The following is a 270,595-nucleotide window of genomic DNA, read 5'->3' on the forward strand; positions in this document are numbered from 1 at the left end:
ATGGAATTCATTGAATGGGTGGGGGTGAGTAAGAGTGGGGTACATGGTCAGATGTGCACCTTAGGAAGATTAATTGATAGCAGAGTATAATATAGGCTGGAGTTGGGAAAGCCTTGTGGTAGAGAGAATAACCAGGGACTGTACCAATCAATTATACTTTGTACTAACTGAAGAAACAAAGAAAACATCATAACATATTGACCAGGTCTAATGAACTTTGAGTTTGAGTGAATTTGGCTCCACAGAGTACTTATAACCCAAGATGGCTATTCTGTGGTCTCCCTGTGGGAGAGGGGAATAATTCCACCATTTATAGAAAATAAGGGAGGTGTGCTATAGATCTATAAGGGTCCTTTCAGTCACCTTTGAAGGTAAAGGAAGAATATTATTATCAAGCATGCGGATGCAATCATGGCAGAGTCCAGTGGCCATTGTATAAAGCCACCACTGAGGGTCAAGTCTCTTCATCCTATAGCTTTTGTTCCTTCAGAAGAAGTGCTGAGAACTAATGAGATGAAGCCCCTGAAGTCATTTGAGCTCCATAGAGAAAAATCCTCTACTCTTTCTGTCAATTGAGAGAAAAACCTCAGAAAGATCTCCGAGAAGCAATAAATACAGAGCCTTAGGATATAACTTTTTAACAAATTGCTTTTTGTATTAAAAAATAACTATATCATTATATCTCAGTAAGGAAAGGGATGGAGGAAGAATTATTCAGCATAGGATCTATTTCTCAGCAGCCATCTGATTTGTGGAAGTTTTCCCAGGTGTTATTATAAGGTTTGCATCTCTAAAGCTGCCTGAATTTCCTTCTATTAGAAAGATGTCATGGGAGTGAAATCTTCCCTAATGGTTTACTGAGAAAACAAGGCAAGAAAAAAGTGACAGAAAAGCTTGTATATATCCCCTGGGTTGGAGGTTTTAAGAGAATTTGACACTGATCCAACCACCCAAAATGCAAACTGGTCACAGAATGAGGTCTTCCAACAATGAGGGATTGGGGTTCACTGATTTTTATGGGGCTTTTGGCTGTTATAGATTTTTCCATTTTATAGAATGTTAATAGATTTTTCTCTGGCCTCAGTGGTGATGCCCACTTCCAATGATTAAAAAGCTTCTTAATTCTATGTTTTTATTTCCCCTACTTATCACCATGAGGAAAATCATTCTTTTCAGTTCTCTCTGTCACCTAACAAAATGCCCACATTTAATCTTCTGGTTTATTGCCTTTAGAATAGGTGTTCTTCACCTGAGATCAATGAACTTAAAAAAAATCTTTTCATAACTATATTTCAGTGTGATTAGTTTCCTTTGTAATCACAAGTATCCATTTAAATCTTTAACTACATTATTCTGAGAAGGGCGTCACAGGTTTTGCCAAACTTCCAAGACATAAAATATAATTAAAAACATCCCTGAATTAGAAACTGATTGTATCTCAAAGTTGAAAGGGATCTAGGAGATCTTTTTGGTCTAACCCATACCTGAGGAGATCTCATCTTCAGCATGTCAGGCAAGTGGTCATCTAGACTTTGCTTGAAGAATAAACAGTTAAAGGAAACCCATGACTTTCTCAGGTATACTATTCTTACTAGGTATGTTGTTAAGTGCATTGCATTTTCACCATTGGAATATAATTTCATTGATCAATTTGTGTAAGTTTTCTAATTCAAATGATATTATTTTTAAAATAAATATTATGGACTTCCGGTTAAGATGGCGGCTTAGAGAAAGCTGAAGTTCAGATCTCCGGAAAACCCTTCCCGACCGATCTCAAACTAGAAGCTCCTAAGGCGCCGAAATTCAAAACGATCAACAGCACAGACCCTGGGAACCCTCCTCCTGGACCTGGACCCGGTTCAAAAGGTACGGCTCCCCTTAAAAGCCAGAACCCGAGATCCCTCGGACCTCAGGGGTAGGAGCACAGAGTCCAAGGCTCCCGGAAGCTGCAGCCGCGCCGGGCTCAGAGAGCAGGGTCTGAGGAACAACAACCCTCAGGGTCTTCTACCCAAGTCCCAGTCCGGGTGAAAGTTACTGCCTGGGGCTTCTGCTGCAGAGAGCTGGTCAAAACAACAGCAACCCTCAGGGCGGGCAAGACAGCCTCACGGGCTGGATCCTGCTATCCAAGTCTCAGTGAAAGTCTGTGCTCTCGGAGCTTGGGGAAGCGGCAGCCCATCCCCCCGCAGGCCGACGAAACAGCCTCACGGCCAGGGATTCTGAAGGCAACTTCCGGAAATCGAGCCAGGGGGAGAGTGTGGCCTCGTGGTCCGACCCTTCCATTCCAGTTCCAGTGAGGCATATTCAGTTTAACCCAGGGAACGCTCATAGAACCAACATCTGCCCAGGACTAAAGCCTCTGATCACCAGACAAAGACAAGAAAAGCCAATCCTCCACGTTCAGAGATGACAAACTCCACAGAAGCACAGAAGCCCCAAAATACCAAGAAAAATAAGAAGAAAGGGGCGACTCTGGACACATTCTATGGAGCCAAAATACAAAATACAGAGCAGATAGAAGAAGATATACAAGAAAATTCTCCAAAATCTTCCAAAGGAAATAGAAACTCTCCACAAACACATGAAGAATTTGAATCAGAAAGGACCAAAAAGATGGAAGCCCTCTGGGAGGAAAAGTGGGAAATGATGCAAAAGAAATTCACGCATCTACAAAACCAGTTTGACCAAACTGTAAAAGAAAACCAGGCTTTAAAGCAAGAACTAATAAAGCAAAGCCAAAACACCAAGAAATTAGAAGAGAACATAAAATATCTCACCGACAAGGTGATAGATCTGGAAAACAGGGGGAGAAGAGAAAATTTAAGAATAATTGGACTCCCAGAAAAGCCAGAAATAAACACCAAACTGGACATGGTGATACAAGATATAATCAAAGAAAATTGCCCAGAGATTCTAGAACAAAGGGGCAATACATCCACTGACAGAGCTCACAGAACACCTTCTACACTAAACCCCCAAAAGACAACTCCCAGGAATGTAATTGCCAAATTCCAAAGCTATCAAACAAAAGAAAAAATCCTACAGGAAGCCAGAAAAAGACAATTTAGATATAAAGGAATGCCAATCAGGGTCACACAAGACCTTGCAAGTTCTACGCTGAATGATCGTAAGGCATGGAACATGATCTTCAGAAAGGCAAGAGAGCTGGGTCTCCAACCAAGAATCAGCTACCCAGCAAAACTGACTATATACTTCCAAGGGAAAGTATGGGCATTCAACAAAATAGAAGACTTCCAACTTTTTGCAAAGAAAAGACCAGAGCTCTGTGGAAAGTTTGATACCGAAAATCAAAGAGCAAGGAATACCTGAAAAGGTAAATATTAAGGAAAGGGGAAAAATGTTATCTTCTTTTACTCAAACTCTCTTCTATAAGGACTACATTTATATCAACCTATGTATACTAATATGTGGGGAAAATGTAATGTATAAATAGGGGGTAAAGAGAGACCAAATAGAATAATGGTTCTCACACAAAGATTCACAGGGGAAGGGGAGGGGAAGAAAACTCCTATAAGAAGGAGAGGAAGAGAGGGGGGGGGGGTTTACTTAAACCTCAATCTCAGGGAAATCAACTCTGAGAGGGAAAAACATCCAGATCCATTGGGATCTTGAATTCTATCTTACCCAACAAGGGTAAGGAGAAGGGAAAACCAAGGGGGGGAGGGGGAGAGGGAGAACAAAAAGGGAGGGAAAGAGAGGGGGGAGGGGGAGGGAACAAAAAGGGAGGGACTAAAAAGGGAAACATCAAGGGAGGGGACAAGGGGGACTGATTCAAAGTAAATCACTGGACTAAAAGGTAGAGCCGAAGAAGAAAAGGTTAGAATTAGGGAAGGCAATCAAAATGCCAGGGAGTCCACAAATGACAATCATAACTTTGAACGTGAATGGGATGAACTCACCCATAAAACGTAGACGAATAGCTGAATGGATTAGAATCCAAAACCCTACCATATGTTGTCTTCAAGAAACACACATGAGGCGGGTTGACACCCACAAGGTCAGAATTAAAGGATGGAGTAAGACCTTCTGGGCCTCAACTGATAGAAAGAAGGCAGGAGTGGTAATCATGATATCTGATAAAGCCAATGCAAAAATAGACCTGATCAAAAGGGATAGGGAAGGTAATTATATTTTGTTAAAAGGGACTCTAGACAATGAGGAAATATCATTAATCAACATGTATGCACCAAATAATATAGCACCCAAATTTCTAATGGAGAAACTAGGAGAATTGAAGGAAGAAATAGACAATAAAACCATACTAGTGGGAGACTTAAACCAACCATTATCAAATTTAGATAAATCAAATCAAAAAATAAATAAGAAAGAGGTAAAAGAAGTGAATGAAATCTTAGAAAAATTAGAATTAATAGACATATGGAGAAAAATAAATAGGGATAAAAAGGAATACACCTTCTTCTCAGCACCACATGGCACATTCACAAAAATTGACCATACATTAGGTCACAGAAACATAGCACACAAATGCAAAAAAGCAGAAATAATGAATGCAGCCTTCTCAGATCACAAGGCAATAAAAATAATGATTAGTAATGGTACATGGAAAACCAAATCTAAAACCAATTGGAAACTAACCAATATGATACTCCAAAACCGTCTAGCTAAAGAAGAAATCATAGAAACAATTAATAATTTCATCAAGGAAAATGACAATGGCGAAACATCCTTTCAAACCTTTTGGGATGCAGCCAAAGCGGTAATCAGAGGCAAATTCATATCCCTGAAAGCTCATATTAACAAACAAGGGAGAGCAGAGATCAATCAATTGGAAATGCAATTGAAAAAACTCGAAAGCGATCAAATTAAAAACCCCCAGCAGAAAACCAAATTAGAAATCCTAAAAATTAAGGGAGAAATTAATAAAATCGAAAGTGATAGAACTATTGATTTAATAAATAAGACAAGAAGCTGGTACTTTGAAAAAACAAACAAAATAGACAAAGTACTGGTCAATCTAATTAAAAAAAGGAAGGAAGAAAAGCAAATTCACAGCATTAAAGATGAAAAGGGGGACAGCACCTCCAATGAGGAGGAAATTAAGGCAATCATTAGAAATTACTTTGCCCAATTATATGGCAATAAATACACCAATTTAGGAGAAATGGATGAATATATACAAAAATACAAACTGCCTAGACTAACAGAAGAGGAAATAGGATTCTTAAATAATCCCATATCAGAAATTGAAATCCATCAAGCCATCAAAGAACTTCCTAAGAAAAAATCCCCAGGGCCTGATGGATTCACCTGTGAATTCTATCAAACATTCAGAGAACAGTTAACCCCAATACTATACAAACTATTTGACATAATAAGCAAAGAGGGAGTTCTACCAAACTCCTTCTACAACACAAACATGGTACTGATTCCAAAACCAGGCAGGTCAAAAACAGAGAAAGAAAACTATAGACCAATCTCCCTAATGAATATAGATGCAAAAATTTTAAATAGGATACTAGCAAAAAGACTCCAGCAAGTGATCAGAAGGATCATTCACCATGATCAAGTAGGATTCATACCAGGGATGCAGGGCTGGTTCAACATTAGGAAAACCATCCACATAATTGACCACATCAACAAGCAAACTAGCAAGAACCACATGATTATCTCAATAGATGCAGAAAAAGCCTTTGATAAAATACAACACCCATTCCTATTAAAAACACTCGAAAGCATAGGAATAGAAGGGTCATTCCTAAAAATAATAAACAGTATATATCTAAAACCAACAGCTAATATCATCTGCAATGGGGATAAACTAGATGCATTCCCAATAAGATCAGGAGTGAAACAAGGATGCCCATTATCACCTCTACTATTTGACATTGTACTAGAAACACTAGCAGTAGCAATTAGAGAAGATAAAGAAATTGAAGGCATCAGAATAGGCAAGGAGGAGACCAAGTTATCACTCTTTGCGGATGACATGATGGTCTACTTAAAGAATCCTAGAGATTCAACTAAAAAGCTAATTGAAATAATCAACAACTTTAGCAAAGTTGCAGGATACAAAATAAACCCACATAAATCATCAGCTTTTCTATATATCTCCAACACAGCTCAGCAGCAAGAACTAGAAAGAGAAATCCCATTCAAAATCACCTTAGACAAAATAAAATACCTAGGAATCTATCTCCCAAGACAAACACAGGAACTATATGAACACAACTACAAAACACTCGCCACACAACTAAAACTAGACTTGAACAATTGGAAAAACATTAACTGCTCATGGGTAGGATGAGCCAATATAATAAAAGTGAACATCCTACCCAAACTTATTTATCTATTTAGTGCCATACCCATTGAACTACCAAAATACTTCTTCACTGATTTAGAAAAAACCATAACAAAGTTCATTTGGAAGAACAAAAGATCAAGGATATCCAGGGAAATAATGAAAAAAAACACATATGATGGGGGCCTTGCAGTCCCAGACCTCAAACTATATTACAAAGCAGCAGTCATCAAAACAATTTGGTACTGGCTAAGAAACAGAAAGGAAGATCAGTGGAATAGACTGGGGGAAAGCGACCTCAGCAAGACAGTATACGATAAACCCAAAGATCCCAGCTTTTGGGACAAAAATCCACTATTCGATAAAAACTGCTGGGAAAATTGGAAGACAGTGTGGGAGAGACTAGGAATAGATCAACACCTCACACCCTACACCAAGATAAATTCAAAATGGGTGAGTGACTTAAACATAAAGAAGGAAACCATAAGTAAATTGGGTAAACACAGAATAGTATACATGTCAGACCTTTGGGAGGGGAAAGGCTTTAAAACCAAGCAAGATATAGAAAGAATCACAAAATGTAAAATAAATAATTTTGACTACATCAAACTAAAAAGCTTTTGTACAAACAAAACCAATATAACTAAAATCAGAAGGGAAACAACAAATTGGGAAAAAATCTTCATAGAAACCTCTGACAAAGGTTTAATTACTCATATTTATAATGAGCTAAATCAATTGTACAAAAAATCAAGCCATTCTCCAATTGATAAATGGGCAAGGGAAATGGATAGGCAGTTCTCAGATAAAGAAATCAAAACTATTAACAAGCACATGAAGAAGTGTTCTACATCTCTTATAATCAGAGAGATGCAAATCAAAACAACTCTGAGGTATCACCTCACACCTAGCAGATTGGCTAACATAACAGCAAAGGAAAGTAATGAATGCTGGAGGGGATGTGGCAAAGTAGGGACATTAATTCATTGCTGGTGGAGTTGTGAACTGATCCAACCATTCTGGAGGGCAATTTGGAACTATGCCCAAAGGGCGACAAAAGAATATCTACCCTTTGACCCAGCCATAGCACTGCTGGGTCTGTACCCCAAAGAGATAATGGACACAAAGACTTGTACAAAAATATTCATAGCTGCGCTCTTTGTGGTGGCCCAAAACTGGAAAACGAGGGGATGCCCATCAATTGGGGAATGGCTGAACAAACTGTGGTATATGTTGGTGATGGAGTACTATTGTGCTCAAAGGAATAATAAAGTGGAGGAGTTCCATGGAGACTGGAACAACCTCCAGGAAGTGATGCAGAGCGAGAGGAGCAGAACCAGGAGAACATTGTACACAGAGACTAATACACTGTGGTATAATCGAACGTAATGGACTTCTCCATTAGGGGCAGTGTAATGTCCCTGAACAACTTTCAGGGATCCAGGAGAAAAAAAACACCATTCATAAGCAAAGGATAAACTATGGGAGTGGAAACACCGAGAAAAAGCAACTGCCTGAATACAGAGGTTGAGGGGACATGACAGAGGATAGACTTTAAATGAACACTCTAATGCAAATACTATCAACAAAGCAATGGGTTCAAATCAAGAAAACATCTAATGCCCAGTGGACTTACGCGTCGGCTATGGGGGGTGGGGGGGAGGAAAAGAAAATGATCTATGTCTTTAACGAATAATGCTTGGAAATGATCAAATAAAATATATTTAAAAAAAAAAGAAGTAAAATAAATATTATGTTAGTTCTAAATTTCTTTTAAATTCCCAGTTTTCCTAGAACATAACTATGTTGTAAGTTTGTGACAATTCTTTTTATTAGTTTTGTATTTTATGATTATGCTTTTTTAAATTTTGGCCTTTTGATTTTCTTCCAATAATCTTTTTACTTTTCCATTTATGTTTCACTCTAATTTTCAAGCTTTTTCCTTTTGTATTTCTTTTAGGTTTCTTTTTGTATTGTTTTTTAAAGCATATTCACTTTATTAATCTTTTCATTTTCTATTTTATTAACTTGTGTTTCAGGAAGATAATTTTTCCTCTAAGTACTATTTTAGCTGAATCCCAGGAATGTTAGTATAATAATAACCAGCATATATAATGCTTTAAGGTTTCCAAATGATCTCATTTGAATAATTGATGATATCTCATCATTGCCTTTCAAATAATTATTTGTAGTATCTATTATTTTTCCTAGACATTTCTAGATCATGTCATTCTCCTAATCCTCTCTCCATGAAACCAAATGGAATCTAACCCAGACTCTCATATGAATACTTTCACTATATGTTACTAAGATCAAGCCTCTATATCACTTCTTAGTCATTCCTTTTTTGATTATCTTCCTCAACCTCCTCTCATCAGAACGAGGGGACTCTGTCCCCTGAGATCCTTGACTCTGTTAGCTAAGTTTTCATCTTATCTTGTTTGGAACCAGTTCCTGAGGTCACTTTCTAGCCAATTTAAATTTTACTGCTATGCATATTTACCTTATTCTGCTCTGTTTGCCACCTTTTTCTTTCTAGCTCTTTCTATCTTTTATCTATTGATTTTCCCAATTAAAATGTAAGCTCTGTGAGTTCAGGGATTGTCTCATCTTCATGTATTTGTGATCCTCATGCTTAGCACAGTTCATGGCACATAGTGACTGCTTCAAAATGCTTTTTTATTCTTTAATTTAGTCCAGACTTTGTTTGCTTTTTTTTTTCTTGCTGACATCTGATGCTGAGGTTGAATCTCATAGTTTAAATGATGCTTTAGGGTGATCTGTAGTTTTTAACTTTCTAGACTAACCTCTTTTATTAAACACTTAAGAATTAAATCCTTTGAACTGTGTGTTCCCATTTTTTCCTATTTATAAAATGAAATTAACTTTAATCAAGGTTCTTAAATATTGGAAGAATGAAAAGTGTTATATAAATATGAGACAAAATTTTCAAGGGGTTAGAAATATTAACATACTATCTCTTCCATAAAATGACTAATATAAAAATCTTTTACAAAATTGTACATGTAAAGTCTTTATTGGATTGATTACTGTCTCAGAGATGGGTGAGGGATGGGAAGGAAAGAAAGAATTGGAACTCAATTTTATTTTATAAAAAAGTAAATGCTTAAAAAGTAAAGAAATATCAAGGTGATGCCAAGATAGCAAAGGAGGTACACAGACTTGCCTAATCTCTACCAAATTACCCTTCAAAAAAACTGATAATAAAGCCTCAAAATGAATTCTGGAGCACCATAACACTCAAAAAGATGGGGTGAAGTAATTTTTTAGTTCAAAACAACTTATAAGGCCAGCATGAAAGATCTAGTGCACTGGAGCAAGTAGCATAAGTGTAATAACAGATATGTGTACTTTGTGTACAACTGAATGAGCAGCAAAGGCTTTTGGAACTCTCAGCCACAGGTGGTTGGGGGCGGTGAGATAAGTGCTCAAAAGAAAACTCCAAGAGTCCCTTTGCTGGCTCTGTGTGTAAGGTTCTTGTAGCATTGCCCATATGAAGAACTAGATTGAAGTTCAGGACCACAATCTCAAGGAGAGAAGGAGTACTAGTACCCAGCAGCACTTGTAGTCACAGGGGAGCAGGGGATCTTGGTTACAGTGCCAAGGGATAAAAAAGTGCTTGTAGTTACTCACAGATCAGAGCACAGGCTGAGAGTATTAAGTAAATCTCTCCTTACATCATAAACCTTTGAAGAATTGAAAACTTATAGATGTTCAGAGATAGCTCTGAAGGAACCTACACAAAGAACCTGAAGCTTGGAACAGTACTCCCTCCACCACAAGTAGAGAACCCATGTTTAGCAGATTTCTTTAAAGTAAAAGAAAAGAAAAAGATTGGACATGGGCAAAAAATAAATAAATGAAATATCATCACAGAAAGTTAATTTGGTGATATGTAAAACCAAAACACAAACTCAAAAGAAAACAAAATCAATAATCCAAAACCTCCAAGAAAAATATGAATTAGTCTCAACCCCAAAAAGAACTAATGGAGGAGCTCAAAAAGGATTTGAAAAATCTAATAAGAAAGACAAAAGAAAAATTGCAAAAAGAAATGAGGGTGATATAAGAAAATCATGAAAAAAGAATCAACAGCTTAGTAAAGGAAAAATAAAAAATATTGAAGAAATTAATATTTTAAAAAACAGAATAGGATGATTGGTAAAAGAGACACAAATTCAATGAAGAGAAGAACTTTTTAAAAAGTAGAATTGGTCAAATGGAAAAATACATACAAAGATGCACTGGAGAGAACTTCTTAAAAGGGCAAATTGACCATATGGAAAAAGAGGTACAAAAATTCACTGAGGAAAGGAATCTTTTACTAAATACAATTGGTCAAATGAAAAAGGAGTTTCAAAAGCTTGGTCAAGAAAATCATGAGTTAAGAATTAAAACTAGACAAGTGGAAACTAATGACTCCATGAAACATCAAGAAATCATCAAAGTGCCATACCCATCGAACTACCAAAAAACTTCTTTACTGAATTAGAAAAAAAAATAACAAAGTTCATTTGGAAGAACAAAAGATCAAGGATATCCAGGGAAATAATGAAAAAAAATGCTAAGGAAGGAGGCCTTGCAGTCCCAGATCTCAAACTATAAAGCAGTGGTCATCAAAACAGTATGGTATGGGCTAAGAGACAGAAAGGAGGATCAGTAGAATAGACTTGGGGTAAGTGACCTCAGCAAGACAGTCTATGATAAGCCCAAAGATCCCATATTTTGGACCAAAATCCACTATTTGATAAAAACTGCTGGGAAAATTGAAAGACAATGTGGGAGAGATTAGGTTTAGATCAACATCTCATACCCTACACCAAGATAAACTCAGAATGGGTGAACGACTTGAACATAAAGAAGGAAACTATAAGTAAATTGGGTGAACACAGAATAATATACATGTCAGATATTTGGGAAAGGAAATATTTTAAAACCAAGCAAGAGTTAGAAAAAATCAAAAATATAAAATAAATAATTTTGATTACATCAAATTAAAAAAATTGTATAAATAAAACCAATGCAACCAAAATTAAAAGGGAAGCAACAAATTGGGAAACAATCTTCATAACAAAAACCTCTGACAAATGTTTAATTATTCAAAGAGCTAAATCAATTGTACAAAAAATCAAGTCATTCTCCAATTGATAAATGGGCAAGGGACATGAATAAGCAATTTTCACTAAAGAAATCAAGACTTTTAATAAGCACATGAAAAAGTGTTCTAAATCTCTCATCGTCAGAGAGATGCAAATCAAAACAACTCTGAGGTATCACCTCACACCTAGCAGATTGGCTAACATGACAGCAATGCAAAGTAATGAATGCTGGAGGGGATGTGGCAAATTTGGGAAATTAATGCATTGCTGGTAGAGTTGTGAATCGATCCAACCATTCTGGAGAGCAATTTGGAACTATGCCTAAAGGACACTAAAAGACCATCTGCCCTTTGATCCAGTCATAGTACTACTGGGTTTGTACCCCAAAGAGATAATAAGGAAAAAGTCATGTACAAAAATATTCATAGCTGAGCTCTTTTTGGTGACAAAAAAAAATGGAAAATGAGGGGATGCCCTTCAATTGGGGAATGGCTGAACAAATTGTGGTATCTGATGGTGATGGAATACCATTATGCTTAAAGGAATAATAAAGTGGAGGAATTCCATGGGAACTGGAACAACCTCCAGGAATTGATGCAGAGTGAGAGGAGCAGAACCAGGAGAACATTATACACAGAGACTGATACACTGTGGTACAATCAAATGTAATGAACTTCTTCCTTAGTGGCAATGCAGTGATCCTGGATGACCTGGAGAGATCTATAAGAAAGAACACTATCCACATTCAGAAGAAAAATGTGGGAGTAGAAACACCAAATTAAAACAACTGCTTGACTACATTGGTCAAGGTATCCCAGTACAAACATCAACAACATGGAAATAGGTTCTGATGAAGGACACATGTAATACCCAGGGGAATTGTTTATGGGCTATGGGAAGGGTGCAGGTAGGGGAGGGAGGGAAATAATATGATTCTTGTAACCAAGGAATAATGTTCTAAATTAACTAAATAAAATTTTTAAAAAAAGAAAAAAAAGAAATAATCAAAGTCAAAAGAATGAAAAAATAGAAGAAAATGTGGAAAACATAATTGGAAAAACAACTGATCTGGAAAATAAACCCAGGAAAAATCATCTCAAAATTACTGGACTACTTAAAAAACCAAGATAAAACAAACAAAAAAACCTTAGACATAATTTTTCAAGAAATTATCAAGGAAGACTGTATTAATATTCTAGAACCAGAGGGTAAAATAGTAATAGAAATAATCCACAGATAACCTCCTGAAAGAGATCACAAAACAGTAACTTCCAGGAATATTATAGCCAAATTTCAAATCTCCCATGTCAAGGAGAAAATATTGCAAGCAGTCATAGGGGAACAATTGAAATGTTGTGAAGCAAGATGATTTAGCAAAATCTACAGTAAAGGTTCATAGGTCCTGGAAAATGATATTCCAGATGGCAAAGAGCTAGGACTTCAACTAAGGATTATTTACCCAGCCAAACTAAATATTACCCTTCAGGGAGAAAATGGTTATTACAATTAAATAGAGAAATTTCAAAATCCCTGATGAAAAGACCAGACCTGAATGGAAAATTTTACTCTCCAATAAAAGATTCAAGAGAAGTTTAAAAAAGGCAAACAAAAAAGAGAACTCAAAAGACATTCAATAGGGTTCAACTATATATATACCTATATAAGAAGCTGATTCTTGTAACTTCTAAGAACTTTATAATTATTAGGGCAGTTAGGAGGAATATATATATATATGTATATATATATATGTATATATATACACACATAGAGGGCAGGTCATAAATTGAATATGATGGGATGGTGTAATAAAATAAAATTAGACATAAGAAAGAGGAATGCCTTGGAAGGAAGAAGGAAAAATTGAATGAAGTAAATTATTGCCTATAACAGAGCTTTTATAATGGAGGGAAAGGTGGGGGTATGTGAAGGGAAGCACATGAACATTACTCATCAGAATTGACTTAATAAGGAAAGAACATACACAATCAATTGGATTTAGAAATCTATGTTATCCAATAGGAAAGTAGGAGGTGATGGGAATAAGAAAAGCAGGATGGGACTGATAAAAAAGAGAGCAAATTAGGGGACATAATGGTACTAAATGAGGGAGGATAGGATGAATAGTAATACACAGTAATCATAATGGTACAAAACTTTTTTATAGTTCTCTATTTTAAAGGCCTAATTTATGAATTACATAGAGAAATGACTCAGATGTGTAAGAATACAAATATTCCTCAATTGATAAGTGGTTAAAAGATATGAATAGGCAGTTCTCAAACAAATAATTAAAGCTCTCTATCATCATGCAAAAATGCTCTAAATCCCTATTAATTAGAGAAATGCAAATTAAAATAACTTTGAGGTACCACCCCAATTATCAGATTGGCTATAATGACAGAAAAAGAAAATGACAAAATTTGGAGGGGTGTGGAAAAGCTGGGAAACCAATACACTGTTGGGAGAATCATGAACTGATTCAACCATTCTGGAGAGCAATTTGAACCTATGCCCAAAGGGTTATAAACTAATATATACTCTTTGACCCAGCAATAGCATTACTAGGTTTTTACTCCAAAGAAATAAAAAATAAAAAGGGGAAGGACTTAAATGTACAAAAATATTTAGAATAGCTCTTTTTGAGGGGACAAAGAATTGGAAAGTGAGGGGATGCTCACCAACTGGAGAATGGCTAAGTTAGTTATAGTATATGGTAGTAATGGAATACTATTATGCTGTAAGGAATGACAGGCAAGAGGAGCTCAGAAAAACCTAGGAAGACTTACATGAACTAAAGCAGAGTGAAATGAGCAGAACCAGGAGAAAATTGTACACAATGACAATGAACAACTGTGAATGACTTAGCTATTCTCAGCAATACAATCCCAAAGAATTCATGATAAAAAATAACATCTGCTTCCAGAGAAAGAACTGATAGAATCTGAATCCAGGCCAAAGCAAACTTTTTTATCATTCTTTTTTGTTGTTGTTCAGGTTTTCTTCTAAAAAAGGATTGAAAAATGTTTTATATTTGCACTTGTAAAATCTGTAAGACTACTTACTATTTCAGGGGGTTGGGGACTGAGGAAGATAATTGAACATTCATTTTTTTTTTAATTTTGGAAACTGTTTATACAAATAATTGAGGGGGAATATAATGATTGATAAAAAGAAATATTAATGTAGTTTTCAGGTTCCTCACCTAGACACAGATGCAAGGCCTTCACTTGCTTCTTTGGAAGAGAGATGAGTTCTGCACAGTGACCTGAAATTGAATCCAACCTCAGTCAATCCTATGAATTCTTTGATCATTCAAAGACATCGGGGAGCCCCAAAAGGTGACTCAAAGCATATAAAAATGAAAGAATGCCTTGGATAGATTTTAGAACTAAGGCTTGGAGTTCTTCTACAATTGAAATATTTCCCAAAATGTGTCTGGTAGGCTACATATCAAAATAAGCTCTTTGGACCTGATTCATTACAAATATATACTAGTTTCAATTAACCTCAGCTGGGCTATCTTTCTGCTGCTTAGCATTTCTTTGATTCTTTCCTTATGGATTTCCAAGCTGAAATGCTGCTATTTCTGACCTCTTCTATCAGGCTCCCAATCACCTCATTGATCTGGGCACCATTGCCACATTTGGCTGATCATCATTTGGCTTTTTAAACATTTTTACTGAGAGATGCACTCTGCATGCTGGATGGTGGCTAAATTTGAAATGTTCTGCATTAGAGTTGTCAAGAAGAGCATCCTCCTGCTACCTCCAATGTGGCAACTCTACCTGCTAGACACCCACATCTCTACATTCCAGAACTGGTCCTTTATGGAAGACTGAGCCTGCGCACAGGAGCAGATGGCTAAAGCTGGGTTCGTCCATTGCCCAAGTGAGAATGAGCCTGATTTAGCCCAGTGCTTCTTCTATTTCAAGGAACTATAGGAATGGGAACAAAAAGATGAACCTATGTTGGATCGTAAAAAGAACTTGTCTAGTTGTGCCTTCATCTTCATTAAGAAGATTGAAGATTTAACACTCAATGAATTCCTGAAACTGGACAAAGAAAGAGCCAAAAACAAGACTGAAAAGGAATCCTCTCAGAAAGAATTGAATTTGAAGAGCATACAAAGGAAGTAAGGCATGACATTGAGCAATTGGCTGCTTTGGAGTGACCCCTCTCTCTTTAATACCTTATCTCACAGCTTGCTCATTAATTCTGAGGTATATTCTCCAAATATTAGTGTGAAACTCATTTAATGATGTCTTTTAAAAGGAGAGAACTATGGGAATTTGACAATAGATTTCATTAGCTGTTTTTTGTTTGAAGATGGTGCCAGACACAACTCGATTCCCATCTTATTCTGCTTATGTTTATGGTGTTGGTGGCTTCTATCTTTTTTGAGCTATTTAATTTTTATATTGCTACCCCCTCACCTAGTCAGGGTAAGACCTGGATGAGTAGAAGGAACTAAAGCACTGGATCCATTTTTATATTGCTATTGCTGTTATCTGTGGTATTGTCTGGCTTTCTATCTCTGGGTCCTGGAATTTGAGGTCTAGAATGGTCTGTGCTTAGGTGAATTTATAATCCTGTGGTGAATATATAAGTAGTTAATTAAGGATATAGCTTGTATTATAATACTTTGGATTTATACTGTACCATTTTTTGCATTGTACGCAGAGGAATTTGAATATTCATTTATTATAATGGGCTTTTGAAGGTACTGTTGCCTTTGTTTTATCTTATCAGAAGTATGCATGCTTCCAAAAGAAGACCTGAACAAAATAACACTTAAAATTTTTGAATGATGACATGTATTTTAAAAATTAGCAGTCTGGCTATTTATAGCAATATGCATTTTTGAGAAACATGCTTTAAAAAAAAACCAGTCCTCTTCCTCTTAGTATATGTAATCAGGTCTTTTTCAGATAGCTGCAGCGTTGTAAAATGTCTGAAGAGTGTTGGAAAGGATCTCCTATTTACAGGGCAAAGTAAAAGAGCTCTTCTTTTCTGCCTTTTTTTTTTTTTAATGCTAGGATAGAAACCATTAGACATTGCCTTCAACTTGCTTTGTTGAAGTAGAAATGGAGAAGTGAACTCTGAACATAAACACACAATGTGGGGTCATTTTTATTGAACACATACTTTTATCCAAGTATGGGGATGAGAGATGAAAATCAGAGCATCTTCTCTTCATAAAATCTCAGAATTAGAGCATCCAAAAGAACTTAGGTCATCTTGCTGAACCAGTGCATAATAGTGCATATTATCTCCATTATATATAATTACACTTACATGCATGTATACATATGTATGTATGCATGTATGTATGTATGTATGTATAATTCACCAATTATCATCCAATCTTTAATATGGGAAAAGGAACTCACCAGATTCAGAGTCAACCCATGTTCAGATAGCCTTAGTTATCAAAAAGTTTGTTTTCTTTCTATTTTCAAAAATTGTTATGTGTATCTTCGACCCATGGCCTCTAGTTCCGCCCTTTTGGGCCAAACAAAACAAATCAAATGCTGCCTTCATGGGGGCAGCCCTTCAAATATTTGAAGATAGTTATCCCGCAACCCCTGAGTCTTTTTTTTTTTCAGACTAAACATTTTCTGTGCCTTCAAATTTCATTTTTTTAATTTTCGCTCGATTCTCACAAGGACTTTCTGTAGTGGATAGGTCAAGGAATATGACCATTTTCCTTTCCCAGGTTGCTCGACTAATGAGTGAAAGAGTCAGGACAAGAACCCAGAGAGGACCATTTAAAATATATTATTTACATTATATACATGTTTTGTGATGTAACCCCAACCCCAAAACTTGCATGACATTCATTCAGTGATCCTGAACAACAAACAAACACATCAGGAAAAGGTCACATTAGGAATTCAGTTTATGCACAGGGATCCTTCTCCTCTGAAAATCTGTGATCTGACTGGCGAGTCACAGGTCCATGTTCTTTCCTCTTTCTGTGCAGAGGAATGTCAGTGTCAGATCAAAAAACACTTTCCATAAAGTAGATCTTTAAGACAGCTTGGCTAGGGGGGTTTGGACATCTTGCCCTTCTGATTAAGGGAGATGGTCAGAGGAACTTTACACATTACAGTATTTCAGTTACATCCCCAATCAATGTTGGTTGTGCACCATGGCTGAAAAGGGAAGCAGATCCCAAAGTGTCAATAAAAAAACAGAAGTGTTGACATATCATGGGGCATAGCTAATGTTTAACCACAAATACTCATACCATATACTTAGATGATCTCAGCCAGTGGGTTCTAAGCCCTCTCTCGACCTAAATTCACTTGACCTCATAACATGGGGAATTAGGATTGGGGTGGGGAGTAACAAAAGCTATGATTCCATCAATGTAGAGATCTTCAGGTATGAAAATTCTTTCCACTAACACAGATGAACAACTCTCTAGTAATTTACAGCCTTTGAAAGTTGCCTGGGGCATTCAGAAGTTAAAGTGATTTGCCCTATATCATACAGATACATATACTACATATATATATATCTGAGGGAGGACTTGAACTCAGATCTTCCTGATTCCAAGGTCTTCTCCCTACAAAACCTGCTGCTTCATCTCCATTTTTTCATGTAGAAAAATGGGAGCACCAAGGAAGCCAGAGTTCACAGTTAGTTTGGGAATGAAGTCTACCCCACCCTGAGCCCAGACATCTACTCCACTAGACTCTTAGGGGTCTTGTAATCAGGGATATTAGTAAGCAGTTAAAACAAAAATATTCTTACAAAATGGATTTTGAGCTTCCAGGTCCTCTATCCATGTGATTCTGGTCCTTTGAAGACCACTTATGACATAGCTACCATCATACACTTTGCTCTATAATGGCATTTCCTCTACTTATATGTTACAGATTTGATATCATTGTTACAGGAAGAGTAGAGTAAAAAATACATTCTCTAGGTTTATAACAAAGGCTTGCGATAAAGGAAGACTTCAGGGGGACTGGCTCAGCAGAAGAATCTTCTCTGTTGCTCCCAGAATTTGAGAAGTAGGTCAAATAGGGTCCTGGTCCAGAAAAGAAGAAAATTAAATTGACCAATCTGTCATAGGTGCCCTTAGAGAAGAACTTGAGGGTTGGGGCTCCTGGTTCTTTGTCAGAAGCCCATTCTGTGCCTCCTTTAAACATTGGGGATGTTTTGGGGGGAAAGACCCCACAACAACACCCAAGTATTAAAGTAAAAAGTACAAAAATAAGGGCTTAGTTTCTGAGGTTTCATAAATAATGAGCCTGATGAGTATTAAATAGGATGTTTAGAAAAGCTCTGGAGGGCAGATGCTGGGAGGCAGGTTTACAGCTTGTTCTCCTCAAAGAGGATCTGGGCATAGACGGTGCTTGTGGGAAGGCCTTTGGATGCCTGGTGAGGTTTGATCAGCTCCAGCTCGGCATATGTTAAGTTTTCCTCCGTGATTCTTGGCTGCAATACAAGAACAACAACAGAGTTACAGATGACCGCTTTCTTTCGGAAAGTGCACCATCATCCAAAGAGATCTCCCAAACCCTGAAAAGTGGGCATAGAGGAGCTCATAAAGATTGGAGAAGGGGAGGAAGATGTGTGTTTAGAGGTCTTTAATACCTGATACCTTTGACAAACAAACCAAGATGTCAGTGGTCACAATTCTGGATAAATTGGTGGGAGTAAATGATCTGGCGTCTAACCAGCTGACTACCTGACATCTAGGCATGTAACACTGAAGTCCTTGGGAGCACATGGATTGGTCATAAGTCAAACTGATCAATCAAATGATTGATCATTGATATAGCTTTTTGCCTTCATTCCATACATGAGCTTTGTGTCCATGAATGAAGATGAGGAGGGAATAAACAGTCATTTAGTGTCTTCTATATGCCAGGTATTGTGGTACTAAAATGTCATTTCATTTGATCCTGAATGATGGAGTAGTTTGGTTTTAGTTTAGGAATTATAGAATCTTAGAGTAGGAAAAGACTGAGAAGAGGCCATCTAGTCCAATTTTTCTCCCAGTTCAGGATAATGATGATGATAATGGTAATGAAGGTGATAGCTAGCACTTATATAACACTTTAAGACTGATAAAGCATTTTATATTTCATTTAATTTTGTTGGAATCCTTCCCCAACAATCTAATAGTTTATAAAGCACATTCCTCAAAATATCTCTGAGGGAGATAGAACAAATTCTGTCCCGTTTTATACATAAGGCTAATGACAGTAAGTTTAGGAGATTTGGTCCAAAAGCCACACAACTAGCTGGTAGCAGAGCTGGGATCTGATCTCAGATTTAGGGGCTGAAAATTGAGAGTTCTTTTTACTTCATCATTTTCCGATGACATCCCTGATCAGTGAGTGACTAACCAATCTCTGCTTGAACATGTCTACTAATAGAGAGCTCATTGCCTCACAAAGCAACACATTCCATTACAGGGCAGCCCTAATAGATGGAAAGATTTTCTTTGAACTAAGTAGATATCTGCCCCACACACACACACACCAGAAAATGCTACTCATTGATTTCACTTTCTTGAGCAAGACATAACAAATCATGAAGATTGAAATCTCTACTGGCTTTTCCAGGGGACCCATAAGAAGTCCTATGATCTTTTGACCTTCAGAGTTTCCCATGTGGCCCAAGAAGGCAACAGTGTTGGTTCCTACCTCTAAAGAAAGATTGAAACTCCTTCTGGAACTTTTTCACTGGGACCACTTGGTGACCCATTCATGCAAAATGGCCCCAGTATGGATACTTAATACCTCACTATCATTTAGAAGAGCTTCCTCTGAATGACTCTTTCCATACTTTAAATGCATCCTCAGGAGATAACAATTTGCCACCATTAAGGACAACCAGAAGAATAGACTGAAGTTACAGTTGGTCTTCAAAAGGGATTCCAAAGCTAAATATTTAGAGCAATGCAGCAAATATATGCTGCCCCATTCCAACCCATCTTCTACACAGCTTTCAATGTGATTTTCCTCAAGGGCAGGTCTAGCCATGTCTCCCCCTGTCATTAAACTTCAGTGGCTCCCTATTACTGGTATGAAAAAATATCAGATCCCTTATATGGTATTTAATATCCTTTCCAACTCTGAAATTCAAAGACTGTGAAAAGGAGATAGGAAGAGAGCTACACTCTACGCATGAGGTGGGTATGGCGGTGACCTCCATGAATGCACTGGCTAGTTTAACTATTTTTTTCACTGTTTCTGAGATGCTGTCATGGCTCGTACTCATCTAACTTGGTATTCTTGCTCAGGCTCAGGACAACTCAAGGGACCCTTATTTTGTCAACAAGCTATACATCTTCATTGAATTATAGAATATCAGGAAGCCATTCAGTTAAAGTTTTCCTAAAAGAAAAAAAAAGTACTAAAACCAAAATGTCTCAAGGGTTGAAAGCTTTTCTCATTCTCCTTGCAGTAGGTATATAGAGTAAATTGTGTATCAAAATGCCGTTTGAGTAACTGAATGAAGCCCTGATACATAGAAATTGAGGGGTTGGGGACCAACACCAAGATTTCCCATGTCCTACCACCCAACTTGTAGTTGTAAAGTTCTGAAACTTCATAGGATGGAACCTTTATTCTTTTTTTCTTTTCCCTGCTTTGCTTGTCTTTTGTCACTAAAACTATTTTCCATTTCTCATTCACCAACTCAAACCTGTTTACTGCCTGCTTTTGGGGTTAATTATATCTGATATTATAATGATTCCATTTAGAAATACCATGTGTCCTAAAATAACCACCTAACACCCAACTCATGTAAATTTTAGAGCCAAGATTTATGAAATCATATTGTCCAGGTGTTTTATTGTATTACATGGAAATTGCATTGTTTTGTAGTGGAGATTATCTGTTTATTCTTACGTTATTCTATTATGTTTGGATATGAAAAATAACACTAGATTTCTCAATACAGGTCACTGGGCTAGCTGGGCTGATGTGTTGTTTTCATACATTTTTATGATGTTCCTATAGTAAACATAATTTAATAAAGCCAAAGCACACTAAATAAATAATTGCATCTGGAAAAGCAATAAAAACAAATAAAATTAGTACTTTCATAAGTGGGAAAGGTACTTCAATTACCGCTACCAGCAACAACATACCATAAAGTGCGTAGAATAATTTCCCTTATGCATATTTCTAGTGTGTAATAATTTGATTGAAAATATGAGGAAGCTCACAGGAGGTTCGCAGTTGTGAAGTGCATAGTTTCCAGCAAAAGATGTGTAATAACAATCCCCAGAATCTTGGAAGCAACAATCATTTTTTCTGATCGGCACCCATGGCTATGGTTATCAACCATGTGTTTAATTACATTTTCCTAGCATGGTTAACTGAAAGTAAATTCCTAATGGCCAATGAAAGACAATAGAATTACCTCACTGTCTTTCACTCAGCGCTCTCCTTTTTCATTATTATTTTGTCACTGGAAAGTTTGAACCAATTGAGGTGTTGTTTACAGAGGATCGCTGCCAAATAAGTGAGTCCATTCTATACACTTTGTTGATTAAATTGTTGATTAAAGCAGGAGTTAGGAAAGAGAGAGTAATTGTTTAATTATGAAAGTAATCTAAATGGAAAGGTCAGGATGACACCTTTAGCTATCACCATGCTAGGCTCTATTTTCTAACATTGTGGTATCCACTGGTCTCTGTGGACCACATATTGACTTAGAAAATCACAAATTAACATTATTGGTGTCATATTATATTTTGATTTATTTTGCTAAACATTTCCCAATTACCCTTTAATCTGGTTCCAGAAGTACTGGAGAGTGTTGGTGACCATTGGCCAAGAGTTTGACACCTCTGTTCTAATAGAAAGACCCTAAACCCAAGCTATCGAGGAACAGACTAAGGTGGATTTTATAATGTCAGGTTGTCATTTTCATCCAATACAAGTAATGGCTAGATAAAAAGAAAATTGGTCTGTAGATGACTAGGAGTTTATGAGTTCAGACTTTACCCATCAATGACATTCAGAACACTAAGTTCACCTCTCAGTTGATGACTTAAGATTTAGTGAATAAGACATCTATAAATATAAGCTGTAAAATTACCCAATTCAAAATGATCATTCACTGACCCTCTGATACTCCAAGACCACTAATAGACAGAAAGTCAAAATACCCTATATACCAAACAAATGATGACTCTTGTAACAGAATGCTATGTGGTTTTCATCATACCATCTCACAGGGCAATTTACAAAGGCAAAGATGTGTCCTCAAATGGAAAGATGTGTTCTCCTATTGAAAGCCCTAGAAATGATATATTTACATGAGGTTTCTAAAAGGCGATATCTTATCACCACAGATCACTTGTACAGACACAATCCCATTTTCCTCATAAGTTCATAAATATTCGTGTTTCCCTCAGCCTTCATTGAAAAGAAAGTAGAATTTTTAAAGTTTCATTTGATATTTTCTCATATAAAGTTACAGTATTTATGATCATCACAGAGCAATCCTGTTTAGCTTTATATATGATCTAATTCTCATAACAAATCACATTTTGTCTTCATATGATAATAAATTAAGACTTGAAAGAGACCTCAGAGGTCATCTAGTCCTATTCTTTCATTTGACAAATGAGGAAAGTCTAATGAAATAATTCATATATCTTGATTGGAGGGCTTAGAGTCAAGAAAACTTGAGTTTAAATCTTGCCTAAAATGCTTATGAACTGAATAATCTGGTTTAAGCTACCTAACCTCCCTTGGGCCTCAGTTTCATTTTCTTTAAACTGAGAGTGTTGGACTGGATAATTTCTAAGATCTCTTCTAGTTCACAAACTATGATCCTATGACACTGAGACCCAGAGAGATTAATCACTTGCCCAATGTCACACAAGTAGTAAGTGTCAGAGCTGGGATTCAGTGCTCTTTCCATGGCACCATGTTTTCTTCCAATTATTAATACATCCTTGTCAAAAAGGTATAATCAGCACTACAATTTAGGTAGAGAAATGGAGTCAATGTAAAAAGAATATTGATTATAGAGCAACCAAGAATCCAAATAGATTTAGGAGTAGAGTTCTCCTAACTTTTGAGTTCAATTCAATTCCAATGGACATGGGAACAATCCTACAGTATCCTAAAGAGGCATCTAGCTAATATTTGTTTGAAGGGCACCAAAAAGCTACAATCTACAAAGCTATTGTGTTTCAGGGAGACTTCAATGAAAATATAAATAGGTCACCAAGTATGAATAACAAAATAACCCATAAACACCCACTATCATATTAACACTAATTTATTTATTGTATAACTACAATGTGTAGAGAACTCCCCATGTGAGACTCATCTTTCCACCAATGCAGATGGCAACCTATGATTTAGATAAGTCCTTCAGAGTTGCTCAAAGTACCTAAAGGCTAAACAACTTAACCAAGGTCTCACAATTAATGAATATTATATATGGGTTCTGAACCTAGGTTAACTTGACTCTAAGCCTACTCATACTAAACCAGACTGAATCTAATTTATTTATTAGATAGTATTGATAGTTGACATTTATATGGCATTTAAAAAACTCTTATCTTCCCCCTTAGAATCAATAGTAGGTATTGGTTCCAAGACAGAAGAGTGGTAATTGGGGTTAAATGACTTGCCCAGGGTCACACAGCTGGGAAATGTCTGAAGCCAGATTTGAAGCTAGGACCTCCCATCTCTAGGCCTGGCTCTCAATCCACTAAGACATTCAGCTGCCCCCAACAAATAGCTTTTCAACCATCATTGCATCTGATTTTCATATTCCTATATTATCATTCCTGTTTAATAGATCAGGAGGTCAAGGTTAGAGAATAACAGAATATCTTCAATAGCCGCAGAAGGTAAAGGAATTTATTCACTATCAGTCCTGTAGAGAAGAACTGAGGTGTATATGTGGATTGTCAGCATCTGCCACCTTTTCATAATTGTGAATAATCAGATGCTGAGTCAAGAGGTTCATAAAGGTCATTTTGTCGAACTCCCATCTTTTATATGTTGATGAAACCCTGAGAACTTAAATAATTTGCCTTTGGTCACACTATTAGTAATCAGAAGAATTGGAATTAGAACCCAGACCTTCTTACATCACATCCAGTTCTCTTTCAATAAATCATGTTGTCAAAACATATAATATGAAAGAGTAAGATATTTCTGGTTTCCAACAGATAATTTCCCCAATAAATGCATCTCCTAACTCCAAGTCTACAGACAAACTCTCTGTAAGAAGAGATATTAAATCCTTTCATGGAGATACATAAGAGAAACAGAAAAAAACATAGAGAAAGAGTGAGATAGACAGAGACAGAGTCAGAGAGACAGAAAAGAAACAGAAAAAGTTAGAGAGATTTAGAGCAGTGAGTGAGGAGAGAGAGAGAGAGAGAGAGAGAGAGAGAGAGAGAGAGAGAGAGAGAAGCAAAAAGATAGAAAGGAAGAAATGGAGACAGAGATGGGCAGAGAAGAGAGAGAGACAAACACCAAAGAAGAGAGAGCCAGAGAAAGCAAAAGTAAGTTCTTCTTCAAGAACCCCATAAAGTACAAGTTTAATTAAATCTCAAGAAAGAGAGCAAAATCCAATTGCTGGGCCATGCAAGTTCTAAAGCATTGGAAGTTCAGTTGGGTAATACTATTATGACAGCAACCGATCAATAAATAGGACATAGGAATGTTGATGTAACCATCACCCTCATATTTGAAAATGGGATTCCAATTCTACAGAGTTGCACTATCAGGGATCTATGGACCCAGGAGAGAATTGCATATTATCTGAAGTAGACTTCCCCTCTCCTTCCCTCCTCCCCCACAAGATAAGTGCTCATTTTTTATTTAACAGAAAAGCACCTGGTAAAAACCAGCCCTCCTACAACAGCCACTACCCACAAAAGCCGCTGCCAAATAACTCCAAGTTGGGCAGCCCCCTTCTTGATAGATGGACCTCAATAAACTTTCCTAAAAAGCTCTCTCAGATACCACTGAGAAAGCCCTCTCACGGTCATTTATCAGTCCTATAAGAATCAATAAGGCTGGGGTATTGATATACCTTGATTTAGAGTTCCAGGTTGCTCACCTTCCTTGCCAGTCTCTATTTGGTTGAAAGAAAAACATTTGTCTTTTATATGAGGGGGTTTTAATACAGGGGAAAGGAAGGAGGACGGCAATAATGATGATAACTAACATTTCAAGGTTTGTAAAGTGCCTTGTAATGCCCTCTCTCCTCTTACTTAGGGGTGGGAGACATCCCTATTCATCCTAGGCAGTCCTGGGTGCAGACATAGGGCTACAGGCCAATGGATGAAAGGAAAACTGCAGTGACAGGGTGTTCCTAAGTGGCTTTAAGTTGCCGAAGAAGTTTCTGGAATGTATAAGCAGGTAACCAGTTGAAATGCAATGACCTGCCACTGATAAACAAGGTTGTCACGTATAGTGTGTAATTTAGAGGTGATTGCTAGGAAGAGCTGTCTGGGAAGATGGCACGCAGGTATCCAAGTCTATCTATATAGCTGACTGTAAAGAATTCTACTCTGTGTGATTCATGAGTCCTACGTGATATAGAAATTACGCAAACAGTACACATGTGCCATAGGAATTTGGCATCATCTGCAGGGACTGAAAACCTTTTTATATGGGGGAGAACATAATGAGGTATTATTTCTCTTTCCCCATCCTATGTGTCACAGATCTCGCTCCTGAGCAATCCTTTCTCTGTCCCTTTCCTCTTTTATTCTCTCCGCTGCTTTCTTAAAGTTGCTCATTTCCATGCCATGTCCAGTGGCTGTGATGGAAGAGAGGGAATGAAGACTAGGAGATAGAAGGAATGAAGGATGATCTCTGACTCTCAAGACCCAATGGGAAACTCAGAGAAAGGAGAGAGAGAAGCCCACAAGGAGACATCCACTTTAACTTGTTCAGGAGTGGAAATGGAATCTCATTTGAGCAGAAGTAGCAGGTAGTTGCTACAGTGATGGTAAAAGCCTGTTGTTTAAAGGACAAGTTTGGTGTCATTCCCTAGAGAGAAGGGACAATTGCCAAGACTGATGAAAATAGAAACCCCAAGTCCAACTCCATCCTAATCTGGGAGGTTAAAGAATAATCATTAGCAAGGCCAGCTGCTCAAGAACAGACTTTGAGAAAATGAACAGTTGCATGGTAGGAGAGATAGATAGCCATAAGCAATAAAGGTGGAACCACAGCAATTAGTAAATAGGAGACAGAACCATGACAACAAGTTCTTAATCTTGATTTCTGCTATAATTTCACCCAGGGCTGTATTAGGAGTTGTCCAGATTATAAATGAGAAGAGGGAAACCATCAGGAAGAGGAAATGGATTCTTCTGCCTCTATAGATAAGCTCAAGTGTGAGTCATTTATATGTGTGTCACTATGTAAATAATAGCTGTTCTATGTTTTTGTTTTATTAGTCCAAATGTAAGGGAAGCTAATTAACACTCTTGGAGGTGGAAGAGTACCATATGGTTATATATTCAGTTGCCTCCATCTTTCCCAGCTAGAATGCTTTTAGATCTCTCCTACTGATTCTTAAGATGTGGAGGTGCCCCTGTACTTCCCCTCCCACCTTGATGGGCCGCTAGGATGGGCCAAACAAATTCACTATTTTGAGAAAGCATTAGGAAACTGGGGGTCTATGAAATCTGGTTTGCAGAGTCTGGCCCCAGGCCCCACACTGCTTAAATGCTAAGGTTAAACTGACCCAGAGATGTGGTTTCTCTTATATCTCAGCCACATTGATCCAGTGACAGGGGTTTCTTAGTGCTGTGATGTTCATTCCTAATTCCTCATTAGGAAATTCCAAGAGAATCTTCATTTCAGTGATTCAGGCAGGATGTCCCACAGCACTGATTCTCTAGTGACTGGGTAGGCTCCTATTAGTGCCAATATGACTGACAAAAAACTCTACGTAAGTTTTGCCACTGAATGGCTTTCTGACCTTCAATTGGAGTACAAGCTACAGGCATGCCCAGGACCATACTATGAATTATCAAGATTATAAAAGACACCGGGGGACACTGGGAACCAAACTTCTCTGGAGTTCCTTTTTGGCATCTGTTTTCCTTCCATAGTTGCCACCTCTATAAGACACTGTTCCCCTTCAGAAATAACTCCATCTTCTTTGTCTCTGAAAAAATGAACAGAAGGGTTGGCTCTGCTCCTAATGTACTTGTTATGTGATGCTGGGAAATCAAAGGTGTATGATGGAGAAAGGAAGAAAAGAAAGGAAATAAGCATATATTAAGTGCCTACTAAGGGCAGCTAGATGGCATGGTGAATAGAGTACTGGGCCTGGAGTCAGAAGACCTGAGTACAAATCTGGTCTCAGACACTTAACAGCTATCTCTGGGCCAGCCACTTCAACCTGTATGCCTCAGTTTACTTATCTGTACAATGAGCTGGAGAAGGAAATGGCTAACTATTCCATTTGTTAAGAAAATGCCAAATGGGGTAAACAAGTATGCTATTATTAAACTCCAATTTACAGTTTAAGAACCTGAGGCAGAGCATGGTTAAGTCACTTGCCCTGGGTCACCCAACTAGTAAGTATCTGGGTCATCTTCCTGACTCCGGGTCCAGTGCTCTCTCTACTATGGTAGTGAAGACACAAGTATGTAAGAAGATTAATAAAGCCCATCCACAGCATAAATTAAACATAGTAGAATGTTTTATGGCTCTGGATAATTTAGCTTGAAAAGAACATGTGAAATATGCCAAATTACAATCTGTTAAAACTGTCGAAAGTAATTCAACAAATGTTTGCTAAGAAGCTACTATACACCAGACAGAAAAACCGAAAGCTTGGAATTAACTTTTGAGGGGGAACTTAGCCATCTAGAGCTTTACAAGTCATCAGCTAAATGGATGTTTTTGAATTTCATCAACATGTGTATAGGAGACCAAAATTCAATTATATATAATATCATTAAGCAAAGTACTGATACTTGAAACCCTTCATAGTCCCACTGTGATAAGTCCTATGATCTAATACCATAATTCATTTTCTGTATCCAGTGGATCTGTGACTGATATGTTAGATTTAATTCCCAGATGCCCCACAGAAGCACTTTTACTGGAAGCATCATTCAAAAGGATGTTTATGTTTAGGAAAACAGAAATTGTTCCTTGATTACCTAATTCTACATCAGGTCTGGGCTAAGTGGTCTAATAAGAACTGAAATACTTACCTGCATTCAGTATATCTCAAGGGAATCTTATCTGTACAGGGAAGTTGCCTTTAAAGTTAAGTGTAAGTGGAAATAAAGTTGGAATAGCTGTATTGGCTATTATGATCAAGTTATCTCAAATCTCTACCATCTTCCAGATTCCTGTTGGTGAAACAAATTAGTTTCTCTCTCTGTTTTCTTAGCCTGTGGAATTTCACTGAGTACACGAATTAAGGAGGTAATCATCTTCCTGTATTCTATACTGGTCAGACCATTCCTAGAATACTGTATCCATTTAGAGGTTTTACAGTGTAGGGATGACATTGATGAATTGGAAAGCATTCAGAGGGCAACCAGCTTGGTGATGGACCTTGTGTTCATGCTATCTAAGATCAGTTGGGGATGTTTGACAAGAAGAAAAGAAGACTCAAGGGAGATATGCTAGCAGTGTCCAAATATATGGAAAGATTTTATGTGGGACAATGGTGGACTTCTCCTCAGCCTTCAAGGGGCATAAAGAGCAATTAAAAAATCAACATGAATTTATTCACTGCCTACTATGTGTCAGTCATGGCACTAGGTGCTAGGAATACAGAGACAAAAATGAAAGCATTCCCTGCCTTTGGCAATGAATGTAAGTCTCAAAGTAACTCATTTAGGCTTGATCTGAGGGGGAAAATCTTCTGTACAATTAAAATTACTTGGGGCAGTGAGGTGGCTCAGTGCATTGAAATCTGGACATAGAGAGAGATACGAGGCCCTGGGTTCAAATCTGACCTCAGACACTTCCTAGATATGTGACCTTGAGCAAGTTACTTAATACCCATTGTTTATCCCTTAACACTCTTTTGCTTTGGAACCAATATACAGAACCGATTCTCATACAAAAGTTAAAAGTTTTTTTTAATTAAAGTTAATAAAAAGTAGATTAGGTGAGCATAAGCAAAAGCTACGATTATCACACATTGTAGAGGGGATTTTGTTTCAAGAATAATTGATAAAATCACTGCTGGTTTCATACCCCAAAAAGATAATAAGGAAAAATGCGTGTACAAAAATATTTATAGTCATGCTCCTTGTGGTGGCAAAAAATTGGAAAATGGGGGGTGTCCATTGATTGGGGAATGGCTGAACAAATTGTGGTATATGTTGATGATGGAATACTATTATGCTCAAAGGAATAATGAACTGGAGGAAGCCCATGTGAACTGGAACAATCTCCAGGAACTGATGCAGGGTGAAAGGAGCAAAACTAGGAGAATGTTGTACACAGAGACACTGTGGCACACTGAATGTAATGAACTTCTCTACTATCAGCAATGTAATGATCCAAGACAATTCTGAGAGACTTATGAGAAAGAATGCTATCCACATCCAGAGAAAGAACTATGAGAGTAGAAATGCAGAAGAAAAACATATGATTGATCACATGGTTTGATGGAGATATGACTGGGAATGTTGACTTTAAATGATCACTCTCTTGCAAATATTAATAATGTGGAAATCAGTTTTGCACAACGATACATGTAACCCAGTAGAATCACTCAATGGCTCTGGGAGTGGGTAGTGAAGCAGGGAGGTATGAATTATGCAACCATGGAAAACTATTCTAAATCAATTAATTAAATATACATGTATATATTTAAAATTATAAAACTAAAAAATAAATAAAAAAGAATAATTGGTATAAGATGGTCACGAGCATCTTTACCAACTCTGAAATTTGATAGTTCTATCTATTAGTGAATAATTTTAAGCTAAATAAGCAAGCACTTACTAAGTACCTACTATGTGTGCCAGTCACTGGGTCAAGTGTTGGGGACATAAAGAAAAGTAGAAAATAGTCCCTCTTCCCCAAAAGGGTCTCCCTCATTAGACTATGAACTCCTTGAGAGCTGGGACTATCTTTTGTCTTTTTATATCCTCAGCACTAAGCTCTGTGCCTGGGACATAGCAGGCACTTAATAAATGTTGGATTGATTGATATTGATTGATTGAAAGAAGTTACAGTGTAATGAAGAGATACAATATAAAAGGAACCATATACAAACAAGCTATACATAGGATGAATTGGAAATTATCTCAGGGGGAAGACACTAGCATTAAAAGGGAATGGGAAAGGCTTCTTCCATAAAGTAGGATTTTTAGCTGAGACTTGAAGGGAGCCAGGAGAGCCAAGAAGAAAAGATGAAGAGACAGAGCATTCCAATAATGGAGGACAGTGAGGGCAAATGACAAGAGTCAGAAGATGGAATGCACTACATGAATAATAACAAGAAAGCCAGTGTTACTCCCTCAAAGATCACCCAGAGCAGAGTATGACGTAAGAAGACTGGAAAGGTAGCAATAGGCCAGGTAATGAAGTATTTTGAATCCCAAGCAGAGGATTTTATATTTGATCTTAGAGGTAATAGGGAGCCACTGGAGTTCACTGAAAAGAGGAGAGATATGGTTTTAGATTTCTCTCTCAGGCTAGATTCTGAGTTCCTGTTGGCTCCTTGATTTCATTCAGCCTTTCTCCCATCCACAGACGAACATAGTTATGTTCACAGTAGACAAGAAATAAATAATTAGTTCCTTTTAATTAACAACCAGAATTATAGAAAAAATTAATAGATATCTCATGTTCAAATACTCAAATGGACATATGATCTTTTTGATTAGGAAGTTCCCTGCAAATATGAAGATTAAAACCATGGTAGAGTGGAACATTGGATGTTTACCCAGGGATGACCTTGGTTCAAATCAGTATGATCTTGGATAAGTCATTTAAATGCTCTCAGATTTAGTTTCCTCATCTGAAAAATGAAGGAATTGTACTAGATAGTTTCTTAGGTCTCTTCTAGCTTGAAAATATATTGTTCCATGATCCCAGAAGGGAGTGATGGTTCAATAAGGATGTGTCTGAGGAAAAGCAGTTGCTAAATTATCTGCCTCAACAGCTCACTTATCTGGAGTATAAGTCAGCTAAGAGTTCTAGGAGAAGCAGTTACTCTGTCTCGGAGTTATGGAACAGAGTTATTAATTTTAAATGTGACAAACTGTTGAATACGTCAGCAAATTTGTTATTGTTTAGTCGTTTTAGTCATATCCAACTCTTTGTAACCCCATTGGGATTTTCTTGGCAAAGATACTGGAATGGTGTGCCATTTCCTTCTCTAGCTCATTTTATAGCTGAGGAAACTGAAGTAAACCGGGTTAAGTGACTCGCCCAGGGTCACACAGCTAGAAAGTGTCTGAAGCCAGATTTGAACTCAGGAAGATGAGTCTTCCTGATTACAATCCCAATGCTTTGGCCACGGGCTATCTAGCTGCCTGGAGTGAAGAGAGAACCATAATGTGCTTCAGAAGGGGTGGATAGGTGGCTCAGTGGATTGAGAATCAGACCTAGAGATGGGAAGTCCTCAAATACTTCCTAGTCATGTATTCTTGGGATTCACTTAATCCCCATTGCCTAGCCCTTACCACTCTCCTGTCTTGGAACCAATTGGTTCCAAGCCAAAAGATAAAAGCTTTAATTTAAAAAAATATGCTTCAGTGATATATAGATGAAGACTTAAAGAGATGATGAGCATTAAATTAATAACTAGGGAAATATTTATACCAGAACTTTCTCTGACTGTAGGACAAATGTAAGTTACCTGATCAGAGGCAGAAGATGAGAATTTTATTATTAAACATAAGTAAGCTAAAGTAATTGTCGGAGCAGACACAGAATCTGAAACACAAGAGAAGTAATACGACAGATCTCAGAACTGTGGGGGTTTTTTTGTTTGTTTGTTGTAAAGCATCATCACACCTTCCATCTTAAAATCCATACTAAGTATAGGTTCCAAGGCAAAAGAGTGGTAAGGTCTAGGCAATGGGGATTAAGTGACTTGTCCAGAGTCACGCAGCTAGGAAGTGTCTGAGGACAGATTTAAACAGCCAGGACCTCCTATCTCCAGACTTGGCTCTCTCTCCACTGAGTCACCTTGCTATGCCCCACAACTGTTTAAGAGAAACCACAATTCTCTCTGAGCATGCTGCCACCTATTGTTGCTGAAAGAAGGGAGTTCAGGTAAACTGAGGTTCAGCAGGGAGGCAGAGAATCAGAGAAGTCATCCAAAGTTCAATGAAATAATGAAGCGTAAATCAAGCAGTGTGGGTATTGACAACTTAGCAGTGAAAAGATCAATTCAGCTTAAAAGTTATATTCAAGGAATTTCTCATTGAGAGTTCCTGAGATAGAAAGATGATGCTAAAATTTACAGTCCCAGAATAATGGGTTACCCCAAGCACATGAGTTTTCCTCACTCAGATGTCTGTTTTTAGCAAATTAGCGTAAGTAGCGACCCTTCTACAGAGATGCTGAATGCATTGATGGGAGGATGTGATTTGAGTTTATGTGTGAATTGGAATGTATTTGTTATTCCTGCTTTTGCTTTAATGTAAGTATCTTGGGATCATAGTGATTTCTTTTCTCCTTACTGGCAAGAAAGTGGCACCATTTGAAGATCTAAGTGTTGAAGTACGCTGCCCTCTAGCCTCTCTGTCCCTGGAATGCTGCAATCCAAGCTGGTTTTCTACTTGATCTATGCCCCACAGTCTCTTCATCCAATCTTAACCCAATTTTGTGGAGCATCAATTCATTTCATCCAGGGCTCTGCAGCACTCTACCCCTTCCCAACTCGATTAACTGGGTTGTTGGCATTTAATGTAATGCCTTTGATTGATTGATTCACTAGAGGTGTCCTCACCTGATAAGGTTTATAAGGACTATATTTAATCTTGTTAGTGTGCTTTAAGTGTAGATGGAATGATGGATTCATTGATTGATTGAATTGACCTCCTGCACACAAAAAACACAAACACACACAGACACACACACACATGAGGCTGCACAAACACACCCTTTATACTCACAACAACCCTGAAGCAGAGATTATGTCGCCCTCTTTTAGAGAAGCAGCTAGGTGATGGGGAATATTGGACTTGAAGTCATGATAACCTGACTTCAAAATCCACCTCGGCCAAAGGCTAGCTATATGATTCAGTCTTTCTCAGCCTCAGCATCTTCATCTGTACAGTGGGGGTAATAAGAGCACTTACTTCATAGGGTTGTTTTCAGGACAGAATTTATACAAATACAATTAAATATAAAAATAATATATTGATTATATATTAATACCTTATATTTATATATCATATAATCAACATATTGATTTATTAGTATAAAATATTAACTAATATATAATACACATGACAATATAACATTGATATATATATATATATATATATATATATATATATATACTATTTCCTATATGTGTGTATAATATATCATGTATATAGGTATAATAAGATATATAGGCATATATAAGACATGTATATATGTATTACAGAATTATACTTAATAATCTATTACACATAGTTATACATCAAATATATATGTTACTGTGCATACTCATGTACCTACATACATGTGTATATATGCACTTGTTGAGTATATATGTATACATACACATATGCATATGTACAAATGCATACACACATATTCATCTGTTTCAGTCATGTTCAACTCTTCATGATGCCGTTTAGGGTTTTCTTGGCAAAGATACCAGAGTGGTTTGCCATTTCCTTCTTTAGCTTATTTTGCACATGAGAAAATGGAGGCAAAGTAAAATGACTTGTCCAGGGTCACACAGCTACTATGTGTATATATATATATATATATATATATATATATATATATATGTGTGTGTGTGTGTGTGTGTGTGTGTGTGTGTGTGTGTGAATTTCTGAATGTGTATGTCTATATGAGTATGCATGTGTATATTATATGCATGCATATACATATCAATGTCTCTATATAACATACACAATATATGTATATGAATTATATCTATATATTTTCATATTTCCATATCCAAATATTTCTCTTTATATATCAATAATATTTATGTATAAGTATATACACATACATAAATATATATATACACATCTAGAAACCTACACTATATAAATATACACCTAGACACAAACCTATATATGAAGTGCTTTGCATACCTTAAAAATCTCTCTAAATGCTGGCTATTGTTTTGAGAGATGAGGAAACTAAATTTTTGAGAGTTTCAATGGTCTCAACTCATGCTCATATATCACGTAAACGTCAGAAATAACCCAAGACTGATGAAAATGATAATGAAGATTTAAATGATTTAATTAAATTAAAATGATGATTTTTAACCTGTTATGAACTTCTGTTGAGGAGCAAGAGAGGCATTTTTGGTACCATGGCAAGAACCTTGGCTTTGAAATTGAATCCCTTCAATTCAAATCCTGCCTGGGACATGTGTTCCATGTGTAGCTAAGCCAATAGACAATATGGCTTGGTGGCGAAATAAAAGCACTGGGTTTAGAATTGATATTCAAATCCCTCTTTTGATGTCACTGTTGCAAGTTCACCTTCCTGATTCTATAACTGAGGAGACTGGTTTAGATAATAGGTTATAGGTCTAGAACAAGGTGGGAACATGCTGTCCAACTTCCTCATTTTACAGACAAGGAAACTGAGGTCCGGGGAGGTGAAGTCATTGTCCAAAATAATCATCCTGGCAAGAAATAGAAAAGTTGAGAATCAAACCCAAGACTTTGGAGTCAACATCCAGTGCTGATCCCCGGCCTGGGCTAAGCTCTATGAAATTATCATCCCTTTATAGTTCCTTACCAAAGTCACTGACTGCATTCTGGAAGGTTCAACTAAATAAAAATACAACAGCCAAATACTGTTAAATATTCTATGTTATAAAGATGCATTAATCTCAATGTGACTATGTTGTTAATTGGCTTGAAAAGGAATTTTTTGTTTGGGAGGAAAAAGTTTTCTTGTGACATTTTCCATTTTGTTCTTTCTAGAAGGATCAGAAACAAAGAGTCCCTTTAAAAATCCATGACATTTAAGAGAATAAGGGGGGGGGGTTATATAAGAAATGGTTGAATTATAATACTTAACAATCCATTACATAGTTATATATGCATATATCTGTGGGTATGTATACAGATATGTGTGAATTTATACATGCATATTCATGTTAATATATGTATACATATATGCAGCATATATGAAGTTTCCACAGAGAATTCCTGATACCTTTGAAATTGTGGATCCATCTAGATTCTTTTCTTCTCTAGATTTATATCTATATATATGTTATATATCTGTATAAACACATATTTTCAAGTCAAGAATGTGTATAATGGTCCTACTACGTGCCGAGCATCATGCCAAGTATTGGGGCACTGTCCTAAATGATATCTATATCTATGTCTACATCTATACAGTAGAAACTGATTTTACGTGATCTTAACATGATTGGCAATTGAAAAAAAAACAAAGGCTGAAAAATACATGAAATAGCATTTTAATTGTGCACCATTTTCTCAAATTCAAACCAGACAGTCACCATTACTACTTGTTGTCAAATATATTTCTGTTTGATTCAGTTAAACGGTGGAAGGGATAAGGATAAACAGGATGAAAATCCACACCCTCAAACAGGTTTTAGTCTTGTGAGGGAGATAAGGCTTGTACAGAAAGATGTGATATGTGACAAAATATTCCTACATGGGCACATAAGGGAGGCATTCACATATGTGTGTACTATGGAGGTCAGAGGAGAACTAGGTCCCTTCCAGTCATGTGGCAGGTTCTAGGCTTATATAAAAAGAGATTATTTAACCTTACAGATCTAAGTCTATATCTCTGAAGAGAATTTGATCATTAGATCACATGACTAAACAGTCATTCTAAAATCTTTAAACATGAGTCAAAAATAAGTGAAAGTCACCTGTCTTTATCTACTTGCCAAAAAACCTGGTAATTAAGAGAAATACTTATTCAAATTTTGGATTTAGCCAAGAAAAGAACTGCTTAGGCTTCCAGTATTTGCTTTAAAGGACCAAAATGTGTTCATAATGTTTTGTTTTTTCCCCAAATTATGTTTTATTTCTAGTGAATTCTATTTGAGATAGAAAATGTCTTTTAATAATAACTCTCATATACTCCATGCTCAAAAGTGAAGTTTTTTTAATTAAATAGGTTTTTAAAAAATCAAATGTGAGCACAAATGATATTGTTTCATGAGATTACAAAAATAAAATATGGCAAAAAGAATTTTAAAAAAAATGATTTCCCAGCAGTGCATTGAACACAGCAGCTAAACTCTCAATAAGAGAAAACAAGTTAACAAAATTCCACCCACTGGAAATGGGAGGCTGGAACAGGAGCTTTTATACCCAACATCAATAGGAAACAAACAGGAGAAAGGAAACTTTTGCAGAAAAACACTAACTCTTGGTATAGAGAAAAGATCACTAGAGTTAATTCAAACCCCATTTCATGGTGGTTGTTGAGTTGTGTCAGTTGTGTCTACCTCTTCGTGGTACCATTTGGGATTTTCTTGGCAAATATACTAAAGTAGTTTGCTATTTCCTTCTCTAGTTCATTTTATAAATAAGGAACTGTGGCAAATGCAGTTAAATGACTTGGCCAGGTTCACAAAGCCAGTAAGTGTTGGAGGCTGGATTTGAACTCAGGAAAGTGATTCCTCCCGGCTCCAGGTCTGGTGCTCTCTACTGCATCACCTAGCTGCTCTAGTTGTAAAACTTTAGAAAAATTCAGTTAAGTCCCCTTATGTTCAATTACTGACATCCCCTTCAGTGGGGATAATAACATTTATCCTGACTATTTCAGAGTTGAATTGATCAAAAGAACACCAAGTAGTAAAGGAATGACCTGTCCTGGTCTGGAAGGACTGATGGTGAAAAAAGTATCTTTTTTGTCCATAGAAAATTAAATCAACAAACGTTTATTCCTCCTCTGACTTCCCCAAAACACACAACTGTGAGTGCCTGTCTTAAGTGCCTACTAGGTACCACATACTCTACATGGGGGACTACCATTGTAAAATGGAACATATAATTCTAGACACAAGCACCATTTCTCTCAGTTTTGTAAAACTTTTTTTCTTTGTTACAAATGATGGCTATATAGGCATAGGGTTAGAAGTGGAAAAAGACATAATGGGGGTGGAAACATGGTGTTTAATAAAAGAACATTATTGCTTTGATACTTCAAGAAACAAAAAGTAACAATATAGACTAGAAATAACTAGAAAATATTATAGAATTAAATAAACTACTTTAAGAATTTGAACTATTATCATCTCAACCTGGGGCCATTGTCAGCTGCTAATAATTTTTCATCTCATCATATGCTATAATGTAGAAATATTCAATCATAAGCCAAGCACTTCAGAGTGGTCCCCATTCTGACTCCTTCTCCCAACATACTTTGTAGGATATTAATTTTACTTATCTGTGTAACCACATTAGAATGTAAGCTGCTTGAGAACAACTTTTTTTTTCTTTGTATCGTCCAGTCCCTAGCACGGTGCTCTATACGTACAATGCACTAAAGAAATGATTATTGAATTAGAAAAAAAATTTAATGAGATTAAAATACTATTTTAACCTCCAATGGCTTTTTGGTCTACTAATATTGTCTAGCAATATTCTGTATTTTATAGAAAATTCGAGAAATGCCTCAGGCACTTGGAGATTAAATAACTTGACATAAGATCACACAGACACTGTATGTCAGAGAAAAGACTTGAAGTAGTACCTTGAATCCAAATTTTCATGACTCTGAGGCTTTACCCTACCCAAGACGCAGCACTGCTTCTCCTTTGTCAGATTTTGTAGCTTCCTAGAAATATGTCAAGCTGACATGGCAATGACTTCAGAGGTCCTAGCAGGTCTTCAGTGCCTAACCCAATGTATTTTCTAAGTACAGTGAGAGTCCAAAGTTCTTATGAGGTTTAGAGGAAATATAACCCCTCTCTGCTTCTGATTCCAAAACAGGGAAAAGCTTACCTCCCTGGCCACATCAGATCCTAAGAATCTTATCTCACCTTAGTAAAGTTTTCCCACTCAAAGGTCACAGTCTGCTCAGAGCCACTTGGTGCCATTCATGTGTGGCTTATGGAACCAAACTCTTTCTCTGTCTTTTTTTCTGACTCCTCCATCCAATGAGCCCCTCTTGAATCCTTATCCCTTCCAACATTTCAGCATCTATTCTTCGCCTCTCTGCCTCCCTCCCATCTATCGACATACATAACTCCCAGTGACAATAATGGGAAATGCATGTGTACCAAGGGGAGCATAGAATTTTTATCTCAACTGAAATGGTACCAATCTGATACGAGAAAGTTGTTGGGGTTTGTTTTTTGTTTTTTTTTTCCTCCCCCAAGGCTTTTACTCAGGGCGATGGATTGTGTGTGTGTATGCAATGGTGGTGATTTTTTTTCTTTTTAATTTTAAATCGAGATTATGTACATATTTTATGCAGGTTAATATATCCTTTTCATGTAAAATTTAACTGAAGCCAATTCTAACACATTAACGACAACAAGAGAAATTCTCCAGCTTATTATAAACATCCTTCAAGAAACCTGAAATGCATGTCCTTTGGAAATAATTTTGCCAGTATTTAGGTTATTATTAAAATCCTCTCAGAATACTAACACTAGTGTCTAATGTGCCTTAAAGCCCCCCTTTTTCTTCCTACTTATAATAGTGAAACTCTTTTCTGGTCCTGGTGGTACATTCTCTATGGCTAGAAGGTAGTGATTGAGGCGAAGAGATTTTTCCCATAACCCAAGCAAACTCTAAACTTGATGAGACAGCTCTATGTTATTCTCACTTTCCTGAGATCTAGGGCCACAACTGAACACAGACTCACTGTGGGGAATGATGAATTGAGCTCATTCTCATCTCTTTAACTCTCACAGACCAAATGAAAGCTCAAATTTCCTGTTGATGTTTGCTGAAATGTGAGGTGATCCTGGGAAAGGATGTATCTGCCACAGTATCAAAGATTTACAGAATCCTGTAACTGAAAAGAACCCCTAGGGTTCACCTAGTTCAGCTTCCTGGTACCAGGTGGGTTACACCATACATACAAAAGCCATACAAGAGAAGTCATTTTCTGTAATGTTGCTGATTTCTAAAGATGAAGATCTATACAAGCTTTTTGAAGCCAATTAGCAGTGTTACGGGCTCTTTGGGTAAAAACAATTTTTCCTGGTATCTAACTGAACTCTTGCTGCAAGATAAGGCTCACTTCTTTGTGCTTGGTGAAAGTAGAGGCAGAGGAGTATAGTAACATAAGTTTTAACGAACGTCCCTATTTTTAGAAATCAGTGTTATCTATAGATGGGACCCTATGTGAAAAAATAAATCTTATACCTTATTAATATTGAAAAAATGAGTAAGATAACATCAGTAATTATCACTCTCTTTACCTATTCTCCTAATTATAAAAAATCTTTGGGGGTCATCTAGAGAAACATGTATCAAGGGCATTCTCAATGAGGGTATGGGTAGGGAACAAGCTCACTTTCATAAGTGATATTCAACAATGGAACACATCTTTACTATATCATGATTTGTTGAAAGATGTAAAGAATATAAGATTCTATTGTGTTTATTGTTGTTGATTACCCCTGAAAAAGAATTCTATATAACAAAACATTCTCTGTTGTTCTGTTACAACAAAATGTTTCTGATCCATAAACCAAAATTATTCAGGATTCCTTGGAAGACAAAATAATGGAAATAATCCCATTTATCAACCATCTGATAACCAATATCAGATGAGCCAAAAAAAAAAAAAACCTGGGAGATGTACACATGGCAAAGGTGCTCATCACTCTAATTGATGTTCAGTTTGGAGAATAATTCCCTATGGATTGTGTGGTTCAATAGATGGATAACATTGTGCTGACTTGCAACAAGTGCTAGAATGTTGCAGAACCTCTTAGAAAAAAATCTGTAATTAAAATTAATTTTTAAATCCCAAATTTAAAAAAAATTAAGTTTGGTCCATACATCCACACAGGAACAACCAAGTAGTTGAAGAATGTTTAGCAACCAGATTTCCTCATGTATTTAGATAGACATCCTTTAGAACTTGCCCAATATTATGTATATCTGGGGAAAATAATCTACTCAGATTGCAAGTTGGGGCCACAGTTGAAGAGAGGGAAAAGAGCAAACTGGATATAAAGCCCCTTTACTGACCTCAACCTTCTAATGAAAGGAAATCATCCAGTTCATAATGAACATAAGAATATCTAGAATGAACAAGACGTTAATCAGATGGATTGGTAACAAGTGGAAACAGTTCTTTTCCTCTTTTCGAGATTCATGAACACTATAAAATCCAATTCAATAAATATTGATTAAGAACTTTTTCAGTTTAAGGTATTACGCTAGGAACTGGGGACACAAAGGTGTGTTTGTGTGCATGTGTGTGTGTGTGTTAAAAATGGCATTGTTCTTACCTTCTAGGAATTTATAATTTCATAGGGAGAGGGGAATAACATCATAGTGATTAAACATAACAAAAAGTTGAACATGAAACAGAAAAAGGAGAAATGTAGACAAATGACTCCAGAAAAATCTGAGGAAGGAAAAACACTTTCAGTTGTGAGATTAAGGACTGAGATGAAGAGGTGAGTTCCAGAGACAGGTTAATCTACATCTAACCATTTGTGTGTGTGTGTGTGTGTGTGTGTGTGTGTGTGTGTGTGTGTGTGTGTGTGTGCCATGGGCTCAGGAGTGTCCTGGCTCCAGCTTTTTTAAGTGATCATGATTACTCCTCAGAAATCAGCAAACACTACAAATTAGGGCTTGATTTATTGTTTTGTTTACTTTTGTGACTTAAGAAAACAATGAAGAAAAAGTTGGTAATGCAGATTACACTTAGAAGTGTGTTGTGCGTTCATTTTTTTCTCCAGAGACTTGGTTGCTAAGCACACTCTTGAACAGACCCTAGTGGCAGTCTGCTGAAATCTATGGATCCTTTCTGAGAATAATGTTTTTTAGTGCATAAGGTAAACTACACAAAATTACAAAGGAAATTGTTTTTAAATCTCACTACCAATTAAATAAAAACAAGTTCACACACCCTAAGTTAAGAATCCTTCACAGCGACAACTAATTTGCTTGGTGGGTAGAGAGCCAGGCCTGGAAATGGGACATCTGGGGTTCAAATCTGACCTCAGACACTTCCTAGCTTGTGATCCTGGGCAGGTTTCCTGACAGAATGATTCACTGGAGAAGGAAATGGCAAACCACTCCAGTATCCTTTCCTAGAAGACCCCATGGATGGCTGGTCCATGAAGCCACATAAAGATGGACAACAACATAGAGACCCTTAAATGACCAGTTATGGAATTTTTATTTCTTTTATGAGCAATAGGAAGCAACTGACGATTTTTGAGTTGGGGATATATATGTCCGATTGGTAAATTAATATTTATTTTGATGTGGAAGAAGTGGAGAGGAGAGAAATTAGAATGAAGGAGGCTATTTATTAACACATTCGAGGCCAAAGGAAGTCCCTGAATAGAAGAAGTGAAAGCAGTTTCTCCTCCATGTAGAATTGAGAAGATTGGCAACTAGATACAGGCAGTGTGTCGGGGTGGTGCGGGGAGGTAGAGGATGAATAGTCAAAGACTACTTCTGAGTTATGAACTTGAATTATAAGAGGATGATGAATTATGAATGAATTGTGTTAGGCATTTTAGTAGCAGCATTATATTGTTGACTCAATGCCTGACTTCCAACCTTTTATCATTCTAAACTAGTTTTCTACCTTGTGTCCAAGATAGCTTTTTAAAAATGGGCATTTATGGAATTTCTCCTTGGGTTTCTTTTTTTTTTTTGATAGGTATATAAAGAAAACAGGTCCAGTTGTGGCCTTCAGATAAGGGCCAATGGCAAGGCTTGCTCCAAAGTGTGCCAGGACACCTGGCCTATGATCCATATGTCTATGATGGACCATCTATTTAAATGGTCATTTGGGGTACCTTGCTTCTCTTCCAAGGTCTTAGCAATTTGACTCAATTCAATTCAACAAACATTTATCAAACTACCATTATGTCCAGTGCACTGTACCAGGTGCTATGAGATACTTTCAATTGGCTATGACTGAGGAAGGCTAGCATTTCCAATTCTATTGTATTATTTATAGGGCTTTGCTGGTAAATGATTAACAACTGGCTCTCTATGGGGGAAACCTATACACATTACACAATTTTAAGTTTAATTTGCATTATGAACATTTCTCCATCACTTTCTTAAGTCTCGACAATCAACAAGGCAATAAATCAAGCCCTAATTTGTAGTGTCTGTTGATTTCCAGGGTATAAATGCTCACTGGAAATACAACACTTTGTTTCTATTAGCCAGTTTGATCTGGCTCTAGTACACCCCTGAATTTGACTTCAAAAACATTTTCTTCCCCAATTCAGCTCCTCCCTCTATACAAAAACAGGCCAAAACCCCCAACAAATAAGGTGATGGGGAAAAGCAAAGTGGGAATGCCTGTCCTGCCCTTACCACTCTTATGGTGCACTAATGCTTATAATCAAGAGTCATCTTCCTGAGTTCAAATCTAACTTTGGACACTTCCTGGTCATGGCACTCATCAAGTCACTTAGCCCCATTTGCCTCAGTTTCTTCATCTGTAAAATGAGGTGGAAAAGGAAATAGCAAACCACTCTAATATTTTTGCCAAGAAAACCCCAAATGGGATCACAAAGAGTTGGACAGAATTATAATGACTAAATAGAAACTTTCTACTTACCTCTATTAAGATAAAAGATTGGGACAACAAGGTGGCTCAGTTGATTGATAGCTAAGCCTCCAGATGGATTAAAAACTGGATTCAGATACTTCCTAGCTGTGTGATGCTCAGCAAGTCACTTAACCCCAGGTGCCTTGCACTTACTGCTGGTCTATATTGGAACTGTTACTTAGTATTGATTCTGAGACAGAAGATTAGGATTGTTTTTCAAAATTATGATTTATGTCTGGAATATGTTTTAGACAATGTAGAACCCATTTCTTTAATTTTACAGATGATATAATTGAAAGTATTTGAGGTATCTGAAAGTATTGAAAGTATCTGAGGCAGCATTTGAACTCAGATCTTCCTAATTCTATCCCCTAGATATCTATACAGTGCTTATAACCCCAGCACAATGTCTGGCACACAGTATGCACTCAATAAATGTTTATTGACTACTGACTCTCCTCTCCCTCTGAGAATTGACTCTCAGTCAGCAAGCTGGGAGTAAGGCTTAAGAAGACAATATTCTTTAGTTCTTCTCGGATGGATAAACACTTCAAATGGCTTATGCTATAGATTTTAATGTACTCTATTGCAAATCTTTCTGGAAGGGCTTGGCCTGACTGCTCTGAGGGGACCTTCATCCAACCGAGCACCAGGAGGATTTGACAAGTTCATGATCATAATGATCAGGATGTCACTTGGCTGATGACTATAAGTCTCTCATCCCTTGCTTTCATAGTAGTGCCTAGACTTAAGCCAGTGCATATGAGTCAAACCCTTCTCTCTCTGAGATAAGCATGCTTTTATTGTAGATAGAGATACTGTGATACCAAAGTGCATTTCCCGAATAATAGTTTGTTTAAAAAAAAAACAAACAAAAACTTTCCTGTAAGTGGAGACAACACTATGGCCAGGATTCCCATCAGCATATGGAAATGCAGTGAGAGATATGTACTTGCTCTAGATGTTGCTGCTTTTAAATTTTATTATGGGGATATCAGGATATTCTATCCCCTCCACAAAATACAATGAAATCTGAGTTCCCATTACTTACAGGATTGTCCTGGGGATCATGCAAAGTGCCAGATAAATGGGGGTTCATTATTCACCCTTTGTTTATTCTTTAAACACTAGTTTTTCTGAGGGATGGTTTTGATTTGTTTTGTTTTTCGTGCAGGTAACTCAATATAATGAAAATAATTGTTTTTTTCTTCCTCACCCCAGAAACTCACTGAATTCATGACTGACCTTCCAAAAAAGTCAGCTTTATCCTTTCTGTAATTTGCCTCAAACCAGGAAAGTCATTATTGTTTCTTGAAAATATATAGGGGGGGAGGCAGATAGACCAAAATACTTTGATGTCTTAAGGAGAAAAAAAAAAGGAGGGAGGGAGGGAGGGAGGGAGGAAGGAAGGGAGGAAGGAAGGAAGGAAGGAAGGAAGGAAGGAAGGAAGGAAGGAAGGAAGGAAGGAAGGAAGGAAGGAAGGAGGGAAAGAATGAAGGGAGGGAGGGAGGGAGGAAGGAAAGAGGGAAGGAAGGAAGGAAGGGAGGAAGGAAGGAAGGAAGGAAGGAAGGAAGGAAGGAAGGAAGGAAGGAAGGAAGGAAGGAAGGAAGGAAGGGAGGGAGGGAGGGAGGGAGGGAGGGAAAGAGGAAGGAAAGAGGGATGGAAGTAAAGAGGGAAAGAAGGAAGGAAAGAGGGAAGGAAGGAACGAATGAAGGAAGGTAGGAAGGAAGGAAGGTAGGTAGGAAGGAAGGAAGGAAGGTAGGTAGGAAGGAAGGAAGGAAGGAAGGAAGGAAGGAAGGAAGGAAGAAAGGAAGGAAGGAAGGAAGGAAGGAAGGAAGGAAGGAAGGAAGCTTTGGAGAGAGGGATGGAGGAAAGGAAAGGACTTTGTCTGGAATTACAGAAACAACAGCTTCAGAATTTAGATGTGTATGAGTCTCCTATGTCATTGGACCATTAGGGTAATTGGGTTTCACTCTTTCCCACTTATCTGAGTTTAAAGGTCCCCACAGGTACTGCTATAGCAGTAGTCAGAGTTTGAGATTTGGATTTAGGAAGTCCTGAGTTTGAATTTCACCTCACACACTTAAATTTTCTCTGTGTTAGTTTCTCATCTATAAAATAAAAATATTAATAGTACCTACCTTCCAAGGTGTTTTGAGGATCAAATGAGATAACAGATAATAGTGCTTTGCACTTCAAAATAGAAGTTATTATTATTGCTGTTCTTAAACTTTTTGCTCATACTGGATTTCTTTTTATAACCTGCCATGTAATTGAACTTCTCTTACCCTTTTTTTACCTCTTGGTTTGGGATCCATTCTGAGATCTTTTTGCTTTCTTCATACTAAATCTTTCCTTAGAGTTTATTAAGAAGCCTCTTGAATTTATCCTTCTTGGATGCTGTGTTGAAGACCTGGAAACTACTCTCTTCTCCACTGCTCAAACTTACTTTTTGTTTCTAGCCTTTTGAAGATTCTGCATCAATTTTCTATGTATTTTCTATGGTACCAGCTCTTGCTACCACTCCTTACATGCTCAACCCACTGCAAAGCAGCCTGATAGTATCACATGAATCTCATCTCTCAAGATCTCCACTGGTGCCATAGAAAATTGATGTCATTCCATACTGTGTGTTCCAACACCTGGGAGAGGCCAAGTTGAATAGAACTGTAGTATTCTTTTTTAAGGGCCAACTGGGCAGTTGGGAGGGATCCTCTCCCCCCAATGAACAGTGGTCTCCCTTTACAAAGTCTAGGTGTGGATGTTGGTACCTTGTTTAAAGGACATAGCCAACTGCTATTTTTAGTCCGTGAGACTTCCTTCAAGAAGATTGGCTAGGATTCAAGATTTTGAACTATTATTAGAAGATCTGACCATCATTGTGTTCTGTCAAAAAAAAAAAAGTCCAGCTTATTTTTTTTGGACTTTCTTTTCACCTTCTGTGGTTCAGAAGATAGACTAGCCCCAGCAGAGTGGATGTATGTTCTAGGACACAGAGGAAAAGAAGAGTTTGAGGAAATTGGTGCATATATACATCCTACTAACCCAAGAAACTGACAATGGCTGCCTTTGGACAAAAATGCCTGGAGAATTACATAAACTTGCCAAAGATCTAAGAATAGGCTATCTCAGCCCAAGAGACTCCAGCCAATTAGGGCATTCTTTTTTTTTATTATTTAGAATATTTTTCATTGGTTATAACCCTAACCTTAACCCTAACCCTTCCCTCCCCACTCTCAGAACTGACAAGCAATTCCACTGGATTATATATGTATCACTGTTCAAAACCTATTTCCATATTATTCATATTTGCAATTGAGTGATCTTTTAATATCAAAACCCCAATCATATCCCCAATGAACCACACGATCGATCACATATTTTTCTTCTGTGTTTCTGGTCCCACAGTTCTTTCCCTGGATGTGGATAGTGTTCTTTCTCATAAGTCCCTCTGGATTGTCCTGGATCATTGCACTGCTGCTAGTAGAAAAGTCTATTACATTTGATTGTGCCATAATATATCAATGTCTGTGTACAATGTTCTCCTGGTTCTGCTCTTTTCACTCTGCATCAATTCCTGGAGGTCTTTCCAGTTCACATGGAATTTCTCCAGTTCATCATTCCTTTCAGCCCAATAGTATTCCTTCACCATCAGATACCACAATTTGTTCAACCATTCCCCAATCAATGGACATGACTTCATTTTTCAATTTTTAGCCACAACAAAGAGCATGGCTATGAATATTCTTGTACATGTATTTTTTCTTATTATCTCTTTGGGGTACAAACCCAGTAGTGGTATGGCTGGGTCAAAGGGCAGGCATTCTTTTAAAGTAATTAGGGCATTCTTGAAGAAGCACATGACTGATGTAGACATATGTTTGCTTATTTAGCTTTGAGTAGAGAATGTGTGGACAATGATTCTGAATAGTGTCTTTCTTAAGGAAAGAAGATTTATTGTCCACAGAGTTCCTGAATAACATCTTTTAGAAGATAATTATCCAAGTGGCCCCTAAAGCTAGAGGGACAATGAAGGGGATCTGTAACTTTGAGAATCAAGGAATTTAAACCTTGCTACTTTACCCCTACTTTTACAGTGAATTATTTGCACAGTGCAGGTTTGATAGAAAGAAGAATGTTTGTCCTGCTGCTCCCAGAGTACTTTTAACTTCTTAAAGTGTGCTTATATTCAAGTTGCTCTCTCTGCCACAAGTGTCTGCCCATTCCTGCTTGTCCTTCACTCAGGTGTCAAAGTGGTTTTCCAAAGGTGCCTTTCTGACCATATCATTCCCCTAATTCAATACAATTCCGAGGCCCCTATGACTTCCAGGATCAAATATAAAATTCTCAAAAAAATGCTCAGAGTCCTTCATAATCTAAGCCCCCTCCCCTACCTTTCAAGCCTTCTTATACATTATACCCACCCACATATGCATACATATTCTGTGATCCAAAGGCTTTCCTTAAACAAAGAACTTCCATCTCTCAACTCCAGGCATTTTCACTGGCTATCTTCCATGGAGTGAATGCTCTTCAACTTCATCTTTGCCTGGCTTCCTTCTATTCTCAGCTAATGTCCAGAAAAATCCCTCAGCTAAAATCAGACTTCTCCAGGTTATTGTGCCATAATAAATGGCAAACAAGATGATCACAAAAATGCCATAAGAGACATATGAAATTATGCAAAATTAGGTGAGCAGAATGAGGGGAATGTTATATATGGTAATAGCCAATAATATATGATGATCAGTTGTGAATGACTTAACTATTATTAGCAAGGCAAGGATCTAGGACAACTCCAAAAGACTCATGACAAAAACCCCAAGATATCCACCACCATAGAAGGAACAGATGAAATCCAACCATAAATTGAAACATGCCATTTTTTTATTTCTTCCATTAATTTTTGCCTTGAGTAAACAATATTTAACTTCTTCCTCAATGTGACAAACATGAGAATATCTATTAAATGATAATGTATGTACAATGGATATCATATTGTCTGCCTTCTTGGGGAGGGGGGAGAGGTGGAAAGGAGGGAACATGGATAGAAAAATATTGGAAAACAAATATTAAGAAATTGTGCTGGCACATAATATGGAAAAAATAAAATTTATGAAGAAAAAATACTTCTTCAATTAGTCTTTCCTAATACCTCTTAATTTTAGGCCCTTTATTCTGTTAATTATTTCCAAAATAGTCTTTCTATACTTTGTTTGTAAAGAGTTGTTTGTTGTCTCTTTCATTAGATTGTTAATTCCATAAAAGCAGACATCTCTTTTTCCTTTTCTTCATATCCCCAGGACTTAGTGTAGTATCTAGCACATAGTAGATGATTACTAATAAATATTTATCAACTCTAAACCATACTGTGGGTGTGAAGGGAGTCTGTGTATAAAAGAGGAACTTACTAGAATAAGAAAGGGTTGTCCTGATGAAAATCACCAGTTCAACATTTCCTTATAAGGAGAATTTATAGGCTACTTGAATGCTTTATGGGGTTTTTGTATCCCTATGCAATTCCATGAATGTTTTGTGTATATGCATTCCCTATAGCTATGGGCTATCCTACCCATATGCATTGTAACCTTGACTGCCTTTTTGGGAGCTAAGACTGTTATTCACATCTGAGAATATATAAGCAATAGTCATACCTAAGCAGCATTAGGAGAATTTCCTGTTATAAACTGAAGATGGATTCTACAAGCCAAAGTCTTCCCTTTTTGGGTCAACTCCCAAGAGCAAACTTTATCTGTTAGCACAAAGTTTTAGTGGTTCTGGGACTATGGGTATTAGACTAAGAAATAAGTATATAAGCCTGACATCCCAAGTGAAAAATGATGCATAAACCCCTAACAGCTGTAATCACACAGATATCATTACAGCATTTCTCTGTCCCCATCTATCAAGCCTCCAAAAATGGAAATGTCTTAGACTAATTTTTCTAGAGGTTCTGGCCAAGGTCTGTTAGAGCCAACAAGTAGGTACTGACTGTTGTTTCAGGAGACATCAAGACTTATTGATCTTAGAGGTAAATATTGACTAAGGTGAAACTAAGGTCAATACTTGTCTCTTGGAACAATAAGTCTTAATGTTCACTAAAACCTGCAGGCATGACACATAACAATGTTGTGTATTGTGAGTTTGACCCCAGAGTTCTTATTGGGAGTAGAGGCCCACAAGCATTGTCCCGGGCCTGACCAGTTCTTTCCAATCTAATTTGTCTTCACCAATGTACTTTGCTCTGCATAACTGACAAATTTCTGAAAGACTGCATGCAAACTAAATGTTTCTAAATAAAATGCCAATTAAAATGCACTGAGGGATTTCATGATGAAAGAAAATACATCAAAATAATTTTGTTAAATAAAGAATTCTTTTTAAAAAATTTTTATTGTTTCTTGATTTTTCATGAAATTATTAGTTTCTAGATGGTCAATTCTGGTTCTTAAGACCTGGTTTTCCTCTGTTAGTTTTTGGTTCTCCTTTTTCAATTGGCCCATTTCTCCTTGCATCACTTTCCTTTCTCCTTGTATCACTTTCATTTCTTCTTGCATCACTTTCATTTTTCTTCCTCACTTTTCCTCTGCCTCTCTTAATTGGTTTTTGAAGTCTTTTTGAGTTCTTACAGACTCTGTGTCCAATCCACATTTTTTCTTTTGCATGTTGCATGTGTTTCCATTGCTTTCCCTGTCCCCTTTTATGTCTATAACTTAATTTTTGTCTCCATAAAAATTTTTTAGAGTTAGGTGCTTTTTTGTTGTTTGCTCATTTTCCCTATCTTATTATAGGTAGGCTCTGTTTTCTGGGAAGTTGGGGTACCCTTTTAAACTTCAGTTCTTCCTTAATGCTATTTGCTGATTATTGTCTGGGTTGTTACTAGTTTACCAGATGGTCTGAAGGCTGAGAGCTCCAAGAGCCCCCATCTCCTTGCTGATTCAATTAACCCTCAGGATGCTGATAGATTTCCTCAGGCTATGGTGCAATCTTTTGAACTCACTCTGAATGTGATCAGGTCAAGGGCTAATCAAATTTTAGCCCCAGGCTTAGGCTCACTGTTTTAACCTCAAGGTGTTCTTGATTCAATCAGGCATACCCTTGATTGCCCTGTCCTAGAGCTCCATTCTTAGTTTTGGCAAAAAGATCAAGTGGGTGTGATCCCCCTGAGAACAGTGTCCTCACCCTAAACCCTGGATTATGTCCTCATCTGAAGCCCAGAATGGGATTCGTGGCTTCCTCTGGGCCCAAATGGATCGACTCCCTTCATCCCAGATTGCCTTGCGCTGGGACTCCAGTCTTTTCCACAGATTGAAATTTCAAGGGGTGTGAGTTGTCTTGGACCACTATTTGCCCAGGTAGGATCTCAGGGTCTGAATGTTAGTTAGAACTTAAATTTGGAACCTGGTAAGCACATGTGGGGTGGGGAAGCAGGGTTGTGATTTGCTCTTGGCTTGCTCTTCACTCCCTGCTATAGCTTCCTACTAACTCTGCTCCTCTCTCACCTCAGTTGCCCAGATGGTCTTTGTCTACATTTTGGGTTTTTCTTTTCTTGACGGTTGTTTCACTCTGTCTCCTTGTTGGTTCTTCCACTCCTGTATTCTTTTTGTGGCAATATTTTATTCTCAGTTGGAGAGGATTTTCATGGTGAAATAGAACTGCAGCCCTAGTTACTCCTCTATCTTGGCTCCACCCTCTGGGAGTATCTCTATTTTTTTTTTTAAATTTTAAGACTGAGTCTCTATCTCATCAATTCTAGAAAGTATAGGAGACACTCAAGGGCCTGATCTCACTACTTTTCAACATGGAAACTTTGACTGGCTCTACTTGTAAGCTTAGGCTGATTCATCCTTTCTTAGGCAACATGACAGCCTGATGCTCTTGGAGGCTCATCCTATGAATGCCAGATGTAATGTGCCTGCTGCATATCAGGACTTTTGAGCTTAAGAGATTTTCTAACCTCAGCCTCCCTGCTCTCTAGGATTATAGGAATGTACTACCATGCCCAGATAAAAAATGAATTTTTCATAACAAATAACTATTTGGAATCCTATGATCCCCTGATTTATCTTTCATGTAAATATTTTCATACATTGTCCTTACCTAAAGAGGCAAAGAGGTAAATAGAGGTAAAGTAATTAAAGTTTAAGCAAATATACCTGAAACTAGGATTATTATTTCTGAAAATGTGTTTTTGATACAAATCTTAAGTAGTTGGGAATCTGAGTAAATTCTATTTTAATATTCCATTCTTTCAAAGAGGTAAAAGCTAGCTTTACCTTAGATGGAGAGAGAAACAAAGACACAAGGAGACACAGAGAGAAAGAATGTGAATGTGTGAATATGTGTGAATAGGGAGCTAAATTCAGGGTCAGAATTCAAGCCTTGTGTCAGAAAGAATCCCATTTGGATATGAGACAGATGCTGTGACTCAGAAAACCAAGGAAATGTGACAAGGATCATATCAGAAGATAAGGGCAGCCACTGTCTTAGAAATGCAATGATGGAAAAAGAATAACTACCATTTTGATAATATTTCTAAGTTGATAAAGACACCATTTACTTCATTAAAAACACTCTGAGAGCTTGATGATAAAGATGAAAAATGAGAAATAACAATACTCACCAAGATAACTTTTCTTTGTGGTTTCAGCAACTTTGGTTTATGGAAAGCATTAGCTATTGGAGCTAGAGAAAGAAAGAAAAAAATAGTCTGTCAACCTCACTTAGGAGTTTGAGAAAACACAGTTATCACTCCAGACCATACCCTCCTTTGCTCTGATTGGACAAATATTCATAGGAACAAGTATGACTCTTTATTAAGCCATTGTATCCCTCAATCTGCCATTTCAGATGGTTTTATTATCCTAAAACATACAGGATACACCATCTTATCAACTTCTAAATTCAATATGGAAACTGTTTCCATAATGAACGTATACAATAAGGAAGGGAAGAGCAGAGATATACACATTGTGTACAAAAGAAATAAATTAGCATTTATGTCAGAATCATGCTGACAATTCAGCTTACAAATTTACAATTCAGTTTACAAGCAATCCTGTTTACAATCCATATATCACATTGTGAAAAAGGGAGGTTATGGTATGCTTTCTATAATCTCCCTTTTTCACAGTGGTGATATCTGGAAAGTGGGTTTCTCCTATCCTAACTTCAAATAGTACTAGCTCTGGAATTGACCAGGAGAGCATTTGTCTATCTACATCTTCATTTTTATTCAATCAGAATTCTAGTCTTTCCTCAGAATATACTGAAGGAAATAATATTGATAACTTTATCTAATAACTAAGAGCTTTAACAAAACACATAGAACTTAAAACTTTTCAAAATACTTTCACACACATAACTGATCTCCACAGAAATCCTCTGTAGAATGTCAAGCATATTATCCCATTTTGTTAAGTCAGATGTGATTCTATCAATATAAGGAACTTCTAGCATAAAAACTACCTTTCTTGATGCATATCAGCAACACATCTGTCTTAAAGACATGACTATGCCATAGAAATGTCAGAGAATCACAGAGGCACAAGCTTTAGAGATGCAAAGCCTCTTAGAAGCAACCCCCTCATTTTAAATACATGGAAAATGAACTACAGAGTGACTAAGTGACTACGCTCATGGGCTAGTAAATGCCTTATATAGATTTGAACCCAGGTCTTCCAAATTTCAAAGCCAGGCTTCTGTATATTAGGTCATGTTGTTTTGATTTTTTGTTTTAAGAATTAGAAAACTAGTGTTCTAGAAATTAAGCTAATTTTCCTTCATCACAAAATGAGTTAGGCTCAAAGCCAAACCTAAAGCTCAGGTGTCTTGTCTCCCTGAGTCCCAGAGTCTCTCCACAAAAACTAAGTGTAATATCTCTAACGCATTTGGTATGAGAAAAACACAGTATAATAAAATACAGAAGGCTAAGGCCACTTCAGACTTTTAAGTTCTGAAGTTTCCACCATCATGAAGTGGGAAAAGGCAAAAGCAAACTCAAGCAGCTCTCCAATATTCATTCAGCTTTTTAACTGCCTTTCTTCTTCCCTTTTGTTCATGTCCTTATTGATCTAATGGCTAGAATAAAGTTTAGGGACTGTCTAGGGATGATGTTGGTTCATTTGATAATTTTCTACTTTTTCTGACTGTTACATTACCATTATTACTCATTCAAGACCAACATGGGACATTTAGTCAAACCTTCATTTTGGGAGAGACATATTTTCTAGAAGTAATTATTAAGGAAAATTTGATGTACTGTAGTAGAAAGAATTCTGGAAGATCTGAATTCAAATCCTTCTTCCAACATTTAGCAGCACTATAATCATGAGCAAGTCACGTAACTTTCTGAGCTAAGGACAGCTTTCAAAGAGTATAAGTTAGAGGCAGGTTATAATATGCAGAGGAGGAGGGAATTCCCACCTTGGTTGAAATTACAGCTCTTTTACAAGAATTAAGCAACCATGGAGATAATTATAAGTATTATAATACCATAAACCTCAGTTTCCTTATCTATCTGGTTGATTAATGACTTTAGGCCTTAATCCCACAAGGTTTTCCTGAGGTTCAAAGGAGGTTCAAAGCCCTTTGCAACCTTTAAGGAGATATGTACATTGTAGTTATTGTTATTAATATTATTGAAGTATCAGTATATTTACCACAGACCTTTAATCTATGGCTTCTGCATCCTTTCTTTCAATTCATTTTAAAAATATTTTATTAATCAGTGCTTCCTATGTACTCATAGGAAAAATTCCAAACTAGTTTTCAGGGTTTTTTATGCTTTGAGTTTGTGAAGATTCATATTCCTTTCAGTACCTTTGGCAGGAACAGCAGGAGGGACATCAGGCTTCTCTTTCCTCTTCTTGGCTTTTTTTGGTTGGAGAGGAGACAAGCTTGTCACACTGGTAACTGTCTCCCCTGAGCTGTGAAACGAAAGACACCTTGTGAAACCCCAGAGCAGCCAGTCATGAATAAGAAGCAAACAGGAAAAAAAAAAGACAAAATGATTGGAAGACAAAGAAGATGAAGAAAGAGATAAGGAAACAGAGACAGAAAGGAAAGGAGAATAGAGAGAGAAAGGAGACAGACAGTAGAAGAGAGAGAGGAAAATGAGAAAGGAGAGAACAAAAGAAAGGGGAGATAGAAGGGAAGACAGAGAAACAGAAACATGGAGACAGAAGAGAAAGAAGAAAGCAAGAGAAAGAAAAAGGAGGGAAAAAAGAGAAAAATAAACAGAAACCAAAAGATATAAAAAGAGAAACAAAAGGCAGAGAGGATGGAGAGAGTAATTAGAAAGAAAGGAGAGAATAAAAAAAGAAAGAGAAAAAGAGAAGAGAGAAAGAAGGGAAAAAGAGGAAGGAGAAAAAACAAATATACACAAGGAGATGGAAGAAAAAGAGAAAGTTGAAAGAGAGGAAGAAGAAAGTATAAAAAAGAGGAAAAGAGAGATAATGGATAGAGGATAGAGAGAAAGATGAGGGAGAGAATGAATGAATAATTAGCAGAAGAAAAAAGAAAAAGACAAGAAGAGAGAAAAGACTAGAGAGAGGAAGGAAACAAAGGAAGGAAAAAGAAGAATGAAAGAACAGGAAAAGGGAGAGAGAGAAAGTCAAAGAAATAGACAGGGAGAAGAGAGGAAAAGGAGGAAGAAAGGAGAGAAGTGAAAGAGACAAATAGACAATAGGCAGACCCTATTTCTATACCTGTTTTCCCAGCAGTGTGACTGAACCTGTTAGATTTATGCTAAAAAACTAAGAATCACAAATATCTTCCATTTCTCCCAAAGGAGGATTAGTTTCCTACTCATCTTGTGGTATGCCCTGATGAAATACAGAATCCATTGTTTTACATTTTGTCCCACCTCTTATGCCCCACCATCTGCTTTGTGTCTTTCTATAAGGAACAGTAACTATACCACCCATGTGTCCTTAGGGAAACTTTTTTTTAATGCTTAAGCTTTGTATAATATTTCAGTGACAAAATCATCTGATTTGATCTTCAAAACAACCCTGTCAGATAGTACAACTATTATTATTTCCCCATTTTAGAGAAGAGGAAAATGAGGCAGGTAGCTCATAGCACAGCCAAGACTCTAGTCTGTGTCCTCTGACTTATAGTATAGTCAATTACTGTAATGAGGCACATCTATTAAAGAAGAGGGGCTCAAAAAGATTGAGTGAAGGATAAAGTAATCCAAAGAATGAGACGATTGACTTAAGAACTTGCCTAAATGAGCTTTTCAACTCAGTTTATTCCCCAATAGTCTAAAGGCATTCACTATTAATCAAATCCAATGCTCTAATACAAAAATTGACTCTGGAATCAGAGGACCTAGGTTCAAATTCTCCCTCTAATGATTATTACTTGTGTGATTTTTGGCAAGTCAATTAGTCCTGAGTCCTCAGTTTCTCTATGTACAAAAAAGAGAGGATTAGTCTAGATGGTCCCTTCCTATTTTATTATCCTATTCATGACTCAGATCTACCATTTACTACTACATTTACAAGTTCATGAGTTTGGGGAAAAGTGCCGAAATTTTCTGAGTCAACTTCCTCTTCTGAAAAATGGGGAAAAAAATAACAATATTGGCACTCTGTCCTTCACAGGACTGATGTGTACAGTCAAATAGAGTAGGTAAAGCTCCTTTGAAGCTAGAGAGCTATACACTAATATAAGCTTTCATTGTTTATTCTTATCATCACCATTACTAATTCTAAGATATGATGCCACTAAAGTCCTACACTGATGCCTAATTATGGACCTATAGGGTTTCAGTCAGGATCATTGGACTTAAGGATGCCCTTGGGTTCTCAAAAGCTTTGTCTGTAAACCCTGGCACAGTCCACCAAGCTGGAAAAACTTTGAGCACAGGCCTAGTGACAGATTACAAATCTGTTAACATAGGAATGGCCTGGGCAGGTTGTAGAGAGGTTCTTCCCCTTCCCTTGTTAGTTACAGAGTGGGTGTATTATTTAGATGAAACAACTATCAAAAACCAGTTGCTAAATCAGAAAGGGTTTGTAGCACGTACAAAATTACAAATTGTTATCATACTGAGATCTGATTAATACTGTTCTCCATCAAATTAAATGAAAAAATTAAACAGTGTAAAGTTAGTTCAAACACTTGATTGGTGTTAAGAAATCAGACACAGGCAGCACTAGCAAGTTAGCATTATTAGTAGAGCTTAGATACACAGCCAAACTAATGCTTTGCAACATAAATTTATTCAGCAGGCATTTACTGAATATTTTTATGTAAACAGTATCCCATTAAACATGCGACTATGAATGAACTAAATGGATGCATTTATCATTGATTACATCCTCCAAATTCCAGCCAAACTGTCCTGTTTGCTCTTCACTATTCATGATATCCCAGCATCTACTTATGTTCCTTTGCACAGGTTGTGGCTCATATCTGGAATTATATTTCTTCTCACTTCTGCCTCTTGGAATCCCTAGCTCTTGTTACACTAATGAACCTCCTACATGAAGCCTTTCCTGATCCATCTCTGCCCCAATTAGCTAGTGTTTACTTTGCACATAGTTCGTATGTGCTGCTTTATATACAATCTATCCCTCCAGTAGAATGTAAGCTCTTTCAGGACTGGAACTGGTTTGTTTCTGTCTTGGTATGTAGCACAATCTGTGGCACATAATAGATACTTATTAAATGCTTTTTGAATCAAATGTTATCATTATTTCTGTATTGATTGTGAAAAGAAGAGAATGTAAGAGAAAGAAAAGGGAAGGGAGGGAGGAGAGAAGACAAAGGAGAGAGAAAGAGAAATTAGGAAAAGGGGGAAAGGGAAACAAGTTGAATTAGATGATGTCTATAGTCTTTTCCAGTTCCAAATCTATAATCCTAGGAGATTCACACTTCTAAAATGAGGGCACTAGACAAGATGATGGCTAAATTCCTTCTGGCTTCAACCAGATTAAATTATGATTCCCCCACCATAGAAATCCTATGAGTTCTGATTTCTGGATTTTGCTGCCATTCTAAAGCAGCCAGGTGCACAATCGAACATCAAATGGGCACACAATCCAGATCGTTATCCTCAGTGCATCTTAGTTCCTCCACTGAAACAACAATACTTGTGAGTCTATTTGGCTGACAAACAACATGTCTTTGTGTCTTGAATTTCCAATAAAAGGGAAGTGATGGTGTTATCTTAGTGCCAAACTGTGGTATTATGTCCCTGACAGGAAAGAACAAACTTCTATGGAGCCAGCAAATCTGAGGAAGTTGGGAAAACATGCATGGATGGAAACTCCCTGAAAATGAGGGTGCTTGGTTAGCTGGAGAGAACTGCTATTTGTGGGTAGCTTATTTTTAAACATCATTGCCTTATGTTTCTTTTGCCCTGGGCTGGGAAAATGCCAACACATTCCATATCCAGGGGGCTTGCATTTGTGTGGTAGAAAAAGGCCTTCAAGGATTCCTTCTAAATACTCAGTATTTTCCATTCCAGAAGAATGTGAATTGCTTTGTGCCCCATTTCTCCAAATTCTGAATGAACATCCTTATCATTCAACTCTAGTGTAGTATAGAAACGAGGAAGACTCCTCCCATCCAAACAAAATCTGGTTTGCCTTCCATATTCTCAAATGATATCCATAAAAATAATCATAATGATGAAGATGGTGACTCACATTTTTAAACCCTTATCTTCTGTCTTGGAATGAATACTTTGTATTGATTCCAAGGCAGAAGAGTGGTAAGGGCTAAGCAATAGGGGTTAAGTGACTTGCCCAGGGTCACACAGTTGGGAAGTGTCTGAGGCCAGGTTTGAACCCAGGACCTCCCATCTCTAGGCCTGGCTCTCAATCCACTGAGCTACACAGCTGCTCCTGACTCATATTTCTAAGGTTCTGTCAGTTTACAAGATATTTCCCTAAAACTATTGTGAACTGTGAGAGCTCCAGTGCTATATACATCATAGCAATTTTTTTAAATGATATATGAAGTGTGGAGGTAGTGTGGGTTAGAGCACTGAGCTTGGTGTCAGAAAAACCTGGTTCAAATCATCTTCTATTTAGTGTCTGGGAGTCCACAGGCATATGTCTTATCCTCTTTCTGCTTTGGACAACCCCCTCGGATTTATCTATCAAGTTTTAGATGAACTCTAATCTCTTGGTAAGAGGAATGACCACACCTAAAGTTACATAGGACAACAAAATCACAAATGCTCTGAATATGAGTTTAAGAGTTCTTTGAGAATAGACCACATTGCAATTAGCCAATGTGATGGAAAAAGAGATGGACTTGGAGTCATGAGACTTGAACTTTGTAATTCAAGTAAGACAGTTTAGCCTGAGTCTGTTTCTTCATCCATAAAATGGGGATAACACTGTTACTTAGGACCTCACATGGTCATTGTGAGAAAATCACTTTGTAAACCTTAAAGTAATGTAGAAATATGAACTAACATGAACTAAACAATTCTTGAGGTACCATGGAAAAGAGATAGAGTGCTAGGCTCAGAATCATCAAGAGCCAGGTTCAAGTTCCAATTCTAAATTGCCTATGGACAAGTGAGCAAGTCATTTAGTCACTTAGTGTTACACAAAACCCTCTAAGCCTATACATTATGGAATGATTACTGATCTCCTGTGGCAGAAGTGTCTTCAATGTGAGGACCCAATGAAATCATGAATCCAAATCAGAAATTAATATTTCTTTGATGAGGACAACTTTGATAGTCGTGCAACCAAAGAGATAAAAGTATCATTTTTTAATGTGGTTTCTACTTTTTTAGATATTTTAGCTTTTCTTCCAAATCATTTTTTTCTTCTCTAACCACAATTCATTTGGGTTTCTTCTGATGGTGGTCAGTAATAATCCTTTCACTCTTCTGTTTTAGGGAGGAAACAAACCAGACTAAAACCCTAAGGAGAGATAAAAGATTTCTAGATTCTGTATTGTGCTCTGTGATTAGAAGCAAACTACTCAGCAACCTCAAGTCTTCATTTTTCTCATGCCCTTGGTGTGTTGGGATAATGTCTGCCACTTGACATGGTCAATGCAGAAGGGGAAAATCCTTTCAATATTTCCCACATCCTTAACATGCTCTTATCTCAATCATATTGAAAACAGTGGCCAGAAAATACAGTCATACATTCAATCTCATTTTTCTACTCTACTTTTAAAGGCTCTAACCATAAACCTTCTATTTCTCCCCGAGCTGCCTTTCACTTGACCTTTCAGAAAGCAAGACTCATATTACTGCAGATATCTTGAATCCACAGAAATGTTAAGGTTTCTTGGGGGGAATAATAAGGGCCATTCAGAAATTGTCCCCATATTCAGTAACCTAGTCTCTCAACATGTCTGTGATATTATTGTATTCTCATTGGTAGTGCTTTTGAAATCTTTTCACTTTGTTTCTCATTTTACTTCATGTCATCACTAACTACTCTTTCTGGGTGGGATCTAGCAAAGAAGGATGCTAATCCTAGAAGTTCATCTCTTCCCACTCCCTACTTAGAGATTAGCTTCATGTGTTGGAAAAGTCCAAAAGGATAAGATAAAATATTATTATGCATTGTGTGGTAGGAGAGCTCAATTGAGTTCAATTTTGTAAGCCAAGAGTTGTATTATGAAGTAAGGAAACAAAGGGAAAATTGAGAGGCTTTGTCCTTGAGGAGTTTACATTTTATGGAGAGTTATGTTGTACTGGGGGAATGAAACATACAGACAAAAATGTAAATCCAAAGCACATACATGGAAATTTCAAAAGGAAAAGGGTGGTTACATTTTGGTGGATTAGGAAAGGTTTTGTGTAGTGGGTGCCACCCCAGTCATGATTCTTAGGAAGCTAAAGGTCAACCTCATTGTATTATTAGAACACTTTGCTATATGGTAGAATGGTGCTTTCATAGAAGAATTCCATGCAAACATCATCCCCTTTGGTGGTGCAAGAAAACCAATGGATCTGATTTTCAGAGAACACATAGATTTCCATAGAAACCTACTTTCTCCAAATTTTGGGTAGTGGGATGATTGCAGCATCCAAAAGAGTCGCCATAAAGCATGTACATGTCAATTACTTCCAGTCTACCTCAAATCTGACCTTCTACTCAAATCACTGGAATGAAATCCTCTACTACCAAGGATTATTTGTGACTCTCTAAATGAGACAACTTCTGCCCTTTATTTATATTTTGCCTTTCCCTTGAAATCTTTATTCTTTGAGTTCTTCCCTATTTCTGTACTGGGTTGAGGCACTGCATTACCCAGAAGAACTAAAGGCCCTTGGATGACTCGCATATTAGCAAAGATTAAGTTATTTGATTAATCGGATATGAGCTACTACCATATTGCAGATGGCATGGTACTGAGGTACAAGGCAGGCAAATTTTAATGAGGGTAGGGGGAGAAGGCAGGATGTAGACCAGGCTATCTAGAGCCAAGGAGGCCCAATAAACACTACACTGCAATGGAAAGGATAACCCAAAGAATTAGAAGCTGAGAGCAAATATATTTGCTGGGCATATGTTTCTGGGTACATGCGTAGGACATCATGAGAATAATATGCCAGTCTCTTAGGCAAAGATATGAATATAGCTAATTTTGTTTTAATAGCAAAGGAAAGTAAAATGATCTTAAGTTCCCTGGTTGAAAATAGGAAGAAAACAGTCCTACCTGTTCTGGGGGCATTTCACCAAATAATGTTTCACTGTAAAAGGAAAAACAAAACAAAACAGAAGACTGTAAATAAATGCTATTTCATAACTAAGTATTTTAGGAGTTACCAGAGATTCTGGGACTTGGGGAAGCTGTTTGTATCATTATCATTAGACATAGTCACTAATTATTTGGCCCTATAGGATCTATCTAGTGCTTATCTCTGGCACACTGGAAATGAGAGGTGGGACCCAAGAAGAAATTACAGAAACCAATGGAATTGTGATGTTGAAACTCAAGTCAGCAACTGAAGAAAGGTCACAGAAAACTGCCCAAATTTCAAGGGCCAACCATGTCAACAAGAATTCTCATATAATGAAAATAATGACCTAGAGAGGATTCAACTGGTCTGTTATTCATTGTAATATGTATTTAGTCTGTCACCCTCTTCCATGTCTAAATAGGGTCTCATTTCTCAAAGTGCCTTAGAGTATATATCCTGTCTATCCTAGCTGTTTTGGAATATTCTATTTCCTAAGAGGCTCTAGTATAATGGAAAGAACATTGGATATTGGTTCTAGATGACCTGGAATTTGAATACTGTTTCTTCTACTTAATGCATGTGTGACTTTCACAAATCTTCCCATTTCTGGACTTCCATATCTATCAAATGATAGTTATAGATTAGTTGTTGTTGTTCCATTGTTTTTAGTATTGGCTGTCTCTCCGTGATCCCATTTGGAATTTTCTTGACATAGATATACTAGAGTTATTTGTCATTTTCTTCCCAATTCATTTTACAGATGAGGAAACCGAGGCAAACAGGGTTAAGTGATTTGCCCAGGGTCATGCAGCTAGAAAGTGTCTGAGGATGATTTTGAACTCAGTCCTGGCTATCTACTATGTCACTTGGGTTTAAAGTATATGATCACTAGAGTCCTTTCTAATCTTTGTTGTTATGAAAACATTTGTAACTTGAACCCTTGGTGGGTTTCCTTATTTTAGGGAGGAGGGATAGATTGGATTAGACCTGGAATTCATTGGTATACGGAGCCCCTAGTGAGGAATTCTCTTTGTCAATGTAGGCTTATACCTTAAATTCACAGAGTTGCCTGGGACATTGATGGGTTAGGTGGCCTCTCTACCAGTGTCATAGGGTCAGTATGCACTCAGGAAAGAACTAGAACCCAGGGCATCTTTACTCTGAAGCCAACCCTCTAAATCCATTGTGGTACAGTGCCTTTCTTTTGTTTGATGACCTTGGTGTAGCACTTTAAAGTTGGAAAAGTATTGTATAGACATTATTTTCATTTGAAACTCACAACTGTCCTATCAGGCACACATATATACACACATATACCATACACCATCCTCATTTTATAGGTGAGGAAACTGAAGCACCACAAAGTAAAAATTACTTCCCTGTGGACAATTAATAAGCATCAAAGAGATAGGTCTTGAACTCAGGTCTTCCTGATTCTCATGTCTGACACTTACTCTTCCATACTTCTCCTTAAAGGACCACATGATAAATAAAATTCTTGCTATCTCTTCCATAGGAACAATTTAATATGTGAGCTTACTTTTAGAAGTGGGACCAAGGCAGGCAGGCAGGCCTCAGGAAAAGTTGAGTTTTAAATCCATCTTCAGATATTTACCAGCCATGTGAACTTGGGCAAGTCACTTGAACTTTATTGTCTTAGTTTCCTAAACTGTAAAATGAGGATAATAATAGCACCTACTTCATAAGGAATCTTGTAAGGCTCAAATGAGATACTATTTGAAAATCATTTCATAGATGCTTGATAAATGCATAGTCCCTTCTCTTCCTCTGTTTTATATACATATATAATTATATATAATATAATTAATTAATATAATTAATTAGTTATATTAATATGTTTAATTAATGTAATTAATATAATGTACAATGCATATAATTATTTTATATATTGTCTTCCCTATTAGAGATCATAGAGCTTAAGGACAGGCAATAGACATCATATCCCCTCGGGGATTCCAACCTTATGGGCAGAGTGCAAATGGAACTATATACCTTATATACAAAGTGCTTAGAGTGTCATATTGATGCAAGTACTATTGTGGCTCTCTCTTAGAATGCTGATAATGGAATCTTTCTGAATAGAATCCAAAAGAAATCCTCCTCATATGGAAATTTTACATGGAATTCTGATCTGCCATCAGAATGTGTCATGATAAATGTTTAATGTACTTCACTGGAGAAGGAAACAATGGTTTAATACTCTGATTTGGATGACTCTACTATGAATCAGTCAAAAAACATTTATTCAAGACCTACTATTTTCAAGACATTTTGATAAATACTAATGAAGAACATGAATATATGTTTTAATATAAATAATATATATACATATGTGTATACATACACACACTCAAATATATGTTATATACATAATTGTCTTTGCTTTAAAAGAACTTGTAGGGGCCAGCTAATTAGCACAGTGGACAGAGCACCATGCCTGGATTTGAGAGAATGGGTTCAAAAAATTCCTGGCTGTGTGACCCTGGATGAGTCACTATTGTCTAGCTCTTATTGCTCTTCTGTCTTACAAAACAGAAGTTAAAAGTTTAAAAAAAATAGAGAAACTATAATCCAATTGGGGAGATGATCAATAAAGGGAGGAAATACTTGTGACTGAAGAGAGTAAATGATAGTTGGCCAATGATCAATATCTTTTTTCATCTCTATATCCTATGATCTCATTCATTTCTATTTGATTTCATCTTATCAAATTCAGGCCATTATTTTAGTCTGTCAAGATCTTTCTGGATACTAATCATGCCATTTAATTAATTAACTGTCTTAGCAACACAACTCCCATAAAAATGATAAGCATGTTATCTGAGTGTAGAAACAAAATTTGAAATAGCAGACATTTTCCTTCTCGTTGTGATGAATCCATTACTCGGTTTTCTTCAAGTATAGTTGTTAAACAAATAATGAATACACCTAACTACACTATCATTATGTCTATATTTCCATACTTTTTTCTACCAGAACCTAACATGCAAAATGCTCAAGATTGATTCTGCATCATTTTCTTATTGATCCTTTTTTAAAATTTTGTTGTGTAACTGCTGTAGATATGGTTTCCTATCTCTGAATTTAGTTCAAAATTCAGCTGAATGTAATGAGTTAAGTTCAGAGATCCAGTTCTCTGGCTATTACTGATCTATTCTTACTTCAGGAAATTTTGCTAACCTTGGGGATGTATGAACACTAGGAAATTTGAGTTAGTATCTTTACCCCACCATGCTATCCTTCAAGGACTTCTAGTTTAATGTCTAAAAGATTTGATCTGTTATTTTTTGACCTTGCAGTTGGGCTTAAAGAATGAACAGTTCTGCTAGCACTTCACTACCAAACTTCCCCTTGCCTCAGCTACAAAAGTAATAATATTGTCCTCAATTCCGTGATGCCCCCTATCTACTTTTATTCTTTGTTTTATATTCCTCAAAAACTATAAAAGAAACCTGCCCCCCTCATTTGGGTTCTTAATTTGCCAGGAAAGTTGAGACCTGATTTTTTTGGTTAATTCATACTTTATCAATTAATTGTTCATGCTTGGAACTTTGTGCCTCAGTTTACCTTATTTTAACTGTTACAAGAGAAACATCAGGAATGGCCTTGTCAGACTACAAATAGATTTTATCTTTTGTATCCTGTATCATGGAAAAAATAAAGGCTCTTAAGTGAGAGAATCAGGGGCCAGATCCCAGCTCTGTTGTTTTTACTTTTTACGTGACTTTTAACCTTTAAATCATTTATTTAGCACATTTTAACATTAAGTCATTTTACATCTCTGATTTTCAGTTTCCTTATTTATAAAGTGAAGGAACTTTATAAGTTAACCTCTCTAGTCTCTTCTGGCTCTCAAGTTCTTACCTTTGAATGAACCATAAAATAACTTTTTCCAAAAGAAAATTAGGCTAAGTCTGACATGATTTGTTCTTAGTGAACTGATCCTGGCCTCTAATGATAATTGCTTCTTTTTCTTGGCAATCCATGTCTATTCCCAAGTAGCTTTTCTTTTAAATCAGTTGTTGAATTTAAGAAAGAAATTCTATAAGGGTAAACCTCCATATCTTACTCCCTTTATAATATCACCCACTTTCAAATGTGGTGTGCTGCACTATGAATTTGCAGATAATTCTTTTTAACAGCTAGGAATGGTCTGAAGGTTTGACAAAGGAAATATTTTTTAAAGACTATAATTTTATACATGAGATCAGCATTTGTGGTCAAAACTAGAAAAGGAGAAAACAGACCCAGAAAAATCTGCTTAAAGAAGAAGAAATATGTAGTTTTTGAAGACTGTAATTCATTTCTTTGTGTTTCTGATCTATATTTGTGAATGAGATGTAACTTTAAGAATTTCAAATATTACATTTGCTTTAAAAATTATTTTCTATACTATTTTAGTTCTGCTTCTTAAAAATTCCTTTGGGAAATGATTTGATTCTATTAACTGGCTATTTTATTAAAAGGAACCCTAGGGATAGGGCTATGAATATGGTGGGACTTCAATTCAGGGAGATTTTTGAAGGCTGGCTAAGAATGAAGTGGGAAAGTACCTGAGCCAAAGAATATGTGTATAGGGGAGGGGCCAAGGGAGGAAGGGGAAGGCACATCACCTGGTAACAACCACAAGGTGGCAGAATGAACACATATAGCCACTCCCTACTGTCCCAGGAAAATAATCTATAGACCAAAGATATGGGAGGTTGGAGGAGGTACCCAGAGGTTCATTGTGAATTTAAGATAGTTAGCAAGTCTATCCAGGGAAAAGCATCTTATTCTCTCTTCTTCCAAATCAGATTCCTATGTTGATGCTGGACTTCAGAATTAGCATTTAACGGTAGTATTTACTTAGCATTGCTCTACAGAACTTCAGAGGCTATCACATTGAAATTTGGTGTTTTTAATAAGAGATTAGACAGTGTCTGAAGGCCTCACCCCAGGTCTTGTGATGATCTAGCAAAGGTTTCATATTGATGAGAATTCAGGATTTCTAAGAAGGCTTCCTTGTCCTCTCCCTTCAACCCCCCACTTCCCAACTGCCAAAATTCTCTCATTTATCTTTTAAGTCGTATCAAGGACTCTTGTGATGGGAGATAAAGCCTTTTATTTCATAATTATGTCTAGTAATCAACAAGCATTTTAGTTCATTGATTTCCTTCAATTAACCAAACACATACTATATCCAGGTACTATGATGGGCTTTAAGGATAAAAAGCTGAAAATGGAATAGTCTCTCCCCTCAGGGAGTTTACATTCTATCAAAAAGGCAATGTATATGTGTGGGTGTATATATATATAATTATATGTATATATATATATATATTTGATTTAAACATAGAAAATATGAGATAATTTTGGAGAGAGAAGACACCACTGTCTGGGGGATCAGGAAAGGCTTCATGCAAAAGGAGATCCTTATGGTGAACTTTGAGGAGAACTCACAATTCTAAGAAGCAGAGGGGAAGAAAGAGTATATTCCAAGCATGGATGACAACATTTCCTACTTTTGTCAGGCTTTATGCTCAATATCAAGGACTCAAAGACTAAACCAAAGAAGTTTATATCTATCAAAAGGGATCACACACACATACACCCACATGCATAATTAAAATATAAACATGGATTTCAGAAGAAATATCAATAATCTCAGATATGGAAATGATATCACTCTAATGGCAGAAAATAAGGAAGAATTAAGAAGTCTTTTGATGAGGGTAAAAGAGGAGAGTGTAAAAGCTGGCTTGAAGCTTAATGTTAGAAAAAATTAAGATCATGGCATCTGGTACCATCACTTTCTGGCAAATAGAGGAAGAATTGGAAGTAATCAGAATCAGATTTTATATTCTTGGGCTCAGAGATCACTACAGATGGTGACTGAAGTCATAAAATTAGAAGATACTTGCTTCTTGGAAGGAAAACTATGGCAAGTCTGGAGAGCATACTAAAAAGCACAGGTATCACTTTACTGATAGAAGTTTGTATAGTCAAAGCTGTGGCATTTCCAGTAATTATGTATTGTTATGAGAATTGGACTATAAGGAAGGCTGGGCATCAGAGAATCAAAATTTTCAAATTGTAGTGCTGGAGAAGACTTTTGAGAGTCCATTGGGCATAAAAGAGATTAAATCAGTTGATAGTTTAAGGAGATTAACTCTGAGTATTTTTTGGAAGGACAACTAAGGACTAATATAGTTTGGCTACAAAATGAAAAGACAGGATTCCTTGGAAAAGACTGATGCTGGAAAAGATCTAAGGCAAAAGGAGGAGGGAATAACAGAAGATGATAGTGTCATGGAAGCAATGGATATAAGCTTGAACAGATCTTGGGAGATAATGGAGGAGAGAATGGCCTGACATTTATGGTCCATGGGGTCACAAAGAGTTCAACAACCACAACAATATCAATGATGGAGATAGTCACTAGCTCCTAGAGATCAGAAGAGGCCTCATGTAGAAAAGGAAAGGGAATGAGAAAGTCTTCGAGGAACTAGAATAGCTAGTGTTAAAGCAAGGAGCCAGAAGATTGAGTGTCCTGTTTAAAGAAGAGTAAGAAGGCCAGCTTGGCTGGGCTATGATAGAAAAAGGAGTAATGTACTATAAGGTTAGATCCAGGGCTCTGCCAAAGAGAGGTGTTTGTATTTGAGCTCAGAAGTAATGGAGACCTAGTAAAAGTTTAGTAAATGCTTACTGAATTGAACTCAAGGGCCCCTAGTCAATATTCTCATTTTATAGATAAAAGAAACTGAGACCTACAAAGGCAAAGTGACTTGCCCAGGGTCACAAAGATAGTAAGCAGTCAAGTGAGGATTCAAACTCAAGTCCTCTGACTTGATATTATTATACCACATTGACTCTCATTTAACACTATTCTACAGGGAGAATTATGATTCCCACCAGTCTTCTCTTGCCCCCAACCTTGTCCTTTGCCTTTTTACCTTGAGAGGGTTTTGGTTAGGTTTATAACAAAGATGACATCTGTTTGATCAAGTTTTAAATAATTGTACTTGAGTGATTTTTGCACAGAGCACCAAGTACAAGAGTAGGGTTTTCCTTATTACATCTAAAGAATGATGTATCTTGTTAACCTGTGTATGTGTGTGTGTGTGTGTGTGTGTTTAAAAAAAGAAAAGTGGAATCCAAAGTACTAGCATCCTGTGGTTACTCGGCTGACCACCAAGGCTTATAATACAGCTGGATATGGAAAAAGGACTCCCCAAAGTCTCATGGTAGGAGTTCCATCTGTAACTCTTCACATCTGTTTGGTTTCTGAGTCTGAAACCAGCTTTGTGGCAATCTCAGCTTGGCATCATCTCTATACCCAGCCCAGTTCTTTCTGACTCAAACCATCATGAGTAAGAGAGAAACCACGGAGTTGGAATGTAGTTATCACCATCAATGTTGTATGAAGTAAGGCAGAAGGCAGTTTTTTAGAGTCATGAAGCATTCAATCTGGAAGAACCTTTGAAGAAAATCCAATTCCCTCATGTTGCAGTTGAGAAAATTGAGGTAAGATGACCAATAGACAAGATGACTTGACTTGGGCCACACAGCTAGCAAGTATCAAGAACAGATATCCAAAAGAAGACTTCAAATCCAATACTTTTCCCACTACCACTTGTAGCTTTTCTTCCAGGGCTAAATTGGTTTGGCAAGAAGAAAATAGGTCAACCATGTATGTGATTTTGGAAGGAATGTCTTTTTTTCTACTTTCACAATATTTTAGGATATTAATATAAGGCTTATTCAAGAGTTGCTGAAATTTCTCTAGTACTCCTACTAAATTTATGTTAAATTACTTGGAAACTCCCTTTTCTTGTTCTCCATATATTACTCTTTGTCAACTATTCGTATGTCTTGTCACAGATTGTCCTCTTTGCCTACGATATGTTCTCTCTTCACCTCTGCCTCTTAGAATTGCTAGTTTCCTTCCAAGTTCACCTCAAGGGCTACTTTCTCCAAGAAATCTTCCCTGATACAACCTGCCCCCAATATGCTTATGTCTTTTCCCTTCCAAATTACTTTATATATATAATATGTATATATCTTGCATAATCTTGTATAAGTATACATGTTGTCTTCATGATAAAATGCAAACTTCTTGAGGAGAAAGACAATTCTGTTTTCAGCTTTGTTTCCTTAGTACCTATTACAGTGCCTGTAGGCAGTAGGTGTTTAATTGATTTTTGAAAACCTCACCATTGCATTCCTGATGTCTTAGACTCTCCCTCCATGTCTGAAATACATACTTTCCTCACTTTTATCTCCTAGAGTTCTTAGCTTCTTGCAAGGCACAGATCAGGTGCCGCTCCCTCCAAGAAGCCATTCCTAATCCCTTTAATGATCTTATATTTCTGTTATGATGTATCCACCAATAGAACATAAACTTCATGAGGGTAGGGCTATTTGTTATTGTTGTTGTTTCTGCTTTTATCTTTGTATCCCCAGTGCCCAGAATAGTACTCTTACCTATAATATAGGCTTCATTAATTAAGAAGAACATATAAGAAGGTAGTTTGGTTTAATGACCAGAGTTGGTCTTGGAGCAGGAATGATGAAGTTCAAGACTTGGCTGTGTGTCTTTGAGCATGTTTCTTAACTCATCACCTTTCTAAAAATCTAAAATCAAATTTTGAAAAGAAAATGCAGCCATCTTTTGCTAGAGGAAGTTTGGGGGTTTTATTTTATCCCAATGTGCCTTCTATGAATGAAATCCAAGGTCCAGCTCCTCCCCCTCTGCCTAAGAAGAAATGAGTTTCAATAAGCACTTTCTAACATCTGTATGAGGAAGAAGAGTGTAACAATTAAATTAGTTGTCTGCCATAAACTGTGGTAGTTAAAAGAGTTGGGGTCATAAACTGTAATAATTAAAATGGTTGAGGTTGTAAACTGTGATAGATATAAGAGTGGGTGAGTAAATTTGTGACCACAGAAAATATGTTTTCAGTACAGAGTCTTGTTTTGAAATCAAATATAAGGTGGTCACCAGAGAAATATTCCCAATTATGAATATACCCAAGTCAACTGGGTTTTATAGAGATTTTAATTAATAATACAATGAGGAATTAAAGAAAAGAGATAAAAAGAGAAAAGGGAAATAAGTATGAAGGGCCTTAAGCCAACATGGCCTAGACTTGAGTCTTAATAGAGAGATTAGTCAGTCTTTTATCACTCACCACAAGGTCTGTCTAAGCAAGGATTCTAGTGACAGAGTCTCCTCAGAGAGAGTTCCAGCCAGAGTCCTCCTCAAAGAGCCTTCCAGCCAGAGACTGTTTCAAAGGGCCTTTCTCAAGAGCCTCCAGAGGGCCAGAGTCCCCTCAGGGGTGCTCCAGCAAGACCTCCTTAGAGATTGTCCTCCAAGAGCTTCCCTTCTCCAGAGCCTCTCTCAAGAGATTCTCCAAAAGGATTCTCCAAAAGGATTTCTTCTCAAGAGATTTTCTCTCTAAAAGGATTTTCCTCAAGCGATCCTTCCAAAAGGATTGTCTTTCAAGAGATTCTGCTTTTTCTTATATAGGGAGTTTTCTCCTATGTCACCTCCCCTAAGTTCTTCCATCTACCAATCACAGTAGTCGTTTTCCAAAGGACCACCCATTCTAAAAACACTGCTGGGTCGACTAATCCCTTTAGTAAGTCTGTACCAGAGAAAACTTCTGAATAAGTTTTCACCTCTTTGCTCCTGGCAAGTTTACAAGTTGCCTGACCTTTAATAGGTACTTAGCACCCCATTGTATTAATTCTAAAAATAGGCATGGCTTAAAGAACTTTTTGCCTCAATAAAGGTAAGGGTTAAAGTACTTTCATTGTTTAGCAAGGAGTTCTCTCCCCCAAAGCAGTACCAAGTATGGGTGGAGCAGAGGTCCTCCCATTTCTGATCCAAGTAGAGTTCTCACATCCAAATGTGGGATGTTCCCAGTAGGGAATTGTTCCAATTGAGAATTCCCCAATGGGGAAATTTTTAACATTCACAAGTCTGAGAAATTTCAAGATTTACAAGAGCATGTTAGGCTCAATGAGAAACACAAAGTTTAGATAAGGATGCAAGTTTGGCCCTAATGGCACTTTTCAAATAACACTACAAGTCCCTTCACCTTCTTCCTCTAATTCCAAACATGAGTGATACTATAGGTTCTTGAGTGCCCACACAGGTATCTTGTAGGTATAGGATGAGGGAAAGTGAAACAATTCTGCCTCTTCTAGAATGGGGAGAATTTGGAAGACTATTTACTAGCTATATGGCACCTGAGTTAGATATAGCATTAAGAGCACTCTGACTCAGAACAGATTGAGGTTGGTGAAGAATGCTAATAACAGGGAAAATGTGGCCTTAGACATATTGGGAAGAGAAAAATATCAAAGAAAAGAAGGAAAATATTAATGTTCCAAGTGAATGGGAAGATGATAATGAATGATACAGAGAAGGAAGAACTACTCAATTCTTGTTTTGCTTCTGTTTTCTCTGCTAAACAAAGGGGGGAAATACAAATGACTATAGACGATTGATAGGGATGGCAGCTATGGAGCACAGTGGATGGAGCAATGGACCTGGAGTCATAAAGATTTTCATTCAAATCTAACTTCAGACACTTATGGACTAAGTAACTCTAAAAAAGCCATATAACCTCTGTCTGCTTCAGTTTTTTCATCTATAAAGTAAGGGAAATAATAGAACTTAAATGCCAAGATTATTATTTTTTATTTTTCCAATTCATTTATTTATTTTTTATTATATACTTAGTAACCATCACTGCCAACAAAATACATTGAACTAAACAAATGTATAAAAAGATTATGTGTAAAGCCACACACTCCACATTGTTTACAATTTGTTTAAAAATAAATAAACAATATACGTATGCTAATATAAATTCAGTTTCCTTTGGATTTGTTTTATGTAAATACTTTTTTCTCTTGTTTTGTGGCAGTTATTTCTTAAAATAATCATGGTGTGTATTATTCTTATCCTCTTTTCTTCTTTTTGCATCTCTTCATATATTTTCTTATTTTATTTGCATTTCCATTATTTGTCATTTTGAATAACATAATGCAATCCAGTATATTCAAATATCACAGTCTATTCATCCATTTCTCCAACTTGTTATATTAGTGTTGTTTCCAGTTATTTTGTCACAATAGACAAAACTTCCATGAATACTTTCATAGATTTGCAGCTTTTTGCCCTATCAATTTAATGCCCTCAGGACCCATACCTAATAACAGGATTTCTAGGTCAATGAGCATGAACATCCTTACAGCTCTTAATATAGATTTCTATATTGTTTTCTTTTTAAAAAAAATTCACAGCTACTTTAACCATGTAATATTAGACCTATTTCTCCATGTTCTTATTAGCATTTAATTTAATCATTTTAAGCCATCTGGTTCTCAGTTAACATATATTATCAGGTCCATATTTTGCTAGATTGGTTCTTAGGGAAGTAACAATACAATATAATCTGTTATTGGGACCACACTCTTTCCAAAACAAGTCTTTCCTGCTTGGTCATACCCAGTGGAACATTTATTCCAGTGCCACAACCCCTCAGCGATGTAGATTACTTCCATAATATGATGTGTTCAAGTAAGACTTCTGTAGAATATTTATGCTCTCTTAGCCTTTGTTGTCCCACCAGAAACTATGTTTGGATTAAGTGTGTGCTCAAGTTTAGCTCTAATACTAACCTCATTCAGGTATGTATGGACTTTCCAGATATTTCTTATTTAACTTATCTAAGATTCTATTCATCTCCTTAACTTCTTTCTTATTTATTTTGGTTAGATTTATCTAGTTCTGAGAGGGGAGAACTAAAGTGCATCATTATGATTTTTTATCTATTTCCATGTGTATATCATTTATTTTTCCTTTATAAAAATCTGTATGCTGTAACACTTTGGGTATATAGGTCTAATATTGATATGCCAACATAATACAGTTACCCTATTCATCTTTTCCAATTATATCCATTTTAGCCCTAATCATATCAGAGATGATGACTGCTACCCCTGCTGAGGCATAGTGTCTTCTTCTCTAGTCCCTCATCTTCACTCTATATTTGTCTCTCATTTTCAGTGTGCTTTCTGTAACCAACACATTGTCAGGTCCTTATTTTTTCATCCTTTTTGCTATCCATTTTCTTTGCATGTGTGAATTCATTCCATTTAAATTTGATGTCATAGTTACTAGCTATGCATTTCCATCTATTCTGTTCCAACTCACTGTTTGTCCCATTCTTCCTTTATTTCTGCCATATTCCTTCCCAGGTGTCCAATTTACTTTGATTCTTAAGATTGTTTTGAGGATAAAATGAAATTATCATTGTACAGAATTTTTGAAATCTCAGGGCACTATATTAATATTAATTATTCTTATTACAATGGAATTCATATAGGAAAATCTCAAGTGAGAAAACTCATTCTACCAATGCAGGTCACCCCTTGTCTGCAATTTATGGTCTTAGAATGTTGCCTAGATCACTGAGGATAAGTGACTTGACCAGGGTCATCCAGACAAAGAATGTCAGATATGGGACTTGAACCCAGGTCTTTTTTGCTATCAATGATTTCTCTCTGTCCACATTAACCCTGGGATTGATATATAGAGAGATAAATTAGGAAGGAGGCATGGAAATAAAGCACCTTATCAGTTCAAATTATCTGACCAAGATAAACAGTTGCCAGGATAATGAAAAACTGGTGCAAGTGACTACTGACCCATATTCAGTAATTTTTTTAAGATCTTAGATAACTAGAGAAATTCTGTAAAACAAAATTTGCTATTTTTAAAATGCTGGTTGGGGAAGGGAGGCCATATTCCTAGAATGCATTATTAAAGGGATGGTTTAACACCCAGAAATGGAAATGGTGACCCATTATCAAAATAATGCATTGTAGACTGACTATTGTTTGAGTAACTTTAGTGCATAAACAATCCAGAATGATTTTGTAGGCATAACTTGCCTATTTTTCAGCAGAATATTTTACAAAGTTTCATTCTGTTCCACTTAAGAAGAGAGAGATGTGAGCTAGATAGCAGAGCAGTTAGTTGAATTCAAAAGTGTTTGACTGATACAACCATTCTGTAGAGCCATAGAGAACAATGCTCAAAAGACCATAAAACTATGCATACCCTTTGACCTAGCAATATCACTCCTAAGTTTGTATCCTAAAGAGATCAGAGATAAGGGAAAAGGACCTACCAAAATATTTTTAGCAGCTCTTTTTGTAGTGGTGAAGAATTAGAAACTAAGGAGTAGTCCATCAGTTGGGGAATGAATGAAGTTGTTGTATATGTTGTAATGGAATACTATTGCACCATAAAAAAAACCAATGCACAATGAGTTTAGATGAACCTGGAAAGACTTATAGGAACTTAAAATGAAGTGAGCAAAACCAAGACAACAATGTAGACAATGACAGAAATGATTTAAGATGATCAACTATGAAGGACTAAACCATGATCAGAAAAACAAGTTTCTAAAATCCTAACAAGGGACTCAGGATGAAAAGTGTGATCTACTACAAAAGAAGGAACTGTTGGAGTCAGATTTCAGATCAAAGCATGCTATTTTTCACTCATTTCCTTCATGAGTTTTTTATTGTATATGTGATATGTGTCTTTTATCATGGCATGAGCAATATGGAAATATGTATTGCACAAAAGCATTTGTATAACCTTGGAAAGGATTAGGGATGGGAGACAGCAAGAAAATCTGAATCCTAAAATGTCTGAAAATAATTGTTAAAAATTGTTTCTACATGTAATTGAAGAAATAAATAAATACATAATTTATAAAGACTGGTTGCCTGACTGAACCTCAAAGCAGTCATAAAGGACTCAATGAAATTGCAGAGGGAATTCTAGTAAAGTATTTGAGGTATCTCTCCTTGGCTCTGCGTTGTTGAATTGCTTTATCAGTGAATTAGATGAAGCCCCAGATGATATAATTATCAAGTTTATAGATAACATAAAATGGAGGATAACTAATATTATGGAATCAAAAGATCTCACCAGGTAAGGAGGCAGAATAGAAATTTAATAAGACAAAAATTGATGCAATATAAATATTACGTCCTACAGTGGCTCAATGGATAGAAGGCCAGCCCTAGAATCAGGAAGATTCATCTTCCCAAGAAAAATGACAAATGGGGTCAAGAAGAGTTGGACATGACTGAAAACAACTGAATACACATAGCTGAGTTAAAAATCAATTTTACAATTAATAGTTATAAGAATGGTAGAAACAAACACTGGGTGAGGTGATGGTGGTAGTTGTAGTGAACTACAAATTCCATTAGATTCGACAAGATATAGTAGCTATCAGCTAAAGTAAAATATTCGTTACCAAGAAAAGTGTTGTGCAAAGAATGAAAGAGATAGTAATCCTTCTGAACTCTGCCCTGGTCAGATTATATATAGAATATTGGATTCAGTTCAGTTTTAGGAAGAAGACTGATAGAGAAAAGTGGAAAAAAAAAGAGTCTATCCAGAATGTCAAGGCCTCAATGCCATACCACAAAAGGATTGATCAAAAAAATGGGTTATGTTTTATCTGGAGAAGAGATGCTTTAGTGGAAACATTACAGCTATCTTAAAATATTTTAAAGGCCATCCTATGGAAGATGAATTAGTTTTCTATTTGACTCCGTTGAGAGGTGAGGAGCAATGAACAGAGGCTGTTGTGAGACAAAATTAAATTCAAGGTAAGAAAAAAATGCTTAACAACAAAGAAGTGGAATGACTTGCCTCAGAATGGAATAACTTTCTCATTGTTGAGATATTTAAACAGAGGCTGAATGACCACTTGTTGGGAATGTTGTAGAAGATATTTTTGTACAAGGAAGGATTAGAGTAGATGGCTTTGAGGCCCTTCCCATCTCTGAGATTCTGTGATTCTTTGTTTCTGGGATAAGATGATTTCTAAAATCCCTTCTAATTCTAAATCTATGGTTCGTTCTTCTAAAAACACACAAAAAATGAGAAGTTATTAATTTTGTTAATGACTTCTATAAAGACATAGTTGGTATAATTATGAAAAAATTTTGCAAATGACACAAAATTGGGAGGCACGAAGGATGATTCTGTTAGATTCCAGGAATATCTTGACAAACTAGAAAGAATTGACTGCAAAATTTAACCTCAGCAATGAAACAAGAAAATAGAGAAGCCAGTAGGAACCATAGATATCCTTCATCCTATTTGCTTATATCAGAGACACAATTTTACTTCTTCTGTACAATAAAAAGCAACAAACTATATATTCCTTTGTATAAATAACTAATCTGGTATTTTCCCATGTATATCGTAACAAGTCAATTAAATTAACTTCTTGGCTGACTGATTATGCAATCAGCATTTAGTCATTAAGACCACTTAAAAGGATTCAATTAACGAATTCATTTCAGAGACAAAGCCTATATTGGGAAATTTTGTATATGTATAATTATGTGTAATTATATATATATATATGTACATATATATAGTATGTGTATATAGTGTATATACATATGTTTATATGTATATGTATATATTACATTATATTATATTTTATATATGTAACAATATTATTTGTGTATATATATTTTAAAATATATACTTATATATTTTCCTGTTTAAACAATCCTTTCTGGTCATCTCTGAGAGGTAGCCCATGCTCAGTACATTATCTAACAAATAATGAATTTGCACAGTATACACATACTGAATGAATGCTCTTTCTGGACATCCATATTTCTTGGCCATACTATTTGGTGTTTTATCTTCTGTAGATACTAAGTCCATACTAAGTGTCCATAAGTTTACACTTCTCCACAAAACCTCACGTGCAATTCCTCAGGTCTATCTAGAAAATAAGAAGTTTATAATTAAGTTGAAGGGAAGGAATCCCTTTTTCCTAGCTATCTTCTTGTTACTGATCAGCAGCCTAAAAGAATGGCTAGAGGGATTGCCTGATAGTCAGGAAGACCCAAGTTCAAGACCTTCCTCTGACAGTGACTACCTAAGTGAACATGGCAAAGTCATTTGACCTCTTTGTCTCTCAGGCATCTCTCCAAGACTTTCCAAAGGTAGAGAAGTTGCTCACTTGAGTCATCAGTAATGGAGTTTCCATTTTACTCCATGTTCCTAAAATCACAAGTCTCAAAGAAGAAAAATATTGTTGCTACAAAGAACAACATTAATCAGCACTGTATGAATATCCTTTGAAATGATGCATCTTACCAAATAAAATGCTCCTTAAAGGAAGGGAACTATCTCATATTTCCATTTAAATCCCCAAAGCTTGCTTGGTACACAGTAGTTGCCTTTTAGATGCTTATTGAATGATCAAGTTATCTCCTCTCTGTCACTCAGTTTCTCCTAATTGGAGAACTACCAGATACTCCCTTTCTACCCTGACCCCAGCTGAATATTGATCATGAAGCAAAATATCAATCTCTAAGTTTCTTTGAGTCTCTGAGTTTCTCTTGAGACTATTACCACGGATCAGTCATTGTAATTCAGTACATGTTAGCCAAAGGAGTTGGAATCCTTATCTACCACTGAGAGATAAGTTTCGCAGATGAGTTACTAAGACTAAACACAGAAGAGGACAGGCAGGTTCATGTTAACATAGCCTTAAATAGAGCCAGAAAAGTCATTAGTAGCCAGGCTTAAGCTAGAGACCATAGCAAAGATTGCTCCCAGAGAGATGAAACTATGCCTGTGGAAGCTTCCTAACTCCTATTTATTGAATTCTCACTCTACCTTGAGAAGAAAAATATAAAATGCTGAAATATTTTTGCATGGATGGCTATGACCACAATAAAGAGGCAAGTCTGCATTGTATTAGGATACAAACTGAAGTCTTCTTTGGAAGACAGCACACTTGGGAAAACTTTAGGAACAAATCATGGAAGCTTGTTTGCCACAATATTTTGTATTTTCCAGGGTGACTCATAATTGCAAAACCCATTAACGTATAATGAGGAGATCCTGGTATTATTGGCACTCATAGAAGAATACAACAATCTTTATTGCATTGAAAAGGAATTAAATGCCATGGTTTTGCTTGGCAAACCAACAGGTATGTTCAATTAAAAACAAATCCACTCTTTAAAATAAAGTATCTTAAAAAAAAAAAAAAGCTAAACTAGCCATTAAATAAAAACAATAAAGAGAAGTGTTCACAAAAACAAAGGTCCTGGCACTTTAAGCTTAGCTTTGGACTTCTCTTGGCCTCTTCTCAAACCAGTTGATTTGGCAGAATGGGTATAACCAAAACAATAGTTTGTTCTGACAGAACTGCCAAGAGGGGTTTGAGCAGATGTGGTTGAGGGTTAAACAATGCTTTCCACTGGTATCTGTCAGTATCAACACAGCCTTGGTAAAATCAAAACTGGATTCTCTTCTGTTTCACAAACTGGAATCAATGTTTCAAGGTGCCAGAAAAATATCCCACTGCACAAACTCAAGATCTTAGAAATGAATTAAATAGTATCAACCAAAAAGACATAAGAAACTCTATATTGGTCCAGTTCCTAACCTATAAACATTTTCTTCTAAGACAAGACTTAAAAGACTTAGTCTAAAGGAAAATAATAATAGATAATAATAATAAATTGCATTTACATAGTGCATTAAGGCTTACATTTCACTCAGGGTAGGAGTATAACATGGAAACATATTCCTACATATGATCATTTGAAGAGAAAAGAGGTGGCACTAACAACTAGAGAAGGGACAACTAGGTATTATTGGTAGATGGAGTGCCAGGCTTGCAGTCAGGAGGACCTGGGTTCAAATCTGATCTCAGACACTTCTGAGCTGTGTGACCCTGGGCAAGTCACTTAGCCTCATTTGCTTAGTTCTTTCTTTTCTCTCTGTTTTATTGTTACTAAGACAGAAAGTAAGATTTTTTAAAAAAAAGACTAATGGGAACAGGAAATATTTCACATGTGAGAAATATTTGAATTGAGTATTGAATGAAGTTAGGGATACTAAAAGGTAGAGGAGGTGGGAGGAGGAATGTCTTCTAAACAAAGACAACTGGATACAATGGCATGGAGGTAAGCCATAAAGCAATAAATTTAGGGGAGGGCATGTAATGCAATCTAGCACACAGAGGGAATAATGTCTTATACATTTGGAAAGAGAAAATGGAGGCTAGCCTGTGAAAGGCTATCAATGCCTCACTGAGTAGTCTGTAATTTATCTTAACAATAATAGAGGACCATCTTAAGTTCTTGACCAGGACAGTGGCTTAGCTGTACTTGTGCTTTGGGTAGATGATTTTGGCTATAATGTGGAGGATGGATTGGAGAAGGGAATGCCTGGAATTTGGGGAGTCCAATTAGTACATTTGTGCAACCATCTTGGTAAAGGGGTGATGAGCATCAGGTCAGGTAATTTAAGTCACTGTGAAAGTGGAGAAGAGACAGAGGTGAGAAATGTTACAGAGCAAGGCCCATTTCTCTATGCTACTGTATACTGGAAAATCTCTCTTCCTCTCTATCTCTTCATTCCATTTTGGAACTTACTTCCCTCCCCTGAAAGTGGCTAATATTATACTGATTATATTTAAGTATGTGTTATTTTATTGCTAATTTAAAAAATATTGGCTAATAAGTATGAAAGTTTCAAGGTAAAGGAAATAGAATGTTTAGAAATTTGTCTTTTCAACCACCTCCCATTAACCCTGATTATCATTAAAGATTAGAATTAAAGATAAACACAATACCTATCTCTTATTAATAAAAACAGATTCAAGACTGGAAGGAATTTAAGAATACATCTGTTAAAAAAAACCTGGATTTTAATACTTTTTATTTATATCTATTTACTAATATTGCAACAATATGCTCACATGAAAAGATTACATTCTATATCACTTGAGGGAATAACTCTCGATTCAGGAGATGCTAAAACCATCTGATTATTTGAGTAATACAACAATATTATTTCTATTATTTCTCAATGAAAATGTATCATTTCTTCCAGTCCATTTGGCACAGAGTAGGTCTCGGTGTTCTAAATTAGGATACAACACACTATTTAAAACACTGTTTTGAAGGGAAAGTTTATCAGCTTTTGGAACATAATGTGTTTGCCAAATGTATTTCAGAGCATACTGAACCCTAATTAATCAAGCATACATCTGGGACTAGGTATTAGCTTAGAGCATATGTTCTACTTTTTTTAAATCAAGAAATCAAGTGATCCCAACTGAATTATTCCTAAGACTTTAACTTTACTGTAAGGAGCCAAGAATTCATCAATGAATACTCTACTCACCAACATAGATTGAAAGTTCTCTGCCCTATTAGAAAAAGCCTTTAGAACATTTATTCCTTTAAATTGTATATGTGATTAATAGCATCTAGAGATTGTGTTTTTCACCAGTTCAGTTCCCTTCTACATGATAGGCATTTAATAAATATTATCAATTTGGATTGACAACTTAGGGATTCTTCTTAGGTACCATAATAGGAGTATACTGCTTGAATTCAAATTCCTTGAGAGCAAAGACTATCTTGCCTTTGTATTTATAACTCTAGTGATTAGGAGATGGCACATAAGTTATTTTTTATTTATTTAATTTATGGAAAAATATTTTGCCATGGTGACATATTTCACTTTCTCTCCTCCCTTTAATTCCCCCCCTCCCAGAGCTGACCAGAAATTCCAATGGATTATATATGTATTATCACTTGATATCTATTTCCATATTGTAATAGAGTATTATTTAAAGCCCAAACTCTAAATCATATACCCATATAAGAAAGTGATAAATCAAGTTTTTCTTCCACATTTCTACTCCCATAGTTCTTTCTCTTGATATAGATAGCATTCTTTCTCACAAGTCCCACTGGATTGTCTTGGATCATTGCATTGCTACTAGTAGCGAAATCAATTACATTCAATCAATCTACTATGTTTCACTTTCTGAGCACAATGTTTTCTTGATTCTGCTCATTTCATTACTCATGAGTTCATGAAGGTCTTCCCAATTCATATAGAAATCAAGCAGTTCATCGTTCCTTATAGCACAATAGTATTCCATCACCACAACTTGTTCAGCCATTTCCCAATCAAGGGACACTCCCCTCAGTTTCCAATTTTTTGGCCACCACAAAAAGTACAGCTTGTAAACCTCAAATTTCCTTAGACTTATAAATGTTGGAAATTTCACCATTGGGATATTTCATACTTGGAAAATTTCTTACTGATAGTCTATTGGAATGGGAACCCCATTGGCATGGGAGGTTCCTTCTCTTCCCTTCTTAAGATTACTTTAGGACAGAAACCCTTTGCTGAACAATGGAAAGGACTTTGACCTATGCTTAAGCATAGAACAGGAATTTCTTTGAGTCTTGATTGATTTTAGAATTGATACAATGGAGATACTTGGAATAAATCTCCACCCTATTCAGTCCTAATAGGATTGAGTAAGGGCTGCAGCCTAGATCAAAATTTAATTATTCCAATATCTACCCTACTCAGGTTAACAGGATTTAGAAAGGGCTGTAGCAAAGGAGTAAAGATTTAATCATTTGAAAATATGACCTTCAACAGACATGTGCAAAAGCCAGAAACCTCTGGGCGGTCCTGGGTTAAGCTAGAGCCTCCATTGGCACAGGGAAATTGATGAACAGTGATTGGTAGATGGGAGAACTGAGGGGAGGAACTTGGATGGTTTCCTTAAAGATAGGGGGTCTGAAGACTCCAGGGGAGGTTGAGAGTTGGTCAGTGTGGCTCGTGTGGGCTCTGAGAAGGCTTGCTCTGAAGGAAGCTGAAGGTGGGGGCCTCTGAGACTGTTTCTCCATTTTGGACATGTGAGTAATAGGGACTGATCTCTTTTCTTTGCCCCAGCTATCTAAGGGCTTGGGCCTTTTGGCCCAGCTTAAACAGAAGGGGTATTTAAGCCCTATTCCCTTCTCTCCCTTTTTCTCTCTCTCTATCTCTAATTCCTTTCTTACTCCTATTGTAATTAAACTCCAAAAAAGGCTGATGGCTGACTTGAGTTTTTCATTTAGGAATTACATAGCTGATTCCTTGGCGACCTTAAATTAATATATATCAGTCTTTTAAAGTGATTCCCTTGTTACAAGCTATGAATAATTTTGTATAAATATTTTTATTATTATTATCTCTTTGGGGCACAAAACTAGTAGAAGCTGGATCAAAGGGTATTCATTCTTGCAAAGCCCTTTGGGCATAATTCCAAATTGCTTTCAAGAATGGTTAGATCAATTCACAACTCCACCACCAATGCATTAATGTCCCAACTTTGCTATATCCCTTCCAACATTTATTATTTTCCTTTACCATCATATTGGTCAATCTGCTAGGTGTGAGAGATGGTACCTCAGAGTTGTTTTGATTTGCATTTCTCTAATCAGGAGGAATTTAGAATACTTTTTCACATGATTATTGATAGTTTTGACTTCTTCAGTGAAAACTGCCTATTCATGTCTCTTGACCATTTGGCAACTGGTAAATGGTTTGATTTCTTGTTCATTTGACTTAGTTCCTTATAAATTTGAGATATTAGACCTTTGTCAGAAATGATTGTTATAAAATCTTTTCCCAATTTGTTGCTTCCCTTCTAATTTTGGTTCTACTGATTTTGTTGGTACAATTATTTTTAATTTAATATAATCAAAATTATTCATTTTATATCCTATAATGTTGTCTATATCTTGCTTGGTATTAAATTCTTTTCTTTCCCATAGATCTGACAGGTATACTATTCTATGTTCATCTAATTTACTTATAATTTTCCTCTTTATATTTGCCATTTGCCCATTTTGAATTTATCTTAATGTAAAGTGTGAGATGTTTATCTAAACCTAATTTCTCCCATACTGTTTTCCAGTTTTCCCAGAAGTTTTTGTCAAATAGTGTGCTCTTGTCTTAACAATTAGGATCTTTGGGTTTATCAAGCACTAGCTTACTGAAGTACTTTACCCCAAGTCTATTTCACTGATCCACCCTTCTGTCAATACCATATTGTTTTGATGATCACTGCTTTATATTACAGTTTAAGAGTTTAAGATCTAGTACTGTTAGGCCACCATCCTTCAGTTTTTTTTTCACTATTTTACTTGATATTCTTGATCTTTTCTTCTTCTAGATGAAGTTTATTATAATTTTTTCTAATTCTATAAAAAATGATTTTGGTAGTTTAATAGGTATGGCACTTAATGAGTAAATTAATTTAGGTAGGATTGTCATTTTTAATTATATTATGTCATTCTGCCCATGAGCAATTGATGTTTTTTCCAATTATTTAGATCTAGTTTTATTTGTGTGAAAAGTGTTTTGTAGTTGTGTTCATATAATTCCTGAGTTTGTCTTGGCAAATAGATCCCCAAATATTTTATATTGTCTAGAGTGTTTTTAAATTTAGTTTTTCTTTCTAACTCTTGCTGCTGAGTTTTATTGGAAATACATAGAAATTTAGATGATTTATATGGGTTTATTTTGTACCCTGCAACTTTGCTAAAGTTAGTAATTATTTCCACTAGCTGTTTAGTTGATTTTCTCAGATTCTCTAAGTATCCCATCATCATCTGCAAAGAGTTATAGTTTAGTTTTCTTATCGCAACTACTTTAATCCCATCAATTTATTTTTCTTCTCTAATTACTTCTGCTAGCATTTTTAGTACAATATTAAATAGTAGTGGTGATAATAGGCATCCTTGCTTTACTCCTGATCTTATTGTGAAGGCTTCTGACATATCCCCATTGCAGATGATGATTGCTGATGGTTTTAAATATATACTGTTTATTATTCTTTAAGGAAAGGCCCATCTATTCCTATACTTTCTACTGTTTTCAATAGGAATTGATGATGAATTTTGTCAAAGGCTTTTTTTCTGAATCTGTTGAGATAATTATGAGATTTCTTTTAATTTGGTTGTTGATATTGTCAATTATTCAGATGGTTTTCCCAATATTGAACAAGCCCTGAATTCCTGGTATAAATCCGACCTGGTCATAGTGAATAATCCTTGTGCTAACTTGCTGTAGTCTTTTTGCTAGTATTTTATTTAAGATTTTTGCATCTATGTTCATAAAGGATATGGGTCTCTAGTTTTTTTCCCTGATTTTTGTCTTCCTGGCTTGGGAATCAGTACCATATTTGCACCATAAAAAGAATTTGGTAAGACTCCTTCCTTGCTTATTTTGTCAAGTAGTTTGTAGAGTATTGGGAACAGTTGTTTCTTACATGTTTGATAGAATTCACTTATGAACCCAGCTAGCCCTGTGGATTTTTTCTTAGGGAGTTCTTTTATGGCTTCATAATTTATTTTTCTGATATGGGACTATTTAATTATTCTATTTCTTCTTTTATTAATTGAGGTAATTTATATTTCTGTAAACATTCAGCCATTTCACCTAGATTGTCACATAATTGGTAAAATAGCACTTAATAATTGCTTTAGTTTCCTCTTCATTAGATATGTGATCACCATTTTCATTCATGATACTGTTGATTATTTGCTTTCTTTTTTTTTAAATTAGATTAACAACTACTTTATCTATTTTATTTGTTTTTTTTTTTAATATCAGCTCCTGGTCTAATTAATTAGTTCAATAGTTCTTTTACTTTCAATTTTATTAATTTCTCCATTGATTTTTAGGATTTCCAGTTTGGTCTCTATCTGAGGATTTTGATTTTTTTCATTTTCTACTGTTTTAAGTCCCATGCTCAATTCATTGATCTTCTCTTTCTCTTTTTTGTTGATATAGGCACACTGAGATATAAATTTTCCCCTGAGTACTGCTTTTGCTGTATCCCATAAATTTTGAAATGCTGTCTCCTCATTATAATTCTCTTCAGTTAAATCATTAATTGTTTCTATGATTTGTTCTTTAACCAACCGATTTTGGAAGATTAGACTACTTAATTTCCCATTGATTTTTAGTTTGTCTTTCCATGAACCCTTACTAATTATACTTTTTATCCCACTATGATCTGAAAAATTTCATTTATTATTTCTGTTTTTATGCATTTGCTTGCAATGTTTTTATACCCTAGTACACAGTCAATCTTTGTATATACTCCATGTTCTGCTAAAAAGGAGTTATATTCTAGAAAACTAGAGACCAATCTCCATAATGAACATAGATCCAAAAATTGTAAATAAAATACTAACAAAAAGACTATAGCAAGTTAGCACAAGGATTATTCACTATGACCAGGTTGGATTTATACCAGGAATGCAGGGCTGGTTCAATATTGGGAAAACCATCTGAATAATTCCTTTTTATAGATATCATTTTTCCATAAAGAATATAATCAATTTGACCTTATTGAAGTCTCTAAATTGCTTCTCTTTCTTATTAACATCCTTATGATTCTCTTGAATTTTGTATTTAGACATCAAATTTTCTTTTTAATTCTGTTTTTTTTTCTTCAGGAATACTTGAAAATCTTCTATTTTATTAAATATCCATACTTTCTCCTGAAACTATATATTCAGTTTCTAATGGGTAGTTTATTCTTGGTTGTAGACACAGTTCTCTTGCCTTCTAGAATATCATGTCCCAAGCCTTGCAGTCCTTCAGTGTGGAAGTTGCCAGATCCTGTGTAATCCTGACTGGGTCTCCATGATATCTGAATTATTTCTTTTTGGCCACTTACAATATGTTCTCATTGGCCTGGAAGTTCTTGAACTTGGCTACAACATTCCTGGGAGTTGTCATCTGGGGATTTAATACAAGGAGTAATATATGGATGTTTTCAATGTCTACTTTGTCCTTTTGTTCAAGAATATCAGGGCAGTTTTCTTGGATAATTTCTTGTTGTATGATGTCTAGGCTTTTTTTTTTTTGGGGGGGGGGTCATGACTTTCAGGTAGTCCAATAATTTTCAAATTGTCTCTCCTAGATCTATTTTCCAGGTCAGTTGTTTTTTTTTCAATGAGAAATTTCATGTTTTCTTATTTTTTCATTTTAGTTTTCTTTTATTATTTCTAGATGTTTTGTGACATCATTAGCCTCTATTTACATAATTCTAGTTTTAAAAGACTGATTTTCAACCATGATCTTTTGATTCTCCTTTTCTATTTCATCTATTCTACTTTTCATAGTATTCTTTTCATCACTAGACTTCTTTGACTGTTCGTCTAGCAGATCAATTCTGATTTTTAATCTACTTATTATTTCATTTGATTTCTGTATCTTTCTTTCCATTTGGCCAATTTTGCCTTTTAAGCTGTTATTTTCTTTTTTATATTACTTTCATTTCTTTTTCCCAATTTTCTTCCTATTTTTCTTCTATCTGTCTTACTTGGTCCTTGAACTCCTTTTTGAGTTTCTCCAGAGCTTGCAATCAGTTTATATTTTGGGAGGGAAGTTTACATTTGTTTGCTTGTTTCTCACCCTCTCCTGTTGCTTGTTTTTGGCTCTTTTTCTCCAGAGAAATTTTCCAGAGTCAAGAACTTTTTTTGCTACTAATTTTCCTGCTCGAGAACTGGGAATCCTACAAGTTTCTGATCATTTCTCTTAGGTTCTGACTCCCAGAACCAAGGAATGAGACCAGTACTATAGAGCTCTGACCCTCACCTCCAGGGCCTGGGATTACCAGGGTTGATCAGTGGTGGGTTTTTGTTTGTTTGTTTGTTACTATGGCCCACTTCACAGTGTTTTGCCCCGAGTCTATCTTCACTGCCACTGCTGCTGCTGCTGTTGCTGCTACAGAATGAGTCCAGTGCTATTGAGCTTTGAATCTCACTGCCAGGGCTGGAAGCCTCCCAGGGTAAGTCTATGGTCCTTTTTTGTTAGTGTTGCCCACCTCCTAGAATTTGGAGGTTGCCCAGGCCTTGGCTCTGTGTCTGACATGGTAGGGGGTAGGGGATGGTTGGTCTTCACTTTTCCTTGTGCAGTTTTGCCCCCTTATATCATGGGAATCCCCTTTCTCTGCCTACCTTTCATGTTTTATTTAGTGGGAGATCCCCTTTGCTCATCTTGTTTTGACTTCTGCCCTTTTTATGATAGGTTTGGAAGGATATTCAGAGCAGCCTCAGGATTTCCCTGCTATTACACTGCCATCTTTGCTCCACACCCACCCCATATAATAAGTTCTTAGGAAATGTTATTTTCATTCATTTATTGATTTGGGGGGGGAGAATAACAAAATATTTATTAAACATCTAGAATGTGTAAAACATTAGGAGTCTAAAGTAGGTGGGATTCTCCTGCTTAAGTGCTAATTAAAATATCCTTTCATTCTTCTAACTGCGTCCATTTTTTGAAAACAAGTTGAATTGCCACACATCAGCCCAGCATGTGCTCTCTAATGCTTCTGCCTCTATGAGGATAGCTTGGAAAATTGAAGAATCTTGAGTGCCATGGAATGATCTAGGGCTTCCAGCATTATCTATTCCCTGTCTTCTCTTGAAAATTTCAACATTACTACCAGAAATTCGATCATTAAGAAGTTGTTCTACTGATGCAGAGCAAAATAAACAGAACCAGGAGAATATCATACATAGTAACAGCAATATTGTACAATGATCAACTATGAAAGACTTAGCTACTCTCAGCAATACAAAGATCTTGAACAATTCTGAAGCACTTATGACAAAGAATGCTATCCACTTCTTGAGTGGAAAATGGTGGTTTCAAAAGCAGATCAAAGCATACTGTACTTCACAGTAGTGTACTTACAGTTTTATTTTGGGGTTTTGGTTTTATATGAGTATTCCCTTACAACAATGACTAATATGGACGTATGCATTGCATGATGATATATACATAAATCAGAAAAAAAAAGTTGTTCTAATTGTTCAATGAATGAAATATCCTTGTATTTTTATGTGTTAAGGATTAGGAAAGCATCATTGCCTCCATGTAGTTCAAACCAGCAGAGAACAAGAAGGTAGAACAGAATGTCAAGCCCAGGATAAGTAATAGCTAAGTAAAAATCTCTTGGGAAAAAAAAAAGCATTAGAAGGAGATCTCCAAATCATGCTATGCCATTGCTACAAAGAGTGAGACTCATTATATGCTTGGTAAAGTTGTACCAAGAAAAAAGAGTTGGAATTACTTTTGAATAATGGATGCTGTTTGAACTTTATATTTTCAAGGAGCTACATGCTGAAAACATTTGAGCAGAGATGATGAAACCTCAAGAGGTGATGCTTTTAACTACAAATTCATGTGTACATGAAAATGCATTTCTGAGTTTTGAGCCACCATCTAAAGTAAAGTTGGTCTGACTCTCAGCAGTTCCATGCTCCCCCACCTACCACCTTTTCCCTTGTCTGATACTTGGACAAGACTGAGATCCTCTCCTAATGACTCCTTTTAGTCCCAGTCTGATGCTGCCTAAAACCAAAAAGGTGCCTGATATTCATTCCTCTTAGGAGCTCTTTCTAACTATGCCATTATAATAGTTATAGCAACAGAGAAAAGTAGAAAGAAAACCAATAAATATTTATTAAAATGCCTACTGTGTGCTAAACATTCATTTTTTTTCATTCATTCATCCACAAAATTAATGAGTTGGACTGGATGATTTTCCAAAATCCCTACTATATCTAAATCTGCAATCCCAAGATCCCTTGATCATTCATTCTTTGATGAACAGACATCAGGTGCCCCCTAATGTAGTGAGTCCCATAATAAATGCTAATCAATACTAAAATATAAAAGCTGTCCCTTCTTTGAAATAAATATGATAAAAGCAGAAAAAAGAACAAAGAATTTGAGCTATACAACCTGGGTTCATATACCATTTCTAATAATTATTTTCTATGTTATGAGCAATCTCTGGATTGATCTCTAGACTTCAGTTTTATTTTCTGTAAAATTAAAGGGTTGGACTAGTTGACCCCTAAATTTCCTCTCAAATACAGAATCCTATAAAAGGCAATTAGTAAAGCCCTATAAGGTAGCAAAGAAGTTTAAAAGAGGAAACATTTGATTATATGATCAGAGTAGAGATGATGGTCATAGAATGGATATTTTAATTTTTTTTTAATTCTTCCCTTATGTCTGTCAATTGGAGAATGGCTGAACAAATTGTGGTATATAATAATGATGGAATACTATGAAATTTTACCTGGGTCCTCAAAAGTGGCAAAAGGCAAGGCTTATCCTTAGAATGTCAGATCATACAATTCGCCTATTATATTAATAACTTGAAATTCATGTGGCACGGGGTAAATATAAATATAAAGATTAATAGGACTCAGTGGATTATTAATTTATTCATATAAATCAGGATATAAAGAAATAGAAATGAAGGCAAGTGAAACAACTATTTTAAAGGGAAGAAAACAAGGTTTGTTTTGTTTTACTTTTTCATTTGCTGTATTCTAACTAAGGGTTCTAGCAATAGGTAGAAGTGCTAAGAATATTGGACAATCAGTTGGGATCAGTTGGCCTGAAGCTTGCAAAAGAGTCATCAGCATAAAGATGAAATTAGAAACCACAGGAGTGGATAAAATTGCCAAAGGAAATACCATAGAGAACAAGGAGCAGAAAGTCAAGGACAGGACTCAGGGCACTAGCCACACTAGGTGTCACATAGAGCACTGGACTTGGAATCACAAAGACTTCTCTTCATGAGCTTAAATTTGGCCTCAAAAACTTACTAGTGATATGACCATAGGCAAGTCACTTCACCCTGTTTGCCTCAGTTTACCAATCTGTAAAATGAGCTAGAAAAGAAAATGGCAGACCACTCCCATATCTTTGTCAAGAAAACCATATTGGCAAACTTATGACATGCTTGCTGGAGAGGGCTGGTCCCTTCCCCCCACTCCACTGCACCTGAGGACATTTCTTTCACATCACCCACCCCTCTGCCCAGAAGGCCAATGGTAGTGCTTCCTCCCTAGCCTGTCTGGGGTTAGGGGACAGCTCACATGTGACATGAGGGTGCGGTTTGGGCACTCAGTCTGTAAATGGGTCACCATCACTACCATAAGGGGTGACAAAGAGTCATACACAACTAAAACAACTGAACAACAAGAAATGATGAGGAATCAGTAAAAAAGGGAAAAAAAGAAACCATCAGAGAATCAGGAGGAATCTTAGATCAGTAGAGCTGCAGGAGTGACATGGGCTTTCCTGGTGCTTCTTCCACCTAATACTCTCCATCTTCTCACTCGGTGCCTTTTAAATGGCTTCACCCCCATTTTTGGAATGTTCTCTCTCTATACCTCCATCCCCTAGCTCTCCTGGTCTTCTTCAAAACTGAACTCAGATACTACCTCCCACAAGAGACCTTTCCTGATCTTTCCTTCCCTCCTTAATATTGGGCATTTCCTCTGAGATGATTTTCCATTCACATTCTATGTATTTTTAAAGAATGTTATTTTTTTTAATATTAATCTTACCCTCAACCCCATTAGAATGTGAGCTTCTTGAAGGCTGAGTCATAATTTTTGGCTTTCTTAGTATTCTCAAGGCTTAGCCTAGTGCCTAAAACACAGCAAATTCTTAAATAAATGGTTATTGACTGATTGATTGACTGACTGACTGAGAGGCCAAGAAAAGAAGGAATTCTGAAAAAGATGGAGGTGGTCAGTGTACACTTATGTACATATCTGCCCTTGGAAATGGAAGGGATGAGAAGCACCTCAGACTCAAATTCTATTTCTTCCACTAGTCTGCCTCTCATGGGATTGATAACATTATTCACAAAATCTTACGTGTTTTTAAACACAGCTGGTTTTTACCAGTAAGCAAAGTGGCATAATCTGTCTTTCTATACTTTTCTAGATTCTGTTACAAACTTAATGCTTCCATTCCACAGAGAGGAGAGCTTGGCTTACTTCCATTACCTCTCGATTTCCTCTTGTTAATCAGAGACTGGCAGAGAATAATCAGCGTAAACAGGAGGACACTGAGAATCCCGATGCAGCACACAAGGACAGCATACATGTAGAGATCTGAAAAGACATGACAAAAAGCCATGAGTAGACCTAATTAGGGTAAGGGAACACCATCTTTTAGAGAGAGAAATTTCTATTTCAAAGATTCAAAGACTTCAAAAATGGAGGCTATGCATGTATGTGTGTATACCTACATATATGCATGTATATATAACATGTGAATAACATATAGCTCAAAGTAACTTTAAGTTTTAAATATGTAGCATGACTGGTATATACATAAACATGTGGCATATATGCATGTATTACACACATACACTCATGTGTGTTATTAATTTATTTTTTAAATTTTATTTAATTAGTCTATTTAGAATATTTTCCCTTGGTTTCAAGATTCATGTTCTGTCCCTTCCCTTCCCCCCTCCCATAGCAATGCGCAATTCCACTGGGTTTTACATGTGTCCTTGATCAAAGTCTATTTTTGTAATATTGATGTTTGCACTAGGGTGATTGTTTAGAGTCTACATCCCCAACCATATCCCCTCGACCCATGTGATTGAGCAATTGTTTTTCTTCTGTGTTTCTCCTCCCACAGTTTTTCCTCTGGATGTGATAGTGTTCTATCTCATAGATCCCTCCAGATTGTTCAGGATCACTGCATTGCCACTAATAGAGAAGTTCATTACATTCAATTGTACCACAGTGTATCAGTCTCCGTGAAAATTGTTCTCCTGGCTCTGCTCCTTTCACTCTGCATCACTTCCTGGAGGTTGTTCCAGTCTCCATGGAATTCCTCCACTTTATTATTCCTTTTAGCACAATAGTATTCCATCACCAACATATACCACAATTTGTTCAGGCATTCCCCAATCGAAGGGCATCCCCTCATTTTCAAATTTTTGGCCATGTTATTAATTTAAAGCTTAAAACTACCCTAAGATTTTCAAACACCATATCTGTGTATATGTATATTAAAATATATATATATATATATGTATATCTGTATATTTATGTATGTATGTGTAATTGTGTGTTCCTGAAAATTTGGGGTAAGTTTTCAACTTTATATAACATGGATGTGTGTGTGTATAATACATAGTGTGTATCAATTTCTGCTAATTATATAGTTATTATATCATCCAAATAAAAGTATATTATTTACGTAAAAACTACATACATGTGTGTATGTATAATACAAATAACCAATTTCTAAAAAAACAGTCAGGACTCACCAGCTATATAAACTAACCTTGTCTTCATGATCCTAAAATATCCAGCTGAAAAATAGAACATTATAACTTGTTATTTGGCTTTTTTTTTAAAGTTCAAACCCCACACTTCTCCTACCAATGCAGATCAGCAACTGTTCTAATCTAATGGTGTAGCGCAGTTGTCTGGGGGCATTGAGAGGGTGATTAAATGACCTACTCATGGTCAAAAAGTTGGTTATATGTAATAATCAAGATTTAAACCCAGTTCTTCTTGAGTCTGAAGCTGGCCATTTAGCTACTATACCATATTGCCTATTTGGCACTGTGTAGCTCTGAATAATAATTATTATTTTATAATATTCTATATACATTATCTCACTTGAACCTTGCAACTGCTCTATGAGATAGGCATTTTGTTGTTCTTTAATTGCTTTCAATTGGGTTTGACTCTGAGATCCCATATGAGGTTTTCTTAAATTGCAGTGATTAGCCATTTCCTTCTCCAGTTCATTTTATAGAGGAGAAAACTGAGGTAAACAGACATAAGTGACTTGTCCACGGTCATAGAGCTAATAAGTGTCTGAGGTCAGATTTGAAATCATGTCTTTCTGACACCAGTCCCAGTGCTCTTTTCAGTGTGTCACCTAGTATTATAGATATTATTTATCCCCATTCTACAAACTGGAAAACTGAGGCTCAGAGAAACAAAGAAGTCTATTCATGGGAATCAACCCATAAGTTCCAAAAGCAGAATTTGAATCCAATTCTTTCTGACTTCAAGTTCAAAATAATACCACACTTTTTCTGTCCCACTTCCTGGCAAAAAAAAAAAAAATCAGATTTTTGGTTGAATTGAACTATTTCCCAAAAAACAAAAACAAACAAAAACTTAAAACAAAAATTTTGAAATCAGATCCCTCCTTTGAAGCCCTTCATATAAACATAGAATGGGTTTGAAAAACTGCTCCAAGAGTTAGAACTGAAACTGAAAATCCCAGGCATGTTTTGTGCCTCCATTGTAATACAAAGCTCAAACATAGTTAAGATGTAACCTGGCACTGCAGCATAACAAAATATTAACTGGGAATAACCTGGTAATGCAGTAGTGATAATAAGGGCATAAATGGGCAAAAAGAGGAGTTAAGACCTCTAAGTATGACCAGGAAAGGTATTTCTGGAAGCCTATGAAAACCTCTTACCTAATGAGGTTATTCAAAGCAATTTGCAAATGGCGGGCATGGCATCTTCATGAAACAAACTCCTAAGAAGGAAAAGAACTATTGGTGATATGTCTGCTGTCACTTTAGGAATATGCTGCCAATGCCAAAGGAGCATGGGGGCTTTGAACTCTGGTCTAACTTTTGCTTTAAAGGAAGGATAGAAAACCTAATCTGGTTTGAGTAAAAGAAAAAAAGACAAAAGCTAGCTCTAAAGTATAGCTATTTTTAGCACCACAAATTTTAAGTCATAAAGGACCTCATATGTCATCTACTTTAATTTCCTCTTTGTATATGTAAGGAAACAGAAGAGTAAGAGAGGTATCTTCAAACAAAAGAATTGACCAAAGTCAAACAAAGAAACAAGGGTAAGGATATAATCCAAGCCTTCTGATTAACTTATGATAATGGAGCAGTTGGGGGCACCATCTTGCATAGAGTGCCAGGCCTGAATTTAGGAAGACCCAAGATCAAATCTGGCCTTCACTGTGTGACCTTGGGCAAGCCATTTCACCCTGTTTGCCTCAGTTTCCTCATCTATAAAATGAGTTGGAGAAGGAAATGGCAGACCACTCCAGTGTCTTGGCCAAGAAAACCCCAAATGGGATCATGAAGAGCCAGATATGACTGAAAAACTGAATAACAACCTGTGACCCCAATCTTGCATTTTGTGTGTGATAGGATTTAAGATGGAAGGATCTGGCAGTAGAAATAACAGTAGAGTTCATAGAGACCTGCACTCTCATTTGACAGAAGAGGATAATAAAGTTTAGTAACATTGATTTTCATAATTTTCCTGGACTAGGAATCCTCATGTTATCTATGGAGAGTGTTTGCTCGTTTCTAAGGTCAAGTCCAGGGAGCTATATCTGGGCTTTGCTGACCTAGGTGAGAAGGGACAGACCCTCTTTTGTCCTAAAAAAAGCTTTACAAAGTTGGTTCAATTCAGCCAAACAACTGGACCTTTCCAGCTACAAAATGCCAAATTTAGTGGAATTGTTCACTTTTCAACTAGTTGCTTTGAAAGCATATAGACAAGGCCAGAGTGTATAGCATGTAAAGGAAACTTGAGTAGCCCCAGGCCAGGAAGGAATCGATGACAATGAACACTGAGAAGACTGTTTTGGTCACCATGTTATAAAGCAGTCCTGGAGGGTGGGGGCAGGAAGAATCTTTGCCCAGAACAACTATTGCTGGACAATAGATTTATTTTTCCCCCTCTTGCTGCCAACTGACTCCCCTAAAGCAGTTCATCTCTGTTGGAGTAAAATAGGCTAGGCTACTGTTACTTTGCCCAGACCATGGAGTATGGGCCCATGAATAAGAGAACACTCAGAGAGAATGCTTTGGGGCTTAGCTGGAAGTTCTTCCTTTGTTCCTAACTACAGCAATTTTTTTCAGGGACAAAATCAGAAACCAAACAACTGCCCCACCTACCACTAACCCCAGCCTTTGAATTCAGTGTCGATAGAGAAAAGATTTCAAGTCTGAAGTCATTAATTCTGCTACTTCCTGGAGCTGAGATCTTAGAAGTAAATCATTTCCCTTTTCTGTGCCTCAATTCTCTAATATGTAAAATGGGGATACACTATTTACTTTATTTTCATGATGTCATTATGGACATAAAATGAGCTGATTTATATAAAATACCCTAAAAACTTATGAAGGATTATATCAATGAAAAATTTTATTATTAACAGCATTAGAATAGCAATATTTTAATATTACTGTTCACCTTCTAATCCCCACATTAGTTTTTTTTGTATGACACCTATAAGATTTAGAAGACATCTGAACTTCCAAACCAACAGGGCTATGAACTTTCCTTTTGCTGGCCTAAACAGTCAGTGTAAATTAAAATTAACTTTAAAGATCACATTTGCCATCACACCAATAATTCCTTTGCCTTCGCCTATCCTTGCCCGCACCCCCCCATCCTGAATATCATGTTATTTATTCAGATTCTACTTACTACCTTGTCCTTTATTATTAATTTTCAAAGAGCACAAGTGTCATTTTAAAACACAAATGCAAACACCCATGCAGAAAATATCCACCCATCTCCTTCTTATTGGGCTCCCTGAAGCAGATGTTGGGCCTAGAAATTTTGTACATGGATTCATGCATGAATGGCAGGAGGGCAAGGTGACAGTAGCCTAGCCCCATTTCACCCCAATGGAGCTGAAAAGCCTTAGGGGAGTTATTTGGCAATAAGAAAGGGGAAAAATCTGTTGCCCAGCAACACTTATTCTGGGCAAAAGAATAAAGATTTTTTTTTCACCCAGGACTGCTTTATAACATGGTGACCTAAACATTCTTTAACCCAAAAGGGCAGCAGCCCAAATTCCAAGCACTTGCATAAGTCAACTTGGAGAGATGAAGAGAGGGATTTTGCTGTCACCTAGGAATAAGAATTCCAACAATGTGGACTTTGTAAAGCAAATACAAACCCCGACATTTCAAATTTGAAAACAGAGAACAAGGATACTTGGATGACTTCCATGTCTATCAATGAATCTATCCGTGTCTCTCAGATTTCTTATCTAGCTTGTAATATCACCTCTCTAAGGGTGAAATATTTGAGAAGTATCCCAAACGATTCCAAAACCTCACCAACAAAAAGTCTAACAAAGCTCTTTCTGTGTTAGCTGTTCACATCCGGCTGAGCTAAGCATCAGAGGGAGAGAGAAAGAGAAAGGGAGATATCCATCAGCAACCCTTAGCCTTCTCATCCAAGTACAAAAGGCCAAAGGGGCCCTGGATCAGTCTAGTTTGTTAAAATTGCAACAGTAATTTCTGTTATTTTAACTCCAGAAATAACTTGCTACTGTATAAGTTTCAATGAGCCAGCATTTTGAAAGTACTGATTTTCTGGAGAATCTACATTGTTGATTGGAAGTTTTATTTCACAGAAAATGACATCAAGAAGGGAACTAAAGTAATCATTGAGGATTTAGTCAAACTGAAATCTTAGGGATGAAAGATGCCTCATTAGCAAGCTGACTGAAAGACAAAGAGAATGATTCTTAGAATGTCAAATTCCAAACTTAGATAAAGTTCTGTTGAGACACATTCAGGCAGATCTTCTACTCCCCATAAATAAACTGCCAGAAAATCCACTCAGACAAAGCCTCAATATTTTCTTAATGCCCCATTATTAATAAATATTCAATTCAACCCCAAAACAAACCAAAAAAATCAGTATTTCCAACATATTTATACCAGGAATCAGGGATATAGAGATTTTATTTTAATTGACCTAATCCTTGCCTTCCAAAGTTTACAAGTAACTGGGAAATAAGTATATAGAAGTGTGGTCTGGGAGAAAAATAAGTTCTCTTCTGGATATGTTGGGTTTAAGATGCTAATGAGGGGGCAGCTGGGTAGCTCAGTGAATTGAGAGCTAGCCCTAGAGACGGGAGGTCCTAGGTTCAAATCTGGCCTCAGACACTTCCCAGCTGTGTGACCCTGGGCAAGTCACTTGACCCCCATTGCCTACCCTTACCACTCTTCTGCCTTGGAGCCAATACACAGTATTGACTCCAAGACGGAAGGTAAGGGTTTAAAAAAAAAAAAGATGCTAATGAAGCTTCTAGTTAGATGTGTCTAATAGGTAGGTAGTAATATGCAACTAGAGAGCAGAAGAGTATGACTATAACAGATTAAAGGGTTTGAAGTCCTTAATGTGCAATAAAGAATTGGTTCTCTCACTATTAAAGTCATTTATGGGTCATTAATGCCCATATTATGTAAATATGTCATGATAATAATTCATTGTGCCTTTTAGTAACCTCAGTGATTTCCATACTGAAAGTTCCTTTCAACCTCAAATTTTTTAGAATTCTATAAGAATCTCTTTAAAGAAGTTATAGTCATGGCAAACATATTGGAGTTCTAGGGTAAAGATTCATAGATTTAGTGCTAGAAGGGACATTGGAGACCATCGAGGACACTTCTCCCACAATGAGGAGACTAAAAAATGTCAGTGACATACATCTAGTAAGCAAGATTTGAACTCAGGTCTTCCTCATTATGAATCCTGGCTTTTGTCCATTGTATGACTTAACAGTCAAGTGCTATGTAAATGCTATTTCTCTTTATTATCTTCATTTCTAAGTTTGAAACACTTTCATGCTATCCATATACTGTCATTAAACTGATGTGTATAGGAAAGAGGAAAGATAAATACCATAGTAAAAATTAAAACTTGAGTTTTTGACTCCCTTTATCTATTGTCAGTGGCATGTTGATTGTAAGGGTAGTTTATACTTTACCTTCAAAAAATGCCCAGGTTTCTTTCTTTTTCTCAAAAGTGGGATCATCTGATGCTTTGGGAGAAATCACTAAAAAGAAAAAAAAAAAGATGGTTGATATATAAGGCTCATGGAACCCAAAGGAATAAAAGAATTCTGAGCCACAATTCAACATTTTTCAATGACTCAGCATTATTATGATAGGAAGATAAAACATTGTTCATTAGGTCCCCTCACTCAGCTTCAAACTGTCCACCACAGCAAGAGTATCTTTGTTCTGCTCCCTTCATTAAGTTTGGGGCCAAATGCCTTTTACCCAGGTAACAGGAAAGGGAGTCAATAACTAACTAGAATAAATCTAAGTCTGTTTTCAAAATATTTCAAAAACATCAACAAAAATAATACAACTTAATGTTTTTTGAAATCCTCTCTCTTTTTGGTATGTAGGAATAGATTTGTTATTTTTCAGTTATTTCAGTCACGTCCAAATCTTTGTGACTCTACCTGGAGCTTTCTTTGAAAAGACACTGAAGTAGTTTGCCATTTCCTTCTCTAGCTCACTTGACATATGAGGAAACTGAGGCAAACATGCTTGAGTGAATTGCCCAAGTCACATGGCTAGTAAGTGTCCAAGGCCAGATTTGAACTCAGGAAGATGAGTCTCCCTGATTCCAGGCATGATAAACTATCCACTGTGTCACCTAGATGCCCAAAGTAATGTATAATATATATATATATATATATATATATATATGTGTGTGTATATTTATATATATAATATAGCTAAATAATTTTGATAAAAAAAAGAAAATTCACCTTATAGTTTGATTCTCTTACTTCTAACATGAATACATTATACTTGGCAGTGATAATGCGCATTGGTAGTACTCTTACTATTTACAACAGAGATAACACTTTTATTTCATGATGCTGCAATATTCCAGGTATCTAGCATGTTTGGACTTTTTACCACATAAATCAATTGTCCAAGAAACTGAAATATGTTTCCAAGAACAAAGATTGTGGTTACATTTTTTCCCCTTTTTTGAGGTGAGGATAGGATCTTTGATTTCATTGTCATAGGGATGTCATTGTGGTCACATAAAACTTCCCTCCACTGAGGCAGATTGACAGCTTTTTTATAACTTCTCATCTAAGAGAGTTGCCTAGGGCACTGGGAAGTTCAGTCACACTCAAGACTCTTCACCCAGAATGTATCTGAGGCAGTTCTTAAATTCTTAGACACCCTTGACTCCAAACTTGGCTCTCTCTCCATTTTGCCATACTGCTCCTCTTCTTTATTTTAAGCATTTTTAATAGGCATCTTTGAAATATAACTGTTCCTGTTTTCTTAAACAATGAATTCAGAGGTGCAATTTAACATTTTTTTTCAATGACTCTGAGTTATTTTGATGAGATAACAAAACATTGTTTATTAGGTTTCTTAATTTAACTTCAAGCTTTCCATACAGCAAGAGTATCTCTCTCCTGCTTACTTCATTAAGTACAGGGCCAGGCTCAAAGAGTATATGTGGTTTTAGATAGGAGAATAAATTTTAAAATAATATTCTAGGTATTAATAGGAAATGTGAAAATCCCAACATACAAAACCCTTTTAATTTATTTTAAAAAATGAGCCATTTTATATCTCATAATGCTGTCTCTTATTTGGCCATAAATACTCCCTTTATCCATAAATCTAACAGGTAAACTATTCCATTTCCTTATCGTATCACCCTTTATGAGTAAATCCATTTTATGTCTGTAATTGCCTCAACTATCCAATTACATTTTATAGGTGAGTTCATTCCCTAACCCTAAACCTAGCCCTAAATTCACAGTTTTGATTATTAATTGTGTTTCCCTTCTACTTTTTATTCCATTTGTCCTGAAATCTCTCAATCTCTCTCTCTCTCTCTCTCTCTCTCTCTCTCTCTCTCTCTCTCTCTCTCTCTCTCTCTCTCTCTCTCTCTCTCTCTCTCTCTCTCTCTCTCCCCTGTCCTTTAATCTGTCATCACTTCTATCAGCCACCACATTTCTCCTATTCTTCTCCCCTATATCTTCTCTACAAAAAAACAACAACAACAACATAAATTTCTATACCCAACTTAGGATGTATGTTGTTCCCTCTGTGAGCCAATTCCAGTGAGAATAGGGCTCAAACATTGCCTGCCAATCCAGCTCTGCCATCTTCACCATCCCTGTGAAATCTTTTTGACACTTCTTTTATGTGAGATAATTTATTCTATTCTACCTCTCTCTTCCTCCTCCTTCCAGGGCATCTATATTTCTCACCCCTTAATTTTATTTTTTTATATTATCCCATTATAACCAACATTCTTCTTTACCTTGTGTTCATATATACTCCTTTTTAACTGCCCTAATAATGATACAGTTCTTAGGAGTTAGGAATATCATCTTTTCAAGTAGGAATGTAATCAGCTTAACCTTATTAAATCCTTTATGATTTCATTTTCCTGTTTACTTTTTCATGTTTCTCTTGAGTCTTCTCTTATTTGATATTTAAAATCCTCATCAACTGTGAGCTGAGAGCTCTAGAAGCTGCCACCACTGACTCAATTACCCCTAAGACCTGTTGCTGGTGGCCAGTGCTGGACAGTGCTCCACTGCCACCCCAGTGAGACAGATCTTTAATGCTTATCTTCTAAGTTGTCTTGGATGGGGAAATTGTTTCAAACCCTATTTTTGTTGGTTCTGCCACTTTAGATGGCATCAGATGCCACATTTTCTGGCATTATTTTAATGTTTAATAATTAACACTAGGGATATTGAACCAGGAGAAGAGGAAAACTTAGGGGAATATAATAATCTATCTTTAAGGATTTGAAGAACTATCAAGTGGAAGAAATATGACCATTGTTCTTCTAATCCCAGAAGAGTAAATGAAGGTTACAAAAAGGAAAATTTTATCTTGACAGAGAGAGAATGTCCTAATAATGAGAACTACTTCAAAATGGGAGAGGCAGTGTCAGGGAACTCAGGGATGATTGTCTGGTCATTGGGGTCTTCAAGCAGATGTGGGATAATCACTGGTCACTATGGGAAGTGGGGAAAATGCAGGTTCCATATGCAGGGGACCTGAATTTAAATCCTGAATCATCCAATTATTATCTGTGTAGCCTTGGATAAGTCACTTTGGCTCTAAGACTCAGTTTCTTATCTGTAACATGGGTGGATTGAATTCTATGACCTTTGAAATCATTAACAAGTTTATAATCCTTCGCATTTTATAATTGTTCTAAGTAGGTTAAATAAGCAACTTGGGGACTCCTATTGGACTCGTTGGTCTTCACTAATACACCCCTTGTAAGTTAAGCACAACATGCTGGTTCTGACATTCGTGCAAGTTGTTGATACCACATTCTCCACTCTCAACCATATTATTTTTATGGCAACATGAATCAGTGTTATTTTCTGCTCACCCAATTTAAACTATTTCTAGCTCTGGGCAGATAGAAAAGAGCTATAAAAAAGGTTATATTAATCCTTCTCTTTCATTTTGAGCACAAGGGAACAATAATTTTTCTCCTCTCTGCTGTTTGACTTGTGTAGAGACGTTATTTGGCAAAGCTATAAGCATGTGGAGAGGCTGAAAATAATTATAGGAGGTCATGTTATGAGGTCATCTGCCTTATGAGTTCTAAGGCTTTAGGGAGTCACTTGTGGCCATCTCTAGCTTTCTTGCTACATTACAGAATAGAGGATTTGGTCCTTCGTGAATGAGTTCTCAGAGGGCATTTGCTCTTCAGCCTAACAGCTACTATAACCCTTGTGCAAAATAACACAGAAACAAGCAAGGACTTGTGGTCTAATCTCCATTATCATTTTAAATGGCATTTATACAGGGATTCTCAGTTTGCAAAGAAATATATGTGTCTGTAGATAGATACATAGATACATATTACACATAAGATTCTATATTCGATACTGTATATTATATATTATAAATATACATATATGTATAAATATCTAGATATACACCTATATGTAAATATATAAATATATAATATATTGCTTTGAAAACTTAAAATCTATGAAATTGATTTATTGAAATTTGAGGTATTTCCATTGACATCTATGAAACTGAAAAAATGCATATTCTAAACTTCAGTTGATCCTTATGACTAAAGATAAAATATAGAAAATAAGGTAGAAAGGGTCTTAGAGTTAGTATTCTAGGACCTCGATTCGAATTCCAGATTTCCAATTTATTTCCAGTGTGATTATGGGCAAATAGCTTAGTCTATCTGGACTTCAAGTTCCTCATCTTTAAGATGAAGAGTTTGGATGCCTTCAAAGATCCAGTCTAGCTCTAAATCTGTGATCTTATGATGAACCTAATAATAATATTAAGTGATGTTTATATAGTATTTATTACTTTACATTGTTATCTCTTCCATGGAAGAAAAAAAAAGGTGCTGCTATTATCTGCTTTTTATAGCTGAAGAAACTGAAAGAAAAAGGTTAAGTGATTTACCCAGGGTCATACAGCTAGTAAGAGTCCAAGGACAGATTTGAACTCAGGAAGATGAATCTTCCCAATTTCTAACCTGAAATTCTATCAACTTTGCCAACTTGTTGCCCATATGTCACATAGTAGTGCTTAATGAATGCTTGTTTTCTTCTTTCCTGTCTCATTTGATATTTATAACAACCTTGAGAAGAAGGTGCTATTATTATCCCCATTTTATAGATGGGTATACTGAGATAGCTGAAGGTTAAGTGACCTTCCCAGGGATGCACTGATAGTAAATTTCTAAGTCTAGAATTGAATACTTATCTTCCCAAATCTAGGCCTAGCACCCAATCCCACTAGAGCAACCTACTTCTAAAACACAATCATGGCTGTCTTTTAGAATTTTAATTATCTGAACATTAGCTACTTCATGCCAGCAAGGCAAGTATGTGTTCTGTTTTCAGGCTGGTTCTCATTAGTTGAAAAATAGATATAGGGCAGAAACAATAAGAGCATTGCTAAACATCCAACAGCCAGTTTTCTTTCATATCTATTGTCCCCCAGAAGTGCAGCACCCATGGGAGCCCAAATCAGAATCAATCACAAGTTTTGAACCCATATGGCTGTGTCTCTTGGACAAGAAGGGAAGGCTTCCATTTGAGGAGCACAGGAAATAAGGAAAGTCTCTTTGATAAGCAATATCTCCCCCAACATCTTTTTAAATGCACCTTGTGTAGACAACATGGAAATCTATGGGACGATGAAAATAGAACATTAAAAGCCTGAGGATGTTGGAAGAGGCCAGAGTGAAGGGAAATGGATGAAATGCTTTGATGGAACATTTTATCAGACTAAAGGGAAAGTTGCTAAACTTTCAAACCACAGGATGAGCCTTGCTAAGACTTTCTTAGTTACAGTAAAATGCAGAGTCCCTGGGCTAAGAGGAGCTGGAACCTTAATGGACTTAAATGAGTGAGGAATTAGAGGCTATATAACCTTGGGAACAAGATTCAGTGCCCCTGGAAGGTTTCAGTTTTCTCTGCTTTATCTTGGGGTATAGTAGCACTCACTGGGCTCCTGAACCAAAGAGAGAGAAGGTGATAGCAAACCCTTTCATCTCCAGTTTGCTAGTGCCATATCCATATTGTGGGTTTCTATTTAATTTCTTATAATTCAATATTCTACCAAAAACAAACAGCATTTGAACCAAGCAGAAATGGTTTCAAGTTTTATTTTTGACACACATTGACTGAGCAACTCGACATATTACTATACCTCTTGGTTGTCTATTAAACTTTTTAAGATTGTAAATTGGAGGGAAGAACACACATAAATTGGTAGAGTTTTCTCACCTAGGAATTCCCTATACCAATGAACTCTTGGGTGAGAAAACTCTACAAATGTAGGGCAGGTAGTCCAATTCAGTGATGAGAGTTCTTGCCTAGGAGTCAGGAAGAATTGAGTTCAAATTTAGCCTCAGACAATTCCTAGCTCTGTGACTGTAGACAAGTCACTTAACATTTTTGTCTCAGTTTCCTCATCTGTAAAATGAACTGGAGAAGGAAATGGCAAACCACTCCAATTTCTTAAGTCAGACATGAGATAAATGACTCAACAGCATACCAATGAAATTGCAATTATAGTACCTACTCTTATCCTCCTGTGGAAAAAATAATTCATTTTGTGAAGCCAACAACTAAATTCATGATTCATTTACTAGTTGTATGAATTTTGGTAAGTGTGATAGATATGAGAAAGAGAGATTTTGCAGGATTTATGGACCAAGATGCATCTAGCTCTAGATGTCTGTCAAGCCAGGATTCCAATGGAATGTCCCCAGGTTGTTGGCAGTTGGGGCTGAGTTGGGGGTTTTGCTGGCCACACTCAGGGAGGAAAAACTGGGCTTTTGAACTTAACCTCTGTCTCTCTGGCTCTGAAGAGTTGAAGCTGACCAGGGGGCTTTTGGACTTTGTCTCTGACTCTGGCTCTGAGCAGTTGGAGTTGACCAGGAGGCTTTTTGGTCTCTGGGTCTCTGACTGGGGGATACACACTTGCTCTCTGGAGTTTGAAGTTGGCTGAGAGACTTTTGTGAAGCTGACTTGGCTTTTGGATTCTGGTGAGGCTGACTTGGTTACTTGAAGTTCTCTGACTATGGACAGTTGAAATTGACAAGAAGGAGAAACCTAACTGAAGAAGAAGAAAGAAGATCTTAAAAAGTCATTGTCCTCCATCTCCCTGTCTCAGAGTCATAGTTTGTGACTGGACTACTTTCTCAATCATTCATTTAGATTAGGGACTTCCTCATCCCCCTTACTTCAGTTTCCCATCCTGTTATCCCAATAAACCCCTTACCTGAGAAATAAATTTGGAATATTTTATAATTCACTCAGGGGAAAGGGAAAATTGGGAGGAAAAGGGTGGCAGGAGGAAGAGGTTTGGAGGAATGAGAGAGGAAGGAGGTTAGGAAATAGATCAGCCATTGTTAGGGATTAGTAAGCAGATTCCCCAAAGCAGTCTCCTGTATTCCAGCATCATTATGTGTGGCAGCATCCCCCAGCAGCCATTCTCTGTCCTCCATTACCAATAAGCAGCCTCAGGTTCCCTCATCAGTTTCAGGTCCCTCAGCAGCCTCTCTAGACACAGCCATTGTGAAGAAACGGGTTCCTCTCAGTTTATCCTTTCTATCACAAGCAGTAAAAGTTTCTCTCAGTTTATTCTTTATCACATAAGTCACTTGAGTCCTTTGAGTCTCAGTCTATTCAACTATAATATATATATATATATATATATATATAATAACATTTGTACTACCTACCTTATAGGTTTGTTGTAAGAATAAAATGAAATAATGCCTTATTATATGTTAAATTACATATATTATATATGTATATTATATGTCAAGGTGAATATCTGACTACCCTAGTTAAGAAGATTGAACTCAAATCCTGCCTCTGATGCATATATTTCTATGACAGTAGACAAGTCATTTCATTCTGGAGTACTCCCAGGCAATTCCAGAAGACCACAACTTACAAAGGAGTTGCTGAGATCTCCAGTGATGGAAGGAGTTTCCACATAGGGAAGCTAGAAGACACAGTGGGCAGTCTCAGTGCTAGTCAAGTAGACCTCAGTTCAAATCCAGCTTTAGTAACTTACTAGCTGTATAACTCTGGACAATTCACTTAACCCCATTGGTCTGTTTCTTCTATGGGACTAATAAGAGTACCTACTTGCCAAGGTTGTTGTGAGATCAAATTAGAAAATAATAAAATTATTATCACAGTGACTATCATGTAGGAAGTACTTAATAAATGTTAATTATTACTAGCTATTATTATTAGACAAAATCATAAGGTTTGAACAATAACAACAGAAAAGCAAGTTTTGTGAATTTTAAAGCATTATATGAATATTCTCCATCATTATTATTCTCTCTTGGGGTCTCAGAGGAGGGATACTTTTATGTCAATTTCTAAGGTGATGTTGTCCAGGATAAATATCATGGTGCAAGCTATGTGTCATTGGGAGGCCACAATGGGGTACCAATATTCACTGCTATGGAATTTTAGGAGTTTAAAAAAAGGATAAGATTGTGGGACCCTGCTAATGCCCCTCTGGGAAAACTTGATTGAAACTGGTCTGAGTCACTAAACATTGTTAAAGAATACAGACAGGGAGACAAATCAAGTGCAAACATGATGTTATCAGTCTTCTTTCCATAGGAAAAACCAAGTTAAAAATACTGAGGCAATGGATGCTTTTTTGGCAGCCTCAGTGGGGAGATCAAATATTCAGAAAGGTGTGAAAACTAAGAGCCTTGTTTCCTGTCTTAGAAAATTCCCACAGAGTTCCATGGGAAGTGAATCGGGCTTCTCTAGTTTACAAGATTATCACAGACAAATACCTGGCAGTATAATTCCCAGAAAAACAGCCTCCAAATTTAATTAGACCTCAGTGGGCTTCTGTCTCTTGTTTAAATATAATGGATATACAAAGGACAAGTTCATAATGCATGAAAAATTAGGACTCAGTCTTATAGGAAAGGGAAGTAAGCAGTCACCTAAAAGATTCAAGTTCAGGGGTAGAGGGAAGTCCCCATATTATACAAAATCAGGTCCTCATATGTTTAACAATACAGGGGGGAAACAAAGAACAAAGGCTTTTAGACTTCAGGTAGAATTAAGGCTTAAAATGCAAATGCCCCTAGAACAGGGAACCGGGGGATTTAAACTCAGAGAGAGAGAGACAGAGACAGAGACAGAGACAGACAGACAGACAGACAGACAGAGAAAGAGAGAGAGCTATGTCCGCTTTTTTTTTTTTGTAATTTCATTTCATGCATTCATGCTGAAGGATGTGCCTGAAAAACTTTGGCTTTAAATAGCAATCTACCTCCTAAAATACACACTGTGTTTGTGTGTTTGTGTTTAAATCTGTTTGCATCTTTACTCTGCCACAAATATAGAAATCATCTCAAATTTAGAGTCTTGTAGAGCTATTTGGGCAGTAGTCAGAGGTTAAGTGATTTGCCCACAGTCATGCAGCTAGTGACAGTCTTTTAGACTACAAGTCACCTATGTCTAAACTTTTTTATTGTGTTTTCCTGTCAGTAAAAAATCAAGTAAAATAAAAAAATTATGCATATTTCCTAATATATATTTATTCATAACCAGCACATTTACCACTATACTAGCAATTATGTTCATTAGAAAACACAGGTAATCAAAAGATATGAATAGACAGTTTTCAGATAAAGAAATCAAAGTTATCTGTAGTCAGATAAAAAATGCTCTAAATCATTATTGATTAGAGAAATTTAAATGAAATCAACTTTGAAGTATCAGAAAATACTTAGAAGATTGACTACCATGACAGATAAGGAGAATTATAAATGACAAAGAAGAAAGGTTCAAATGTTGGGAGAATTGGAACACATGCTTTTTTGGTGGCGCTAAAAACTGATCCAACCATTCTAGAGAGCAATTTGGAACTATGCCCAAAGGATTATAAAAGTGTACATGCATACCATTTGATGCAACATTATTACTACTAGGTCTATATCCCACAGAGGTTAAAAAGGGGGGGGGGCAAGAAACGGTGATTTGTACCAAATTTTGGTACAAACTATTTGTACTAAAATATTTATAGCAGTTCTTTTTGTGGCAGCAAAGAAATGGAAATAGGAAAGATGTCCATCAATTGGGGAATGGCTGAACAGGTTGAGGCATGTGAATGAGATAGAGGCCTATTATGCTATAAGAAATAGAGAAACCTAAAAAGATCTACATGAACTGATACAGAATTAAGTGAGCAGAGCCAAGAGAACATTATACACAACAACAGAAATAATATGTGTTGAACAACTGTATCAAGGATATCTAGGGAAATCATGAAAAAAAAATGCAAAGGAAGGAGGACTTGCAGTCCCAGATCTCAAACTATACTATAAAGCAATGGTTATCAAAACAATTTGATACTGGCTAAGAGACAGAAAGGAGGATCAGTAGAATAGACTAGGGGTAAATGACCTCAGCAAGACAGTCTATGATAAGACCAAAGATCCCAGTTTTGGGGACCAAAACCCACTATTTGATAAAAACTGCTGGGGAAATTGGAAGACAGCATGGGAGAAATTAGGTTTGGATCAACATCTCACAACTTACACCAAGATAAACTCAGAATGGGTGAATGACCTGAATATAAAGAAGGAAACTATAAGCAAATTAGGCGAACACAGAATACTATATTTGTCAGATCTTTGGAAAAGGAAAGACTTTAAAACCAAGCAAGAACTAGAAAAAAATCACAAAATGTAAAATCAATAATTTTGATTTCATGAAATTAAAAAGGTTTTGTACAAACAAAACTAATGCATCCAAAATTAGAAGGGAAGCAACAAATTGGGAAACAATCTTCATTACAAAAATCTCTGACAAAGGTTTAATTACTCAAATTTATAAAGAACTAAACCAATTGTACAAAAAATCAAGCCATTCTCCAATTGATAAATGGGCAAGGGACATGAATAGGCAATTTTCAGCTAAAGAAATCAAAACTAGTAATAAGTACATGAAAAAGTGCTCTATATATCTAATAATCAGAGAAATGCAAATCAAAACAGCTCTGAGGTATCACCTCACACCTAGCAGATTGGCTAGCATGACAGCAAAGGAAAGTAATGAATGCACACAATGAATGCCACATGGAGGGGGTGTGGCAAAGTTGGGACATTAATGCATTGCTGGTGGAGTTGTGAATTGATCCAACCATTCTGGAGGGCAATTTGGAACTATGCCCAAAGGGCATTAAAAGACTGTTTGCCCTTTGATCCAACCATAGCACTGCTGGGTTTGTACCCAAAAGAGATAATAAGGAAAAAGACATGTACAAAAATATTCATAGCTACACTCTTTGTGGTGGCAAAAAAATGGAAAATGAGGGGATGCCCTTCAATTGGGGAATGGCTAAACAAATTGTGGTATATGTTGGTGATGGAATACTATTGTGCTCAAAGGAATAATAAACTGGAGGAATTCCATGGGGACTGGAACAACCTCCAGGAATTGATAGAGAGTGAGAGGAGCAGAACCAGGAAAACATTGTACACAGAGACTGATACACTACGGTACAACTGAATGTAATGGACTTCTCCATTAGTGGCAATGCAGCGATCCTGAACAACTTGGAGGAATCTACAAGAAAAACCACTATCCACAGTCAGAGGATGAAATGTGGGAGTAGAAACACAGAAGAAAAACAACTGCTTGAAAACATGGGTCAGAGGGATATGGTTGGGGATGTAGACTCTAAATGAACATCCTAGTGCAAACAACAACATGGAAATAGGTTCTGATCAAGGACACAAGTAATACCCAATGAAATTGCATGTTGGCTGTGGGAAGGGTGGGTGGAAGGGAGGGAGGGAAATAAAGTGAGTGTTGTAACTAAAAAAAAATTAAAGTAAAAATTTAAAAAAATGTGTTGAACAACTGTGAAGGACTTAGATACTCTCAGCAATACACCCCAAAGGGCTCATGATGAAAAATGCAGTCCACCTCCAGAGAAGGAACTGATGGAGCCTGAATGCAAATTGAAGCAAACCATTCCTTACTTTATGTTCTTCATATTTTTAAAAATGTGTCTTCTTCAATAATAATATGGAAATGTGTTTTTTATGTATACATATAACCAATAGCAAATTGCTTTCTATTTCAGGTAGAGGAGAGGGGAAGGGGGTGTATTGAAAAGAGAGAGGAGAAGAGTGGAGACCTCTTTTCTCAAAGTGGGGTTCAGGGGAGACAGCATATGTAATGGAGAAAAGGTTTGGGATGGTAAAGGGAACAGGATCTAGGAGAGGACAGCTGACGTTTACAGATGACTCAGAGAGAGGAGAGGTGGTTTAAAGATTTTCTCCTTCTTCCTTCCCTCCTTAGCTATAACTGCTCTCCCAGATTTGCTCTTGTCCCCCTTCCACTACTTGAGACCAAAGGGTTTCTTCTCTCCCCTTGACCTGTTCACTCATACTTGATTCACAGCTGGGGGAAAAATAACTACTTTAAGGTCAATTAAATTAGGGTAATACAAAGCAATAACTGGCAGGGGAAAGAATGGGAAAGTAAAGTGGGGAAAAGGGGGTCCCAGTCCCTATATAAATCCTTTTCCCTCCCTCCTCAAGTTTTAGGGGGAACTCAGGCTTTGGTAGCCTTAGCCCCCTGAGCTTTTGAAAGTCAGATTGATTGACCCTGGGTTTGGCCCCTTGGCCACAGTTCAAGCCCAAGGCAACAGGAGCTTTCACAGAGGGAAGAAGAGAATGAGGAAATCAAAATGTTAAAAATGAGTGGCAAACATTGTTTTTACACGTAGATGGTAAATATAAAACATTAATAAAGAAAAAAGATAACAGATTAAAAAGAGAAACTAATGAGGTGAAGAAATATTTTATATTCCAGTAAATAGTTACTAAATTTATTATGTTTGCCATTTTATTATATTTATTATTATTTTAGTATAATATGATTTTTGTTTATTATGAAGGGAGTCTTCACTTTAGGAACAAAAATCTGGGCAGTTAATGGAGAATGAATTGGTTTAGGAAGAAAATTAAGGCAAGGAGAACAAAGGGGAGACTTGTAATAGTTGAAGTGAGACATCATGAAGATAACTGTGTGAGTTAGAGGACTTGAAATATTCAAGAAGATTAAGGAGATAGAGGGGTCAGAGCTGCCAACTGAGTAGATATGAGAATGGAGAGGAAAGAGAGTGGGGATGACCTTAAGATTCTAAACTTGGGTGACTCAAAGGATAATGGCGCACTCTACAGAAATAGGGAGGTTTAGAAAAGAAATAGATTTGGGAGGGAGTGGGGAATGATATAATGAGGTCAACAATGCCAACCACAATGCATTCCTACCTATCCATTTTATGTGATTCACTTTGTCCTACCCAAAATGGCACCCTATGTGCCAGAACATATTAATATATGTGCCTGAATGATTATCATGGAATGACTTTGATAATAGAGAGAATTTCAAATATAAAATGATTAAGAGAAGCTGTATGATATAGTGGGGCAGGAACACTGAATTAGGAGAATAGAGACTAGAATTTTAATCTCAGTCCTGTCTTTAATTAGCTGTTAAATTGCATGTGGAAGCAGCTAAGTGGATAGAGCACTGAGTCTAGAAGTAGGAAGATTCATCTCTGTGAGTTCAAATCCGGCCTTGGACACTTACTAGCTGTGTGACCTTTGGAAAATTACTTAATCCTTTTTGCCTCAGTTTATTCATCTTTAAAATAAGCAGGAAAAAAAAATAAGCAGGAGAAGGAAATGGCAGGCTACTCCAGTATCTTTGCCAAGAAAATAAAAAATATCATGCTAATGTGGTTATCTCCATATATTAAAATGAGAATTGTTGACCCAGCAAGGTAATAACATGCCAACGGAGGATCAAACATGACTGAAAAATGACTGAACAAAGTTTACATGTGATCTTGGTAAGCCATGTCACTTCTCTGATCCTCAGTTTCTTCCTCTGTAAAATGAAGCTTCCTTCCAGCTCTTATAGTCTATGCTTTTATTACTCTGTAATCTATAAAGTCATAGGGATTGGAGTAGATATTTCTCAAGATCTCTTCCAACTCCCCAAATTCTATGATTTTGTGAAGAAAAGGATATTAATATAGTTGCATCTAATCTTCAGAAACTAGCTCTGGAATTCTTAATTGTAGCTTATGGACAAAGTACAACTCACTTTTTGTTGGTAGGAGATGGAAAAGGAGAGTCAGATTAGAATTGGTCGGGGTAGAGAAGACCATAGAGAGAGGATGATTAAAAATAAAAATGTCAAGAAGTAGCAATAATTAACTGGTCTTTAATCCTACTTCTCTTTGATTATTTGCATAGAGTATATTCAGAAGGCAATATACCAACATGCTTTGTCTACATGCTGAAGGTAGTTTGATTTGTTAGTTTTTTCGCTTTGCAGTGTTGTGGGACAGTGACTCATAAACCTTCCTGAAATGTTACTCTGTGTTACCTCTGTGGTTTAGATATGAATGATAGTGTGAATTTACAACTCAAAACTATTATTTTCAGCTCCCTTGGGATTATAATTATGAAGAAAAGTCTATACATGGGGCAATTTGGCACAGTGAATAAAGCAAGGTTTTCCAATTCAGAAAGACTCACATTCACACCCTATTTTTGATAACTACTGGCTGTGTGACCTTGAGCAAAATATTTAATCCTTCTGTGCACTAAGCACTTATCTAAGACCCTAAGTTGCAGGGAAAGCATTGCTTTGCCTTGGTAGAGGGTGATTTATACTTGGAAATTCCCTATACCAGTGAAATTACAGATATAATCTCCAACCATCTTCTTTTCCAAGTAACCTAGACTTGGAGATCTTTGGGGTTTTTTTGCAGAAGTTAATTCCCATATGTTAAAATTCTCAAGCTCTGGACTTGGAACCAGAGGACTTGAGTTCAAAGCCTAGCTCCGACCTTGGGCAAGAAAATTGACCTCTTTGGATGTCATTTCCTCATCTGTGGATGAGTACCAGATGGCTTCTAAAGTCCTTTCCAGTTCCAAAGTAGTGATCCTAATATCTTTTTTTTCCCCTGCATTGAAACACCCTGAGTTCTGTTATAAATTTCTTTGTACAAATTCAAGATTATAGCGCTAAAGGCTCTTTCTCAGAAAAAAAAAAATGAAGTTTGCTATGAACCTTTATTCTTAATCTAAATGCATTAAATTATTTTTTCTACCAGTTCTACAGTTGGAGTTTACTTTCCTAGGAAAAAAATTAATTCCAAAATATGAATATAAAAGATCTTTCTGTGATATTTATAGCTGGAAGAAATCTCAAGGGACAGTCCACAGAAATCACACAGTTATAACCCTATAAATTCCATGATATCATCATTATTTGAACTTTTAAAAACTCATCAGAGCTCAATCTCTATGTTATCAATCACTCCATCATTACTCTCTTCCCTCAGCTCACCAAGAAGTAGCTCAAGAGAATTTTCTCTAGAGATTTCAGAAAAGCCACATATCAACAGAAGCTGGAAAATCTGGTGAGAGAAGGCCATTCTTAACCACTCCTTCCTTCCTTCCACAGAAAACAGATGACCTATTTGTAAAGCACCAATTAATGACATTTCCCCTCTGAACAAAGCTGTCAGAGAAAGAAATGAGTCTGAGAATGACCCACTTACTGAATAAAAGGATCAGTTTTCATTATCTGAAAGAGTAGTTTAAAAACAGTAGATATTTCATGTTTTCTTACTGGTACTTCCCACATTCACCTTCAAAATGGTTGCCTTTTCCTTATTTGTAGATAGATAGATGGTTAGATAGATAGATAGATAGATAGATAGATAGATAGATAGATAGATAGATAGATAGACAGACAGAAAGGCTGATAGACAGAAAGGCAGATAGAAAGACAGACAGACAAACAGATAGACAGGCAGAAAGGCTGATAAAAAGATAGACAGACAGACAGAAAGGCAGATAGAGAGACAGACAGGCAGAAAGGCTGATAGAGAGAGAAAGACAGACAGACAGAAAGGCTGATAGATAGATAGACAGACAGACAGAAAGGCAGATAGATAGATAGAGAGAGAGAGAAAGAGATAGACAGACAGAAAGGCTGATAGATAGACAGACAGACAGAAAGGCAGAGAGAGAGAGAGAGAGAGAGAGATAGGCAGAGACAGACAGATAGACAGACAGGCAGAAAGGGAGATAGATAGAGTGACACAGACAGACAGATTAGATAGACAGACATAGATAGACAGATAACTAGGTATGTGGGGGTATGTGTGTATATATATATATACACATGTATACATATATAAATATATATGCATATGTATATGTATACTGAGTTGTAAGTTTATAAGTGTGACTTACAGAATTGTAAGGTTTTACATATGGAAGTCATGTATGTAAAATTATGATACTATATGTACATACACATAAATACATGCTATATGTGGTTTTTGCGTGCACATATACATATAGGTGCATGTATGTATTACTTTGCAAATATTCGTTACATATATGCTATATAGTATGTTTGGTTTTATTTTAATCTTTTTTTAATTAATAGAATTTATATCCAAGTGTCTCCCCACACTAGACTGTATCAACCAATAAACAGATATGTACATATAGATTTTGTCTTTCTTGTTACCACTTCTCAGTTCATTCTCTGGAGGTGGACCTTTACAAGTTAAACTTCAAAATTCAATCTGTAGCTCTACATAATGTTCTCTTGTTTCTAATCATTTTCGCTATATTTGATTTTAAATGACACACATTTATATACATGTCAGTTAAAATTTAAAAGGATTTTTAGTCATATTTTTTTTAAATCTAAACCTATTAATACTCATTTTATACATTCCAATGAAACAGCAACAGAAGCATTAGAGGACTTGAGTTTAAATGCTAGTTTTGTAGCTTATCAATGAATAAATCAATAAACATGTTTTAAATGTCTGTGGAGGATACAAAGACAAAAACTAAACAGTGACTGTCCATGAGGAGCTTATAGTCTTTCAGAAGAAACAGGTTTTAAATATTGTATAAATAGATTTTTTCTCCCCAGGACTCTAAATCCCAGATTCCCATGTTCCTTCTCATGTTATGTGCTAACATAGGGAGGATATAAGTTTCGTGTAGCTCCTCCCCCTCTCTCTCTTTTCCCATGAACAGGGTCAGGAAAGTTTTCTTTACTCAGGCTTTTACTTTTGTTCTTATATTTTCCCTACTTCAAGTGATTATAATAAATCTTATAAAATATAATACTTGGAGTTATTGGATATTGATTTAAATTTTAAAATCTATAAGTATAAATTAAATCCTTCCAAGTAAGTACATAGTAATGATGAGGCACAGAGCTGGGAGAAATCCTAGAGGACTTCAGGTCACAGTTGAGCTAAGTTTCGAAGGAAGCCAGGAATTCTAAGTAGTGAGGGAAAGGAAGGTACGCATTCCAGCCATGAATAGACTGTACAGAGGCACCAGGAGAGAAGATGGAATGAATGTCATGAGTGAGGAATATCAAATAGACCAGTTGGGCTAGACCAAACAATGTGGGGGAGGTAAGGGGCAGTAAGCCTGGAAGAATCCCTAGAAAGGACTTTTAAGTGACAGAGGAGTTTTTATTTTATTATAAAGACTATAGGAAGCCACCAGAGCTTTTAGAGGAGGACATCAGATTTGTAACTTAAAAAATATTACTTAAAGACAAGTGTGGAGAAGGGGTCAAAAAAGAAAAAAAATGAGTCAGGAGGACCCATTGAAAATTATTGCAAAAATCCAGCCCAGTCAGTTAGCTCCCAGAGCCTCAATTTCCTTATCTGTAAAATGAGAGGGGAGTACTAGATGGTTGTGTTTTATGGCACCTTTAGGTTATGCTAAGATTTTCTGAATCCAAATTGTTTAAACAAAAGACTCCTCTCAACTCTTTTTCATCCCAGATCTATAACTTAGAAGCAATTTTCTATTTCATATAGAAATTAATCTTCATGCTTTAAGAAATGCCTCCATGTCCCCAAAACTTCTAACAATAGAAGTAATTTATAATGTCTTTCTCTGTCAATTTAAATAGTATTTCATTCTTAGTAGGTGCATCATAGATTAACCAACTCAATTTTTATGTTGGCTTGAAACCATGTAAGAGTTCTGCTTCATTCTCTCTTTTCAGAAATAATAATTAAGAAATAATAAAACAGACATGGAAATGATATCTGCCTTGGATCTACTCCATATTTACTATCCAAACATCATAAGGATTTTACTACTGGGCTAATGTTAACACTGGCAAAAGCCACTTTAAGTACCATTGGAAGAAATTAACTAAATGATTCTATTGTTTATGGAGACACAGAACCAATAATTAGTGATATTTCTGCTTAGTTAAAATACATGTTAAGAACAAACAAGTCCAGACACAAAAATAAAAATAAGCTTATGACCAGAAGACAACTTAAATACTACTTAAAATAATTCTTTCTTATATGTTTCCTCACTTCTATCAGTAAAATAACTATTACAAACAGGACCTGCTCCAGTGGCCAAAGTAGGAAGGAAGCAACAGAGCATTTAAGTGCCTACTATGTTATTGGCACTGATTTAAGTACTTTACAAATATTATTTCATTTAATCTTTACAACAAGACTGAGAGGAAGGTGGTATAATTAGAAAACTGAAAAAAAATATGTATCTATATATATAGATAGATAGATAAGGAAAATATATAATGAGAAAACTGAGGCAGAGAGATTTGACCAAAGTCAAATGCCTAATTACTCTCCAAGGTTAAATTTGAACTCAGGTCTACTTCACTCATTGGCCTAGTGCTCTGTCCATTTACCACCCAATTGCCTCTGCTGAAATTTGATGCAATTATCTTGATAACAGAGAGGCAACCTGGCATAAGAGAAGAAAGTAAACTCTAGAGTCAGGAAGACCTGAGCATAAGTCTTGCTTTCAACCCATACTAGCCCTGGGAACATGGAAGACAAATTACTTTCCCTCTGGATGCTTCAGATAACTCTCTAAAATGGTAAATAATAGCAATGACTGCTTTGCATTGGCAGAGAGTATTTCTATATTAATAATTCACCATACCAATGACATCACAGGTCTAACTACCCTCATCGTCTCTCCCAAGTCTTGATAACTCAAGATTCAGGTTGGCTTCAATTGACTGGATATTTTAGTCAACAACATACTTTGACCTGAGTAAGCCTTCATTTCTCCATTTCGCTTTGTATTCTAAGATGTGGCCAATATTGGGACTAGACCCAACTGTTAAAGTTATACCTTCTGGTCTCTGGTCTCTGAACAGCAGAGATACACAACACACACACACACACACACACACACACACACACACACACACACACACATACACCAACTCTGCCATAAGTCTTGCTTTTTCTGGTTTTCAGTCACCATTTTGTTATATCACCTAGATGAAGCCACAGAATTTTGCTGTTCCCTTTGAGGAAATACAGTCTCAATTCCAGAGTCTAGAATGAGCAGGAAGCACTATGAAAGGTTAAAGGACCTGTGAGAAATAAATGGAATGAGTCCATGCCTTGAGAAGTGAACCTTGTTTTTCTTGTTCATTTGTTTCAGTCAATCCCAACTCTTTGTGATTCCATTTGGGGTTTTCTTGGCAAAGATACTGGAGTGGTTTGTCATTTCTTTTTCTAGATCATATTATAGATGAGGAAACTGAGATAAACAGGATTAAGTGACTCATCCAGAATCATACAGCTAATATCTGAAACCAGTGAATCTACTTCCTTCCAGTACTCCAAGAGAGTTATAGATGCCCTTCCCAAAGCTGCCTGGGTAAATTGCCCATATGCTAGGTCATTAGACAGAGTTCCAATTCATTCTTGCTTCTGTCCACTTGCAGAAAATTTCCCAGGTTTCAGTTTATGTCTTATTGTATCCTGGAGGAATCCAACCCCATTCCCTGGCACCTTCTATTACATTAGAACTGGGCAAGCCTGAGTTATGATCAGATCTAAAGGCTCCCGTTTTACAGATGAGAAAACTAAAACCAGGGAGGTGCTATTATTTGTTTGGAGCCATAAAGGAAGACAATAAAAAAGGTCCAGACTAAAACCCAGGTTTTCAGAGGCATCTGCTTATTATCTGACATCCTCTAGGGTTTGGCTCATTCTAGGAGTCAAGGGAGAAAATCTAGATCTGAGGACCTGCCTTGAGATACTGTGAATTAGTCCTTCAATCTATGAGTTTCCATTTTTTCATTTGTAAAATACTACCTATAATATATTATCTATATATACTACATTTAATCTATATCCATATATAAATACTATCTACTAATAAAATTGTCATAAGGAGATAGTTCAATAGATCTGAGTTCTCATCAATTTCCATCCAGTGGCTGCTGCCCATCTTAACTTTATTAACCTCTAATTTATTGTACTACTATATTTGGATATGCAAATATACACACATGCTATCCTCCCTGGCCAATCTGTAAACTTCTATAGAGCCAGGTCTATTTTCCCTTTTGTCTTTTTGATTGACATATAGTAGGCATTTAATAAATACAGCATTTAAAAACACACAAGGTTCTTCATTAGGTATCTTGATATTTCCAGGATACCAGTACCTTCCATGCTTGTGCTATCTATTTTGATGTCTCCTATTTACTTTACATCCTAGAATTGGTCACTCTCTAAAAGATGGACTGATTTCTAGTTAAAGTGTTCCCTCTATTACAATGTTTGTAGATCCTTTCATTTAAATGCTCTTTCTTATAAGCCTTCTTTCTTGGTTCTGCTATCCTCTTTAGTCACAGTATTTTATGTCTTTCAAAGACATCACGAGAGTCATAAAGAGAGAGCAGACCTCAGAATCTGGAAACCTGGGTTCAATTCCTGCTTCTAACATATATTGATTAGGTGACCCTAAATAAGACATTTAAACTCACAGTACTCCTGGGTTATTAAGACTATGAGTTACAGAACAGTTGCTACATTTTAGGGGAGAGTTTCCTCACCTGAAATTATTGAAATCACACACTCAGAACAAACAGATATTGAAAAGCAAATCTCATCCTTCTCTAGTAAACTTCCATCTCCAGCTTTGTAATTGATTGTGTTCAGCTAGGTGGTGTGGTGGATAGAGCACAGGACTTGGAATGAAAAAGACTCAAATCTGGCCTCAGACACTGACTAGCTGTGTGAACTTGGTCTAGTCACTTCATCCTATTTGCCTCAATTTCCTCATCTGTAAAATGAGCTGGAGAAGGAAATGGCAAAACACTCCGGTAACTTTGCCAAGAAAACCCCAAACTGGTTCATGGAGAATAAGGCATGACTGAACAACAAATTGACTCTATAAGTAATCATCAGTAAATCATTACCTCATTTATAGCTTAGTTTCCTTATCTCTCCTGCCACCTGCTTCCAACCCACCTACTAGGAAGGTATAAGAATTCCTCTGTTAGGATGAGGTGAATAAAATCCTTTCATTTATAGGAAGGAAAAAACCAGGGTCAACTAAAAAGCAGAAGACTGTAAGCATCTATGAACCAGAAACCTCATACTAGCCATCCACCATATTGGAGATACATGAGCTCTTCCATGAAATAAAATGGCCTCACTAAAAGCAATCATATTACTCAGAGGAAAACAAGGTAAATCCCCCAAGGACTATATTTAACTCATTTAATTTTGCTAAAATGTTGAAGCCAATATTGTTCAGCGTAATTTTGTTATTTAGCTCAATGTTACTTCTTCAACTGTGCTAATCCTGTCTCTTAAGATGCCTTTCATTTCCCTCTCATTTCTGCTGCTTTTCTCCAGTTCAAACATATCTTATTGGAACTGAAGTACCTAGAACTGAATACATTATAGCAGTTATGGTCTCATCAGGGCCATTGAGGAAAGATCTCTTTCTTATTCAGAGACATGAGGCCAATTTATACTTAGACCAAAATGGAATAGATTTTCATGGTGTGGGGGGAGGTTGGCTGCCATATCACAATAATTTGCCATCCACGATCACTCCTATGCCTTTTTCACTGAAAGCTTTTTAAGTTTCTGTTGCCTGCTGAATGTCTACTTGAGACTATTTTTCCCCAAATGCTTTCCACTGCCATTTTACAAATTGAATTTCATTTTGTTATTTCCTGCCTTATATTTCCTACCTCTCTGGATCCACTCTAATTGTGGATTTCAGTCCTCACTTATGTTAACATCTCCCCATATAGCATCCTCTGAGAAAATGTTAAGATCATGTTTACTTCTTTTTCAACATAGTTGATAAAACTCTCTAGTGAAATTGAACCTAACAATGACCACCAGGGTTCCTACTAGAGACTTTCCCATCGATATGTGTCACTCATGCTCTCTCAGATAATTTTACATCTACTCAGTGATTTTCTTATTCGAAATAATCATGAGCCACAGAATGATTATCAAAGTCATAACTACAGCAGAGTAATTAGGGCTTTATCACAGCTCATAGAAATCATTTAATATGTTCATTCCTGCAGTAGCAGAGAAGCTTCAATTATAAGGGTTCTTAACCTTTCTTGTGTCATAAACTCTTTTGAGAGTCTGGTGAAACCCAAAGACCCCTTCATAGACTAATATTTTGGATAAATAAAATAAAACATATAGAAATAATTACAAAAGAAACACATTAAAATGAATACTATTATTTCAAATATTAAAATATCAAAAATAAGTACCAAAAATATACATATAAAATATTAATTTTTCAATGTTTAAAGTTTATAGGCCCCAAGTTAAAAACCATTGCTCTGGGCTAACTAGTTTCCTCTCCCAAGAAACTGAATTCATCTTTATTATTTTTACATTTGTAATTACAAAGTTGATTTGAAGGAATATTGTCATTCTGCTTGCCTTTTGGGCTCCAAAATTTCTGCTTATAGCTCTGATATTTACATAGCATTTGTTTCACTCCCTATTTCCTTATTCTTTTTATAAATATCAAAGGTGGAAATTTCATCCAGCATGACTTTTCTAAAACTCCAACCCCTCCCATTGCCATCTAACCTCTGTTCACAAATTTCCTTTTGGCTTATGTTATTATTTTGTTCTGCACAGAAAAGAAAAAAAAACAAGGAATCACCAAGGAAGAACTTTTTTTTTTTTTTTACAATCATGGAATTAGTGCTTCTCATCATTGGAGGAGACCTCAAAGGCTATCTCCCTCAACTCATACCTGAGCAAGAATCTCCTTTATAGCAATCCTAGCTTTAGTCTGGTCACCCAGTCTCCATCTGATGATCTCCAGTGAGAGGAAACCTAAGAGAGTACCTAACCAACTCATTCCACTTTCAGAAATCGCTAAAAGTTCAGAACTCAAGTTTTCTTTCTTTTTTTTTTTGTTTTACATGAAGCTAAAATATGTTTCTCTGTTTCTTCTACTGGTTCCTAGCTATAGCCCCTGGGATCAGGAATCAAAACAAAAAATCTATTTCCTTTGTACATGACAACTTTTCAAATAGCAATAAAACAATCCCTTTTCCTGTTCAAATGCCAGATTCTGGCCATCGGTATGCTCTTTATCCTTCACCTAGAGCACCTGATTTTATGACTCTCTGCTTTAAGCTTGTCATCAGTCTGATTTGTTCACCTGGACCTTTGAGCATGTACTTAGCCCAAGGTCTTGCCCTTTGTCCTTCAGTTTTGGGAATCAGGAATCCTTCCTACCAAACTAATTAAAAGTATCTGCTTATCACCTTGAACTCTATTATCTGGGCCCTGTGATAACTGGGGATGTTTCTTGACCAGTTATTACCCCATTAAGGGCCCTCTGATCTCTGACTGCCAGGCTTTCTCCCTTTGACATAGATCAGGGAAGAGTTCAATAAGTGTTGTCAAAGATTCAGCTATTGCTGACCTGGTAACAAACACCATCACTCTCCAATCTCTTTTGTGTGCTGCTAGGCTTTAAGACCTTCCCAGTAGTCTGTAGTGTAGACCACTGCACAAGACTCTACCTAGGGACATATACAAACAACTCCAGGAAATATAAATTCATGCCAAAGGCAATCAGATGTCTCAGAGCTACACTATTTTGCCCCTAAAGGGGTCTCACATGGCTTTCTTATTCTCTCTTTCAACAACTTAACAACAACAGCAACTTAACAAGTTGTTAGCTAGTAGAATAGTCAAATGGTCTGGACTACAGGACAAGGGGAGGGAAGGGAAGGGGGAAAGAGAGAGCGAGAGGGGAGAGAGAGGAGGGGAGAGAGAGAGAGGAAGAGAGAGGAGAAGGAGGGAGAGAGGAGAGAGAGAGAGAGAGAGAGAGAGAGAGAGAGAGAGAGAGGAGAGAGAGAGAGAGAGAGAGAGAGAGAGAGAGAGAGAGAGAGAGAGAGAGAGAGAGAGAGAGAGAGAGAGAGAGAGAGAGAGAGAGAGAGAGAGAGAGAGAGAGAGAGAGAGAGAGAGAGAGAGAGAATTGAGAACTCATTATTATAATTAGCAACAACTGATGCCTTCCTGTTCCTATATATATATTTCCGTATCTTCAAAGCCTAATACAATGCCTTACACATGGTGACCACTAAATGTTCACAGTTGGATTGAATGAGAAAAAAAGATAGAGCTCGTTTTGACAAATGACTGAAATTTAGAAGATTTATCTTAATACAAAGAGGAAACTAGAATGGGACCTTCTGGATGAGGAAACTTCCCCTATACACTTAGGTCAGTAACTTCTTTCAACTTGCAATCTTAAAGATTCACCTAGGAAACTGGTTCTCACTTAAGTGTTTTTGAGCCCACTGGGGATTCATAAAAATGATCCAATAGGTTCTTGCTAAAATGTCTTTAATAGTGACTTAAGTAGCAAATAACTATAAAGGATATTATAAGTAGCAAGTTATCCCTTGAGGGTTCACAACACTTTTTTTAGTTGTTGTTGAAAAAATTTCTTGGAACAGAAAATGTTGGAAATCACTAGCCTATAGAATGTTGAGGTAAAGTGATTTGTCTAAGGTCACAGGGTCACTATGTATTTGAAGTAGGATTTGAACTGAGATATTTCTAGCTCCAAGGTCTGTTCTTACTTGATGATATGGTTTCTTTTCTCTAAAAATAATACCTAAAAATCTCATCTCATCTGATGGAAAGAATAGATGGGGAAGTTGGAGAAGAAGAAAATAGTAAAGAAATGATGAAATAGTACTTGGAAGAATAATTAGGGTTATTCATTCATTCATTTATTTTTTTTTTGTTTATTTTGGCCATAACTCTGATTTCATTGATACTGGGGATTCCTAACAAGGAAAATCCCTCTACCCAAGGGAGATCAGCATCCAAACTGCCACTTAAAATGTTGACTGGGTCACTAGGAGATTAAATGACCTTATGGGGTCACATAGCCAGTATGTGTTAGAGGTGAGACTGCAAACTGGAACTCGTCTTCTTGATTTAAAGCCAAGATCCTTAGTTACTAAGGCATAGCACCTTTCACAATGGGAAAAACATATTATTTTATTTTATCCACAAATATTTACATATAACTTTTAAACAAGGATCTGTTTAGAAGCTACTCTACTTGTTTATCACCTCTGTAGTGCATGACATAGATTTCCCAAGTTCACCAAACTGGCTTCTGGCTTTTTATTTCAGTTGACCATTCTTTTAGTTCCTTCACAAGATCCTTATGTGACTCAAACTCTAATAAATGAGGAGGGAAATGAGTTTTCTTCAATTAAAAAATGTTTTAATCATAAACTCTGACTTTCACTTCATATTTAAAGGGCTCATAAAACATAAGCCTGTACAGAAAACTATCCCTTAGCATGGAAAGAGAATTATAACCCAAACAAGAGCTTAGCAAGGTAAAAGGTAGAACGAGTTGAAGCCTGGGAAGAATAATTTAATTCAATCTCATCATTTGAAATGTTCTATGGAAAAAGATCTTGGCTTATTCTGTTTGATCCATTGGGCAGAACCAGAAACAATAGGTGGAAATCATAAAGAGGCAAATTTTGGCTTCAGGTTAAGAGAAATTTCCCTTCAATTAGAACTGTTCAAGAATGGAATGGGCTGCCTGAAAAAAAAAAAAAGGTAGATTTCCCCCCTTAATGAAGGTCTTCCAGCAAAGCTGGTTGACATATTTCATGAGTGTTGTAGTGGGGATTTTTTTAGGTGGCTGATAGTAGTTAGACTAGAATGGTTACTGAAGTCTTTTCCAGCTTAGAAATTCTGTGACTCTATGATAATACAAATCTTAAAGAAACAAAAACCCAGTAGAAGGAACCATTGCCCCAGGTCATATAAAGAAGTAGTGATCTAGGACTACTATGCAACTCAAATTTCTTGGTTCCCACTCTACTCATCTTTGCAAAAATCACATTCTCATGGCTGATAGTCTAGCCCCAGAAATGTTTGTAATGAATCAATTCACAAACTTTAAATAAGTTTATCATCATTGGATTTGCCTGGATATGCCTGGTGTGATTGAGAGAAATGGGCACAGCCAGAAGAAATGAAATACAAAGAAAGAAGGGCTCAAGAAAACACAGAATCCAGACCCAGATCCATTGTGGGAGGAGAGAGAATTCTATGGAAGGTTGAGGAAGGAGGCAGTTAGTCCCAAGCTGAATTCTGGATAGTCACTTCTGCTTGGGAGTGGTCTCATCACACACCACTTCACTTCTCTCTGGTTAACCTCTTTGAAAGGAGGAAAGTTGAAGAAAGTCTTGGTTCTTACCTTTCTCCACCTAACTTGAGCTGAAGAAGAGTCTTGGCCAAAAAAGACCTCAGCAGGATTACTGCTGTTTCCCTCTGGGGAAATCATGGGGAAATCAATTTTATTCCTTTTGAAGAGACTTACACCAAAGTCTTCAATAAGTGATAGAAATTAGAAGTAGGGAAGACCCCTTCCCCTCTCTCCCAGTTTCCCTCTTATTACCTTCCACCAAGAAAATAAATAGATCCTTTTCAACTAAAGAAGCTGTTCTCAAGACTTTTGTAATTAGAGGGAGGAACTGACTCACCATCTTTGAGGCCAACTTCATTAGGCTGCTTAGCAGAAAACAGGAAGGATGGTGTGTTCTCTGAAATCAGCTCCTTTCCTTCAAAACTGTTTCCTGGTGTAACATCTATTTGATTCCCTGATTCCCCTATCATCTCTCACTATTTCCCTCTAATACACTGGGCATTCAGGCTTCTGAATACAAGATATACACACTAAAATGTTCCCCAACTTCAAGGAACTTACACACTAATGTAGCGTGGGGGACACAAAATGTAAATAGATTAATACAAATTACATATACAGGAGAAGGAAGGAAATTTAGAAAGGAAGATTTAAGAATTTTGGGAAGTGAAGACCTCTGCAGAAGTGGGCACCTGAAGATAAAGTAAAAAGAATTTTTTTTAAAAAATGGAGTGAGAGAAAGGTATTGAATGGGGGGGGGGGGGAAGTTGGGAAAGAAAATGAAAGTATAAGAAAGAAACCCCCCAAAATGAAGACTTCAATTGACATTAGAATCCCACAAACTACCTAAGGATATATTCACATTGGAGCATTTATCCAAATAACTAACTGGGGTGAATTTAAAATCAAATTGTGGAAAGTTCTCACTGAACAATGGACTGGAGAATTACTTTGATTGAATGCAGAATGTTCTGATTTGTCAGGGAAGTCATTGCCAAGCAATTCAACATATGTCTTTAGTACATACTTTAATATAAATAAAGTAGATAAACAAGAGACTCTTTTACAAATTACTTTAGGAAACAGTTCCCCCTCCATAACAATCAGATATATGATTTATTATCCTGGATAGTGCAAAGATAAGTATTTGTATTGAAACTCAGTTGTTTAATGAATTTAAGTTTACATAGGGAGAAAAATTATACAACTGTACATTGGATATAAACCCTTGCTCAAGGACAATACACACAGCAAATTCAAAAGGAAAATTAAGTTTGAATCCTTTGAGCCTTCTAAAAATTAAAAAAAAAATCTTCTTAAGTTAAAAACTATCTTAAAAATTATTTCTCATCATAAGAATTATATATTTATTAAATTATACATCAAAAAGAATTTTTTCGCTATTTAAAGACTGCAGAAAAAAAACCCAAGCATGATATAATTTCTCTTTCAAAAAGCTTACATTTTGTCAGGTATATACTACACAGCCACAGTTGGTCTTTTGCCATGATGTGGCCCTATCCCCACCATGAATCTGTCTTCATAGAGTCAGAATCTTTCTTACCTCTGATTTCCGTAGCTGCCGTACCATTCGACCATGCAGTCCACTTACTCTTGTGCTTGCCAATTTCTTGGACTTTGCATATATACCTCCCTTGATCTTCTGGTTGAAGGTTTAAAACAGAGAGGCTATACAGTCTCCCGTGCCTTTCTTCTAGGAGGCGAAGTCTCTGACGGTTGAAACTTCGGCTATAATTTCCATAATACTGTACCATCCTCAATTTTGTCATTTTGATCATTGGTGTCTCCTGCAATGGAGATAGTGCAAAGAGCCAACGAATAGCCAGTAAATTATCCTTCCTTCTTTTTTGGGAAACATGACAAAAAAGAGTTGCATTTTCTCCCTCCAAATATTGAACAACTGGTCCTGGTGAGACTGTTACATTGAGGGCTTCACAAATATCTGCAAAGAAAAAGAGAGAGTAAATAATGAAATTGAACCCTAATCTTGTTTTGGAGTCCAAATGTCTTCATTCAAGGCTCTTGGTAAATAGTATTGGATTCATTATCCAGATTAAGTACAATATACAGAGAACTCCATCCAATTCAATAAATATTTGTAAGCAACTACAAGGTAGAAAACACTGTTCTAGGCACCGGAGATGCAAACATAAAAAGGAAACAGTTACCAATCATAAAGAGCTTCATTTTACTGAGGAGGGCATATAGATAGACATATACTATATAGAGAGATAGAAGAAAGGAAGGAAGGATGAGAGGAAGGGAGGGAGGGAGGGAGGAAGCAAAGGAGGGAAGAAGGAAAAAAGGAAGAAAGAAAGGATGGAAGGGAGAGAAGGAAGAATCTTCAGGAATCATCTAATTCAGAGTATGTAAACTTATTTGTATCATGGCCCCAGTTCCTACTAGTTTAAGAAAAGCTGTTGTTAAATTTTCATTTACACTTTAAAAATCTGGAAACATTACAAATGAGGCCTGATTAATTACTCTGTGTAGTCTAGTGATAGAAAAAATGAATAGAGAAAATGTTAGTAATGTACATTAAACTTTAAAATGTGCCTGTAATACTTTTGGGGGGAGAGCCAGGAATTATAGCACACCCTTTCATGGACGAATATATGGGTAGTCTTGACCATGTCTTCTTAAACTAAAGTTTTAAATAATTGGGGGAAATGCTTGGGTTCAGTTTTGGGTTAATGGAAATACAATATTTTCCCTATCCAAATCCATAAATGTAATCAAAATTCAGAAACTGAAACCTTGAGATTTGAATCTAGGTTCTTTGGCTTGACTTGCCTCCATTGTCATATATTTCTAATTTTGTGGATCTTGTCAGTTCTTATAGATTAAGTAAAAGGAGGAAAGAAGAGAAAAACATGTCAAGCAATGCTAAAATTTGGGAAACATCAATATAAGCATCCCCGGGCATTTGCTTAAAACTTCTTGTTCAGTCATGTCCAACTCCTTAAGGCCCCACTTTGAGTTCACTTGGCAAAGATACTAGAGCAGTTTGCTATTATGCTTCTCTAGCTCATTTTATGGGTAAGGAAACAAAGGCAGACAGGATTAAGTGACTTACCCAGGATCACACAAGCTAGTATCTGGGGCTGAATTTGAACTCAGGAAGATAAATCTTCCTTACTCCAGGCCCAGTGCTCTATCCACTGAACCACCTAGCTGCCCTTGGTAGCGACTACATATCAACAAAGGTAAACTATTGTTATTTTGTAAGCAAATTATATACTTGAGAGAAGAAGGAAGTTCTCAGAGCCTTCTTTGGATAGTTGCTTTATCTTGTATGACTTCCCCTTCAGAGGACAGAAGAGGAAGAGTCAATAGGATACCCCTTTGGCCTGGGAAATGAAGGCAATTTCCCTTCAGGATCCATCGATGATTTAGAATTCTGACCCTGGCCTGTATCTCCAAGCTATTATTTGATTTCTTGATTAGCAGAACACCAAGTATGGCCAAGGACAGAAAGAGGAGTCTACTTCCAGGCTCCTTTGGCCCTTTGAAGTGGGCCTGTGCCTACTGGCAGTAACCATTTAAATCAAAATGGTTAAAGCCCTGACTTGAGGAATCTCAGCCATTTCTTTTGTAAATTTTTTTTCCAGTAGCCAAGAATGACAGTCCTTGACATTCAGAAGCTTATATTCTCATTGGAGGAGAAACAGATACTTTTGGGGAGTATCAGAGAAGTCTGTAAGAGTTTGTGCATGAGGCAGCACCAGAACTGGGCCTTGAAGAGAAGGATTCCAATGGAGATAAGGAAAGAATGTGTTCCAGGCCTGGACTACAGGATATACAAATGCCAATTCAAGGAGATGAAAGAGGGGAGGATGAGAAAGGACAATTGGCTGGAATACTGGATGCATGAGGCTGGAAAGATGTTCTGGACTTAAGCTAGCTGAAGCTCATAGAGCTCAAGAAAAGGGGAAAACCAGAACCTTTAAAAGTATAATAAATCTACTATAACACTTCTTTCCTCCAACTTTCATATCCCCAAAGCAAAATCATAAAAGCCTGCTGCAATTGGTGGAAACCAACAGCAAGGTCAGCATTGATGTATTTCAGTGGTATCAAACGCCAGTAGAAACAGGGACCACTAATCCAGGTTACCCTGTCTCAAGTCTTTCCCCACACCAGCCCATCCTCCATTCAGCTGTTAAATTAATCTACCTCAGACTCGGGTCTGGACCCTGTCACTCCATCCCTACCCCCCATTCAATAGACACTAGTAGCTCCCTATCACTTTAAGGATTAAATATGAAATTCTCTGTTTAGCATTCAAAATCCTTTATAACCTGTTTCCCTCCCACCTTTCTAGTCTCCTTACAATTTACCTGCCCCCACGTATTCTGTGATCCAGGCATACTGGTCTCCTTGCTGCTCCTTGGCATGGCATCAATCATATTCATTTGTCCCCCAGTCCTAGAATTCTCTTCCTCCTCATCCCTGCAAGGCTTCTTCAAGAAGCCTTTCCTAATCTCCCTTAGCTCTAGTGCTTTCTTTCTAATTTACCATCTTTGTACAGCTGTTTTCATGTTGTCTCCTCGACTCCCCAAGAGGACAGTTTGTTGGTTTGATTTGATTTAGATTTTTTTTTTTGCCATTCCTTGTATCCTCAAGACTTAGAATAATTGCTGGCACATAGAAGATACTTAATAAATGTTTATTAACTCATCTTCCTAAAGACACATAGAGGGGCAGAACAAGAATTGGAATTCAAGTTCTCTAACTCCAAATCAAGCCCTCTTTCCACTGTACCAAACTGCCTTTTGAAAAGGATATGCATTACTGAGATTTAAAAAAATGGAGAAAGAGGGAAAAATGAGGAAATGATGAGGAAAGATTTTTTGCGTGTGTATGTATAGGGGAGGAGTGGAGAAACGGGAGGTTTCCTGAAGTTTTTCTCCTGCTCATTGTAGTTTCAGACCTTTATATTCAATTACCAGAGGACTCCATAGCCACTGAGGGTGGTCTTTAAAGCAGCTGCTATAGTTAAATAAAATTAGTAACATCTGGAAAGTAATGATTTAAAGTCAAGTTGTCTTTATTGTATTTGGCCACTGCATAGTTTTAAAAAATAATACTGAAGCATTCTAAGCAAAAAAAATCATCCATTCTAATCTGTAACATTCTTAGTCAGTATATTAAGAGGAGAGGAGGGAGACAGTCATTGCAGCCAACTATTTTACTGGCATTAACCAAAAAAAAAAAAGGCAGAATTCAAATGTGGAAGAAAAAATTAATAATCAATTAGATTGCAAGATGTTGGGGGGCAAGTTCCATGCCTTATGCTTTTTACAATGTCTAGCCCAGGGCTATATGTAATGAATGAACTCTTAAAGACTAACTATTGGGCTAGAACAAAAGCAATGCTATTGAATCATGATGCAGCTATCCAAGCAAGATGACTGGTTCAGTCTTTTTATCTAGTTACTGTTCACACACCAATTGCCTCTATTCTCTTATCACGTATTCAATCCTTATCTCTTCATAATTAGACTTTTGCCCATTACCATTCTCCTAAAACAAATGTCTTCAGATTAACAGTAAACTCAAGCTAGCTTCAGTCCACAGCTTTCTTGACCTCTCAGTAGGACAAGTGACTCTCCCTTCCTGGTACTCACTTTTCCCTTGGCGTCCCATTCTGTTGGCTCTCTCTATGCCCTGTTCATTGCGTCTTCTTTGTCCTCACTCCTTCTCTATCCTCTCCCATGGCACACACACATAAAAAGGAGGCATTCCCCAAATTCTGTGCTTAACATTCTGTCCTTCATTCTGAGCACTCTCTTCAGTGGTAAATTCATCCATTCCCACAGCTTCAACCATCATCTCTGTATTGATGACTTTCAAATCTGTATCTCCCAATGCCAACCTTTCTTCTGAACTCCAGATACATGTTTATAGCTATTTTCTGGACATTCCTACTCAGATGTACCACCAGTAAACTATATTCTTAAACCTATTGTTCTTTCTTCACTTCTAGCTTAATGACATAAGCATTTTCCTACTTATTCAAACATGAAACCAGAGTCATTTCTGACTCCTCCTTTGCCTTCATTGTCCATGTCTATGTCCAATCAGTTTCCAAGTTCTATGGATTCTACTTTTCATAGAGAAGTCTTTATTCCTTCTCCTGTAGTTTTTGATCCAATTACATCAGCCTCCATGATGTTTGTCACACAGCATTCCATCTTCCAACCCTGTGCATTTTCACTAGTTATATCCTATACCCAGAATGCTCTTCTTCCTCATCTACACATTCTGGTTTCCTTCTAGTATCTTCTAAAATCCCACTTTCTCCAAGAAGAATTTCCCAATCCTCCTTAATAACTCCAATTAATTATATATACATATATAGACATATATGCATATGTATGTACCTTGGCTTGTACATAGTTGTCTGCATATTGGCTCCCCCATTCGATTTTGAGATCTTTGAGGGCAAAGACTGGCTTTTGCTTTACTTGCTTAGCACTGTATCTGGCATAGAGGTGGTACTTCATGAATGCTAATTGACTGACTGACACAGGCCTGGTACATAATGGTTGTTTAATAACTAATACTTTTTAACTTGGTTGTATCTGTTATGTGTGTGCCTTCCTATTCATCTTCATTGTCACCACTCATATTTAGGTCCTTATTGATTCTTACCAGAACTATTTTATCATCTCCTGGCTGATTTTCCTCTCTCTAGTCTCCATTCTCACGTCAATCCATTCTATATACCATTGTCAAATTAGTCTTACATTTTATTAGTATTAGAAAATCTTTGGACTCCTCAAAGTCTACTTCCCACGATATTCTAAATGTCTTTGTCAAGCAGTCAACGTCCTTCACAGTCTGACTCCAAATAATCATTCCAGTTTCATCTCACTCTTCTCCCTTTCAAATACCTTATGCTCTAATCAATATGGAATGCCCATTAATCCTCAAAAATGTCTTGAAATTTCCCAACTCTGTGTCTTTGCTCTTTTGAAATCAAATTCATCTACCAAGGCCAAATCCAAATATTACCTCTTTGCACGATTTCTTAACAATCTTTTGAAACAAAAGGAAATTGTCTCTACTTGGAATTCCCTTCACATGGTGTTTATATCTCTTTTAGAGCATCCTGCATTGCATAAAAGATTAAAATAAGCATTTAGTTTAAGTCCCTACTAGAGTACTTTGAATATATATTTATATATCATATATATATGGATACCATCTATCCTCTACTAATATAGCAAGCTCTCTGAATACAGAAAAATAAGTCTTCTTTTAAAATAATCATAAGGTCTAGATTATTGCTCTGCATATATTTCTCAGAAAAAATCTTTGTTGAAAGAATGAATACATTCAATATAGTATTAAAAATCTATTGTTCCAGATACAGGCTGACTTTATTCCCAAATCTGGTTTAAATAAATCTTGAGTTTGGCCTGTAATCATATCATTGTTCAGTATTTACCAACAAACTGGCAGATGATAGATGAATAGATAGATACAGAGAGATAAGGAGAGCTAGTAGAGAGGAAAAAGAAATAGTTGAACCTGGGAAAGAAATTGTCTAGGGTCATAGATTTATATCTGTAAGGAATCTTAGAGAACATTTAGTTCAAACTTTTCACTTTTATAGATGAGGAAACTGATTATGGACTATATATGCATATTATATATGTGTGTGTTTACATACACATATCTATATCTATCTATCTACCTATTATAGGTAGATAGATAGATAAATCTAGATAGAGAGATAGAGAGAGATAAAGAGAGAAGAGAGAGAGAGAGAGAGAGAGAGAGAGAGAGAGAGAGAGAGAGAGAGAGAGAGAGATAGCAGCTCAGTGGTGCAGTAGATAGAGTCCTAGGTCAGGAGTCAGGAGGATCTGAATTCAAATTCACCCTCAGACACTGATTAGCTGTGTGATCTTCAGCAAATCACTTAACTCTATTTGTCCTCAGTTTCCTCATCTGTAAAATGAGCTGGGGAAGGAAATGGCAAAGCACTCTAGAATCTTTGCCAAGAAAACCTCAAATAGAGTCACAAAGACTCAGACACAATTAAAATAACTAAATAACAATAAAACAAACTCACACTATGTGACATGTGTGTGCATTGTATATACATATATGTGTACACATATGTATTATTTTGTTTGCATGTATGTAATTCTCTTTGGGGAGGTAGACTATATTTAGGGGCAAATCTGAATACCTTTCATGCATCAAAGAAATATATGATTGAAAAAAATGGTCTGATCCCATATAGAAAGTAAGGAAAAATCCATGGACAGACCATGGGGTCTATTGATATTACCTATGATATCAAGAGAAAGCAAGAAAAGCTCCCCCATACATTGCTTGCCCCCATAGAGCAAATCCTGAAATCCTCTAGACTAAGTCATGCATGGAACCAGTGGGATTCTGTAGCACATCCAAGGGTGAGTAGAGTTGGCAGAAAATTTGTGTATGGTGACATCAGCATGATCTTGTGTACTCTCAAGTCAGAACTCTGCATGTGTTCCAGGAGTTACCTGGACGTTGCCCTCTGGGCTCATTTCCCATTCCTACCACTGCCCCAGGAGTTTAGCCATTGGAAAACCTCACAGAGAAACAGCAGCTGGTTTCCAGGATTTGAAGTCACCCCATAAAGGGCTCCCTGCTGGAGATAGGGAGAGCTGAGAAAAGCAGGAAATTAAAACAATATGGCTAGGATGATAGTACAGCCCAGACACTGCTCACCAGCCTCTTCCCATTAACACTGCATGAAAAGCGAGATTATTTATAGTGACTGAAATATGAGGAAAAGGAGCCAAAGATTCCCTGTCCCTCATAGGAGACTGAATTCAGTTCTCAGAGGCCAGCAAGATTCTGGCAAGGATCAGGGTTAGGTCTCTAAGACCTCAATTGTTTGCCTCACAGTTCAGGTGAATGAGTTCAGAAAGCATGAATTGTGAATCATTTTGTGAAAAATAACTTTATCGTTGCTTTGCAACAATGAAAAGAAAAATACAACATAATAGGAAGAGTTGTAACCTAGCCCTTTATTTTACAGATACATGAATGGAGGCCCTGGGTAAGTAAGTGACTTGTCCAAAATCATATAAATTTTGTCAAAAGGCTTGGGTTTTCTTCCTTCCTCTTGAGAGAGAAGTAGTAGATTATGGTGACAAAATACTGCACATACTATCAAACATGATTGCTGTGCCCATTTCTTTGACTTAATTGCTTTTCATTTTTACAGGAGAGGGTCCTAAGAGTATAGAACAAAAATGATGATGTGGGAAAAAATAAAAAGTTCCAATAAAACTATTAAAAAAATTTTAAGACTTATATTTGACTTCTAGAGAGGCCACTTATTAGCCCCCATGCATATGAGCAAGTTTTTCTGTGCCTCAGTTTCATTTATCTATAAAATGGAAATAATAAAAGTGATACCACCTTTTAGATGTAATTGTTATGAAAAATGTGCCTTGCAAATGATAAAGCCCTATATAAATTGGAGTGATTATTTCTATGACTAGAACTTCCATAAATATGTCTCAGAATCTCCAATTGATCATCCATGTTTCCAGTTACCTCGACAAAGGAGCAAATACAATGATTAGAGAAACCATTAGTACGGGAGATATTAGATCAAAATCTCATACTCTACACCAAGATAAATTCAGAATGGATAAATGACTTAAATATAAAGAAGAAAACTATAAGTTAATTAGGTGAACATAGAATAGTATATGTTAGATCTATGGGAAAGGAAAGAATTTCAGACCAAGCAGGAGATAGGGAATATTACAAAATGTAAAATGAATAATTTTGATTACATTAAATTAAAAAGGGTTTGTACAAACAAAACCAATGCAACCAAAATAGAAGGGGAGCAACAAATTGAGAAAAAAAATATTTAGAACAAAAACCTCTGACAATGTTTTAATTTATCAAATTTATAAGGAGCTAAATCAATTGTCCAAAAAATCAAGCCATTCCCCAATTGATAAATGGGCAAGGGACATAAATAGGCAATTTTCAGATAAAGAAATCAAAACTATCAACAAGCACATGAAAAAGTGTTCTAAATCTTTAATAATTAGAGAAATGTAAATCAAAACAACTCTGGGGTACCACTTCACACCTAGCAGATTGGCCAATATGACAGCAAAGGAAAATAATAAATGTTGGAGGGGATGTAGCAAAATTGGGACACTGATGCATTTTTGGTGGAGTTGTGAATTAATCCAACCATTCTGGAGGGCAATTTGGAATTATGCCCAAAGGGCTTTAAAAGACTTTCATCCCCTTAATACAGTCGTAACACTGCTGGGTTTTGTACCCCAAAGAGATAATAGGGAAAAATACTTATTCAAAAATATTTATAACTGCACTCTGTGATGACCAAAAAAAAATGAAAAATGAGGGGGTATCCCTCAAATGGCTGAAAAAATTGTGGTATCTGATGGTGATGGAACACTATTGTGTTGAAAGGAATGATGAACTGGAGGAATTCTATGTGAACTGGAAAGTCCTCCTGGAATTGATGCAAAGTGAAAGGAACAGAACCAGGAGAACATTATACAAAGAGACTGATACACTATGGTACAATCAAATGTAATGGACTTCTCTACTAGCAGCAACGCAATGACACAGGACAATTCTGAGGGATTTATAAGAAAAAATGCTATCCACCTTCAGAGAAAGAACTGTGGGAGTAGAAACCCAGAAGAAAACCATATAAATGATCACATGGTTCAATGGGGATATGATTGGAGATGTTGACTTTAAATGATCACTCTATTTGCAAATATTAATAATATGGAAATGGGTTTTGAACAATGATATATGCAAAACCCAGTGGAATTGCTCATTGTCTCCAGGAGGGGGGAGGGAAAAAGGGAAGGAAAGAACATGAACCATGGAACCATGGAAAAATATTCTAAATTAATTAATTAAATAAATGAATTAAAAAAACTTTAATCTACTTAACTAGTTTCATCTCCTCTCAAAATGTTTGTAACTGTTCCATTCAGTTTCTTTATTAAGAATTTATGAGTACCTCCAGGAAGTGATGCAGAGCGAGAGGAGCAGAACCAGGAGAACATTGTACACAGAGACTAATACACTGTGGTATAATCGAACGTAATGGACTTCTCCATTAATGGCGGTGTAATGTCCCTGAACAACTTGCAGGGATCCAGGAGAAAAAAACACCATTCATAAGCAAAGGATAAACTATGGGAGTGGAAACACCGAGAAAAAGCAACTGCCTGAATACAGAGGTTGAGGGGACATGACAGAGGATAGACTCTAAATGAACACTCTAATGCAAATACTATCAACAAAGCAATGGGTTCAAATCAAGAAAACATCTAATGCCCAGTGGACTTACGCGTCGGCTATGGGGGGTGGGGGGGAGGAAAAGAAAATGATCTATGTCTTTAACGAATAATGCTTGGAAATGATCAAATAAAATATATTTTAAAAAAAAGAATTTATGAGTGTTTAATATGAAAAATGTTGAAGGAGAGTAAAATTTGGATAGTTTGGCACCTTATCTTATGGACTTCATAGTCTAATAGAAAGAATAAAACAAGAGTATAGGTAATTATTTTAAATAACAAAACATGCTAAGTGCATCAGGGAAGTATAAATAAATAGAGGAAGTATAAATAAAATATAAAACATTATGTGTGGTCTGAAGGAAAAAATCTCATAGGGTGACAGATTTGAAGTGAGAAGGAAACAAGGTCATTTAGTCTAAATCTTCATTTCACATATGAGTAAATAGAAATTGTGGGTAAGTGACTTGCCCAGCATCATGTTGGTCTTCAGGAGAAGAGTTGGAATTTGAACTCTTTTCACTGAACTGTTGAGTCTCTCATAGGATTTTAGCTCTAGGGGTAACCTGAGAAGGCTTTCCAGAAGTGGGAGCAGTTGAGTTTTCTATGAAAATTGGAGTCAATAACCATTTTTATGTCATTGATCTCTTTGGCAGAGGAGTAAATAAACCCAATGGACTCCTCAGAATAACATAGCTGTCACTATGAAAATTATAGATGTTTTAAGATGCATATAATAAAATATATATAAAGTTATTAAAATCAAAATATACTGAAATATACCTATCAAGAATATTATTTTAAATTAATAGACTCCAGGCTAAGAACACTTGTATTAAAGAATGGACAGGAACAGCAAGGTGGCTCAATGGATAGAGAACAGAACAGCAAACAGGAGGTCCTGAGTTCAAATCTGAACTGAGACACTTCCTAACTGTGTGACCCTCAGCAAGTCATTTAATCCCAATTTCCTAGCTCTTATCACTCTTCTGCCTTGGAACAGGTACTTAAACAATTATTTAAGCAGTTAATTGAGGAAAGGAAGACTTTCTTTCTTCCATAGGGAAGAATCTCCAAAAGGGACTAGTCAAGAAAGCCCAGAGGTACACAGAGTACTCCTACTCCTTGCTGACTAGGGTGAGAAGGACATTGAAAGGGAAATGTGAGATCAAGATAGTGTGGTACTAGATTATGGAAGGCTTTGAATACCAGGAAAAGAAGTCTGAACTTTACTCAGTAGGCTATAGGGAGGCAACTTGAGCAACACTGGAGCAAAGTAGCAACCTGACCAAATCTATGTATGAAGGGAAATATTTTTGCTGCTCTATAAAGAATGGAAAGAGAAGAAAAGTGGGACAATCTGTTGGGATGCTCTCATAATAAAGACAGACAATTTTTAAAAATATACACTAAAACATATATAACATATATCAAATGGCTTGCTTTTTCAAAGGGAGGAGAAAAGAGGGAGGGAAAAATTTGGAATGCTGGAACAAAGTGTTGGTATGGATAGAGATTGTTGGCAGAGTGAAAATAGTCTTGACTCTTAAACCAAAGATGCTGAGTTCAAGTCTGACCTCTGACACTCTCAATGACCTTAAGAATGACACTTAACCTCCTCAGCCTCAGTTTTCCCATTTGTAAAATAAGGGACCAGAGAGCCTCTGAGGTCCTTTCCAGTTTTACATCTACAATCCATATTCATAGAACACCTGGAAATCCTGTGATTCAGTGCTTGTATTATCTGACCCCTTAAATTTTCAGCATTCATACCTCAAAAATCAGTACACTCTACAAGTCAGAATGTGACTTATTCTTTTGTTGGATGCCCAGATATTGAGATTGAGAAAATGCTAATAACATAGATTAAACATCATAGTGTAAGAACATATTTTCTCTAAAGAGTTGGTTGTTAAACATTTATCGACACACATCTGGACTAATCTCCCATGGGAGATAGTTTTTCATTTCAAAGTGGGCATGTGCATTTCATTTCATAGCAGGTTCAGTAGTGGGTGGTAGTGCAGATTCTGCCTCCAATATTAGCCTCTAAACCCTTCAGTCTGTTTCTAGTATCTTTATTACTATTGTCTTTCAGTTCCTTAAAAGCATTCATTTCTGCTTTTGCTATCAAGTGTAATAGAAGAAGAAACTCCTTTCATTTCTCCCATTAGATACTCCAAGAAAACCTGAATGGTGCCCAGTTGCTCCTGAGAATTTGAGTTGATTCCCCTTGTAACCATACTCCTGGCTTCACATCAACCTTGCAAGAGCTTTGGAAAAACAACAACAACAATTCAATCATCTGTCTAGCACAAAACTTCTATTATTGAAAGGCAGAAGAAGGTGCTATCAGTCTGTAAGAAACCCAATTAGCATTGATGTAGCTGAAATTCTTTTGATTCTGTTCCTTCCTTCTCCAGAGTCATCATGGGCAGCATAATTTTTGAGCACTCCTCCTCCTTTTCCTTCTGGTAGGACTTAGGTACCAATTCAAGGTATGCAAAGTGATTTACATATGCAAATTGTCCCAAAAGTTTTAGTAACTTAAAATAGCACTAAATCTTTTGTGACACTCCCTGTTATCTCATTTGGACCTCACAGCAATCCTGCCAAGCAGATGCTATTTTTATTCCCACTTTTATAGATAAGGAAATTGAGGGAGAGAGTTTAAGAGACTTGCCTAAAGTCATATAGCTATTAAGCCTGGAAAGTAGGATTTGAACTCAAGTCTTCCTATATGCATTCAAGTCCAGCACTCCACCCACTGATCTGGGTAGATTTAAAGAGGTTTAAGAGATGGTCCTTGTTCTTAAGGGATGGTATGATCTAATTAGGAACACAAGATAGGGGCTTTAGTCTACCACTGGATCAATGACCTTGTTAGTGCAGGTATTTTCTCCAGTGTCACAGTCCATGCATGCTTGCCCATCCTATCTGATACTTGCCCATGCCCTCCCATAATTCATTCATTTAATCCATAAACATTTATGAAGCACCTACTGTATATGTCAGGCACAGGAAATCTGCCCAATGTGCTAGAGATTTCCCTCACTTTCTTTCATATCTTAAGGACAACAATAGCAAATAGGGGTTGACAATTTGCTCTCAATTTCACCAATCTATCTATCTCAATCTATTTATCTCTGTATCTCTCTGTCTCTCTCCTAGGACTTTGCAAAACTCTGTTTTACAATAGATTTATGTGCAAGTCAAAGGACACCACCAGCAGTGTTATTTTTGGTCCTCTTCCAGTAGGAAGAACAAAATCAATGATCTCTATATTAATCTCAACCTATCTATGCATTTGTCTGTCTCTCCCCCATCTATCTATCTATCTATCTATCTATCTATCTATCTATCTATCTATCTATCTATCTATTTATCTGTCTATTTGTCCATCCATCCACCCATCCATTTATCTGTCTGTTTATTTGTCCATTCACCCACCCACCCATTTATCTGTCTATGTCTATTTGTCATCCATACATCCATCCATTTATCTATCTATCTATCTATCTATCTATCTATCTATCTATCTATCTATCTATCTATGTCTATTGATCTATTTCTGCATCCATCTATTGCCTTGTCATTTATCTTATCACTTTAAAAGGTCAATATGGCTTGGTAGATGGGGAACTCATTTTAAAGCCAAGAAGACCTAGATTCAAGTTCTGCCTCTAACACATACTCAGAAATTACCTCGTTACAAGTTACCAATCTCTCAGCACTTCAGGCATTTCTAAGATTGTAAATCACAAAGCCATTGCTGACCTGTGTTTATTATGTGCTTCATACTACACCAATGTAATAATCACAGATCTCATTCCTCTCCTTATGTATAGGTCTCAAGAGAACAATGATTTGAGTTTAGTATGAAACAGGAAGAGAGTAGTAGGCTAGAATAGTTTTGGGAAATTGCAAAGTTCTTTTAATGATTTCAAACTTCTCAAAGAAACAAGGGTCCATGTTCTAAATACAAATACTCATCTCATATTGTATGGCTGGGAGACACAGAATATTTTAGTCTCTGAAGATCTGGATACAAAAAGGTAAAGAACAATTCAAGATACTACATTCTAAGAGTCCAGAGAAAGAACTTCTTGGAAGGAGGGGCAGTGTTTATATGAAGGATAGTAGATAGTTCCATGCAAAGAGAAGTTTGCTCGAAAAGACAGAGAGTAGCATGTTCTGGAAGCTAGGTATATCACTTTGGCTAGAGTTTGCGCAGAGGAGTAGTAGTTGTGTGTATTGGGAGATTGGACTGGAAATATAAACATGGGTCAGATCAAGGAAGGTTTTGAATAACAAACTAAGAAGTTGGGACTTAAGTTGGGAACTCCTGTGACCAGTGAGGTCATGGACATTGAACTGCTTCCACAGCCAAAAGCACATGAAAATAAGGCAACTAGGTAGAGAGCCACTCTTATTTACCAACACAGAGAGGAGTGGAAAGTTTTCTTCTTTCTTCCTTCCTCCTTTCCTTCCACCTGCCAGGGAACCAGAGTTTTTCCATAATATTTGACAACCCACTTTATTCTCAGGTAAATAAACAAACAAATCAACTGAGTTCATTTTGTCTTTGCATTTTCAAAACATTTTGCTTCATATATAATAGATGTTAAATAAATATTTTCTTTTTTTAAAAAACGCTTACCTTCCGTCTTGGAATCAATACTGTGTATTGGTTCTAAGGCAGAAGAGTGGTAAGGGCTAGGCGATGGAGGTTAAGTGACTTGCCCAGGGTCACACAGCTAGTAAGTGTCTGTGGCCGGATTTGAACCTAGCACCTCCTGTCTCTAGGCCTGGCTCTCAATCCACTGAGCTACCTAGCTGCCCCCTAATAAATATTTTATTGAATGGATTCAACTTTACTTTTGGATAGGAACTTCTACACTAAACACCTGTTTGAATTCAACTTCTTTGGAGCATAGGGTAATTGGGAAAATGTAAAGAACATGCCATTAAATTCCATAAGGGCCAACTCTCTGGCTACTCCTTCACAAATCTCATGCTGTCCCCTCTCCTTTCCCAGATGCACAGTATCTCTGGGTTTCCATTTGTAACCAAATATGTTATCACTCTGTGTGCTTTTACCCAAAGTAATGAATTCCTTCAAGCATTTCAGTCCATATCTCCTCTTCTCAGGCTGTGTTCTAGTTGGCTCTTTACCCAAACCCCAGAGGTGGCTACATTTCAGCAATGACATCCATGCCAGGGTATTTTGGAACAAAGTGATATTGCTGATGGAAAGCCAGACAATAGCAAGCCTGCTACCTTTTAGAGTTTCACAACCAAAATAAAAGTCACTGTGCAAAGAAAGGTTATCAAGTTTATTCAGGATTATTTTCACTTTAAAAATAAATGTTTTGTTCACATTTTTTGACCATTTCAATATGACTAGAGATCTCAAAGCATTCAAGAATGAAATTAAATACATATCAAATAAGTTCAAATATTCATACCTAGTATCATTAGCTATTGACTTCTCACTTCCACAACCAAACCTCATTGCCCTACTACCCAGTTCCCAGGGGGTACAGGATACCTCCTGCCAGCTGGATGCTGATCCCCAGGTCCCTGCTTCTACTTAAGATATCCCAGAGCCCCAATTTACTGTAATGCTTGGACCCACTATCTTCTGGGTAGGGAACCATTTACCCTCCCATTACTCCCTAACATCCTCTGGCACTTGCCATCTACACTGATACTTTTCTTGCCTCGGTATGACTTGGTTTTCCCATCTACTTTGAATTAAATAAACATGAACCATCCTTTATGTGCTGTCTCCTGAAATAACATGTATAATATATATCCCATATTAGATATATGATAATCTCAGAGAAAAATGACTAGTTGGAAAAGGAAGATATGTCATATATTCTCATATATCATAGATAATATGTAATATATCAAATTTAATAAACATGATAGATATGAAATATATGGTAACTGTCACACACACATATATATACATACATATATATATATATACTTTTATATATATATAATCACAGAGAAATTTAACATTTAATCCTAGAGGTAATAGGGAGCAACTGGAGATTATGATGTGGAGTTGTGATATGATTGGACCTGTGCTTTAGGACTAATGCCTTCTCTCTGAGATTATCCTATAAGTGTGTATATCATATCATATATATGAAATTATCATGTATATTATAATCTCAGAGAAAAGGTATTATTGAAAATATATCCATATGTACATACAAACAAATATTCACATACATATTTACATATATCCACATGTATGTTTATATAATGTATGTGTATATCTAACATATGCATCGATATATTATGTATAAACATAGTCATTGACATGTTGTTTCTTTCCTTAGAATGTGAACTCCTTGAAAGCAGAGATCGAATTTTTGTCCCCAGTTTTGTGCCTGATATATACTAGGCATTTAATGAATGCTTGTTGACTAATGCCATCTCTCTCATCTTTTCCCCTCCCTTCCTTTCCCTTTCTCCCTCCTTTCCTCTTTTTCCTCCTCTTTTCCTCTCCTCTCCTTCCTGCTATATTACAAACAAAAGCAGAGATCCGGAGACAAGGAGAGCCAATAAATATAGGGTCACAGGAGCAAACCAGAACAAAATAGTACCTTCGTTTCCCCATCCAAAAGGCAGAGTGCCAGGTAAAGAAGCACACAGCTCCAGAGAGAGAGGGTGACAGACAAAAGAACAGATATGTCAGGATAGTCAATGTTTGGAACAAATCCACTTTCAGTATTCCCTTCAGGCCACTGAGTGTGGTGTACAATTGACCCATATTTTCCTCTGGGACTGCAGAAAATTGCAAAATAATCTTTCAGAATAAATTCTCTTTAGGCCATGAGAATGTCTGTGGCTGGCCCTTCTGAGTCCCTTTAAACAGTCACCAGACTCTCTCACTCTCTTTCTTAAATGCCTCCAATAAACAAACTTTTCCTTTCTGTTGTTTCACCAGGAGAGCCAGCCAGCTTGGAAGCCAGCTCCATGGCAGCTTCTCCAAATAGAAAGTGCACTCACTCACAGCCGCCTCAAAACAAGAAGAGAATAAGGCAGCAAAAGGGCCAAGGGAAAGGGGGAAAAAAGGGAAAGAAAAAGAATTTTGTAGAAGTCAAAAGCTCGGATTACAAGAGACTCCAGGGCAAAGGCATGGGTCTGGGTTTGGGGTATCAAAGGGAAAATGCTGAGAAAACATCACATGGGGAGCATGGGCGGGCTCCCTCGACCCACTCTAAGGGTGGGTGGGTGGGCACAGTGCTCTCCCACCGGGCAGGCGCCTGCCCTCCTCTGTCGGGTGGACTTGGGATCTCAGCAGGAGGCTGGCTGGGACTCCTCTTGTAAATCCTGTAATGTGCAGAGGAGTGGTCCGGACCACTGTCCTGGGAGTCCGGGGGAGTGTGGCCGACCAGCCTTAGATTTGGGGGAGACGGAAAGTTGGGCATCATCTCCCCCCCCCCCCCCCACCTCATCCCTCTGGGAGCGAGAGAGATTCTTTCTGTTCACCAGTTAGGGAGTGGAAAGAAGAGAACTGAAGGGTGAGAGAAGTGGGGGTCGTCGCTTCCCTTCCCTTCATAGGGTCATCTTTGGGAGCAAAAGAGCGGAGGGAGAAAAGACACAAAACCCAAAGTAGCGCCTGGCAAGCTGACTTCCCACCAGCCCCAGACTTGCAGAGGCGCCCTTCAGAACTCTGACAGGGAAAAAGAAAGGTTCCCAACTGCTATCCCGTCCCCCTCCCAACCAACTCCAAGCCCTCCCGCTCCCGGCAAAGAGGCGCCCAGGAGCCGCTCAGGGTAAACCATGAGTCCCGGCTGCCAAAGTTACTCTAGCAAGTTGCGCCCGCGTAGGGCCGGCTACCGCGCCGCCCCCGGCTCAACTGCCCCTGCCTCTGCCTCTGCCCCGCTTACCCGGGACTGGAGCCCGAGCCGCCAGGAACGCCAGGGCCAAAGCCAGGAGCTGCATCTCCCCATCCACTACCCACTGGGACTGGAGGAGAAGCGCAGCAGTTTCCTCACTCAGAAGGACCGATGAAGGGACGCGAATCCTCCTCCTGCTGCCGCCTCTGGCCTCCCACCCCACCCCCTTCCCCCTGCACGCCTCCTCTCCTTTCTCTCTCTTCTCTCTCCCTGGTCTCCCTTTCTCCTCCTCCTTTTCCTTTCCTTCCTTTCCCTACCTTCCTCCCCTCCTTCTATTCTCTCCCCTCCTTTTCTCTTTCCCCCTCTCTCCTCCTCCTTCCCCTGCCCTCGTGTGTCCTCTACAATTTCCTGCACTCCCAGCAATTTGGAAAGTTTCCTTTCTTCTCCCCACCATTGGCTATTGAAAGGGGGAAAGAAGGGGGTAGGGGCGGGCGGTGCAGCGCCTAGAACTTTTTGTGGGAGGTGAAGATAACGCAATTAATCCTTAATCACAGCTGTGTCCTGCACAGATGACCTGCCCATCACTCAGGATCACAGCCTCTGGGCACAAAAGCTCTTTTGTGATGGTCAAGTTAACAACTGGGAGGAAGCGAGGGAGGAGGACCCTCTCTCACCGTATTCTCATTTTTCCTTCCAGACATGGATGAAGTTAAAATGTTCTCTAGAATTGACTTTCCCTCTCCCTTAGGAGGGTTTTTTACCCTGCTCAGGTGCTTGTGGTGTTAGAAGGAAGTGATTCTGAATCTCTCTCTGGTAGAAATTCAGGTTTTCTTCTTAATGTTGCAGCGTGAGAGCTGATCTGGGGCTGCCAGGACACGTGGGAAAGTTTACAGGACCTTCAGGAACTGTTCATCCAACATAGCTGTGTGTGGAGGAGAGTGGGGACTGGACCGATAAGAGTGAGAATTATCTACTTTGGATATTTAAGGTTAGGGGAGAAAGGACTGGGTTCAGTTCCTGCCTATGGCTGCATAGTGTGTGAGCATGTCCCTAAAGCTATAATTTACAACCAATTATATTGTTAATCTGCATCACAGATGGCAACAGTGGAGAAGATTTCTCAAGTTAATGGAGTCAGGATCCAACACCTCCACCCCCCCCCCAAAAAAAACCAACAAACAATTGGACCTGGTCAAATCCTGCCTCACAAACTCACCAGCTATATGATTTGGGGCTAGTAACTTAACTACCAATAGCCTCAGTTTCCTTTTTTATAAAATGGAGATAATAGATTCAAATTGAATTGCTGATTGGGATAGCATATGTAAAATGGTTTATAAACCTTCAAGTGTTGATTAATTTGAGTATATAATATAGTATATTTTGAATATGTAGTATAGTATTGGGGAACCTCAGACCTCAGAGAGATAGTGTCTTTCCTAAGATGTTAGAGCCAAGACAAGAACCCTGTCCTCTTAATACCAAGTTCAACAGTTTTTTCAAATTAGATTTAAGCTAGTCCCTGACTATTTGCCTGTGAATGAATGTATATAAAGCTATAGGGGAGCCAAGTAGTGAAATAGATAGAAGACTCTGCCTGGACTCCTGAAGATCTGAGTTCTCAGCCAAAAATGCTCAGACACTTACTAGCTGGATGACCCTGAATAAGTCACTTACTCCTGTTTGCCTCAGTTTCTTCATCTGTAAGTTGAGCTGCAGAAGGAAATGGCAAGCCACTCCATTATCTTTGCTAAGAAAATCCCAAATAGAGAATTGGACACAATCCAAAAAATGACCAAACAGTAAAAAGTTATAATATAACATGTGTTCTACAAACCACTTTTTCTCTATTACATTGTTTCCCTGATGGGATATAAACTCCTTCAGGACAAAGACAACTTTGGATAACAAATTTCCACTTCAGTTATTCCAATTCCTCTATTCAATAACCAGCAAGGACAATGTGACAGTGGAAGAGAAAGCTGACCTTGAAGTCAAAGAGACCTTAATGAAGCCCTATTTTTGGCATATGATAAGTTAAAGATATAACCTGCATCGGTGGACATTGTTTCCATGCCAGGAGCTCCCTTTCATAGATGAAATTACAGGTCTATGCACACCAATTCCTAATGATGTTAGGAAATAAGCAGGAAATCTGATTTTTTAAAAAAAAGAGAGACTTCTGGTCAAGATGGTAGTTTAGAGAAAACTCAAGTTCAGAGCTCCAGAAACCCTTACTTACCGATCTCAAACTGAATGCTCCTAGGGCACCGAAATTCAAAATAAACAACAGAATAGACCCTGGAAACACTCCTCCTGGACCTGGATCAAAAGGTAAGGCCCCCCAAAAGTCAGAACTCGAGATCACTCAGATCTAAGGGGTGGCAAAAGGAAGGTCCCAGGACCCATCCCCCCCAACCCAGAGCTCTGAATCCGAGGCAGCAGCAGGAACCTCAAGGCAGGCAAAAGGGACTTGGGAGCCAGCTATTCTGAAGGCCTCACCCTGAAAACAACCTGATCCAGTTGCGGGGGCACCCAGACAGCAGGGAAACAGAGAGAGACCGGGGGGGGGGGGTGGTAGCCTGTAGCCCCCTGACCAGATCCTTCCATCTGAGTCTCACCAAAGGTCCCTGCCTCAGGGCATACTCAGCTTGAGGTTAATCCTATTACCAGCCCTTGGAGCTCCTGGAAGCCAGGGCCCCTCCACCTCAGAGTACAGGCTCCTCTGGCCAGCAAAGGCATTGAAATACATCTGAGAGTGTCAAGCCAGGCACAGAGCATAGAAGTAAGGCAACAGAGAAGCATCAGGAGGGAACTGAGGAGGGTAGTAACACCAAACACCAGCAATTCCAGGTTTCCTGGGGAAGACAGACAATTTGCCTGGGGCTAAAGCCACTGAACACCAGACAGATAACAGAAGAGCCAGCCCCCTCACTCATATAGAGATGGCAAACAGCACAGAAGCAAATATGCCTCAAAACAACAGGAGAAACAAGAAGGGGGCAACTTTGGACACATTTTATGGAGCAAAAATACAAAATACAGAGGAGATAGAAGAGGAAACACAAGCAAATGCTCCAAAACCTTCCAAAGGAAATGGAAACTCTCCACAAACTTTTGAAGAATTTGAATCGAAAATGATCAGAAAGATGGAAGCCTTCTGGCAGGAAAAGTGGGAATTAATGCAAAAGAATTTCATGCAACTACAAAACCAGTTTGACCAAACTGAAAAGGAAAACCAGGCTTTAAAGGTCAGAATTAGGCAACTGGAAGACAACGAGCAGGTAAAAGAGCAAGAATCAATAAAGCAAAGCCAAAAGATCAAGAAATTAGAAGAGAACATAAAATATCTCACTGACTAGGTGACAGACTTGGAAAATAGAGGGAGAAGAAACAATTTAAAAATAATTGGATTACCAGAAAATCCAGAAATAAACAGCAAATTCGACATCTTAATACAAGATACAATCAAAGAAAATTGCCCAGAGATTCTAGAACAAGGGGGCAATACAGCCACTGAAAGAGCTCACAGAACACCCTCTACACTAAATCCCCAAAAGACAACTCCCAGGAATGTAATTGCCAAATTCCAAAGCTTTCAAGCAAAAGAAAAAATCCTACAGGAAGCCAAAAAAATACAATTTATATATAAAGGAATGCCAATCAGGGTCACACAAGACCTTGCAAGTTCCACTCTGAATGATCGTAAGGCATGGAACATGATTTCCAGAAAGGCAAGAGAGCTGGGTCTTCAACCAAGAATCAGCTATCCAGCAAAACTGACTATATACTTCCAAGGGAAAGTATGGGCATTCAACAAAATAGAAGATTTCCAACTTTTTGCAAAGAAAAAACCAGAGCTCTGTGGAAAGTTCAATATCGAAAAACAAAGAGCATGGAATACCTGAAAAGGTAAATATGATGGAAAGGGAAAAGGAGAAAATTGTTATCTTTTCATTTATTGAAACTCTCTTCTATAAGGACTACATTTATATCAATCTATATATATTAATATATGGAAAATGTAATGTGTAAATAGGGGGAAAAGAAAAATAAAATAGAATAATCTTTCTCACACAAAGATTCACATGGGAAGGGGAGGGGAAGAAAACTCCTATAAGAAGGGAAGGAAGAGAGTTTTCACTTAAACCTTACTCTCAGGGAAATCAACTCTGAGAGGGAAAAACATCCAGATCCATTAGGATCTTGAATTCTATCTTACACAACAAGGGTAGGGAGAAGGGAAAACCAACGGGGGGAGGGGGAGAGGGAAAACAAAAGGGGAGGGAAGGAGAGGGGGGAGAGGGAGGGAAAAAAAGGGAGAGGCTAGAAAGGGAAACATATCAAGGGAGGGGACAAGGGGGACTGATTTAAAGTAAATCACTGGATTAAAAGGTTAGAGCTAAAGAAGAAAGGTTAGAATTAGAGAAGGATATCAAAATGCCAGAGAATTCACAAGTGACAATCATAACTTTGAATGTGAATGGGATGAACTCAACCATAAAACATAGACAAATTGCAGAATGGGTTAGAATCCAAAATCCTACCATATGTTGTCTTCAAGAAACACACATGAGGCGGGTAGACACCTACAAGGTCAGAATTAAAGGATGGAGTAAGACCTTCTGGGCCTCAACTGACAGAAAGAAGGCAGGAGTGGCAATCATGATATCTGATAAAGCCAAAGCAAAAATAGACCTGATAAAAAGGAATAGGGAAGGTAATTATATTTTGTTAAAAGGGACTTTAGATAATGAGGAAATATCACTAATGAACATGTATGCACCAAATAATATAGCACCCAAATTTCTAATGGAGAAACTAGGAGAATTGAAGGAAAAAATAGACAGTAAAACAATATTAGTGGGAGATTTGAACCAACCTTTATCAAATTTAGATAAATAAAATAAAAAAATAAATAAGAAAGAGGTAAAAGAAGTGAATGAAATCTTAGAAAAAATAGAGTTACTAGACATATGGAGAAAAATAAATAGGGACAAAAAGGAATACACCTTCTTCTCAGCACCACATGGAACATTCACAAAGATTGACCATACACTAGGTCACAGAAACATGGCATACAAATGCAGAAAAGCAGAAATAATAAATGGAGCCTTTTCAGATCACAGGGCAATAAAAATAATGATCAGTAACGGTACGTGGAAAACCAAATCAAAAATTAATTGGAAATTAAACAATATGATACTCCAAAATCATTTAGTTAGAGAAGAAATCACAGAAACAATTAATAATTTCATCAAGGAAAATGACAACGGCAAGACATCCTTTCAAACCTTTTGGGATGCAGCCAAAGCAGTAATCAGAGGTAAATTCATATCCCTGAGTGCATATATTAACAAACTAGGGAGAGCAGAAATCAATCAATTGGAAATGCAAATAAAAAAACTCAAAAGCGATCAAATTAAAACCCCCCAGCAGAAAACCAAACTAGAAATCCTAAAAATTAAGGGAGAAATTAATAAAATCAAAAGTGATAGAACTATTGATTTAATAAATAAGACTAGAAGCTGGTACTTTGAAAACACAAACAAAATAGACAAAGTACTGGTCAATCTAATTAAAAAAAGGAAAGAAGAAAAGCAAATCAACAGCATCAAAGATGAAAAGGGGGACATCACCTCCAATGAAGAGGAAATCAAGGCAATCATTAAAAATTACTTTGCCCAATTATATGGCAATAAATACAGCAATGTAGGCAATATGGATGAATATATACAAAAATACAAACTGCCTAGACTAACAGAAGAAGAAATAGAATTCTTAAATACCCCCATCTCAGAAAATGAAATCCAACAGGCCATCAAAGAACTCCCTAAGAAAAAATCCCCAGGGCCCGACTGATTCACAAGTGAATTCTATCAAACATTCAGAGAACAGTTAATCCCAATACTATACAAACTATTTGACATAATAAGCAAAGAGGGAATTCTACCAAACTCCTTTTATGACACAAACATGGTACTGATTCCAAAACCAGGCAGATAAAAAACAGAGAAAGAAAATTATAGACCAATCTCCCTAATGAATATAGATGCAAAAATCTTAAATAGGATACTAGCAAAAAGACTCCAGCAAGTGATCAGAAGGGTCATCCACCATGATCAAGTAGGATTTATACCAGGGATGCAGGGCTTATTCAATATTAGGAAAACTATCCACATAATTGGCAATATCAACAAGCAAACCAACAAGAACCACATGATTATTTCAATAGATGCAGAAAAAGCCTTTGATAAAATACAACATCCATTCCTATTGAAAACACTAGAAAGCATAGGAATAGGAGGGTCGTTCCTAAAAATAATAAACACTACATATCTAAAACCATCAGCCAATATCATCTGCAATGGGGATAAACTAAATGCATTCCCAATAAGATCAGGAGTGAAACAAGGATGCCCATTATCACCTCTACTATTTGACATTGTACTAGAAACACTAGCAGTAGCAATTAGAGAAGAAAAAGAAATTGAAGGCATCAACATAGGCAAGGAGGAGACTAAGCTATCGCTCTTTGCAGATGACATGATGGTCTACTTAAAGAATCCTAGAGATTCAACCAAAAAGCTAATTGGAATAATCAACAACTTTAGCAAAGTTGCAGGATACAAAATAAACCCGCATAAGTGATCAGCATTTCTATACATCTCCGACATAGTTCAGTAGCAAAAACTAGAAAGAGAAATCCCATTCAAAATCACCTTAGACAAAATAAAATACTTAGGAATCTATCTCCTGAGACAAACACAGGAACTATATGAACACAACTACAAAACACTCTCCACACAACTAAAACTAGACTTGAGCAATTGGAAAAATATTAACTGCTCATGGATAGGACGAGCCAATATAATAAAAATGACCATCCTACCCAAACTTATCTATCTATTTAGTGCCATACCCATAGAACTGCCAAAAAATTTCTTTACTGATTTAGAAAAAAACATAACAAAGTTCATTTGGAATAACAAAGGATCAAGGATATCCAGGGAAATAATGAAAAAAAATACAAAGGAAGGGGGCCTTGCATTCCCAGATCTCAAACTATATTACAAAGCAGCAGTCATCAAAACAATTTGGTACTGGCTAAGAGACAGAAAGGAGGATCAGTGGAATAGACTTGTGGCAAGTGACCTCAGCAAGACAATATATGATAAACCCAAAGATCCCAGCTTTGGGGTTAAAAATCCACTATTCGATAAAAACTGCTGGGAAAACTGGAAGACAGTGTGGGAGAGATTAAGATTAGATCAACACCTCACACCCTACACCAAGATAAATTCAAAATGGGTGACTGACATGAACATAAAGAAGGAAACTATAAGAAAATTAGGTGAACACAGAATAGCATACATGTCAGACCTTTGGGAAGGGAAAGACTTTAAAACCAAGCAAGACATAGAAAGAGTCACAAAATGTAAAAAAATAATTTTGACTACATCAAATTAAAAAGCTTTTGTACAAACAAAACCAATATAACTAAAATCAGAAGGAAAGCAACAAATTGGGAAGCAATCTTCATAAAAACCTCTGACAAAGGTTTAATTACTCAAATTTACAAAGAACTAAATCAATTGTACAAAAAATCAAGCCATTCTCCAATTGATAAATGGGTAAGGGACATGAACAGGCAGTTCTCATCCAAAGAAATCAAAACTATTAATAAGCACATGAAAAAGTGCTCTACATCTCTTATAATCAGAGAGATGCAAATCAAAACAACTCTGAGGTATCACCTCACACCTAGCAGATTGGCTAACATGACAGCTATGGAAAGTAATGAATGCTGGAGGGGATGTGGCAAAGTAGGGACATTAATTCATTGCTGGTGGAGTTGTGAACTGATCCAACCATTCTGGAGGGTAATTTGTTACTGTGCCCAAAGGTCAATAAATGACTGTCTGCCCTTTGATCCAGCCATAGCATTGCTGGGTTTGTACCCCAAAGAGATAATAAGGAAAAAGACTTGTACAAGAATATTCATAGCTGTGCTCTTTGTGGTGGCCAAAATTGGAAAATGAGGGGATGCCCTTCAATTGGGGAATGGCTGAACAAATTGTGGTATATGTTGGTGATGGAATACTATTGTGCTCAAAGGAATAATAAACTGGAGGAATTCCACGGAGACTGGAATAACCTCCAGGAAGTGATGCAGAGTGAAAGGAGCAGAACCAGGAAAACATTGTACACAGAGACTGATACACTGTGGTACAATTGAATGTAATGGACTTCTCCATTAGTGGCAATGCAATGTCTCTGAGCAATCTGCAGGGATCTAAAAAACACTAACCACAAGCAGAGGATAAACTGTGGAAGTAAAAACACTGATGAAAAGCAACTGCTTGACTACAGGGGCTGAGAGGAAATGACTGAGGAGAGACTCTAAATGAACACTCTAGTGCAAATACCAACAACATGGAAATGGGTTCGAACCAAGAACACATGTGAAACTCAGTGGAATTGTGTGCTGGCTATGGGAGAAGTGGTGGGAGGGGGTGGTGGGAGGAAAAGATAATGATCATTCTTTCCAATGAATAATGGTTGTAAATAACTAATTAAAATAATGTTAAAAAAAAAGAGATTGCTGAACTGGGTGTCAGGAGGGTTGGGTTCTTGTCTTGGCTCTAATGTTCTCTTAGGGAAGTAGCTTTATCTCTCAAGGTATCAGGTTCCTCAAAGGAGGAAATTCAGGTCAAGAGAGTGAATTAGACACTCTCTGAGGTTCTCTTTCAGTTCCTTTTCTCTGGTTCTGGGATTACAAAGCATATTCCTTGCAGGCTTAAGAAGCATCCTGACATGGATTGACTATATGCTTTCCAGGATGGGGATTTTTATTTTTTCTAATGAGAACTGTGATTTTATTGCAAAAGAAAGGCCCTGATGAGGCAAATTAATATATAGTGTCAGCCCTGGAGTCAGAGGACCTGAGTTCAGTCACTTACCTACTGTGTGACGCTGGACAAGTCATTTTACCCTGTTCACCTCAGTTTCCTCATTTGCAAAATGAGATGGAGAAGGAAATGATAAATCACTCCAGTATCTTTGCCAAGAAAAAAAAAAGAACATGATTTTAAAATCATGAACAACAATTACCAATTACCAATGAAGAAGCAGTTATATGTCACACTATTGGGCCCAGAGTCAGGAAGACCTGAGTTCCAATCTAACCTCAGATACTTAGTGCATAATCCTGGGCAAGTCACTTAAATCTGCCTCAGTTTCCTTATATGTATAATGTGGATAAAACTAAAATCTTACTCCCTGTGTTGTTATGAGGATAAAGATGAAATAGTTCTAAAGCACTTCATAGACCTTAAAGCATTACAGGCATGTTAGTTGTTATTATTGTTGTTATCATTATTATTATTGCTTCTAGTCTATCAATTCAGATAGCACCTGCTCAGCTACTTTATAATTTTAGTATGTTTACTGGGGCACTGAGAAGGTGAGAGACTTGCACAGAGTCACACAGCCCTTATGTGTCAAAAGGTAAGACTTGAAACCAGATCTTACTGATTCTGAAGTCCTTTCTCTATCCATTGAGCAACACTGCCAGGTTTTCTTAGCTTCTAGAAGTAGTTCACCAGTTTTTAGAAGTTTTTAGAAGTGCTTTACAGTTTTTTTTTCCTTCATGCTTTTATGAAGTACTTGTTCTTAGAAAGACCCATCATTTATCTATCCTAAATAGAGGCAGCATACAGGTAGTACAGTATACACTTTAAAGTCAGTTTACCTAAATTGACAATGGTCCTCATTGTCTCCTTTGCCTACTGTTCCCTGACCCCTTCAGCACCAGGCTTGGGTCTGACTTTTGTAATGATTTGACAAAACTTAAGAGAGGTTTTTTTTTTCTCCTTTCTTCTTTTTCTTCACTACTTTGATGGGTTTTGGGTCCCTCTCCAGAAGGAGAAAAAAACAAATTCAAATTCAGCATGAACCACTGTGAGCTGGGAATGTAAAGGCATACATGGTATGGACTCTGCTTTTAGGGAACTTTCAAGTTCATGACACTGAGATATTGACAAATATCTATCATTCAAAATCACCTTTAGGAGTGAGCACTTTTATAGGAAGACTTAGAACATCGTAGAAATGCCAAAAATGAGGAGGTAGACTTAGTAGGGCAGGATATCAGGAAGCAATGGAGCTGAGCTCCTGTTCACCAAACTCCAAAAAGACCTAAAAAATGTACCAGATTGAGTCCTGAGGGGAAATCCAGAAAACAAACAGTGGATTCTTTGTTCAGCCCAGGTCAACATAGAGAATTAGACAAAGAAGTCTGTGGACACTGGGAACCAGGGCAGGAGCACATGTTGTACAGAGTATTCCAGTGCTCAGGGAGAGGCTGTGCATTAGGATAAGAAGTTCCAGAGCCATGAGGCATCTCCAGCCCCATAGGGATAAGTACCAACTGGCAGCTTTGTTGCCTATTACCCAGTTCTGTACCATGGAGGTAGAGAATCTATGCCCAGGTGAAGCATTCCCAAGAAGGGAAGCCCTGGGCAGTATAATTCCAAAGGAGAAAATTCAACAGTAAGCAGCAGTGGTTTGGCTTGGTCCCCAGGAAAAGAACTGGGTCTCAGTTCTAGAACCTAACTTAGTCTGCAGAGGAATAACCAAGGCACGTGTCCAAGACCAGAGAAGAGACTATAGTTTTGCCACTATGAACCATCAGAACTTCTCAACTGGACTGAGTCAATCAGCTTTCTACTGCTGCTTTGACCAAAACACAGATGGAGAATTTTCAGAGCTCGGACAAGGAAGGTGGCAGTCAGACTGCCCCGAGTCACATCACTTTGGGAATGATGAAGGCTTGCAGTTCTTCAGTCTATCCTGGAGATATTATGATAACACAGTTCTCCACACTCCAAGAAAGCACCATCAGGACCAGCCCAGACTTTCCTTCCAGGAGTACAAGTTAGCCAAGTACAACATCAAGTCTTAAATCAGAAAGTGCACTTGAAGAATGAGAAAACAAACCAAAATGAATCCACCATGAACAGCTATTTTGCTGGCAGGATAGTTGAAGACACAAATCTACAGCTAGAAAATGACTCCTCAATAACTACATGCAAAGCTTCAAAGGAAAACAAAGCATAAGCACAAATTCAACTAGAATGCCTGAAAGAGATCAAGGAAGAGGTTTTTTTGTTTGTTTGTTTTTATAAATAAAAGTTCTTGAGGGAAAAATAGAAAAGAAATAAGAATGGGAGAAAAAATTGGAAAGAGAATAAACATCTTGACACTAGACATTACAAAATATTGCCCAAGCAACAAACTCCCTGGAAATTAGAATGGATCAAATGGAAGCGAATGTCTCCATGAGACAAGAAATCTTTAAAACTAAATCAAAGGGCTAAAAAATAGAAGGAAATTTAAGGTTTCCCAAAGGAAAAACAACTGACCTGGAAAAGAAATCATGGAGGAAAAAAATTTTAAGAATTACTGATCCTTATGAAAGTCATGATAAAAAAAAAAGATCATAGACATCATATTCAAGAAACTTCAAAAGAAAACTATCCAATTCTCTTAGAACCATAAGGCAAAGCGGACATAAAATGAAGCTATCGGTCACTTGCTGAAAGAAACTCCAAAAGGAAAACTTTCAGGAACATCAGTCAAAAATCTAGATTCCAGGGCAAAGAAAACAAAATACTACAAAAGTCAGAAGGAAAGAATTCTAGTACCAAATAGTCACAGTCAGGATGGTCTTTAATTCAGTAGCCATCATAAAGAAATGAAGAGGGGAAGCAAGGTGGTTCAGTGGTTAGAAAGCTTAGCCTAGAGAAGGGGATTCACATCTGGCCTCACATACTAAGTCACTTAACCGCAGTTGCCTAGCCCTTACCACTGGTCTGCCTTGGAACCAATACTGACTATCCATTCTGGGACAGAAGATAAGGGTGTTTTTTTTTTTAATAAAGCAATGGAGAACTTGGAATACAATATTCCAAAATTCAAATGATATAAGTTTACAATAAAAAAAATAACTAAAAGAAATGTCCATGACTTTAGAAAACAGACAGTGAGGATTGTGTTTTCTTTGGGGTACAAAATATTGTTAAAATGTTATAGATAAGAAGAGAATGATGATTTTGCTTATCAGAAACATTTTTCTCCCTAAGGTACAAAAATAAATAAAAACAGAGCAATAATTCCCTCCCCAGTTCCTGAAACATAAATTTGTATATATTGTCTATTTCATCTTAATTTGTGGAATTCATTTTACAAGACTTTCTTGCATCCTTATTCGTTTGTAGAATTTTTGGACTAAAAGACATGACATGTTTTAATAATTAACAAAAAAGAAATATGAATAAAGCAATAGACTTGATAATTGCTAATATTTACATGGCTCTTTGAGTTTTAAAAAGCATTTCACATATATCTAATTTAATTTTCACAATCCTGTGAGGCAGGAGTTATTATAACCACTTTATAAGAGAGGTAACTGAGTCACACAGCTAGTTTATGAGGCAATATTTGTCTTTCCTGTTTCCAAATCTAGTGTCTTTCATACGCATCACCACCTATATAGGATAATAGATTTAGGAGAAGAGGAATTTTAGAGGCTGTTTACTCCAACATCTTCATTTTATCATGTGAGAAAATTAGGACTCACAGAAGTTGAGTAATTTCTGGAGTATAAATAGTAATTGACAAAGTTAGGATTTAAACTGATCATGGAATCAGAGATTTAAATCTGGTAGCAACCTCTAAGGTCATCTAATTCAGCCTTCTACTTTTAGAGATGAAGACACTGAAGCCTAAAGAGGCAATGACTTGCTCAAGGATCACACAGGAAGTTGAATGATACAACCAGGACTCAAACCTATATCCTTTCATTTAAATCCAGTCCTTTCTCCATTACTCAATTCTGCTTCTCCACAGTCTTCTAACTCCCAATCCAAACTATTTTCAACAGTGACTAATTGGGAACCAATAAGGGAGAACAGAGACCTACTCTACAGAGCCCTATGAGGAAAAAGGCCAATGTCATCCATTGTAATAATAGGGAAAATATCTCTCTGCCAAAAAGCAGAAAAGAAAGGACTCTATATTTCTTCTTATAGGTAAAAATATTGAATGCATAAATATGATAAGCACTATCTATGATATATACAAGGCATCAATGGGTTGGCTTCCTTGGTTAGTCTTGTGGCTTGATGTAATCAGAGGTTGGCAAACTACAGAGAGCCAAATCCAGAATCCAGTCTATTTTTTAAAAGAATGAAAAAACCAGTTTTAGCTCCCAGGCCATAGAAAAACAGATACAGGCAGGTTAAGAAATTCTTCCCTACAGCCATGCTTCTTAGCTCTCATTAACTTAGACACAAAATATTTATAGAGTCTCCTTAGTGTGAATTAATGGTCTGGTGACCATGGATACAAGGGCAAGGCTTGTAGCTTCTCAAATGGTAGTAGATTTGGAATGATGATAAAATTTCTCTTCTTAGGCTATTTTGTTTTTGAAGAATCTAAGGACAACACAGTCTCTTGGAAAAAGGAAGGTAAAAAGAGAGAAATGGAAAACAGTAAGCATTTTAAGAGGTAATGACATTGATTCTGAGTTTATTCTTGAGTGCCCTACAGAGTAGAACTGAATTAAAATCTAAGGCTAAATTCATATCTTCATCTTATTGAAGAATGAAATTCAGGGTTACAGCATGGAACTCACCAATTAGAGCAGGAAAAATCTAGGAAAAAAGATGTGCCTGAATATTCCCATTACTACTACCTTCTGCTTTTTAGGAAAAGGTATTCTAGTTTGGTTATGAGTTTGCAGTGTTCTAAATAAGGGAAGTTAAAGGCATCTTCCATTTATTGAGTGGCAGGATTCAGAAGACCCCAGAATGCACTACTGGCCCTGAAGGGTATCTTTCAAATTGAAGTAAAAACAATTATTCCTGTACCACTCCTAGAACAGCAGAATTGGATCAAAGTTGCCTTCCTTCTATCCCTTTTGGAATATGGAGTGGCCTCCAAATACATATTAATTCAATTGATGTATAAGCTTTGTTTGAACAGAACCTGGCACATAGCACTCATTATGAGCTTAATAAATTCTCATGTGCTGGCTGGAATAATACTATATTTTAGCTGTAGAATTGAATGCTCTCATTGCTCATGGGTAGGACGAGCTAATATAATAAAAATGACAATTGTACCCAAATTAATTTCCTTATTCAGCACCATACCTATCAAACTACCAAGAAACTTTTTTCCTGAATTAGAAAAAAACTATAACAAAGTTCATTTGGAAGAACAAAAGATCAAGAGTATCAAGGGAAATAATTAAAAAATGTGAAGGAAGGTAGCCTAGCAGTACCAGATCTTAGACTGTATTAGAAAGCAGTGGCCTTCAAAACAATATGGTACTGGTTAATAGACAGAAGGGACGGTCAGTAGAATAGACTTGGGGTAAGTGACCTCAGCAAGACAGGTATGATAAACCCAAAGATTCCAACTTTGGGGACAAAAATCCACTATTTGACAAAAACTGCTGCGGAAATTTGAAAACAGTATGGGAGAGATTAGGTTTAGATCAACATCTCACAGAATGACTTAAATATAAAGAAGGAAAATATGAGTAAATTATGTGAACACAGAATAGTATACTTGTCAGATCTTTGGGAAAGGAAATATTTCAAGACCAAGCAAGAGTTAGAAAAAAATTCAAAATGTAAAATAAATAATTTTGATTACATTAAATTAAAAAGTTTTTGTACAAAAAACAAAATTAGAAGAGAAGCATCAAATTGGGGGAAAATCTTTATAACAAAAACCTCTGACAAAGGTCTAATTACTCAAATTTACAAGGAAATAAAACAATTTGTACAAAAAACTCAAGCCATTCCCCAAATGATAAATGGGCAAGGGACTTGAATAGCAATTTTCAGATAAAGAATTCAAAACTATCAATAAACACATGAAAAAAGTGTTCTAAATCTCTTATAATCAGAGAAATGCAAATCAAAACAACTCTGAGGTACTACCTCACACCTAGCATATTGGCTAACATGAAAGCAAAGGAAAGTAATAAATGTTGGAGGGGATGTGGTAAATTTGAGACATTAATACATTGCTGGTGGAGTTGTGAATTGACCCAACCATTCTGGATGGCAGATTAGAACTATGCCCAAAGGGCACTAAAAGACTATCTTCCCTTTGATCCAGTCATATCACTGCTGGGCTTATACCCCAAAGAGATCATAAGGAAAAAGACTTGTACAAAAATATTCACTATTTGTGGTGGCAAAAAATTGGAAAATGAGGAGATGCCCTTCAATTGGGGAATGGCTGAACAAAGTGTGGTATATGTTGGTGATGGAATACTATTGTGCCCAAAGGAATAATGAAATGGAGGAATTCCATGTGAACTGGAAGGACCTCCAGGAATAGAAGCAGAGTGAGAGGAACAGAACCAGGAGAACACTGTATATAGAGATGAATATACTGTGGCACAATTGAACATAATGGATTTCTCTACTAGAAGCAATGCAATGATCCAGGACAATTTTGAGGGACTTATGAGTAAGAACTCTATCCACATCCAGAGAAAGAACTGTGGGAGTAGAAAAACAGAAGAAAAACAACTGCTTGATCACATGGGCCAATGGGGATATGATTGTGGAAGTAGACTCTAAACTATAACCCTAATAATGCAAATATCAATAATATGGAAATGGGTCTTGATCAATGACAAATGTAAAACCCAGTGGAATTGCATGTCAGCTACAGGGGGGGGGGGTGGAGGTAGGGAAAGGACAGGAATCATGTAACCATGGAAAAATATTCTAAATTAATGAATTAAATAAAATTTTCAAAAAGAAAAAAAGAAAATAGAATTGAATGCTCCCCAATAAAACAACTTGGATCTGGGGATAGCTCACAGTGGGGCTTAGTAGATTGAAAGCCAAGCATAGAGAAAGGAGGTCCTCAGTTCAAATCTGTCCTCAGACATTTTCTAGTTGTGTGACCCTGAGTATACTGCTTAACTCCAATTGTCTAGCTTTTGCCTTTTTTTTTCTATCTTAAAGTTGATACTAAAACATGATAAAAAGGATTTAAAAAATAAATAAAGCTAGCATAAGGGTATGAGATTGGGTTAATATTTGAGGACTGAGGATACACTACTGATAGAGCCATTAAGGGGTAGCTAGGTTATTCAATGGATTATGGGCCAAACTTAGAGTCAAGAGGTCCTGGGTTCAAATCTGCCCTCAGACACTTCCCAGCTGTGAGACCCTGGGCAGTTATTTAATTTCTATTGCCTATCCCTTTCTGCTCTTCTGCTTTGGAACCAATATACAGTATTAAGTCTGAGACAGTAAGGATTAAAAAATAACAGTAATTTTGCATAGATACAATAGAGGCATTCATTTTTCTGATTAAAATTAATCTGGTCATTTTTAACCTAAAATACTTAGAGATGTCCCTCCTTTTGCTAGTCTTTATCTCTGAAATCTATTTTGTGGGGACTATAGGATCACAGTTTTAGAACTGGTAGGGATCCTAGAATTCATCCAGTCCAACCTCCTTACTTTACAGATGAGCAAATCAGGGAATGTTATGGAAGTGTTCTCCCTGAGGTTTATTGTTATTCAGTCATTTCAGTCATGTCTGACACTTCTTGATCCCATCTGTGGTTTTCTTAGCTTAGATATGAGTGGTTTAACATTCCTTCTCCTAACCCTAACCCTAATGATTTTACAGATGAGAAAACTAAGGCAAACAGGCTTAAGTGACTTGTCTAGAGTCACATCATTAGTAAGCACCTGAGACTTGAACTCAAGAATAGAAGTCTTCCCAACTCCAAGCCCAGGACTCTATCCCACTCTACCACACAGCTACCCCATGTAAAGCCTAAAAGAAATGAATGGAACAGATCATAGCCCAACTTGGCTAGAACATAGAATGAGTCAAAGTGTGTAATGTGAAATGAGGCCAGTCAGGGGCATTTATTTCATTCTAGAACCATCAAGGAGCCCTTGACATGAAGGGTTTAGAGCAGGCAAGTGGCAAGGTCATGAAAATACTGTAGGAAGGCTAATATGGTGGCTTCATGGAAGAAAAAATAGGGGAGAGTTTTGAAGAAGGGAAAACAATTAATACAGGTATAATATGCTAGCCAAGAGAGGATGAGAGTCTGAAGTAGGGTTTTTTTTTTTTCAGGAAATTGGAAAGAAAGGGATGTATGTGAGACAAGTTGTGAATATAAAAGTGATGGATCTTGATTAATATAATTAGATATGGAGGAGTAAAGATTGAGAAAAAGACAAGGGTTGAGGAAGGCTCTGAGGTTGGTGCCTGGGAGAATGGTGGTACCTTCACAGAAAAAAGAGAAATTTGCAGGAAAGGAGGGTTTTAGAAGGGAATGTGAGTTCTGTTTTGGGCAAAGTGAATTTAACATATCAAAAAGACATCCAGCTGAAAATGTTTAGCTAGTAATTGGTAATGTGAGACTGAAAGTTCAGAGGAAAGATAGGATCTAAATATGTAGAATTTGGATTTTTCTATGTTGAAACCTTGAAGAGGCTTCATGTGCACTTTGTAGACCTCTCAATTCTCCTTAATATTACCTTACCCAGGTGGACTGGAAATGTCAATATCTGACACCAGTGTGAGAATAATAATCATTAGCTCATTTCACAAATGGACAGGTTCACAAGGCTCAAAACTTGAACTTAAATACAAATTAATGGAAGTAGATAGGACTCAGATTTTAGACTCCTATATCCCAGCAAACAAAAATCCCCAGACCAGAACAATCTGGCACTCTACAACCCAGAACAGCTTTGTCTCTCTTCCTCACACAAAACATTCCATCTCTGATTTCTGTACCCTTCCTTGAGATGTCCTCCATGATGGGAATTCTCTTTCTCCTCATGGTCACCTCACAAAATCTCCATCCTCCTTCAATAAATAGATCAAGCCTTAACTTCTCTATAAAGCCTTTCCTGATTACCCCCTAATGAATTTCCTTTCAGGCTACCTAATACTTTATATTCATTTCTTTTCTTTATATTTATAAAGTTTCTCATGAGTAAGGATTGTGTCACTCATAGTATTTGTATTCCCCAATTCCTGACACAATAGATGTGATCCCTTGGCAAGGAATATAACTAGTCTGCCTCAATTTCCTCATCTGTAAAATGGAGATAATAATAACACCTACTCCAATGATTGTGAGATTAAAATCTGTAAAGCATTTTACAAACCTTAAACCACTATATAAAAGCTAGTTTTAGTTTTAATCCTCAATCAAATCTATATCTCCCATTTAAAAATCTTCTTTTGCATATGGTTTTCACAAGTCCTCAAACTCAAGTAATAGTGTGAGTAGTTAAGGTAATCCCTCTTTCTTGCCCTGTGCAGACATGCCCCTGTCCTTAATCTCATGTGAATATGTGGTGAACCATTGCTGCTTTCCTCTTCTTTTCCCAAGCAGCCTATTGATACATCTCCTACTCATATCAACACTTTCTCTTGGGTGTGGAGTTTCAAGGGATTCTTCTTGCCAAGTTGATCCTCCATCCCTATAATAGGCAAATAGGCTGCTTCCAAAAAAATACAGGGAAAAGAGGGTTGGATGGCATCAGATCATCCCAGCAAAAGTACTCAGATGTTGGGAAGTTGGAGGAAATTATATTCTCAGCAAAATGTCTAGAGATAACCATTGAACATCTAGTAATTTATGAGGCCACCAAGGAAGAAAATGTAGAGAAAGAAGAAACAAAGGCCCAGGACAGTCTTCTGGGACATGAACACAAAATAGAGATGGTCATTTAGCAAATGAAACTTCTCCACCCTGGGTTACTCCCATATCTTCTAAGCCCGAGCCATTAAATGCTGCTAGGGGAAGTCACAAAACTATTATTAAGTTCTACAAACTTAAAAATTACATATTTTCTCTCTTTGCCTTCTATTTTTTCAATTGATGTACATTTATTTATTCCTCCAATCTTTCTTCACCTAGCCATTGGAAAATAAAAGCAAACAAAAAAATTCCTGTAACAATTGTGCAGTCAAGCTTCCTCATTAACCACATTTAAAAACAGAGGGTTCATTCTACCTCTTGAATTCAGAAGCTCCCTGTTGGGAGATGAGCAATATGCTTCATCATTTGGAATCATGACTGCCTATTGTGTTTATCAAAGTTCTTAAATCGTTTGTGTTTAAAATGTTTCTATTTTATAAATTTTTTATCAAGCATCAGCTCACTTCATTTTGCATTGGTTTATACAAAATCTTTCCAGATTTCTCTGTAACTTTCTTTTTCATCACCTCTAATAGCACAGTAATAATCCATTAGATTAACATACCATAATTATTACTTCAACCATATACCAGCTGATGGATATCCTTTTAATTTCTAGTTATTTGCTATAGCAAAAAGAACTGATAAGTATTTTTTTAATATATGGGTCCTTTTCTTCTTTTTTTGATCTCTTTGGCCAAGTGGCATCATTATGGAATCAAAGAGAATGTGTGACAGCGAAATATGAGACATAATACCAGATCAGTTTCCAGGATTAATCAATCCATAGCTCCACTAGCAGTACATTAAGAATTCACTTCAATATCAATTGAGTCCTTCCAATGTATAGTAAACGTAGTTGTTCTGGACATTTTTCTTATCTCTTTAAGCTCCATCCCTCTCAACAAGTGACCTGTGTCCTTTCATCCCCCCATCTCTATGCTTGAAAAGTTTTCCAAACATTTCCCTATCTTCTCTTCCTTTGCTACACTCTCAAAGAATTTGGTTCCTTTCTTGTCAATGAAAATCTATGCACTTAACTACATAAATCTTTCATCCCACATCCTTGATTCTCCTATGAGAGCTTATACTACTGATAATATTCATCTTCACTCTCTTAAGGTCAAATTCTTCTTATCAATTATCTCCTTCTCTATTGTCTAGAAATGTTCTTAGATGCTCCAAATCCTCTCCCCCCACTCCCCCCCAAAAAACATTTTCCTAATCCTACCATCTCTTCAACACATCATTTCTTGTTCCCTACTCAGAGGAGAAAGCTAAGTTCACAGGAAGAGTAATCTATCTCTTCTTGTTGATTCAGTTCTTCACCCTCACAATTCTGGCTTTTAACCCTAACACTCAATAAAACCAACTCTTCAATGACGGTTTAATTAATAAATCTAAAAATCTTCTCTTTCTCTTTTACCCTTCTTCTTCTTTTGACACTGTTAACCATCTGTTCCACAGGTAAAAAAAATAGTAGAAATATAAGATAGTAAAAGGTTTGGTATGGTAGCAGATGATGTGGGGAAAAAATCTGGTTTTAATTGACCACAAGCTTGAAATGAGCCAATAGTATGATGCAGCACCTAAAAAATTTAGCACAATACTGAGTTGGATTAATATAAAACACAATGCCTTATCCTAAGAAAATGATTTTCCCAAAGTACAGGTCTGACCGACCCTCTTCTCTATTAAAAAACCCCAACAAAACTCCAATGACTCTATTGCCCTAAAATCAAATATAAATTCTCTGTTTGAATATAATAATGGATAAGGAACTGGCCTCAGAGTTAGGACTACTGGATTTATGTCCTGTCTCTGACATATGTTGGGTATATAACCACAGCTACTGAATATATATATATATATATATATATGAATTGATATTCTTAGTCACCTATTTCACTAAGAATATAAATTGCAGAGTAGGTGTGAATTACATTGGCGAGGGAGTTTCCTAGACCATTGAAATCACAGACCCAATCCCAGCTCTATCAAAAGCTGGTCCCAACCTACTTTTCAAGCCCTATGATAAACCACATTGCTATTTCTCAAGACTCGATTGCCTGCTTTTTTCAAGGCCGTGTCCCATTTCTGAAATGTGTCCCCATCTTTATCGCCACCCCTTGGAAGCCCTAGTTCCTTCAAGACCTTGCTTAAGAGCTGACACCTACATGAAGCCTTTCCTGATCCTCTTGTTGTTTCCCTACTCCCAGTATTTTGCATATATTTTGCATTGACTCCTCCGTGTACATCATGTTCCCAAAGCAGAATGTAAGTTCCTTGAGAACAAGACCTATTTTGGACTTTGTATCACCACTCTAGCAGTGTGAGTGATATACAAAAGGGACTTAATACTTGTTCATTGCTTCCTTAAATCAGTCTTTTTTGGCAGGCTTGTTAAATTTCTGGATAACACAGAACTAGCGTGCAAAGATATAATTAACTCTTTAGATAACAGAATCGAGATCTAAAAAATAATCTAGACTAGAATAATGATTTCAAACAATCAAACCTCACAAGTTGATGGATGAGGGGCTTGAGTAGACAGAAATTCATAGAGGAGAGATCTGGTTTATTTTTTAAAAAATAAACTACAGGGCACAAAAAATGAAAAATAAGTTAACTGTGTGACAGTAACAACAACAAAAAGAAAAACAAAAATAATGAATCAAGAACATAAAGAATCAGGAAGGAGTACAGTCCTGTTAACCATATTCTGCCCTGAACAGATTCCATTTGGAATAATAGTGTGCTCAGTTTGGAACACCACAGTTTGAGAAAAAATAATGACCAGGATGGTGAAAAAATGGAACGATAGATGGAATTAAAGTTATTTAATTTAGGAAAATACTTAGGGAGGAAGTGATAACTATCTTCAAATATTTGGAATTCAGTGGAAACAAAAATTATTGACATTTATATAGCACTTAAAAGTTTGTAAATCACTTATATAAATTATGTAATGTTATCCTCACAACAGCCTTAGAAGGTAGGTGTTATCATCTCCATTTTACCAATGAGGAAACTAAGAAAGACATAGGTTAAATCACTTGCCTAGTCACAAAGCCAGTGAGTGTATAAGGTGGAACTTAAATTTTAGATCTTCCAAAATCAAGTGTAACATCATCATTGTGACATACTGTCTCTCCCAAGACTTTTTGTTTGACTCCAGAAGGCAGAGCTAAGAACAATAGTTCAAAGTTTTAGGAAGAGTTTAGATGAGATAAGGAACAGATAACAATTAGAGTTGTTGAGGGGGCTTTACATGGGCCAGGTGGTAAGGTCTACACTGAAAATTTTTAAATGGAGGCTCAATAATATTATAGAAAGAATAATATTATAGAATATTATATATTATAGAATATAGATATATATATATAATATAGAATAATATTATTATAGAAAGAATAAAATTATAGAAAGAAGCCTTGTTCAAACACAAGTTGGACAAATGTTCTTAACATTGTGTGTCATGGACCCCTTTGTCAAGAGCTTGATGAAGCCTGGCTACCCTTTCTCAGAATGATGCACCAAATAAAATATGTAGGAACCCAATTTTAATGAAAGAACTACCAAAACACTAAAAAAAATTTGTTACATACCAATATGTATTACTTTATGAAAAAATTACATAGCAAGGCAATAAACTTCAAACATACGTAAGTGAAAGTTAAATTTTATTTTTAAAAGACATAGTACGAAGCTATTGTTTAACATGAATTAGAGCAGTAAACAAGACATCATTGAATAAGAATATCAACAACCAGGTCATGTTGGACATCCAAATGATTTTTAACAGTAAAGAAATACTAAAATATATTTGACTTATATTGGTGACAAAGTCACAATTATTGATAATACTTCTCAGGTTGATTGTTTACATTCATAATTGAAGGAAAGGCTAAATTTCAGTAAGATGTTAGTGAAAATAAAGATGTGTTTTTTCTATCCAAGCTCATGGACTCCCTAAAATCTATGACCATTAGGTGAAAACCTCTTTGAATCTCCTTAAGATTTTTTGAGATGCTAATTCTGTGAAAATAATGAGATGGTGGGATGCAATGTGAATTATTTAAAATTCAATTAAAGCACTGATTTCCTGGGGAAGGGGGCAAGGCAGGGAATAGTTATGGAATCAGAGCAATCTATACAGCCCTGATAAGTATTCACATTCTTTTCCCTCATAGGGCACAAATGAATGTAACCTGTGCCTTTTGCTCTTTATACCACAGTGCCACTTGATATCTTCCTCCATAGACCTTTTACAAAATAAAAACTAAGCAATATCAACCAACCCACTGATCATATCTGATATCCTGTACAACATCACTCACTGACCCCCCCCCACATTTCTACATAAAAGGGGAAAGTATGCTTCATCTATGATTAAGCACAAAATTACAGGGAGGAAAAGCCTGGAAACTGTTCTTCTAATAGATGCTTAATATATGATGGTTGAGCAGCTGACTAAGATATTTGTCTCTGAGACTCAATTGTAAAAGTGGTGGTGGGCTTATTTTCACTTCTCAATTCTCTCAAAAGCAATCTGCTTTGGGAACTAGTGTGATAATATCAGACAGTACACTGTTGAACAAAGATCTCCAATCAGTGTTCCACAGTCATCCCAGAACCAAGGACAGGGGAAACATAGATTTGATTAGTCATCAGCAACTTAATGTAAATAAGTTTAATGTCCTATCATGCCTCCCCAGGAAATATACTTTTCTGTATATTTTAAATATTTATGTTAATATATAATTTTTATTTCTGCATTTTATATATAAATATTTAGAATATTTAAAAACAGTCCCCTTTACGCACCAAAATGAGGGTTTATGATTTAGGGTAAGGCATAACTAACAAATAGATGTGAGTCTGAAAGCAATAAAGGACTCTGAGCCTGCAGGGCTCTCTATGAGACTGGAGGTTCAGAGGGGTGTCTCTGACATTGAGCTATAGATCAGGGTGTGAGAAATATAGAGAAAGAGTCATAAGTTTAAACCAGCCATTTATGTTCTTTGCATCAGCTTCAGGCCAGTACTTTCTTTTGTATGTGGTCCTGTAATCTGGAACAGGCCACATATATTTTGACCCACTCCATCACCCTTTATAGCCAGAAAGCTCCTGTTGGACAGTTGCACAGCCTGGATCTCCTGTCCCCTCTTTCGCTCTGCTCTCCGTTCCACTTCTGCAGAGCTTGAAGGATGGTTCCTGCCTAAAGATACCGTTGGGGTCATCTTTGTATTCCTCAATTCTCTTCATCATGCTCCTAGATCTGGTGATAATAAGAAAGAAATTATCAGATTGATAATTATGATTCATTCATACACAAGGGCAGTGCCCCTTGGCAAAAAAAAGAAAAGGATTGCATATAAGACCAACAACTCATTCCCTATAGATGAGTCATTAAATCATATGAACGAGTAGTTCTCAAAAGAATATAATTTTAAAATGTAAAATTGAAACAACTTTGAGGATCACGGAATCAGATAATAAGAATTATAAAGAACAAATTAAAACAAGTTGATCCAACACTACCATTTGACAGAGAAAGAAGCTGAAGCATAGAGAAATTAAGAGATATGACCAGCATCATATAGCTCTTTGAGATGGACTTTGAAATGAGGTCCTTCTCATTCTAAATCTAGTGTTCTAGTGACTCTTTCACCTCACATCTAATAAATTAGCAAAGATAATGAAAAATGGGGATAGGGCTAGACCAGTTTGGGGAAGACAGGGATACTAATATGCTCATATACAATAAGTTTCCTGATTTTATTTTCATCTTTGTAATCATTGTACCTAGCACAATGTATGGTATATAGTAGAAGCTTAATAAATACATGTTGATTACTCCCTTTCCTGTATACTCTGCTTAGCCCAGCTGACCTTCTTTTTGTTCAGACACAACAACCTATCTCCCATCTTAATGTCTTCTGGATTGGGTCAACCATTTTGGAAAATAATTTGTAAATATGATAAAAATGTTATTAAAATGTCTATAGATGTCTTAATTCTGATATTCCTCTGTTAGCCATATACCTTAATAAGATCAAAGGTAGAAAAGTCCCATATGTATTAAAATGTTCATAGCATTACTTTGTGTGTGTGTATAGATGCGAGATTATTAAGCAATCAATAACAAATTGTGGTATAATAATATACAAAATCATTATCCAAATGAAAATTAAAAGGAGTTCCAAGAAACATGGGAAGCTATATGAAGTAACCACTAAATGCTTTACAATTAGAATGACTAAGCTAGAATAAGTTTCTTGAGGGTGGAGCCTATTTTGTTTTCATCTTTGCAATTAGTACACCTAGCACAATGCCTGGAATATAATAGGTTTTAAATTAATTTTTATTGATTGCTCTCCTTCCTACACTCTATGGTTAAGTTATAATCTACCTCCCATTATCCCTAATTTTTAATAACTACATCTCATTTCTTCATCTGAGAATCTCAGATTACCTTACTCTCTTATTCTGAGAATCCACAGATTACCTCTAGAAATAAATCCTCAAATGACAGCTTCCAGGAAAAGTATAGCTAAATTCAAGAGCCACCAAGCCAAGGAGAAAATACTGCAAGGAGCCATAAAGAAATAATTCAAATACCATGGAGCTATAGGCAGAATTACACAGGACTAAGCCACCTCCACATTAAAAGTTTAGAAAACAGAATGTGATATTCTGGAAGGTGAAAGATACAGGTTAACACCCCACAATTTCCTATGCAGCAAAATTGATTATATTTTTTCAGGGTGGGGGGGAATGGTCACTTAATAAAGTAGAAGATTCCTGATTAAAGAAACAGAAAAATTAATGTCCAAAAACAAGACCTAAGAGAAACCTAAAAAGGTAAATAAGAATAGAAAATAAAAGGATTGGGATTTAAGGATAGGATGAACTCACCCATAAAGCAGAAGTGGATAGAAGAGTGGATTAAAAACCAGAATATATATTTATATATGTATGTATGTATGTATGTATGTATATGTATATGTATATACACATATATATGTTGTTTATATTATATACTGGTGGGGAACTTTAACTTTCCCTTTTTAGATCTAGATATAATAAAACAAAAAATAAAAAAAAGAAGTAAATGAAATAAATAAAATTTTACAAAAGTTTGAGCTAATAGATCTCGGGAGAGAATTGAATGGGAATAGAAAGGAATATACCTTCTTTTCAGTAGTACATGGATAATAAACAAAAATCAACCATGTATTGAGGCATAAAAACTTCACAGATGCAGAAAAGTAGAAATAATAAATGCATTCTTTTCAGTTCATAACACACTAAAATTATAATCAATAAGGTTTTATGGAAAGATAAATTAAAAATAGTTGAAATCTAAGTAATCTAATTCTAAATAGATTTCATGAATAAGAATGACAATGAAGAAACAACATATCAAAATTTGTGGGATAAAACCAAAGCAATACTTAAGGGATTTTTCCCCCCCTCTAAATGCTTACATCAATAAAATAGAGAAAATGGAGATCAGTGAATTAGGCATGCTACTAAAAAAATTAAAATATTCAATTAAAAATTAAGTTGGAAATTCTAAAAATTAAAAAATTAATAAAACTGATAGTAAGAGGACTAGAGCACTAATTAAAAAGAATAGGAGTTGGTTTTATTAAAAAATAAACTTGTTAGAACATTAGTTAATTTAATTTACAAAAAGGAAAGAATAAAAAAATCAAATAATCAGTATCAATAATGGAAAGAGCAAACTCACCACCAATGAAGAAGAAACTAAAGCAATCATTAGGAGCTATTTGCCCAATTATATGACAATAAACCTAACAAACTAAGTGAAATGGATGAATATTTACAAAAATATAAATTTCCCAGATTAACAAAAGTGGAAATAGAACACTTTAGTAATCACATCTCAGAAAAAGAAATTGAACAAACCATCAGTGAAATCCCTAAGAAAAAAGTCCCTAGTACCAAATAGATTTACCTAGTGTTTGATAAACCTGAAGGCCCAAGCCTTTGGAATAAGAACTTACTATTTGATGATAACTCCTGGAAAAATTGGAAAACAGTATGGCAGAAACTATGTATAAGCCAATTTCTCATACCCCATACACCAAGATAAGGTCAAAATGGGTATATGACTTAGATAAAATGAGTGATTCTGTAATTAAATTAGGAAAACAGAATAGTTTAGCTGATAAATCTTTGGAGAAGGAAGGAATTAATGGACAAAAAAGAGATAAGCGTGCATTATAAGATGTAAAATGAGTGATTTTGATTATATTAAATTAAAAAGCTTTTGTATGAACAAAAATAATGTAACAAACATTATAAGGGAAACATCAAATTGGGGAAAATTCATAACATATTTCTTTGATAAAGGTCTAAATTCTCAAATTTATAGAGAACTAAACCAAATTTATAAGAATATGTCATTCCTCAATTGAAAAATGACCAAAGAATGTAAATAAAGCAGTTTTCAGTTGAAGAAATAAAAGCCATCAATAATCATATTTAAAAAATTATCTAAATAACTCTTGATTAGAGAATTGTACATTCAAACAATGCTGAAGTCCCACCCCATACCTATCAGATTGGCCAATATAGCAGTAAGGAAAATTCTAAATGTTGGAAGGAATGTGGCAAAATTGATGCACTAATGTATTATTGGTGGATCTGTGAACTAATCCAACCATTCCAGAAAGCAATTTGAAACTATGCCCAAAGGGCTATAAAACCATGCATATCCTTTGAATCTATAATACCATGGCTGAGTCTGTATCCCAAAGAGATTTTTAAAAGTGTGGGGGGGGGCAGGAAGGGAGGACCTCCTTGAACAAAAATATTTATAGCAGCTCTTTTTGTAGTGTTAAGAAATTGGAAATTGATGGAATGTCCACCAATTGGGAAATGGCTAAATTGTGGTACCATGTTGTTGATGGAATACTTTTGTGTTGTAAGAAATGATAAAGATGATTTCAGAAAAAGTTGGAAAGATCTACAGGAAATGATGCAGAGTGAAATAAGCAGAACTAGGAGAACACTGTACACAGTAACAACAAAATTGTATGATGATCAACTATGAAAGCTTGACTACTCTCAGCAGTGCAATGATCTGAGACAATTCTAAAAGATTAATCACAGGGAATGCTATCCACCTCAAGAGAAAGAACTGTTGGAGTCAGATGGTTGTGGATAAAAGCAGACTATCTTTCACATCAGTGTATACATGGTTTTATTTTGGGTTTTTGGTTATATATGAGAGTACTCTTACAATGACCAATATGGAAGTGCATTTTGTATGATAATAAAAATAAAATTAAAAAATAAAGAAAAAGTAGGGAACTCTGGGTAAGGAATGTTAGAGGTACATTGTGTCATTCTAACTGTTTTTGCCCAGCTTTTTTTAAAAAAAAATCTTTGTTAGAAGGGAAGACTCGCTGGAAAAACAGAGGAGGGATATATTTGGAAAAATGTGATGTGAAAAAAAAAGAAGTGAATAAAACAAAAACACAGGTTTAATAGAGATAGAGGCCTAGTCAGAATGGAAAATAGCTTAGGTTTTGGGACTGCTTGTCTAAATGTAGTTTCAGAAGAAAAGAGAATTGTATAATAAGGAAACCGAGGATTCTAAGATCCTTGTCAGTATCTTTTCCTAATCCTTGCATTGGATCAATACTCAGGAAATACAGTAAGTATCCTATAAACAACCATCCCATGTAACAAAACTACTGAATGGCATGTTACAGGAAGGCCTTATTCCTCAAAATTATCTTCACTGAAAAGATGCTATAGAATGGGGAAATCCCACACTATTTAAGAGTCATTCCTTTGGGCTCCATAAATATTGGTGTAATGAGAGAAAAAGAGTATTAAAATATTTTTAACTAAAATGGTTAGTGAATCTATCAGATGGTTTGCTTTTGTCAAGGTAACCAGGGCAGCTATATAGCTACTTAATTTTGGTTCTGGGGGTTGGGGGAAAGAGATTGAAGGTGTTAGAAGGTAATCAACAGGAAAAGAAAAAGGGAAAGAACAGACTACCAACTTGACCATTTTGTTCAAGGATGGTCCTGCCGAAACACTTTGGGGGAGGAAAAATATCCTGTTCTTTCCTCCCCTCCCATATATTTAAACATGTTTACTCAATCTCATAAACTCATACCAGACCCAAGCAAATGATAATCATTCACACTTCTATAATTCTTAATATTATGTTTTTCTATAATATCTCTGTGAGGAGGTAGCACACCCCTATTTTGCAGACCATAGAAAGACTTCTGCCTAGACAACCAATGCACAATCCACCACTGGGTTCATAATGGAAGCCTTTCTAGTTTGACAAAACCTATCAGAGGTTGTGCTCCACTGCTCTTCAAGAGCCCAAACTCTCTTCAATCAATCAATGAACACACACCTATTAAGTGTCTGCTGTGAAATAGACACCAGAAGCAAGTACAAAGAATGAGAGATTCCCTGTTCTCAGAGAGAAACAATTAGCACATGAATACATACATATATGCAGCACAAATATAAAGTGAATAAATAAAACTTGATGCCAAGAAGCTAGATACATGGTCATTTGGGTGGGAAGACATTAGCAGTTTGGGAGATATGTCAGGAAAGACTTTATTCAGAAAATGCTAAATGTTATCAAAGAGGATGACTCTTTGAGGTTGAAATAAGGAGGGAGTACACTCCAGGTATGGAAAATGATCAAGTATAAAGGCATGGAGATGGGAGATGGACAGTCATGTGAAAGTAACAGAGAGAAGGCTAGTTTGGCCATATTGAAGAGATGTATGGTGGTGGGGGGTGGGAGGAGAGGAATGCTTAATGAAATTGAAAAGTTAGGTCGTGTCCAGACTGTGAAGAGCTTTAAAAGCTAAGCAGGTATATTTATAGGGAGAGGTTTTAGAGATAAGAGGAAGCCCTGGGGGCTGTTGAATTGTAGAGGGATATGGTCAGACCCATATAGAAGGCAAATCACTTTAGCAGTTTGGTGAAGAATGAATTGGAACCACGAGAGACATGAGACAGAGAGTCCAATTAGGAGGCTTTTTCAGTCATCTAGGTAAGAGTCAGAAGTGCAAAATAAGAAAGTAGAGAATCTGCCTAGGAGTGAAGAAAAAAAGATTTGAGTGCTTTCTAATTCCCACTCTCTATTAGGTTTCCTTAGAGGGGAAATTAGACACGAATCATTTGGGCTCTCCATAGCAAAAGTGAATGGACTGGACTTCCAGGAGTCTTAGTGCTTGTGGCAGACACAACTACTCCAGGAGTGTGAGTATGCTAATATAATGTCTGTTTCTCATATGGTTCTTTCAGAGCAGCTGAGGTCTTCAGAGAGTGAGAAAGAACCTGAAGAGGGCCAAGTGGAGGACACTTGGAAAATATATATAAGAAGTTTCAGTCAATGGATATGGCTAAGAAAATATATCAGTCTGTGAGGTGCTTCAGCACTCTACAGAATGAGGACAGATCAGGTCCCCAAGTCTATGGAATTGTTAACCTGGGGGAAAAATAATGGTGGTCCTGGGGGGGGGCAGGGAATGGCTCTACATATGGCCCTAGGACACTGAGACTAGAGCTGTGCTGTCCTTTGGAGTGAAGTGGCTATTTTGGTTTGCTACTAGTTCCATCAGACAAGTTATCATCTAAAAATAGACGTCTTCTCCAAAGTTCTGTCATCCTACAGCATCTCTTGATGGACTCATCAGCATCCATGAGTTGAATTAATCATTTCTATGTGGATAACTCATAATGAATACATATACAACACACATATACATACTTGTGGATACAAATATATGTATTCATATGTGAAGATGTATGTGCCTGTATACCCTAGTAGTCATTTCATAACTGATGAGGCAGGCAGATTTTAAAAGGTCTTAAGTTTGTAGTAGTTGTGTCTTTGGAAATATAGACATGAAATGTATGAATGGCTTATGATTGCGATGCCCCCAGTATGGTTAAGAGGCTAAGCAAAGTCACCCTCAATTTTTGTCTTTGCATCACGTCCACCTAGAATGAAAATTTCTTTCAACTTTGAAGAGAACCAAAATGACATCATGATGTTGAGGTTGAGGTCAAATGACAATGTGTCTGACTGGCTGTTCAGACCAGCATGAGCTCAGAAGACTACCACAGGACAGGCATATAAACATTGAGTAAAGATAACTAAATTTGAACATCTTGCATTTCTTTTGAGCTACTGCAATTTTGCTTTGCTTGTAGATCAACAGCACCATCTTGGATGTGGACTCACCATGTTAGATGGCTAGTGCCTCCCATGACTTATCACCCAGGACAGTGCCCAGTATATAGTAGGCACTCCATAAATGTTTGTTGATTCATTACTAAGGGTTTTGGGGATTACAACTCAGAAAATGATCATTGATAATTAAAAGACTGTCACTTTACCACTCTCTTCAAAGCATCATTCTCACATGCAAGAAATTGCCTAACATTCCACTTAGCTGACACACATGTTCCAGACTGCCATATTCTAGCTCCAAAGTGTTGTCAATGTCTCCTCCCTGTTTTCCGCATCCTTCTTCAACCCTCTCTTTTCCTCTTGTAGCTCTCCCATCCTCATATCTTTTTTTTTATCCTCCTGCCCTCTCACCTTCTCTTGACTTCTATCTTCATCCCACTTTTCATAGCTCTGTTCTTGATCTCTGTGCTGATCCACTCCCTTGAAGCTGATGTGAGATTCCCTCTGACCCTTCTTGTTTGCTGTTGTAGCTGATAAGCTATACAGACAACAATGACATATTTGTTAAACAGATTTAAGATTTTGAAACCCTAGAAATCAGATAGGTCCTATAGACAGTTCTGCCATTGCATGACTATATTTTTTGTGGGTTCTGCTTAATTTGCCCTGAGCACTGAAACAAGATGGGTAGACTCCAATAAGATATATGGCATTTTAAATTTCAAAAGCAGACTATAGGTCACTCATAGAAATATAGAAATCCACAAGTAGGATTTATAGTCCATGTTAATAATTGGTGACAATTGGCCATTAAAAAGACATCATTTTATTGCCATCTCTTACCATTCAATTTCTGATAAGATTTGTTTTTCTTGAGGCTTTCTTTGGGTGGCATGATGAAAGAGACAAGGGGGAGAGAAAGATATGTGGTCAGCTAGATATTTTGTCCAAATAATATAATCTCAATCCCCAAAAGGTTGATAACCACTATTATTCACATTTAAAATAATTAGATCTGATCCTGTTTTGGCTGCTACAGGGATCCTAGTTCAAGGCATATGAAATATCTAACTAAGGGGAATGAAGGAACTGACAGTCAGGCAGAGCAATCTACATGTTGCAAATATTGTGTTTTGTTCTTTTATCACGATTAATACAAAGAGGTTTTCTTCCCTTGCCTTAGTGCACACAGCCAATTTTTGTCTAATCTCTATTACTGATGATTTAAGGAAAGAAATAGTCCTTCCCATAGAAAACATTCCCTTATAATTTTTTTAAGCTACAAAAAAATATCAATTCAAGGGTTAAGCCCTGCAAGTGCCTAGTGACAAAGACTTTGTTTTGTTTCCCCCCAGCACATTATCATGACTCAAAGCTACAATATTTCTTTTGCTCACTAATTCATTTGTTTGATTTTTCCTGGCATAGTTCCTTTTTTCTCCCTCTACTCACTCTTCTTCCTTTCTCGTTCCCTTTCCTTTATCAAGTTAGTAATCTCTCTGAAAGAGAGGACATCACTTTTCCTCAGGATCATGCTTGGGAAGATTGTTGGTCCATATTTTCTTCCCCATTGTTTTTCTCTGCCACTCTTCAGACCCATTATAACAATGTCCTTCCAACTCAGATGCCCCCACACATGCATATATGCGTTATAATATATGCTGTCCATATATATGCTCCCTATATGTATTATATAATTTATTCACCTATGATCATAGGATCTAGTCTAATTTTGTTTTTTCTTTTGTGTTTCTGGATCCTACCATAGTATTAAGAAGGAAGGAAGGAAGGAAGTAAAGAAGGAAGGAAGGAAGGAAGGAAGGAAGGAAGGAAGGAAGGAAGGAAGGAAGGAAGGAGGAAGGAAAGGAGGAAGGGAGGAAGGGAGGAAGGGAGGGAGGAAGGGAGGAAGGGAGGAAGGGAGGAAGGGAGGAAGGGAGGAAGGGAGGAAGGGAGGAAGGAAGGAAGGAAGGAAGGGAGGGAGGAAGGAAGGAAGGAAGGAAGGGAGGAAGGAAGGAAGGAAGGAAGGGAGGAAGGAAGGAAGGAAGGAAGGAAGGAAGGAAGGAAGGAAGGAAGGAAGGAAGGAAGGAAGGAAGGAAGGAAGGAAGGAGGAAGGAAAGGAGGAAGGGAGGAAGGGAGGAAGGGAGGGAGGAAGGAAGGAAGGAAGGAAGGAAGGAAGGAAGGAAGGAAGGGAGGGAGGGAGGGAGGGAGGGAGGGATTTAGAGAGGGAGGGATTTAGAGAGGGAGGGAGGGAAGGGGAGATAGGGATGGAGAGGAAGGGAAGGAGAGAGGAAGGGAGGGAAAGAGATAGGGAAAGGATGGAGGGAGGGAGGAAAAAAGGAAATAAAGGAGGGAGGGAGGAAGGGATAGAGGGAAGGAGAGAGGGAGGAAAGAAGGAAGGAAAAGAGGGAAGGAGGAAGGAAGAAAAGGAGGGAAAGGAGGGAGGGAGGGAGGAAAGAAGGAAGTAAAGGAGGAAGGGAGGAAGGGACAGAGGGAAGGAGAGAGGGAGGAAAGAAGGAAGGAAAAGAGGGAAGGAAGAAGGAAGGAAAGAGGGAAAGGAGGAGAGAGGGAGGGAAGGAGGACAGGAGGGAAGGAGGGAGGGAGACAGACAGGGAGGGAGGAAGGAAGGAAGGAAGGAAGGAAGGGAGGGAGGAAGGGAGGGAGGGAGAGAGGAAGGGAGGGAGGGAGAGAGGAAGGGAGGGAGGGAGAGAGGAAGAATATTAGCTTTACATTCACATTGCAAATGTACCTAAGGAAACCCTGTGCTTCCTCACAATGAAATTCAGAATACAGCATCTCCCTCTTAGCTTGATGCTATTTTGAAACTGATTTCCCTGTACTTGTGCTTAGTCCTCAGAAAGCTATTGAGAGGGCCTTTTTCTTTACAAATTCCATGATCTTTGAGAAATTTTCTTCCCTCAACTCCCCTTTGTTCTTCCACTCCTCTCCTCATCCCCCTTAATTGTCTTCTGTCTTTCCACTTTCCTCTTTGCTCTCCTCCTTTATCCCTATGCTGTCACTTCATGAGGTGGTTACAATGTCAAAGGAGTCATTGGAAAACTGAGGTGACCCTTGGTGGGGCGTTATGATGGGAAAAGTCCCAACTGCCCAGACAGATGACTGGTCAGCTCACTGCTTGTCTCTTTAAGACCAAAACAGCATTATATGGCACCTGCTTGGCTCACTACTATGGGATTGGCCCTGATCCTGGTCCTCTGGCGGTTGTTCCTGCTGTTCACTGTGAGACTGTCTTCTCTGCAGCATTTCCCGGAAGAAAATATGACAGCTGAAGCCCTCCTTGATCCCATGCTGGGCATGGTGTAAGAGGGCTTCCAAGTTGGGGAAGATCCTGCAACAGGCTAAGCAGCGGAGGCCATAGTTTGTGGTGATCAGCCAATCAGGTGTTTCCCTTATCTCTTGGCTACTATCTGATGGTACAGATGTCTCAGGCTCTTCAAATTCCTGAAAGGCCTCTCCCTCCCAAGAATCAGTCTCACTGACCAGGTCACTAGTAGAAATGCTTTCAATGGGAGAGCCTTCCCTCCTCTGCCTCTCAGTGAATTCAGCCTCCCTTACTCGAGGCCTAAGGCCAATTGACTCAAACCCAGACTCTGTCTCCCAGGCCACTGCTACACCCTGGACCGTTTGCACCCGGGTATAAAATGCATATGTGCTTTGCTGAGACTTGTTCTCCTCTGAGTTGGTTATTGAAGAGAAGCAGGAGTAATACTGTGAACAAGACTGGTAGACTGAGGGAGTTCTACTCCTCCCCTGCTGACTCTGAACCTTGGACTCTAGGCCACCATCTTGGGCTCTGCTTATCGAAGGTCCAGGGACAGGTGTAGATTCTTCTTCCTTCACATCCCCTATGGAACGAAATTAAACCGTCATCAATTTCCTTCTGTGCAATCGATCAATTCAGGATTATTGAGTACTTACAGTGGGCCAGGCACTGTCCTGAGCCCTGAGAAGGAAAAACAAACACACAAACACACACACACACACACACACACACACACACACACACACACACAGATGATTCCCTTCTCTTGAAAAGCTTCCCATATACGTAAGTCATGGCATCCAAAATGAATACAGAATAAAAGAGAGGAGACTTCTATAAGGAAACGCACCAGCTGCTAACAGGACACGATTTCCTACAATATGGAATGCCTGAGCTTAAAGGAATCCAGAGAATCCAAGGCAGGAAGGTTAGGGGAGAGAATCCCCCAAACACAGTGGCAAGGAGAGGGGACTAGAGGGCTGCAGATGAGGAATAGTAAGTAGATAAATATGGTGGTTGGGCTATAGAGTGATTTCAAGGGAGTTGTGTTTAAAAAGACTGGAAAAAGAGAAGAATTTTAAATTTGTAACATAAGATTTTACCTTTTCTCCTAGAGGTAAGAGTGAGGTAGTTAGGTGGTTCCATAATACAAGGAATGCTGGGCTTGGAGTCAGAAAGACCTGACTTTAGATCCAACCTCACACACTTGTATAACATCACTTAATTGCTGTGTGCCTCAGTTTCCTCAACTTGTAAAATGGGGATATTAGCCATCACCTCCCATGATGGTTATGAGGATTCAATGAGATATTTTGTAAAGCTTTTTGCAAACCTTAAAGTGCTGAATAAATGTGAGCTCTTATTATTGTTTCTTATTAGCATTTCAGTGGAGTAATTCATAAAAGTGCTGGATCTAGAGTCAGGATGACTCGAGTTCAAACTGTACTTCAGACATTTAAGTAGTTGTCTAACTCTAGGCAACTCACTTAACCTCTCTGGGACTCTGGTTACTCATCTATAAAATGAGGATAGTAACAACGCTGGCTTCACAGAGCTGTCGTGAGGGACAACATGCAAAGCTTAGAAAACTATTTTTCTTTCTATCTTTATCTCTCAGGCTCTTGTTATTTCTCTCTATCTCTCTCTTTATCTCTCTCTCTCCCCCCTTTTGTCTCTTTCCCTCTCTGACTCTGTATGTGTGCAAATAGATTTTTATAATCATTATTAATATTAGCATAGTCCCAAGTTCAGACTTTTATGATTCTAATATCAGACATAATGGGAAGAAAGGTGCTGATTCTGATGTGTCATCAATGAGATATTTTGTTAGAATTATAGTCATGGGATACTTGGGCTCAAATCCTTAGTCTTACATTTGCTTGCTGGGAAATTTTGAAACAGTTATTTTATCTTTATAAGTCTCAGTTTTCTCATTTGAAAAAATAGTAAAATAATAGCAGCTAAAATAGGGTTTTGGCGAAGATCAAATGATATAATGTATGCAAAATTATCTGCGGACCTTAAAGTACTATTTAAATATGTATTTATCATTTTCATTATCGATGTTGATAGCATGGATCTTATCTCATATCATTATTATTTTTGATATTGGTGTTGTCATCCAAAGTCTCCCACGAGTTCCCATATTACCTCCCGCAGCTTTGACTAGGGCTACTATCATGTATCACAAGTGGAAGAAATTTTACCTTTTTGGAGTTTGCTAATGAGTGAATTCTTATTTATGACTATAGAAAAAATGCATCAATGGACCTACACATGAACTGTGGTCCTACCCAGACAACGTTTTGAGAACTATTCTCCTAAAAAGATAATCATTTCCATTGTCACTGAATCCTTCAACATGGGTAGAATTAAATCTCTTTCTTTCTGCCCCTTACATCCTAGGAAAGCAACTCTTGCTCTGGCCTAAGCTCTGTTTCTTCTTACCTGCCTCCTCCCAAAAAGGAACCCAGTTCACATCATCCAATTCCTCGGCAGGTTGGCATGGAGCCTTGCTATAGGGTAGATCCTTCTCATTCCCAGTGTCAACATAATGGCGTTTCATGATTATTAAACTAAACAACCCTTGTCAAGGTCCTTAAAACCACCTGATTCCCTTCTTCCCTGCTCTAAATGTGTTCTCAGTATTCTTGTAGTTGGCGGTGGGTTTGCCTTTGCTCCAAATATGTTGACTCACAAGGATGGACCCAGGCAGCTGCTCTCAGATCTTGCTTCGGTCTGAGCGGCTATTGGGGTCCAAATGGTCACCAAGGTGTCTGAGGAGTTCTGTGACCTCGTCAGTGACATGGGATGGTTCTGGGATCTCAGGTGATAATCAGACATGGCAACAGCAGAAGTTATCCACCTCAGCAACAAGGGTGATAAACATTTACCTACTTGGTATCATGCTTCCATTTATGCGGACGACACATACATACATATGAATACACATACACAAACACACATACTACTAAAACTTGCCATGTGATGACACCACAATATAAAAGTGGCTCATGACTTAAAAGACAGACAAATGAATGGAGAGAGAATAGATAAATTAATGACTGGATAAGCAAATGGATAATGAGTGAACAAAAAAAGAGTGAATAAATAAATCTGGTAGATAGATGAATAGTTAAATGAATGAATGACTAAATGAGTTAATGAATTGATATATTTATATGTGAATAAGGAAATACATGGTTAAATATGAATATATAAATAGAAGGAAGGAAGGAATGAACAAATGAAAGAATAACGAAGAAACACAAACAAAGGAATGAAGGGAAAACAACAGCCTTGTTCTCTATTTTTCAGAGTATGAGATCCTAGTCTATGGCCCTTCGTATAGATTGCCTCTTTTGATTTTCATAACAATCCTTTAAGATTGTCTCTATATGAATCAGTATACCCCGTTTACAAATAAAAAAATTAGAGCCTAAAAATAATGAATAATTTATCCAAGAGTGCACAGTTGTTAATCCAAACAGACTTAAAACCTGATCATCTAATTCCAGATTTAATGTTTACATCATACTGCTTAAATAATTGGATATTATATAGTGATTGATAGGTAATTAAAATAATAGGCATAAAAAAACTTTTTCTTAATAATAATCTGAGTTATCCCCTATCGCTTTTATTGGAATCACTAATAGGTATCAGAACTGTGTGACAACCTTCGTCTTTTTTGAAGTTGCCTTTCTTCTATGCTCATTTTGTCAAATGCATCAACTTCTGTGGAGTCTTTGTGTTTACACAGCCACCACACTAGTTCAAGTTCCTCTTTCCTCCCATCTGGAATATTACAATAAGACTTCTCAAGGTCAGCCAATTTGGACTACTAAATGAGACTTGAAAGCATGATTTTTAATATCCTGTGAGAACTGTAGCAAAGGACAAACCATGCTTCTTGGTAGGTCACTGACTAAGAAGAGATGCAAAGGTGTATATGGTGGTACAGGATGAAAGCAGTTGAAGGGTGAAATCTATAGGTCCAGAAAAGTTTGATTTCAAAAATTCAGAATTAAAGATTCAAGGAAGTGGAAAGTATACAGATGTACTCAGGGGTCTTCTAAGATGCCTAAAGCTGGCTTAATCTCCAAAGTAGACTATTATTATTTAGGAGTCTTTTTTTTTTATTAGCCAATAGACATGTCTGGAAACACTGTCATGCTTCCTACAAAGGAGAATCAGGGCCATGAAGACTAAGGTAAGGACTGGAACAAATATCAGAGATAGATCTCAGATTAAAAGTTCTATACTTTTTTGATGAAATTCAAGTTAGGCTCAATGGAGTATGGCAGGCTAACATTAAGTCCCTAGCATACAAGCCCAATGACTTCTGTTTCTTTCCCTTGCTGCTATTGGAGAGGAACTCTCCATTTTTTCTATTGCTTTGCAGAGATTCAATCAATAGAAAGCAGACTCTTAGACTGGTCTGGATTTCTAAAGTCTTTGATATTGTAGCATCTGCACATGTCAGAAGGTCCTTCTAGTGAAAACCACTTGGTGGACTAGTTGGAGGAAGAGATCTTGTTTGTTTCATTGGGGGCTTGGTCAGTGACAGTGACTTTCAGATGATGAATGATGCAGATTAGCTTTTGAGGATTATCCACAAAATAGAACATATCCATGAACCAGATGGTGTCTGGTTTATATTCAGGGACTCTAAACGATGCAACACAGTGATCCACAAAAATCTTCATATGGCTGCCTGTGTGAACTTCAGCTTGGAGGTCGGTTATCAGGACCTACCACAGTTACATCAAAGGAAAAAGTCAATTCTCATTTTGTGGCTAATCAAAGAGAAGAGAAAATGGAGAAAAAGAAAAAGCCAGTGATTTCACTGAACCACCAAGAGATAGAAAGCAAGGCTTGTTCTAGACCCAGTTCCCTGTCCTGTATATAGGGTTGTTGAAGATGGCAGAGAAGATCACTAGAAACAAGCTTTCCCATCCAGAACTGCCCCCAGAGAATCACGAGCAGAATGTAGTCAATGGAGGGAATAAGATTAAGTTAGCACAGCCACACCATCCCAAAGGGAAATATAGGGCTGATTCTGGTTGGGTTTCAAGCTAAGGATTAAGGCTGGAGTAATTGGTAAACAGAATAAAACCTCAAATACATCAATAAATACTATGATATAAGAGGAGCCTGGGGGGAAGCCAGAAAAATAGAATAACTCGGCAATATTTTTTTAAGTGACTCCAAGAATGGATGGAAGAAATTAGTCAAGAGATAAAAAATCAAATTAGATCTCAAGGGGAAAAATGGGAAAAGAATAATAGCTTGGAACAGAAAATAGAAATCATAATCCAAATAGTGACCTCACTGATAATAGATTAGAGCAAAATGAACTTAATGATTTAATTAAACAACAAAAAATATCAGAAGATTTGACAGAAAATTTGGGAGGGGTAAGAAATATGCTGTAAAAACAACTGACCTGAAAAATAGGTCAGAGAGATCATAGGATTTAAGGATCATAGGTTTTCTCAAAAATCACAACAAAATAAAAAAATAGGTAGTATTTGGTGAGAAAAATCCTAATAGAAGAGGACAAAGTTAAAAAGGAAAGAATCTACAATTCACCTCCTGAAAATGATCCCAAATACTCAAGAATAGCATGTTCAAAATCCAGAGCTTCTACAACAAAGAAAAAAATATTGAAAACATTCAGAAAAAAATTCCTTTTCCAAGGATCAGCAGTCAAGATCACACAAGACTATGATAAAACTACTTTAAAGGAAAGAAAATTGTGTTCTAATAGAACACAACATAGCAGAAGGCAAAAGAAAATTGTGACAATAATGACTAACCTAACCTACAAAAGTGAGCTTAATCTTACAAGGAGTAGTGGGTCAAGGAATAAATCTTTAATTAAATAGAAGACTAAGAACATTATTGATAATAAGGCAAGACTTTAGGTCTTTAGGATCTTTGAAATATAAACACAGAGTGTAGTGGAACCAAGATAGTGACTTAGTAAAAGAGAAAACTAAAACCTATCTAAGAATCCTGCCAAACTAATCTTAAAATAACACCTCAAAATGACAGGAGTCATGAAACCAACAACAAGAAGGAGTGAGGAGACTCTCCTGATGAAAACAACTTGAAAGATAGGCAAAGGGAGTCGATTTTCACAGGATAGAGAGGAAGCAGAAGCAAAACTGCACACAGAGGAATATGGATTGACTACACCCCCCCCCATTTAGTGTGTCAGGTTCTGAGTTTGGGCATAGGCCAACTTTAATATCCTGCAACCCTGCCTAAGCCAACAGCAGAACAGTCCCAAGCCTTGGCAACAGCCCACAGTGGGACTCTGAAGTCTATAGTGCTTGGACCTTTCAAGCCTGTGATGAAATTCCTAGCTCCAGAGCAAAATATATCACTGTGCTGCATCCTGCAAATGTAGGGGACACAGAATCAGCAGTTTTCAGAATTCCTAGTCCACAGACAAAAAAAAAGGGCTGGGAAAATGATCCAACAGAAAAAGAAATGTCTAATTACAGAAAATTTCCTATGAAGACAAAGAGCAAGGCACAGATTCATTAAGGGATGGTAAGATCCAAGAAACCATATGTAAAAGTTTAAAGAAAAATTGGCATTGGTCTCGGGCAGTGGAAGAACTCAAAAAGGAATTCAAAAATTAAATAAGAGATGTGAAAGAAAGATGGGGAAAGAAATGAAAGTAATACAAAAAGAAAATAGCTTAAAAAGTAAAATTGGTCAACTGGAAAAAGAGGAATAAAAATCCAATGAAGAAAAGAGTTCCAAAGTAGAATGTATCAAATGGAAAGGGAATATCAAAGGGTGAAGGAAGAAAATTATTTTTAAAAAAATAGAATTGGGCAAGGGAAAGCTAATGACTTTATGAAACAACAAAATACAATAAAATAAAATCATAAGAATAGAAATATAGCGGAAAACATTAAACATCTTACTAAAAAACCAACTAACCTGGAAAATAAATTCAGGAGAGCCAATTAAGAATTATTGGATTACCTTAAAGTAATACTAAAAATAGCCTAGATTTCATGATAAAAGAAATTGTCAAAGGAAACTGTTCTGATATTATTGAAAAAAATAGGATAAAATAGACATTGAAAGTATCCACTGATTACCTCCTACAATAAATCCCTAAATGATAACTCCCAAGCATGTTATAACCAAGTCAAAGAGCTCCCAGCCCAAGGAGAAAATACTGTAAGTAACCAGAAAAAAATTCAAATATCATAAGGCCCCAGTCAGGATCACACAGGATCTGTTAGCTTCTACTCTGAAGGACTGAAAGGTTTAGAATATGATATTCCTGAAGGCAAAGAAACTGTGTTTACAACCAAGAATCACCAACCTATCAAAACTGACTACATCCTTTCAAAGGGGAATATTGTCATTTAATAAAATAGAAGATTTACAAGCATTCCTGAGGAAAAGACCAAACATAAACAGAAAATTTGATGTCCAAATACAAAATTTAGGAGGAGCATTTAAAAAGTATATAAGAAATAGAAAAAATTTAAGGGACTCAGTAAAGTAAAATTCCTTATATTCCTACATGGAAAGATGGTATTTTTAATTCTTAATTTTTATCCTAATCATAGTAGTTAGAAGAACACATAGACAAAGGATATGATGGTAACCTGTTCAAAAATTAAGAGGGTGAAAAGGAGGATTGAATTGAGAGAAATGAAAAGAAAGAGGTTTAGTCTCCATATTTTAAGGAGAAACTAAATGAGCCTAAGGAGGAAATAGACAGTAAAATTATCCTGGTGGGGGACCTTTTCCTGTCAGGACTATATAAATCTAACCAAAATATATATATATAAGAAAAAGTAAATGAAGTAAATTAACATTTAGAAAAGTTTAACATACACAAAAAAATGACCATGTACTAAGGCATAAAAATTCCATAACCAAATGCAGAAAAGCAGAATAAATGCAACTTTTTCAGATCATAATACAATAAAAGTTATAATCAATATGGGTTCATGGAAAAGCAAATTAAAAAATAATTGGAAACTAAATAATCTAATTCTTCAAAATAGGTAGGTCAAAAAAAATCATAGAAATAATAAATGATTTCATTAAAAAGAATGACCATGATGAGACACATATCAAAACTCATAGGATACAAACCAAAGAAAAACTAAGGGAGAAAATTATACACCTGAATGTTTACATCAACAAAACAGAGAAAAAGCAAATAAATAAATTGGGCATTCACCTAAAATATTGAAAATGAACAAATTAAAAATCCCAAATTAAAGACTAAATTGGAAACCCTAAAAATCAAAGGAAAATTAATAAAATTGAAAGCAAAAGAACTATTGGACTAATAAATAAGAGTAGGAGTTGGTTTTATTGAGGAGGGGACAAACAAAGAAAATACTTAGAGGATTGGTTAATTTGATTTACAAAAGGAAAGAAGAGAATCAAATTACCAATGCCAAAAATGGAAAAGGGAGATTTCATCTCCAATGAAGAGAAAATTAAAACAATCATTAAGAGATATTTTGGGGGGCATTTGGGTGACTCAGTGGACTGAGAGTCAGATCCAGAGATGGGAGGTCCTGGGTTCAAATCTGACCTCAAACACTTCCTAGTCATGTGACTCTCAGAAAGTGTGATAGAGGCTGGCACTAGAAAAAAAGTGCCAGACTGAAGAGTATATGAAATTGATCACAAAAGTTACTTGACCCCTGTTGCCTAAATCTTACCACTCTTCTGCCTTAGAACCAATGCCCAATATTGATTCTAAGATGGAAGGTAAGGATTTTTTTTAAAAGAGCTATTTCGCACAATAATATGACAATAAATCTGATAATCTGGGTGAAATGGTTGAATATTACAAAAATATAAATTGCCTACATTAACAAAAGAGGAAATAGGCTTTTTAATCTCATCTCAGAAAAAGAAATTGAACAAGCCAATAATGAACTCCCTCCTAAAAAATCCCCAGTGCCAGATGGACTCACAAGTGAATAATTCTACCAAACATTAACAGAACAATTAATCCCAATACATTATGATACAATATAAACTCTTTGGCAAAATAAACAGAGGAGGAGTCCTTAAAAAATTATTTTTATGACACAAATTATGGTGGTAATATCTAAGCCAGGAAGACCAAAAACAGAAAGAAAATTACAAATTTCCAAAAAAATTGATGCAAAAACTTTAAATAAAATACAAGCAAAGAGACTACAACAATATATCACAGAATTATTCACTATGGCCAGGTGGGTTTCATGCCAGGAATGCAAGACTGGTTTAATATTAGGAAAACTATCAGTATATTTGACCATATCAATAACCAAACTAACAGAAAACACATAATTATCTCAATAGATGCAGAAAAAGTCTTCAACAAAATACAATGCCCATTTCTATTAAAAACACTGCAATGCATTGGAATTAAAGGGTCTTTCCTTAAAATAATGTGTATCTATCTAAAACCATCATCAAGTATAATCCTCAATGGGATAAGTAAGAAGCCTTACCAACAATAGCAAGTGTTGAAGCAATGATGTTTATTATCACCATTATTATTTAATATTATACTAGAAATGGTAGCTTTAGCAATAAGGAAAGACAAATAAATTGAAGGAATTGAATGAGGAAACTGAATTATCACTCTTTGAGGATGATATGATGGTATAGTTAGAGAATTCTAGAGAATCAACTAAAATATTTGAAATAATAACATTAGTAAAGTTGGAGGATACAAAATAAACGCACAGAAATCATCAACATTCCTATGTATTTCCAACAAATTCCAGCAGCAAGAGTTAGAAAGAGAAATTCCATTTAAAATACTCTAGACCAGTGATGACCAGCTTATGGCATGCGTGTACCCACAAATCCAGCTCAAAATCAAAGAAGCAATATTACAGGCAGTTATAGGGGGGAAAGGAGGGGAAAATTTGAGTAGATAAGAGAAAAAGAAAAAAGAAATTACAATTGACAGCTACTACACAGGCAATGAATAAAGAATAAATGGAACAGAAGAAGATCAAGGAACACCAAGAAAAAACACAGAAACTCCAGTGAATTGGAAACAGGCTTTGGAAGAACTCAAAATACAATAAAAAACACTTAAGAGAGACTGAAGACAACTGGTAAAAGAATTTAAAAAGCAAAACAGATCATCTGGAAACAAATAATAGTGTCTTGAAAGTCAAAATTAACCAGCTTAAAATGAGGCAAAGAAGATGAAAGAGGAGAAGTATGGCCAAAAAAGCAGGAAAGAAATTCAGTTTTTAAAAACTAGAATCCAACAACTAGAAGCAAATGACTTCACAAGGCAGCAAGAATCTATAAAACAAAATCAAAAGAATGAAAAGATTGAGAAAAACATGAAACACCACATGCACAAAACAACAGATCTGGAGAACAGAAGCAGGAGAGATAATTTAAGAATTATTGAATTACCAGAAGAGCATGACAAAAGGAAAAGAGTGGAAATCATTCTACAAGAAATTATCCAAGAAAACTGCCCCAACATTCTTGAACAAGAAGGAAAAGTGGAGATTGAATGAATCCACAGATCACTTCTTGTATTTAATTCTGAATTGACAATGCCCAGGAATGTTATAGCCAAATTCAAGAACTATCAGACCAAGGAAAAAGACTAGAAGCTGGTACTGTGAAAAAACAAATAAAATAGGCAAAGTACTATTCAATCTAATTTTAAAAAAAGAAAGAAGAAATACAAATTAACAGTATCCAAGATGAAAAGGGAGACCTCACCTCCAATGAAGAGGAAATTAAGGCAATCATTAAAAACTATTATGCCCAATTACACGGAAATAAATATGGCAATCTAGGTGATGTGAATGAACATTTACAAAAATATAAATTGCCTAGATTAACAGAAAAAGAAATAGAATACCTAAATAACCCCATATCAGAAAAAGAAATTGAACAAGCCATAAAAGAACTCCCTTAGAAAAAATTCCCAGGACCAGATAGATTCACAAATGAATTCTATCAAACATTCAAAGAACAGCTAATCCCAATACTATACAAATTATTTGACAGAATAAGCAAAGAAGCAGTTCTACCAAATTCCTTCTATGACACAAATATGGTACTGATTCTAATGCCAGGCAGGCCAAAAACAGAGAAAGAAAACTATAGACCAATCTCCCTAATGAACATAGATGCAAAAATCTTAAATAGAATACTATCCAAAAGGCTCCAGCAAGTCATCACATGGGTTATTCATTATCATCACATGGGATTTATATCAGGAATGCAAGGATGGTTCAATATTAGGAAAACCAATCACATAATTGACAACATCAACAGGCAAACCAACAAAAATCACATGATTATCTCAAAAGACGCAGAAAAAGCCTTTGACAAAATACAACACTCGTTCCTATCGAAAAAACTAGAAAGCATAGGAATAGAAATGCCTTTCCTAAAAATAATAAAGTATATATCTAAAACTATCAGCAAACATCATATTCAATGGGTATAAACTAGAAGCCTTACCAATAAGATCAGGAGTGAAACAAGGATGCCCATTATCACCTCTATTATTTAATATTGTACTAGAAACACTAGCTGTAGCAATTACAGAAGATAAAGAAAATGAAGGTATTAAAATAGGCATTGAGGAGACCAAACTATCACTCTTTTAGTTGATATGATGATCTACATAAAGAATCTTATAGAATACACTAAAAAGCTAGTGGAAATAATCAACAACTTTAGCAAAGTTGCAGGATACAAAATAAACCCACCTAAATCATCAGCATTTCTATATATTTCCAACACATCTCAGTAGCAAGAATTGAAAAGAGAAATTCCATTTAAAATCACCCTAGACAATATAAAATACTTAAGAATCTATCTGACAAGACAGATAACTAACAGCACAGGAACTATATGAACACAACTACAAAACACTTTCCATACATTTCAAATTAGATCTAAATAACTGGAAAAACATTAAATGCTCATGAGTAGGATGACCTAACATAATAAAAATGTGAATCCTACTCAACTTACTTATTTAATGCCATGCTCATCAAACTACCAAGAAACTTTTTTTACTGAATTAGAGAAAACCATAACAAAGTTGATTTGGAAGAACAAAAAAATCAAGGATATCCAGGGAAATCCTGAAAAAAATGTGAAGGAAGGTGGCCTAGCAGTACCAGATCTCAAATTATACTATAAAACAGTGGTCATCAAAACAATATGGTAATGACTAAGAGACAGAAATGAGGTTCAGTGGAATAGTAAGTGACCTCAGCAGGACAGTCTATAATATACCCAAAGATACCAGATTTGGGGACAAAAGTCTACTATTTGACAAAAACTACTGGGAAAATTGGAAGACAGTGTGGGAGAGATTAGGTTTGGATCAACATCTCACACCCTACATCAAGATAAACTCAGAATTGTTGAATGACTTGAATATAAAGAAGGAAACTACAAGCAATTTAGGTGAACACAGAATAGTATACATGTCAGACCTTTGGGAGGGGAAAGGCTTTAAAACCAAGCAAGACATAGAAAGAATCACAAAATGTAAAATAAATAATTTTGACTACATCAAACTAAAAAGCTTTTGTACAAACAAAACCAATGTAACTAAAATCAGAAGGGAAACAACAAATTGGGAAAAAATCTTCATAGAAACCTCTGACAAAGGTTTAATTACTCATATTTATAAAGAGCTAAATCAATTGTACAAAAAATCAAGCCATTCTCCAATTGGTAAATGGGCAAGGGACATGGATAGGCAGTTCTCAGATAAAGAAATCAAAACTATTAATAAGCACATGAAGAAGTGTTCTAAATCTCTTATAATCAGAGAGATGCAAATAAAAACAACTCTGAGATATCACCTCACACCTAGCAGATTGGCTAACATAACAGCAAAGGAAAGTAATGAATGCTGGAGGGGATGTGGCAAAGTAGGGACATTAATTCATTGCTGGTGGAGTTGTGAACTGATCCAACCATTCTGGAGGGCAATTTGGAACTATGCACAAAGGGCGATAAAAGAATATCTACCCTTTGATCCAGCCATAGCACTGCTGGGTCTGTACCCCAAAGAGATAATGGACAAAAAGACTTGTACAAGAATATTCATAGCTGCGCTCTTTGTGGTGGCCAAAAACTGGAAAATGAGGGGATGCCCTTCAATTGGAGAATGGCTGAACAAATTGTGGTATATGTTGGTGATGGAATACTATTGTGCTAAAAGGAATAACAAAGTGGAGGAGTTCCATGGAGACTGGAACAACCTCCAGGAAGTGATGCAGAACAAGAGGAGCAGAACCAGGAGAACATTGTACACAGAGACTAATACACTGTGGTATAATCGAACATAATGGACTTCTCCATTAGTGGTGGTGTAATGTCCCTGAACAATTTGCAGGGATCTAGGAGAAAAAAACACTGTCCATAAGCAAAGGATAAACTATGGGAGTGGAAACATCGAGGAAAAGCAACTGCCTGAATACAGTGGTTGAGGGGACATGAAAGAGGAGAGACTCTAAATGAACACTCTAATGCAAATATTATCAACATAGCAATGGGTTCAAATCAAGAAAACATGTAATGCCCAGTGGATTTATGCATCGGCTATGGGGGATGGGGGGGAGGAAAAGAAAATGATCTATGTCTTTAATGAATAATGCTTGGAAATGATCAAATAAAATATAATAAAATTAAAAAAATAAAAAATAAAAAAATAAAAAAATAAAGGTGTCCCAATGGATCCTTTTGTTTGTTGCTTTTTAAATGCAAGTCATTAGTAATATGCCAAAGGCTAGTTATACTCATCCTATATGTCCTCATTTCCTCTTTCATTACTCATAATTTTATTATATATAATATATATTCATTATTCATAATTTTATGATATATTATATATCAACATATATTTAGTAATCAGTAAACATTTATTGATGACCCTGTGTATCAAAATAAAATATATTTGTGTATGTTTAATATGTTAATGTTATGTACATAATATATTTATGATATATATAATTTAAGAAAAAAGAAATACAACATTAGTGTCTTTTCAGACTATTGCTGTTTTAAATAATGATGCCCTCCTTGATCTCTAATTGCAACCCTGAGCAATCTATGACCATCCCTCATTCTTCCTTATCTATGTGCAGAGAAGCAGGGAGAAATTATGATCAATGCATATAATACTTGTAAATCTGTATATGTATGTTTGTACAAATACATGTGAGTGTGCACCAGGGTCATCACAAACACAATATAATCAAAACAGAATTCATCATCTTTCCCCCAAATCTTTTCTCCCAAGCATCCTTTTTATGGCTGTCAAACACCATTCTTTGAATATCTTAGATTCCCAATATAAGATTTATTCTCAACTCTTCAGTCTCTCTTATTCCCCATATCTAATCACTTACCAAACTTCACTATTTCTACCTATATATCATCTCATAACATCTGAGCTCTTCTCTCTATTCATCAGTTTGTGTTCACATCACCTCTCCCTTGGATAATTATACCAGTCTCTTGATTGGTCCCCTTGCCTCAACTCTCTTTGCCACTCTTGTTCAATCTTTATATTGTTGTCAAAGTGATTTTCCTAAAGTATAGATATCATCCTGTCACTCCTTTACTCAATCAACTCCAATGACTCCCTGTTGTTTCTAGGATAAAATTAAACTCCTTTATTCAAGCCCCATCTGTATTTCCAGACCCGAAGTATATTACTTCCCTTCTCACGTCCTGCACACTAGCCAAATTGGCTTTCTCTTTGTTCCTTGCACGTAGCATTCCATCTTCCATCCCCATTCCTTTACACTGACGAGACTCCATTCCTAGGACGCCCTTTTTCCCCTCCTCTACCTCATAGAATTTCACTCTTCAAGCTGTCATCCAAATGCAACCTTCTATGGAGTCATCTCTATCAGTGGAGAAACAACCCTGAAGACTCAATGGGTCTATGGGGCATGATTGGGGATTATAATGGTAATGGTGGCAATGGGCTAGAATCTCTGCAGCCAGGTCACAGCTCAAGGAGCTCTGGGCTTCCAGTTCACCTCGCCTTGGCTTGTCAGACCTGGATTTAAAGGGTCTTCACTGGTTTCTTACTTCCTCACTGTTGGAAGATGCCAAGAGCACCTTTTTGGGAAAGCTTGGGGAAGTGCCTCCCATCCTAAGAACACTGATCCCTTGACCTCCATTAGCTAACCTGTGAAGACTGAATTAGGGCCCCAAATCTCAGGGATCCAGGCAATTTGATATCATTATATTTAATCTAAAACCTCTGAGCTCAGATCTTCTCATTATCAGTTGAGGTGTTGCTATTAACCCATCTCATCCCAAGGTGAAAATACCTAATAATCAGTATAAAGAATTCTATAAACTAGAAGTACAAAATGCTACTATTTTCACAAAGCTCTTTAATTCGTTTGTGGCCAATGAGGTTTTTCTTAGAGGGAAGGGAAGAGAAAAGAAATAATCATTTATTAAGCATCTATTGGGTCAGACCCAGTTCTGAGAACTTCACAATTATTTTTTTTCATTCCATTCTCACAACAACCCATAGAAATAAATGCTGTTATTATTCCCATTTGACAGTTGGAGAAACTGAGGCAGGCAGAGATTAAGTGATTTGTCCAGGATCTTGTGTTTAGTTAAATGTTTTGAGTCTGGATTTGAACTTGGGTATTTTTGACTGATAGGCTCAGCATTCCATTCACTATAGCACAGAGCTGCCTCAGACACTTCTTTTATAGGAGACAATTTTTTTTTCCTCTTAGGAATCTAGTACATGGTCTACTAATGAACTCTACCCTTCTGCTTGATTTTTGATTTAGAATATTCCCTCAACACATGGGAAACCTTGGAGGGGTGGGGAGATGGGGAGCAGAGCTGTCATTCCAGAGGCTGTCCTGCCCCAATATCTTTCAGCTGTTTTCGAGCTGTTGGTCCTGACTTGCCAGAAATATCCCTGCTTCATTTCCAGAGCCAGGAACATTTGTACTTTAAACTGGGGGTGGGGAGGAGGAAAGTCCTCACTCAGCACTTTCCCAGGACTCTTGACTCCAGTCCAGCCTCACTTCTCATGTTGCATTTGAGGCCTCTAATTCATCAGGAATGACTTGAGCTAACTTCCTTCAGCCTTATCTTTTCTTCCAGGATACTTCACACATCCCCACTCCCATTTCATTTTGCTGGAAAAAAAATTAACAGGAAGTCATTTTCTCACTGCCACAATGGGGAATAAAGATGCTGTTTGGTCTCAGTCTATGTGCAACTTGAGGTTCACTTAAAGCATCCAATAAAACTAAAATTCCTCAGACTATCACATGGAAGCAAGATTCAACTGGTTCTCCATGACCACAGAAGACAGAACTAAGAACCATCATCAAATACTGGAGAGGAATAGATTCTGATGGATGGATGCCAAGAAAAGCATGCTGACAAGGAGAGTTATTAAAAAATGGAATGGAAGGTAGTAGGTCTCCTCCCACTGGAGGTTCTTCGGAGGAGGAGGCTGGATGATAGCTCTTTTTGGATGTTGGAAAAGGGATTTTTGTTCTGATGGAGGTTGATGTTGGATGACCTTTGAAGACTATTGATATTCTGATATTTGTGATTGCTGTTCAGTTGTGGCTGATTTTTCATGATCACGTTTGGGTTTTTCTTGGCAAAGATACTGGAATGGTTTGCCATTTCCTTCTCCAGCTCATTTACTGATGAGGAAACTGAGGCAAACAGGGTAGAGTGACTTGCCCAGGGTCACCCAGCTAATAAGTATCTGAGGACAGATTTGAACTTAGGAAGATGGAGCCTTTCAGACTCCATACCACACATTCTATCCCACTGTGTCACCTAGTTGCTCTCAATTCTGTGATTTTACACTATTAAATGAGGTCAAGTGAGAAAACATATACAAGCATTTGGCAAATCCACTTTTCTCACTTATTTCATTATTATCTTTTTTAAATTTTAAATTTTTAAAATTTAAAACAAACATTTCAATATAAAAAAGTAGAACATAAAAAGGGGACTGTATATGAAACCATGAACCTTTATTTCAAACAGCTTGGTCTTTTTGTGTTGGTTTTTTAAGTATAGGGTGTTCCAAAAGTTAGTGTAGTTAGGATATTTAATACCTTAAAATTGCAGCAAAGCTTTTTGCAAGGACATATATTTTATGGCTAAGTGTGGTGACATGCATGTCTCTAATCTCTGCTATTGTGGAAGGCTGAGCCTAGTGGATTGATTGAGCACAGGAGCTCTGAGCCATAGTATTTTAATATCTCCTTTCGTTTATAGTATAACCTGCCAAGTTTTGTGTGATCCTGACTATAGTTACTTGTACTAAATTCTTTCTGACTACTTAAAATATTTTTTTCTTTGATAGTTCTGGGTTTTATCTATGACATCCCAGGAGTTAATTACTTTTGTGGGGGAATGGAAGTATAGTTCTTTAAGGAGATGGTTGGTAGATTTATTTTCATTTTCACTTTACCTCCTAGTTATAATAGCTTTAGGATGCTTTTATTTATGATTTTGAAATATAGTATATTTTTTAAAATTATGGTTTTTATGGAGTCTGATAATTCTTAAATTCTCAATTTGTTTTTTACGCCCATTGATTATTTTTAAACTCTTACCTTCCATCTTAGAATCAGTACACTGTATTGATTCCAAGGCAGAAGAGTGATAAGGACAAGACAACAGGGATTAAGTGACTTGCCCAGGGTCACAAAGAAGTGTCTGAGGTCATATTTGAACTCAGGACCTCCCATCTCTAGTCTTGACTCTAAATTCACTGTGCCACCTAGTTGCCCCTTGTCCATTATTTTTGATAACAGATACTTTATATTTTCTTCTATTTTTCAGTCTTTTGACTTTAATATATCTTGGTGTCTCATAAGGTGACTGATTTCAGGTCAAGCTGCTATAATTTTTAGGGTGAGCATTACTAGGGAAAGATTGAGCACTCCCTATTCTTAGCTATTTATTCTTATTCTTTCCTTAAGAGCTTTCATTTCATTTATCTTTTGCTTCATTCCTTCCATATGCTTAAATGGAATTTATGAAAAATCCACTTTTAGCTTTACAGTTGCTATTTCTCTCTACTTATAGGTTAAAATTTCCATTATCTCTGGATTTAAATAGTTCTTCAGTACCAATCCCTTCTGTTTACTCATAGTTTTAAATCCTAAATTCATGAATTGGGTCTTCATGCCAGTTCTAGGCTCTACCCCATCTTATGCTTTGGGATAGGTAATCAGCCCTGGTTCATCTCAAGTTCTCTATGTGTTGAGCCCTCCTTAGATTTTTGAGGTTCTGTGCTATATTTTAGGGGGTTCTAAGCTGTCTCAGGAAAGAGTACAAAGGACTTAGAAACTCTGAACTTGAAGTATTCTAATCTGAATGCTCTGTTCTCCAGGATATCTCAAGAGAGAATTCTCAGAGATAACTAGAATGCTACCTCTTCCATTCAAGGTCCCCTAGTCTGCCAGTAGATAATGTCCTCTCTGCCCAGATTTCATTGAGCAATCTGGTATCTCCCAAATCCAGAGTGCAGTCTTTCTAAGGGGCTTTGCAAAGAAAAAAAAAGGGAGGTCCTTTCATAGTTCTCTTCTTTGGGCCACCATGAATGAAGCACTTTTCAAACATAAGTAAATAATAATAAATATAGCTAATATTTCTATAATACCTACTATGTACTTCAAAATTGTTATCTCAATTGATTGTCATGATATTACTGCAAGATAGGTGCTGTGATTATTCCTTTTTTACAGTTGAGGAAACTGAGATTAACAGAAAGTAAATGAGCTTCCCAGGATCACACAGCTATTAAATATCTGAATCCAGATTTGAACTCAGGTCTTCCTAAGTCCAGGCCACCACTCTATTGTGCTAACAGATACCTCCAATTCACATGAAAAGTCAATATAAAGAATTATTTTCTAGCCTCCCTCCAATGACAGGGAGTTTGGGGAAATTAACTTACCTTCCGTACTCCCTGCTCTTCTTATTAGGTTCCATTGCTGTGATTTGTTTGGGATGATTTCAAGCTGACCATCTAGGAACTCTGGGTTCTTATACCAATAACAGTGATCAATATGGTGGTTAGCATGAAAGGGAATCCTTTGTCTTGGCTCTTAGAAATGAGCCTGATGTTACTGCTGTCCTACACCCTGGCCTGGTTTTTTTTTTTTCTCCAGTCTAAGATCCCTGCATTTTGGTAAATAATCAAATTCAAATAAATTTTTGGACTCAAGGAATTACTACTATTCCAAGCTCTTATTTCTTTGGAAAATGATCTCAGCAACTGTACTTTCCATTGCAAACCTGCAGGAAGAGATTCTGAGCAGACCATTCATATTAGGTGTCATTTGTAGCTCTCATGTGGATTTACTTGGGAAACAGACTGAATCTCCTCCTGCCCCAGTTTTCCTATTTCTAAAATATGTTGTTGCCAGTCCATATTTTAATGTGATATTTATTAAGCACCTACTATATGCTAGACTTTGGGAATACTTAAATACCAATGATGGGAGAGGGAATAAGCATTTACTAGCTATGTGACATCGTACCTAAATTTACCTCTTTGCAAATTCACCAGATACCCCTCATCTCTGAATCCCTCAGAATCCTTACCTTTGGTCAACAACAACCAAAGCAGATATTCAGTTCCCACTATGTGCTAAGCACTTTACAAAAAATATCTCATTTAATTCTTTCAACCACCCTGGAAAGGAGGTGCTCTTATCCCCATTTAACAGATGAAGAAAATGAGCTCACCTTTATTATCCCTCCTTTGAGTGTGACTTCCTTCATACAGCCTTTCCTGACCCATCTCATTGCTTTCTTGCTCTTTAAATTATCTCTGCTTGCTGGTAAAAGGTATACATGCTTTATCCTCTAGTAAGAGTGATGAAGTCCAGGACTGTGTCATTTGAGGCAGCTGATAGTACAGTGGATAGAGCAGTGAGTCTAGAATCCAAGATCTAAGCTCATATCTGTCCTCAGACACTTATTAACTATGTGACCTTGGGGGAATCACTTAATATATCTTTGCCTCAGTTTCTTCAAAGGTAAAATGAAGATAATAACAGCATATACCTCCCTGGGTTGTTGTGAGTATTTATTGAGATAATATTTACAAAAAGCATTTAATAATTTAATTTGTATATATAAATAATAATTTAATAATAATGGTTAGCATATAGGCAAAGAGGTAAATTTAGGATTAATGGGGAGAAAAAAATCTAACAATTGGAAATGTATAAAAGTGGAATGAGCTGCCTAGAGAGGAGTCCTCCTTGGAAGTCTTTGATTAGAGGCTAGATGCCCAACTGTCAGGTATGGCATAGTGGAAATTCCTTTCAGGCACAAGCTGGTCTAGATAGATGATTAGGTTCCTTCCAATATTCATACCTTATGATTCTGTGAAAGAAGGGTTGTAATACAAGAATGAGAAGTAGTTTGAGCAAATGTACAGAGGTGAAAATAGAAGTTGAATTTGGAGAACAGCTAGTCATTGAATTTGGTCTGAACTTTGAGCATATGGAGAAGAGTAATGTGAAATACAGCTGGAGAAAGGGTGGAACTACACATGCCCAATGTCAAGTCCCTTTGGAAATTGCCTTCACTTCGCTAGGGTGATTTTTAGTAAATTATTTTTTTTCTGTGCATACCATGACCCCCTTAGGACAAAAATGAGTTAATACATCTTCCAAGAGTGCTTTCTTTGCTCCAAGGAATTCGTTTGTACTCTGGGAGAATCTAGAGCAAATGCAAAGTAAATCCATGGAATTATTCCTTAAGAAAACTGGTAGAATTTATTTTTATCACCACAACTAAAGTTGTTGTGATACAGAACTGATTTAGATTAAAATTGGCTTGTGTTGGCATCTTCCTATCCCACCTCTCTGAACATCAGTATGTGGAGATTCTGGAATGAAATGTATCAGTCATTCTAGAGTGGAGCCAAGGATCTGTACCAATCCACATCCTCTAAAATCTCATCATAGCTCCCTTGATGTATGTTTCAAGGACTGGAATTTAAAAGGAGATTTTCATTTCCCTCTCTGGGTTCCTCCCCCCTCCTACTCCTTAAATGATGAGATAGGATGATTTCATGGTCTGGGGAAATGGTTGCAAGGAGACAGAAGAGTGTTCCATCCAAAAAGCGCACAGTTCCAGTGAGTGGGCAGCAAGTGAGCCATATTGTTTTCTGCCTGTGTAATCTGAACAAGCAAGTATTCATTCTAACTCAATTACTGAGGAGGAAAAAGGAACTGTGCAAATGTTTACAGAAAAGAGGAGGTCTGTTGTTTATTTAATTCTTAGGGATAAAGAGCAGCCTTCTTTAGCAGGTCTGTCTAGAAGAATCCACTGATAGTCAGAATATATCATTGATTCAAAAGAATGGAGGAGGATTTGATAGAGTCTCCTGCTCTATTTGCCTTCCTTAAAGGAAGGCAGTCTCTAAACCAGTGATGAAAGGAAGTTCTGGTGCTTTAAACATTTACTGAATTAAGAAAAAAACAACATCAAACATTAGCTATGTGTAAACATTGAATCCAGACCTGGACATACAAAGACAAAAAATGAATTATACTCTCCTGAATACTCCTAAATCAGGATTTATATTACCAAAAGCACCTACCCGTCAAAGGAGGACCTTTCTGGTCTCTAGAACATGGTCTTTAAAATTTGGAATCTAGTTATCTAGAGGTCTGAGCCATTATTCTAAGAGAAGCATGATTAGTTAGCTCATCAGAGAGTAGGAAGATAGTTCACATTCCATCATCTCTATGGCAGTTAAACATAAGGACTGAATCTCCAAAACAAAAACAACCAGATCTCCCCCTTCAGCTATTATTATCCAGTACTCCCACACTCAGTCTGAGACTATGCAACCTTCTAGCTTCTACCCTTCAGCCCTAATGGCCATGGACCTGAATACTTGAAACCATAGTTTCATAGATGCCATATGGAAAATTCCTATCTTCAACCTACCCCCCCCCCCTACCCATATCCTGTTCCCGGAGAACCAAGTAACTGCAAAAGGTGTTCCATATTTGGCTCTATTCTTTTGGGCAGAGTAACCCTTTCCCTACCAATTAATTACCCCTGAGGTTGGACTGAGTGACTTAGTTGCACAAAATGGGCAGATATGGATTACAATCTAACTAGTTTATTAAAAAAAAATCTTTGCCTCTTCCAAATTTCCTTAAAACTATCAAGGGCATTGCCATTCTTCCAATCATTCAGGTTCTTAACTGTAGTACCAGTTTTACTCAGAGGTACTGGAAGGCTTAAAAAAGCTTAATAAATGTCAGTTATCATCATCACAATTATTAGTTTATAGACACCAGATCTCCAGTGATGACAATTCCCCGAGTCTTCTAAAGTCCTTAGCTCAAACAATTTTTCTAGAACAACACAGTAGGAACTTTCTGGATTCTAGAACATGGTCCTCATGTTCTAGGTTGGGAACCTAGTCATCTAGAGGACTGAGTCATTAGTAGGGTTCTGATAAGTATTTAGCAATACCACTGGGGTAGGGTTGGTAAAGGTGTTGTGTCTCCAAGTAGCTATAGGATGCACAGTGGCCAAACCTCATTAAAACCATCTCAGTAGATGGGATAAACCAAGTTGAAAGTAATTGAAAGATCTCAAATCCATTGTTGAGTTAGGAGGAGTTTCTACCTAAAGCCTGTGAAGACTTTTCAGCAGGAATAAGTAGATGGGAACAATTTGTTCCAGTGCTCATGAAGGCAGCTGAAGCAAACTGGAGAGCTTGCAGATATAGAAGATGCCCAAGTCATCCATTGCATCCCAGGCCATCACCAGTCATCCTGATTTTTGTCTTTCCACTGGACTTCCATGATTGGAAGAGGCAGTTAAATTGACTACTTTGTGTAGCTCTGCTTCACTTAAATCCAACTCCCTAGGAAGTCAAGACATCACTCATCCTAATGTCTTTGATCTTCTAAAATGAAGGATGAATAATAACATACTTAAATTTTAGTCTGAATTATAAGCATTTGCTTAAGTCTAAATAATCAACATAAGAAGATATCAACCCTCCCCTCCATGTATAGTCACTACAGAGTCCTGAGATACAAATGATTTGTAAGCTGTCTCCAGCAAACATCTTTCTCACCACACCTATCAAATTAATTGCCAAACTTGCCTTTTCTACTTTTATTTCATTAGTATCCATTCTCTTCTCTCTTCTCACACAACCACTATTTTTTGACAGGTCTCCTGGTCTCAAATATTTCTCCTCTCCTACCTATCCTCCACCACAATTGAAAACCTAACTATTACTCAATAAACTCTAGTGGCTCCCTATTGATTAGGAACAACTATCACTCCACCTCTAGATCAACCTTTTAAAATGTCCATTTGGGGGATGTATAATCAAGTATATGATTATTAGTACCACCAAATATACAATTATTAGTAAATGGTCATTGCATAATTAGTACAATAATCCATTTAACAATATTTTAAGAATATATTTTGGGAGTGTGAACTCTAAAATAATTTCTTGGTTGGAATGTGCAATTAAGAAAAAGATGGAGACCCCTGAATTTGCCTTCAAATACTGCCTCTGAAAATAGCTATCAGTGTTACCCTGGGTGAATCATTTAACCTCTCTGTGACCTAGTTTCTTCCTCTGTCAAATGAGAAGGTTCAATTCAATGGCCTCTAAAGTCTTTTCCAGATTAAAACTATGCTCTTATGATTTCTAGAGCAACGTTGTCAAACTCAATAGATACAGATCCCTGCAGACCATCTATTGCCAGAGAAAACCACAAATTATTATTATCTATATAATATCAGATTTTTATTTATTTTGTTAAACATCTCCCAATTCTATTTTAATCTGGTTCTCACTGCATTCTAGAGTCTGGGGTTAGAGTTTAACATCTCTGCTCTAAAGAATTATAATTAATATAAATAATTTAATTTAATTTAATTAATATAAAGGGAATGACTTTTTAATACACATATATTTAGGAGCTCCAACCTCAAGTTTATGGCACCAAATGTAAAACATATATATATATATATATATTTGTGTTTTTAATTGAAAATTTTTAATTAATTAATTTAGAATGTTTTTTTCCACAGTTACATGATTCATGTGCTTTCCCTCCCTTCCTCCCCTCCTTTAAAGCTTAAAATATTACATAAATGTGAATTATTATTACTGTTATTATTCTTAGGGAAAAGGCTAAAAGAAATAAGGCAAGAAAATTAATGAGAACTAGTCTGTGAACCTAATCTGTTCCCTCCTGTACTTTTGAAGTCCCTCATGTTTTTGAGTTTTGTAAAAGGTCTGGAACCCTACTACCTACAAGCAGCTTTTCATTATGGAACTGGAAATATCTGACAAGTAACTGTGTATGGAGAATGAAGGAGGATGAGGACTGGAGGATGATGCCACTGTCTGAACGTGGCAGACTCGTACATAGAACAATGGCGGTACATTCAACAGAATTAGGAATGTTTGAAAGCATTTTGAGGGAAAAGATGAGAGTTCAGTTTTGAATGTTGAATTTGGGGTGTCTCCATTTTTTTATTAGGATTGTCATATAAATCAGCTTTGTGTAGTTATATTCATCTAATATTGTCTTCACTGCAAGAATTCGTAGATCTAGCCTATTTAATGTCAAAGTGATTATTAACCATCCAAACTGAAGCAGTGGGATATCATAGTGGATAGAGGTCTATATCTTGTCTCGGGGTCAGAATCAGGAAGACATGTTTAAGTTCCACGTCTGGCCCTAGCTAATTGACCCAAGTTAAATCACTTAGCCTTGTTGTGCCCAAGTCAACTCTAATACCACAAGTTACAGATAAGAAGGTAAACCGTGCCTCAGGAGTTTCTACACATGGAATGGTCCCCAACTCTCATGGAATCATTTAAAGATCTTGAGCTCATTAAAGCATGACATTGAAAGACACTCTTCCAGAAAAAGAAGAGAAAGACAAGATGGGGGGAGAAAAGGAGGAAGATGAAGAGGAAAAAGAGGAGGAATAGGAGAATTTCAGCATTTGAAATTCATGTAGAAAATATAAGTAGTTCTTTCTCTGCAACTAAATCTTGCCTTTAACCTGTACTTGGGAGGATCAAAAGGACTTTATGTATCAGATGATCCTTGAGACTTTATGACCCAGAGGGCAGGAAAGAATGCATTTCAGGCATGCAGAAGAGCTACTGCAAAGACAGAGAAGAGAGATCCAGTGTCATGGGTGAAGAGCAGGGATGAAATCAATTGTGCTGGACCTCAGAGTGTGGGAGCATGAATAGCCAATGAGGCTGGAAAGATAGACTGGGCCAGGCTGTATAGAGCTTCAAACTCAAAATGAAGGAGTGAAAGTCAAGTTAGAAGAGTGGCAGGAAGAGGTATAACAAGTTCCCAACCACAAATCCTCCACAATTATTGAGAAAAATGGATCAGACAAAGTGCAGATCAGGCATCTAAGAAGAAAAAAAATATATACTTCATGTCATATTTCCATTCTAGGAAAGCAGAGGAATATAGACATATCTCCTGACCCAGAGAATGGAGATCTGGTCAGCAGAACATTACATGGAACTCTACAAACTGCAAGAAGAAAGAAGCTGTACGCCCAGGGAAATAAGGGGGCCCAGATTTATAGAGAGGACATGAGCTTGGGCAGGATGGAAGAATATATGCCAAATGACAATGCTGCTATTTACTACTGAATTTCAGATCACAGATCCTGGGCAGAATGCAAAGAAGAACTATTCCTAGCCATGAGGAGGTCCTTCATACATTTCAGAGTGAGAAGAGACATAGGCCTCCAGCTTTGGTGAACCTTTTCCTAGTTCAAGTGCCCAGAGAGCAGATTCATATTGTCTTTGACACTTTCCCCTACCCCAATTACCGGAGAGAGCTGAGGAATTACTTACTTTAGGTGACTGGACAGAGCAGTGGGGCATGCAAAAAATGTCCTCGGGAGCTGGGAAGAGGGGAAACTGATCAAGTCCTAGAGTGCCAGCTCTGCACGTGTGCCACAGCTTAGCCAATACTGCCCTAGGCTACATACTGCACAAGCTGCAAGTTCAGAAGCAAATGGTATCTATATGCCTCTGATCCAAGGAGCACAAAAAGGGTGTGCTATTTTCTGACCCAAGCTGAAGCCAGCAGCAGAAAACAAGGGTAGCAGTCTCAGAATAAAGGATCTCAGAATCTTGTACATCTTTTTCTCTGGACTTGAAGAGCTTCTCAGTTGGCTAATAGTGGCTAAGTCCATGAGCACTCTACTGGGATTCCAACAAAGGACAAGTCAAAAGTTGCATCAGGTTGACTCAGAAAGAAGTCAGGAAGTTGTACCAGTGATCAGATTTTGCCTTGAATCTGACCACTTCCCAAGCACTGAAATCTTGGTGGTACTCAACATAAAGCTACTACTTATTACCTCAGTAATGCAGCACAAGGACCCAGGAGAACAGAAGTTCACATCATACATTTTCTCTAAAAATGTGCAGAGCATAGCCCTAAAATAAAGGCTACATTTAGGAAGTAGTCTAAGAATGAACAAATAAACACAGAAACAAATTTCATCAGGAAAGACTATTTGGTAATAAGAATATTTAAAATAGAACTGCAAAAAATTCTTTTCATATGGAAGATACTTGAGTAGTTTGCCATTGTTATCTCTAGCTGTTTTTATAGATGAGGAAACTGAATTAAGTAATATTAAGTGACATGTAGAGCTATAAAATATCTGTAAGCCAAATATAAAACAAAAACACAGGATGGGCAGTGTTAAAAATTATTTTAAAAATCAAATGAGGGCACTAGAGCAAAATTGCAAAAAGAAATGAATTATAAAAGAAAAAAGTTGGAAAGAGAATTAATAGTTGTATGAAATATTTTCCAAGATTGAAACTTCTTCAAAATTAAAACAAAGTAGAAGATAGTGGTTTCAGATAAAAAATGTTAAAGACAAAACCAGAAAAATAAATAGAAGAAAATATGAATTGTCTCAGATAAAATAGATCAAAGGGAGAAAATTTAATGATAATTAAACTACCTAAAAATGACAAAAATACCCAGAAATATCATTTTAGGAAATTATAAAATTTCCCACATTTCTTAGAATGAGAGGGCAAATTGAAAAAGAAAAAAAAATCACCAGTCACCTCCTGAAAAATACCACAAAACTGAAAATTCACAGGAATATTATAGTAAAAAATCCATAGATTCTAGATAAATATATGTATATATTTTATATGTGATTTTTTATTTATATCATATGTATATGTATGCATGTATGTATATAGCACGCATCAAGAAAGCATTTGAAAATGGAAGAGTCATAATCAAGATTACATATAATTTAGTGACAATCACTATAATGGCAGAGAAAATTTGGAATATCATATTTCAGAAGACAAAGGATATAGATATTTTTTGTTCAGTCATGTTCTACTCTTTATAATTCTTTTCTTATGGAAGATACTTGAGTGATTTGCCATTGTTATCTCTAGCTGTTTTTATAGATGAGAAAACTGAATTAAGTAAGTTTAAATGACGTGTACAGGGTTACACAGCTACTAAGTGTCTGAATCTGGTTTTGAAATCAGGTCTTCCTGACTCCAGGCCTGTAGTTCTATTCACTGCATCCCTGAGTGCTCTAAAATATTCTTGTCAGGGATGGGATTTGAGCCTGTGCCTCCAAAGGAAGAATAGAAGATTCTTGGCATAAAGGAATTTTGTGCTTAGACTCCTTAGCCATCCTTATAGCCTGTATTCATAGTAGATAATAAAAAGCTTGTATTTGAAAAAAATAAATCTTGCCTTTAGAAATTTCCCTAAATGTAATAGTTACTATTTTGTTTCTATTTAGTCATTTTCAGTTGTCAACAGCTCTTTGTGATGCCATTTGGAGTTTTATTGACAAAGATCCTGGAGTGGCTTGCTATTTCTTACTCCAGCCCATTTTACAGATGAGGAAACTGAGGCAAGTAGGATTAAGTGACTTGCACAGGGTGACATAGCTAGTAAGCATCCACAGCCATATATGAACTAAGAAAAAGGAGTCTTCTTGGCTCCAGAGATGGTACTCTATTGATTGTACCACCTAGCTTCCCTAGCAACTCCTATTTAGAGATAAATAAATTGGATCAAATGACATAACTAATATACAAAAGTATGTTATAGCCTAATGAACTGTCCTCTTGATCTGAATATAAGCTTCAGTTTCTCCTGTACTTCTTCTTGTTTAAAATGTCAATAAAGCCTGTGATCAGTTACTTGGGGGGGGGGGTTGTGTGATTAAAAACATCTCATTTTATATGTGAACCAATATTAGGCTCTCCTTGGTAATTATTACTGATCTCTTCTTTCTGCTCCTCCTCTCCTCTCTTCTCCTGTATTTTTCCTTCCCCTGTTCCTTCTCAACCACCCCGATCCTTCTCTACCATCTGCTCCATTCCCCTGCTCTCTTTTCATCTCCTCTCCTTCTCTCCTATTACCTTTCCCCAGTCATAAGAGAACATCATTCAAATGTTATTTGGAAACATTCATTATTTTGTCAAGATTTTTAATTTCATTTAATTATTGTCAGCTTTTCTAAAATTCTTTTTCCATACTTTTATATTTGTCAACATTTCATTCAATTTACAACCAATATATTTGTCTTGTCGGAATTCAGATTTTCTTTTGTAATTTACAAGTCCTTGTTATGCTATAAAAATAAAAATGAAACAGTAAAGATTTTGAAGTACCTTCGGAATCATCAAAGAGAGATCACATTATATCCAGTATAGTTTTGGTGTCAACTAACGTTTTATTGTATTCTAATTCTTTTTTAAAAATATATTAAATACTTAAGATGGTCAAGGGTACTATGTTAAGATCCTGACTTCTAGAAGAGGCTCTTTGTATCTGTCTGACCCTTCCTCCTCCCTCCTGATGCTTTCTCTCTGAGATTGCTTCCTATTTACTTTGTATATCGCTCTCTCTGGGCTCACTCTCTCAATAAAGCTGCTACATCTTCCTCTCAGGATTCTAGAGGAATCTTGAAGATATTGAGTGTCTCTTTTCTAAGACTATCAACTTGAGGCTCCATTGGCTGGGCTTTCCCATTGTTAGCCCTGAGTGAATAGTGCCCAAGGTCCATTTAACCATGGAACATCAATTAACTTTACTAAAAAGGGGGGATATTTACTTCAAAGATGTGGCAAGGACAAAAATATAAACATTTTCTCCCAGTGCCCTGGGAGTATATTCTTTCCTATGCCATATCATTCTTTGGGAAGAAAGGACCAGAAGTTAGCACAGTTTTTACAGAGCATCAGTACCACAAAGGTTCTGGTCCAAATTCACATTGAGGATGAATCCTCATCTCAGCTGCTTTTTGGCTAGATCCTGAAGGTCTAGCCCTCCTCTTCAGGATAATAATTCTGTAATCACTAAAAACCAATGTGGACTAGATGTCTGGATTCCTGGATGCTCAGATGATGGAATATAAGAAACTCCATTTTGTGCCTGTTTTAATAATTCTCTAGAATTAGTTACAAATAAAGGCATAAAACCAAGATCTATGAATATAGGCTTGATAGTGTTGGCCCTTGGTCTTTCCTTATAGCATTGCCCTTTGTTGGTTGTCATCATTAAATGAGTCAAAAGAAGAAAAGAGGTCCACAAAAAGAAAGAGAGCCAAAGTCAACTTCCCTTTGAAGGCACTTTGAATTCTGGGTCTACAACTGATGTCAATCAAAGGGATTACTGTCTATCATATTATTAGTAGCATAGAACCAGTTATAGAATGTCTACACATGCTCCCAATGTCTCACCAAGGCTCTTCCATTAAGAGACTAAATAGCACCATCATACAGAAAGAGCTGGGTCTGGAGTCAATCTGACCTCAGAGAATGATTAGATGTGTGGATGAAGAGACTTGTGTATGTTTGTAGGTGAAGTGGAAGAATTAGTAGGTGAAGAAAGAATGAATTTAAGTTAGAATGGTTGAGTATTGAGAGAAGGGGCAAGTGAGATCAGTGGTGATGATGGATAAGGAGAGCAGGAAGAGGGAGTGATTCAGAGGCTAGGTGAGGAAGAAGAATAAGTTAGAGGAGAGAGGCAAAGGACAGGATGGAAGAATAGGAGATAGTATTCAGAGAGAGGAATTTCAGAGTTCTGGTTCATTGAAGGAGACTTGGTATGGGTGATGCTGATAACTTAGGGCAGAATAGTAATAAAGTAACAAGACAGTAAGTAGAATGTTACAGTCTCCAAACCCTTAGCAGGGCTGGGGTTGAGGTACCCCTTTTCACTTACCAAGCCATGATGGCTATTCCTGGACAAGTGAAGATGAGTCATACTCTCCCACCATAACTTCTTCTCTTTCTTTCATCCTCCCTTTTCATAGCAAATTCAAGCAATTTGTAGTTTGCTTCTCTTCAGTAGACTATAAGCAGTTTGTTTGTTTTCAAATCTGATGGAATTCAAATATGGGTGCATATCTTTCTGAAGAAACTGAAGGGACTGGGCATGACAGGGATCCAAATTTGCTCCAGGAAGTCCTTTTGGGCACTGAATTCCCAGCAATCTTTTCCATTATCTACGAAGCATGGTACTTTTAGGATCTCAATACCCCTGAATTTTTAGCTCCCACATTCAGCAATCAGTGAAAAATATTCAGTAAAGCAATATTCTGGTCCTGCTTGGAAGGTGTCTTAGAATGGACTTCATACTTAAAAAAATTTTTTTTAGCCCTTAGCTTCCATCTTGGAATCAATACTGTGTATTGGTTCCAAGGCAGAAGAATGGTAAGGTCTAGGAAATGGGGGTTAAGTGACTTGACCAGGGTCACACAACTAGGAAGCATCTGAGGCCAGATTTGAACCCAGGACCTCCCATCTCTGGACATGGCTCTCAATCCACTGAGCAACCTAGCTGCCCCCAGGACTTGATATTTTTTACCCTATCTCTCTTTGTAGATATTCTCCTCCTTCAAATTTATGATACTATTCTTCTCTGTTTCTTCTCTTTGTCGTCTTTTTATTTCTTTTTTGTCTTCATTGGTAAATTGTCATTTATGGTCAACCCCCTAAATATATGGATGACCTCTAAGTCTCCATCCTATTACCTCATTCTCTCTCTGTCTCTTCTCTCTGTCTTTATCTTTCTCTTCTCATTAGCTTTTTTAGCTTTTGGAGTTCAGTTACCAGATCTTTATGTGTAGCTTAATCTGCCTCCTGCCTCATATCACTAACTTCCTTCTAGACATCAATACCTTGATGATTAGATGGGCATCCCAAACCCAACTTGTAAACAGAACTCATTTTTATCCCTTAACCTTATTCATCCTTCTTCCAAAGTTCTGTACTTATTTGGGAAAAGTTCCTTACCAAAACAAAAGATAGGGAGGTTCATAAAAAGTAAAATGGAAAATTCTGGCTTCATAACACCAGATTTATATCACATTATTCCTCTTCATGCACTCAATATTTTAGCCAAGCAGCTGGCTTGCTATACCCAGAACTCAGCATTCTATTTCCCACCTCCATGATTTTGCCCAACTTGCCATGCATACCGAGAATATGTTCCCTTCTTATCTCTACTTCTTAGTACCCTTAGCTTCCTTCAAGGTTCTGCTCAGATGCTGCCACCTGCTCTGTCATCAAGCTGTGAAAACATCAATGGAGCACATAATAATATACATGGATGTCATTTTTCCTGGGACACTCCTTCAACCCCATCACTCTGTCTTGTACTACAGTTATTTGCTTATTCTATACCCAATAAAATATAAGTTATTTCCTTGAGGATTGGGACTGTGATATTTTCTGTCTTTGTATTCTAGGCACCTAACACAATGCCTTGACTATAGTCGGTGATTAATAAATGTTTGTTGAATTAAATTCAATTAATTGCATAGGTGATGTGATTACATGTTATAAAATTATAAGAGTTTGGAACTGCCTATTAAATTAGGTTCAGACAACTCAACATGGCATTCAGGGACCTTTGCTATCTCATTCCATCCTACTTTTATCTCAAATTACCAATAACTCACATTTATATAGCATTTGGAAGTTTAAACAGCATTTCCCCACACCAATTCTGTGACAGAGAGAATGCAAACATGATACCCATTTTACAGCAGAGGAAACAGAGCTTTTAAAAAATATATTAATTCTATCTCACATAAGTTGTAAGTATCAGAGCCAAGATTTGAAACCAGTTCTCATGTCACATCTCTACATGACTCCTCCATGCATCCTTTAGTCCTGCCAAACCATTCCCTATTCCCACCAGGAATCATGGGAGGTGTGGACATCATCTACACCTACAGCAGTGATGTTGCTTGCCCAAGGTCAGTGGCTGCTACGATCCTAGACTTTGATCTGCCAAGGAATGAAAATAAGGGAGAAGAATCTATTCTCTGTGTTTCTCTGTGCCTGATTATTTCCCATGTGGTTGTCAACACACATGTGATGTTCAACTTGGCGGAGCAGTAGAGCCCAGGCTTGGCTGCTGAGTGACTAACAGTCACCCATGAGCTGTAATGTAAACTCTAGCTCTGTGTGTACAAGTAATTTTCCAAACGTCATGCAGTCCTTTTTTGACTCGACCAGGCTTTAAAGAAAATGGAGGCAAGATAACGATCACTTTTAAAAAATAGCCTGTGGTACAGAGGCTAAAATATATACACTATTATGCGGTCTGACTTGAGGGCAGGGGACTCTTTTCATTGAAAGCGAGTGATTTTTCCTGGTTTTGGGTAATCACAACATTTGGCTTCTCAGCTGCAAATACCAACAATCAAAACACATGTTTGGGATAAAATATAGAAGCAGGCTTTCTCCCTTGTGATCTGTTAGCATTGCTCCAACTGTGCATTCCTCATATAAGAAATAACTCCAGCTTTAAACTCTGAAAAGTCCATAAAACCAGGACCATATTTAAAACCCTGACTCACAAGCTGTATGAACTCATGAAAAGTGACATACAGGATTGAGCCAATTATCCATGAAATTCAGACCAAATGAACATGCTGGCCTGAGCTATGGAGCTCATGCGATTATAAATTCAGAGCTGGGAGGGACCCTGTAGATGGCTGGGTTTATTCTCCTCATTTTACATATAAGGAAACTGAGTCACCCTACTTGTTGGTGCCCTCCCTCCCTTACTCTCCTGCAGTTCATGGATTTACTTGTCTGTACACGTACCGTGTCTTTCCCAGAAATACACGAACTCCTGGTGAGCCAAGTCCCTTCCAATCTTTTCATTCTGTCTATATTTCATTCTCCTGCATAGAGACTGATTCAGAAATATCAGCCTCCATCCCGTGTTCCACAAATTTGTCATGTTCAGTCACGTCTGATTTCTTGTGACCCCACTGCGCCCTGAAGTTTGTAAAATGATTTACAAACATTACTTAATGGGATCCTTACAGCATTCTTCTACATTAAGTTTTACATGGATCATCCTCTCCATTTTATAGATGAGCAAACTGAGGCTCAGAGAGTTTAAATGATTTGCCTTGGCCACACAGCTCATCCTTGAGATAAAAATCCTGTTCATGGATGCTTCAGATGACCTCTTCGTTGTCCCCCTTTGCTTTGTTCATATAGACCGAGCCTAATTGAATTATTATTGCCCATTTGTCATACCCTGATGATATCTTTCTAAAAAGTTTCTCTTTACTGAAGGGTGATTAATTTGCCTGACGAATCAGAGATTATGACAAATGACATGGGAAGACATAATAGATTAGTCAGCAGGAAAAATCTGAAAACGAGGAGCAGCTGCTATTGGGTCTGAAGGTCTCAGTGTGACTTTCTGCCTTGTTCTGAGTGGGAGGCATTTTGCGGAGGTCGGTTCAGATTCCAGCACTGCTTTCAAGGTCCCTGAAATGGAACAGGGTTAGGAGATGCTGTGAGGCTTCACCGGGCTCCTTCTCATCATGGCTGTCATGAGGAATTCTGATCCCTAGAGTAACCTGGGAGGAGTGGAAGAGGCTGCTAAGGGGGTATCCATTAGCAGAGGGAATGGCTTGGCATAGAACTGGTGAGGAGCTCACTCAAGGTGGCTGTAAGGCTTCAGGGGCTCACTCCCGATGGACACCCAATGGTGATTGTCTCCCTGGGTAACATCTGTGGCAAATACATCTCCCAGCCATGAAATGGACCCCTGGTTACAGCTGAGGGTAGTGGCTTGTAACCTCTAACATTTATAAAGAGCTTTCAGCATGCCAGAAACTATGCTGATTAATTGTTATCTCATTGAATCCTCACGTCAATCCTCTGAAATAAGCACTATTATTCTCTCTATTTTACAGATGAGGATACTGAGGCAAATAGAGGTTAAGTGACTTGCCCAAAGTGTCTGAGGCTGGATATGAACTGGAGTCTTCTTGACTCCCAAACCCAACATTCTATCCACTGCCTTAGGTGAGGAAGTGGGAAAATTACATTGGAATTCCAGGAGGCACCAGGGAGGGAACCACCACGGTGGAAATTAATACCTACAAATTTTGGTACTTTGGGTCACAGCCTCAGTTATCCTGTGTTAGTTATGGCTCTGCCTCCAGCACTCAATTGTGGATAGCATCTCAGACAGAACCATGCTATATAATAGCAGGTCTCATTATAGCAAACCTCCACTATACTAATATTTTTCAATTTCTTCTTTCTCTTGTGGCCATTCAGCACTTTCTATAAAAATCAATCATAGATCCTCAAAATTAATTGTCCTCTCTGGTCTGAAAAGTCACCTTTGGGCAGAAAATTAGAATGGAGAATGGATATGGGACAGAACAAAGTAGATTTTTTATTTTTTAACATTCTTCTGAATTGTTAGGGGTGGGGATTTTAGGAAGCAAGAAGCCTAAGGAAAGAAGTTTTGAGATATATTATTCAGGGCATTCCTCAGTGGGCCCATGGATTAAGTTACCATTTCTTGAGAAAAATATTCTGCTTTTTTTTCCATTGGGAGAGATTTAAAACACACACACACACACACACACACACACAATGTAACTAGAGGTTCATTGTTCCCCACAGTTAGTGGTTCATCGCTGATATTCATTTTCAAGAGGAATGACTATTATCATCCTTCAACTTACTTCATTTTATCTTGCCAGAAGGAGTGAGTGTGGTCTAGTGGCTAGGCATCTCAAAACTTCAATTATATTCCTGTCTCTCTTGTCTTTGTGGCTTCATTTCCTTTGCTTCTCACTGATACAGAGTCTGAAATATATAATGTACTTAATACAATGGTTCTAAGTAATCTTCAGATGAAAGGAAAATATTATGCATTATTTCCGTGTTTCATATCACAGCCTTGTCAGAGAAGTAGCTTTTCCCTGGGGTTTTTGCCTTCAGAAGAAGATGTTTATTTTCCTCTGGTCCAGATCCCTGGGAGGAATTGGGGGGGGGGAGGGAAGAAGAGGAAGGGGAGGTATAAAATGATTTTAAGATCTACAAATTCATATATAGAATGACAACTGAGACTGAATTTTTCATTCCATCCACCAGATTTCTGAAGTCTTATCTTTGTGTCAAGCAAGACAGAGCAATAAACAGACAGAGATGGAGAGTTAATGGAGGTTTCCAGTTAAGTCCAGGGCTATTGAAGATCCAGAAGTTCCCCTTTGTCCTTCTCTGTAGTAAAGTCTATTCGTTTATAGCAAACACTTGAAAGCACTAAGAACCACATCCTATTTATCTGGAGACAAAACCTATTATAAATGTGACAGCAAAATAGCAAAATTTAAAGAGGACAGGAACTGCCAAGGTTAAACAACACCATTCACTAATGCAGGAGTGAAGCAAAGGAGAAAGAGGAACTAGAAAGAGGATAAATTCACCAAGTCCCAGTACAGCAGCAAATTCTGTCCAGGAACACTTTTTTAAGCAGAAGAAGGCTCTAATTTGTCACAATTATAGGTCTTTTGAGATTACAGCCCCATCCTTGGAGATCCCTCCGACCTGGTAGGCACCTAAAGGTCCCAAAGTGTCCTTGCTTTTTCCTCTTATTTCTATCTCCCATAATCCTTCAGAAAACCTTCTTCCAGATAGCAAAAATTACTTCCAATCGATTGCTTTGCTGATAAGGGGTTACCTGTTGAATTTCTAAATTCCAGCCACCTCACTAAATAACTCAATAAAACTAGCAAGTAAATACATCTTCAATGAACTAAAGAAATCATCCATATTTCTTCAAATAGACATGGATACTGTTGTGATTGTGCAGCTAGGTGATTTCATAGATAGAGATCCAGGACTGTAGATGGGAGATTTGGGGTTTAAATATGACACTTAACCCAAATGCCCAACTCTTATTGCTCTTCTGCCTTGGAACCAATACTCAATATTGATTCTAAGATGGAAGTAAGAATTAAAAAAATAAAACAAACCATTCAGCAGATGAGTTCTAGTTCTAGACATGGCAGCAGGAATAGAAGAGACCCCTTCACTTTTACCAAATGGCATTGAAAAGGAGAGAAAATGGATGGAAAACTGGTGTCAGAGTCAGAAAGTTCTGGGTTCATGTCCAGTCTGTGGTGTGACTAGTCGATTCACTTAACCTTATACTGCCTTTAGGCAATTCTTTAAGACTATAAGCAGCAAAATAAATGCCAAAGCTGAATTGGCAGTTCCATCCAACAGTTCCCTGTTGAAGAGTTTCCTGTACCAAAGAATTCACCAATTTAGTTCAAAAGAATTTTTTACACAGTTTACATTCGCTGATTTAGCCTACATTTAACTTGACAATTGTGGCATTCTATGACATCATTTTCCTATGTCAACTCCAAAAGAAAGAACCATGTAAGAGAGGAAAGCCCTTTGCCCTTTCCCACTAAGAACAAAGTCATTAAGTAATATAGTTTGAGGGGATTTGTTCTTGGTGCATGCTAAAAAGAAACCATCTGACAGTTCCTGATGTGTATAGATTTTTTTTAATCCAGTTTCTAAGAATAAGCGAGCATGTGGCCTCCTTCATAAGTGTGTGTCTCTTGTTCACAAACCAGAGATCTTAATTAAAATCCTGCTAAAGGAAGCAAATCAATTAACGGATATCTTACAAGATGGTTTATTCTATCTTACACAGAGAAAATTACTTATAAGTATCACATTACCGCTTTAGGTGATGCGTTAACAAAGGCTGCTGCTGAACTACATCGTTATCAAGTCAGATAAAAGACACCCTGGGAATCCCAGAGAATTATTATCATACAACACTTTGCCTTGAAATACAGCTCATCTTTCATCCTGCATGAGTAGAACACAGCCTCAGACAGACAGGAGTGTCTAATGGAAGACATATTCATTGATGTCGAAGTCTCTAGATTTCTCCTCCTGGTATAATGAATGATGTTTTTGCAATAGACTTGTAGGTCATTCTGAAAACACCAGATTAGTATAATGGGAAGAGAAAAGAAATCATAGCCTGAGACATTTTGCAGATCATGGGCAAGTTCTTCCCATTCTACACCCTTCTGCCATTTTACCAAAAAAAAATTCTCATCATATTCTTATACTGTCATTGCTAGGTCACAAGGAAGTGGAAAGAATATCAGAGTTTTTGGTCCTGGGTTTGAATCCTGGTCTTGCTATTACACTAAGTTGTCTCTAAAGCCCATTCTATCACTAAATCTACAAATCTATTAACTTACTATGTCACCATGGACAAGTCATTTCTCCTACCTTGAGCCCATTTCCTTATCTGTACAATGAATAAGTTTGATTTACATCTTAACCCACTCTAAATCTGGGATACTACATCCTTCTTTCATTCATATGTCCAGTACTTTTGGGGCAAAAGTTTGTTGTTCAGTCATTTTAGTTATATCTGACTCTTTGTGACACCATTTTGGATTTTTCTTGGCAAAGATACTAAGCTGCTTTGTCCTTTCCTTCTCCAGCTGAGATAACTGAGGCAAGTGGGATTAAGTGGCATGCCTAGCTAGTAAGTGCCTGAGACCAGATTTGAACTTGGGAAGATGAGTCTTCTTGACTCCAGGACTGGCACTCTATATACTGTGTCATCTAGCTGCCTCCAGGTAAAAGTTTACCCCTCTGCTAGGGTCATGGCCACTTTCCTCTATTTCTCTCTCTCTTATTTTTTCATAAAATAATGATCAAACTTTTTAAGTTCAGCACTGTCTGCTATTATACACCAGTTACTTACTCTTCTATCTTAGTTTCCATATTCTTGCTGTTGAGAACTCTGAATGTACCTATGACATAGACATAGTATCCATCAGAGGTAGAATGAGGAATATTTGAAATATTCTGCCTTAGGTAAGTGGCATGAAGCATAGCTTCAAATGAGAGACAAAAAGAAGAAAGATAAAAGTCTGACCCTGGAGTCAAGGCTACTACTAGTAGCGGCATGGCGTGGTGAAGATAGACAAAGACGAAGCTCTTGCTATTCTATCCTACCTACTGATAGTTTTCTATTTTAGATAGTTCCTCTTACTAGCTCAGGTGCTAAGCTCTGATGTTTCAACAATGATGAAGAGCTGTACTTTAAGTCCCACTAATGATTTTTCCCTGAGAAAAAGCCCCATTCATCCCACTCTAGTTTTGGAGATTTTGTGATTAATTAGCTATTATCCTTTGTACTCAAAGAGGTCCAAAATGGCATCACTCTATTAGGGTCAACATACAGTCAAACAACAGTGTTTCCAATGGTGGCTGATCAGACCAATAAAAGCTCAGAAGGCTCTATGACAAGTTGGGCACAAATAGCTTATATGAACATTTGGGATGGAAAAGTCTCTAAATTTGTACATCTCAAGTTTCTTTTGTGCTTTGTTCATGGAAGAAACAACCTCATCCTGCAGTCTTGAGCATGCCATACTGGACCAACCTATGCCAGTATCTCCCATGTCTCACAATTGATACCAAAGTTCTTCCCAGACACCTTAGAGTATCCTTGTATGTATGTCTTCTGACCTCTACGTGAGCATCGGTGACATTGGAAGTGACCAGTGCTTCCTTAGAGTAAAAAGAATATTAACTCTGGATTCAGTGAACATGGGTTCAAATCTCATCCTTAATACTCCCTGTGTGAATTTAGGAAAGTCTATTAACTATTATGGATCTTAGTTTCCTCCACTATGGATTGAGGGGGTTAGACTTTATAGCTTGAAGGGTCCCTTGCAATTCTAGTTCAACAAGGAAGGCGGTTTATAAGGCAGATGAGGATGTCATTAGTTAGATCACAGTGCTGATGAGGCCAAGTTTGTAGATACTGGAGTGAGCTGATTGATTCCTTTTTTTTCCATGTTCCATAGCAATAGACTATACCCATGATCCCTCTTGCAAATGTAAGCTGTTGGTTATAAAAGGAATTGGGGGATGTTATGTGCACAGATCAGTGCAAATCCATCCCCTTAATAACAGAACAACTCAAACTCTTGCCCTAATGCTGCCCATCATACTCATTTAGGAAGGAAAGCATTTCCTCCTTTATTTTTTTAAATAATCGAACTTAAGAATCTTTTCCTTCTCCTTTGTCTGTCAGTAAACATGTTGATTTTGATCCCTGGTGAATTAATTGTCTTGAATGTTAAACTTCTGTGCTGATTCACAGGCACCAATGGAAACAGTAGTAGTAGTCCTCGTCCAAGCCAATCGTACCCCATTGGAAAACAGCTGCCAGTTAGAGTTCGATCACTTGTCCATCTCTGGAAAAGAAGAAAAGCATTTAGTGTGTTTCACAATTCTTCAGCTAAAGATGGGGAGGGCTGAGAAAGTGGGGAGAACACATTTGAATGTGCATAGCCTATAATGGGAATAAAGAGAATCAGCTAAAATGCTGCAGCTGGAAACCCAAGGGAAGTGCCTGTTCCATGAAATTCCTGGAAGCCACCATGAGTTCAGGCATCTGGGCACAGTCTCTAGAAGCATTGGCAGTGGGTCTGAAGGTGGCAGTCCTACTTGGGCCAAGCTCCCACTGATTGTAATGATTGCTTCAGGCAGTCTAAGGCTGCAAGCCTGGAGTTCTATGTCATGTCAAAGGCAACAGGCAGGCGAAATAAGTCTCCATGTACATTATTATGAAGGGGTTTCCAATATCAATATGCACATACACAGGAAGGAACAGGCATGGAATGGTAACTGGAAAACAAGATAAGGGCCAGCCAAGGATACTTGGGGTGGCTGCCACCTTCTTGCAAAGCAGATTTTTCCTTTAAATGCTTGTTAAGTTCATATTATATGACTGGCACAGGAGATAAAGGAAGGTGAAAAATAACCCAATCCTTGCCCTCCAAGAGATCACAATATAATTTGTACATAAAGGTAGTGTCTACCATCTTTAAGTAAAATGACTTTGAGAACTTCTTGCGGGCAAGGGCTGCCTTTTGCCTCCTGTGGTATCCCCAGTGTTTAGCATAATGCCTGGCATTTAGTAGCTTCTTAATAAATGGTGAGTGATTGATTAGAAGGCTCTTACTGATCTGAAGACTTTCCTGATGCCTCCATCTGCTAGTGCTCTCCCTTACTATTTTGTATCTAACTACTTAATATTTATTCTCTTTATATTTTTTCTATATATACTGATATATGGACTTATCTCCCCTGGTAGAATATATCTGACTTGAAAATAGGAATTATTTCATTCTTTGTATTTCTATCTTCAATGCCCAACACAGTATTTCAATGTGTAACAAGACACTTAATACATGTTTGTTGATTGAATTGGAACCATATACATAAATAATCTGATCATTTTGGCTTCAAAAAAAGTGTGCACCAACATTTCCTTAGGGTGCCTTTAATCATTATGGACTAATAGGAAGCAGTCTTAGGTGTCAGTGAATGCTCTGAAGGGAAAAGAAGATGGGTTCTTTTTCCTCAATAATAAGTGTAAAAAGTTTTATGAATAGTTTCTCAGATATCAGTCTCATATCTGAAAAATAAAGAGAACTTTATCCAATATATAAACATATGAGCCATTCTCCAATTAATAAATGGTCAAAAGATATGAAAGAATCTTTTTGAATTAATAAATTAAAGCTATCTATAACTATATAAAATGCTCTAAATGTTTATTGATCAGAGAAATTCAAATCAAAACAACTCTAAGATATCTCATACCTCATCTGATTTCACTAAAATGATAAAAGGGAGAAATACCAACTGTTGGAGAGAATGTGGAAAAATAGGGCACTAATTAATACGTTATTAGTGGAACTGTGAATTGATCCAACCATTTTCAAAAAGATATTTTATTTTCTCAATTATAACAATTTTCATCAAACGTTTTCCAAAATTATGGGATCCAAATTGTCTCCCTCCCTCACTTCCCTTCCCCCTCTCCAAGATAGTAAGCAATTTGATCTGGGCTATGAGTGTACTATCATGCAAAACATACTTCCATATTCATCATTGTTATAAGAGAATATTCATATAAAATAAAAACACAAAATAAAAACACAAATAAACTAATGTGATAAAGATTATGCTTTGATCTACATTCCAACTCCAACATTTCTTTCTTTGTAGATAAGCAACATTCTTTGTCATAAATGCTTCAGAATTATCCTGTGACCCAACCATTTTGGAGAACAATCTGGGATTATGCTCCAAGAGTTACAAACTGTTTATAATTTTTTAAACAATAATGCCACTATTAGGCTTATTTTCTAAGATGATCAGAAAAAGGAAAAGAAACTTCACCTTCTAAAAATATTTATAGCAGCTCTTTTTGTGGTGGCAAAGAATTGGAAACTGAAGAGATATCCATTAACTGGGGAATGACTGAACAAGTTGTGATATATTATTATAATGGAATACTATTGTGCCATAAGAAAAAAAAAAGATGATTACAAAAAAAACCCCAGGAAAGACTTCTATGAAATAATGCAAAGTGAAATGAAGTGAGCAGAACCAGGAGAGTGTTGTTTATAGTAACAACAATGGTGTATGATGATCAACTCTGAATGATTTAACTATTATCCTCAAGGCAAGGTTCCAGGACAATTCCAAGGGACTCATGATGAAAAAGAATATCTCTTGCCAAAGAAGAAACAGATAGAGTCTGAATACAGACTGAAGCATACCATTCTTCACTTTATTTCCTCCACCATTTTTTTCCTAGTGTAAACAATATGTGTCTTGCTTCACAACATGATGAACAGGGAAATATGTATTATATGATAATATATGTAGAACCTACATTATATTGTCTGCCTTCTTGGGGAGGGGGAAGAGATGGGAGAGGACAAAAATCAATGAGAGATTTTGGGACATAATAAATGAAAGATTTTTTTCTCATTGATAGGCATATTTATTATATATTTATAACAAATTATTTGTTTTATTATTATATATCATGTATGAAAAATAAAAGTAAATAACTAAAAATAAGTGCAATACCCTCCTTAGCACATTAAAGTATGATCAGAATTATAAACATGTGGAAGTTTGGCATGTGTGATAGAGGGGCCCTTCTCTCCTTCTGCATATGCAGATGATCTCTCATTATTTCTTATTGTCCATGATGGCCCCAGGGTCCTTATGGGGATGCTATAAAAGTTTTGTTTTTTTTTTTTGAAGACTATTTCATTTAATAAATTCTTCAATTTGCCATGAGTTTTTTTTTAACCTCTATCCATTTGGTGACAAGAAGAGAAAGTAAACAGCTGTTTAGCTTATATGTATGGTGTGTGTGTGTGTGTGTGTGTGTGTGTGTGTATTGCCACAAAGGTTACATTGACTCGTGTTAGTCACTAAATTGGTTGCTTGAGGTGTTGTGTTAATATAATCAACCCCAATTAAGTCTACCGAGTGAAAATTGAAGTCAGCAACTGTATTATCATATAAAGTCTACTTTTGTCAAGACTAACCATAAATTTTGAATGTATTTGTGATCTGGGGACAAATTATCCAAACAATTGCCTCTAGTTGTTGATACACAGTCAGTTATAATATCATATGTATCTCCTTATGTAAACGGAATTCTTTGTACCTTTTGCCTATTGAGTTCACACTTGTGAAAGGGAATCCTTTATTCCCTTTGCCTATTTTGAATTAACACACCTTTTGATTGAATCAACAAAAGCTTGAACTAGGTAGAGGAGCTGGCAAACCACTTAGAAAATTCTCACCCTTAGAAAGTCAACCTATCAGGAAACTGTGGACCTTTGATGGGAAATTGACCTTCAGAGGATGACCTTCAGAGGCCTTTGATACAGGTTGACACCTTCAGAGGATGAGAGGTGTGAATCCCACAGATACTGCCCCCTGGGCAGTGCTAGACAATTCGGAAACTGTGATTGGCCCTTGTGAAAGAGGGAAGAAACAAGGAGCCATTATAAAAGGCCCTGATTTTCTGGGGCTAGGGAAGTCAATTCCAAGAAGGAAATCTGCTTCAAGAAGGAAGTTAGCTTAAGGAAGGTCAGCTCAAGGAAGAAAGTTGGCCTCAGGAGTCACCTTTAGCTGGAGTTATAGTCTTGACCTGCCTCTTAGAGGGAACTTGGGTGAGTGGATAGCTGGCTTTCCCTTCCTATCTTCTGGAGAGAGTTTAATCCAGTTAAAGGTCAATAAGTCCTGACTGAGTAGGTTTTCTCTACCCTTTTGTATTTCTCTACTTTCACTCTTTCCACCTTTTTTTGTAAATAAAAGCTATTAAATTTCACTTTGACTTTGAGCAATAATCCTTTGAATCATATTAATCAAACCCTTAATTTTAACCCTTACATCCTTTAGGGAGGAGTAAAAGCTCCCTAAAATAAGCCAGGGAGCTTTTTACTTCTTATTCTAATAATATCTTGGACCAAAAGCGCTTTTAGCAAAACCTGCTATGAATTTACATGGAAATTCTGAAGGTATTTCATAAAGGCACAATGTGGCTGAAATCATCATTTATCCTTGGTGTGACTCTTGCTTCCTTGAAATAAATCATGGTTTTACTTAAATAATGTCCTTAAGAGTCACCTGTCAAAGGAATTCAAGTTGGATTTTCAAAGGCTAAGAAATAAGATTTTGAATTTGAACATTCAGTGAGTAATGCATTTAGTAAGAGAATTGCATTAAGAGTTTGGCCAACCTACAAAATTCCATTGCTTTCTCCTTGATTTTTTTCTGATGAACTTTCTTTCTTATTGATCTTTCACTCAACTTGACTCCATCTAGTGTCAGTTCCTGGAACCTTGAATTATGCTTCCTTTCTCTTCAAGATCATTTCTGTTTTCTGTTGTCAGCTATTAGTAATTATGAAAGAGAATTTTGTGGCTTTAACATTCATTCATTCAAACACTGAAAAAATATTTATTGGATTAGAGGAATTAAATTACTTTGTGCCAAGTAACTGATGCTATGAAGAGGCTCACAAATCTATCACTGCCATGTTTTCTTTGAACAATTTTTTTTCAAAAGAATATTTTAAATTGGTCATTTCAGAATCTTTGTTTCTTTTTTAGTACCATCTATATCCTGGCTCAGAAGTTTTCCAAAAAAACTCTCCTAAGATTAATATAACACATCACCCAAATTTAAAACTGCAGTCCTATTTTTGTTCCTTTCATTCAATGATTTTAAAGCATTTTGTTATTAATAATGATGATACTCAGAATAGCTTAAACTCTGTGAAGCTTTTTATGTGCCTTATCTTGTTTGATAATTACATTAGTCCAATGAGGTAATTGTTATTATCATTCCCATTTCATGGAACTATTAAGATTCAGAAAAGTTAAAGAATTACCAACAGCTAGCTAGTAAAGGTCTAAGGGAAGAGTCAAAACTAAGTTAGTCTGATTCTGAAGTTCAGAATTTCAGACACTATTCTCTCCACTTTTCAGTTGAGAAAAATTCAATATATTTTATAATTTGTATATTTCCCATTAAGAGAAGAGCCTTGATCCAGGCATGTGACTAATGATCTGCTTTTCTTTTAATTCCAAATCAGGGTTTATTAACCTGGGAGTCCACAAACTTTAACTTTTTTAAAAAGCATATCTTGATGACAATCTATAAAACTAGTTTCCTTTGAAATCCTAAATGTTTTTACTTTCAGCATTTAAAAGAATTATTCTGAGAAGAAACCCCTAGGCTTCACCAAACTGCCCAAAGGATCCATGATGTGTACATAAAAAGTTAAAATTCTTCAAAAACAAATAGAGCCACTAGGAAAAAAATACTTTTTGGAAACTTTTCTCAAACAAGTACTTAGTCAAATTTGTTCCTTGAAACACTTTCCCTAATACCTGATTCTGTTTTCTTTTGATTGTGATGGTTTCTTTCTAATGGCTACAATTGAAACATTATCTTTTTCCCTTTCATTCTTCTACTTTCCATCTCGGTCTACCTCTACTGACACACAATCTCTCTTTTTTTTTCTTGCTTCCTGCATATTCCGATAACCTGGCAAATTAAAACAATACAGGAAAGCTAGTGGACTTGGCCCCCTAACTTATTAAATAGTCTAAATGTTATTCTTTGAATTAGACATTAATGAACTGACTTCTATCATCCCCCTAGGATGATCAGAAGAGATAAAAGAGGAAGTCATAGCCTTATCAGATACTAGAGGAGGCAGGAAGGAATCCAAGTTGATACTCAGACATTTTAGCTAGAAAGGAAATCTCTCTCTGGAGTCTGCTGTTCTGGCTTTGCAGCTGCCAAGCTTCTCCTGAAAGGAGAGCCATCAATTAGGTCAAACTCTAAGGGACAGGACACATTCTTTTCTTATTAGGTCAACTATGACTTGAAATAAATGGACATTAGGGTAGAGCTCAAAAATGTCTTCATTAATCAGAGGCTGAATGGTAATTATTTTTGTGGCTTTGGCATTTGAATTGTTCTTTTAAAAACATTTATTGTGGAAAGATAAACATTAATGATGGCAAGCCATTACAAGATGAAAATGCTGGAGCAGAAGACCAAAGTGAAGAAGCACTGGTATGTTATAGTGGATTGAACACAGGATGTTGAGTCAGAGGACCTGGGTTTGAATTTCACTTTGACCAAGTACACAGTGAATAGAGGATTAAACCCAGAGTCAAAAAGACTTGAATATAAGTCTAGCTTCAAATACTTCCCAGCTTTATGACTGTTGAGCAAGTCATTCTCTCCTTTTCCATCAGCATCTCTGCTTGGTTTCACCTCCAGGAAATATTATGCCTCTCCTAGGATAAGTTAACCACCTAAAATCTCATCACCATGGAGACTAACTCAGTTTTTGATACTCAAAACCTCCTCAACTCCCTCATTTGCCTCTCATCTCTGATAACAATAAACTCCTCCCAAAGCCTTTTAATAAGGACTCAGAACTTTCCAAGTTACTCCCCATTTTCCTTCAGAAGTTCTATAGTTTCAACCCCATAGAATGTCATGGCCCCTCACTGGGCACCTCCCAGGGGTTCCCTCATTATACTGCAAATTCCTGGAAGGCTGGTGCTGTCTTTTTTATCTCAGTTGTACCCCTCAGCACTTAGAACAGTGTCTGTTACAGAGCAGGCACTTAAAAAATGGTAGTGAATACAATTGAACTTGACCTGTCTGTCTGAATTTTTCTGTCTGTAAAATGTGGGTAATAAGAGTTCCTATATCCCCATGTTATTTTGATGGTAAATTCTGAAAATATTTGTAAAGTGCTTTGGAAAACCTTAAGGCATTATTAATGCTAGTTATTGTTATCACTATTAATACCATTCCTAATAACAATTTAATTTCTCAGGATTTCAGTATTCTTAACTATAAAAATATGTCTAAGGTCCTTTCCGATTCAAAACCTGCGGTCAACTTTTGCCTCTTATTATGCTTTTGTAATTATTTTGCACTCAAATAGTCATGGCTTTAGAATATGTTTTCTCTAATACTCCTTTGCTGTATTTGTCTAGAACTTTCTCAGATGCCTCAAATGTTGGAGTTAGAAGGGATCTGAGAGGTCATCTAATTCAACCTATACTTGAAAGGACTACCTTTTCCAATATGTCTCCAAAGCATGGCTTACTCTATTTAAAGGGCTTCACTGATTTAAACACAATGCATTCCAATTCCAAAGCAACCCTATTCCCACTTTGGAGAGTTTGAAGGATTATATTTTCTTTATGTTATTCCAAAGATGTCTTTTCTGTGCTTCTATGTCTGCCCTCTGAGGCTAAATGGGACAAGCATAAGCTTTAAGTTTTGAATGTTATCTTGTCTCTGTCTCTTCCCCTTCTACCCACAAAATCCTTTGGAGAATCTGCTCAACCCTATTCTTGCTCAAAGTCTTCCAGTAATTTGCATTATAACAAAGTTGAGGATCTAGAAGAGACCCAACAGACTATCTAATCCAACAAGCATCTACAGATCATCCCCAACACGTCAACCAAACTTTTGCATAAAAATCTCCAGAGGAGAAACCCCCAGCTTCTGAGGCAATCCCCTTCTGCTTTGGGGACAGGAAGAGTCAATCTGTCTCTTTAAACTTCCACACATTACTTCTTAATCTGCCTCCCTAGACAAAGTCTAATTCATATGAAAGCCCTTTGGTGAGAGACAATAACTCTTATGACTTCCCTAACTGTTTTCTCCTCCAGGTTCAATGTCTCCTGTTTTTTTAAATTATTCTTATAACATGGTTTCAAGTCACCACCCTATCCCCATTGCCTTCTTCTGGCTATTTAATTTGCCAATGCCTTTCCTAAACCATGATGGTCAGAACTGGACATGACACTCCCATGTAAATTTTGCTCTTAGCTTTGAAGTATATTTAACTGATCTATCTTTATTGAATAACTAAATCAGCCTTTTGAAAAAGGAAAATGAAAAATGTGGAATTTAGGGGATAGCTATTACAAGGGAGCAATGACCTTCAACAAGTTCTGGGGTAAAAGTGTAGATGAATTTTTCTATTGTACATTCTGAAACACCTCTGAATGATGGCTTCCTTTATGACCCAACTAAAATCGCATCTTCTACAAGAAGCTTTTCCCACCCCCTCTTAATTCTGATACCTTCCCTTTGTTAATTATTTCTTATTTATCTTATATATTTTGCTTGCATTTATTGGTTTGTTTGTTGTCTCCTCCACAAGATTAAAGTATCCTGATTTTCTAATTCCTAGCAATGAGTTTTTACTGTGTCCTCTCATAGAAAATGCAACTAGTCCCAAGAATTCTTAAAAGCAATTAAAATGCTGGAGTAGTCTCAGCATTTTTTTTTTTTTAAACAAGTGAATCCAAAATGTTGGGAGAAAAAATTGGTACATGCTAGTATGAAAAGTACACAATATAAAGAGGTTATATCTTTGTTTGGGGACTCTAATTTTTAAATAATAACATAATTTTCAAAAATAGAAGTACTATTTGTCTTTATTATGTCAGCATGACTGTTAATCTCCTTGGAGCAAAAAAAAAGTCAGAACAATCTATTGATCCTTATATGGTTGTAATCTCAATCTTTAGTGAGAGGGAGAAAAAATGTCAGATCTGGAGATTTTAATCAACACTAAATTTGAATATCTGGTTTTATTCTATACTACTTGGTTTCATTGTCTGATTCACTTTAAGCCATGGATTAAACTGATAAGAATATGAACTCTTGGAAATCACTTACTAATTGTGTGATCTTGGGAAAGTCATTTTCACTCAGCTTCCATTTATTCCTCTGTAAAAGTGCAGGGTGGGATGAGATGACACTTGTTTTCTAATATTCCATGAGTGTTTTTAGTAAAATACTATATCACTATCCTCTAAAACTCAAACCCTATTAATATGACTAGATCAAACCAAGATAACATTTTAAATTGGCATCAGATACTCATACCTGCCAATCACTGCTGGTTTCAGGCAACAAACTAGCATTTAATAAACACTTGCTTTGTTCCAGGCATTGTGTCAAGTGTTGGTAGTACAAAAAGGACAAAAAAAAAAAGGTAAGTAGAGAAAGTTAGTTGAGTATTCTAACAGATATTTTTGAAAAATTCAGAGATTGAATTCATTGGCCATGAAATACCGCAGCAATGAGGAATTTTAAGGTGTAGTCACAGTGGTGGGAACAGTAACATAAATCTCTCTAAACCAACATTTTGTAAATATTGCTTTAGGCTCATTATCTCATCTGAAATCAGAAAGGCTTTGACTTTTTCCTGTGTAGGGAGATTATATCTGGTTTCACTTTTAGATCATTAATGCCCAGTTCAGAACTTTGCACATGATACATGCTTAATAAATATATTGGTTGTTGATTTGAACTGACCACCGCTCTAGGGACTGTCCTTGAGCAGGAAGAAATCAAAAGGGATGATGGTGAGGGTTGTTGATTTTGCCTGTGCGTTGGTGGACAATATAGCCTACCCTCACATATTTTGAACATAAGAAGTCAAAGAATATGGCGAGGCCAGTTCAAGACCCAATTTTCAACTCTAATGTACTTGAGTGGGCACTAAGGAAGAAGTATTCCTCTGAAACTCTTCCTAGAGGATGAATTGAAATGAAGATTAAGAGATCTATGTCTACACCTGGGTCTACCTTAAGTTTTCTGGTTGACCAAATCATTTTATTTTTATTGACTTAGTTTTCCTCATCAGCAAAATGGGAATAATAAAATGTAAGAGAATCAAAGAAGGTTTACAGCTGGCAGGGGTCTTAAAGATATAGTTTAACTTCCTCCTTTTGAAGATGAGGAAAGTGAACTCCACAGAGGTTGCTCCAAATGGTACAACTAGTTTGTGGAAGAATGAAGCCCAGAATCAGAGCCTGACCTACCTATCAAGTTAAAATGTAAAAGTACTAGACAAGGGTGATTGTGGCTACATTAAAAATAACTATTAAAAAGACTCAATCTACATTCCAATCAAATTGTACTATGAGCTGTTTTCTGAATGGAATATTCCTTCATCTTCTGGACATTAGCACAAATTGCTCCCCCTCCTCCCCTATCCCTCCAATTCACTCCATCCTCATCAACTCTTTGAGTCTTTATTTTCCTTTGAGGTTCATTTCTCATGTCATTTCCGCCATAAAGTTTTCCGTGAGGTCTCCAGTGTTGGTGCTCCCTTCTCGAATTGACTCATATTTACTTAATTATTCACATTTTGCATATCTTGGTGCCCCCAATACCCTCCCACATCCCTTGGGGACAGAGGTAACCTTATTTTTGTCTTAATATCCTCAGCACCTAACATAGTAATGTGCCTCCTAGATGCTTGACAATTATTTATTGAATTGAATGAACCAAGAATAAGCCCTCTATCCCTTTCAGGTCAATCTAAGTCTCTTAACATTCTCAGCAACCTGAGGGAAGGAAGAAATTGTATCTACCAATATTCTGTATAGTCCATCCACATTGTCAACAAGCATTCATTATGCACCTGCTCTGTGCCAAGCATTGGGGAAACAAAAGCAAAAACCTGGTCCTTGCCCTCAAGGAGCTCAGTCTAATAGGGGAGGCAACATTCAACCATACAAAATATGTACAGTGTAAGGGGCAGGTGATCTTAGAGGGGAAGCCCAGGACCATGAATCCTGTAGGCACAAAATAAATACATGAGAATGATGCAATCCTATCTTGAGAATTGGCCATTGAGTCTAACTCTCTCATTTTATAAATAAGGAAAATTATGAATAGAGGAGAGATTTGAACGCATGTCCTCTGATTCTAAAGTCAATTTTTGTCCTTTTATACCATTGGTCAGAACTCTGAAGTGATACTTAGCTAAATATAGCTTAATGGCCCGGAAAATGTTCCCAAGACAAGGATGGAGATAATGGAATTCCGCTGCCAGAATTTGCAAAAGACAGTGGCTTTATTTTGACATTCACCTAAGGCAGAATGTGAGGAGTTCACCAAATGTATGCAGCCATTAGATGATGGGATCTCCATTGGTGTCTAGTTACCCTTGATGTCTATAACCCAGGGCCTGGAGAAGGACAAGAAATGACTAGCCAGGCAATCAGAAGAAGACACATCATGCAGCTGGAAATGAGTCAGAAGAGAACAACAAGTAGTTCTTGCGAGCTGAAGCCAGGACACAGAATACTACAAGAAGAGTCCAGTTGATGTCTCAGAGCTCTCCCTAAAGAATTGTTGAAGCACATCCCCACACCTCTGGGTCCTCTCTGTATCATTCAGGGGAGTGAAGAGAAAAGCATCCTTGAGTTTGGAGTCATTCAAACAATGGTACAGGTTTATTCATGAGGATTACCTCATGTTCCCAGCTTTCACATGAGAAGTGGAAATGTTGCTATTGAGATTATGTAGAACAAAGAATCAGAAATGATGCCCTTCCCCTAAAAGTAAACAAGGAAAACAAGGAAAAAAGGAAACAAGGAAAAGGGAAATGAGATAGCGACAGAAATGGCAAACCACTCAACTATCTTTGCCAAGAAAACTCCACATGGGCAAAGAAGAGTCAGACACAACTGAAACAATTCAACAATAGCAACAATACATATGTATATAAATATATATGTCTATATGTAAGCATATTCCCAAAGACCCCCCCTCTCAACATGTATATGCATGTGTGTATTTATCTACTTATTTACTAAACAAAAACTAGAATGGGACAGGATTTTTCTTCCAGGTACCACAATTTAGAAGTGATAAAAATTTTAAAAACTGTTTTTAAAAGAATGAATACTTTAAATTTTTGTTGTCACTACATTTTGAAGTACTTTTGCTCCTTCAGCAATCTAGAAACAACTGAACTTTGCATCTAGTAAGAAACTTTCAAATTATGTGATTTTTGCCCCTTATAATCACAGTCCAGATGAGTTCTTTCCCAGGCTGCCTCACTCTGCTTCTTCCCCTCAATAACAGTCTCATAGAACCCTGGGATATCACCCCCCTCAAGGTCTGGCATTGTTGTCTCTATACAAACTCTGCCCAGTAACTGAATTTGCCTTAGTTACCTCTTGCATTATTTTCAGGACATGAATTATAAAGTTGGTTTCAGGGCACTTTGCCCCAAGTGCTAAAATTGCTAGTTATAATTCTACTTATCTGATAAAAGGCACCCCAGATCCTTACCACCAAAAATTAGCTCAGGATGAGAAACCAATGAAAGAATTCCCAAGAATCTTCATAGAACCAATAGAAGACACTGGGCGACATTGCAAGGCAGCAGGTGCCACCTGCAGTGCAGAAAGATATTTTCCTGGGCTTCCCACTAGGGAGTCATGGAGATTTTGTTCAGTCAGACAGGAATATGGCCACGAATATTGGTTCTTCATGTCTAGGGAAGTTTTGCTTCCTGCAATAATGCCATAATATTCCAGGAGGAAATTAGGTGAGATAAAAAAGAGAATGTGGTACTAGGAATATCTATCACATTTATACTGCTAAATGAAGGGGAAATTATTAATTTTCAATATCTATGAAAATTCCATGAAATACTGTAAAAGGGGCTTCCTGCCCATCCCCAGGTCCAAATTATAGATCCAAACAATGAGGGGGTGATTCATAGAATACTAGACTTTCAGGACTTAGAGTCGGAAAGAAAATCACCAAGTCCAAACTCAACCCAAGACATGCATTTTCTCCAGAAATTCCTTTCTCCAAGTTTAGCTAAATAAAAACTGTCAGATTTTGTTCAGTAAACATTTACTGAATTTATTCTATTTCTGGAGATTTGAGCTTGGGAATGAGCAGAAGATAGTAGATTTAGAACTGGAAAGAACCTTGTTCAGTCATTCGATCATGTCCAACTCTTTATGACCGCAATGACTATAACCATTTATGGGATTTTCTTGGCAAAGATATTAGAGTGGTTTGCCATTTCTTTCCCCAACCGATTCTTTTGTCAGACAATCCAAAGTTCAGTAAATTACCCAAAGTCAAACAGTTAGGAAATGTCTGAGATTAGACTTGAACTCACATTTTCCTGACTCCAGGGCCAGCACTCTAACCAGCAAGCCACTTAGCTGCCTCTTAGAAAGGACTTTAAAGACCATCAAGTTCAATCCCTTCATTTTACAGTTTAGGAAAATGGAGGTTCAAGCAATTTGTCTAGGGTTGCACAGTAAGTATCTGAGGAAGGACTTGAACCTAGGTCTTCTTGATTTCCAATCTAGTACCTGATCCACTATACGTTCCAAAAGAAATAGAGGTGTGTTCACAAATAAGATGATAATGAGGCGGATTAAATTGGCTGAAAGCTATAAACTCTTCCTTTCCAGTGGTGTGTCCTGTGCAGCCCTGATTATACCACTTATGATAAAACAAACAAACAAACAAAAACCTTTATTGTTCTGGGTAGAATCAGAGGCTTATAAAACAGGCTAAGTAGCTGGGTGGATCTTGGTTGCTCTACCTGTCTTAGATTAAGCAAGTTGCCTCTTCTGTTCTCCTGTCTGCTCAAGGGAGAGTAGTTAATTCTATTCAGAGAGACTGAAATGATCTAGTGGAAAAAGCCTGAGAAATATATATTCAGTGACTCAAGTATGTTATTTCTACCAGCATGGGCCCTCCAAGTCCCAAGACAAAGGATAGATTTTTTATGACTTGGCAGGTGAATTTTGAGACTTGTAAGACCTGAAAAACTCATCCCTCTTGCAGCCAATGCAGGGATGAGACTGTTCAAACCAAGTTGGGCTGCTCCTCAGATGGCTAGTTCTAGATTGGTTACTGGACCAATCTTAAAACCTTTCCAGTATGTTAGGGCATGCCAGAGCTTCTATCTCAGTAACAAGACCTTGGATAACCCAGGAAACCCCATCACACCATGATGAGACATTGAATAGAGCATTAATGGAAGCACTTGATAATGTAGGCGGCTAAGTGGCTTAATGGATAAAGTGATGGATTTTAAATAAGGAAGATGTAAATTTGAATCCTGCCTCAGAAAATAGCTATGTGACTCTGAGTAAGTAAGTCACTTAATCTCTGCTGGCCTTAGTTTCCTAATGTGTAAAATGGGCAAAACAAAATCATCTACTTCACAGGATCAAATGAGATAACATAGAAAATTCTTTCTCTGCTTTTAATATATTTAACATTTATGGTACTCTATCATAGATCTAGAGTAGAAAGGGATAGAGGCCATCTAGTCCAACCTCCTTATGTAATAAGGAAATGAAAGATCAGGGACACTGTGACTTATCCAAGGTGACATGGGCTATTAAGCATAAGAATCAGGATTTGAACTGAGATCCTGACTGATTTGAGGAATTAAGAGTTCCAATAGACATTGATATGCTCTGTAAAATCAGATCAGGATGCTTAACAATGTCTAGGGGGACTCCTAATTCCTCAAATAAGACACATGCACTGAGGTTCCCTGCTATCACTCCATCAAATCTCATCTTTTTTTTAATTATTGTTGCTCTGAAACTATTCACACTTAAATAAATTAGAGACAACTAGGTAGCTCAGGGGATAGAGAGCTTAGCCTGGAGGCAGGAAGACCTTGGTACAAATCTAGTCTCAAACATATCCTAGCTGAGTGAGCCTGAGCAAATCACTTGACCTCCGTTATCTAGCCTTTACATCTTTTCTGCCTTGGAACAATATACAATATTAATTCTAATATGGAAGGTATGAATTTTTTAGAAAAGAATTCATTTTAATATGTACATGTCATTATAATTTTTCAGTTACCCCCTCTAAGTTGTCAGAAAGATCCTTTGTCCATTTCTGCTTTAATTTTTCCTTTTACAAGGTGGTTGTTCATATGTGCCTTCTCCTTTTAGTCCTGCTTTTTAAATTTTGGATTATTTCCATTCATTTATTCATTCAAGAGTTTATTAAGTGCCTATGTCCCAGGCAATGTCCTTCATGATAGATACAAACATTCATAAAATTATGTTCAGATTTCTCTGTCTTTTATATCTGCCAGTCTTAATGACATCACAGAATTCCTTTTCAAAAATGTTCTACAATTTATACACTCATCCTGCTCTTGTTACATCAGTTTATTTCCCATCCAGAGGACAATCTCCTTACCCCTGGTAGAATTTAATCTAGGATTCCTTTGACCTCCAACACAAGGATGAGGAAAACACATTATATGTCACAAACTGGAAGGAACTTTTACCTTGTGTTGCTCTTTCTCCGGGTGGATGTATCTAAAGAGAGAATTTATAAGGCATTAGACAAGCAGCATCTGCAATCTGTATTACAATTCATTCTCAGGCTGCAGAGACACCAGTGTCTCATGTGGCCAGTGTTCACTACTATGGAAGTGGAGAGTTATGGGGACTCAATATAGATTTGAAGAATTTGGGGATTTAACTATTCTGAAAAAGGTTGTTGGAGTGGGAAGGAAGAGGGAGGAAGTGTGGAGGCAGAGGAAGTGGCAAAGGAAGACTGAATTCTTGCTTTAAGGGATCAGATAACTTATCTCCTGAGTGTTGTATTTGGTGGTGCCTGTAGTGATGAATTTCAGGACCAAAATTCCATAGTCTGATAGACAGGGATGAGATTTTGGAATCTTAAAAAGACAGAGCCATACCCTTTGCTCTCTCTCCATTTTCCCCTCCATTCCTTTCCTCCCTTATTTCATTTGAAGTACCTAATCTGTCATGTATGTGTTGAAGAGGCTGTTTTGTTCTCCCCCTATTTATGTGGATGCAAAATCAATAGCTAATTCCTTTTGCAACTATGACAAATTATGTTCCACATGAATTTAAATATGCAAATGAATCAAGGGGAGACAGCAAAGTAGCAGAGTATTCTAGGGCTACTCAGGTACCAGACACAATCCTCTTTGTTTCATACATGGAATAGCCTTGTTTTCCAGAGACCTGATTGATAATTCTCTCTTTCATCCGTTTTTAAATGATACATAATTATTTTATTATGTCAGTGGCAGAGCAGATGGTAAGATCTAGTAGTCCTTAGGTTCATCAGTAGATACAATTTTAGGGGTGGAGAAAGAACTGTAGGTCAGAGAGTAAGGCCTGGTGGTCCTACATCTCATAGGAAGAAATTGAGTTGTTACTCAACTCATCAAAGTTATGTGAGCAATCAAGGAGCCTCATAGGTTCAGAAGTTGCTGTAGCCTGTGTAAAAGGCAAGAGAAAAAGATGCTACTTGTTGGGAGTGAATGGATGATGAGGATGATGGTGGAGACTTTTTAAACACCTCCTATGGGAGTATTTGGAATAGTTTGAGGATGTTTAGCCAAAAAAAAAAAGATTTGGGAAGAGGGAGAAGATATCTATCATCCAGAATTTGAAAGACTGTCAACATTAATTTTATTATCATTAACTTTAATCTGTTTGTCCTCCGTAAATAGAACTAAAACCAATGGGGAAACTTATAGGAAGACAGATTTCTTTTCAAAATAAGGAAAAATGAGTGAATAATTATAACTGTCTGAAAACAATGTAAACTGCTTTATGCAGGAGTGAATTCTCCACCATTAGAGCTATTTAAGAAGAAACTAAATGAGCCCTTGACATGGATATTATAGAGCAATGCCATGCTTCAGGTACACATTTGATCTCTAAAAGAACATTATATACAGCAGTAAAAATATTGTTTGAACAATGACTTGTGTGTATGTCTTCCTCCAGAGAAAGAAATGATAAATAGAAATAAGACATAGCTTTATATATATATATATATATATATATATATATATATATATATATGTATGTCTTTTTGTCAAATGATGCCTCCTACAAAGGGGGAGGGGAGGGAGAGAGGAAGTTAACTGGGTATTTTAATGAAAACAAAAATTTTAATTTTAAAAAAAGAAATTCTCTGATTTTCATTCATAATTCAGTTCTTTGAAGGAAAATATTTTCTCCCCAATGAGGACACAAAGTCAAAATGCTTTTGAAATAGAGAAAGCCCCTTTTAAAAAGAAATCTTAGAGGAAATATTTCCCCTAAAATCTAATGGTCCCCACATTCTTTTTTTACAAAGGTATGGTTATAGAGCAAAGAACCACTGTGGAGATGCAACAGAGAAACCCTTCCTGGAGTGAAACCAAAAGCTGGTCTTTTTTCTTACCTGAAGAGTTATTATCAAACATATGTCTTCTGATCATACAAATCTTTAGTGCTAGAAAACAAGCAGAGATAATGACTCCCAAAAAAGTCCCAATGAGGGCATATTTGATATCTGAAAATAGAAAATAAAAAGATTTCTTGGGATTGCTGTAACAAATTAGCCCTTCTCCAAAATCCTTCAGTGGTTCTAATGAGCAACAAGTTAAAGACCAAATTCCTTAGTCTGACATTGTCAGGACCCTCCATTGTCTGGCCCCAATGTCCCTACCCATTTTTCAATCAATCTACTAATCAATGAGTATTAATAAGTGCCCAATATATGCCAGACACTCCATTTGGTGCTGGGGAATGTCAAATCCAGCTCTCATGAAATTCACATTCCGTTAACAGCAATTATGTACCCACACACAAACATACATACCCACTCACATATATAATACATATATTGTCAAAATATATGAAATTATAAAAATATAATTTATATATTCTTAATATAGTTATGTATTAGAAAACATGTTCAAAGGAGAGATTTATAAAGTTCTATTAAAAATCACTTTCAGACTGTGAAGTGTCATATATAAGTAAATATATATTCATATATATATGTGACAAGTGAAGACAAGAAGGAAGTGACATTTAAGCAAGATTCTAAAAGCAAAGGAGTCAATCAATCAATGTGGACATGGAAAATATGGTAAATGAAGGCACAGATTCAATTAGATAAATATTCATTAAGTATCTAAATCCTGCAAAGAATTGTACTGAGTAATTGGAGATACAAAAACAAAAGCTAGAGAAGATAGGGTGAGGGAAGAGACACTGATGACTCCTAATTAACAGCTTTCCCTCTTTTTGCTTCAAACCTTTGTTGTTTTTTTCAAGTGTGACCCCATTTGGGGTTTTCTTGGCAAAAATACTGGAGTGGCTTGCCATTTCCTTCTCCAGAAGAAAGCAATGCCTGGAATTTCTGAGATGTATCATTCCTAAACTTTTTCTCCATACATTTCAGGTCATAGATTACATCCTTAAGTTCATTTCACAATCTGTACTTGTTTGGGGAAAATAAATCCCAAACCAATTTGCTGTGTTTTTTGCACTATCTTTTTAGCATTTGCTTTAATTTTTCCCATCCCCATTGCCCACTGATAACAAAAAACACCTGGAGCAGTGACCTACCTATTTCAACAAGTGCTGATTTTCCTGTTGCCAACACCTGAACTCCACCAAAATCTGCAAAAGAAGATAATAATTGAATCTAATTGCCTTATGACTTATTAAAATACTGTTTTGGACAGGTCCAATCCAAACTGTCCCTAAGCCCAGTCCTACCCATACTTATGATAAAAGTCTGATACAATATGGCGAACTTATTTTATGGATACTAGGCTTGTTTCCTATTCCCCATGATTCTCCATTCTCAACATTAATGTTATAAATAAGTTTCACTACTTGAACAGTGGAGATCATCCAATTATAGAGCCAATTCCAATTGAAGTTGTGTCCTTACAACATAAAAATAAGCCCAGAGGGTCAATTCATTTGAAAATTCAGTCAAAATGCTTGTCAGACATCCTGACTTGCCCAAGAAATTTATTGCTTAAATGAATTTTCTTTCCTTGCAATTGTTTTTTTTTTGACATTTTGTAAACATATCCTCAGGGAATGGGCTCTTGACTTGCATAATTTCTTTATTATAACCATTCATTCAATGGGCAAAAAGTTTCTATTATTTCTTTTTCTATTCAGATACCCACAATATTCCAAAAGTAAGTGACAAAGAGTAGAGTGGGGTCTGGAATCACAATCTATCTTGGTCACCACTATAATGGAGAAACAAAAGACAATAGCTGGCTCTAAACACAAAATGGAACTTGATAAGATCCAATGTTAAAAGATAACTAATGGTTAAAGAAATGAAAACTAAGATATCTATGATGTTCTGTCTCCAACCCATCAGGTTGGCAAAGTTAACTTGTGTTCCCCAAAGTCAGGAAATTATTATACTTTTAGACTCAATAATACCATTACCAAGCTAAATAGGTCAAAGAAAGAGGAAAATGATCCTTCCATACAAAAGTGCATATCTGTTTTAAGAAAAGGCCTGGAAGTTTTAGAGGGATGTCCCCTATTAGGGAATGGCAGAATAGATTTTGGTCTATGAATATAATGGAACACTATGCTGCCATTAGAATTTATGAAATGGAAAATTTGAGAGAAACCTGGGAAGATTTGTGTAAATGTGAGCAGGACAGGGAGAACAACTGATGCAATTGCTACAACATTGTAGATTTTAACTTTGAAAAACATTAGAAGTGTGAGAAGTGGCCAATCATGATTCTAGAAGATCCGTGATGAAGCATGTTGCCTGTCAGCCTTCCTAAAGCTCAGACTTCATTCCTGTGCTCTCCAAATTAGGGTATGGCTTCCCACAAGCATTCCACTGTCCTTAGTTCCACCTTCTATCCTTGTAAGATGGAAGAGTGGACTAATTTGATTTCTGAGGTTCCTTCTAGCTCTACAACCTATGATATGGTGTCTCCCGATAAAAGGCAGTAGCATCCTTTAATATAAAATTCATTATCACATGCTACTGCATACCATTGAACAAATGATGCAAGGAACATTTATTAAATATCTACTATAAGAAAAGCATTGGGTTTGGTGCTGGAGGTATAAAAAGGAAATGGAAAAACATAGTCCCTGACTTCAAGGAACAGATATTCTAGTAGAGGGATACAGAATACACAGTTAAGTATGCTAACCAGGAAAATTGAAGAGGGAGAAAGCACGATTAGGTGTAAGAAGGGAGGGATTCTGGATAGTGGCAATGCCTCCTGAGATGAACTTAAGAGAAGAAAAAAATTCAAAGAGGTGGAGAAGAGTAGAGAATGTTTCAGGCACTGAGACTGTTCTGTGTGAATGCAGGAATGTAGAAGCAATGTATTTCTATGCCATGGTTATTCCACATGTTGCTTCTCTAGCTAGATTGTAAAGACCTGGAGAGCAGAAACAGCAGTAACATTTCCTTCTTCTATATCTTCCACATATCTAGCACATAGTAGGTGCCCCATTAAGTACTGTAATTATTTCAATTAATCAACAAGTACTTCTTAAGTACCTTCTCTGTGCCAGTTACTACACTTGGCACTGGGGATACTAGTTCAATTGATTGCTGGACTACAGAAGTTGAATCACAGCCTTCCATGATTCAGCTCAATATTTCTCAAAGTGTAGTTCAGAAACTGCTGAGGGTACCTGGGATCCTTTCAGGGAGTCTCTGAAGTCAAAAGTCTTTTTTTTAAATAATACAAACATGTTTATATTTCAAATGGGGCAAATGTCAATAGATATGATAAAAAAAGAAAAGCTCTTTGGGAAACTGAGACTAAAAAGTTTGAGAATCACTGACTGGGATCTTTTATTCATTGATTTCAACCAAGAAGAGGCCACGAAGGCCATTAATTTGAAACTTCTTATGTGACAGTTGAGGAAACTGAGGAAGAGAAAGGGGAAGGGACATTAGATAGACCAAGGATCTGATACAGAGTGGCAGTTGCTATGTTTTCATGCAGAATGTTGAGGGTAAATATTTCCATTGCTACTTATTCAATTGTGCTTAGAGATATTGTTTATTCTGGTAATTCCACCATTAACCCAGTAACACCATCCATTAAGACATCTTTTCTCCTCCTCTGGGAGGGAAATCCCCAAATGCAGCAGTCCTCATAACCCTCTTTTTAAAAACCTGGGTTCAGAAAATCTGACCCCTGGAGTTATAATGAGACTCTGGGTAACAATCAATTATGTATATACCAGCACTATCCTTACAGCCCAGGGTCATTCTGCTTGGATTCATTAGTTGTGTGGGAGTCCCTTCTGTGCTATATAACCCAAGGCACTTATTTCCCCTGGCACTGCAAAGTAGCAGCAGGATGTATAGGCACTAACAAATTGGTCAGCAGAACATACAACATGCTGTCCCCCAAACAGGCATGAGTTAAAGTCCCTATAGATGCTGCAGAACACTCATGTTGGGGTAAGATTTGAACATGCCTCCAAGCCCCAAGGCTTGCAAGCTTTTGTGACCCTGACTCCTCTTCTGTAAAATAGTGATAGTAATACTCACATCCATTCCCTCTTTCTTCTTCCCATTCAATATCTGTTGAGTTCATTTTATACATGGGTAAAGAAAACAGGCATTGTGTTGCAATGGAATTGGGATGAGCAAGGGAAGGGAACAGAGAAGACAGACATACTTAAAAAGGTAGGAGGAGAGCCAAAAGTGTCTTGTGGAGCTGAAGTCAAAAGAGGGATAGAAGGAGCATCCCACAGATTTAATATCTACAAAAAGGACAAGACATGAAATTCAAACAAAAACAACCATTGACTGATTAGAAGGTCATTGGGTTGTTCTGAGTGAGGGATTTCAATAGAATAGTGATTTAAAAAATCTTATGGGAGGGAGGGAAGGAGAAAACAGATGGTTTATCAGAATATCTTTAAATGCATAGAATAAAATACACAGGATTACCAAGAATATCAATTATATTGACATACAGACAATGGAAAAGAAGATGGTGAGTAACAATGATCATAAATAAGCTTTTGAGATTTGTGCAGCAATGGAAACATGATCTGAAAATAGTTGTGATTTCTACTGTGAAAGAGCCACCAACCCTGCTCATATTTCTGTGGTTTGCTGCCTACATTCATATTTGAAAGAAAGAACAAATTTCAATTAGAGGTTAGTGAAAGAAAACATGCCATTTTTTCTCATTCATGTTCATGGACTCCCTGAAATCTATGATATTTTAAGATCTTATCTCATAAGTGGGGAACTGAGACCCAGAGTATGTGGTTAATTTACCCAAGGTCATACAGTTAATAAATATCAGAGCCAGAATTTGAATTCAGACCCTCTTATTCCAAATGCAGCATTTGTTCCAATATCCTTAATTGACTTGAGAGCTTCAGTAGCTTCCAAGCTGCAGTAAGAAGCTGAAAGAGGAAGGTCAAAGAAGTGGGTTTTTTGCTGTTTCTGAGACCCCTCACATTTATGTATTCTATTTTAGCTGTCTTTTAATGGGGCATTTGTTCCCTTTCCAACCTTGGTTGAACTTGCCAGTATCTATAAACAATTTTAAAAGAAAATCACCCAGCAAATAAACAGGTGTCTATACCATGTAACTCCCTGGCTCCAACATGGCTGGCCAACCCTGTAGAGTTTTTGAAATAAGAAATGCATTTCCACTTCCTAAGTGAAAGGCTGGAGGACTCTGCAGGATCTAATTAATAATGAAAAAATTCTTCCATCCAAAGTCTGTCTGGTTTTCACTGTGTTCTCTCGTTGTTGAGGGCTGCTTTTCTCTTTATATTGTTATCATCTGTAATAACCACACAGACTGGCCCTAGCAAACACTTTACAATGATTTTTTTTTACTCTTAGCACATCCGCCTGCAAAGCTAGTTTAAATTTCAAGCTTCTAATCAATAGGATATTGTGTTGACTATGTTCAGAGATTTCTTCTTGACATTCTTCCCTCTCCTTTTAAGTAAAGGAATCCAGAGGTTACATGTAAATATAGGAATAATAATTTGCTTCAATCTATTATAGCCCTTTAGAAAAACCAAGATGGCATACTGCAAAGAATGCTGGACTTTAAGTGAAGAAGATATGAGTTCAAATTCTGCCTCTTTATTTTTATGCAAGATATAGAAGACTTAAAAGGCAAAGCAAGCAGAAGGGACAGGGAAAGATATCCTATAAAAAGGAGCATGTGAAATGAACACAAATAGACCATAGAGTATATAGAGGGAAATAGTGTGTAAGAAAACTAGTAGTAAGTGATAGTTTTATAAAGAGTTTTAAACACCAAATAGAAATTTACCAAGTTCTCTTCTGTCCTTTGAGTTCTTTAGAAAGTCACCATTTGGTTCCATTTTACTTAAATTTCAACTTAATTTTTAAAGCATTTAAGCACCTATTCTATACTATACCTTAGAGATGTTATGGTGAACCTATGGCATGTGTGCCAAAGGTACATACAAAGCCCTCTTTGTGGGCACACATACCATTGCCCAACAGAGTTAGTTACTAGAAAGATAGAGGGACGGGGGTGATCAAAGCTGCTCCCTTCCCCCTCTCTGCCTCACCTGCAGACATTTTTTCACTTCACCTGTCCCTTTGCCCAACAGCCCGATGGGAGTGCTTTTTCCCTCCCCTGTCTGAGATAAGGGGGGCGGGGTAGGGCATGGCACCCTGTCTCAGAGGGGCATGGCACATGGTCTCTAAAAGGTTCACCATCACTACTCTAGGGGAATACAGATATTAAAATGAAGAGTCCTTGTCCTCCAAGAGATTACATTTTATCATATTAAAAATGTGGCCACGCCAAGATAGGCAAAGAATGAATCCCAAAATCTACTTTGTGATCTTGAAAACAGGGGAGTATTGGGCCAACTTCAGTGACTAATTAACAACCTCCTGGTCATCCTACCTTCATCAAATATATTTAGAAATCTAAGTCTGGGAAGAGAGAAGTAGTTTCCATGACAGGGCTGGAAAAGCCAACTTAGTCAATGGCTTCCAGTTATATGGAAGACTTCTAGAGTCATTAGTCACCAAGGTGGATAAAGTACTAGAAATCTCATCCTTTCTAATGTTCCCTCCTAGCCTGTTTATCTAAGCCACTTGCAGGCAATTCTATCATATTGTTCAAGATACTTTGAAAGTGTATTGGTACATAGCTTAGCATGTATCCAGGAGCTAACCTATCAGAAGGGATTATCCAAGGTATCATCATATATGTTACACTCCACTAACTCTGCAACCCTTAAGGTTATATGATTCTAGACTATGTAGGATAAGCATTCATAGGGATCTGGATCACATTAATGTGTTATTCTCACCCCCAACACTGTACACCAACTCCATAATCCATAGGACCGTGGATCTATAGCTGGGAGGTATATTAGAGGCTTTCTGGTCCAACTCCCAAAAGTAACAAATGAGGAAAATAAACAAAGCTTAGAAAGATCGTTCAGTGATTTGGCCAAGGTTACACTAGTAGTAAGCACTGAAAACATTTATTAAGCACTTACTATGTGTCAGCCACTGACACTGACACTGACACTTCAGTAGTCACTGAAGATACAAAGTCAAAACATGAAACAGACTGTGCTCTGTAGAAACCTATATTATCCTGGAGGACATATAATATATAAAGAAAATTCAAAATGCATATTAAAAGCAAATAATATATCCTGATCTATCTCTCAGAAGCCTTCAGGTAGAAAGAATCTGGATCCAAATTAAATCTCTTGGAAAAGGTCTTAATCAAAATAGCCCATCTGGGTCAGAATCAGCCCAGATATGTACATCCAATGATACTTCTTTAGAATCTGTGTAGAAACCAAACCAAATTTCAATTTCTCTCTCACTTATCTAGTGGTAGAGAGAATATACCATGTTTGACATGGCAGAGGTGGAGCTTGATATACCTGGAGTCTCCATTGAGTTTTGAGTTTTCCCATGAATTTCTAGTTGCTTCTAGAAGTTGGAGATTCCATCATGTTAATCCACGTGGCCAAACCAGATTTTAGAAATAATTCTTGGCCTCTAATGTAAAGTTCTTCTTTCTCCTACCTGACCCCTAAAAATACAGGTTCTCTCCTGTCTTCCTCCTTCATCCGTCATAGCTCCAAAGAGAAGAGCTAAGAGGAAACAATAAGTACCTCTGTTCTAATATATCACTGTGGGTGCTGTGGGATTAACAAGGCTTTGGATGAGCTTTACAAATTGCAAAGCAAGGAGTTTACTTTAGGTGGCAGGAGTTGTCAAGGAGAAGAATCAAATTAACTAGGAGAAACACAATGTGACAAGGAAGAACAGAGGCCAGCTCTAAACAAGGGAAAAGAGAATTAAAATCAGGAAGAGAAAGTCCTAGAGTCAGGCTGAAAAATTTACAGTGTTTGCAAACCAAAAAGGACACCTGCAGAATGGAATCCATGAGGAAGCCAGGCAGCTTGTTTTAGGACAAATGTAATGTGATCACTTTTACTCAGGTCCTAAGAGGCATGCATGACTTTATACAAAAAAAAAAGAAAAAGGAAAAAATGGGAATAAGAAAAGTAAAGCCTTTATTTGTGTTTACACTCCCAATTGCAATATGTGCAGAGTCTGGGGAAAAGGAACACTAAACTGGAAGTCAGAGGACTTGGAGTTCAAAACTTGATTCTGCTATATACTACCTATAATGACCTACCTCTCTGGGCCTCAGTTATCCCATCTATAAAATAAGATAACTGAACTGGATGAAAGCCAAGTCCTCTTCCTTTGCTTAATCAACCTCTTACTCTCTAATCTTATTTCATTTTCATGGGTTCCTCTCTCTCTTCACCCAAACAAGGGCAACATTTAGCCACATTTTTACAAAGGAGTAAAAAAAAAGTCCTTTAACACTTTCAAAAGAATGAAGTAAATAGCCAGGTATCCTTTAGTAAGTAGTGTACTTCTAGAGATGTATAATGGTTAGGAAAAGACCAATGAGAATTCAATTGGGGCTGGGACTGAGGCTAGTGACTGGTCTCTACCTCTCAGTCTCAGCTTCCTAATGTAGAAAATGAGTATAATAACAATAATGTCCCTAACACCTAACTCTTTGACTTATTTTGAGTATTAAACAAGATAATAAATATAAAATACTTTGTGAAATTCCAAGCATTAGGCAAGGTATCCCAAAAGTCACAGGGTTATTTTAAGCATTTAAAGTTTGATATTTTGATAATCTTATATATCTAAGAACCTGAGTATTTTAATAAATGCTATTATTAAATTAAATAATATTCCTTTAATCAATACTATTTAAGTAACAATAGTATGAGTATTTGATCTTTTAAAGCTTATTTTAATAGTAATTACTTTGTAAGTAGTAAGCACTTTTATAATTATTATTTCAAATTAAAACAATACTACTTAAGTATTAATACCATTAAAGCTAGTGCAACTTAAAACTTTAATAATATTGCTATTTAAGTAATAAGCACTTTTAATAAGTACTATCATAAAACCATTAGTCCTATTTAAGTTCTAATAGAATTAGTATTTAAGTTATTAAAGCTTAAAGCTTTAGTTGTATTACTATTTAAGTAATAAGCACTTTAATAAGTACTATCATAAATACTATAAGTACTAATAGTACTAAAATAAACTTACAACAACTTTAATAGTATTATTTAAGTAGTAAGTACTTTAATAAATAGTATTATAAATCAAAGCAATTAGAACTATTTGAGTACTAATACTATTTAAGTTAGTGAAGCTTAAAACTTTAATAGTATTACTAGTTAAGTAGTAAGCACTTTAATAAATAGTATCGTAAATTGAAGCAATTAGTACTACTTAAGATTAATAGTATCTAAGCTATTAAACTTTAAACTGCACTAAGCCTTTTTGGACACCTTGTATTAGTCTATTTTTATTATTTCAAATAAAGGGAGAAAGTCTTCCTTCAAGAGTCTAATAATTAAGAAAAGAATAGCAATAGTTGATAATCAAATTGTATCAAGACTACTTGTTCTTTCTGCCTGAGAAACTTTACTAATTGATCCTTAAAGAGTCACACGCCAGAATTAAGACACTCAAAAGCTCACATAATGCAACTGGGTCCATATATTTTTTCAGTCTAATGAAGCACTACTGTTGAGAACTTTGTGGTGTTTCCATAGCAGTCAGTAAGAATGAGCTTCAAGCCAAGAAAGGCAGGGACAATCCAGATGACATTGTAGATAGGCTGTTCAGACAACTGTGGGAGTTTTCTTTCAGAAAGAGCTTAGGTCACTTCTACACTGGAGACTAGGCAGAACTTCACAACTCTCGTCCATAGTGATCTTCGATTTATAGAATGAAATTAAAAGGGAATTCAGGGACCATCTAACCCAAACTCTTGACGTGAAAAACAAATGAGTGATATGCCAAAGGTTGCCCAGGTAGAAAGTGCTTTGGCTTTGATTTTGAATCAATGACTTCCACTCAACACCCAGTCCTCTATCCACTATATGACATTGGCTGCCATAGATTAGGAATTACTTTATGTGGATTGGTGAAAAGGGTCTTGCTTTACTATAGAAGCAGCATTAATAAAGAAGAAGGAATCCAGTCAACACCCACATGATAGCTCCAATTGGGAAGGATTTAACTTGTTAAAAATGGGTAACCTTTTTGTTTGAAATTTGAAGCTTTGTCATGTGTATATCATGGAGCTGGAGCCTTCATCAAGGTGGCAGCTCCTCTGACAGAACAACCAGATTCAGAGCACCAAGCAGAAAGCCAAAAGGCAACAAGGGGAGCCCATTGCTATGCCATATCATCTCTGTTTTTCTTATAGACACAGATAGAGATCTGAAGAAAAGAAAGGACTCCTGCAGGAAAATATGATGTGAAGGACAGTTAACTCTGGTTCTGATTATGCTGGCAAAAAGAGGTGGCCTGTCCCTCAATGAGCCTGGTATCAACCCCTCTAGTACAATAGTCCCAGATTGGAGATGGGGGTATAAAAGAGATATAGCAATCAGACAGAATGTAGGGGATAACAGGCCAAGATCAGCTAAGGAAGGGTGGGCAGGAAGCACCCTAAGGCAAAGTCCTATTTCCCCACCATAGTTACAGTTCTAACTTCTGCAGCCTACCTAATTTAAGCCCTATACTAATTGGATTCCAGTGCATTTCTATATTTAAGTTAAATCCCAAAGAGAAGGTTTTTATCCTTATGGAAATAATAACAGTATCCTTCTTGAATGGGAATGTGTGAGAGGGAGACAGACAAGAGTTTTGTGGAATAACTAATTAATGATTGTAAAGCATTGTGGAAAAAGAAAGTGTTACATAAACGCTAAGTAGAATGGTTATTGTTATTCATGTAATATTCATACTCTTCTTTAGCCTCCAGGAGGTTTTGCATTGAAGTCTTTGGAGACTTCCCAGAGGGCAATCCAACCCCTAAAAGGTTGGATGATAGAATCACTGGCTGCCTGGGCAATGAAGGTGGGAATCAGAAGCTATTTCCCCTATGATAAAGTGAAGAGTAAACATTGAACCTCACCTTTCTTCCATCTGGATGAGGGTAGTGGACTCTGCAAAGCCTTAGAGGGTTACACTGAGCAATCTTCCAGGGCTTTGTAAAAGCTAGGTAAGCTGCAGGGCGATTGCAATGATGATGGAAAGTTTTAAGAAAATAGTGAAACCATCCTGTAACAAATCCTTTGCAGTGCAATTATTTTAGAAATATAGATTTTTAAGCAACACACACCTTTGTAAGTCATCTTATCTAACTCCCATTTTACAGCTGAGGTCAATGAAAAACAGCAAGGTGAGTTATTTGCCCAAAGTTTCATGAATTACAAGATGTAGAACCAGGATTTGGGCTTTGGTCCCCAAATTCCAGATGCAGGTTCTAACTATTGTCCCAAACTACCGCATTGAGAGTATTTTTTTAAATACTGTTCAGCTATTCTCATCTCATCTCAGAGATTGAAATAATCTAACCCTGCCTTGACCTCTCCACCTCCAAAACAGAAATTCCCATGAGGCATCTCAGAATCAGTTCCAGCATCCATAGGTTTCTGTATATCTTGTCTCATCACAAAAGTGAATAATTTCCCCCCAGTGCCATTTGTTCCTTTTTATAGCTTGCTGGGAAGACAAATACAGTATGGCAAAAGAATGAAAATGGGAGCCAAATGATAAAAGCTAATCAGAAAACATACATTTTTGTAGACAACATATAGGACCCAAGCAATGAACAAAGAGGTTAGTTTAAGACCATTAGCCAGCAATTGCAAGCAAGGATTATTTCATTGTTTGTACTTGTATCCACAACCTGGGTAGTTAGGTGGTACAGTGAAGAGAGCCCTGGGTCTAGAGTTACAAAGACCAGGGCGGGCATTCAGCCTCAGGCACTTACCTGAGCCAGTTGCTTAATTTCTGTCTGTTTCAGTTTCCTCAATTGTGAAATGAGGATAAGAAGAGTGCCTTGTCCCAGGGTAGTGGTGAGGATCAAGTGCAGTATTTGTAAAGCATTTAGTAAAATGCTTGGCATATAGGGGTTTAATAAATGCCTGTTCACTTCCCCTTCCCATTGCCTTGATGTAATAGGACCTTAATAAAGACTTTCTGGTTGATTGATAAGTCAATGAGGAAAAGGACTAAAAGATTCAAGGTTTTCCCTTCAGCCCCTAGGCTAGCCTAGGCGCATGACCCAGGGTATTTACTAGCAAAAGTCTCTCCAGTGCAGTTTCTTCCAATAATGGTTGACCCCCTGGTGGGAGCTATAGACAAGATACTGGAGATTGTCACAGAAATTCATCAAACTGGGTTCCAATAAACAAATCCCCCCTCTCTTGCCTCTAGTTATAGCTTATGTGGTTCACCATGGTACTTTCCCTCAGTTGCTCCCGTGTTTTATTTAGACACAGTGGTGGTTAGTGGTTGTTCTTCTTCTTACCAGAAGATCAAAATGACATCACAGGTGGTATCTTTTGATTGGTGCATAAATTGGATTTGTGAGTAGAATTGCACAAAGTCTCCAGTCATGATTCCAGAGTAAATGGAGTCCAATGGCAAAACAAACTGACACAACTGATGATTTAACTCTACTAAACATATTTATACATAGTAGAAAGAGGAAGGGGGCAACTAGGTGCTACAGTGGATAGAATGCCAGGCCTAGAATCAGGAACATTTATCCTACTAAGTTCAAATCTGGCCTCATACATTTCCCAATTGTGTGACCCTAGGTGAATCATGTAATCCTGTTTGCCTCTGTTTCCTCATCTATAAAATGAGCTGGAGAAGGAAATAGCAAACTACTCCAGTATCTTTGGGAAAAAAAAAAAAGCCCAAATGGGATCACAAAGAATCCGACATGACTAAATAGCAAAGAATGACGAAATCTGGTTTGTCTTTCTGGGAACCCTTAGCAGACTTATTTGAATGGACCAAGATTTAATCAAAGGTACAGCATTTGTAATCTCCAAAGATGAAGCAGACTATGGGTTCTGGGAGGGGGAAAGAAAGAGGAGATAATCTTAGCTGCTTTAATAATCAAAGCAGGCATGATTTAATTTAAGAATTATTAAAGTAAATTTTGTCAGACCATGTGTTCAGGAATAAGAGGATTTTTTATTGGGAGACAATGTGATATAGTTGTCCTGGTTTCTTTAACATGGCATGCTTTACAAGCTATTCCCCAATCGACAAATGGCCAAGGGATATGAATAGGCAATTCTCAGATGAAGAAATCAAAACTATCAATAATCACATGAAAAAGTGTTCTAAATTCCTCCTGATTAGAGAAATGCAAATGAAAATAACTCTGAGGTACCACCTTAAAACTAGCAGATTGGCCAATATGGCAGAAAAGGAAACTAGTAAATGTTGGAGGGGATGTGACAAAATTGGAACACTAATACATAGCTGGTAGAATTGTGAATTAATCCAACCATTCTGGAGGGCAATTTGGAATTATGCCCAAAGTGATTTAAAAGAATGTCTGCCATTTGATCCAGCCATACCAGTGTTGGGTTTGTACCCCCAAAGAGATAATAAGGAAAAATACTTGTACAAAAATATTTATAGCTGTACTCTTAATGGTGGCAAAAAAAATTGGAAAATGAGGGGGAGTCCATAAATTGGGGAAGAGCTGAACAAATTGTGGCATCTGATGGTAATGGAATACTATTATACTGAAAGGAATGATGAACTGGAGGAATTCCATGTGAACTGAAAAGACCTCCAGGAATGGATGTAGAGCAAAGGGAGCAGAACCAGGAGAACATTGTACACAGAGACTGATACATTATGGAACAATCAAATGTAACAGACTTCTCTACTAACAGCAATGCTAGGACAATTATGAGGGACTTACAAGAACAAATGCTATCCACATCCAGAGAAAGAATTGTGGGAGAGAAATGCAGAAGAAAAACATAAGATAAATCACATGGTTCAATGGGGATGTGATTGGGGTTTTGGTATTAAAAATTCACTCTACTGCAAATATAAATAACATAGAAATGGGTTTTGAACAATGATACAGGTATAATGTAGTGGAATTGCTTGTCAGTTCTGGGATGGGGGAGGAAAGAGAGATGGGAAAATCATGAATCATGTAACCTTGGAGAAATATTCTAAATAAATAAATATATATATATTTTTAAATTTGGTATGATTTACTTTTTGCATAAGCAAAGGTTATAAAATGTAAGTAGGCATAAGATCAAAAGAGATCAGGTGCTAGAAAGAACCTCTGGAGTCTCCTACAACAATACACTCATTTTTCAAATGAGGAAAATCAGCTCAGAAGCATTAAGTAACTTGTCCAAGGTCATATAGATGGCTCTAACTATCCCAGTATGCTATTTTACTCCATATCAAAGATCTTTTCCCACCAGTAAAGCAAAATTAGTTCAATGTTTAACACTTTCAAAGAATATCTGAAGATACATAAGTAGAGTTTTCTTTAGGTTATACACCCTTGTCTCCTCATTTGCCTCAACTTTCTGGATCAGATTTGTATGACAGAGATCATAACCGGAATCCTGAAATGTCAAATAAATTATTATAAATTATTGGATATGGGAGAGATGTTCAAAAGTACTCATTGATTCTAATTACTAGGCATGTCTACGAACTTTTGTGCCCAGGGCAAAGAGTTGAAGGGGTACAATGGAAAAGAGGAAGAGCTTACTCTCACTCTTCATCCAGAAGTTTATCATTTTATCTAATTATTTTTGCTAGAAAGCTATTTTTTCATCATATTTATCCAGTATGTCTTTTTAAAATCTCCACTAAAACTTTTGGGACAACTTAAACCATATTATCCCAGAACTGAGTATTGTTTTTATATCTTGGGGTTCTTTTCTTTCTGAAAATGTTTAGAAACTTCAGATATAGAGCTGATAGTGAAGGTGAGGAAGGGGTAAGAAGGGTCAGAATATTTGACAAGAGGAAACTGGGGACAGTAAGGCCTCCCATGTTCACAAGATTACAAAAGGCGAACATCAAGCATACTTTCTGTGCACAGAAAAGGGGAAAAAACTGAGAGAAAAGGTTTTTACTAAAGATCTTTGGGTAAAACTCTAAGGTTTCTAACATAAAAATGAATTTAATTCTCCTTTTCCCTGCTTCTGCCATCTTTTCATTATAAATTAAAAAAAAAAAACCTTCCTAACCTTCCTTTTTCCCATCTTTAATTATTCTAACTCAGCACATGAGGAATATCTTAGCATTGGAACATAATGAAAGTGATATTGCATTACATTTATTACCATGATTACAATAATACATAGATTTCGATGTGTGCTTTCCATAAGACATAACATAGAGACTGATTGGTTTTATGGTTGGAGTTAAGTTTTACAAGACTATTTTGTATAGTTCCCTATAGTGTCTTTAGATTGAATTTTTTTTAGGGAAGAAAATTAAGAAAATCTTCAGGATTGGATCAAATGCTTCTAATAAATATTTTTAATCAAATTTTAAAAAATGAGTATGTTACTTAAGTAGTAGTTATTACTTAGTGATCACTAATAATGACACTATTCTTTTTACGTAAGAAAAAATCTAAATCCTTGGTTTTCTCATTTATATATTCAACGTTTAAAAAGTAAAGCAGTCCTCTACTGAAAGTATTTTGTGATCAGAAGATCATTTCAGTACAAAGATCTTAAAATGTTTCTTCTAATGATAACTGTCAGGAATCACCTTCTTGTAATAATAGAAATTTAGAAATATTAATTGTAAGAATTATAAAAATGTAGGTTTTTATGCTAATATGAAAGCTCTAAAGTAATATTGTGGTCGCCGATTTAAAAATATTATAGCTTAAGTGAAAATGATTTTAGTAGTTTTATTTAAAAAGAGGTAGAAGGAGTGAAAATGGGGAAATGTAAGAAGGTAGAGAAATGTCTAGCCTATCACCCTAAATGTTGCTCTGGTGTCTGGCTCAGCTTCAGCAAGGCTCAGTAACCTTCAGCCAGAGGACTCGGTGATGTCTTCAGAAAGGGTTCCACCAATGCAGCCTCTTCCAGGAAAGGAAGGCCTCTCTGGAACCAATCTCTCTCAAAGCCAGGAAAGGTAGGCCAGCTACCCACCTAGCAAGTCAATGCAGGATTCAGAGAAAGAGTCTCCTTTAGTCCAGCTCACTGACTCAGAGTCTCCCAAGACAATTCCAAAGGAGAAGACTGAAGGCTAAGTCCAAAAGGTGAAGTTCAAAAGCCAAGTCACAAAGTAAAGTTCCAAAGGAGAAGATCAGAAGGAGAAGAATCCCAAAGGAGAAGATCCCTGGACAGGAAGTTCAGGAATTTTATAGTCCTTTTTACACATCACTTCCTCTCCCTTTTTCCACTTTATGGGAACCAATTAAAGTCTTTCAATTTGCTTAGCACTGCCCAGGGGCAGGGCAGTGACCTCTGGAGTTGTTACCCACTTTAGGAAACAACTTGTGAAGTCTCTTACTCTGTTAATAGGGGTGCTTAAGTTTTTGGTTTATTAATTTAAAAGTTCCTGATTGATAGACAAAGAAAGTTTGATTCACTCATTACATAATTCATTTTTAATCTCACAACTCTGGAAGATGCGTGCTTTTGTTATCCCCATTTTATAGATCAGAAAACTGAGGCAGGAAGAAGTTAAGTGACTTACCCAGGGACACATAGCTAGGAAGTATCTGTGACTAGATTTGAACTTGAGTTTTTCCTGACTCTAAATCTCATATTCTATGTACTATACTATATAATTGCATCTAACATGCCTATTCATTTTACAGATGGAAAAGCTGGGATGAGTAGAAGCTTACCCAGTTACTCAACCTAACAGTAAGAAATTCCCACTACTCAACAAATCCCCTAAAATTTCCACTCATAGAACTATAAATGCCAACCCTTATCCTTCTTCCCAACTTTCAAAGCCATACCAACCTCTTCATTCATCTTTTAACTTTTCTATTACCTTATACCATCATATGAAGTTTCTTCACACCTATATAAGACTCAGTTTTCCTCCTTTATAAAATGGGAATAGTTCTGGAGGGCAATTTGGAACTATGTCCAAAGGGCGCTAAAAGACTGTCTGCCCTTTGATCCAGTCATAGCATTGCTGGGTTTGTACCCCAAAGAGATAATAAGGAAAAAGACATGTACAAGAATATTCATAGCTGCGTTCTTTGTGGTGGCAAAAAAATTGGAAAATGAGAGGATGCTCTTCAATTGGGGAATGGCTGAGCAAATTGTGGTATATGTTGGTGATGGAATACTATTGTGCTCAAAGGAATAATAAAGTGGAGGAATTCCATGTGAACTGGCATGACCTCCAGGAATTGATGCAGAGCGAAAGGAGCAGAACCAGGAGAACATTATACACAGAGACTGATACACTGTGGTACAATTGAATGTAATGGACTCCTCCATTAGTGGCAATGCAGTGATCCTGAACAACTTGGAGGGATGTGTGAGAAAGAACACTATCCACATTCAGAGGAAAAACTGTAGGAGTAAAAAATACCAAAGAAAAACAACTGCTTGAAAACATGGGTCGAGGGGAAATGGTTGGGGATGGAGACTCTAAATGATCATCCTAGTACAAACATCAACAACACGGAAATAGGTTTTGATCAAGGCCACAAGTGAAATCGAATGTCAGCTATGGGAAGAGTGGGGGCAGGGGAGGGAGGGAAATAATATGATTCTTGTAACCAAGAAATAATGTTATAAATTGACTAAATAAATTAATTTAAATTAAAAAAATAAAATGGGAATAGCAATTGCATATAACTCCCTGATTGTAGATTAAATAAGATCAAGTATGTAAATGTTTTACAGTCCTTTAAGTGCTACATAAATATTTTTTGCCATTTATGTTGTTGTTGTCCTTAATATTATTTTTCTTTGAACTTAGAACACTGTAACAATTGCCCAAATTCACCAATCAGTAGCTCTATACTTTGCCATGAAAATCTCACATGGGGTCATGAAGTATTGATATAAATGGCTCATCAACAAAACAACAACAATAATAAGGAAACTATAGGATGGGAAACCCTCCTATACCTACACAGGTAGGCACCTTCTTTGCAATTTACTATTATAGATCATATTATATTGTCTTATAGATTATAATTATATTTCCTTGAGTAGTGATGCCAAACTCAAATAAACTGGATCCCTGGAGACCACATACTGACATAGAAAACCATGAATTAACATTGTCTATGTTTCATTGTATTTTAATTTATTTTTAAACATTTCCCAAGAACATTTTAATCTGGTTCCTTCTGCACTGAGGACTTTTGTTTATAGCAAGTTTGACATCTTGCTTAAGACACTGGGAGGTTGTGTCTTGGAGAAGTGACCAAGTCAAGATAAATCAGAGATAGAATTGAAAGGCATGCTTCTTAGGTACAAGCCCAGCTCTTCCTCTCTACTATATGACATATTACTCCTAAGTAGATGTATCTTAATATTCCACTAAATCCTGTTCCTTTGGCTAAAGACAAGCCTGAAGACCAGAGTATAATCAAAAGAAGACCGAGTTCAAATGCAGTTCTACTACTAGCTATATGACCTTTAGAAAAACTCTCCTCTCTGGGCCTCAGTTTCTTTATCAGCAAAATATTTATGATGATGGTAATAATGGTAGTAGTCATAAAATCTAGCATTTATATGGTCATTTCAGGTTTGCAAAGTGCTTAACTTATATTATAGTACTTGACCCTCACAACAATTATAAAAGGTAGGTAAAGGAAATTGAAGTTCCAAGAAGTTAGTCAGTGTCATATACCTAGTAAGTATCCAAGGTAGGATTTGAACTCAAGTCTTCCTGTCTCCTAGTCCAACACTAGCCACTACACCATTTAATAATTGGGATTTAGTGGTTTCTATGGTTCCTTTCAGCTTTAAACATCTATACCCCATATTTCATTATGTCTATACCTTAGAGCAGTGATGTCAAACTCAAATGATAACAGATACCTGTCAGCCACAGGGACTTAAAAACTACAAATGAACATTATCTGTGTTATACTGTATTTTAATTTATTTTTTCAAACATTTTCCAATTATAATTTAATATGGTTCCAGAGGCACTTAGGCCACTCATGGTCCTTGGAATAAAGACTTAGAGAGTCTTACAGAGAGTTATACTTTGCAATTTAATTTAGCTGGTGAGATTTTTCTTTTTTTTATGTAAGTGGTAAAAAATACTTACGTAGCACTTCAAGGATTGCAAAACATTTACATACATGACCTTATTTGATCTCCAAGCTAAGCACTTTGCAAACCTGAATTGACCATATAAATGTCAGATTTTACTACTACTACCATTATTAGCATCATCATAGATGTTTTACTGATAAAGAAACCAAGGCCCAGAGAGGGGAGTTTTCTAAAGGTCATATAGCTAGCAGTAGAACTGCATTTGAACGCAGTCTTCTTTTGATTATACTCTATGATCTTCATTTCTCTTTCTTCAGACATCATGTGGGCCCACTTATAGACTAATGTTGGCTATGCTGCCATTGTTGTAGCTCAGAATATAATGGGGCAGGCAGAGTTTGCTGTGTACAGTACTCCAGATTAGCATGAATAATTAGCTCAGTCCCAATTATCATACAAAATAATCCTTCTTGAAGTGGCCACCTTATTTGAATTCCTGCTGCATATTTTCTTGAAGCTGGAACCAATGACCATATCTGACAAAATTAGAAATTCCAGTAGCACTTTGAAGAGATTTCATAAATATAACATGAAGATGATGAAGGTGGCAGCTCCCTTGAGGAAGCAAAAACTACCTTGGATTAATGAAAGCTTAACACTGAAGAAAGTATTTTGGTTCTCAGTCATGTTCCAATGTAACTTCATGGACTCAGTATCAAGACATGATGCAGTGCATACTGGGTTGGGAGTGGGCAAAGGATGTGGGTTTGAACTCTTGCTTTGTGGCTTACTGATATCTGTGTGACCTTAGGTTGTTGATGCTATAAACTTTGCTAGCTTTCGATTCTCTCATCTGTTAAGATGGGGTGATTAGACTAAATGGCCAAAGAGAACTCACTCAGCTCTAAATCTCATAGTTGACAAGTCAGGAAAGAATAGTTCAGTGAGTAATATAGGAAGGACAGGACTAGATAGTGCAACATCAAAGTCTGAATGCCCACTGCATCACGAGTAGCAAGATGGTAAGGTTGGATAAGACTGTCTCCAAGGCAGAACTTCAACTAATATTAAAGTAGAGCAAGTTTGTGCCCCAGAAATCAGCTTCATAATTTAGAACATGAAAATAATGTCAAAAGTAATTTAAAAAATTCTGTTGAATGGAGAGAGTGGGGAACGCTTACTACAGTAGTTTAACTGATAATTTATCAGAACTGGAAGGTACTTCAGAGGTCATTTAGTCCAGCCCAAGGGATTTATGTTCCTCTTTGCTTCCTATACCAGTAGATCAGCTTATGGAAGTCTCCCTCGCTCACAGTGAACAGGAGGAAAAAGTAAGGAGGGATATATAGTATTGAATACTTATATTTATAGAGGAGGGACAAAAGACAGAATCATTATCCTACAAAAGAGAGAAGGAAAGGGAAGCCTTAGTGAGGGGACACTAAAGGGCAGATAGGGACTTCTTTACAAAACAAAGATAGGGAGCACACAGGCTGTCATCTGCCCTCTCCATAGCCACCAGAAATCCATGTTTTCTCTTCTTTTGTCCTGAGCTCTAAAGAAGTAATGTGACTTACTAGCAAGAAGCAATGTAAGAATTTGAGTAAGGCAGGAACTGAAAGGTTCTTAGAATAAAAGCTGTAATTAAAATAGGGTCCTAGGGTGCTGGCATTGGGTAGAGGGATATTTCCTCTGCCTGCTTAAGTAGCACTGAGATAGCACTCTCCTTTCCCAGAGGTAGCTTTGTGAAATAGAAAGAAGTAAAATTTTAGTGGAGCATGTCTGTAGTCCTTAATGCTTGAGAATCCATCTAGTTCAAAAATCTTGAGCTTCAGCGAACTATATCAATAAGTTGTCTACACTAGGTTAACCAATATGGTAAACCCTTGCAAGTGGGATGGCACCATACTGACTAAAGATGGGTAAACTTATCTAGGTTGAAAGAACAGAGAAAGTTAGAAGTTTCAATGATAATCAGTATTGAGATTAGACCTTTAATTGGTCATTGTACTTTGATCCTAGATAAGGTAGGGAGACCTAGGAAGGGAAAGAAGAAAGAATCAAGCATACAGATGAGAGAGAGAGAAGGAAGGAAGGAAGGAAGGAAGGAAGGAAGGAAGGAAGGAAGGAAGGAAGGAAGGAAGGAAGGAAGGAAGGAAGGAAGGAAGGAAGGAAGGAAGGAAGGAAGGAAGGAAGGAAGGAAGGAAGGAAGGAAGGAAGGAAGGAAGGAAGGAAGGAAGGAAGGAAGGAAGGAAGGAGGGAGGGAGGGAAGGAGGGAAGGAGGGAAGGAGGGAAGGAACGAAGGAAGGAACGAAGGAAGGAACGAAGGAAGGAACGAAGGAAGGAACGAAGGAAGGAACGAAGGAACGAAGGAATGAAGGAACGAAGGGAGGGAGGGAGGGAGAGAGGGAGAGAGGGAGAGAGGGAGAGAGGGAGAGAGGGAGGGAGGGAGGAAGAAAAGTATAGTAATGTAAGAGAGAGAAAGAATAAAAAGAGAAAGAGAAAAAGAGAGAGAAGTAAGTAAGTAGGGAGAAAGGTAGGAAGAATGAAGGAAGGAAAGAAGGAAGGAAGAAAGGAAAGAAGGAAGGAAGGAACTTTTACTCTACATGAATCCTTAGGTAAAATTCTTGTACATTTTGAATATCCAACCATAGGGCAAAACCCCATTGCCTTCCCTAGTTAAAGCTCTGACACAGGGTCCCTTCCAGATTGAATAGTCTTTAAATCTATGTTTTACAAATCCATCCTATTTCAATAAGACTAGCTTTCACATTGCTTGGAAATAATCCATAAGAAATGGGGACTAGCTTACAAAAAAGAGGCCTCTGGGCAACTCAGGGCATTGCATAGTTCCCTAAAGCTCCTAAGTGTGCAAACTAAACCTCATAACCACGCTGGCAGGTTCTGTATTTAGCAGTCTGAGCTTAAACTAAACTAAGTAAATAAATAAAATCTTAAGCAAACAAGCAAACACAAAAAGACATAATTAGGATAGATAGTATAAGTCTAGATGTCAATTGAGAGCCTCAGAAGCCCTCAATGAGAGCAGGCATCCGAACCTCCTTTCACCCTATGAAGTATAAGCCATGCCACTTCCCCGACTTTCACCTACTTTCTCTTTAGCAAGTGAATTCGGCCAAGCCACACCAGGAGCCTTTCCCTGTAAACGGGGAAATGGGTCAGAGGCAGAATTTAATACGGAAGAGCAAGAACCGAGTTGACTTGTGGAAAACTTAACCTCTTGCAAAAGGGGTGAGCAGTGCTGCTTCTGTTGCTACTTACTTAAGAAAAGGAGAAGGATCTTCAGGAATCTGGGAGCCAAGGCCATCCCTGCTGCCCGGCTGGGCTGAGCAGCTCATTCGCAGAGACTTAGCTAATGCATGATTGCATGACCTGTCATCCAGAGGAGCTGGGGCCAAACCACATCATGTGACTGGGGACGGAAACAAACCCACATCCTGGGAGGGAAATAGATGCTTAGCCTCTTCAGGTCCCCTCCTATTTGGTTTGAAATTCTGGGAATTTGTTGCCTTTCCAAGGAAGGGATTATAAACATAACAACAATCCTTTATTAGAATCTGGGATAATAGACTGATTTTTTTTAAACAACATCCAGCTTTGACATTAGTGGATGAAATACAGAGCCACTAGGCGACCAGGACATAGATCACAGCTGGACTTGTAGTCAGGGGAACTCGAGTTTGAATCTTGCCCCACCCCAGGATCCTTGGAATCTGGGTGACCCTGTGCAAGTCACTTAACCTCTTTTAGCCTAAGTTTCCTCATCTGTAAAGTGGGGGCAATAATAGCACCTGCCTTTTAGGGTTTTTGTGAGGATCAAATACAATAACATAGGTAAAGTACTTTGTAAATGTTCAAGTAGATGCTAGGTATTATTATTATCTACATAAAACGTGCAGAAAATATTGAAGAATATAAATGAAATCAGCATATAGGAAATGGATGTAGCAGTGCCTATACTAACTGTCTCTGCAAGAGAGAGTGTTGTGAAGATAAATAACTCATGCTTAGATAGTGCTTTCCTCTCTGAAGCTCTCACAAGTTAAAAAATTGGCTTGTGCATCACATAAGTGCTAATAAGTGTCAAAGACAAGATTCAAATCTAGGGCAGTATGGATTCCACTACAAATTCTTGTCTCAATAGATAACAGATTTTTTAAAATATAACTTCATGATCTTACATATGCAAAGAATTGTATGACTCAGTTCTTACTTTCTGGCTCTGTTCCTTCTAGCTCAGCATTTTTCATCAAGTTATACAATCATCTTTGAAGTCTCTGGCTAGCTAAGTGGTGCAGTGTAGAGTATTGAGCCTGGAGTCAGGAAGATTCATCTTCATTGGTTCATATGTGGCCTCAGACACTTAGTAACTGGGTGACCTTGGGCAAGTCACTTAACCCTGTTTGCCTCATTATCTTCATCTGTAAAATGAACTGGAGAAGTATATGACAAACTATGCCAGTATCTTTGCCAAGAGAACCCCAAATGAGGTCATAAAGAGTTAGACAATAACTAAAAACTACTGAATGGTAGCATAGTTAGGTGGTTCTTCTAGACAGTCAGAGTAGGGTAAACAATGGTCAAGATGGGATCACTGTATCATATGCTCTTTGTTTTCTCTTATAAAACATTTCTATTTGTAAATAAAAGCCCAGAGCCCCAAAATAAGCTTTTTAAAAATGTACATCATCTTTTTTTTATCCTCACAACAACCTTGTCAAGTTGCTCTTTATGTGTTATTATTCCAACTTTACAGATAAAAATACTGAAGCTCTGAAGGGTTCAATACCTTGCTATTATCACACAGCTAGTATCAGAATCTAGATTTGAACTCAAGACTTTCTGAGTATCTCTTCTACCCTGCTTTTCATTGCTTAAGTCTATTCATCCTCTGCCTATTCATTAGTGAACTATTTAAGCAAATCTCTCTTGTGTAATCATCTAGAATAGTCCAAGTGTACACAGTCAGAAATTTTTATATAATAATAAACCTTTTCTACACCCCAGAAGTTCTTAAATAGAGGGGAAGGATTATTCGGTACCAGATTTTATAGACTGACTCTCCAAATTGCCTTAGATGTCTTACACAAATGGCTTCCCTGTATTTCCTTTTGCTCTACAAAATGTCCTCTCTGCCTACTTAGATCTAATCAGAGAACAGTATATGTGGAAATTCAGAATTGTTCTTTTCAGGGGAGACCACAGAGAGTAGAATATTCCTGTGACAAGTTTAAAGTCCATAACTAAACCCCTCAAAAACACACATTTTCCCTCTAGGTACTTGACCTGAAATGGTGCCTCAATTGTCATGTGTAGGAAGCTATAGGATCCAAATCTTCATTCGTGAAAAATAAAAGGAAAGAGGTGGTCATGATCATCATCAAAATGATAGTAATCATGTGTTTCTATGATTAATAATGTTAAAATTAAGTTTAAAAAGCATAACCTTGCTCTTTAGAAACTTAAAGAATGAGAAAATTTTAAAGCATTCTGCATCCATCAAACATGAAGCACCTGCTGTGAGCAGAACACTGTGCTAAGCATCAAGAGAGTCTTTTTAAAAGTTTAGATAAGGCACATGCATATATGGGTATGTGATTTGGGGTTTAGGATTGAAAAGATCACTCTGTAGCAAAAAAAAAATAATATGGAAATAGATATCAAGTGATAACATTTATATAACCCAGTGGAATTACTTGTTGGCTCTGGGAGGGGGGAGGGAAAGAAAATGAATCATGCAAACATGGAAAAATATTTTAAAATAAAGAATTGAAAAAAGCTTAGATAAGGAAGCAGCTAAGAGGCTCAGTGGATGGAGAAACAAGCCTAGAATTAGGAGGACCTGGGTTCAAATTTGACCCCAGACACTTCCTAGCTCTGTGACTCTGAACAAGTCACTTAACCGAAATTGCCTAGCTTTTGACACTCTTCTATCTTAAAGTTGTTATTAAGACAGTGTTGTTTTTTTCCCCATATCAGACAGCTCTATTTACTTGGAAATATATCACTTTTTAAAATTTTAAACATTATTTTATTTGGTCATTTCCAAACATTATTCACTGGAAACAAAGATCATTTTCTTTTCCTCCCCGCCCCCCCCTCCCACCACCTTTCCCTCTCCCATAGCCGACGCATGATTCCACTGGTTATCACATGTGTTCTTGACTCGAACACATTTCCCTGTTGTTGGTATTTGCATTAGAGAGTTCAATTAGAGTCTCTCCTCAGTCATATCCCCTCAACCCCTGTAGTCAAGCAGTTGCTTTTCATCGGTGTTTTTACTCCCACAGTTTATCCTCTGCTTGTGGATAGTATTTTTTAGATCCCTGCAGATTGTTCAGGGACATTGCATTGACACTAATGGAGAAGTCCATCACCTTCGATTGTACCACAATGTATCAGTCTCTGTGTACAATGTTTTCCTGGTTCTGCTCCTCTCGCTCTGCATCACTTCCTGGAGGTTGTTCCAGTCTCCATGGAATTCCTCAACTTTATTATTCCTTTTAGCACAATAGTATTCCATCACCAACATATACCACAATTTGTTCAGCTATTCCCCAATTGATGGGCATCCCCTCGTTTTCCAATTTGGCCACCACAAAGAGCGCAGCTATGAATATTCTTGTACAAGTCTTTTTCCTTATTATCTCTTTGGGGTACAAACCCAGCAGTGCTATAGCTGGATCAAAGGGCAGACAGTCTTTTATCACCCTTTGGGCATAGTTCCAAATTGCCCTCCAGAATTGATGGATCAATTCACAAATCCACCAGAAATGAATTAGTGTCCCCACTTTGCCACATCCCCTCCAGCATTCATTACTTTCCATAGCTGTCATGTTAGTCAATCTGCTAGGTGTGAGGTGGTACTTCAGAGTTGTTTTGATTTGCATCTCTCTGATTATAAGAGATTTAGAACACTTTTTCATGTGCTTATTAATAGTTTTGATTTATTTGGCTGAGAACTGCCTATTCGTGTCCCTTGCCCCTTTATCAATTGGAGAATGGCTTGATTTATTGTATAATTGATTTAGTTCTTTGTAAATCTGAGTAATTAAACCTTTGTCAGAGGTTTTTATGAAGATTGTTTCCCAATTTGTTGCTACCCTTCTGATTTTAGTTACATTGGTTTTGTTTGTACAAAAACTTTTAAATTTGATGTATTCCAGATTATTTATTTTGCATTTTGTAACTCTTTCTAAGTCTTGCTTGGTTTTGAAGTCTTTCCCTTCCCAAAGGTCTGACATGTATGCTATTCTGTGTTCGCCTAATTTTCTTATAGTTTCCTTCTTTATGTTCAAGTCATTCACCCATTTTGAATTTATCTTGGTGTAGGGTGTGAGGTGTTGATCTAAGCCTAATCTTTCCCACACTGTCCTCCAATTTTCCCAGCAGTTTTTATGAAATAGTGGATTTTTGTCCCATAAGCTGGGATCTTTGGCTTTGTTATATACTGTCTTGCTGAGGTCACTTGCCCCCAGTCTATTCCACTGATCCTCCTTTCTGTCTCTTAGCCAGTACCGGATTGTGTTGGTGACCGCTGCTTTATAATATAGTCTGAGATATGGGACTGCAAGGCCCCCTTCCTTTGTATTTTTTTTTCATTATTTCCCTGGATATCCTTGATCTTTTGTTCTTCCAAATGAACTTTGTTATGTTTTTTTCTAAATCAGTAAAAAAATTTTTTGGAAGTTCCATGGGTATGGCACTAAATAGATAGATGAGTTTGGGTAGGATGGTCATTTTTATTATATTGGCTCGTCCTACCCATGAGCAGTTAATGTTCTTCCAATTGTTCAAGTCTAGTTTTAGTTGTGTGGAAAGTGTTTTGTAGTTGTGTTCATATAGTTCCTGTGTTTGTCTCCGGAGGTAGATTTCTAAGTATTTTATTTTGTCTAAGGTGATTTTGAATTGGATTTCTCTTTCTAGTTTTTGCTGCTGAGCCATGTTGGAATTATATAGAAATGCTGATGATTTATGTGGGTTTATTTTGTATGCTACAACTTTGCTAAAGTTGTTGATTATTTCAATTAGCTTTCTGGTTGAATCTCTAGGATTCTTTAAGTAGACCATCATGTCATCTGCAAAGAGTGATAACTTGGTCTCCTCCTTGCCTATTTTGATGCCTTCAATTTCTTTTTCTTCTCTAATTGCTACTGCTAGTGTTTCTAGTACAATGTCAAATAGTAGAGGTGATAATGGGCATCCTTGTTTCACTCCTGATCTTAATGGGAATGGATTTAGTTTATCCCTATTGCAGATGATATTAGCTGATGGTTTTAGATATATACTGTTTATTATTTTTAGGAATGACCCTCCTATTCCTATGCTTTCTAGTGTTTTTAGTAGGAATGGGTGTTGTATTTTATCAAAGGCTTTTTCTGCATCTATTGAGATAATCATGTGGTTCTTGTTGGTTTGCTTGTTGATGTGGTCAATTATGTGGATAGTTTTCCTAATATTGAACCAGCCCTGCATCCCTGGTATAAATCCTACTTGATCATGGTGGATGACCCTTTTGATCACTTGCTGGAGTCTTTTTGCTAGTATCCTATTTAAGATTTTTGCATCTATGTTCATTAGGGAGATTGGTCTATAGTTTTCTTTCTCTGTTTTTGGCCTGCCTGGCATTAGAATCAGTACCATGTTTGTGTCATAAAAGGTGTTTGGTAGAATTCCCTCTTTGCTTATTATGTCAAATAGTTTGTATAGTATTGGACTTAGCTGTTCTCTGAATGTTTGATAGAATTCACTGGTGAATCCATCAGGCCCTGGGGATTTTTTCTTAGGGAATTTTTTGATGGCCTGTTGGATTTCTTTTTATGATATGGGATTATTTAAGAAATCAATTTCTTCTTCTATTAGTCTAGGCAATTTATATTTTTGTAAATATTCATCCATATCACCTAGGTTGGTATATTTATTGCCATATAGTTGGGCAAAGTAGTTTTTAATGATTGCCTTAATTTCCTCTTCATTGGAGGTGAGATCCCCCTTTTCATCCTTGATGCTGTTAATTTGCCTTTCTTCTTTCCTTTTTTTAATTAGATTGACCAGTACTTTGTCTATTTTGTCTGTTTTTTTTTCAAAGTACCAGCTTCTAGTCTTGTTTATTAGCTCATTAGTTCTGTCACTTTCAATTTTATTAATTTCTCCCTTAATTTTTAGGATCTCTAGTTTGGTTATCTTCTGGGGGGGGTTAATTTGTTCGTTCTCAAGTTTTTTGATTTGCATTTCCAATTCCTTGATCTCTGTCCTCCCTAATTTGTTAATATATGCACTCAGGGATATGAATTTTCCTCTAAGTACTGCCTTGGCTGCATCCCATAAGGTTTGAAAGGATGTCTCGCCGTTGTCGTTTTCCTCCACAAAATTATTGTTTCTATGATTTCTTCTCTAACTAACCAATTTTGGAGTATCATATTATTTAATTTCCAATTAATTTTTGATTTGGCTCTCCATGTACCCTTACCGATCAATAATTATACCGATCAAAAATCAAAATTTCAGATCAATTGTGATCTGAAAAGGCTGCATTTATTATTTCTGCTTTTCTGCATTTGAGTGCCATGTTTCTGTGACCTAGTGTATATCTATTTTTGTGAATGTGCCATGTGGTGCTGAAAAGAAGGATTATTCCTTTTTGTCCCTATTTATTTTTCTCCATATGTCTATTAATTCTAATTTTTCTAAGATTTCATTCACCTCTTTTACCTCTTTCTTGTTTATTTTTTGGTTTGATTTATCTAAATTTGATAGTGGTTGGTTCAAGTCTCCCACTAATATGGTTTTACTGTCTGTTTCCTCCTTCAATTCTCCTAGTTTCTCTATTAAAAATTTGGATGCTATACCATTTGGTGCATACATGTTGATTAGTGATATTTCCTCATTGTCTATAATCCCTTTTAGCAGAATATATTTACCTTCCCTATCCCTTTTGATCAGGTCTATTTGTGCTTTGGCTTTGTCAGATATCATAATTGCAACTCCTGCCTTCTTTCTATCAGTTGAGGCCCAAAAGGTCTTACTCCAACCTTTAATTCTAACCTTGTGAGTGTCAACCCGTCTCATATGTGTTTCTTGAAGACAACATATGGTAGGGTTTTGGGTTCTAATCCAATCTGCTATTTGTCTACGTTTTATGGGTGAGTTCATCCCATTCACGTTCAAAGTTATGATTGTCATTTGTGGATTCACTGGCATTTTGATATCTTCCCCTAGTTCTGACCTTTCTTCTTTAGCTTTCTCCTTTTGAACCAGTGATTTACTTTAGGTCAGTCCCCCTAGTCCCCTCCCTTGAGATGCTTCCCTTTCTAGCCCCTCCCTTTTTATGCTCCCTTCCCCTCCCCCCTCTCCTTCCCTCCCTTTTTATATTCCGTCCCCCCTCCCCCTCCTTAATTTTCCTTTCTTTCTTGCCCTAATGGATAAGATAGAATTCAGGATCCCACTGGATCTAGATATTCTTCTCTCTCAGATTTGCTTTCACTGAGAGTAAGGTTTAAGTAATTCCACTTCACGCTCTCTTCCTCTCCTTCTCATATAAGAGTTCTTCCCCTCCCCTTCCCATGTGTATCTTGATATGGGAAAGATTATTCTATTGAGTCCCCCCCTATTTCTTGAAGTTAATCTTAGTATTATCAATGGTTCCCCCCTCCCTTTTCCTTTCTTTGCCCCCACTTTCCCCAAATCTTCTTAATGCCCCAATCTTTCCCTATGCATGTTTCTTCTAACTACTCTTATGATGCTACAATTTTTGAGAGTTACACAAAACATTTGCCCCATATATTAATATATATAATTTTATGTAAATGTAGTCCTTATAGAAGAGAGCTTGACTTAAAGAAAAAGATAAGATTTATCTCCTTTTCCCTTTCTTTCATATTTACCTTTTCATGTTTCTCTTGCTTTCTGTGCTTGGATATCAAACTTTCTACTAAGTTCTGGTCTTTTCTTAGCAAATGCTTGGAAATCTTCTATTTTGTTGAATGCCCATACTTTCTCCTGGAAGTATATAGTCAGTTTTTCTGGGTAGTTGATTCTTGGTTGGAGACCCAGCTCTCTTCCCTTTCTAAATATCATGTTCCATGCTTTGCGGTCTCTTAGTGTGTTAGCTGCTAAGTCATGTGTGATCCTTATGGGAGCCCCCCCTATATCTGAAGCTCCTCTTCTTGGCTTCTTGTAGGATTTTCTCCTTTTCTTGGAAGCTCTTGAATTTGGCAATTATGTTCCTAGGGGTTGTCTTTTGGGGATTTAGTATAGAGGGTGTTCTATGAACCCTTTCTATTTCTATTTTGCCCCCTTGCTCCAGAACGTGTGGGCAATTTTCTTTTATAATCTCCTGTAGAATAACATCGAGTTTATTGTTTACCTCTGCTTTTTCTGGGAGACCGATAATTCGGAGGTTGTCTCTTCTTCCTCTGTTTTCCAAGTCTGTGACCTTTTCAGTGAGATATTTTATGTTTTCTTCTAATTCATTAATTTTTTGGCTTTGCTTTATTGATTCTTGCTGTTTTATAATCTCACTTTCCTCGAGTTGCTTAATTCTGGTCGTTAGGGACTGGTTTTGCTTTTCAGCTTTGTCTGCCCTTCTATTGGATGCTTCGAGCTCTTTTTCCGATTGAGTAGTCTTATCTGTCAGACTGCTGATCTCTTTCTCCCCTTTTTCTTTTCAGGTTTCCATCTTTTGGATAAGTTCCAGTTTGAGATCTTCCAGAGCTTGTTGATAGTTTCCATTTTGGGAGGCATGTTCTAATTTTTTTTGGATTTCCTCCTCATTCTCTTCTTTTCCTTGGGTATTTCCACCATAAAAGTTTTCAATAGTCACCTTTTTCCCTTTCTTCCTGGAGGCTTGATTTTGGGCCATGTGAGCCATCCCTTTGGTGGTTTTATTCCCCTTTCCTTTTTGGTCTGGGGTCTGGGTGATATGGGCGGGTTTTCTGTGAATTTAGGTTGCCTCAGACTAGTTCTTCCCAGCCTCTGAGGTTTCTTAGAGCGCTGGGCCCCTGATCACAGCCAAACTGCCCAGGTGTTCAGCTCCGCCCAGATAATCAGCATGTGGTCTGCCCCTGGTGTTTAGCTCCACACATATGCTCAGCACAACCATCGGGAGTACAGCTCCCTGGGCCCCCTGTGCTCAACGCAGGATTCTCCCGTGAAACCGCCCTGAGACATTTTTTCCTGGCAGTCCCCAGATCCCAAGGACCCTGGAGTGCCCCCCCCCCAGACAGAGACGTTCCCCAGTCACTCGCTGTCCCAGTGAGCGCTCCGGTTGCTCACTCTGGTTTGGTAGGGGAGGTGGGGGTGGGGGGAGGGCAGCTCAGTTCACGTTTCTGTGCAAGCTTTTCCTCCTTCTTATTATAGTGTGAAAATGTTCAAACCCCACGTACCTTCGCCTCTGTGGTGTACTGGGGAGTCTTGTTCCGCCAAAGGTGATTTTTATGCTCCTTTGATGTAGTCTATTTCGTTCGGTGCCTTGGAGAGGAAGCATGTGGCATCTAGATTGCAGCCATGATTACCTGGAAGTCCCAAGACAGTGTTTTTTTTTTTTAAAGTTTAGATAAGGCATAATCATTATGCTCATAGGTAGAGACTATAGTCTTGAAGGGAATTAAGACACGAACACAGATGACAATAATATTCAAGACAAATTCATTAGAAAATCGCTAAACAAAGTGCTGTGAACCCAGAAGGAAAATAGAAATAATGCTATTGATCTTGGGTGAGAGAGTAACAGAAATCTTCAGTTCAATAAATTAATCAATCAATAAGCATATATTAAATACTTACTGTGTGCTAGAGATTGTGCCAAGTATACAAGATATAAATATCAAGAATGAAATCATTCATCCCTCTCATAGTCTTAGGTTGTTAAATCTACAAAGGAAAGAGTTCTAAGAGTCTCTCTTCATTCCCTTGGTATCCATTCTTAATGAGGAAACCTTAGATCCCCAATCTCCTAGAACCTGAGGACACAGGAGTCCAGGGCCTCTGATGTTCAGAAATGAGGTCAGAACTAGATAAAGATATTTAGATATCATTGGAAAAGAAGGGGTTGCTGAAGTCATGGGGCTGAATGGAATCAGCAAGCATGAAAATATTGAAAGAGAAGAGAATCAAGGTACTTAAAGCACACATTTAAACAAGTTTGAACATTGGGGAGAAATGTCAGTGGCAAGTAAAATCAAAGAAATTCTACCTTGTAGGGTGTTGAATGCAAAGGGTATCTTCAGAGACTATGGAGATAGATCAAGAGGCAGGTGAATTTTTAAATTTTTTGATATCAACTTCAATGGTGAATTTCTACAATCTTGCAACCACATGGAAGTCAGGGAAAGATAGAAGTTTGGGATTTCTTGGGATTCAAATTTCCTAGGACTCTGAAATGTAGCCTGTGAATTAAAACTACATTTTGTAAACAGATATGGAGAGAGAAAACAGTTCATCTTTTTTTATTATTGAATCAATATACTTATTTTTCTAGACTCATTTTGTGATGTCACATATAATCAAAAACAATTAACCCCAGAAATCTTACATTTCTTCATAACATAGGGGAGCACAAATGAGGTGAAATTAAGGCTGAAGAAGACTTATTGGGAGAAAATAAATATCCTCCCTGAAGGATTTTCACTCTATATCCAAACCAAAAGTAATTCATCTAGATGTCTTGCATGTAGAGGGTGGTTCCAGCCTGTATGACTTCAAGCACTTTACTGATATTAATAAGGTCTCCTGACACTATTAGAATGGAGTAAATCTGTGCCCAACACACATTGAATGGGAAAGCAAAGAGCTAAATGTAGGCAGGAATCCTGAAAGCCAGGGTCTTCTTTACCACTGGGCCAAACTCTTTCACCTGCAAATTTGTCATTACAACCTTAATGAAATTCACCCGGAAATCTCAGCTCCCTAGGTGATGGCCATCTTACAGATCAGACAATCAATCTAGAAATATTTATTACAGAAATAGTCACCTAGTGGGTCCCTGTGGTCCTGGAAAGAAGCCTTTTACAGTCTATAAGCATTTTACAATGAGTTCAAGGGCTTCACTGCAAATGGGGAAATAATTCTCTCTGGTGGGTTATGGGAAGATGAGAGGGCAAAGCAAAAGGCACACTTGGTGTATTTATGTTACAACCCTGATTTGTAGATGATCTGAGGGGAAGAATATGTATTCTGATTCTTCTTCATCCTCCTCCTCCATTCTCAGTTTTGCTCTGTTTGCCCAGGTTACTGCTAGGGTCTGTGAATAGAGACTATACAGGAAACAAATTAGCCCCACTATAGTCAATCTCCAGAAATAAGACTATCTAGGACTCCTAGGACATGATGCTATTTATCCATCTACAAATATGAAGATATTAAGTATTGCAAATAAAATTGTTAGAAAGGGATCATCTTATTCCCTGGGTATTGGTTCTTGAGCAAGGGAGTCTCAGAGCCAAACACTCACATAGTCTGGGGCCCCTGCTCTCCTGGGACCATATAGACAAAATTCTCCACAGAACAATTTCAGAAAGATAAATTCCAAGACAGGTAACCACACTCACCCATGTGGTGAGAAAGTGTTAAGAACCTAAAGTAATGAATGTGGACATTTCTGTAACCCACATGTTCCTTCAAATCCCAGCTAACATCCCACCACCTGCAAGAAGCTTCCCCCATCCCTCTTAAATCCAGGGCATTCCTTCTGTTGATTATTTCCTATTTATCCTATTCACAATTTGTTTGTACTTAGCTATTTGTATGTTTTCTCCTCCACTAGACTATAAGCTCCTCAAGGTCATGCAGGGACTCACTTTTGTCTTTTTTTGTATTCCCAAGGCTTAGCCCAGTGCCTGGCACAAAGTAAGAGCTTTATAAATCTTTACCAATTAACTCCTCTTTATTGTTGTATGTCAAACCTAGGTCAAAAACGTTAGCGATATCTCTGATATTAGTACTCATGCACTCTGTTTAGTTGTGCACAGTTGTCTATATTGGAAAGAAGAGACATACTGAACAACTGATGAGAAAACACCTCTACTGTGTGGTCTCACTTGTTATTTTGTTCATGTGTTCCAGTGTGAAGGACAACCAAATAGGCCAATATTATCCACTCAAGGGGAGCAAAGGTATGGTCTTCCATTGGCCAAAAGTATTTTGTCTACTTAGCTCATGCTGAGAGACCAACATGGATTCCATGGCAGTGGTCCATTGATGACAAAACAATTGTGGACCACTTGTTCAAGGAATGTGACAATGAAAGACAAAGATGTTAGATAGTGGCTAGAAAGGGCAGTATATATTCAAAGGTGTTTGTTTTTAATAAGAAAGACATATTTTAAGATGGCAGGGAGAGTATTATAATACAAAAATTAAGTGATTTCAAACACAGGGGTACTCCGTTTGTCAGTGTAAATCACAATCTGTCTGCAACTTGATGGATGATCCTCAAGATATGTCATGATCTAAAAAATGCATTTCCCAGTAGGCAACCTAGTAGTTTGTGAGCATTATGAATTTAGGAATAGACTTGTATAGTAGATAGATAGATAGACAGACAGACAGACAGACAGGCAGGAAGGCAGGCAGACAGACAGATAGATGACAAAATGTACATAGAAAAGTTTGCCCTTGGTGCACTCTTAACTGTAAACTATAGGATATATATATATATATATATATATATATATATATATATATATATATATAAAGAGTGAGAGTGAGAGAGAGACAGAGAGACAGAGAGACAGAGACAGAGACAAAGAGAAAGAGAGAGAGAGAGACAGGGAGCGGGAGAGAGAGGGGGGGGAGGGGGGCCTGTGTGGTATAAGGAACAATTTGAGTTCCAGTTAAACTATTCATGTTAGGCTTCATTCTCATCTATAAAATTAAGAGCCTGAACTAGATGATCACAAAGGTCTCTGACTGCACACACACACACACACACACACACACAAACACACACACACACACATATATATGCACATATATATATGCATGTCTATTTATGTATATGTGCATATAAGTAAAATATAGACACTCATATATATTATATAGATATCTACATTATAGTGATAATAGATAAGAACAGCCCAGTCTGGCCAGTAACTTTCTGAAGACAATGAAATTGTTGTGTGAGGGAATGTCGATTTGTACCTAGGATAGAGGTTAGCCCAGCCAAAGACTTTACTTCTGAATTATACATATATACACACATATGAACAGATATATAATATATAGGCACACACACACATATATATATAATGTAGTATGGATTATTTATATATGTATTGATATACATAAACACACAAATGTTTAAGATTTCAGTCTGACCCAGGGGTAATATTGCATTACTAAATTGACTTAAAATATAACCAAGTATGTGTACACATGCACATATATACACATAAATATATAATTCTATGTTTATTGAGGTCATTAAGATACTAATGCAAATTTCATTATTAAGGAAATCAGTTTGTAAGATAATGAAATCACTGAAAGCCCAAAGTAACTTCAATCTTGATTTTTTTCCCCCAAGTGATAGATGGAAGGAAGGGTGAGTTGTTTGCTACCCATTAACATAATTTAGGAGCAAGTGGACAAGTCATTTCACAACCAGTCAGAGAAAAGGCATCACCACAAATGAAACTGTGCCCCTAAAGCAAAGGTAGTCTAAAAACAAGGCCAATAATATCCTACTACCAGCATAAGCTCAGAAAGTAGTTGTTCTAAAAAACCAGTATAATTCAGAGGTACAGTCTTGGGCTGGGCCATCCCCCATCCTGTGTACAAATTGACATTCCCACACATGGTAATTTTATGATCTTCAGAAAGTTACTCAACAGACTGGGTTGTTCTTATCTATTTATAAAAAAAGAAGTTCCTCTTTAACATACTTATCTCACAAGAGTTATGAAAGACCAAGTTGTTATTTTAAGAAAATTAAGCGAAGAATCTTCTTGTTGATCAAATATTTTAGTCATGTTCAATTCTTCGTGATTCCTTTTGGAGTTTTCTTGCAAAGGTACTGGGATGGTTTTCCATTTCCTTCTCCAGCTTATTTTATAGATGAGGAAGCTGAGGCAAATCAGGATTAAGTGATTAATTAGCCTTTGAGACAAGATTTAAACTTAGGAAGATTAGTCTTCATCATTCCAGCCTAGCACTCTCTACTTTGCCACCTAGAAGCCTAATTTTTATACAACTCAAAATTCGCTGGAAGGTTGGTACTCATGTATGGAATTCTGGCCATAAGTCTAGTGACTAGTATGAAATTTAAATGCCTCAAAGTCCCTCCTTCTTCTGTGTTATTTTTATACCTAAGGTTTAAAAAGGGGGGATTTAT

At 36.9% G+C, this 270,595-nt stretch overlaps 3 protein-coding genes and 1 pseudogene across 13 annotated transcripts in view; 1 reads left to right on the plus strand and 3 right to left on the minus strand.

The window, feature by feature from the left end:
• The first annotated feature begins 15,083 nt into the window (after positions 1 to 15,083).
• LOC130457082 (baculoviral IAP repeat-containing protein 5-like) lies at positions 15,084 to 15,568 on the plus strand (annotated as a pseudogene).
• A 935-nt stretch (positions 15,569 to 16,503) lies between these two features.
• Positions 16,504 to 143,268, minus strand: VSTM4 (V-set and transmembrane domain containing 4). Of its 2 annotated transcripts, none has more exons than XM_056800757.1 (8): positions 142,909 to 143,268; positions 125,215 to 125,613; positions 97,486 to 97,554; positions 90,724 to 90,840; positions 60,915 to 60,948; positions 54,081 to 54,187; positions 51,883 to 51,944; positions 16,504 to 18,846 (listed from the first exon to the last, which is right to left on the minus strand). In XM_056800757.1, exons 1-8 carry the CDS (start codon positions 142,961 to 142,963, stop codon positions 18,721 to 18,723), a joined length of 969 nt encoding a protein of 322 aa, XP_056656735.1. In that variant the 5' UTR covers positions 142,964 to 143,268; the 3' UTR covers positions 16,504 to 18,720. The 2 variants fall into 2 exon arrangements, with proteins under 2 accessions (XP_056656735.1, XP_007478665.1); XM_007478603.2 differs by having other exon boundaries at positions 90,733 to 90,840; positions 142,909 to 143,263.
• Positions 143,269 to 166,635: 23,367 nt separating this feature from the next.
• On the minus strand, positions 166,636 to 180,040 carry FAM170B (family with sequence similarity 170 member B). Of its 6 annotated transcripts, XM_056800768.1 has the most exons (6): positions 179,590 to 180,032; positions 177,031 to 177,724; positions 175,314 to 175,360; positions 174,705 to 174,743; positions 174,273 to 174,399; positions 166,636 to 166,919 (listed from the first exon to the last, which is right to left on the minus strand). In XM_056800768.1, exons 1-6 carry the CDS (start codon positions 179,705 to 179,707, stop codon positions 166,745 to 166,747), a joined length of 1,200 nt encoding a protein of 399 aa, XP_056656746.1. In that variant the 5' UTR covers positions 179,708 to 180,032; the 3' UTR covers positions 166,636 to 166,744. The 6 variants fall into 6 exon arrangements, with proteins under 6 accessions (XP_056656746.1, XP_056656757.1, XP_056656760.1 ...); XM_056800779.1 differs by lacking the exon at positions 174,705 to 174,743 and having other exon boundaries at positions 179,590 to 180,033; XM_056800782.1 differs by lacking the exon at positions 175,314 to 175,360 and having other exon boundaries at positions 177,044 to 177,724; positions 179,590 to 180,029.
• A 34,039-nt stretch (positions 180,041 to 214,079) lies between these two features.
• Positions 214,080 to 270,595, minus strand: part of TMEM273 (transmembrane protein 273) — a 185,667-nt gene continuing 129,151 nt past the window's right edge. For 4 of the 5 annotated variants that reach the window (XM_056800885.1, XM_056800891.1, XM_056800887.1 and 1 more), the window contains 4 exons: positions 235,216 to 235,269; positions 234,041 to 234,151; positions 232,116 to 232,146; positions 214,080 to 216,834 (listed from right to left, as the gene is read on the minus strand). In XM_056800885.1, the coding sequence (XP_056656863.1) occupies positions 216,810 to 216,834; positions 232,116 to 232,146; positions 234,041 to 234,151; positions 235,216 to 235,269 (221 nt within the window). In that variant the 3' untranslated portion in view covers positions 214,080 to 216,809. Of the gene's footprint in view, positions 216,835 to 232,115; positions 232,147 to 234,040; positions 234,152 to 235,215; positions 235,270 to 256,527; positions 259,335 to 270,595 lie in introns of those variants that run through there. The other variant, XM_007478614.3, reaches the window with a different exon arrangement.

This window comes from Monodelphis domestica, chromosome 1 (genome assembly GCF_027887165.1).
Source record: "Monodelphis domestica isolate mMonDom1 chromosome 1, mMonDom1.pri, whole genome shotgun sequence".
Taxonomy (NCBI): domain Eukaryota; kingdom Metazoa; phylum Chordata; class Mammalia; order Didelphimorphia; family Didelphidae; genus Monodelphis; species Monodelphis domestica.

Bases quoted from the DNA above. Each gene is read 5' to 3' on its own strand.
- VSTM4 (XM_056800757.1), bottom strand. From the start codon at position 142,963: ATGCAGCTCCTGGCTTTGGCCCTGGCGTTCCTGGCGGCTCGGGCTCCA. The intron at 90,841-97,485 runs GTAAAGTATAAA...ATGTCTTTTCAG, and splicing joins AACCTGGGCATTTTTTGAAG to ATCTCTACATGTATGCTGTC. The intron at 18,847-51,882 runs GTGAGTATTGTT...CTTGTATTGCAG, and splicing joins CACAAAGAAAAGTTATCTTG to CCAAGAATCACGGAGGAAAA.
- FAM170B (XM_056800768.1), bottom strand. From the start codon at position 179,707: ATGAAACGCCATTATGTTGACACTGGGAATGAGAAGGATCTACCCTAT. The intron at 177,725-179,589 runs GTAAGAAGAAAC...TTCGTTCCATAG, and splicing joins TCCTTTTTGGGAGGAGGCAG to GGGATGTGAAGGAAGAAGAA. The intron at 174,400-174,704 runs GTAAGAGATGGC...TTGTCTGTATAG, and splicing joins ATCTTATCAGAAATTGAATG to CTTATCAGCTACAACAGCAA.